The 288,358-nt window shown below is 48.1% G+C and overlaps 2 protein-coding genes across 4 annotated transcripts in view; both read left to right on the top strand.

Moving 5' to 3' along the window:
• sff (BRSK family serine/threonine-protein kinase sugar-free frosting) overlaps positions 1-39,597 on the top strand; it is a 145,482-nt gene extending 105,885 nt beyond the window's left edge. The window contains exons 8-18 of one of the 2 annotated variants that reach the window (XM_075689416.1): positions 4,376-4,410; positions 5,019-5,070; positions 7,737-7,849; positions 10,228-10,334; positions 13,445-13,502; positions 14,074-14,133; positions 17,859-18,097; positions 26,009-26,057; positions 28,567-28,690; positions 30,911-31,109; positions 34,445-39,597. In XM_075689416.1, coding sequence (XP_075545531.1) covers positions 4,376-4,410; positions 5,019-5,070; positions 7,737-7,849; positions 10,228-10,334; positions 13,445-13,502; positions 14,074-14,133; positions 17,859-18,097; positions 26,009-26,057; positions 28,567-28,690; positions 30,911-31,109; positions 34,445-34,830 — 1,422 coding nt within the window. In that variant the 3' untranslated portion in view covers positions 34,831-39,597. Of the gene's footprint in view, positions 1-4,375; positions 4,411-5,018; positions 5,071-7,736; positions 7,850-10,227; positions 10,350-13,444; positions 13,503-14,073; positions 14,134-17,858; positions 18,098-26,008; positions 26,058-28,566; positions 28,691-30,910; positions 31,110-34,444 lie in introns of both variants that reach the window. The other variant, XM_075689415.1, reaches the window with a different exon arrangement.
• An 81,752-nt stretch (positions 39,598-121,349) lies between these two features.
• LOC142579336 (uncharacterized) lies at positions 121,350-284,066 on the top strand. 2 transcript variants are annotated; one of them, XM_075689414.1, is made up of 6 exons: positions 121,350-121,772; positions 238,635-238,718; positions 254,593-254,884; positions 255,802-255,927; positions 256,157-257,368; positions 283,787-284,066. In XM_075689414.1, exons 2-5 carry the CDS (start codon positions 238,703-238,705, stop codon positions 256,623-256,625), a joined length of 903 nt encoding a protein of 300 aa, XP_075545529.1. In that variant the 5' UTR covers positions 121,350-121,772; positions 238,635-238,702; the 3' UTR covers positions 256,626-257,368; positions 283,787-284,066. The 2 variants fall into 2 exon arrangements, with proteins under 2 accessions (XP_075545529.1, XP_075545528.1); XM_075689413.1 differs by lacking the exon at positions 121,350-121,772 and adding an exon at positions 180,171-180,299.
• The last annotated feature ends 4,292 nt before the right edge of the window (positions 284,067-288,358 follow it).

Raw genomic sequence — 288,358 nt, 5'->3', positions numbered from 1 at the left:
AGAGAGGCTGAGCGATGACGAGAGAAAGAGAGAGGCAGGGGCAACGTCAGAAGACCAGAATAATAGCGGAAAATGATTGCGGAAAATGGGAAACCGAAAGTCGATGGTATGCGGAGTGAGGAAATTTTATGACAGAGGGGATGTGAGCAGACAGCGAAAGAGAAGTCAATGCCGGAAATGAAGGGAAGGCACATGGGAAGGCAGAAGGAATGTGTCGCAATGTGGTCAGACGAAATGCGCAGACGGAGTCAGCGATCTCGGTGGCGAGGGAAGCCGTTTTCATCGGCTCTGGGAAGCCGACTCGCGGCGTTACTTCTTTATTGATGCAAGAGGCGAGGCATCTGGTAGGGACGTATGCCCAGTTCCCGCAACCATTGCCTTGTCGTTTCAGCTGGGCGTCTTAATTCCATGGCCTGCTCACTCGTTATAACGATCTTTCACAATTTTTTTCCCTGTTCACTTGTTTCTGTGCTGCCATAAGCCTTAACGCTACGCATGTGCGATCACTGGTTAGGCCACTTAGATGGTTTCCCCTTTCCCGGATACGTAGGTTGTGAAATGTTTGACGTTCCTCGCGTCACAAACGACCTGACATTTCTTGAAAAGAGTAACGCACAAGGTAAAGAAGACACCCGTTCAATTATAACTGCCGAAGATAAATATCCTACAAAAAGCGTTGGCCCACTCAACATAGAGATAGCACGCGTGTCTGCCTGGCACCTGCAGAATAATTTTCGGCGTGTGCGTCGCTCGGTATTAGTCGCGTTGTAATTCTAGGTCAAATATGATCCGCATAACTGCCCATTAAAACCGAGGGCCGGTGTATATTTCCTTGTCGTGATTGTGGTAGAGACACCGTGCGGTGTTAAAGCGGCCCTGAACCAACCCTCTAGCTTGGTGAAATAACATAGTCCACGGGTAGCATATTCTGCTGCGAACAACGCAGCCAAGTTTTGGTGCGGTAGGCGGGGCGTGGAGCTGGCAAGCGGATCGCGAAGTAACCTCTCTCTCATACGCTCTCTTTTCAACAGAAGCCTGCCTCCTTACTCTCTTAAGGACGCAAGCTTACGCTTTATTTCGTAATAAAGCAGATTCCCATATGCGACTGCTATTGGTGTACATAGCGTAGGAACCGCGACCCCCGTGGGGTGCCGCCACAGGGGGCCGGATTGAGTCCAGTGGCTAAGCGCACTGCGGCTCGCTGAGGACAACCACGTTTGGCTAATGTTTAGCGCGTCGTAGGCACCAAAGGCGGAAGTCGTGGCGTCTACGTTAACATCCAAAATGAAATTTGAACTGCGCGCCACGGTGACAAATAGAAGGCGGAACGTTGTGGGCACGCCCCACTGCGCCGTAGTCTTTGAAGTGCAAGGCATTGAGGAGGGAACGGAAGCATAGCAGAGGCCGAGTTTGATTGCTAATAACTCCGCTTCTGCTGAACGCACTAAGTACTTTCTGCGGCAAAGTATTTCTGAAATAGCCTATTTTCACTTCAAATGCCTTTCTTCACTTCGACAGAATGTGGTTCAGGGCCCCTGTAAACAGATGTGCTGGGTTGGTCAATCCGTCAGGAAACACGGGGGGGATGGTGGTGGTGTGGTGCTGGTGAGTTGTAGCAACAAGCGCGTTTAGCTTGGCGATCGAGGCCGGCAATCGCTCCGCCCGAGCGTCTCATAGAACCCCTGTAGTGTTTCACTACAGTGATTAACGTAGTGCACAGTTGGCTATTGAGGCACAGACGTGCTACGCAGGTAATAAACATGAACACCAGGAACAGCCAACGTATCCTCCTCCTCCTCTTATCTGCATCGAAAAATAAGTACAAGTGACGTGAACATAAAGTACAAAACAAACATGTAAAAATTTAATTTGCATCTTAATCCAGGAGGGATCCAAATGCATAGGAATGTCTGCTGCAGCTATTAAAATAGATAGGAAATAGTTCTTGTTATACGCTGTGATTCGTTTCAAGCGGAAAGCTGTTAAAGGAGCCATGGTAATGCGGGAAGGGTGTCGCGACAGCGAAGGAGCTCCTAAACCATATAAGTGAACTCCGGCTAAACGAAACTCGCTTAAACGGAAATTCCGGATAAAGGGACCAGTGTTGTCAACTTTCAGTTGGCTATTGAGGCACAGACGTGCTACGCAGGTAATAAACATGAACACCAGGAACAGCCAACGTATCCTCCTCCTCCTCTAATCTGCATCGAAAAATAAGTACAAGTGACGTGAACATAAAGTACAAAAACAAACATGTAAAAATTTAATCAGCATCTTAATCCAGGAGGGATCCAAATGCATAGGAATGTCTGTTGCAGCTATTAAAATAGATAGGAAATAGTTCTTGTTATACGCTGTGATTCGTTTCAAGCGGAAAGCTGTTAAAGGAGCCATGGTAATGCGGGAAGGGTGTCGCGACAGCGAAGGAGCTCCTAAACCATATAAGTGAACTCCGGCTAAACGAAACTCGCTTAAACGAAAATTCCGGATAAAGGGACCAGTGTTGTCAACTTTCATTGGCCGCCCATAGGCATAATGTTAATAAGCTTGTGCTAAATCAAACGCATATTTTAAGAACTTCGGCTAAATTAAACTTTGACCGAAACTAACCTATGTCATTGGCGTACGGAACAGGATAAGTCGGAAAGCATGTCAAATGGTGATGCTATAAATAGTGAAGAAGCCTCAATAATCAGATCACACTAAAGTTAATGCAAATTAAGGATGCCAAAGTTGCAACTGCTTTCCCATCAGGAGGACTTCACTGGGCAAGTAAACATCACTGAGGAAGAAGAGACAAATAGGAAATGCACGTTCAATATTGCAGTCACACTCCCATTGCTGCTTCGTTCACCGCACCGCACCGTGGTTCCCACCGCCAGGAGTAAGAGACTTCAGAGGATGCCCTTGTTACCTGCTCTGAGGAGACAGTTGAAAATATTATCGGTGATATTCGTGGCGAAGAGCATGATTCTAATGACAAAAACGTAGACATTGCTGTTACAGTACGCGTTAGTTTTGTGATCAGGTGGGAAGAGATGCATTTACATTGCAGAAGGTTTGGGAATCCTTCCGCGCATGAACATAACCTCACGCAAAAGAGACTGCAATCTTAAAATCAGAGCACAGTGATCTTTCTTTCAGCATATCAAAACACTCGGGCGCTTTTCGAATGAAGGGATCGGTGGCGATTTTTGTGTTTTTCGTTGAAATGGAACTTCTGATAAAAAAAAACACATTTTTCTGACCCTTTCTGTTCCATTTAGGTGATGTATGCCATTAAAACAAAGCCACGCTCCATAGCAGCAACATGACCGTAGCAATACTCTGTTAATGCCAGTGACCAGCTCTCTAGTGCTTGGGTTACCATCGCGTCTCAGGCTCAGTACACCATAGCTTCACCCTCTTTGCTGCACCGAGAAGTTCCATGTGAGTTTCCAGCTTCGTGCTAAATTGAGTCCTGCCCTCCGTCGATGTTGAATAATCTAGTCTTAAAGCACACGCACTGTAGTCGTAACCACAAGAAAGAACTTAATATAATATCGTCAAAAATGAATTAATTAAATGTTTGGGTTTACTTGCCCAAGGTGAGCCGCAGTGGGGAACTGGGGATTAATTTTCAGCGCCTGCGGCTCTTTAAGGTGCACCTAAATTGAAGTAAACGTGCGTTTTTACCGTTCACCCGAATCGGACTGCAGCCGCTACGGTCTAAATCGAACCCACGTCCTCGAGCTCAGTAGTGCAATGTGATAGCAACTGAGCTACCTCTGTGGGCATGCCGGAAGAGTGACAGCAAATTGTGGACGTAAATAAATATGCACAGAAAGCGTCGACAGTCTATGAAGTTTCATCACTGCAGAGATGCTGCACGAGAAAGGTGAAGATGTTGACGGAAAAGCGCAAGAATTGATTGATTGCTAATGACTTTATTGCGTGAAATATCTTAAAGGCAACGCTTTCCTCATGTTTCACCCTTCAGCGATGCGGTCCGGGTTGAACGATTGTCGAAGTTGTGTTTCGCTGTTGAAATATAAAAGCTAGTTGAGCGTTCTCTTTTCCTCTGGTGTCCATCCCGAAAGGTTACATTGAGGTAAAATAGACTATATTTGTACGCTGTGATGTCAGTAAACATTTTTTTGCTCTTACGCCATCTTGCTTGTACGCAATAAGCGACGAAAATAGCACACCTTTCGCAGCGGCGCTGTTACTTGAGTTGAAAAGAAAATTGACAACTTGTATACAGATTGGTGAAAAATGTAAACTACGGTTTAATCATATGCGCAAGCATCTTAATCTGCATTTGTTGAGGCACACTCACGGAACATTGAACTGATGTTTATGCTTTTTCTTCTCTAATGCTATCCTCTGGACGCAGCTAGCGGATGTGACGAAGCATCCTTGGGTGACCGCGTAAGTATTTACGCTTAACAGACACGAAACCAAGAAGGACGCGTAGCTTTGTTCTCTGTATCTTACTATGCACACTGAAAAAAAAAGAGCCGGCGATACCACTGGCGTACTGCGAGCAAATATTTACGGAAAGTAAAAAAAAAAATCTAAGAAATGTGTAATTGATTTTGTGTAGCAGTTTTTCCTGCTTGTACTAACGAACCGTTCTAACGGATGAATCACAACAAAAGAAAACATTTGTAGGTCTAATACCCATAACAAATCTACTCCCATTGACCAAGAACAGATATCGTTCGTCCTTCACCAGGCCATTGGGGAGTTGGTGCGGCGGATAATAAAGCGGAGTGTAATTGACGAAGAGGATAATTTTGTTTTAGCACTCTATACGGGACGATATAAAACCTACGAAACCCCACCGATGACATCCGCCCATAAATTATGTGAGCGAGTTTAGGGAGAATATGCGAACATCTCAACGCATCGTTATAATCTTTAGGCGAATGTGACATAATATTGGCCTATCACGTGTGGGTACTTGAGAGGGACAAATAGACCGTATGTTGTGAAACAAGCTTTTAAAACCTGACACATTTTTTTATCCCTTTTAGTGCAAGCAAGACAGAGTTGGAGTTGGAGCTGCCCATGAAGGAAGTTGTACAGGTAAGTCGACTTACAATGTTTGCTGCTCTATTAAATCAACAAGGGAACATGTAGGGCTAAGGTGTACGTAAGTGGAAAGTGAGCAAGTAACTGAGCAAACATGGGCAACCGGGATAATACCGTAAAGGTTGCTGAGGCAGTAGGTCACATACTTTCAGAATGTCGGCATATTTACTTACTAATTTACTTGCTTTGTTAAATGATTCGTGCGAACACTACAGTGCACAATCAGAAATTAAGAACGTTTAGCAAGGTTGATGACTCGCAGAAAGTTTCGCTGTGCTCGACAGAATAAATTACCTTAGCAGTACCAGTTATATCCAGTTAATCTAGGTGCTGTAGAAGGTTCATAAAGAATGCTGGCGATTTGTACCTAAGATCTCGTCGGATTCATGTCCGCCTATTTGTTAAAGTTAGTATTAGTTCATCGTGACCACTCAAGCAGAAGTTCCATTTCTACACACTGCTAAGAAGTTAGGGTACAAAGGTCGGAGGTCATGTGCATAAGAAGTCGTATCAAATAGAAAAGCTTACTGGAGACATGTAAATGGCAGCACCATACAATATGTCACTTTAGAGTGTGCCTGTACTGCTTCACTATTGTTTCATGAGCGGATTATTTGCACCTTACGAAAGCTTCTCACACGCGTAAATACGATAGCGCGTACTGACAGTTCGTTTCGCACAGAATCAGTCATTCTGCAATGCACAAATACGAAGTGTTGAATGACTAAAAGGTGGCATTCGTACTAGTTCTTGCTTAACTTATTCGGCATAAGCAACACAAAATCATCAGGAAACTCTATGGAATATTGCATTAGTTACTGTCTTTGGCCTCACTGTCACAGGCTTAAGACGTCCTCAACAAGATGTGAAGTGCTAAATGTGATAGAAACCTTCATTGCCTATTAATAGGTACATTTCACGTCGCAAATTTTTGTTGTTCCCCATTTACAATGCAGCGGACGAACGACACGTTAGAGGTGACCACGCGTGGTATCGCCTGCGTTGTTACAGCAGCTTTACGCCGTACAATATTGTCACGCGTGCGCTGTATTGCTCTTTCCCGTCGACCGTTTTCCCCCGGTTTATCACCATTATCTAGTTACCGGTCGGCGAAGGAGGACCTACTGTAGCCAAGTGTTTTTAATGTTGTCGCCGGTTCTATAGCGAAAGAGGGTTGTTTAAGCGCGCGCGATGTGAATGGTTTTTACGTTCTCGAATAGCGGGCGGGCTTGGCCAGTGAGATCAGTTACGGCGGCCGCCCATTCTGTTCGCCTTTATCGTTGTGATTTGAGCGCGGCTTCTCTTTCTACTTACAAATTCGCCCAATGAAGAGTTATATGATTTACTGACATTTTCGGAAGATTTTGGTCCTTCACCTTCACTGCAAAGTGACAAAATTTCTGGCTACAAACCATTTCCGTAGCAGCTGGCTGCTCGAAGAGAAATAACTGTCGGCGTAGCCTCGTCACGATGACCAAAATATGCAAGTTTGTCATAATGTGCTAGCTAGCAGTTCAGTTCCTAATATCGCATAATATATTGACAAACACATGTTTTATCTGTCGATGCGCGTATGCTGACCGTTATAGAGGGCGGAAACAAACCAGTATTGCATGACTTTTGTTTCCTGCACCAATTAAGTGGTGTCTATATTTGCTCCACATTATTTAATGCGCTGACAGGTGTGGGCTGGTGCAGTGCCCTTTATATACATTATGCAATAGTCTAGAAATACTCTTCTCCACATTTTGTGTGCAAAAAAAAAGCAACCAGGTCATATGTATCTCATCATGAAGTCATCATCACATCTTTGTAGCATTGCGTGTACTGTAACGTTAAGTGAAAGGCGATGCTCTGTTAGCAGGTTCTCTTTTGAAACATTTTAGGAAGTGGCTAGACTTTTTGGCGAATGTCCATGCACATAGCCATCTTCATTTCCATCTGTATTCTATCTCGAATTTGTTTTTCTGCACTCTCTTTGCTTCTGGCATTTTCTCATATTTTTCTCAATTCCCATTCGGTATTTCTTGCTTCTGTTTATATATGCTGACTGGTAAACGTTTGCCGTTTGTCATAATGTGAATACGAGTGTACATACTGTCAGTAAACGCTCTAGACATTACGGCATGGCATTCATTAATTGATGTAGTAAATTTCTTGGGCCCTTTTTGACAGCATGACAATAAAGCTGGCGTTGGGTATTTGCGGTTAAAACAAAGTATTTAGGCATATAGGTAATGATGGGCATGAAATGCTTTTCCTGAATGAGTCAGTAACCAAGCAAGTACTTACTATGAAAGTGTTACTACGCTTGCGATTTCACAGGTATGTTGCTCGATCAATCAATAAGACTCCTTCACTGAACCCGCGTACTCGATTCATAAAACGAGAAAAGCAATGTTTGCTATCTAAAGATCACTTTACTAAAGACAAATCACAAATGAAAGTGCAGAATTGTTTTGTACATATGGCTTGTATTTTCTTTGCTTTTTGTTTACCTAATCGTCGACTTGTCTCAAATTACGTGCAGCATGTTTCTTTGAAGCAAAGTAAAATCATGGTGCCTGTTCCATAACGAGGATTCTGTTCCAGGAAGCTCCGAAAATGCCTGAGCGATCAGAGAGCTGAGGCCTTATAACTTTTTTTTCTGTTTTCGACAGACCCACATCATTCCTTGCGTGGACGACATCGACCCGGACGTCCTGTCCAACATGACTTCTTTAGGTTGTTTTAAGGATAAAGAAAAGCTAGTCAAAGAGCTTCTCAGCACAACGTAAGTAGCGATTCTTGCTTCTTCCCACATATGCTTGCGCGAGGCTATGTGACACGGCCTACACACGAAGTCTGTGAACACGCAGTCAACGTACACGAAAACAGCATCTCAGCGTCTTGCAAACATACTTTATAAGTAATTGGATCACTTACACAGCGCCCACCAACTTTCATCTCAGCATATTTGTGTGTATAATGAGGTTATTGATCTACGTGTGTGCGAATATTAACAGCTCTTGAAATGAACTAAAATTTCTGTATTTTAATTCTCTCGGCGTAACTTGGCTGTATACGTGCTGTCGAATATTTCTTGAATATTTTTATAGTTAAGGAAGACATTGCATTTACATCAGTATGACTGAATAGCAAATTGCAACAAGGGAGAATAAAACACCTCGCTAGCCACGAAAAGTACAACCAGACGCATGCACATAACCCAGAATGCAACTATTGATCACTTCTAGATCAAGCGTATAAAAGAACTAAATTCAACTGCTATAATTCTGCTGAGGAGCTAGAAACATTTATGTTCTAGTTGAAGCCGTTGCCATCCACATATCTCCTCAAAGAAACGTCATCAGCAGGAACAATCTGATTTTTTGTTTCATATGTGGAGTAGTGGGCCGTCAATGCGTTCATAGTTGCTGTTAGTTCGCCTATCACTCATACTATAACAACATATCGGACCCCAGCGACCCTTTTTTCTATTATTTCAATTACTGCAAACTTTTATGAGCAGCGAAATCCGTGCAATGTTCAGATACTCCCACATAGCCTTGAGGACTCCCCGATGAAGCACGCTGCCTCGCAAACGAGCGCGTTAGCAGATACGAAAATCGCAATGCCGACAACGGCGGTACGACGATGATGGCACGATAACGAAGATGACATCATGATGAGAACGACAACCACAACAAGGACGACGGTGGTTGCTTAATGACTGAAACGACTACGGCATGAGTGGGGCCAGCTGCACGAACATTACGACGACAACTACCATGAAGATGATGACGACTAGGACAGTGTAACAATATCGACACTGCGACAACCTGACGAAGCGTAGTCATTAAGCCGTTGTCGTGTCATTCGTCGTAATGCCTTCGTCGTAGTTGTCGTCATTATGTCGTGGGTGTGAAAGCGCAGTCGTCATCGTCATTGCCATTGTGTTGTCGTTGTGGTGCTATTAACCGGTTTGCGTATAAAATGACTTCAAGATTCAAAAACTGCCTAGGTCTACGTACTTTTTCAGAGAAGGAACCAAGTCATTACGAAAGTAATACACAAGTTTGATCCATTTTCTAATTCGTAATTGCTGCTCGCAAGAAACGGCGAAATTTCGAGTTGTTTCACTTTCCAAACCCGGTACTGTAATCCGGTAACGAAAATCTGCCAATATTTGCTCCAAATAGTACGAAACATACGGAAACATTAACCATAGCGTAATGAAGTCCCTATTAGTTTGGATTTTTCAGTTTCTATGCAGCATAAAGCCTGCCGGAATTCAAAAACCATCCAAAACATTTATGGCTATTTTGGAAGCTTACGTATAATGTTCGATTCGTATTCCCAATCTCTTAGGGCAATTACCCCTAAGTCCGTATGTTATTCCGGTTCAAAAATGACTTCGTAAGTGCCCATGTTAGTTATGCTTTGGTCTTATGGAAACGTTATTGTTTTCGAATTTCAGCTTTATTAAGTTGTACTCGCTTCGAAGGTAGCGTGATGATCATAGGACACGGGTAGCATCAAGTTCTGAATGGATACAGCCTTTGGGCAACCTGCTTCAACATAATTGGGTATAGCATCACAATAAACACAGTCTACAACTCCAGATTTTATTTCTTTGGACGTCATCGCACTTGTAAACTCAGACATCGGTATCCGAACTCTTACTGAGCTACAATTCTATTTAATTAGTTGAAATCGCAGTTAAATAACTTATCTCCTACTGATAGACTGCCGTGTACTTCTTGAATGTGAACACATAGGCAACAAAATCTAGAGACTGAAGTGATCGTTCAGAGTGACTGAGTAGTTTAATCACAAAATATACCTGTACTGTAAGTGGCATTTTCGATAGCTGTAGTATACTTTAGTTGAAAATTTTATCGACCTACGGGGGGAGGATATCTTCGAAGTACTCACATTAATAAGTGACAATTGCTTTGCAAATTCTAGCTAAAAAGATTATATTAACTTAGTTAGTGAGAGGTGAGATGTTAGAACGTTCGTGCTAAGGTTTGGGCCTATTCAGGGCACGATCCGCAGTCTCGTTTCACTGCCACTGGTGCTCATAATTCAAAGAATTGATAAAAAAAGTTTGTTCGCGCTTTTTTACCAGACTGTTATATTTAAAAATTCACTCTGACTTCATTGCAGGCATAACACGGAGAAAGTAATTTACTTTTTGCTCCTTGATCGCAAACGAAGAAAACCGTCGTACGAAGATGAGACTGAAATCATCATCCGCAACCGGTCTGAATCGGGTAAGGAAAACCGACGTAAGTCGTTGACTGCATTCTTTTCATATTATGACGCGAATTGCTGATAGGATTAAAGCAAAATTAATTGTGGGGAGTGAAAACTCTTAGGAATGTTTACAGCCCGACACAATTACCTAGAACACAGTAACGGCGCACTGGGAGATGTGGCACTGGAGATCTCTGGGTAGAGACTGTTTTCTCCATAGTTAGCTCTATGTCATTGGTAAATAGTTCTTATTCACGCATTTCATTGTACAGAGAAGAGAGTCATTGCGGAGGACAATATGCTACGCACAATGATAAGACATGCTTTTACTTCGCAGCTTGGCAGGCGCTGAAGCCCATTCGGTATGGGTAGTGTCGTTGATAGCGGGAAGCTGTGTGACTGGGCTGTTTACCGAAAGGCGCAGTTAGCGTGGCCTCACGATTCTGCACCGCACAGTAATGCCTCGAGCCAGTTGACTACTGCACACTTTAATGAAAATCAGAATGGGTTCTTACGATGTGCACTATTCGTAGGTGCTGGCATATCCTATTCTGTTTGTGGAAACAACGTTCCGTTTCTATAATTAACTTCACTTTCAATACTTTTCGTTATCCCCAGGGTGCACGTTTCACTTGATCTGAGGCCGACTTCACAAAGCTTTTCGTTCGTAGTTTGTCTTTGCCGTTGGCCGGCCACCTTCGCCAATAATATGTCCGGCATCCCAATTGGCTGGAATTTGCTTTGACGAACAATTCTAGCGTAAAAGCTTTTTGTGAATGCGGACTCCTGATTAGGTGCAGGAAGCGTGTAATTGCTTTCTTTTTATAGAAGGTACGGCACTCCACTGAGATACAGAAGAACTCTAGCATGCTTTGTTTGTTAATGGGAAAGCAGTCATTGAGACGTGAGCACTTGCCAGGACTTCTTAGTCCTTAGTCTGTAAATGGCGCAACAACACCGTGGAGCACTGCGCAATCTATGAAGCTGCAGATATTTTGTTACAACTACAGCGCATAAAAACAAAGAACACAAAAGCGTTGATAACAAGCACATGCGTGATTTGGCGGAGTGTTCTTTTGAACTCGAATTAGAGCTAGCAGAAAAACTAAAAAAAAAAGCATTGTGTGCGCTTCACCGCATATGCTGAATGAAGGAAACAGGCACGAATAACGTAGTTAGTTCTTTTAAACGAAAAGAAAATTTTGTAGAAGTAATACTGTCTTTTTCTACATTCTTCATAATTTAGGGATGACCGCACTTAAAAGCACAAAGTCGGTACGGCATTACTGCGAAAATTATAGGCGCTGACGTGTGATAAAAGCAGTAATACATAGTTTTCGTTACAGAAGCAGCGGTTTCGCCCGCCCCCCTCTCCGCCCTCCCCCCGTAACTTCAGGAAACATTAAAGAATTTACTATTGTGAAGTGAGCTGACCGATTAGGAAAGATACTCATTTATAGCATCGAGAGCGAGAGAGTTGGGGCGTCGGGGTATCGTGTTTAGCTGAATAATTTAGACATTAGAGAAAGCTACTGATATTTACAAGTATGTGTATTATTTTTCTTGCTCTTTCGGTGACATGCATCGATACCGGTACAACTCTTTCTTTTTCAGTAATGGTCTCCAGAAATAATTCTGTGAACAATCTGAAAGCTTTCACAAAAACCCACCAATCACTTCGAGCCAAACCTTTTGATACAAGGCAGCTGACCCTACCGCGAACAATAACTTCAACTGAATGAATGGGGAGTCATACATGAGGAGACAGTCACTCACATTCCACTGCCAATGCGATACACATTCACAGCACAAATACGTCGCTTTCTCATTGGCTTGGTGGCTACATCTGGATGAGTAGGAACGCTACACAGTGGAAATATTTGCTTGTTTTTGCAAACTAGAAGTCTTTCGGGATCAGTTTAGCAAATCAATGCTTCCGCTTCCGTTAATGCTGGTTGATATGGTGCTTAGAAAAAAAAAAGAGCTATTACTCCTACATTCTAAGAATTTAAGATTGACGGACATGAAAATGAATACGAAGTCAATTTTGAAAACGTAAATCGCCATGTGGTTATATTATGCATGGATGCTTTCAGGGTAAACCTTGTGTGTGGGCAGTGAGGCAACATAGGCAATTTGTTGTGGGGTATCCTCCAGCCAAAAAGTGATATCGGCCCTTTTACACTATTTTCACTTCTCACAGTATTGGCATCATTTGTGGAAACAGCCAGTCTGTCGTCACTGAAATGGAAAACCAGATTTAGCGCTGATTTATTTAAATATAGCTTGCAAGAAGTGTGTCCTTTGCGTTCTAATCATGTGAAATTGGTACTAAAACTGGAATATTTTCAAATAATGTCGTGTCCAGGAGTCAATGAAATTACGAGCACCATTACAGTTTTCTCGTGATGAATTAGTTTGAAAAATGTTATTGGCGGTATTCACAATTTTTACATGTACAAAATGTGCAAGCCACTTGCATTCTATGTCAAAAATGTGTTATTTCTTAAATTAGGATTAGGGAATTTCGCATGTTTGTCACACCACGAGAATCTAAATCTAGTTATTTTTTGTGTTGCTCAGATGTCTAACTGATTCAACGATCATCAGCTTAAGCAAGTAGGGTGTGCCCCACAGTAGTTCATAAGTTAGGGGCAGCGCTTCCTGTGATTGTATAATATCAACATAGACATTGTATAAAATTTCACATGCCCCCTTGTGCATCATTGTGCAACAATTGTGCACAATGTGCACAATGTTGCATCATTGTGCAACAATTACCCGTTGAACCTTCGTTGAACTTTAAAGATAAGGTATCTACATTTTGTTTACTTGTAGCATGTCCTTCTCTCTTTTAGAGCATGACTGAAAATGAAAGTCAAAATATATACTTATTCTTCCATTGCTCAGCGTAATCATACATTCCAAATATCTGTACCTGCAATTTTCTCGTCTATTTGATATTACGAAATAAAACTAATTCGATTCCCTTGCCTGGTCGAGCATAGTGTGAATTTGCATTGTGTCATAAAGCCCGACAAGATTAGCGACCTAGAAAGTGTGTTGATATTCACCAACGGTTACTGAACGTGGGTGTCTTGCTCTTACACTGTCCCGTGCACGACAGCTGATCCTCCGCGCAAGAGAGTGGACACGTGCCAAGTGAATGGAAGGTCGGGACCACGGTGAGTGTAGTTTGAATATAATTTACACAGTTCACGATGGAAGACCAAAAGTGAATGCAACAGCACAGACTAAATGGCGACGCTGTCGTTTCAGTAGTTTGATAGCCGTATTTCAGCTTGCGAAAGGAAGAGAGGAAAGAAGTACAGTGTACTTAAGTATCGCAGTATCGTGTGACTGCCGCGTAGTTTCTCAAAATCTTGGTAATCGCAGACATTGAAGCCGCTATTCAGTGTGGAACAATTGGTCGTCGAGCATGTGTGCGAGCATATGTCTGTGCATAAGTGTTCGCGTCCATAACTGCATACTTGTACGTACCAATGGTGCAGTCGGATTCTGTCTGCAGTTCTCTAAGTAAGTTTTCAAGGGTAGCCATTAATCACCACTCACTCGCTAAGTTCGCGTGCTCCATACATCAAGAAGTAACCGCCCGGTTGATTAGTCCCACTTATTAGCAAAGTTATCCTGTTATTTACACGGACTCACTTGCAAAATTTATAACGCTGGGTCAACATACAGCCCTCAATATCTGAGCTGTGTAGACTCTAATTACAAGTGCATTTTTTTTCGCAGATATTCCTTTGATATGTTGAGCGATGGATCACCGATTACACCGCGGCGCTATCCGTACGGGTAAGCACCCCCATATCTTCAGACGACTTTGGTCAAGTTATCCCGAGTGTCGCAAAATACATACTTATCTGTTCGAACCGAAGTATTTCAGAGGCTAAGAGTTTGCAGACCGAGTTGAATACTTAAATGCGTGATAGCTAACCAGGGGCCCTATAACGTAAAACTATTCCAATATGTTTTTATTCCATTCTCCTGACGTCAAATTTGCGTAAACGCCGACGCAAGCATCAGTCGGTCACCCGCAGGTGTTGTCTGAACAGACCAATGAAACGCTCTCCTCGTTTACAGGAGGTCACTTTTGTTTGCTTGAAAAACGAATAGCATTGCCTACACTGAGCGGCTTGTCTTATCTAATTGGCTGACAAGAGGCGAGGAGCACGTTCAAGTGAAGAGGGATTCGATGAGGCCGAGCCACTGCACTGAAAATCGATAACCGGATGAAGAGGGTGGTGCAGGCGTCTGCGATTGGTCCGCTTTCCCTTACTTAGCTTGCGGTGGCTTGTCTAAAATTGCGGCGGAATGCAACGGAAGCTTAAGAATGACGCTAAAACGGATCCTCAGCAAAAAAGAGTTGGCAGAACGAGGTCGTAAACGTGCCGAAAGTGCTCGATAACTTTACACGGCCACGCAAAGAGTTTGATTATACGCGAATAAACCCATGCTCTCCGGCAGGTGCGAGTAGCCAGTATCTGAGCGATCGGCGGCAGCCATCCCTTATTCCTTTCGGAACTGGGCAGCCTGCGGCTACTCAGAAGAAATTCAGTTTTGTTCGGCATATTAAGGCATCTTTAACGCGTACACGTCACTTTGACGCGGCGAGTTTTCGCGGTTTGTTGTGTTGCGTGACACGTAGGTGAAGTGGCTTCAGCCCGAAAACTTTTGACCAATAGCCGAGGGGTAATGGCGAAAAGGCGTCAAATCAGAAATAACTATTTTTTTGTTTGGTCAAATCATGCATAACCAACGTGTATACGTCATATCATACGGCGAGCTATCGCGATTTTCGTTACGTCGCGTGACAGACAGGTAAAGTGGGGATGGTCCAAAAAAGTTTTTGACCAATCGCGGAAGGCTGATTGCAAAATTGGAATAGACAAGTTTGGAATAGTATTGCGTTATAGCGTCCCAGCTTTTCTAAGCTCATCTGTTCCGGTGGTTACAAAGTGAAACAATGCGGCAAGATATAAAAGGTCACACATGGATTGCATTGTTTCTTCTGTGATGGCAATTCTGTGTGACAAAGCACCTGGTCTGGTCTTGTTTCTACACACCTGTGTAGGACTGTAACTGTAAGGCGTTGCTGCCTTGATGCAAAGCACAAAATAATGCTGTATCAATTACTCGGGAGAACGGCGGCGTCAATCAAGCCATGCCATTTGTTCCCGCCAAGTGTTAAGCGGATACGCATTCTTACGACCTTGACACTGACGTAAAACGTATGCAAAGGTCTTGTGCTTACACAAAGTAATAATATAAGGCGCTTTCTATTTGCGAAAATGGCATGTAGGACTTTCTGCGGTAGCTGCGGTAAATAAACGATGCACCTGTGCTGCGCTGTTGCGTACAGCTTCTTCCGATGCTATGAAATTGCCGTAGGCCAATCTATGGCCCAAGTTCCTGGAGCTAGTCGTTCGTGAGAAGAATCTATGCTTTGTCGGTGCCCATGTTCTGGTCAATCGCAGCGAGCGCACATCTATGGCGAAGGCATTGACCAATCAGTAACTGCACAACCCGACGTGTTCGGCCACCGAGTGATAGTGCTACGTCTAGCCTTCGCAGTGTTGCACGGCTTTATTGAGCTGGAACATATCACCGTCAGGCTTTGACACTGCGACGCTCTCACTCCGGGCATACGGCACGGCAGAGCGAGGCCCATACATCATCAATCTGTCAGTACGTTACGCGAAGCGACAACGACCCGAATCGCGGCGAACGGCAGTGGGAAACCGGTTGCTCGTGACAATGTCTTTGGCGGGAGCACGCACGATGCGGGTGAAGAACCCCGCGAAGTTGGCGACCAGGTGTCTCCGGTTCTCGCGGCGTGTTGACAAACTCTCTAACGGCTGACAAGCAGGACGCCGAGCTGCGAGGAGCCAATTTGCGCTCGGCACCTGGCGTTATGGCTTATTCACTAATGAAACTTTGCTCTCCGTACACGTAGTGTGTGTATGGCGTTTCTTTTCTCTTTATTCGTTAGCTCATCTTGATAGCACGTTTATTCAGGTAGCGCCGTTCTGCACACCACTGAGACTATATAGCATCATCTCTATGTCCAAAATTCATGTATACCTATACGATGTGCCCAAGCTAACGTTATCGAAGCTTACCCGCCGTGGTTGCTTTCTGACTATGGTGTTGAGCTGCTGAGCACGAGGTTGCGCGATCGAATCCCGACCATGGCGGCCGCATTTCGCTGGGGGCGAAATGCGAAAAGGCCCGTGTTCTAATATTTAGATGCATGTTGAAGAACCCCAGCTGGTAAAAATTTCCGGAGTCCCCCACTACAGCGTGCCTCATCATCAGATCGTGGTTTTGGAACGCAAAATCCCATAATTTTTTTCTATCCAAACTGTTCAACGAAAAACCCGGTGCAAGATGCAAAGTTAAAGCTGGCGGTGTTTAGTCATCGGAGTTCTGATAATCGAATACCGTAAGTCGTAAAATTGTACCATGCGTCGAGTTTCTCTAATACTTTTTTTCTTCGTGGAAAAGCATGGCTAACGTTAGCTGGGACGCCTTATATAGGACGGCGCGTTGAATGGTTCGCTATTTGGGGATCGAGATAAAAAAGCAAGTTCTTTTGAGTAATTTCACCTACATGGATTGTGAACACTGCAGAATGTAACTGCAAGATCTTCAGATGGCTGGCGCCTGATCTATATTCTTCACCGTTTGCGTGCGCTCAGCGGAAACAACAACAAGGTCACGTCTTGCGGGCAAGTGACGTTAGACGTCGCTAACGCCGCTCGATGTTCAATCCACTGCATGGAAACGGTGGCGCATAGGGCTAAGCTTATGTGTTCGCAAATGTTGTTTATGTAACATATTTGTATTCGCGTATATTTGGCTTCTGTGTGCAAATTTAGGCTAACGAGCCCCACATCCGAGTTGCGAAAAGGTCAGCCTTGCCGTGAACTGAGGCTTTCCAGAGAGGATGAAAAAAAAAAACGAAAAAGAAACGGAAGACTGAATTCCCGTTACGTCATAGAACTTGTCATTGTCTGACAGAAGCAGGATAATTGTGTTTTATATAACATGATTACATTGCATAATCTTTCGTTTCCTTCTCCTCTTTCGCCACACTGCTTATCGATGTTGAGGTACCAGCCGCGCGCTATACAATTACGTTGCCGTCAGCAGGTTTTCCTCCTCTCTGTCAATAAAACTCTCTTTCACGTACACAGATTACATTAGGAAATACTCAAGAAATGACAGCTGGTAAAATTTATGAACTTTTACTATTGAAGAAAAAAAAAACAATGAAACTCCACATGTGTAAACACTGTAATAGTTCAGATGTGAAAAAGGCATCATGACAGTCCCTGTCGGGGCAGGAAATTAAAGAAGGGAACATTAGAGCTTAATTTTCTCCATTAGTAGGCCCTCGAATTAATTAGGATAACATTGAATCTAGTAATCTGATTATCTCCGTCTCATGCTCGTTCAAGTCGGACCAAGGTCACTTTAGTAACATATTTACTCCATGTCTCCCTCCGCGTACCCAGTATGCGGCGGGGCAGCGGGTCGGGCTGTCTGCACCCCGGCAGCGGCATCCCGAGTCCGGCGGTGTCGCCGCTCAACTCGCCGAGACCCTCACCGCGAGGCGCCACCACCCCTGACGAGAGCCCGCTCAACACGCCGCCCGGATCACCCTCCCTGGGACAACCCTACTGGCGGTCGCGCCTGCACACCATCAAAAACAGCTTCCTCGGAAGCCCGCGCTTCCACAGGAGAAAACTGCAGGGTCAGTATCTGAGCGGCCCACACTGGGGACTTAGAGCGAGCAGTTACAGCGTGGGAAAAGGTGTAACAGACTTCACCTTTCACGAGTCACGTTGACATGCGCACGAGTAATGCGCAGTGATGTTTGGGATAAGGGAACATATGTGAACTTTGGGAGTATTCCGCGGAAAGAAAAACAACTAGCTATGGCCCGAGTGCCTCCTGGTGCACATCTCTATATCTTTATTTGCCATAAAGGCAATCTGCGTAACGTTTACTACAGCAGACGGGAAAAACCTAAACGCCCTCTGCCTGATAGTCTTCTCGGTAAATTCCTAATTTAGATGAGTTGCTCTAACTGCCGCGTCTCTCTGCCGCGTGTATGTCGTCCGCTTTGCCTTTGTGTCGCATGCTCACGCGATGTTTAATGAATCATGCCGTGCTACCAAGCCCGAGTGTCTACCCCAGCCTACGACCGCGCTGTCAAAGCACGACACACGAATAAGGGCTCTGCTCCAACTGCACTGATCTGCAACTGCACGCCCAGAAAGCGGCCTCAAAAAGTTGCCAAAGGCATGTATTCTAAAAAAAAAAAATCTGCAGATGCAACGCATGTGTCTACGCGAAGTGACACTTGTACAATGTTTGTGTGTTAGTTTATCGATGTTAGCGATTACGTTGGGGCGCATGCTTGAGAAAAAATGGCCTGTGTTGTTTGAATATTTCGTTTTTTCTCACCGATTGGGCATTGCGTAGATTCCTATTTTAAATTTCAGCATTGAAGGCGGAGACTTCCGTGGTTTCCTCTTCTTGTTATCTATCACCCGAGTTATAATGCCCTTCACTCCGATGACACCTGTACTGTATGTTCTACTTTAGTCTTTAAGATTCGTCCTGTTGCTGTTTCTTTCCTGTCTCCTCTCCTCCTTCCTATCTTCAATTTCTGTGTTTCTGTCACCCCCTTTCTGAAGAACAGGTAGGCGTAGTGCCCCTTCCAGTGGCAGTTGCCAGCCTGCTCCTCGCTTCCCTTTCCTGTCAAATGTATATATGTTTTCAAAACAAATATAAATACATGACACACTCCCACTACTAAACTACACTCACAGTGCACACGTCGAAGCAACTGATGAATACATTGTTGCGCTAACAGGAAATAAAGACTTAGGGAGAAAAGTAGGAAACTATAGGTTTTAAACTTCAACTTTTTTATTCTTGCAGCAGAACAGGGACAATCAACAAATGCGCATGCGTACATCAGTGTCGTCTAGAGCGACCACAGTGGCGTTTTTAACAGCTGCATCTCCTTGTCAAACAGAAAGACAGACACATCACTAATGCAACTCTCTCTTCTATGTGATATGCCTCCAAAAGCTTTGTTGCTAACGTATCACCGCTCCTGCCAATTATCTTAATCTCACGCACTAGTGGCTGACATCTGCCGGCCAAGCAAACAATGCAATGCGCAGGTAAGTGCGCACTGCCCTTGTTCATTATAGACAATTCATGCTCCCTTTCCTTCGTCTGTCTTCTACCGTGCGCCTCGTCTGTTTCAGTCACATCCCGTTGTCCGGCGCTGGTACTCGTTTTCCTCAGACATGTAGCAAATAGTCCAAGTTAGCGCGTGTCCGGTCATTGACCTATCTACCCGTTTGTCCCACGTAGGTCTTCCCACATTTCAGCGGTATCTCGTGTATGACGTCCGTAGCACATTTGACGTACGGTCTGGTGTGGGTTTTTTTTTTTTGGCATCCTTACTTTTTGTTAACGCGGCTTATGCGCTGGCACAGTGCAGCCAACTTGTGTGGCGCCGAGAAAAGAACAGGCACACCAAACCTATTTGCTACTTTCTTGAGACTGTGCGAAATTTTGTGGACGTATGGCACCGCTCTAGGTTTGCATCCTTTTTGGTCGACGCTGGCATATGCTTTTCTTCCCTTCACCTTCTGGAGCAGCGTCTTTGAGACCGCCCCTACGACCAAGCTCTGGTTGCTAGCTGTGTGTAGCTCGCCAATTGGTTATCAAAGCTAGCCTGCATCGCATGAGGGCATGACTTCATGACAGCACACTCAAGGCAGAGGGGCTATTGCACTTTTAGCTAACGTTGAAGGTGCCGAATCGTATGGCAGCAATTCTTTTTATGCACGTGGGCTATTCTACCAACAGCAGTGGTTTTTGTCAGAAACTAAAAACACATCTAAAAACTGAAGAGTACCATGCGAAGTTTTTCATGTGTAAGAAGCATGCATGCCCTTCCCATGTAGCCTAAAAGCGCCTAAGACTTCGTTAATGCACTGGTCAACGGCAAAATCATGGTTAGGTTTAAAAAATAAAAATAATCGACGTACCTAAAGGCCTTAAAGTAGGACCTATCGTCAAAGGAACTGTGCAGATCGCGCTCAACTGTCGTCAAGAAAATGTCACAGAGCACAGGGGCGATACAGGAGCCGATGCATATTCCTTGCCGTCGAACACACAACTCATCGTTGAAGAATAAACTAGACTTGAAATAAAATTCCAACGAAACCATAAAATTGTCAATAGACAAGCTCACTAGATTCTGAAAATCTAATGGACCCTTACGGTCAATGCAATCCCTAACGGAGACACACATGCCCTGTTGAGGCACTGAGTAAAACGAATCAACTACGTCTGCAGAAAAAGCGTATGCGATAGAGGCGTTTCCTTGCAGGAAGTGAATTACATCTCTAGAACTTTTAGTATTAAAAGGATCAACCACTTGCAATGATTTCAAGTTCTTTAAAAAAAACTGCCTAACTGCTGCCAAGAACCTTTCTCGCTTACGATGACACGGAACGGAATTCGTTCATTGTGCGATTTTGCTGTGAAAAACACTCCTAATGAAGCACCTTTACATTCACTTATTGACATGACTAACTTCGAAAGGTCAAGATCTTTGCAAAGTGCTGTTGCTTGTTTCTTGACTCTTGTTGCCTTTTCTTTGACCGGGACAAAGTTCTTTGCTACAGCTTTGGGACTTTGGGACAAAGTTCTTTGCAATAGCCACTCTCTACCTTGAGTCTGCTCTCATGAAGTCGTGCCCTCACGTGATGCAGGCTAGCTTCGATAACCAATTGGTGAGGCTACACATAGCCAGCTACGAGAGCTCGGTCGTAGGGGCGGTCTCAAAAGCACTTCTTCAGAAGATGAAGGGAAAAAAATTATATGCTTAGCCCTGACCAAAAGATGCAAACCCGCAGCGGTGCCATACGTCCACAAACATTCCCGAAATCTGAAGAAAATCGCAAATAGGTTTGGTGTGCCTGTTGGTTTCTAGGCGCCACACAAGTTGACTGGCCTGTGTCCGCGCATGCGTCGCGTTGAAAAAAAGTCAGGATGCCAGAAAAACCACACCAGATTGTACGTCAAACGTGCTACGGACGTTTTGCACGAGATACCGCTGAAATGTGGGAAGACCTACGTGGACCAAACGGGGAGATGTGTCAATGACCGGGCACGTGCTAACTTGTGCTAGTTGCTACATGTCCGAAGAAAACGAGTAACAGCACCGGACAACGGGATGTGACTGAAACAGACGAGGCGCACGGACGAAGACAGACGAAGACAAGGGAGCATGAATTGTCTGTAGTGAACAAAGGTATTGCGCACATACCTGCGCATTGCATTGTTTGCTTGGACTGCAGATGTTAGCAACTGCTGCGTGAGATTAAAATAATTGGCAGGAGTGGTGATACGTTAGCAAGAAAACCTCTGGGGGCATCTCACACAGAAGAGAGAGAGTCCCATTAGTGATATGTCTGTTTTTCTGTTTGACAACGAGATGCAACTGTTAAAAACTCACTGTAATCGCTGTAGACGACACTTATGAGCGCATGCGGATTTGTAGATTCTCCCTGCTCTGCTGTAGGAATAAAACAGTGGAAGCTTAAAAAAAACTTTTTTATGGGGTTTTACGTGGCAAAACCACGTTATGATTATAAGGCACGCCGTAGTTGGAGACTCCGGAAATTTTGACCACCTGGGGTTCTTTAACGTGCACCTAAATCTAAGCACGTGGGTGTTTTCGCCCCCATCTAAATACGGCCGCCGCAGCCGTGATTCGATCCCGCTACCTCGTGCTTAGCAACCGAACACCATAGCCACTATGCAACCAGGGCGGATCCTACTTTTTCTTCCTAAGCCTTTATTTCATGTTAGCGCAACGATGTATTCATCAGATCTCAACCAACTCGCCCAGCAATAAGTTCTTTTCGACGCAGCTGTTCTCAGTGATCACGTGAATGACTAGGCGAGGAAACGACGACGAACGTTAGACTGCGTGGAAGAGAGAAAGAAAGCTTCGCTTTATTACATTTAGGTCTTCGTAACCCTTGCGTCACAGCAGCACATTCCCTCTGAACGATTGGCCAAGAAGTTTCACACACTCGGTGGTACATACCCAGTGCCGAAGTTGTCAATTACGACTTCGTGCTCCTAGTCTCGTAGTAGTACACTCATTCTAGTGGCCCAAATTGTCCACTCGGCAATGCAGCAGCCAGCAGATATCTAGTGCTCTCAGTTCTTTTTACCGTACTGTTTTAGAGCATGATACACACAACAGGACACAGGCAGGTGCGCAAACTGACACACGTTTTATTTTGGTCACGTAGCATTACATATATATGTATAAGTAGGTAGATAGCAGAATGCCGCTTACCCCCAGACATCACACATGCACATCGCCTTCGCTTTCTTTCACGGTGCCACGCGTTAGTTTTATTCCAACCCGAATTAGAACTGCCCACGTATTCACCTTCACGTGCCGATTACACACGAATAACCTCGACACTCTTCCTATTCTGCCATGTATGTACATGTGTATACAAGGTGTTCCAACACCAAGATTTCAAAATATGCAAATGTCACGTAGCTGGAAAGAACCAAGGTAATGTTGTTTGTTGTCGCTTGGAGATGTCGGTTGGGGTGCCACTTTGTGCCAGAGGGGATGTGCCCGAAGAGAAACGCTGGCACAGGGTATCTGTGCAACTGTGTATGTGCAAAAAACAGCGCTAAACAACAGGACGAAGAAAGGGACACTGAACACAGCGCTGACTAACAACCAAATGTCTTTATTCTTTCAGTCAGCATATATATACTCTACCACTATCTCGAAGCACAAATAGCAACAGAAATTCAGCGTGAGCAGAGGCAATCAATTGTAATCAATGGGATAGGAACGGTATCTCCTTCGGAAGGACAGAAAGGGAGGTTCATGATTCTGGGAAGTTACCGCACGCAAAACACGGGACTTGAAGTAAGGGACAACACGAAGCGGTTTGTTGACAACACTGGCAGAGGTTTGTTTTTGACTGTTTTGACTGTGTGGTTTATAAGATTCCTCTTTCATGCAAGCGTTTCAATATCGGTCAAACGGGGTGGTGCATCAATGACCGCATGCGTGAACACTAAAACAAGGTTCAAAAACAAGCTAGAGATAATCAATTGTCACTGCATTGCAATAAATGCGGTTGCAAGCGACCTTTTAAAGATGTAACCTACTTGTGAAATTGCCACGATGACCGCGCACGTTTTATTTCTGAAGCCTTTCAGATCCATAATAGCGGTGAAGCATGTGTAAGCCTCCCCTCCATTTCTCTCCTTCGGAAGGAGATAGCCTTCCTATCTTATTGATTACAATTTATTGCCCCTGCGCATGTTGAATTTCTGTTGCTATTTGTGCTTCAAGATAGTGGTATAGCATATATATGCTTACTGAAAGAATAAAGGCACTTGGTTGTTAGCGCTGTTGTCTGTGTCCCTGTTTTCATCTTGTCGTTTAGCGCTGTTTTCTGCTCGTAATCATGAACCAACCAGACCAAATGCGTACTTTTCTATGTATGGGTCACTGGGTATGGGTCCATTCTTCACCCATCCCCTAAAATCTATGTGCTACTGTGATATAGGGGGCATAAATCCATAAATATATTAAGTATGTGATACAGCACTCTACCTCGACAAGCATCATGCATCGCCTTCGTCTTGGTGACGCAGACAGCGAACACCTACAGGCAAAGGCGCTGTGTTCATCTAATCCGCTACTAGTGCTATTTCAGTAACTCAAACAAGCTTCGCGTCATTTAGATTCGAACACTGCATAGCTCTGGGTGACTTTTCTCTCTCTTCTGCATATTGATCTATGATCAGTCATGTTATGGGTGGAACTCGTGAATAAGTAAGTCGGTGTTACTTTACAAAAATGTCTTATGCTTTGCAAGGTAAGTAAATTGACACGCATTGTTGACAATAGTTCACTGGTGGGATTTCATGCCATGCAGCTGCATCCTCATTAAAACTTACGGGGCAGTGAAGCAATCCGGATTAACTTTGCCCACTCGGGACACTTTATTGTACCGAAAAATTTCAGCAAACCCTCGTCCTTGCTTTTTCTTGCTTGATCCCCCGACTCTCCCACATCGCAATACGACCTTTGCAGCGAAAAATTGAATCCACGACATGGGGACTATCTTTATAGAACGCCATAGCCTTTTAGCATTCTTCGCACAATCCGCTCATAAGGTGTTGCGATGTGAAAAATTCTTCTGCTCCCCTCTAAGGTTGGCATGTTAGCTCTGGTTACTCAGTTGTCTATTGCAGGGCTGCACAAAACACAACACACAGGCCACATGGGAATCACGAGCATATTTAAAGCGGCCTGCGGCCGAATTTAGGCTTCTGTTGCATTCTTGTTCATTGGTGTTCATTGCTTCGATTGCTTCTGCAATCGGAGCAATGCCACGCAATGAGGAAAACGAAGATATTGGCGTCAAACAGAATGCACTACATTAGCCGTTGGCAGCACCAGGGACATCAAGACAAAAATACAGTTATATCGTGAGATCTCTTGCGATGAGCACGTAAGAAAGGTACACAAATACCGAACGTATCCATCAAGTTACTATTGACAAGAACGGCATTATTGGCGCCACATCCATTATTCAATGAAACACGCCCTTTCCCAATATGCTTCGATTAAGTTACACTAGGCAGATTGCGTTTCCACTAGCGAAACATGCAACGTTTTCCACTAAAATTTGGCCCATGAGAGTCCCACAGAAGTTGGTTCTGGCCTACACTGGTTTTTAGTTGTGTAGCTCAGGTTTGTTGCTACAAGAAGTTCTACATCATCCAACGATGTCAGACACCTTCCGTCTTGCGAAAAGTCGCCACATTCCTTGGGATGCTCGCAGCGCCAGTGTGGAATTCCACTGTACTTTTTAATGCAAAGCATCCTTTCTATCACCATTTCCATGGGCCAGTCATGGCGATGTGCAGCCTATCTTGCCGTTCTTTTTGGCCAATCCCGGCGATTGCGCAGTCTAAAATTATGTTTCACTGGGGTGACTGGCTATGTGCACTGAGCATGTGCCGCTGGGTTTTACTTTGCTTTCAATCTGATATCTTGCTATTACATACACTGCGTTACTTACTGTAAATGTAAGCACCCCCTATAGCCTATAACCTCTACATAACCATTCGCTAACTTACAGTAACGTTATCTATACAACCATTCTCCACAAATCCCAAATGCTTCGCATCAAGTAGACGTCAGCAAGAGTTGAGTCTGCCAAATCTTTTTCGTTACTCAGTGGTTTTCATGAGTACTATTTTCCTTTATTTAGGCGACGCTCTATTTGTGTGGTTGCAGTTCCATCGAGTATCGGTTCGAAGATCTTGCAAAGAGCTTCCTGCAGCTTTTACTTCGCGAAAATAAAAAAAACTCAGTAGTTACCAACATTCGATCACTCATTTTCCCCCTCATCCAAAGGAACCGTGTGAAGTTCTTAAGTTTGGATAATCCAGTTTTGAGGGGAGTCCTTGCTTTCACTCCTAATAATTAGCAAATTATTCACTTGAAGTGGTGTTATTGCATTTATTGTAGGAATGTACGACTGATATTTCTCTTGTTTCCTTGCAGTCCCTTCCGCATCCGATGAAGTCAGCCTGACCCCCGATTCCTCTCCAGAGTAAGTGCCGCCCGAGTTCTCATTACGAGTTACACAAAATGTCACTTATTTGCAGGAAAACTTAATAGCAGGGAAAAGTTTAGCAGAAAAGAACTACGCATTACACCATCCTTGGCGCTGAAAACCTCCATGCTAAGTTGTACTTGAATTACTTCTGTTTCGACGAAATCTGTAGAAACCTTTATATTTGTACAGTTTATTATTGTTTCCCACAGAAGTCATTTTGGGCATTCGCGCTCCGTAAGTTAACATCGAAATATCTTGGTCAGTTTCAAATATTTGCTGTAGCATAGCACATCAGATCTGTGGGAGTCTACAAGGCGGAGGAAGTTTCATGAAATTGAAATAGTGCCACCCACCAAACAGTAGCGCTGTTCAGAAAGTGTCGCAGTTTATGAAGACGTTCTGGTCCGGGGATCTAACACGGACACATCGTCTTTCCGGGGCACTAGCTCTACCATCTGAGCTAAGCAAAAGGTGAGCAGATAGTGGAACGAGGCCGAAATAATCGACAACTGGATGAGTGGGGACACGTAATGGTGAAAATGAGTTCTACAAGGTTTCATGAAAGGAGGCGGTTTGGTCTGTGTCTACGCTCTTCGAATTGTCGGTTCATTCAAAACTTGACCTCAAGAACTTGAAAATTCAAACTCGTTATGCTATTTGCTAGCCTCCTGGTCAGCTCAGATGGCAGAGCGACCTCCCCGGCAATGCGTTGGTTCTAAGCTCTGCGCCCAGAATGAGACGAATTTTTTCTTCAGTTACGAGGCTTTCTAAGAAACTAGCATAGGTTTTCTTTGTAGCCTCGTTCTTGCCTTCGATGGGTGACAGTATTTCCCTTTCATTTGCCTCAACATTTTCAGAGGCTGAATTGCAATGTTAAACGCACTTTCCGGCATAATCTGTATAGGGATTGCACCCAAAATTAGAATGATCTAGGACTGCAAACTGTGAAGATATTACATGTGAAATTTGCATAAAATGAATCGACTAATTAATAGCACTTTGTCAGAGTCGACAAAACGGTTTTCCTCGGGCAAGCTCAGATCACCTTTGCAGCCTAACCAACATTCTATCTCTATGCTATGTTTCTTTTTTATGGTGCTTATGAAGAAGATAAAGCACTCGAAGTAAGCCGTCTTACCGGTTACCAAAAGGAGGAGAGTCCTTCTGCCCTGTTGCAGTTCTGCATCTGTTGCCTCTAAACAGTACATTCGTTATTATGAAAGTTGGGACTGGCTGTCTCATGGATAATGCGAATCACATTTTCTTTAAAACTATTGAAGAGATAACCTCATCTAACGTTGTATTTTGTACCACTTTACATTTTATCAGCGATGACTTCACAATATGTTTCGAACGCAAGCCAACTACGTCATTTACTAAAACCATCCTTAGGCCCACTAGATTACTAAACGGCTCTCTTTATTTCTAGATAACGAAAATTAATAAATCAAGGTACATGTAGGAGTGGGAGAGTGTAAGAGTGGGGTTGAAGATTAATATGCAGAAGACAAAGATAAGGATGAATAGCTGGGCAAGGAAACAATAGTTCAGGATCTCCAGTCATCGTCTAGAGTCTGGGAAGGAGTACCTTTACCTAGGTCGATTACTCACAGGGAGCCCTTCTAATGAGAAGGAAATTTACAGTATAAAAATGGGTTGGAACGAATACGGCAGACATTGCCAGCTCCTGACTGGAACCATACGATAATCATTGAAAAGGAAGGTGTACAATCAGTTTATTTTACCGGTGGTAACATACGGCGCAGAAACTTGGAGACTGACGCTTGAGCGCAAGTTAACGACCGCGCAAAGAGCGATGTAATAAAGAATGCTAGGCATAACATTCAGAGACAGAGAGTGGTTTGGATCAGAAAGCAAACGGGTATAGCCGATATTCTAAATGACATTAAGAGAAAAAAATGGAGCTGGGCAGGTCATATGTAATGCGTTGTTTAGATAACCGGTGGACCGTTAGGGTTACAGAAGGGGTGCCAAGAGAAATGAAGCGCAATCGAGGAAGGCGGAAGACTAGGTTGGGCGAAGAAATTAGGAAATTCGCGGGCGCTAGTTGGAATCGGTTGGCGCAGGACCTTGCAGTAGAGATATAATAGGCTGATGATGAAAGATGATGATGACGACGACGACGACGACGACGATGATGATGATGATGATGATGATGATGATGATGATTGGTGGATGGATGGATGGTTCGATGGATGGTACATCCAGCTACAGATCTAGGCATACATATGTCGACGTATGTATTATAGGCGAGTAAATTGTACCTAAGATTGCTGGAAGCAACATAACTATCGACTTCAATGCCTCAACTAAAAAGTACCGCATTGAGTTAACTGCCCGAAGAGAATGCAATAAATCAGGTCGGAAGTTCCTGGGTGAGCCTTGTGCTTGCATTTGTTAGTTGCTTGCTACACGTGAAGCATGTAGCTATCTTTGTTATTTCCTGCTGTGGACTCAATGCAAAACACCTCTGTTTTCGCAGCCTCTCAAAACGATCCTGGTTCGGAGGATTAATGGCCAACGAGAGGGAAGAAAGCCACGTGATACTCGTCAAGGACCGTCCTTTGAGTTCTGTCAAGGCTGACCTCATCCACGCCTTCCTTTCGGTACGTGAGACTGTGGGTTCCGCTTCTACGTTTGCTTAGTGCTCGCACAAGCGGAAGAAAGCTGACCAGAGCGCCGCTACTTTTTGACAATATTTCTGTCGTGAACAAGCTGTAATTTGTCACACCACACAGTTTGAAGACAACACTGTTTTCCCTCGGTTGTAAACAGCACATATGGATCAGTGCAACAAATTTAAAAAGTGGGATGGAGATACTGAGAGCTGGCCATCGTAAATTGTGCCTCACAGATATCTGGAGCGTGGAATTCCTAAACTGAGCAAAGCGTCGGTTCGGGCTAGTTGGTAATCCATGCTTATTAGTCATTTAGCGCAGAATCTACAAAAAAGCACACAGAGACATGAAATGAACAGGCGCTAACTTCCAACTAACCTTTAATGACAGATGTTCTGGATATATACAGCAAAACAGGCAAAAAGAAAAGAAAGAACATAACTAATCTCTTGAAAACTTGTTCGTAAACTATGCACCGTGGAAGATTTTCTACCTAGGGGAGCATATTCAGATGTAAAGTTCTAACTGTTCTGCTCATGCTGCTATAACTTCGCGGTGATCACCGCAAACAGATATTACTGACAGCAGCCTTGCAGGTGCTCTCCGGCCACCGGCCGCGAGCGCAGGGTTAGCAAAACTCATCCTTATTGACATGTTACCGCGGTTAAGAAGGTGACAATAGAGCCTAAAGAAAGAGCAGATAGGGACATCGTTTGCGGGTAAATCTGGAATTGTAAATCGGTTTTATTATTTCTCAGTTCCATGGGGGGCACACGTGAAGTCCGTGATATTGAATTAGATTGAAAGCACTCGATGTGACATGCACGTGTGTCGCCTCTGTGGTCTCACTATTCGGCATCTTCACTGTCGCTGTTCTAGATGACATAGTGTAGGTATAGGTAGCACGCAAAAAAATGGTAACGTATTGATTACATACGTTTTTTAGGTACACGACTTTATCAGGAGAGATAAGTGTTCCCACGGTAGTTTTGACCTTACAACGACTGTTTAAATGCATAAGAGCGTTTAGTACATGCTCAAGGGCTGCTTTAGGGAGCTGATTTTTATTCGCGGTCTATAAACATTTACTTTGTCTCGTGGTGAAACGTAAGCAAATTTATCCACATGTGAGTATTTCTGCAATGCCTAGAAATAATTCATCAGTTTACATCATTCGCAAGAAAGTTCCAGGAAAAATGTACATGTGGATTCTGCCTGAATAGCCTTACATTTATTTTACAACCAGCAGGCACGGCATTTCTTTGTGGCTGCTTGGCCCATATCAACTGGTTGGGCTACCATAACGTTTCCTTAAGCGTCGAAATTATTACTCGTACATTAGGCAATGACATCTCATACGATGGTTATTAATCTTTTGAACCACTTCATTATCGTAGAATTCAATTTCGGTGTTCATCTTCGATCACTCGAGCTGGGCACGCACATGAGTCGTGCAAGAAATTAAGGGCTTCTTAGTGGCTCATAGTCCTGCTTGGAAGAGGAAATTTTGAAGTGTCAGCAACCATTAGCGTTATCTTGCGGAAGCCCATATATAAGTCGCTTGCGCCTATAGTCAAGCTCAACATAGGCCCAAGAAACATCTTAAGTGCTAATTTATCTATCGAGTTTTCTGCTGAGAGAGGCCACATAAGTATTTGTATTGCTTTGCATGAAAGTTTCAATAAAAATGAAAGCATCCGAACGATAAAAGTGCCCTGCAGGTGCTTGCCGTGCTGGAGCAGCTTATCGCAGCTCTTTACATGCTATAAAGTTTTTGTTTCACGCTTGTACTGCTCACGCTGGAGAGGCCCACACACAAGCTTCGTCCTAGCGCCTTTAAGTTCACTTGAATTGGTGACTACAGACTAGATAGGGAACCCGACAGTGGCTTCATGAATGAGCTTTCTGAATGTTCATTATCGGAATGTTGAACTTGCTGTCACCGTTGAGCATCCCTCTTTCTATGTCATCAACATCCCTCATCAAACCTTTATGTCCCTGTTCCCCCTCCCGCTACGCCGTATAGCAGGCATAGCGGGAGGGGGAACAGGGACAGTTAGCACGTTAGCTCAGGCCGACCTCTCTGCCTTCATTCAAATAAATTATCTATTATCTATGAAAGTGTCAAAACTCACACCTAATATCTGACAGTCGAAGTTGTTTTCTTTTCCGCGTTCTGCAATTTGTTCTCTTTCATGTTAATGGCAGATTGCTGACCTAAGCCACAGCGTCGTGTCACCGATGTCCTTCCGAGTGGAATACAAGCGGCCCGGGAGCACCACCATGTTCCAGAGGAACGTCCGCTTCCACGTCGACATCAGCATTGTAGGAGACGGGAGCCCCAATGGTGGAGCTTCGCACGACAGCAAGCCTTCTGTATACTGCATCAGCTTCACTCTCATATCGGGTAAGCTTGATGTACCGTTTGTGCAACATTTGGCTGCTTGCTAAACAAATCAAGGGATTACGCTGCGCTTCAAGGGTATCCCAGCTTGTTTTTCTCACTAGTCTTTATCCTCCAGAGCACGTTGCATCTAATTCAAGCACACCTACAAGATGATCTACTGTCTCTTATATCTCTTTCCTTTTTATGAAATATAGAATGCCTAGTCACTTTAACACAGCAGTGAGAAGCTGTTCGCTAACGTTGTTCACAGCCAGTGATAGAATATGTGAGCTTCAGGAATACGAAAATTCAATAGCTGATTACAAAGTTGAAAACATTATTTCGCACTCTTCTACGGTAAAGTTAGCGCTAATTGTTAACTGCAACAGCGACAGTCAACTGATCCGGACGTATCGTAATGTTCCTCAGTATGCTCAACCTGATAAAGAACGTCACTAAGAAGTTCCGAAATAAAATTTTCATTTACAGTCTTTTAATGTACGTCACTCGAATCTATACATTCTCCACGTTATAAAACCAGTCATCGGAACAACTCTTGCTTGCTTGTCAAGGAAGCTGGGTGACCCCTTAATCCCATAAAGTTAAAAAGTCCCCTTTGACAAAAAGCCTTTTCTTTTTTTTTATCTTGTTCTTTTAGGTTAACAGGGGGACGTCTAAGAGCGATGCCTCGCTTGAATGAAGGATTTGTTATATCGCCTTCAGCATAGAAAGTTCCATAATTGGTGCGGGTTTTCAAGTGATATTCAAAAGATGTCCTGATGCGTCAACAATCATACACCGTCCTTTCTGCGTGATTGGATACTCGAAGCTTGAAAAACTTTGTTCAAGCACTCTTCACTGAGACATTTCAGTGCCATAGTCTTTTGTGTTTAGCGCACCTTACTATACACATCTCCTCTGACAGTAAACAAGGTCGACACTATTCACATACTGTGATTTCACCACACACAGGAGTGTGGTAACTTGTTCTTCAGGCATCCAGAATTTGTGGGGGCATTTGCTGGGCACTTTACGCCTTTCATTTTCAAATCTCTTGTTCTTGTCTTGGCACCACGAATAACGTCGACTATCTGATTGTCGGCCAAGGCCATGAAGTGCCTTAAGAAATTGCGATTTGCTAACTTGTAGGTGGTTGTGATAGAAGGGCATAAATTTCTCGTAGATGAATACATAAACACTCTTCTATTTAGGTGCACATGCTTGTGGGCCCGGCCTGGGCTTTCCTTCAGACAGACGTGCTGCTTTCTTCTGTGGGAGATGATCGATGTTCTTGCCCTAAAGCATCTGCCACGATACAATTCTCAATTTTCAACTGCCTACGCCATTTAATTGGAGTGTGATGATGATAACAATATGCTGACATAGGATGCTGGCTCTCCCGTAATCTAGAGTAGATGTAAGCATGAAATGGCTACTGGCTAAGCAGATTGGTTGGAGCAATTAAAACCATTACTCACAACCATCTCACAACCATCACAAGCTCCTCACAATCATTCGCGGCGCGCTGTATGCTGCCAGCCCGGTCACGCAGCGTGGCGCCATCTCTCGAAGGAGTTGGCGCCAAACTTGCACCGTGAAACTCAAGGACCGCTGGCGCTGCAAAAAGCACAGGTAACCCTGTCTCAGCGCCAAACGATGACAATAAAGTATGTGGTGCACTGTATCTGCCTTTTGAACGTCGTTATTGGAAACGACAAATTAAACTTCAGCGTACTAGAAGTTACAGCTTGAGTGATATTGTAAACAAGCATTAGGAAGAAATCGGAAGCAATATTCCCTTGTAACTTGCTTGGGCAATAGCTAGCGTATGTAATGCGGTCCTGTACAAGGGGTTGGGGGCCAGAGACCGTATTCTCCTAAGTTTTGACTGGTAGCCCGGATGTGCTTGTTTCGTTCTCGCACCATTCTCGTCGCATTCTTGTCTTGAGAGTCCGGATAAAGGCTCTCGCTTTTGGCTATATTTCCTAAAGGTCTCCGACAACGGGAGCTCAAAGCGTTTCATACTTAATAATTACGTACGGCATTGACCGATACTAGAACCTCAAACAGTGTGCACCGACATAGAGAAAAAAAAATTGGCCCGGTATTTCCCTTCCAAGACAATATTAAGAGTATTTCTCAATTCCACATCCCCGAAAGGAACTGTTACTCAGCGCAAGTCCTACTATCTATTAGGAGATGAGTCCAAGAAGGGCTCTTCAACACACGTGATGGGACGCGTAACAACCATTGCAGCCTGGTAAAAATGTTTCCTTGGGCTAGTTGGTTTACCATCGCTGAAAGCGCCGCCAGAGAACACGAGGAAAAAGTAAGAAAACCGGGGCAATCCCAAGGTGCAGTGACAACTGAAAGTTTATTTCTTGATTACTCTGCATAAATGCTGGCTCACAAGCAATAAACCAAAGATACATACAAGGGTAAAGCGAAAAAGCAAGAACCACTGCGTGTTCATGCCAGATAATTATACAAAACGCACATCCTTTCCAGCAAGCAAAATATAAGGGACAATGACGCAAGATTGTCTCAACCTTTCTATCTCGGGAGCTTCATTACTTCTCTAGTCAGCCGATAAAAAGATTTGCACAGAACGCTGATTTCTTGGTTTTTTTATCTTATTGCTTGTGAGCCAGCACTTATTCTACGCGATCAAAAGATAAACTTTCAGTTGTTGGTTCACCTTCTGATTTTAGAGGTCTCCTTGCTTGTCCCTCATTTTCTCTGGCACAGTTCTGACTCGCAGCCTGTTGTGCCATCAATACATAGACGCCAGTCAGAACAAGTGCGAAAACTCCCTTCCGATTGATACGGCTGGCCATCACGTCTAGTACGACACAGACCCTGCCCTTCTTTTTCTTATCACTTAAACCATGGACAGCCATAAATGAAATTGGTGACAATATAGCTGGGGCCATAAGGATTCGGAAAATCGGATCGTGAAATTTATTTAAAGAAATACACAGGGGGGGGTTCACCTGAGCTCGCCGGATCTTAAACTGCATTATACCACCGTAGTAGGTGCATCAAGCCATGCATGATGGCCACCGTTCAATAATAGGGAACATCTGTGTCCGACTCTGAGAGGTCGTTTGACATGTATAAAAGCGATTAATTGCGTTCAAAAATACACGCTTTCTTGTTTCTTTTTCTCTTGTTTCGCTCACTGTGTATCCCCTATCACAATTTCGAAATTCGTTGCAGACCGAAACACAGCACCATGCCACAATTCTCGCTACAACAATTTCTGAGTCGAGGGTACCGCTTGTTTAGAATTTTTGCCCCACCATGCCGCGGTAGCGGCACTTGCCCCTCAATAACGCGTGTTCTTCGCTGCTCAGGTCCAATCCGGAGGTTCAAGCGGATCTGCGAGCACATCCAAGCGCAGATCCTGGGCCGACGGCCAGGCAGCCACTCGCCGCGCTTCAGCCGGCGGCCGCCCACCTCCGAGCTGAGCGACAGCTCCTCGTGCGGCTCCGAGTCGCTGTCGCCCACCCAGGTCGCGGACGACCTCGCGCACGTGCTCACCGCCACCGGCAGCCAGCCGCCCATGGCGCGCTGCAAGTCCGACCAGGACGCCGCCTGCGACATTTTCGAGCGGGAGGCCAAGGCGGCCGCCGCGGTCGCCGCCGCAGCGTGTCATCGCCGCGCGGTCATGGACGGCACGTCCATCGCCAACGGTCGCCGCCTCAGCTACGACCTCAAAGGTTCCAGGGACAAAGTCTGACGACCCTTCTCCGCGCCCTCGGCCGTCGTCGATCGCTAAGAGGAGGAGCGGCAGTATGCACGTTGCCGCGCCCGCACGAGACAAAGTCACTGGGCGGACTTGACTGACGACGCAAGCGTGCGCGTCGTCGGCGGCATGCAAACAGACAAGTGGCAGCTTTCGCCGCGTCGGGGGAACGTCGTCGGATGCGGCGTCGCAACGCCGCCAGCAAGTGTCGTGCGCGATGATACGTGTCGCCGCAACGCGCGGACTCGCTTTTTTATCGTTAGCCTTCGCTGGTTGCTTTCCTGAGCCGAATCGCACGCTTGTAACGAGCGGCACGCAAACTGCTCCTAATCTAATCGCGCAGCGTAATCGACAGATCCCTGCAAAACAGTGATTACTGTCGCCGAGGTTTCGTCGTTCTCTTGTAGGACTTTAAGAGGCGATTAAGAAAGCTACGAAAATTTCCCTTCTGGATTCTGGAATAGGTAAGCCTTGCGTTAGGTGAAGATTTGGAAGTCGAAAAACAAAACAATGCCAGAACGAAATAGAGATGACGACGCCATTACCTCTAAAGTGGGCAAGGACCCAACTTTTATGCTTCTCTTGACCTTTCCTTGCACAAAAGTGTTCATATTTGAGTGAATACCACGAATCAACGTCGTATACTGCCGTCGTCGGTATCACGTTTCTGGTAAAAAGTTGGAAAGGCGAAATTTGCCGATAAATTCATCCACTAAAATGTATCTTTCCTCCAAAAAAAAAAGAAATACTCGAACATGCTTTCTAAATGGTAATCTACAAGTCGTAGTCAATTTGGTGTTTCTCTTAAGCGTATATTCAATAATAATAAAGCGCGATTTGATTGGAGCAAGAATGGGTGCCGTCTTTTACAGGCGTTTATTTTTTGTCAGTCCAGTGCGTCAGGAATGGTTGGCGCATGACGCGTGTCTATCGCGAAGGACGGAAAAAAAAGAAAAATGATTTCGTCTTAGCTTAGGATTGCTTGATTCCTTTCGCATAACTGCTGATGGCAAGATGACTTGGCGTTCCGGGCGGGCGGCTTTCCGTGACGTCAGCTGCGGTGAAACAGTGACGTTTGTCTTCGCGCGAACTCTGTCTCCCGTTTAGGACATTCACTTACAAAAAAAGTATATATTTTGGCCTAGCCTTCTTTGATGAGTGACGTGAGTTTTGTTGTAACCTTGTTGTTTCCTTCCAGAGTAAATTGAAGTCGACGACTCTGTAAGCAACGATTCGAGCATCACTGGACGAGGTCATCGAAGATAACGTGCCGAAATGCGTCAAACACTTCTTTTTTCAACGGAGCATGGACTGTAATGAACTGAATTGAACGTGTTTTCAAGAGTGAATGACACCGGCATGCGAAGCATGGTATTTGTGTCCATGGCCACGTAGAATTATGCTAGAATTTTCTTCTAGGTAAACGTATGAGGCTACCATTCCATTTACCGGTTTACCCAATAAGAATGCCCCTTAGCGCTAGCGGAAAGCAAAAGAGTCATTTCGTTAATAGCAAGCATGGTTTCTAGCTCTGCACGTAAAATGCGATACCTTAAAGTAGTACACGACTGCTTACAGGCTCAGCGTAGTCCTTAAACACTTGCGACATATGAATCGCTTGCGGGCCTGTTCAGAAGATTAATGCCAATGTTGCGTTTATTTGCAAGCTGACGAGCCTGTATGTGCCCTCTTTGGAAATACTTCCTTCACGGGATCTGCGCAAATATTTCATTAGCTCTTCGCTGCTCGTTCCACTTAACGTCACGTGACGTACTTGTTTTCTGATGCGGTATTTTAGAAGAGCATCGGAGTTGAAGGTTTGCCTCTAAGTATGTCTTAAAAAGTAAAAAAAAAAGTATTGTGGACGTGTGGTCAAAACTTTGTCATTGCAAAATCGAATACCCCTTTCCCCATAGACGTCGTAAATATTTGAAACATCTTTACCGTTTGGCCTGATGGCAGCGTCAGCTCAAAAACTGCTATCCACATTTGTGAACCATGTATCATGATAACTGTCACTGTGGCTTCAAATGCTTCTCGTGCTTCGTAGCGTGTTGCCGCTGTAACTGCGATGCTGACATCGTCATGAAAAAGGTGATATATGACGTCATCAAAACGTGAGCGCACTTGCGGCACTGATTTTGCTGCAGTTGTGCGGTGTATGTAGTTCGTTAGCAACCTTGGTTTTCAGCTGCTTCTTACTGGGCCCTTACGGTAACCGCCAGTGGAGCATATTTTTGTAAGTATAACCTCCAGTACTCAATGATTTCTCGCGTTGAAAGGTGTAGAAAGCTAGAAGCTTTCCTTTATTATATTTAGTCGGTAGCCGTGGGCATTAGGTGAAAGGCATCATCAACTGAAATGGTAAGCAAGACTGCATGACGATGAGCAAAAATTCACTAACATTATAACATGAAAGTGGTGCTTCTTCTGTAGAAAAATATTGTATTGGTTTTGACTTCTCTGATTCTTGGAAAAGGAGAGAAGATAATTTATTCAAGGAAATGAGTATCTTACGCAGCCTTTCATATCTACACTATAACGTAAGATAAAGCCTAAAGCAAGTACTCCAGAACTGGGACCCAGATTCACAAACTTCATTTTTGTAAAATTGCTTTAACATTAGCCAGTACGTCAGTACCGATCTATCATGACAGCAATGACAGTGTTCAAATCACCACTCATAATTACCTGAGTGAAGTTATGCGAATCTTCCCCAGAATCTCGAAATCTGTGCACGAACATATCTTAGCCAATCAGATGGGTTTTAAGCTTTAGGCACATGAGGACAACGTAACGTTTCTTAAAACTCGCACTGTTTCTGTTATTTTTATTACAAAGAATCGCCTCCGAAAATAAGAAGGCGGCAACGCGAGCTTTGTACATCTGCTTTTTAGAACGTAATCAGCATGCGCTTTTATTCATTTAAAATTCTGTGTCCGGGCTGACGTTTTAAACTCATTATTGTTGTAATAGTACGAAAAGTGGTGTGTGGAAAGGATCGAGTGAAATAATGTAGTCGGAGGTGACGTTAAGTAAAATTACCTGTTCAGTCTTCGTTCCCACGCATGTGAAGTTGTGAGCGGGACAAAGTAATGTGGCCATCTTTGGGTAGGTTAAAGCGACTGAGAAACCAAGAATGAGATGCAAACGTAGCGCCCATACTGAACACCAACCGCTACTGCTCACGTATACTTGAGGAAACAGCAATTTGAATTGTTTTTGTATATACGTATATATGCCTGTGTACATATATGTGTACAAAGCTTAGAAAACTGCGACATGGGTTTGGTTATTGTGATGCAAAGGGGCCTTCAAAAGAAAGGCAGTGGAGTTTTGCATTTGTTGGCGTTGTTCTGTTCGTCGCAATCAATGGAGGGCGAAATCCTGCGAGCAGGAAAGTCGGTTTCAGGAACGCGTTTTGAATCTTTGGCGAGAGTACAGTTCGGTGAAAAGTGTTATGTTTTGACACTGCTGACAATAGTGTGAATTAGTGTGTGCAATATCTTAAGCAAGAGTAACTCATCCTGTATAAAAGCGTTTCTTCTATACAATGACGTTTGATGAAGTTAAAAGGACACGCAGTTGCCAGATATGCCTCGTTTTTTTCTCCTATAATTATGTGATTTCATCGCATGATTCAAACGACATAACAGTCAGACGCCTGTTACGTTTCGTTTATGTTCACTATGCTTGTAGTGGTACGAAATTCAGCATAAGATTCCCAGAATGTGAAACTATCTCGAATAGTACGTACTGCCCTCATACATTGAAGCCTCTGTGCTCCGCTTCACGATACCGCGCATAACAGAGGCCAGGCGCAGAAAAGAGTTGTTCACGCCTCGCTTCCTTGCCTAACTTGTTTTCATAAAAAAGAAGAAGTACCGTGCAAGCTAAGTTACCTAACTTAAATAACAGATGGTATAAATATGTTTATTACGTTTGTTTCGTCAAGCTAGTGGTCCGATTGAAAATAAATCAAAGCATGAAAATATTTCATTGTCATGCTAATGAATGGTTGGTTACTGTGTTTCTCTGCGACATTATCTTTCTTATTTATGGCTTTGGTGAAGTCTTAAACGCCAGAGACATTGACTACGACTTACACAAGAGAAAACTTCCATTCGGTTTTCGAAGCAAACTGCTAGATTCACGGGCCTAAAGAGCCTTTCTCGAAACAAATATGGCAGGACCGTACACTACTATTGTCTTGCCTATGACGGCAAAAACTCCGTATTGCCATCATCAAATCAAATTGCTCGCGGGATTGTTACATAAGTGGGGTTCTTGTGTTTACGTATATTGTATTTGCAATATAAACAGTTTCCACAATGCGTCAATTCGGCTATTCGACCAATTTCCCTAGAACTGCTGTCGCGGTGCTTTCTGAAGCAAAAAAAAAAACATACCGCCTCGTGTGCTTTGCATTTGGCCTTGGTCTACACTCAAGCCCAATGGAAGTATTGAAGCTCGCCACTCGCTTGTGATTTAGAGATCTGTGTTCCTTTGTCAATGAATATGTCCTTGTTTTTTTTTCCTAGAAGCCTTAAAGGAAGTATAGATGTAGTCCGCCAACTGCAGCTGTATAACGCATGCGCGTTCATTCTTTGTCAATAATTTCACTTTTCTTGCGAGCGTATTTAGTCTAAAGAGAATGCTGTCTTCTCATGTGTGTTGTTGCTCGAAGAAAAAGAAACGAAACATTGCACCGAAGGTTGTATACTAGGTATACGAGTGTTTCTTATTAAACCTGTACATAAAGCTTAGCGTGTCAAATATGTCTTTCACTTCGCTTTTCAGCGCCCCACCGACACAAAGGTGTGTGCTATTTATCTGATCCAACTGCTTTCAGGTTTTGCAATATAAAGTCAAACTTTATGTGATTAGAAGACAGCGCAGAAGAACGCAATGTTGGAGTGGAGCTGCTAGTGTAGTTGTGCAATGATAATCATGGCCTGTAGAAAAGGTTCTTAAGCTAGCAAAGTTCCTGAGAACAAAACCAGTCCAATAGTGGTGGCGAACATAATATTGGCGGAGGCCCGCCGACCAATCAGAAAAAGTTCATACGAAAACAACCTTTAATAGCTCTGCCTCAGTTTCGAATTTACTTAGCATGATGGGGAATCCTGATGGCTTATCTTTGCGACACGAAGGTGATGTCCTTCGGGGGAGAAATTAATTTGCAGGCCTTCTATAGGAACACTGTTTAAAAAACAATATAGTAAATTACTTTACCATCGTCTGTTATGTTAACTAAATTTTTTTTTTTTTTTGCTTTGCGGTTTGCGATTGTACTATTGAGAACGATGGCATCAGCAACATAGAAAGCACAAGCTTGATGCAAGTTACGCCTAGCCGCTACCAGCAAATGACAATCAAGCAAGCTTTCTTTCTTTTCTTTTCTTCTGTAAAATTACAAATTCGAAGTTAATGCGAATTTTTTTTATGTAGCTTTGGTTACTCCTCGTCGCCTTTAATGAGCTGTAAAGAGCAACGCACGCAAAAATCTCTTCATAAGCATACTCAAATGCACATAAATTTCTAGAGAAAATGCACATAATAGGAGCGGTGTGAAGTTGACAGATGCCCACTTCTGCATACTTCTATACCTACGTAACGTAAAGAACGGGGCGTGGAAATGAAAATGTACACTGAGACATACAGTCATAAAATGGCCGCGCGCTATCTCATAATGAAACGCCCATAAAAATTATTAGTGTAGGGAACGTGTACAAGAGCAGGCATTAATACAGTGATCTTAACAACCCCCATGACTATGCTATTTTTATGCGAAGACATTCAGGGTGAAATTAATCTTTGCAGCTTCTGGGTCGGACATGCGCCCAAAGTACATTTTAGGGTGAGCGTACGGCGATATGGCACAATTAGACTTTCCCTCAGCGCACCATCATCATATCATGAGCAGGCCAGATAGGGACGTACATCCTCGCCCGAGTGAAGGCAAAGAGCACTGCAGAACTAACAGTGCACCGAACTCTGAATAAAGCGCCACGAGGCAATAAAGCCTATTACATTTATAAAATCTATGCACGCTTAGTGCTGGTGGAACAGTCAGCTCAATGAAGGCGACAGTAAGAGAAAGAATTATTGGCAACTAGCGTGAAATCTACACTGACCCACGCAGCGATAGCTAAATGTACGATTCTTACAAACTTCTTTTGAATGAATGTTTGGGTGTCAGCACATGTATTACGCGTGGAATTTATGGTCACTGGGGGCAATTTACGTGGAATCCAGATAAAAGCGCTGATGACGACTGCTACAGTTCCACTTGGAGGCCTTAGCACGGGAACTCCAAGTTCATTTCTATCTGCGATCCCAGCAAAAAGTAGGCATGAGAAACCACTAGTTGGTAACCATACTGGTCCAGAGATGTGCTGCACTAGTACAGGGCTACTGAGCGCAGGGTCACGTGTTTAATTCGCTGTTCCTTCGGCCATACTATACGGAGGAGGAATGCAACGAATGCTCCTGTACCATGATGTGGGTGCGCTATTAAGGGATCCCCAACTACAGCGTGTCTCAAAGCCCTTTTCTCGCTTAAGGACATTGAATCCCATGAATTAATTGAATTATTTAAGTAAGTAGGTAATGAAGGAATGACTCAATCAATCAATCAATCAATCAAATATATCTGCGAAGCAAACTTACATCGCTCCATGACAGGATAACAAGTGGGCCCATATTTACGAAAAGATATTGCGCTATAGAACTTTCGTAGGAGCAAATGTCAGCTAGTAGTGATGGTGGGCATATGATTATCGAAGGCGGTCGCACTGAAAAACAGGTCTTACGAGTGAAAGGCGTTAAAACTACCGTCCACAATTGGCCTTTGCCACGCCGATTGTCTTGTTACAACAATTTTTATCGTAAGTTTCCATGAATAGCGATTAATGAGCAGAACACACATGCATAAGTGTTGTTTTCCGAATACGGGCCCTGCCGATATTCGCAAAACAGTCCTTACGGTGAAACATGTGCCGAGGATCAAAAAGATCTTAGGCCTATGTCCAAAGGAGACAATACAAATACGAGTGGAATAGTGGCCCTCCAGAGATTTATGGAATGGTGTAATATGTATAGATGAAGTAATTGAATACTGGAGTTATTCCAATTGAAGTTATTGGAAATTATTAGTTACAGTTTATATCCTCTAATGTAAGCAGTCTGTGCTTAATTTCACCTTATTTTGAGTTTCTTTTTGTCACCTCACTTCGTGTTTTCTTAATTTTGTGTTTCTATGTGAGCTGACTTTGTGTTCAAGCTTATTTTATATTACCACATTACAGTGACAGTGAAGAACGACGCAGACGTCAAAACTATGAGTTACAAGTTTAACTCTTTATTGGGCGAACTTGTGCCCAGCAATACAAGTAACACTCAAGCACAACGATAGCTGCGAGAAAAGTCGGCGATCATCAGAAATCTGGTCAGTGGTCAAGCACGTCGGCTTTATACATGACTCGTCGAAGGTTCCAGTGTAATCGCTGGTGCCCGCGTGGCTTCCAGAAAGCACACTACACACTTCGCGTCGCGCATACAATCAGATTACAAAAGGTTTGGTGACAACAACCAAAGGATAGAACTGTCGATAACATTCGAGAAACTCCTGATACACTCAGGCGGGTCCTGCGACGACCGATAATACTTAAAATTTTTTAGCCGATGAAAAGCGGTCACCAAAGAAATATGAAATATCCGTGTCAATATGATTTCTGTTCTGAGCGGTACTTTGTGTAAGAGCTCGTAGCCGAGTTTAGATTCTAGCGTGTTTTCTTTTACCGTTTTCAAGTTGTCTTTCCCGCATTTTCGTGCGCTGACTTGACGTTCCAGCGTGTTTTATCTGATCTCTGTTGTGAGCTGTTTTTAGTGCATTTATGTCACCTGACTTCACGACTAACTTTCCCGTTCTTCTTATTATTCTTTTTAGTTCGCTGCTTTCTTGTTACTTTATTTCTACTATGTTCCATACGAGGAGTATAGTCGGCACCGCTTAGACGGGCCAATATCTCCTAAATGTCATCTATTAAAAAAATGTACTGCCCAACTACATTATCAATGAAGGCAACTGGTCAGTAACGTACAGTTTTATCCCCAAAGGAAAGCATCGTGAATTCTCTCCCTGAAGCCTTATGCACAATGGCACGCATTCACGAAAATGTTATTGCGCTAGAGGGGGCTTATAAAAGTATGTTAGATATTCTGTTAGGTATTCTCACGAGGTAGGTATGTTAGGTATTCTCACCCGCTCTCACAACAGCGTGCAGAAATAGCACGAATGACCATGTAGTCAGAGAGTGGTGAAGGAAGACGACGTTCGGCTGTCTCCCTCTGCACCGGTCCCAGAAAACGCCAACCATCCCGTTTGGTCTGCCTTGTAGCTTTGTGGCCAGCCAATTTCTAGCATCTTTTATGAAAGAAAAGCTTCGTGAATTCGACCCGAAGCATTTTATTTGTAAGAACTGGTTCTAATTTGTTATTAGGCTGTCTTCGCTAATATGTATGCCATCATAATTGGCGTGGCGCCGGTTCCCAGCAATTGCTATAAGGCACAAATTTCTTTGTGAGTACGGGTTTAAAAGTTTTGTTACTTACATGTGCTTCGGCGATATATGGGCTGCAATGCCATGTAAGGCATAGCGTCGTCTCAACTGAGATTATGTGGTGTAGCAGCTTTTCGTCTTTAGCTGATATTGCGGCCACTAGAGGTGTAATAGACGCATTTGTGTTTATAAGGTGCAGCGAAATGACTGCGGTGTGAGAGTCACTGAAAATAAGAGATATATTTGCACAGTCTTCTGAAACACAATGCAAGCACATAACCTAATTGAAGATGACTGTTCTATTTCTCTTACTAAATTTAAAAGTGTTGGGTTTAAAACAATAGCTGCACCGTAACATTGGCAAGCCCTCACCACCACTGTGGAAAGCAGATAATGTGATGCAAGAAACCAGCCGTGGTTGTTCAGGGGCTATGGTGTTAGGCTGCTGAGCACGACGTGGCGGGATCGAATGCCGGCCACGGCGGCCGCATTTCGATGGGGACAAAATGCGAAACCACCGTGTACTTAGATTTTTGGTGCACGTCAAAGAACCCCAGGTGGTCGAAATTTCCGAAGTCCTCACTACGGCGTGCCCTTACAAAAATGACTTTAGACTGTCTATAGAAAGTCTATAGACTTTTCATAGACGACCTTTCCTTTCTATAGATTTGGACTTTTGTTGATATAAAGTCTATAGACTGTCTATAGACGAAAGTCGATAAAGTTTCTATTTCTTTTTGTCTATTCGCAGTCTATAGACGGTCTATAGAAAAAAGTCGATAAGGTGTTTGTTTCCTTTTTGTCTGCTTCCCCTCTATAGAATGCCTACAGACGAAAGTCGACACAGTCTCTATCTATTTTTGTCCATACTTTGTCTTTAGACTTTCTATAGACGAAAGTCGATAGGGTTTCTATTTCTTTTTGTCTATTCGCAGTCTATAGACGGTCTATAGAAAAAAGTCGGTAAGGTGTTTGTTTCCTTTTTGTCTGCTTCCCCTCTATAGAATGCCTACAGACGAAAGTCGACACAGTCTCTATCTATTTTTGTCCATACTTTGTCTTTAGACTTTCTATAGACGAAAGTCGATAGGGTTTCTATTTCTTTTTGTCTATTCGCAGTCTATAGACGGTCTATAGAAAAAAGTCGATAAGGTGTTTGTTTCCTTTTTATCTGCTTCCCCTCTATAGAATACCTACACACGAAAGTGGATACAGTCTCTATCTATGTTTGTCCATACTTTGTCTATAGACTTCCTATAGACGAAAGTCGATAGGGTTTCTATTTCTTTTTGTCTACTCGCAGTCTATAGACGGTCTATAGAAAAAAGTCGATAAGGTGTTTGTTTCTTTTTTGTCTGCTTCCCCTCTATAGAATACCTACAGACGAAAGTAGACACAGTCTCTGTCTATCTTTGTCCATACTTTGTCTATAGACTTTCTATAGACGAAAGTCGATAGGGTTTCTATTTATTTTTGTCTATTCGCAGTCTATAGACGGTCTATAGAAAAAAGTCGATAAGGTGTTTGTTTCCTTTTTATCTGCTTCCCCTCTATAGAATAGCTACAGACGAAAGTGGATACAGTCTCTATCTATTTTTGTCCATACTTTGTCTATAGACTTTCTATAGACGAAAGTCGATAGGGTTTCTATTTCTTTTTGTCTACTCTCAGTCTATAGACGGTCTATAGAAAAAAGTCGATAAGGTGTTTGTGTCTTTTTTGCCTACTTCCCCTTTATGGACTACCTATAGACGAAAGTGGATACAGTCTCTATCTATTTTTGTCCATACTTTGTCTATAGACTTTCTATAGACGAAAGTCGATAAGGTTTCTATTTCTTTTTGTCTACTCGCTGTCTATAGACGGTCTATAGAAAAAGTCGATAAGGTGTTTGTTTCTTTTTGTCTATTTCCCCTCTATGGACTACTTTTAGACGAACGTCGATACAGTGTCTATTTATTTTTGTCCATATACTTTGTATATAGACTTTCTGTAGACGAAAGTCGATAAGATTTCTATTTCTTTTTGTCTACTCGCAGTCTATAGACGGTCTATAGAAAAAATTCGATAGGGAGTTTGTTTCTTCTTTGTCTACTTCCCCTCTATATGGGCTACCTGTAGACGAAAGCCGATACAGTTTCTATTTATTTTTGTCCATACTTTGTCTGTTGACTCTCTATATTATGGACAATAGTCGACAAGGTTTCTATTTTTTTCTCTACTCCTGGTGTATTGAATGTCTATAGAAGAAAGTCGATAATATGTAATTCCGAGTTCCCATACCCCCCCGCCCTCTGCGAACGCGATGATATGGCACTGGTTCATGCACGACGGCACCGCAACCCCGGCGCGGCGGGCAAACCGTGCAGACTGCTAGTCTGCGTTCGGTGCAGCTGCACCGAACGAGGATCGCGGCGGAGCAGGCACCGTCCGAGTCACCAAGGTCTTCCAGGCACCCGAAGGCCCTAAACCTGGCTGCTTCCCGGACGTACACTTCGCGAAGACCAGATGGTGAAGGTCAGATGGTGAAGATGTGGCAAAGGGGGTGCACCGAACGAGGATCGCGGCGGAGCAGGCACCGTCCGAGTCACCAAGGTCTTCCAGGCACCCGAAGGCCCTAAATCTGGCTGCTTCCCGGACGTACACTTCGCGAAGACCAGATGGTGAAGGCCAGATGGTGAAGATGTGGCAAAGGGGGTGAATAAGTGGCGAAAGCCCGCAGACCAGGTGGTGAATTCACCACCTCTGAGTTGTCGTGGTCTTGCATGTCTATAGATTAACAATAGACAAACATCGTTAATCTGGGCCCAACCCGTGTACGCTGTAACCAAGCGCAGGTACCGGTGGATAATACATAGCTGCATTTGATATAAGCCACTAAAGTTGTATACTGCTGAGATTGCTATAGAGCCTATTTGTAGACTTTAGTATACACATAGTGTATACCTCCGCATTTGTTGACCACATATGATCTACGTAGTCACTCTCGGCAATCCCAAGACAGTCTTCACAGTTGTCGCATCACTGTTGCGGCAGTAGAATAACGGAAGCAAAACGCCGATCCAATTGTTAAAATATATGTTATGAACGCCAGCTTCAGATACAAGTGGATTCGAAACAGGCATCAAGCTAACAGCAAAGACACTCGTAATGTTTGTAGCTGACAACGCGGACTTTGTGAATGTGCCATGAACCGATGTCGCGCATGTGGTGTTCGCGTTGTGTGTCGTCCGATTCTCGGATACTTTTCACATTGTCTTCATATCTCGGCTGCGTCACTAACATCGGGCGACTTTTGTTGCCTAATATCCTGCACTATAAACTCATCAACGTTTCTCATTCACTTAAAATAGGTGCCAAATTCTCTGAGCCCACGCAGTATTTCGCCGGCGGTATGCCTGCGCAGCCACGCATATGAGTACCTCAATGCTGTACTGATTGCTTTGACCTGTCATCGGAACAGAAAATTAGCACTAACATACGTGCGGGCATCACATTTGGCGGTACGCTGGAAGATATGCTACAAATACGCTGTATTACTCATCGACGCTGACAATAATCCGTCTAAAACGTCTGAAGGGCACCGTAACGGCTTTTACAAACAGCGCATTCATGTTAGCGTTCCAGTCTGATGCGATAGCCCACAGCGTTTGTCTTACAACCTGCCAGCGCATATCCTTCGTCCACGAAAAAAATGCATAACGGAAAAGAAAAGCCACCCGTTCCGGCGCGCATGGCGCATCAGAGAGAGAGAAAGAGACAAAGAAAAAAATGAAGGAGGAAAAGGCGCTCACACTCCTCCGAGCGCGCACGCCCTCCGCGCGGAGCTCCTGCGCATGCTCGGAGTTCTTGCGCATGCGCGGCGGTGCGCCGTCTCAACGAGCGCGCCAGGCACGTAAACGGTTGTGCCGATGTGCGGTGTCTCCCTGAACGTTGGTGTCTTTGTATGCGTGTTCTTTGTGGCATCACAAGTCAACTACATTGAATGGTAAGCTTTATCAAAGACGTTTTGCGTCAATACCTCATGATTATGTGAGCGCATTTCGTAGCGCGAACCGGCTGCACGTAGCGCAGGCGACTCGGGTATAGTGTCGGTTTGTCGTTGACATGGTTTGATAACGCGCTCCTGTTCTAGCTTCTACTATACGGAATGTTTTACGGCGAGCGATCGCTCGTGCTTGTTGATTTTATCATTATAGCTTAGGTGCGTAAAAAAGGAAGTACACCATGTTTTAACTTGATACTGAGCTACCACTAAGCGGATTGTGTGTGTTGGGCAGCCAGTGTGGTAGATCTCATTTAGTGGCGCTTGATCCGGCCGCGATGAATGCTGCACCGTATGTGTAGCGAAATTCTCGTGACACGCTTTGCGCATCTATCTCGAAATTGTGTTAGCATCAAGAATTTTCAAACAGACAGGCATAGTTGAATAACTGCTAGCGTACTAGGATGAAAGGCCGTGTTTGCGGGGCATGCATCAGCAGTGTGTGCGCTGCCGTTTTCGCATAGTTTAAAAGTAGCAGTATTTTTAAGGTTCCTGGCAACCAATCTAAATAATTTTGGGAAGTTACAGCAAGCAAAACACGAGACTTGAAGAAATATCTAGTAGAAATCTCTAGATTCACCCAATCTATTTATATGCAACCACAGACGCTTTTGGAGCATGAAACCTGCGATAAGCTTAGTCACTTGCAGCTCCGCAACTTAGCCGAAAAAATTAGAGAACAATAAATTAGTCGCTCCGGGAACACCTTTACACGTTTCAAACTGAAGGCATTGCGTTTGACGGTAGTTGGAAGATTTGTTTTTTGTCTCTTTTTTAAACAATTTAGCAGCAGAAGTTATCTTTCGAGCTATATGAAAAGCGTTAAGCGGCTTCCGATGCTTCGGCGTTCTGTAGTTTACGTGCTCTTAATCACAAGGCAGCTGCTGGCGCAGATTCGCATTGTGCTAATCGTGCATGGTATGAAGCCATTGTCGTGCGTAATAAGTGTTCCGGTTTTCATTACTGTTGCATGTAGCGCCGTCGTCTTGGACAGACTGCATACAATATGCGCTGTACAAAAGAAAAGAAGAGCCAGATTATCAATTTGGTGGTCTTTTCTAAGTAGATAACGCACAGATTATTCAAATAATTCAGTGGGCATTGCATTTGTTCTACCCTTATCAACACACCTAAGAGATCGTAACATGTTTTAGTTGATAAGTAACCTGATCAGTACGCCCCCATTCATGTGCATTCTACTGAAAGTGTGGCAAATGTATTCATCTTGAAGTATGAAAAAAGAGACATTGCATAGTGTTCTAAGCGGAAATAAATTGCAAATCTTAACGTGATTGTTCAAAACTGCAGTCAGTATGCTGAGCATGTTCGTTCGGCACGCGCATATTGCATTAACACCTGAAAAATGTGCACAGTCCAGCCGGGTATCTTTGTTTCAACAAGTATTATTATAGGAATCGTTTGGGATTCTCGCATTTCTTTTATTTTTATAAGTACACTGTGTGTCACATGAACCTGTCCTAAAACGAAACGTACCGTTGCTGGCACCGGCGACCATTACGGTTGTCTAACTGCTTATCATACTGTAGTATAACGAAACATCATAATGGTACTGATTAATATTCCCATGTAGTCTTTAGTCAGAGGTAAACAAAGTTAACTAGAGGCATAAGTGATGAGAGCAAATTATATTGAAAACTACTACTGAAGCGTAAAAATAACTAATTGTATAACTCATTGTATAGTTTTTCCTCACATTGTTGCATTTGCTTTACGTGTGTCTCTGTGTCTTCCGTGCTGTACTCGTGTGGCCATCAATTACGAACTTGCCGAAGCCCTTGTCAGCTTTATTAATCAAGGGATTCAAGTCAGTTGAATCTAACACTGCATGTCAAGTGACTGACGTGTTATTCGTTTTATCTAAATATTGTGGACTGGCAGTACTTGGCAAGCATTAAACCACAATATTTTTTTATTGCACTTAAGCTGCAGGCGTCATAGATTGCCAGAAAATTTTCATGAGAACAGCCAGGGAAGGCTTGGAAAAAGATCGGGAAATTTTAAAATGGCCACATAGGTATGCTGTCTTGTTATATGTCATACAAAGTTTCCAGAGAATCTCTGAGTTAAATATATTTTTAAAACGTTTCACCTGATAAAAATTGAAGGAAATTGGTTCCATTTATTGAAAAATAAAAGAAAGTCAAGCTTACTGACAAGGCATTTCTTACTCAATATGTGTTTTTTTTTGCGTTAACTAAACGTCCTGAACCTCGATAGCCTAGAAAAAATTTTAATCTTTCAAAGCACCTTAAATAATTTACTGTAATAGAATTCATTCGAACTATACTATCAGTTCTGTTTCCTAGGAGGTGCATATCTGTCGTGCCATGACACAAAGTGCTCGTGTGGTATTTCGGGTGCTCATGTGGTATACCTAACTTGGAAACCTGTTAGCACGCCCAAGAGGCCTCATTACCTGTAACAAATTAAGTGACCATATCGATACAATCAGCCCACCTGCCTTCCGTTGAAGTTATGGCCAATCACCCATTCATTTAAAAGTATGAGAAAGACATTTAAATGTGTATTAAGCAAAATAAATTACAATCTTAGGCATGATACTGTGAATATTCCAGTCACGTCTTCTGAAAATATCCCTCTGCACGGGCATACTTAACTACCAGCCAAAAAAATGTACAGACAGCCCAACTGGGTAACGTTTCAGCAATAAATATAGAGACCATTTGGGATAAGTACAATAATGCATCATATATGAACGTGTCATAAAAGGGAACATACTGTTGCTGGCACGAGCAGCAGTTGTGACTGTTTAATTGTTCACCATACCATGCAATAAAACATTCTATAAAGGTGCTGATTTGTATTGACAAGCAGCCATTAGTCATAGTTAAACCGCATTAAGTATTGACTTCGATGGTTTGAACAAATATATTAAGCTGCTTAATGAACACACAAAGAATATACACTTGTTATTTTTGCCTCATATTGCTGCATCTACTTATTTGCAGCATACACCTGCAGCACCTTTGGGACTAATGACACAAAGGTCAAGGCCAGCCTGGCGACCATGCTTGCCAAGGAGTAGTGTAAATATTTAATCTGTTTCCATAATAGCATACGACATGAATTTAAATAATTCATCTATTATATCGAGCAATAAAAATGGTGAATGCATTGCTGGCGCATTTGTTTTATTTTTCGCACTGCATGATTCAGCACTATATAAATTCTTTCTGTTTGTGCAACATATATGAAAGTACAGCTGGTTCAGAAGCATTATTAATCTACTAACGGTAATGCATAAGTGCAGATGAAAAGGAACAGGTGCACATGCATAAATACATTCAAAACTTTTTGCTACCGCATGTAAACAAAAATGTAAACTAACTTGTAGATAGCCGCTATGGAGTTATGGCCTTATACACTCTTTGTAGACTTGTCTATAAGATGTCGGTGTATATAGAGTGCCTATAGATTAAAAAAAAATTCATATTTGTTAACAAATGTATGCAGAATGTCATAGAAAAAAAGTGTATCGGACTATAAAGTTCTGTTTTTGTAGACTGAAGTCTATAGAATGTCTATAGACTATCTATATACATTTGTATATAGACATTCCATAGACTTCAGTCTACAAAAGTAGAACTGTATATATAGTTCTACTTTTGTAGACTGAAGTGTATAAAATGTCTACGGACAAATCTCATCTGTAGACATTCTATAGACTTCAGTCTACAAAAGTAGAACTGTAAGCCTATACACTTGTCCATAGACAGTCTATAGACAGTCTATAGACTCAGACTTCTTATAGACTAGTCTATAAAAAGTGTATGGCCATAAGTCTCTAGAATGTCTATAGGCAGTGTATAGACAGTCTATAGACTCAGACTTTTTATAGACTAGTCTATAAAAAGTGTATGGCCATAAGTCTGTAGACCGTCTATAGACAGTCTATAGACTCAGACTTCTTATAGACTAGTCTATAAAAAGTGTATGGCCATAAGTCTATAGACAGTCTATAGACAATCTATAGACTCAGACTTTTTATAGACTAGTCTATAAAAAGTATGGCCATAAGTCTATAGACTGTCTATAGACTGTGTATAGACAGTCTATAGACTCAGACTTTTTATAGACTAGTCTATAAAAAGTGTATGGCCATAAGTCTATAGACTGTCTATAGACTAGTCTAAAGAAATGTCTATAGACAGTCTATAGACTCAGACTTTTTATAGACTAGTCTATAAAAAGTGTATGGCCATAAATCTATAGACTGTCTATAGACTAGTCTAAAGAAATGTCTATAGACAGTCTATAGACTTCATAGACAAATGTCTATAGACTGTCTATGGACTTTCTATAAAAATTTTTGTAAGGGTGCCTCATAACCAGAGAGTGGTTTTGGCACGTAAAACCCCATAATTTTAATGATGCGAGGAGATAACAAGCTCAGACAATGGCCTAGTGCACGATTAATTCAGCAACAAACAGGCAGAGCGTTAGATCGGTATCAGTAACTCCTTTTTTTTTTTTTTTTTGCACCGCAGGATTTCATCTGCTCTTATCAGCCACCGCTCACAACCAGCCCACAACGTAAGCAGGGCACCGCTATGACCTATGACAAATGGAACCTAATCACTAGATTAACCAGCGTGAGGGCCCAATTTTGTAAGGGTCTTTTACTTGCAATCTTAATTATTTCTTATGATCTGCCCCGCTGTGGGGCCGCTACAAACGATTGTGTGGGCCCGGCTCCATGTGAGTCAGTGTCGAAGGGCAACATGGGTGGCATATAAAGGAAATCATTGAATAATACGGCCGCTATTTTCTTTAATCTTTGGCTATATGCGTTCTCTAAAATGTCAGAGTCAATCACTCCAACGCAGCAAGAACTGTCCTCATATGTATTCACTGGTGCTAGATTGACGAATATTTGTTTGGAAAGGACTATAGTAGCACGCGTGGCAGCTAACGAGCATTCTTCTATAGTGCCTCTATGTCTATAATATAACGCACGCACACACACACACGCATAAGCACACTCACACACTGTATGCGCACGCAGAGATATATTGAAATAGTACATTACCAACTTTCACCGCTAACAGACGCAGCAGTTCGCAAATTGGTAGTTTAACTATCGACTATAACCGGCGCATATGGTTACGTGTTTACCTTAATCTTGCGCAGAGGATAGGCAGTTGTATTCAAGAGCGCATTAAACCGGTAGACCTTGTTCGAAATTTCGCTGTGGCTGCAAATACATCGATGCTGGTTTGTTTCTAACGCTATTTACCACAGAACAATAACTTGCTTGCGTATGGACGGAAATAACCACTCAATATAGTACTACATGTATACGATAGTACAACTTTATGGTCAGTTTGCAGATACAGATGAGTTTAATTTCCAGGTAAACTGTCTGGTGAACGCATCACAAGACTTGAATTTGAATTATATCGCAGCCCTCAGCAGCGTTGTGGACACTTGGAGACTCTGCCTAACAGCAAAACTTTCGATATAGTCAACACAGAGATGAATGTTTCCGTTCTGCGTCTGAGGGCCCCCTTTGAGAACTGCACCCACCATCACATCACTGCATCTTTTTATTTTTTCTCCTTTTTCTGATCGCTGCTGTTCTGCTCACCCAGGCAGAAGTGATGGCGTGACGTGGGGATAACGTCAGAAATACGTGCGAAGGTAAGTTAAGATAGATGGCCTTGCGGTGAAGCCCAGCTTCCCGCTCGCCTCCGCAATGCCACACGCATGAAATCGAAGTGAAGAAACTAGAGCCGATGGTACCAACGCAAATATATATATATATATATATATATATATATATATATATATATATATATATATATATATATATATATATATATATATATAAAATGGCGCAAGAAGTATATACAAGATAGGAAGGTATAGGCCACTGAAAAGCCTAAAAGAAGGGGTAAAAAGGAAAATCAGGCTTTAAAAGAAATAGGGAGAAATAATGACCTGGAAACGGGAGAGCTGTTACGGCAAACGAAGCGAACAACTGGAATTCGTCGTCCAATTATAACGGCTCTCGAAAAAGTTCCGTAAGGGCCTCGTTTGCAGGGCGAACAGAGACTCGGTTTCCGATGCGTGGCGCCAGATGGACCCAGCTCCTCAGTTCGTTAGCGTCTAGGCACTTCCCCCTTGCCGCCGTTGCATTCTGCAACCCTCCTTCCCCGGCGGGACCCTAAGCCGCCTCTGGATCCCACGCTGCTCGGTACCATCGTGACACTCTTTGTCGGACCTAATAGCGTGCAGTATCACTGTGGCTGTAAGGCTGGTGTCAGCGTGTCAGAATTGCTACAACGTGTAGATAACCTGCACGGCGGGTCGTTACGGGTATGCAGCAAAGATGCCGTAATGTCTAGTGCAGGCATGGACTTATATAAAAGCTTATCTGATCTAGAAGTGTCCCCGCAGTCGTTAAATAACACTGGTAAGGATGAGATTTGCAGCCTGTGTATTGGAACTTCTTATCTCACGCTCTGTGAAATGGATTCAGTGTTCGGACTCGGCGAGCTTTATTTTGTTCTGTTGACTTCGCTTCGTAATGTAAGCCTAGTTTGGTAGTTTCGCACTATTCCCGCGAAGTTCCACAGAGAGTTGTATGTTTCCGGTTTCATTTTTAACGCAACAGTCGCAGTCGCATAAAGATGAGGTCGCGATGCCATCACAATAATGAGCATCATCGAGGGGGAAAAAAGGAACTTTTTGGTGACCACAGACTATAAAAACTAAAGAAAAAATTGTATTGCAACTTCTTGTGGTTGACAGCGTGCTCAGCATTTGGAGTGGTGTATTCTATAGAGGAGATACAACACGGATGATTTAGCATCCACAAAATATACGAGAATAGCAACATATAAGAACGTGGCAAGGATAACCTAGGATATATAGCGTAGTGATATATTCATTGCGCGCTCAGCCATCCGCCTAAACTAGCTGACGTTCTCACTTGCCGACGTTGCCATGCTGATTGAAGCATATTTAGTGTAAGCACATCAGCGCCCTGTTACCTTCCAAATTAAGATCCATTTGATGAGTGTAGGGAAATGTGATGATTGTCTGCACTGAGTCACGTACAAGCATATCAATATCAGCCTAATCGCTAGAAAACTCTGCTTGCCTGGGTTTTCACAAGAAATGCAATATTTCAGCAAGCTTTTTCAACTTACCTGCCATATACTTGAGCATAATTTATAACTAGACAGTTGACAAATGATGATACTTGGGCAAAATTTCACAGCTTACCTACCCTAGTTCTTAGATGCAATGGAGAAATGCTGATGTTCCAAACCAAAGTATTTGTGTACTTTTCTTTTTCAGGCGCGTATGTTAAGGTCATCGAGCTTTCCGCTCTATGCTTTCCAGCGTACTGTTTGGTTAATAAATGTCTCTCTTCTTTAGTAGCCTAAATGAACTTTTCGACCAGAACCATCTTCATTTCGCGCCGCCTACTAGTCAAAACGAGGAAGAAGCTGTATAGCTTGACGTCGTGAAGATGCGACAGTTCTACTGTTGCATTGGCGTAGGTAAGCAGAATGATCGTTCACAGCTATGTAAAAGGGGGAGCTCCTCAGCGTACAATTCCTCCAGCTCCAACAAACCCCTCCGCCGCTTCCATTGCATAAAGTAAATGTTTTTAGCCCAAGGCCAGGGCCCAAGCGGTAGATTGGAGGAAGTTACAAACCAAAACCTTCCCCAACTCCGTTCATCTCAGGAGGATATATCCAGACATCTACTCAAACGATAACTGCAAACTATGCGGCAGGCAGTGTTTACGCATCTCTCAGACACATCCTTTGGGGATGTGAGGTACTAGGAAGAGAAGATGCAGTCTACCCAGATGAAGCTGCGGCGAGGTGGACGGCCGTGCTGCGCAGCTCGAACCTCCAAGATTAACCATGGGTCACCCAGCAAACCCGTGAGGCGGCGAGGAGACAGGATCTCTGGACCTTCTCGGGGTCGGCCTAGGCCCAGACCACGATTTTGCCGGATTTTTCAATGGAGTGGTTACCACCACCACCGAGACCATCGTTCAAACAGAAGTATAAAGAATGTATCAACGTGTGCAAAAGCTCATTGTATGAGCATGTACTTTCTTCTTGCACCCTGTGTTGCTCCTGTGGGGACGCGCTATTTGCGGGGAATGGATGTATGCATTTTACGAACGTCTCTTACAAACCGTTGTAGTCGTTATGTTTACCTTAGTCCTGCATTCATTGTCGGTCTTCTTTGTTCAAAATCGTGCACGTGTTCAACAGACCAAAAGAGGACGGCGACGCTGTCAGTCATGAGGCATGTGGCGACCTCTGCTGGAACAGCTTCTTCATCGTGCTGGAAAAAAAATTTTTTTTAAATCATTTGCTCACACACCGGACGTGGAAAGCTCTACTTGATTGCGTGGAGCGTGACATCAGAAAAAAGAAGTAAGAAGAAAAATGAACCTACTTCCAACTTGATGGTCCAAGATTTAAGAGGTCACAGTGTTGCTTTCTATACATAAGTGGACTACGCACGCTGTTTAGTCGACGATATTACCTTCTCTCACCGCTGCCAAGTTCCGTAAGATTTCGATGGAAGGTGCACACACTGTTTTAACACTGCCCGGTGATATACGATAATTGCTGGACGGATGCTGCGCACTCTTTATGTCTGCCTCAGCAAATCGCGTAGCTTTAGCAACACTGCACGTTACTGCGCAATATCGGTACAGTGCTGTTACTCCTGGCTGAAGGCATTCTGGCTGTCCTGTCTCTAGCCTCCGGACCTGTATCTTCCATTCTATTCTTTCTCTATTTCATAGGTTGTTTTATTGCCTTGCACCTTCTGTCCTCAAACCCCTTCTTTCCTCCGCATATCTTCCTTTTTTTGTTTTTCGTGATATGTCCGTCCCCTTTTCCATTTCTTTTTATCTTCCCTATTTTACCGCGTCTTCTGAACCCGCCGGGCTCTCTCTTGCGGCAGGCCTTGTGGACTATAATTGGATGGCTGCGGAAGATTGGCACTAACAAGCGCTATTGGTGCCACCTACGGTTGCCACTAACGAGACGCGGCTCGAAGTCTATCTCGCTGCTGTTTTTCTCCTTTGGGTGATGGACGTATACTTTACGTATGGCTTATCCGTCCCTGTGAATTATTTGGGGGCTATTTTTTCTCCCCTTATCTCCCACATTGTTCTTTGCCCCTGCGGATCCACATTTATTCGTGTATATATATCACTGAATGATGGACTTTGCCACAAAATAAGTTAGCTTATATGTTCTGGCCTGGTGTTCCCTGATTTTGCTCACGCGACCAATACGCGTAGGTACAAAATTTGGTTATTTAAAGGAAGTGTCCTTGCAATTCCATTTCCTAAATAAATATGAGGCAATCATATTATTCGCAATTTTTTTTCCTTAATGAGAATTTTTTAAGATCCTTTTGAGAAAGCACTAGGCCCAAATGTATCACGATCTTTAGCCATGCAAGGAGCTCCGCTGTGATGGGACTGAGCAGAGATAGAGGCGGAAGAAGAATAAGTGTAGCAGAATAAGGAAAACAAAACAAAACCAAAATCATGGCGTTTTCCGTCAGGATATCTTTTGATGCGTGAAAACAGTGCATTTGGTGCAGTCGAAGAAGGACCAGATGAATCGAGCTAACTACTGTGGGGAGAAACGGCCAGGCTCACCAGGAGAGCTACCAGCAGCACGGCCATCCCACATCCGCGTATTTTTTTTTATTTTTTTTTATTTTTTTTGTTACGGCGTAGACAAAGCTGAATACCGCAGAGGTAATCTCCAAACACACAGTCTGAGAATACATATTAGGCTGCATGATATTGACTGACTATTCTCTAATGCAAGAAGCTCTTTCCAAATAAACTTTCAACGGACTCGTCAGCGACAACGTTTATGCTAGCAGTGATGCGGCTTCATGCGACGCAGTTACCGCAGCAACAGCAGCTAATGGGTCTCTTGAGCCAAAAAATGACTGCAGTATCTAAAAGACGTGAAGTTCTCGTGCTACCAGACATTTTTTGACGGAGTGACAGATTCCGCCTTGACATGGATGCGTTCTTTAAGAGTACGCATGCCGACGCAATGAATGAAAGAATGGTGAAGACAAAGTGCTGAATATGAGAAAATATTTCACTGAAAATTTATTAACCTGCCATCGATTTGCAAACCATAGGAAAGAAAGTACCCCGCAATTCCATTCGGAAAATTAGTCGTTGCTCTAAACACTGAAAACATTCTTTCCTTCGGGGCATCTACATTGGATTTTAACCACAAGAACGTACGCATAGCCGTCGGCGAGTTGCTTTGTGACACAAGGACAATACCTGGATAATTTACTGATTTATTATTCATTATTTTACGAAATCCCAATTTAATTGGTTAAGATGTAATACGTTCTATTATACTCTTTCTTCAAAAAGTACACGTTTACCTCCAAGAAACAAAAAATTATCTAACGTTAGTTTGTCTACTTTAATTCACGGAACAATTTCAATTGTTCACCCACATATATGTTTTCCCCACAAGCTTTCCCTCCCCGTCCCACCCGTTTAACCGCTGGCTTCTTGGCGAATAACTTCTTGGCTTCTTGTCGTAGTAGGTATGCGCCATAATATAGGAAGCAAGCAAGCAAGCGAATGCGCTTAAATGGTACGACTTGCGTATCAAAGACCACGTAAGCGACCCATGGAGCTCCGTGCGGTCAAGTTTATAACGCCTTCTGAGAATCACGCTGTAGACCATTGGGACAGCGCAATGTTCTTCAAGCACCACTCCAGCAGTCTCTTCCACTCAAGTCTAAATATTGTAAGGCAGTTTGTTGTGTGCGTATCATGGCCACGCATGCTTATATCGCCTTTCCGTTTCTCTACCACGGTTGCGCCTTAAAACCACGGCGCTGCAAGTTTGCTTTCTTTTCCTTCCCTCTTCTCCGCCCTTAAACTGGCTCTCTTAACTACTACACGCAGAGGCAAGAAACAACGCGCGCTTTAGATACTATAGATGAGATGAATATTTACAATTATTATTAGGGTTATAATTATATTCAAGTGCTGATTGCCGTGTTATAGTTTGTTAACGAAACTACCCCTCAATTCTAAATACCTTAAGGCAGTTTTCCTAGTCTCTAAAGCCGCTCGAGTTCACGCTGCTCCTCTGGCGGCCATTTTTCCAAGAAATTATGCCTTCCAACCACTCGAAAAATCGACTGTCGCGGACAACACCAGCCCCTTTCCACATAAGTATGAGGCTCGGAGCAGGAGCTATAGCGCTTGAAAGTAACCGCTGGCTTGACGAACCAACCGACTGAGCTACCTTTCCGGGCAACATTGAAGGATCATGAGTTCAAATCACATGTTATGTTCCTCTTTTTTTTTTTTAAGGTATTTTCCTTCCTTTTATCACAGTACGGAAGCCCTCCTAAAAAAAAAAATTCTATATCCTCAATTATGTGTGGCCACACATGTGCAGGTCATAAATACCAGGTTCTCTAGCCGAGTGCCATCCATGCGGTATAACCGAGCTCAGATTGGTCCACCTTGACTGATCAGATAGGGCGCCACTGTAGGTTAAATGAGGCGTACAACTCCTGCGGGACCCGCCGTGGTTGCTCAGTGGTCATGGTGTTAGACTGCTGAGCACGAGGTCGCGGGATCGGACCCCGGCCACGGCGGCCGCATTTCGATGGGGGCGAAATGCGAAAACACCCGTGTACTTAGAATTAGGTGCACGTTAAAGAACCCCAGGTGGTCGAAATTTTCGGAGTCCTCCACTACGGCGTGCATAATCAGAAAGTGGTTTTTGTCACGCAAAACACCATAATTCAAATTTTAATTTAACTCCTGCGGGGACGGTAGAGTATCCGTCTCCAGTGCAAGGGGACCGTGATTCAAATCCCGGTGCCGCGCAATTCTCCTCCGGGAAATACAAAAAAAAGAAAAAAGAAACCGTGTGTTGAGAAATTGCACAAACAGGCCTGGAGTGCGGCCTGATGCCGGTGACCAGAACCGGTAACGCACTCTCTCACCAGAGTAGGATTGGCCAACCTGGTGCAGTACTTGGCCACAACCTCCTATATGAATACAACAATCAAACCCCGGCCCTCAGTCCCCAGCAGCCGCGAAGCAACTGACCACGGCGGCGGTCAGATCTGTAACGCTGCAGAGGGTGCTAAGAATACCTGGCTCCGGACAGGCCGCCATTGGAATCTGAACCTGGCAACGTTTAACGTTAGAACGCTATCTAGTGAGGCGAGTCTAGCAGTATTATTGGAGGAATTAGAGGGTAGTAAATGGGATATAATAGGGCTCAGTGAGGTTAGGAGGACAAAAGAAGCATATACAGTGCTAAAAAGCGGGCATGTACTGTGTTACCGGGGCTTAGCGGAGAGGCGAGAACTAGGAGTCGGATTCCTGATTAATAAGGAAATAGCTGGTAACATACAGGAATTCTATAGCATTAACGAGAGGGTGGCAGGTCTTGTTGTGAAACTTAATAAGAGGTACAAATTGAAGGTGGTACAAGTCTATGCCCCTACATGCAGTCATGATGACCAGGAAGTCGAAAGCTTTTATGAAGACGTGGAATCGGCGATGGGTAAAGTCAAAACAAAATACACTGTACTGATGGGCGACTTCAATGCCAGGGTAGGCAAGAAGCAGGCTGGAGACAAGTCAGTGGGGGAATATGGCATAGGCTCTAGGAATAGCAGAGGAGAATTATTAGTAGAGTTTGCAGAACAGAATAATATGCGGATAATGAACACCTTTTTCCGCAAGCGGGTTAGTCGAAAGTGGACGTGGAGGAGCCCGAATGGTGAGACTAGAAATGAAATCGACTTCATACTCTGCGCGAACCCTGGCATCATACAAGATGTAGACGTACTCGGCAAGGTACGCTGCAGTGACCATAGGATGGTAAGAACTCGAATTAGCCTAGACTTGAGGAGGGAACGGAAGAAACTGGTACACAAGAAGCCAATCAATGAATTAGCGGTAAGAGGGAAACTAGAGGAATTCCGGATCAAGCTACAGAACAGGTATTCTGCTTTAACTCAGGAAGAGGACCTTAGTGTTGAAGCAATGAACGACTATCTCATGGGAACCATTAAGGAGTGCGCAATAGAAGTCGGTGGTAACTCCGTTAGACAGGAAACCAGTAAGCTATCGCAGGAGACGAAAGATCTGATCAAGAAACGCCAATGTATGAAAGCCTCTAACCCTACAGCTAGAATAGAACTGGCAGAACTTTCTAAGTTAATCAACAAGCGTAAGACAGCGGACATCAGGAACTATAATATGGATAGAATTGAACAGGCTCTCAGGAACGGAGGAAGCCTAAAAACAGTGAAGAAGAAACTAGGAATAGGCAAGAATCAGATGTGTGCGTTAAGAGACAAAGCCGGCAATATCGTTACTAATATGGATGAGATAGTTCAAGTGGCTGAGGAGTTCTATAGAGATTTATACAGTACCAGTGGCACCCACGACGATAGTGGAAGAGAGAATAGCCTAGAGGAATTCGAAATCCCACAGGTAACGCCAGAAGAAGTAAAGAAAGCCTTAGGAGCTATGCAAAGGGGGAAGGCAGCCGGGGAGGATCAGGTAACAGCAGATTTGTTGAAGGATGGTGGTCAGATTGTTCTAGAGAAACTGGCCACCCTGTATACGCAATGCCTCATAACCTCGAGCGTACCGGAATCTTGGAAGAACGCTAACGATAAAGTGCTAAGATAAAGTGCTGAATATGAGAACATATTTGACTGGAAATTTATTAACCTGCCGTCGATTTGCAAACCAGAGGAAAGAAAGTACCCCGGAATTCCATTCGGAAAATTAGTCGTTGCTCTAAACACTGAAAACATTCTCTCCTTCGGGGCATCTACATTGGATTTTAACCACAAGAACGTACGCATAGCCGTCGGCGAGTTGCTTTGTGACACAAGGACAATACCTGGATAATTTACTGATTTATTATTCATTATTTTACGAAATCCCAATTTAATTGGTTAAGATGTAATACGTTCTATTATACTCTTTCTTCAAAAAGTACACGTTTACCTCCAAGAAACAAAAAATTATCTAACGTTAGTTTGTCTACTTTAATTCACTGAACAATTTCAATTGTTCACCCACATATATGTTTTCCCCACAAGCTTTCCCTCCCCGTCCCACCCGTTTAACCGCTGGCTTCTTGGCGAATAACTTCTTGGCTTCTTGTCGTAGTAGGTATGCGCCATAATATAGGAAGCAAGCAAGCAAGCGAATGTGCTTAAATGGTACGACTTGCGTATCAAAGACCACGTAAGCGACCCATGGAGCTCCGTGCGGTCAAGTTTATAACGCCTTCTGAGAATCACGCTGTAGACCATTGGGACAGCGCAATGTTCTTCAAGCACCACTCCAGCAGTCTCTTGGGTTACTCTTATGAGAAAGCCTATTCAAATCGCCAAACCTGTTAGACTAGAATCGTCGATAGTGCGTCTTTGATTCTCCACGGCATGACAAGGGACGAGCAAAGGCGAATCCAAGCAAGATGTACAAAGACGTTCCATGAAATGCTGCATGCACTCAAAGGTGTTTTCGTCAACAGATTACTGCGACCTCATCTTCAAGAGTCACAGCACTCAGTCAGTGGCAGTTTCCTGCGTAACAGTGCCCTTAACCAGGACAGATCTTCACTAGCAGCGCCCGCCATGCCCGACCAGTCAACTGTGAACCAGTCAAAGCGGGTAAGTGAGGGTGCACAGCTACAACTAATGATCAAAGCTGAGGCTGTATATTTCATGACGCTGCTTACTTTTATATGAAAAAGCAAATCCTTAGAACGATGCTGGGATGAAGCAACCAGGTGCGCGGCGCTCTTTTGCGACGTAGTCTAATCTGCTGTTCGAAAACGGCAGCCCCTTCTAAGTTCGAAGGTGCCATGCGAATTCTGCCGCATCGAATGATCTTTCTTTTCTGCTTTCTTTCTTGGTCTCTCATTTCTGGCTCTGAATTCTTGTCAGAGGGAATGCTCACAAATGAAAGACGTTCTGCACGTTTAAGCGTTCTGCCCTAGAACTAACAAACCTGTATACGCTTCCAGAACTGTAGCCTGCTAGTCTAACCAAGTTCTTAGACGTGACGTAATGACAAGACGTGAAACGGAAAAGCAAGGCTGCGGGCTCGACCAGAACTGACTTTCCTGTATAGTACGCGTGTGTCGTACTACCTGCCTTGCTTCACTCTTCACCTGGTGATCACTCTGCCTTCCCTTTTTTCTCTGTTTTCGCCCCGTTACCCCTTCCCCCAGTGCAGGGCAGCAAACCGAACGTGCGTCTGGCTAACCTTCCTGCCTCTCCTTCCCTTTCTTCCTCCCTATATCCCTTTCTCCCTACCATTATGTCTCTCTCTGTCTCTCTCACCAGTAGTCAAGCCCATTTACTGTTTTCCTCCAGGTTCGCAAAACAGAAGTAACAATGAAGATAAATTACCCCATACTGCATTAATGCAACCAACAAATTGTCTGTGCCACGGTACGTAGCTTCCACCGCTAGTTTATAATCTATACTGTAAACGCAAAAGCATCGGCAAAGCCGAAATAAAGCTGCCTTCGCAGCTCTGGAGCAATTGAGAAAGAACTGGCTGGAAACTACTACTTGCTTGGAATTTTAGGCACAAATAAACCGACATTTAACCCCTGTGACCTGAGTGAAGTGATATGAGAACACCTCACAACATTTTCTCCTGCTGGCAAAATAATGTGCGAAAGAAACTCGCGAGTCATCCGGTAGCGTTCCGCGATGTCTGTGACGTGAACAACGCGTCATTACTCGTGCCTTCGTTTCTAAGCGACGAAAATCGAAAAGGAGACAGTCACCTGCGTGACGAAATCGCTGCCTCTGCAGGTGCAATACACCGTCGCTCAAATAGTTTCATCGTGGCAGAGATCCACTGGCCTTGTTGCGATGTAGCGGTGGGGGTTGTAATAACGTCGGGAAGCTGGTGACGGCGAAATTACCTCTCTTTTCGTCGTGTTTGTTTCTCGCGTGGTGCAAGACAAACATCGAGGAACGTGGATTGGTTTCCAGAGCGGTAACAAGGAAAAGCAAATAAGCGACCGAAGGAGAAACCTCGAAATGTTTTTGGAGGCAGGGTCCAGCAAACAGATGCATTGTGGCGTTCCTAAAATCGCTTTCGACGAAGCCATTCGTCTCTTTTAGGTACAATGCGAACATTTTCGTTTCACAACGTCCTGGCACGAATTCGGAAACACGTGGGAAAGGCACACCCCTGTGACGAACTATCCCTACTTCAGGCGATCGGTAACGTCAAGTGTTGGTGCGATCTTGTTGCCCGCTGTTGTCCGCTGCTGGCACAGTTTAATGAAATGAAAGTTTAGGGTGATCAAGACTCAGAAGATTGAGTCCTAATCTCTGGAGACCTTGAAATCAACCATTCAATACCTTTATTTTGGGGTAAAAGCAAAAGCTTTCACAGTTTTCACGCCAAATTGTTTTTGAGTTCAGCAATATTAAATGCGCAGCGCCGCTTGGAGTGTATCAGGCAGTGCTGGTGTTTTGGTTAAGAATTAAAACTAATACTGAATATTCGCATCCTCTGAGTCTGAAGCTGGTCACGTGTACAAAAAGTACATGGTTCAAGTCAACATTAAAGATAACAATTATGCTTACGCGTCGCTATTCTGTATTGACTCCTTTGGTAGTATTTTTTATTTCTTACGTTTTTCTTGACACGTCGCACTAGGGGCGTCTATCCATCAAATATGCGAACATAACGTTTCAGACTCTTGCCACACCAAAATCAGACTCTTACGCAAGACAGAAAGAATAAAAATCAAGTTGATTGCATAAATAAACGAAAAAGAGACATACAAACGTCAAGTTCACATCATCCCAATAGTACTGGCAAGAACCTGCCAACGTAGGTTAATTGGCATGTGGCACCTATGGGACTCCTTCAGCCGACAGCAGTGGTCTAACCAGTCCACTAACGAACTCCCGAAGCGACTCGAAGACGGTGAAAGGGGGGGAAGAGGGGCGGGGAGGGTCGATGCTGCCACGACTGAATTTCGGCGGTCCAGCAACCATCACAGCCGCGAAAGGCGAAACCGAGCGTAGAAAGACGGCAGCAGACGTCGCTTCAGTCGTGGCAAGCCACGCACGTGGTTTTAAAAGCGAGCTGTAATGGGTTAGAAGAGCAGTGCGGTAAGTACGGCGAAGAAGAGGCAGGAGGGTCTAGGAAACGGTCTTGCACAACAGCCCTCCACCAGATGTCCCCAGTTTCCACCACACTAACGAGACGCAGCCGTCGGTGCCGCGCTCACCTCCACCCCCTCTTCCGCCATCTGCCCTCATCCGCCACAGCAGGTTTGCAGCAATAGGAGAGTGAGAGAGCACGATGCATAGGAAGAGGGGGGACGCCGCGGCTGCCCCTAGGAGCGGCGGCGGCAGCCGCCTCTAATTGGACGAGGAACGACGAGGGCGACCGACCAGGAGATTGGCACTAACAAGCAGAATTGCGGAGCCACCTCCTCGAGTTGCTTTTAACGAGCACCTCTCTCCCCACCTTCTTGTCACCCGCTCACCCTTTGTAGCCCAAGCGCGTCGTCGCAGGCCGCAGCCTCGTCACAGGCCTCTGCCATTGCTCTTCCGCATCCTTCCACGCGCCCAAGTGCGCGCGAGCACACCGGAGCCTCCGCTGCCGCTTTCTTTTCGCGCTTGCAATAGGGCGGATGTGTCGTCTCGAACCCCCACCTCGCTTGCATGTCTGATCCCTTCCCCCCCCCCTTTTTTTATCTGGATTTATATTTCAATCTCTCTTTGGTTCTGTGCCTCGGCAATCTCTGCCGTTCCATGTCGGCGAGTGAGCTGCCTCTCTAACAAAAGGAAGAGGCTCCCAATTTAGCCTGCTTTGGCGGCTGCGCGCGCTAAAGCAGAGCCATGGGTAGGCCTATAGCCCTAAGGCCTTGCGCCACCACACCTCCTCCCCCCAAACATTTCGGACTCATTTTCACCGTTCTTTGCTTTGCAGCGGCTTCCCAACTTTTTGGTCTTGGTCTCGCGTGCAACTCTCATGACGTCGTCGCGTCTGCGAGCGGACGATATTAAAAACCCGCTCTGTGGGTTCAGTAGCAGCGTACCGCGAGCAGGCTAAGTCCAACAGGCGTCGCAACCTCCAGCCAGCTGTTAATACTTGGTACGTTGCAGCTACAAATCAGATGAGGAAGACATAGAGAGACGGGAGTTTCGCTTTCGCGTCGAGAACAAAAAGCGTTGTCGCTCCTTTTCTTCTTTTTGCATGGATAAAGTAAAATCGGTAAAGCGGCGCGCAAGCACAACCTTCCCCCCTCTCTCTCTCTCTCTGTCTCTCTCTCTCTCTCTCTCTCTCGCTATTCCCGCCTTCTCGCTTTGTATAGGCTGTCGTGCGAGCAAGCGAGCCCGTCGCGACCGTGTTATGCCAGGTATTACGGTTTCCGCGCTTTCACTCTGTCGCAGGTTTTGCATATACGGGACGCAACGATGCCTCTCCGCTATATAGCCTGCCTTTTCTGGCCCTGCTCGCAGCTTTGCCAAACGAGAGCTTCAACTGCATAGCTCCAAAGGCGGGTCTTCTACCAACTCTTCCACCTGCGTCTTCCCTCTCTTTTATATCGTTGGTGCCGTTATTAGCAGTCGACGGTTGCGTACGTATTGGCCGCGGCGAGTGCAAGCCACGAAGCTCTCCGCGCTGTCGCAGTGTAATTAAGATGTCACATCTTCTCACTAGCGCATTGTCTGTGCCCTGTCGACGTTGCTAAAAGTCAAAAAGAAGTAGGGGTGTCCATGTGCCTTCTCCTCATTCGAGAAGCTTCAGCGACCTTGTGGTATCAACTTACAGAGGGTGAGGATAGAAACCAGTCTGAAAGGGGTCGGCCAATGCGTTTTAGTAATTGCGGAAGTTTGGACATACGTGTTCACATACAGTATGTGTGCTCGCGAAAGTTACATCTATGCGCATTTAATTGCTATATAAAAAAAGGACACTTTGAAGATCGAACAAATATGGGTAACCGTTGATGTAAGAGTGGAGAACGTGACTGAAGGCGATCTACAGGAAACAAGAAGTGACTGTTGCAGTGTTATCTAGCTTTCCCGCAAGCCATTGTTTGTCTATGTAATGGCGGCATAGCCAACTTTTAAATCAAGGCATGCGTGCCTAGCTATAATTATTTCTATACAGGGGGTTTCAGTTAACTTGGACCGAGATATAAAAAAAAAAAACCCTAGAGCTCTAGAGAAATAGTACTGACTGCATAGTAGCTGCAGTCGTGTGTACTTACAGGCCGTATTTTTTTTATCACGACGTATTAATGAATCAATTGCTTTTAATTAGTGATTCAAACATCACTTACAGCGCATACATAGACAAGGGACCAAAATAACGACGAAGGCAAGCGATGTCTTCGTCTTTCCTTTCGTCCCTTGTCTATGTACGCGCTGTAGTGATGTTTGAAGCAATAGAAAACCAACTAGCCCGTACCCAAACCGTGCTTTAATTAGTGAACTTTTTAATTAGTGCTTGAATCGCAAACATGTCAATTACAAAGTTGCAGGGCACCTTAAATAACCCCCTAATGAAGAATTTATTTCGTGTTGAAATGTCCCTGGCTTCTTTGTTTTTTTGTTTTTTCTTTTTTTAGATAAAACAAGAGCCCGCGAAATAGGCGAAATGTGAAATGGATGCGCGCTCGCCGTTACTCAAGCGTCTCCAAGCAAACTTTGAAAGATATACGGCTGCATTCGTTTATCGCCGCATCGTACAAGGCTTCGTCATGTAGGATGGCTCGAGAGGTTTCGCGACCTAACTAGTGCTGTGCGATAAGCGTCAGCCTCTGTGGACTCAAGAATGTTGTGCTTGATCATGAGGCGCTTGGGATAGCTTTAACCTTCGTGTACCGCAAAACAAAGCTACAAACGAAATTCAACCAATGTTTTAAATGTACAATGTGGAAAAGAGCAGGAAAAAAGGAAAGGCATCTCTCGGAAGAACAGAAAAGAGCTACTCAGCAGTTTGTTTCAATAAAAGGTAAACCAAAAGCACGTAAGGCGTCTCAGCCACCCACAAAGAAACATCGAAAGGTGCAACCGGTTTAGCCCTTTACCCTTTCGGTCTTTTGAACTCCGGAAGAGAGGCACAACCAAAGCAGTTCTTTGCCTATTTCTATCTTTGTCGCAAGCTTTCTTATGTAAGGATAGGGGACATCATGAAGGAGCGGTAAACAGTGACGTTTTACACCTGTTTTGAGCGGTTATTTTTCCCTGCCACTTATAGCACGTGCTCAAACAGGTCACCGTCTGAAGCCAATGCTGCATTTGCTTCTTTCCAACGCTTGTGCTGTTGCAGCTTTGACCAACGGCGTTGGAATCTCGCGGCAGTCTCTGCTTATTTTTGCCTTTAGGGCGTCCGGTGTGATAGTTTCGCTGTTATACACGCGATCTTTCACGTAGCCCCACAAGAAGTCCACCGGTGTCATGTCCGGCGACCTTGCAGACCAGCGTACAGGTCCATGCAGGCCAATCCGTTGTCCAGAGAAAAGCTTGTCGAGCCGCGCTCGAGACTGACTACTACTATGCGCAATAGCACCACACTGCAGTGTTGAAACCAGATGTTCCGAAGGTGCGCAAGCGGAACGTTGCAACAGACGTCGTTAACAGGGCCCTCTTGGATGTCGTTGACGCAGCGTTAAGTCGTTAGTGTGTTGTCAAAAAAGGTGGGTCCGATGATGTTGCCATCAAGAATGCCGCCCCACAGATCAAACAACCACTGTCATTGGTGTCGTGTTTCCGCCAGCCATTGGGGATTCCTATCACTCCAGTACAGCGCGTTGCCAAGATTAACTTTTGCGTTTCTGGAGCAATTAGCCTCATCCATCCAAAGCACGCCAGTAAGAAAGTCTGGTTCTTCTTCACATTTCGTGAAAATCGAATTGGCAACGTCAAGTCAGTTTTCAAAATCTCGGTCTTCAAGTTTTTGATGAATATGTACTTGGTACGGGTGCATATGACCTTTTTTAAATATCCTCAAGGCACTGATGGCATTGAGGTTTCGACCTCCGCACTGGCGTTGCTCACATTACCGTGGCAGCACAGAATGCCAAAACATCCATTTCCACTTCTTGAACTGCCGTCGCAGTCCTGTGTCGCTTTCTTGTGAAGCTACCCATCTCGCAAAGGAGTTCGCACGTTCTAAGTATTGTTAACGGACTAGGGCGTCCTCCACAATGCCACATCCGTAATAGCTTGGCTGCCTTCATCTTGTCGCCGTGCGCCGCCCGCAGAGCCAGGACACTAAAAAGACGGCAAGGACAAGCGCACGCACCATTTCAGCCCTCTGATCATTCGTGAAGGGCATGACTATCTTCTTGAAGAGCAGGTCACTGACGTGGTACCGTTGAGATTTCCCATTATTATCTACGCACTGACACGTCAAGCAAAAATTATTTACGAAATCGACAACAGCATATGCTGGCCGTACAGATCCGCGAAAACGCATTAGAGGGACATGCCTTGCCTGCGCAAGGTTTGTTTCTACTGCTAAAGGGAGCAAAAAGAACATACGTTCCGGGCGCGCCTATCTACAGAACAAGATAAGTGCGCAAAATTACAGTCCCAAGTGCGCCGTCGCGGTTTCCCGGTTTCTGCATCACACAAGGCTGCAGCCGTTCATTTGGTGTCCCCTTTTGTTGACTTTCTTCACTACGGATGCCAAGAGGTTAATTCTTCGAATTAAAAAGAAAGACAGAGAGAAGAGTTCGAGGAAACAAGCTTCTCTTATGGGGTAATAAGAGGACGCTACTCGAAGCGACGAATGTATTGACTGAACAAAAATCAGCATGTCTCAAGCCAGTTGATTTTTTTTATCTTTAACATGTTTAAGTGCATCCACGCGTAGAATAATGAACTGTTCGGCTTCGGTACAGAGCACGTGCTAGCTTGAACAAATACATGGCCTAAAGCCAACTTGCAAAGCCGACCCTCCAGGGAACAAATGCCGCCGATCTGGCAGCTCTAGACAAGACGCGTATAACGTCAATAAATAACATAGCGCTCACTGTTGCACATGCGTTTTGAATCATAAGGGCCGTCATCATGATCAAAATTAATGTGTCCGTACGTATGCCAAACGTACACACACACACATGCGCGCACGCACGCACGCACGCACGCACTCACTCACACACACACACACACACACACACACACACACACACACACACACACACACACACACACACACACACACACACACACACACACACACACACACACACACACACACATGCACGTGCGTTTGTACGTTAAAAGCTCCGCAAAACTTCCATTTGGCGGCAAGAAAAGTGAGAGTAAAAGGACAGGGCACATTAAAAGCAGCCCTTAAGTGCTGGAAATGCGCGAACATGAATGCTGCATTTGGCGAGGGAAGCATAGAGAGCGTTCGCCGGTCTCCTTTTGCTTCGCCTGGGAGCCTTGCCCGCCTCTTCGCGTCAACCTGCGTCTCGCTAACATGCATTCGCACTCGACCGGAACGGAGCGGGCGCGACTAAAAGTCGCGCGCGCCAAGAGAGAGAAACGCGTCCGACGAGTCGAATCACACCGAGAAAGAGACAGCAGCGGACGCACTCAGAAGAAAGTGGGTCGCTCATTTGGGACGGCATGATGCCGTCGTGAAGCCCACCGGCTTCCGAGCACAGTGCCGCTTGCCGCTCCGTGGGAGGACATTAAGAGGGGCGGAAAGAAGAAACAGCTACTGTCGCTAATGCTGGCTGTGTAGTAGGCTCGCGAACAGCATTTTGCTTTCGTTTGAATCCCATTAAGGGCGTCTCTTCGTCGCCGCCTGGTGGTGCATTTCGCTGTCCTTTATCTTTTCTGCCTTTTTTTTTTTTTCGGTGAACCTGACGCTCTAGAGCTACTCACCAGCGATGCAGTACCGATAAGAAGCCGGCCTTGAGCAAAGGCAATAAGTTTTTTTGCATAACGGTGCGCGCTAGCACTTACCTTTGAAGCGTTCTGCGAGTTCTGTGGGAAATAATGTCGAATTCGACACCAGCGCGGTTTCCCGAGAGCAAATTCAGTCCACTTAAAGCAGCGTTTCCGCATACTTCATGCTTAAGTATTCGGAAGTGTATTCAACTGTTGCGCGGTAAGAACTCAACTAGTATGTAAGCGTTGTTTGGCCAAGCCTGAAGTTATTGTTCACTGTGGTTTAAGCCCTTTAGCAGAGTTAGAGTTGCTGCATAAGTACTTCCTTAAGAGTTACACGGTGTCAGCCATCGCATACAGTCACTTATTCGATATTGAACGCAGTGACGAGCACCTTGTTGTACTTTTGGCAACTGCTTCACACATCACTAGCGTAACAATATGCGTAAGGCGAAGCATGTGGGAAAGAGCGGGACAATGGCTGACCTTTGAGTGAAGGTTATTTCACTCGACACTGCACCATGGCTCAGGAATGTGGATTGCAGTGCCCACCATGCACTGAAATGGTTGCTGCGTTTCACTGACACTTCGCGGCGATTTCTCGGCGAAAATATTGTAACAAAGCGCCCTCGGTGCGTGTACTCAAAAGTTTTGGAGTGACGATGTGTGTTTTAAGCGACCTCTCGTTGTATAGCAGCCGCTGAAAAGTGGCGGTGACGTGCAATGTCTGCTTCACTCGAGTGACAGTGCTATAATACACACGCTTAAGTCGACAGAGGGCTTCGAGCTGAGGCACATTTGAGTGAACACAGAGTTAAGCTTGAACTTATTCAATCGCAAGCCGATGTCTGATAGATACGCGCGCGCATTTGATGAGCAGCAAACTATCGCAACGCGTCAAGTCGCTAGAATTCGCTAGCTGGTGAACCATGGTATGGCTAATACCAGATGTGCCTATTGATTGAAGTCCAACAGTTCTTTACTAACGCGACAACATACTTCTCCTCAGATAATCGTCTCATACTAAGGCTCTCACTTGCATGCGATGGTGTAGGCTGGGGAAAATACATATCTTCTGTTATTTTTTGGTGATTCATGATCCCATCTAGTGTCCCCTGCTGACCAACAATCTGTGCAACTCATGCTTTAATGAGCGGCTTTGCTTGCTGTCTAAAATTTCCGGTCGTTGAGACTAAATATGACACTTTGTTATTGCGGTTAACAAGTTTGCTTTTCGACAGACGTACCCCATATGGAGGACGTATGTCCTCTTGGATATGAAACAGAAAGAAAAAAAAAGAAATACATTGCCATTCCTACCTCCAGCGCGGTGAGTTTTACTCGGAAAAAAAGGGCCCACTTCACACCGAGAAAGTTCGTGCGGCGTGGTTCACGGTCCGTTTACTCTCGTTCGCCTCACTGAAGTACTAGCCTGCCGATTGACAAGGCCTCCTCCTCGTCAAGTATATTACAGCATCGCACAGCGCTGTTATGGTCGTCCCCTTCAAAGTGGGCGCATAGACGCGAAGGGAAATGGGAGGGAGGGAAGGGAGGGGTTCAGATTCGGTCCTTAGAAGCTGCGCGCCGCCCGCTACGTTGAACGAGCCTCCAACATTTGGCCGGAAATGCTGCGAACGACCATTCACGTTCGTTAGCACTGGGGGATGAGCAAACGAACTGGAGGAGCCGCCGCACCTTCTCGCCAGTTGGGGATGGGGGAGGAAGTGAGCAAGATAGAGAGGGAGAAGTGTACAAAAAAATGTGCACACGACACAAGGCCCGGTGGGCGAGCTGCGCGGAAAGACAGGAAAGTGAAAGGGAGCTCGGCCTCACGAGAGGTGACACAGCCGGAGAGGAGCGAAAGATGTAGGTCCAGGGCTGCTGCTGGTGCAGCAACGGCAAGAGCAGCGTTAGCGATCGGCTGCTGCTGCTGCTGGAGCGCGGGCCCAACCGTGTTCCGGCAGAGTGCAAAATCAAGCCTCCTCCCCTCTTTTTCTCGCGCCGCGTTTCGCGAACGCTGCGCGCCCCAAGCGCGCGCGGTGGCAAAAACGGAACCGCCGCTGCCGCCGCCCAGGAGGAAGGAGCGAAGCGGATTCCTTACGCGCGGATTGACACGCTCAATGAGTTCGTTAGAGGCGAGCCCCACGGCCGCGCTCTCTGCCGCAGCAACCCCGATGAGGCGCGCCCGGCCCAGCGGCGACGTGCCGCGCGGCCGCTTTGCGTCACAGGCCCGGGTTCCACGCAAAGCGGCGGGCTTAACGAAGGGAGTCGACGCGCGCGCGGTCCTCGCCGTCCTTGGGTCGTTTTCGCGAGGGGGGTCTCGCCCTGATTGAGTGACAGCCTCGGCGTTGGACCTCACCCTCGCGTCGCCCTCGCCCCCTCCGCGCCGTCGTGCTTTGGTCCGTTCGCGATAGGTATAGCAGTAGTCCCGGGAAAGAACGCGCAACGCTACGCTGGAGCTGGACGGTGAGCGAGAGGGGCACGGGGAAGTGGCGGAGGGAGACCGGCTTCATTTGCCCGTATTTGCCCTGATTGTGCCGCCCGGCTGGTTCGCATTCCCGGCCTTGCTTGCTTTCTGATTGTTGGCACAATTCGTCGTTACGAACGGCACGCGGGCTCCGGCGGTACCGGCCCCCGCTGCCGAGTAATTAAGAACCGGGGCCGCGGCAGAGCTCACGCCCGGTATGGCGTGATACGCGGGGGCGTTTATGTCGGCGCTGGAATCGTCCGGCGGAACGAACATGCCTCGAGAGGCGGGAGCCCGTGTGTGTCTGTGCGCGCCGCGTTTCCGGTCTGAAGCTCGTCATGCCGACTACCTCAGTCGCTCGCCTTCGTTGATTGGGTCCGCATCCCGTGCTGGCTTCTGCGCTTCGTGCGGCACGGCTCAGAGTAAAAGAAGCGTGAGCTTATCGCACGGTGTTCACTCCAAGCCCCTTTGATTGCCCTTGAATTTCTGAACGTGTGTCGTGGTGTCACCGCGCATCGCTGGCGCCATGCACGAAGACATATTGGTAGGGGTGCTCTGCTCTCGTTTCTAATCTTATACCAGACAAATTAAGCACATATTATGCAGTCGACAAACTAAATTGAATATAACGTATAGTTCGTGATACTCTCAATTTCAGTCTTTTTATTAGAATTTAAGCATCTGATTCTTTTCGAGCAGCTGTCGCGTCATGTAAGGTTAAGTCATATTTCACGATTCCATTGTAAGACCACGTTCCACAAGACTTAAAGAATTAATGGGACCGCTATGCATAAACTAGAAACTTGATAAATCAAATGTGGTATATTTCCGAGGTGCAGAGGTACATTTCCGGCCCTCTCGCAAGATTGGCACCATTTTGCTTCGGGGACGTAACTTTCTGTCCTCACCACGTGCCACGCAATGCACTCCGGAAAGCGCAAGTTGTGACAGTGCGCCAGAAAAATCAGCAATTTGTGCTGATGCCGGCTGTTACACGAATTCCAATTCATCGTTTAAAGCTCGAATCATATAACGTCCGTCGTTCAGCATTGCCTTAGTGCACGTACGGCCATTCATGGAACACCGTAAAGTATGGGCTCCTGAGCTGTTTTCATTATGAGCCGCTGATCTGTGACATAATAACGAATCGTCCATAAGAGAAAAACTATTTTCATTATGAAATAAAGTTACATTACAAACCGTGTATTTGTGTGAGGCAGATAACGTTACCTAGCATTAGGGGCAGACTCACGGGAGCACTCACTGGACTTATTTGTCACAAGCCTTCACAGGCTCCAGTAGTAGTATTACGTGATGGGAGTATATATTTAATAAGTAGTTACAAGTACAAGCTTTACAAAGTTAAACTGTTACGAAACCTGGGGCTCTATAACGTAAAGATATTGCAAACTTTTCTTTTCGAATTATGCAATCAGCCCTCCGCGATTGGTCAAGAACTTTTTTGGGCCACCCCCACTTTGCCAGTCTGTCTTGCGACGTCACAAAAACTGCGATTGCTCCCAATCTGACATGACGTGTACACACTGATTATGCATGATTTGACCGAACAAAAGAAAAATTATTACTTCAGATTCAACGCTTTTCGGCATTAACTCTCTGCTATTGGTCAAAAGGTTTCAGGCTGCGGCCACTTGACCTGCCTGTCATGCGACGTCACAAAACTGCGAAAACTCACTGCTTCAAAGGGGCGTGCACCCGTTAAAGATGCATTACTATGCCGAACAAAACGGAATTTTTTTTTCTGAATAGCCGGAGACTGCCCCGTTCCGAAACGAATAGAAGATGGCTGCCGCCGATCACTCAGGCACTGGCTACACGCACCTGGCAGAGGGCATGGGTTTATTTGCATATAACAAATCTTTTCGCGCGGCCGTATAACCTTATCGAGCCCTTCTGGCATGTATACGATGTCGCTCTGCCAACTGTTCTTTGCTGAGGATCCGTTTTAGCGGCATCTTTAACTGCCCGTTGCACGCCACCGCGATTTCAGACGAGCCACTGCAAGCGAAGTAAGGCAAAGCGGACCAATCGCAGACGCTGGCACGTCCCTCTTCATCCGAATATCTATTTCCAGTGCCCTAGCTCGGTCCCATCGAAACCCTCTCCACTTGAACGCGTTTCTCGCCTCTTGTCAGTCAATTGGATAAGAAAAACCGCTCAGTGTATGCAATGGTATTCGTTCTGAAAGCAAACAAAAGTGACCTCCTATAAACGAGGAGATACTTTGATTGGGCTGTACAGGCAACGCTGCGGCTCACCGCCCGATTGCTTGCGTCTGCGGTTACGTAAATTTGACGTCAGGAGATTGAATAAAAACACATTGGAATAGTTTTACGTTATATGGCCTTTGCGCAGGCACAAGCACAATGTTATGACATACCTATTAAAACAAGGTGAAATTGCATAATAGTTAGCCAGGGCACGAACGCGACAAAGAACAAATAAAGCGGGTTAATTTAGGCAAATTTGAGTGGTCGCCATGGGTGAAGAGTAAGAGAGAGGTAAAATATGGAAAGGGGAAAGTCGTACTTCAGAAAACTTTGAACTGCAATTCTAAATGTATTGCGCAAGACAATTACCGCTAGGTGCAGAAAGGAAAGACACAATAGGAAAAAGCGCATACTACCACCTGTTGATTTCTGGGAGAACCAGCAAGCCAATATAAAGGCATGATACAAATGTGCCACATGGAGACAGCCCTTCGTTAAAAAAAAAAAAAATCCTTCATTCAGACATACACGTCTTCTCTGCCAACGCGTACATAAAGGTCATTTTATGCAAGCAACCCACACGTGTTCGGAATGCTGGTAAAACATTGCTTGCGACAATAAACGAAAATGGAAGAATAAGAAAATTCGAACCCTATGATACATGACCCAAATCTGGTTACAAAACCGATGAAGCCTAAAAAAATCTAATCTTTTCCAAAACCAGCTGCGGGGTGAGTCTCATGTGACAATTATTGGCTCCGTTCGTGAGGAGTATTCTATTTGATATTTTGTTCCCGCCCTGCGCATTCGTTCGCCCACACCGTAGGCCACGTGCAGGATGAGCAACACCATGTGCCCAGACACTACGTCACTTCGACCTTGTGCTGAATTGAAACTATGAGCAATATAATAGAAAGCAGAAGGTAACAGCACGGAAGACGACAGCGAATTGTAGTACAGCAACAAGTTTCGATAATTAGAAATGTTTAGGCATCTTTCTTTAATTGCTTCAGCGCGCATGGAGAATTATAGCCTCAAAAGCGTCGGGAAAAATCATCATCTGCAGCCCTATGAGCGTGAGAAAGCTCAGAAAAGAAAGATAGAAATGCTCAAAAAACATCGATGACAAATCTGACGGTTTTCAGGGACTCACGACACGCTTCTCTTTGCTACCAACCAATAGAGCTTCATGACGAATATGTAAACTCACGCTATTGTGTGCATGAAGATACGTAGCTTATCAGACATTAGGCAAAAGTTTGCAGCACAGCATTAGGGTTACTGTCTTCCAAAGCGGCGCACGCCCAATGCAATTAAGCACTAAAACTATTCAATGTATTTTGAGATGACAAACCAGAGGCGCGCCACAGAAACATAAGCACGCACCTTCCTCAGTTGTCAGTAGTGGCCTCTGGCCAACCGGCCGCTGCCAGCGTGCTCCAACGCTTACCCGCTTGAGCGCGAACGGCGTAGATAGACAAAATTATGTTCGTAAGACAGCTACCCGCCTATCGTAGAAATTTCTTCTTATTTCGCCAGCTGCGACGCCTGTTTAGGTTTTGTGAATCGACTTACGCTTACTATGGGCACAAGTAGCGAAGTTCGCACCTGCGCTACCATTACGTAAACGCCTTTTCTTTATTCATAATTTTTTTTTACTACAGCGCTCACCTTTGCAACAGCGGGCATTGCAAGCTTGTTGATCTTATGAACAGATTCAGCTATGTGAGTACGCTGTTTTCGTAAGATCTTTTCTTACACCAAAATTTGTTCCTAAGTTTGCTTAGTGAATTCCGCTCCAGATGAACAGAAAGTTTGCATGCGGAATCAAAAGGACAATTGACGCGTTAGCAAGTCAGAACATTGTGCAAAAGACAAAGTGCAGAAGAAGCCGGAATTATTCAGATTTGAGTGACCGGAGCTGCCTTGCGGCTCCACTCGTCAGTGAGGTGTGACCTATTGTTGGCCATCTTGGCTCAACTCCTAACGTATTCGCCTAGGGCACCACCTATAGAGGCGGCACTGATAGCCACCTAGCGGGTGCTTCCAACAGTACGCTCGGGAGCAATAGCAGACGACAAACATTTGTAGCAAGGATGTCTGAAGTTCGCGGCTGCAATTTCTCCTTTGTTTGGGTGCCAGACTGTTTCTTCTGCGGTGACAGCTGTAGGGAAGACATTGGCCTTGGTGGAAGTGGATATGAACGCGATGTTGCTGATGTTTGGGACCCGGTCCGCATACGTGCCAGGTGCGTCCCGCTGACAAACGCCATGAACGGCATTTACATGAAGTGGAGCTCATGTTAACTAGCCGCTAAATTTTGTTGAGTAATGCTATGCTTCGATCATTTTTTTTTAATTCTACCTTTGCAGCAATGATGCTTCTGTACCTCAATAATAAGCACCCGTCGTTAATGCAGACTAATATCTCAAACGAATCCGCGCGGTGCGACGTCTGCGCATGCCGTTGTTATATTTCTGCCGATGAATACCTTTGACATCGCCGAATAAGTGCAGCCAAAGTTGCCTCGACAAGAGTAATTGCAAATTTATTGATGGAAGCGCGTACACTAGTCAGTGAAGTCACGAAAGGCACGGGTTAATAAAAGAGCGAGTTAGCGCTGTACTGCCCATGCGATTCTACTGCATAGGCCTCTGGACTGCCGTTCCCGCTGCAGTTTTTGCAATATTATATTCCCTAAGAGAGCTGCAAAGTACAAACGTACAAAGCTAAAGTCTGACCAACTTTTCACTATTTTTTTAAATGTTACTAGAGAGAGATGCCACATTATATATTTAAAGGCAGATCAGAGCCAGTCAAAGTAGATGAGCGCTGGCGGCAAGAAAGAATTCAGTTGCGCTCAAAATTTAGATCCAAAAAGCGACTACGGTGTGAAGCAAACAAATCGCTCGGTGTGGTAAGTCTGTTCTGACAGCGTCGAGGGTGGATGACTTCCCAAACGTAACGCGAAGATTTCAGCGAAAATGGAACAAAAATGCCATACGCAGCAGCTATTAGCAATTCTCACCCTGAACTACCTATTTTCTAAGCACATTTTCCCAAAAAACCACAATATCTAAGGCGCCCCCGGGCGAAAAAAATAAAGTTGTTAATGAAGCACTTGCTTGGTAGCATTCCGATAAGACACAGCGTGATGTAGACCCTTTACAAACGAGGCAGGGTGAAAACCTCGCTCTTCAAAAAAATCAACAAGAGTTATGCATGAAGCAACTATGTTCAACATGCGCGAAGCCGCGCATAAGATAGACACAAAACCATGAAGTGCGCGACAACTGGGGCCCTATAACGTAAAACTATTCCAATATGTTTCTATTCCGATCTCCTGACGTCAAATTTGCGTAACCGCCAACGCAAGCACCGGGCAGTCACCCGGAGGGTTGTCTGAACAGACCAATCAAACGCTCTCCTCGTTCATAGGAGGTCACTTTTGTTTGCTTGAAAAACGAATAACATTGCCTACACTGAGCGGCTTGTCGTTTCCAATTGGCTGACAAGAGGCGAGGAGAACGCTCAAGTGGAGAGGGATTCAATGGGACCGAGCCACTGCACTGAAAGTCGATAACCGGGTGAAGAGGGTGGTGCCGGCGTCTACGATTGGTCGGCTTTCCCTTAATTAGCTTGCGGTGGCAGGTCGAAAATCGCGGCGGTATGCAACGGAAGCTCAAGAATGACGCTACAACGGACCTTTAGCAAAGAAGAGTTGGCAAAATGAGGGGGTAAACGTGCTGAAAGTGCTCGAAAACGTTACACGGCCACGCCAGAAGTTTTATTATATGCGAATACACCCATGCTCTCCGGCAGGTGCGAGTAGCCAGCGTCTGAGCGATCGACGGCAGCCATCTTGTGTTCCTTTCGGAACGGGGCATCCTGCGGCTATTCCGAAGAAAATTCAGTTTTGTTCGGCATATTAATGCATCTTTATCGCGTACACGTCACTTTGACGCGGTGAGTTTTTTGCGGTTTTGTGACGTCGCGTGACAGGCAGGTGAAGTGGGTGCAGCCCGAAATCTTTTTTACCAATAGCCGAGGGCTAATGGCGAGAAGGGGTCGAATCAGAAATAACTGTTTTTCTTTTTTTTTTTTTGTCAAATCGTGCATAATCAGTGTGTACACATCATATCAGATGGGGAGGTATCGCGGTTTTCGTGACGTCGCGTGACAGACAGGTTAAGTGGGGGTGGTCGAAAAAAGTTTTTTCACCAATCGTGGAGGGCTGATAGCAGAATTGGAATAGAAAAGTTTGGAATAGTTTTACGTTATAGCGCCCCTGGTCCGAGGATTTACCGGGCCGTGTAAAACCAACAATTTGACTTCTTGCAAGCTTCAGTAGCTTTAACATACAACACAATGCGATCATGCCGTCGTGTTGCCTAGCTAGCGGAACGCGGTAAAGAAGCAGCAAACAGTATAAGCGGCAAACGGCTTTCATAACTTTAGCGAAATGCCTTTAAACCGCACGCTGCACTGCAGACGAACTTCGTCGCTTACCCGTCTAAATATTATCGAGTCAAAAAAAAAAAAAGAAACACCGACGCTACATAGGAAAGGATGAGAACAAAGAACTTCCCGCCGAACGGCGGCCGTTCATTGCTACCGTTGCTCCCGCTGATGAGGCTTTGCGTGTAATGATAACAACTGTATGGCCGGCACCTTTTTGCCGGTATTCGAACCACCCACCATGCAACAATTCTTCTTCGACATTCCTTGAAGCTTTGGGCACTCCACACATGCAAAGGGTGCTGCTTATTTTGCTCCGAAAACGTGAGTAAGGCAGATAGCACGATCAAGGACGCAGCAAACTACGGCGCGCGGCTGGCTCTTTGAATACGGCTGCTTTCCGTTGTGGTTTAGCACGGCACCGGAATTTCACATAAGAGAGAAAGAGAGAGAGAGAAAGGATGTATAGAAAGACAAAAAAGGGCAATAAGGTGTTTCTGGTTCACTACACTGCGCAACGGGATGGAACACAAGTCGATGAGAGAAACACAAACGAAGTAATCCGTCTACACAATCCAGCGGTGACAGCTAACTTTAAAGTCTGTTATGTAAGTCCGCAGACCTCAGTAACTTGAGCTGCACAGGTACAGCCCTCTAACTGCAGATACCTTGGGAGCACTCACCCAGAATTCTGTTCTCATATTGAACGATTGTTTAATAAAAAGAAAAGTAACTGGAGAAACTCACCAACCGTGATTAAGTCGTATTGTTGCAGGCGCATTTCACAAATCAGCAGAAACGGATGTAAACTGATGCAGGTCGATGACTCATAGCTACAGACTGCCTTGTGACAGACATTGTATTGGAGGACTGCTAGTAAATCTAAACTGAGTGTTATATTGGTATTCCAGCTCGGTCAGTCGAAACGCGGCCTCCATGACTGGGATTCGGGTCCGGCAGGTTCGTCCCCGAAAGCAGAACATTCCGCGGCAAGTATATATATAGGCGTAACCCATGACTGATGAGCTCTTCGAAAAACAGCTGCTGCAATGCCTCCGATTTCTGTCCAGAAGAAATGCCACAATGAAGCACTATTCACATATTTCGGCGCTCATCTTATGTACACTCGCGGGGAACAACTTTTCTTGACGTGGACGTCTTTTCCATCTCAAGAGCCTTCAAATTAGCCTTACGTCGTTCAACGCAGTGGATGATCATGCATTCCTGGGAGTTGGGCTAGAGTGTTGCCATCAGCCCAACTCGGAATGTGGCAGCAAACAACAACTATCATCACCTGGTTGTCAACAGGACATTATAATACGCACCCGGCGTGTCCCCACAAAATGAAACGAAAGGTGCAGCGCACAAACGGTTCTGTGCGTTATTTTGCGCGTATTCTTTTTTTTTTCATTTTGATGGCGAGACATCATATAAGGTGCATCATAATTACACACTCAGCGCAACTAAACATTACAAAGTGTATTCGCGCATGAAGAGCGGAACAAGCACAAAAGTGTATGAAAAGTGGTGACCTGTGATGAGTATAAGTCTTGGGTGGCTATCGATCGCGTTCTTTACATAAACTCTTGCGGTCCTTCTTTTTTATTATCACTCTTCACGCACGCATGCGCATTGTAAGGTTCTCTTGCGCTGTGTGTAGCTTACTACAGCTGAGAGTTAGCTACCGTCCTGTTTACTTCCTCGTCCTTAAATTATTAGGTTTTACGTGCAAAAACCACTTTTTGATTATGAGGCACGCCGTAGTGGGGGACTCCGGAAATTTCGGCCACCTGGGGTTCTTTAACGTGCACCTAAATCTAAGCACATTGGTGTTTTCGCATTTTGCCCCCATAGAAATGCGGCCGCCGTGGCCGCGATTCGATCCCGCGACCTTCGTGCTCAGCAGCCTAACACCATAGCCACTAAGCAACCACGGCGGGTCTTCCTCGTCCTAGTGCCGTAGTCGTAATGAATGCTTGCCAACTACCCCAGTTGTACGTTTTATACTTAGACTCGGGTAACCTGCTCAAGTGAAGTGAAGCCTCGTTGCGTTACTCAACAATGCGATATCCCTTCAAATGCCTGAAAGCAGCGCTCTCAAGGATAGTTAGTGTTTGATGTATTCTTATGACTCAAAGGTGAATCAGTTAATTGTGGTGCAGACGGAACAAAAATTATTACTGGTTAAAAAAGAAACGAATACACACCTGTAGACACGGATGCTGCTTTATTCAAGTCCGCTTTCTGTCTCATTATTCTGTGCTGTTCGTCACTATCTATCATATCTCTAACTCTGTGCTTTGCGATGTGAGCTGAAATAAAACTGATGACGTTCGGCGTTGTACAGCTGCGTATTGTAGAAGAAGGGCGCCCTTGTGGCCTAAGGGTCAGCTTCAACCACTTGGTGTTCTTTAACGGGTACCGAAATTCCAGTACACCGGCAGTGTTTGCATTTCCGTCGGGCTGGGGTACGCAGTGTTAGTGACAGCCTCTGCAGGTCTTCATGGAAGCGCTCACCGCAATAAATCCTGCTTTTTATTATGTAACCCCCGCAACAAGATTCGATGCGAGAATGTGGTTGCTCGAGAAATGCGTAATCATATGAGCCCTTTCTCCGTTGACAAAAAGTTTTGCGCGCGGAAAAAACCGACCGTGCTTTTCTGTTCGTCCTGCCTGACACTGCGGCCCTCGCTCGCTGTCGTCTATGTGGCCCAGCTCCTGCCGCTGCCGCCACCGCCACCGCTCGGTCGTCCCGTCAGTTGAAGCCCCTGCGCCGGAGGGGGTCCAGTTAGAGAGCGAGCGCGCGGTCGCTTAATTGGGCGCTCCGTCAGGGCTTCCTTAATGAGCAAGATAACACGTGGGCCCGCGTTCGAGGACGAGATTGGGGTGGAGCTGAGGGCGATGAAGAGGGGGAGAGGGGGTGGGTGGAGGGTTGAGCAAACAACGCAGGCTCCCATCACCGTTGTGCCACTCGGGCACGACGACCCCCTCCCCAAGTCCTCGCCTGTTCTTCGTCGTCGTCGTCGTCACTGCCGTGATTCAAACGGTGCAACGAGAAGCCAGCGCGCGACAGGGATGAGGAGCGGTAACGAAGGGAAGAAAAACGCGGGGAGAAATATTGAAGCGGCGAAACGAGGCGCCGAGCAAGGCCGAGAGGGCTCGTTCTTTGCTTGCTCCTGTATACGTTCGCATGTGTGCGTACGATGTGTCGGCTGGATTTCGTTCGTTAGTCGCGGCTCTCGTGGTGGCGTGGCTCGCTGCTCCCTCCGAACTCGATGCGTTTATATGTGCACACAATTTCTTTTGTTTGTTTGCTGGTGTCACTTGTTGACGCTGAATGTAGGGCCGAAAAGGAGGCAGCGACCAGTTGAAGTAAGGGTGACTCAAAGACCAAGTTAATAAAGTTGTGCAATAACATCGAGGAAATAAGTTACCCTGACATGGCAAAAAGCATTTAAGAAATTGTGCACCTTAGGCTTCGAATAATTTTCGCCCTTCGTATTTTTCCCACCATATCTCAAGGAGGAGGAGGAGGAGGAGGAGATTGTTGCCGATTCCTTAATTTTTAGACTGCATCACGAAAATTGTGACTGTATAACGGTGACGTGTGGCTTTAGCGCGTTTCCACTCGCTCCTCTGTCTGGCTTGCGGCATCGGTGTAACAACTATCACTAGAGGCGCGACTCGCAGGTCTCCTAGATCTCCGGCGCGGAGCATTCTTCCACACCTGAGATCTTGGAGGCGATGTCTTAGAAATCCATGGTGAGCCTAGCCACCTAGAAACTGGCTACGTCTTCTTCGTATCAAGTCCCCGACATGTGAACACCGACGACTCCTGCGGTGCATTTGTGCAGCCGCAGCCACTGCGGAGAGGGACAGTTTCACTCCAAGTGGTTTTCCGTAAACATGAAAATTGTCCACGCACAACATACTCTTCTACATCTTTTTACGGCTGCGCGTGGCTTATAACCTCGCTTTTTGAGCTGCATGAGAGAGAAAAGAACTTCCAACTGCCTCTTCTGTCAGGCGCTTCCGCAGGGAGAACTTTATTATGGGCCGTCCATAATACAATTAACAGCGATTCGACCTGGGCGACAATTTAGGCCCCTTGAACAGACGAAATTCTTCTGTGACTGAAATACTTGGTCTCAAGTCATGCCCCATTAAAGAAATGTGTACTTTAACAACGCTACACAATTTCCTCGACGGCAAGCTAAATATTTCGTTTTATTTTGTATTCTTGCTATCTCTGCTTATATGGAGTGTTTTCTATAAGTACTACATGAACACTTGCATTAATGTTTGGGCCCATATCAGTGTTTTTATATTTCAGTGGATTTGAACTTCTATTACTTAACGCATGTGCGTACGCTACGCTTCTTCTGGTTACCTTTATTTCTGGTCTTAACCAAATTTACGTTTCTTTTTAGTAAACTTATAATTGTTATGCGTTTGTGTCACGTGCACGCGTGTTACGCGGGGAAAGGGCTATAGCCTCAAATTTTTTAACTGTTTAATGGGATGGTTTAGTTGTGTCATGTAGCTTAGGTTCCCGTCGGTGTGTCGAGTTATTAGGGGAAAAACAAACCAGACTTAGGCGATAAAAGGTGTGACGGCCACCAAAGCCCGATCTATCCGAAGGAAGCAGAAACCCCAGGTCTCCTGTATCCGTTCATAGAACGTACTAGCTCTATCTTCACGCAGGCGTATCTGTAGGCACCGGTTTCACCCGTGCGGTGATTCTCTGCATTTTAATAAAGGACTAGAAGTTCACAGCATATACGCATACACAAGCGCAAGCGTCCATCATCCATCAGCAGCGTCGTGAAATTTGGCATATGAAGTATGTATACTGGGTCATTGATCAACTTCTCTTACAACTCTTCGTCGTGAAATAATGGCAGGCTCCTGTGCCACAAAATATGCACTAAATCACAAAGCTTTTCGTTCGCAAGTGCCGTTTGCAATGCGCCCGATGCCTTCGGTAATGACATGTTCAATGTGACGAACGGCTCGCATCTGCTCTTACGAACAGTTTTAGCGCAAGAGCTTTCCTGCAAATAGAGATTGTGCTGCTTTACCTCAGCTGATAGCAAAAATAACAGTGAAGTAGAAACATTTGTGGGATGAAAATGATGCGCTGGATAAAATCCCCATGAAAGATGTTTGACGGGACATCTTGATACACTCACGGCGGCTACAGCGGCAATGAATGTAGAATTCGCGCTGCCCTGGTGATTTCAGGATCATGCGCGGCTCGTGCCCCAAGTTACATCTAACAGTCCATGGCTGCTCACGCTATTTTTTTCTCATTTGGTTTCCAAACCTCACATGGTGTGACTTTTTTTTTTCAAGCGTCATATATGAACAAACGCGTCTAGCACATACACGGCTCCGCTGAGAATAGTTCGATTTCTTTTTTTCTTCAGCATACATACCGAGAACCACTCTCAGAGCAAGCAGCGCCATTAAGGCGCCGAATTAGATGGCGCTGCCTTTCGACGTAGAGTTCCAACATACTGAGCACGTGTCCACCTAGGGGCGCCAAGCGCTTTCTAAGCTCATCGCCATCTCGCATATCCCTGTGCAGCCAGCTTGCAACACCGGCGTGGCTTTGCTGGATTCGCTCTCTCTCTTGGAAAGTCAGCTTCGCAGCGTAGCTAGCTGCCCGGGTCGCCTCCCGGGCGCCACTGTAATACGTTCAGTCGCCGACGTGCACCCCCCTCCCTCCCTCCCCCAAAAAACATAACAATAACAACAAAGAAAAGAATAGACGCAGCGTACGGTGCAGTGGCAGAGCAGAGCCGAAAGAGAAGCATCGGGCACGCAATGAGGCGGCCTCATTAAAACCTGCAGGGATCTCTCAGCTCACCCCGATGGGTCGGCGGCGACGCGCAAAGCAATTCCCTTAATAGCGGCGCTGCGGCGCCGGGGCACGCGAGCGGGCTGGCGTGTGCGTGCGTTTTGCGCGCGCAGTACGTGTGCGCTGCGCGCCGCCCCACGCGTTCCTCTCGCGCTGCCGGCAGAAGCAACGGCGGCGGCGGCGGAAAATTACGCGCGCCAGTGAGATAACGCCGCGCGAGAAAGAACGGCCCAACACGCGCACCCCCGCTTTTCGCCCGGCGGCTTTCTTTTTCTTTTTTCCGCGCGGGATATATATGCGCCAGCGTGCGGGCGTTCGGCCCGCAGGCCGCGTCGCCATATAGCAGGCTCCGAAGAGGTCTCCAAAGAACACGCGCCGCGGCAGAAAGAAAACAGTGGGCAAAAGAAAAAAAAATAAGCTGCGGTAAGTGTGGAGCGCGATGCAAAAGTGGAAGAGGGCAGCCGAAAGCCTCCCGTGCAACCAAGGGGAGAATCCACGCACCGCGTCGTGAGTGGCGTCATATTAATGCGCGCGTATATGTGTGCGTGCAGGCCTATGGCGAGAATGCAGCGGCGGGCTGCCCGAAAATTTTTGCAGCGCCGTCGAGCACGCGGGGGGCTTTGGCGCGTAATAAGGCGAGCTCCTCCTCTCGAAAGCTCGTTGTGTGCGCGTAGGGAAGGGAATGCGACGGGTGGGCGGGGTTGGCGGTCGGTGGCAAACGAACGACGCCTCATGAGAGATGATGGCATCGGGGACTCCTTCCGCCCTCGCTCTCTGTTCTTGAGATTCCGATGAGCGGAAGAGGAAGACCGCGTGCTCGGCAGCGCTGTCTGTATGTAGTATACGCCCAGACAAGATGTTCCGAGTAAGCATTTCGTTATAGGTGCGAGTGGTGTGATTGGCTATAGTAGCTCCGTTCGGTGACATTCACACCTAAGCCTTTGCGATACTCTGTGTTCCTAGTACTCAGCTTTCGAAATGACACTTTGGTTAGGTTTTTCTTTAAGTTTATTTTCTAACAGGAGTGGCTGGGATGACATGAAACTGCTTCGTAGGCTCACAAGCGACGTATTTATACGGTAACCTAACACCGCCGTACAAGAGTTTTATCCCTAAAGGATATTCCTCTTCATTTGTATCAGGTGCAGATGACAAGGATCTATCCAATAATAATCAAGCGTACCCTATAAATTATATTTCTTCTGATGAAAATCTCGCATTGTCACTGCTTTTACTGCGAGGCGGTACAAGAAAACAGCCTTTATCCTCTCGACTCTTATTATCCCCGTCACTATTACTCCGATTTCGTGTCACGTTCTTTCTGAGTTTATTATCTCTCCCTCTTATAATGCGCTGTTTCACGCTTTGATGATAGCGTTAGCACCAGTGTTTAGCGTTATTTCGTGGTCGCAAACACAGTGACTGTGTCTGTCAATTAAATTTAAGGAAAATTTTTACTCTTTACGCAAGCAAGCGCACACTGCATGGCACAATGGACTTGAATGGCCTACGCGTAGCCGTCTGTATGCGAGCCTTTAATGGTTACCCCTTCTGTGCAAGTGAGCAGCTAGTTATACGTACAGGCACCTCGTTATCATTTAAGCAAAGTTTACTCTACGTGACAAGTACATAGAGCAATGACAGGCGTTGCACACCTCTTCGGCTATCGCACGTATAACTTCATTGGTCGGTTGGTCGGTCGGTCGGTCGACTGACTGATTGATTGATTGATTGATTGATTGATTGATTGATTGATTGATTGATTGATTGATTGATTGATTGATTGATTGATTGATTGATTGATTGATTGATTGATTGATTGATTGATTGATTGATTGATTGATTGATTGGCGGTGGCCTTGCACACAGTCTCTCCAAAACGGTAAATTGCTGAATGAACAAAACTTTGACACCAGGAAAAATAAATCCACGGCTTTTCCAAGCACTACATTTCACATACCGGGAGCCTAAAGTGAAAGATGTTCGCTTTAATAACCTCAAAGATTGTCTACGAAGCTCTGCGCCGCGCCGTGAATGTCATCGCCCTTGATGGGAATTCTTTTTATACCACTTAAAAAAGTTCTCTTGACGTTAGTTCCTTGCGTTCAACACTGGCGTGTTTGATCAAGCTCGCACAAGCCAAGCCCGCTAATCAGTCATACCCACTAAACACCGGTTATGCTAAGATTTTGTTGAACCTATGAGGGCACGTGCGGCGACATCTTTCTAATTAGACGTGACGTAGGCTAGCGCTACACTAACGAGCTCTTGAGCGTACGTCTCGCTGCCCTCAAGCAGGATCGCGAAGAAACGCACCGGAGATTCGCTTGTCAACAAGTTCTCTGGGTGCTTAAAGCGTTGCCACGGAATATCCAGGCAGCGTGTACTGGTTTTTATAAGCGGCGCTCACCCACTTCGAGCGCAATCTTCATGGGCCACCGTGCACGCATGCATGGCGTTTCTTTCAAGCGTCTTGCCTTGCAGCGCACCTCGTGAGACGCGTTGCACAAGCTCAGCCTAAACGCTGGAATCTCAATTTTCGTCAACTATTTGTCGTGATTAAGGAACGCAGTGATGCGGATCAGAAAGAAAAAAAAGAAACGCCGGCGCGGACATGAAGCCAGCAGGAGATGGGCGTTGTTGGTTCGCTGCAGTGATGTCACATCCGAAGCGTAACCTTACTTCAGTAACTCTATGACACTGGAGAGAAACCAGTGTTGAGGATGAATAGAAACTTATTCGTCTTACAAAATAAATTAAATGAAGAACGAAACCGCATCAGGCCAGGAAGAACAATTACAAAACAAACTTACATATTTATTAAGTTTATTGGACATGCAGCGCGCGGAGCGCATAGATCTCGAAGGAGAGCGGTAAACGATCGCCTAGAGTTTTCCAATGGCGTTCGCTGGCGGAGCTCCTTCGACCTTTTGGTGATTGGTGATTGGATTCCAAGCTTATCGATACAGCTTCATTATTACCAACCAAAACTCATGACGCTCCTTTGCATCTCAAACATGATGTCAGAAAGGCAGCAGCCTTTTCATACCAGTGCTTGTAAGTTTTGTAAGTTGGTACAACTGAAAATTCGCTGCCTACAAAGCAGCACGATTCTTCAACGAGCTCACAGGACCCCGTTCTACGCAGGGAAAAATCATAGCTTTGAGAAAACAATGTACAGCCTTTGTTGAATATATACGGGCTACTCCGCGCATCAACCATATATGGTGTTCGATAGTGCAGTTCGTTTGCGTTGGCGCTCCTGAGACTCCAAACCTCTAGATGACAAGCACAAGGGCTCTTTTCATTCATCGCGGCGTTGTAGCTTATACCACACCACAGGAGTTCCTTTAAGCGACCTGTAGTCTTCCTCGTGAAGGCAGGCCACGCAGCGCATGTACTTTTGAAGAAGCGAATGCTTTACCACGAACTACATAAGACACTTTGCGGGCATGCAACGTTACTAAACAAGGTTGACGAAACCTGCTGGCAACACGACATCAGCAGATGCTCTTGCTCACACTTACTGCTGCAGCGGCAAACACTATATGATAGTGATGGTGACGCGCGCAGGCGTCTTTTGGTCTCCAGATATTCGGTTTCAAGGGGTCACCCGCTGGACTTTAGGAAAGAGCCGTGCCATCCGTAAACGACATGCCAGACAGGAGGAATGCTCTTCTGTGGCCCAATCTTCATGCTAAGGTGTATTTCATATTTGCTATTAGATTTGCTAGTAGTGTGCCTTGCAAGCTTCCCTAATAGCGCGCCGTTCTATTCCGAGCTGTGCATCGAAGGCATTAATGCGCTGTGATGAAAACGCACACTTTTTAATGGACAAAAAAAAAAACTCTAATCATAAGGTTCCATTTCAGCTTGCATCTGCTTCGACGGCAGCGTAATGAGCAATAACAGCTCCACGGGGAACCAAGACGCAATCCGTCAAACTTCTGCCGGAATGAAGTCTGTATATCTATCTCGAGATTACAGAGATGCCTCCCGGCCCCTCCCCTCCAACCCTCTCCCTCTGAACATACAAATAAAAAAAAGCGCAATCACATCACATATTGTAATATTCCAAACAAACTCGGCCGTTAACGGCAGTACAGGGCCTAACAAAGCGTGAATTTGGTTCATTACTCCCGCAAACGGAACTGCCACGCGAAGAGGAGGGGGAGAAACATTGTGGAAGGAAAATGCTCAAAAAAAGTCAAATCGTAAGCCCATTTCTCGATCTCCGTTCGCTTCGTTGCATACAAGAATCGGCCGCCTTTATCCTCGGCCAACTGTGAGAGACAATGGGGAAGACCGACACAAGAAGTCACAGCGAATAAGACAGAGAGCGCAAATGTCCGGAGCATAATTTCTTTCCCGGCTCCCGTTTGTCCTCGCGCAACTGCGTTTTTACCAATCACTTCATCTTCAACACTTCCATTCCATTCCTATTATCTCTCTTCTCTACATATCAATTTCCTTTCTTTCTTTCTTTTATGTCGGAGAGAGTTATTCGTCGCAGTATAGCTATATAGCGCATATATAGCGCTCGCTCGCGCGCTCTGATAGCAGGAGGCGGAGGCTTAAATCGTCGCAGCTGTTCTCTTCTCGACTCGTCTTTAATGAATGTCGTGGATCGATGCCGATTTTGGTGCCCGATTCTCGCATTCCAATTTCGCAGGGCCCCTCTGATTACGTCCACGGCGGCGAGGAGGCGACAATGCGCCGCCGCCCGATTCCGCCACAGCGCGCTGCCGCTGCTGCCGTGCGCGGAAGAGCGCGGGAACACCCCCTCCCCCCCTTGCTTTTTTTTATTTATTTCATCTTCCCCACAGAATGAAAAACGGCTCTGTACTTCGTCGTCGCCGCTTCGAACTTTCGTCGAATTTTACGTATCCTATAGAATAGACGGATCGCGTTCTCGCGGCGAGCAAAAAAGAAAAAAAAACGAAGCGAGGAATTTGAGGGCGAGAGAACGGTGAAGTTTAGAAGAGAGAGAGAGACAGAGACGTCGAAGTGGGGAATACTAAGCTAAAGTAAAGATAAACGAGATCACTAGGAAGATTGTGTTAAGAGAGGTGAAAAAAGAAAGCATCAATGTTTTTGCTGCGAAAACAAAGCCAAACAATGGTGTGGCTTCGGAGAGAGAGAGAGAGAGAGAGAGAGAGAGAGAGGGGGGGGGAGGGAGAGAGAGACAATGACGAATACAAGACCGAAGAATTGATAAGCAGACTTGGGTGAAAGAAAGGCCGGAACTGCGTCGTCATCGACTACGAGGAATTGAAATGAGATAGAGCGAACAGGACAGAACGAACAGAAGCAAGATTGCCGAATGCGACTAACATGGGAATGTATAGGAATGTATAGGGGAAAAAAACAATAAAACATGTCTCCAAGATAGTTTATTTCCCATTTACGGTGATTTCTGTAGTGATATCGTCTGGTTGTTTGACTTGCCTATTCATTGTTTTGTTCTCCTCCTTTGTTTCTTAAGTGTTGTGTATGCCCCAGGCAGTGTTCTCCGTTTCACCACTCTGTCGTCTCATTTCCAATGAGCAGAGATTCCTTGCGCTCACTTGGAGTGAGAAATCGCCGTGAAGATAAGCGAAAAATCTCACTTCCAAGTAAAATCTTATTTTTTCTTATTTTTCTTGTATTTTCCTATGAGATAAGTAAACGGGCGGTATAAACGTACATAACTCTCTACATGGTCAACGTATAAAATGCAGTAGAAAGTGAAGGAGGCTGAGGGCGAAAGTGAATATGGGGCTTTGTTAAAGAATACAGATAAAATGCCAGGGCAACGTAAAAGAAAGATAAAAAAAAGAACGCCTCAGTCAAAACAGATTTGGAGGATGAGCGAAAACGGTTTCTTGTGAAAGAAAAAAAACAAAGAAAGGCCATCAATAAAGGGCAGGAATGTTCTGTAATGTCTGAAGTTCTATACCGGGGACACCGGCGAAAGGAATCCGTTTTCGAGCAGCGTAGCGCCAATAAAAGCGTTTTCATCGTCTGTTAAGGGCCACTTCAATTTAGGAAATGCTTCCAAGGGAGCAGCGGCGGCGTTTCATGGCGAAATTGGCACAACTTCGTCGAGTAGTCTTCTCGGGGTCACACGAACACGCGCCAAGTTTGGACGTTCGGTAATAAGCGTATAACAGCACTAAACGATCGAGCTGGGTGAACGACCAGTGACGTTATCAGAAGAAAGAAAGTGACGAACGTTAATGTTACTAAGCGCATTTACAGGCGGGGAGAAGCAAGTGTACGTGTTGTGTGCGTCCACTGGCCTGTCTCCGTCTGTCATTGCGATTGAAAAATTCTACGTACGTTAGAATAAAACTTTCGAGACTGTACATATGAAAGTGTGGTACATGAAAGGCCTAGCAAATTTTTGTCAAGAGGAATACAAATAAACCTTTACCCAGAATATGTGACGTAATGACGAGGGTGCTCGTGGGAGCCAAGAGTGGCTCCTCCAACTAGAAGCCACAGTCGATCTGGACTACGAAAGACATAATGGCGGAAGTACCTGTCAATGGTAAGTTCCCGCGAACATAAAGCCTCGTGAATCTAACGTCTGTATATATAATCTCAGTACCTCTGCAGCAAGATTCATCTGTGGGGGCCGAATTCACAAAGCATTTCGTTCTTGAGGAAGCTTTAGCTCGGGCCCAACTCCGACTCGGCCTATTCAAATACATGTAAAACGCGAAAACACTTTTCTGAAATAAACCTTGGGCCGATTTTAAATAAATTTGTTGCATTTGAGCGAGAAAGTTAAATTCTAGTGGCTGTTGGAAGCGAAATCTCGTTTTAGGGCCTGAATTTCGTGAACATAACCTTGAAAAATTCGGAAGCCTGAAAAATATAGACGCACGAAGTATATAAATTATAGCTCTACATCAAGAATAGATATCACTGTTATGTAAATGGCATCCATTAGATCATTCAAAGTGGACAAATTCAATATGTCAATTAATATCTTACGTGAATTTGTTACGTTGTGTACAAGGGTTCTGCAAAATATGTATTTACATATTACTGAATGTTTTTCGATTCATGTGTAACATATGAATTTTGTCCGCTTTAGATGTACTAACAGTTGCAATTCGCAGAATTGCGATATAATTTTTCCTTGCTGACTAGAGAGATGTAAACTTGATAGTTTCGTTTTCAGAATTTTTTTTATTTTTGGCAATTTTTAATAAAATATTGACAACCTAAATGAAAAATTCGAAACAACAGTCACTAGATTGTAAGCTTTTCTTTTAAATGCAACAGACCTCGTCAAATTTGGTGCAGTAGTTGCCGAGAAAAACGGATTATCCTTTTACATCTAGTTAGATAGAGCACCCGAGCTAAAGCTTCCTATTAAGTGCTGTTTTGCATTGGCTTATTACCTTCACTAATAATATGTCCTACACCACTACTGACTGGCACGCACGCTTTTAGCGTAAGAACGTTTTGCGAATATACACGCAAGCATTCGCACAAACATTCTTACGTCATACTCTTTTTTTCGGGTAGACTGCCTTTCAGCGATAGTAAAAGAAAATTATACAAGTGAATGCCACCCTTCATTGTGGGTTATTTTGTTGTTCCTCGTTTTAATTTGTTATCGCTAAAACGAAAAACTAGAAATGACAGACGCGAGATCAAATTTGTTGACGCGTTTTGACTCATCCCGGGGGATGCGTAAGAGGAGTATCCCGACGCCCGTGCACGATACGTGTCACAGCGAGTGATTCAATGCATTTTCGTTCACTCAAGAGAAACAAAATTGCGATTAGAAGGGAGAAGTTAACGGGAAGATGGACGCTTGAAGTATTGAAGAGCGGTAATGCAAGGAATGTCGCTGTAGCCAATGTTTCTATAGGAGTACTTGTCGAGACGTCGTCTCCAACGGCATTCCTTGTTCAACGGCATTCCTCCAACGGCATTCCATCAATGTTGCTATTATGAATTGTTGCAATGAATATAAACCTGCGCACAGTACATAAGTACGATTTTAAGCAGTCTTGTTGCAGTCAGTGTGTCCCGAAGAGGTGGCCACCGACGTCCTGCGCGACGAGAGACCGAGGAAGCAGCAGCGGCCACCAAGGCCGGAAGCGCGCGCAGCAGCTAAGCGCAGTGGAGGGTGGACGAGAGAGAGCGAGAGAAACGCATCGCGGGCCGGCTAGACGGCAGCACCCGCGCGCGCGCATCACGCGACTGCCTCGCCGAAGACAACACAGCTCGCCCCGCAGCGTCGCAATGCCGTATCTGCTCCGTCAAAGCGGGCTCGTGACGTGGCGTCGCGGCGATGCCCTCCCCCGTCACGCAAGACCTGGTGCGCTAGCGAAGCAGCAGGTATTCCGTTTCACCGGCTCTGCTCCGCTGAGGCGCGCTCGTGACGCAGCGTCGCAGCCAATGGGAATTTAGATGCCGTTTCACTGCTACAGACGCCGGCTTTTTCGTCCAATGGGTCATTTGATACTTTCGCAGTAAAAAAAAAATGATAATGTTACCCTAGAATTGTATGCAAGAGCGAATTCCAGCAAATTCTGATGCTGGACATATTATTAGCCAAGGCGGCCACCTAATGGCAAAGGATGGTTAGAAGGGTTACGAACTAAAGCATTCTTGAATTCGAACCCTGCGTCCCACAGCCACTAGGTTTCAACTTTTCCTTTTAAATGCGGGAGACATCATCAAAATCAGTGCACTCGTTGCTGAGGAAAACGATTTCTGCGTTCGCAGGCATTTAGATGGTAACTCTAGAGCTAACGCTTCCCTTTAAGGGACATATAAATGGCGATGATGATGGCGTCTCGAAGATACAGCGGCAAGCGTCATATTCGCGTTTAACGCTTGCCAAAATCCTGGCCCCCATCCATCATCCTAGCTCGAAACACTCGCTCGTGCAATTTTGCGCACTCGCTTTCGTCCGACTCCGCCAAGGGGGCAGCGCCAGGATCGCACTTTGTTGTCCGCGCGGGCTGATCGACAGCTGCGCCATCTGCGCCTGACAGTCCGGTGATTGCTGCGAGTAAAAGGAGAGTCCGCCCCCCACGTGATCTCAGCCTCGCCGCAGCGCCCCCTCCCAACAACGGGCCCGCATTGTTCTGTCACTTAAGGTCGAGATGTTAAATTAATATCCCCCCTCGCTGGCCCGCTTCCTCATCCTCCTTCGGCGTTGCCGCTGCGGCGTCAATATACACACGCTCAGCTCACTTATGAGGGCTCGGGGTCGACGAGGCAACCATGAGCTCTAAGCGGGCGAGGCAGCAATACGCTGTGTTCAGACGGTGCCGACGGGCACCCTTCCCTGCATCTTATTTTCCTTTCTTCTTTTACCTTCCGACTGGCAAGAACGTACACGGAGAGAGAGAGAGAGAGAGAGAGAGAGAGAGAGAGAGAGAGAGGAGACAGGCCCTCTTGATCATATAATGCGGGCCAGGAGGCCAGAGCGACGGGGAGAAAGAGGGAGTAAAACTTATAGAAAGGAGCCCACGAGCGTAGGTAGCTCTCCACTGTGCAGGACGAAATGCAGCCAACAAGTGGCTAGCTCTCTAAAACAAGTCCAAATGAGGGACATGGCTACTCTATAGATATTTATCTATAGGGACATAGAGATATACGGAACATAGAATGTGGGTAAGTTAGGAACAAGATCAGAACCAACCCTCTCCCCATACAGAAACATCCATCCAGAATATAATATAAAAAGGAGAAAGGCAAGAGCTAAAGCACTCTTGCAGGAAATAGAGCAGCACAACGAACTGGCAGCTATAGTTGATGCTGTCTGGGTGAAAGGTAAAGAAGCATATACGGCCATTGTATCAAATTATCAAGGGAAGGTGCAAGAAGCTATCACTATTTTTACCAAGGTCCCCATGGTGGCGGAACAAGCGGCAATTTCTCTTGCCATCAAGAGTAATAAGTGGGCCTGCATTTAAAGTGATTCGAAACCCACTATAAAGTGTTTTGATAAAGGCTATGTAGCTGGAGTTGCAGCTAAACTTTTTGAAAACATTGGGACTGTGAGAACTGAAATCCGATGGTTTCCTGCGCATATGGGGAAAGTGGACGAGACTCAATGAGGTTGCTCATGACTTGGGACGAGGACTCGCTAACCGTGATAGTCACAACCGAGCTGTTCACCATCAAACCAGAGTATCTAGAGATAATTTATTAACTTACAATGACATAACCAAACATTACTATTTAGGACGAAGGCAATTCCCATCGCCACATTCAAAACTGAACAGGGCTCAGGCAGTCTCACTTCGCTTATTGCAAACAGGTACATATCCCACGCCGTACGCATTAATAGAATATATCCAGAGAGACAGATTAAGATGGAATGCAACGATTGTATTGGCATCGTTGAAGAATGGACACAGTGGGAAGAAAGGATTCGAAGTCCATTGTTTGAAGACCAACTAAGGGCCGTCCAGTGGTCCCATGATGTTGCTGAAGGGCTTGGCCTGACAGTGCCAACGTAGGAGCGGCCCGCCTTGGCTTAAAAAGTCGAGCCTCCGAACCTCATTACAATAAAAGTTTTCACACACACATATCAACCAGGAAACGTGTCTGCTTGGCTACATTGCGCTGAGGGAAGGAAAAGGGGAAATAAAAAGGAGAGAAAGAATAAGAGAGGAAGGAAAGGCGTGCTGAATACGTGTACGCACACGAACAACGCCACGCTGTGAAACGCGTTCGCAGAGGCCAGTCATCAACAAAAAGTCCAAACTGTCTACCCCGCCTTCGGTGCCGATGATTGGCTTTGAGGTGGTACTCCATTTACGTCGGCACGGAGACCATTATTGTTTTACGTATTCAATTCGGAGTTACTCCTAGGAGGAACCTATGTGTTTTACGCCGATATAGAACATTAAATTTCGGAACTTTCTTATTGAATTTCTCTGCTTGATACAATTTAAATTATTAAGCGCTGTTTCCTACGTGACGGTCAGAACACCTCAGAGAAGAACCTTACATTACATGCGATACAGGCGTTAGGAATCTGTGCGCACACTATCGCGTGATAACAATATGGGAGTGAGGTTCACAATTACATGCGTTGCGCTGAACCGTCTCGGGAGCCACCTCGAGATTGCTCAGCCAGTTCACAAACCATTACATCATTCATCTTTGCTCAGAGCGAACTGAACGGATACAAAGCCGGAGCACCTTGAATATGAACCCAACCCGAACCAGTGAAACATTTTTTGTTGTTGGTCAACATCTCGCTCGCAAAAGTCGTTGACTAAAGTTGTGTGATTTGCGAATGTGGTTCCCAGTGTGAATCAGAGAGCGAACGGGGATAGCTGACATTCTAGTCGACATTGAAGATAAGAATTGTACCTGGGCAGCCATGTAATTCGTAGGCTAGATAATCGGAGGACCATTACAGTTACAGAATGGGTCCCAAGGAATGGAAATGGAGTGGAAGAAGGCAGAAAATTATCGGTGGGGTGATGAAATAAGCAAAGTTGCAGGTGCAAGTTGCAATCAGCTAGCGCAAGATAGGGGTAATTGGAGATCGCTTGGAGAGGCCTTTGTTGTGCAATGGACATAAATATTGTCACAGTCGGTAATGTGGAAAGAAGACGACGCTGATGGTGGTCTTGCAGACAACGAAGAAGTGGTTTTAGCAAGATCGATGCTCTACGCTTGTTGGCTCAGCCATTAAAAACTACCTGTAAATAGACGAACGCTTCTTCCTTCCCGTAACATCATTGGTGGACGTGCGGGGTAATCGAGCAAGACGGAGCTCCGCAGCGGACGTAACCTGGCCGCCATGTCTTCCGAAGGAGACAGTTCAACCGCGGCCCCGTCGTCGCCCCCGACGGTCATCCTGGCCCAGCCTCGCGACCCTGGCATGTTTTCCGGGATTGACAACGTTGACGTCGATGACTGGTTACAGAATTATGAACGGGTCAGCGCATACAACAGGTGGGATAACACGCTTATGCTGGCTAATGTAATATTCTACCTAAAGAAAACAGCACGGGTCTGGTTCGAAACACATGAAGAAGAGATTACGAGTTGGGACCAGTGCAAACAGAAGCTTAGGGATTTGTTCGGCAAACCCGTCGGCCGCCAACGTGCTGCAAAGAAGGACCTTGGGACCCGTGTACAGACGTCCACTGAATCGTACGTGGCCTATATCCAGGACGTCCTCGCTCTTTGCCGCAAAGTAGATAACAATATGGCAGAGGCAGACAAGGTCAGCCACGTCTTAAAGGGCATCGCGGACGACGCGTTTAACCTGCTTGTTTATAAGAACATCACAATGGTCAATGAGATCATTAACGAATGTCGCCGCTTTGAAGACGCGAAGAGTCGCCGCATAGTTCAACAGTTTACGCGTCTACCTAATACCGCAGCTTCGTCGACGTGCGAAGACATTTGTCCACCGCGTGAGTCCACCTCCTCCGAGAACGTCGTCCGTATTGTTCGGCGAGAAATCGAAGCAGCGTCTCCTGCCACGCCTGTGACGCAGTGCTTTGACGATTCCCGGCCGCTTGTGTCACTCATTCAGTCGGTCATTCGCCAAGAACTTGCGAATGTAGGTCTTCCATCCATCTGCTCCGCCAGCCGTCCTGACTTTGCTTCGTCTGCTGCCTCTGCCCCTGTTCACCGGAGCCAATACGGTCCGTATCCGAGCTATCGCAACCCGGCCGAATGGCGCACCCATGACGATAGACCCATCTGTTTTTACTGTGGACGTGTGGGCCACATCTCTCGTTACTGTCGAAGTTCCTGGCCAGCCCACTCACGGCCAAGCTTTCCCGCCTACCGCCGCTCCCCACTGAATCCTCGCCCGCCATCACTCTCCACCGAGGTTGAAGACGCACCTGACAACGCTCGAGCCACCGCGACCAGCCGATCGCCATCACCACATAGTCGCCGCTCCCGTTTGCCCCAGCTGCGTCGCTCTCCATCCCCAGCTTACCGTCGCCGCTCTCCGACGGGAAACTAACTGGGGCAGCTCCTGGAGGTGACGCTGCTCTCGAACACCGGCCTGAAATTCCTCTGCTGACCCTGCCTACTAATCGGAACCTTCTGGACGTGGACGTGGATGGTTTGCCCGTTACAGCACTCATCGACACTGGAGCCCAAATTTCCATCATGAGTGCGGAGCTTCGAACGCGCTTGAAAAAGGTACTTACCCCTGCTCCGACTCGACTGCTCCAGGTCGCCGATGGTGGAACTCCGGCTGTGCTTGGAATGTGTACTGCTCGTGTCAGTGTCGCCGGTCGCCACACGTCCGTTTTGTTTAGTGTGCTTGAACGTTGCCCTCACAATGTGATCCTCGGACTCGACTTTTTGTCCGCCCATTCTGCTCTGATTGACTGTTCCGCCGGTGTCGTACAACTTGACTTACCCCTACCTATTCCCATTGACCTTCCTGCTCAAGCTCCAGCTCAGCTTTGTTCCGCGGATTTTATACGCCTGCCATCTCTTGCAGCAACCTTCATCCCTGTTTTAGCCAGCCCACCTGTACCTGATGGAGACTATGTCCTCACTCCCGCGACGTCAGTCCTGCTTTCTCACAATGTCTCCTTCCCACACACCATCGTTTCTGTTGCGGACAATCAGACATGTCTTCCGATCCTAAATTTCGGACAGTGCCCGCAAATAGTTCCTCGAGGCATGTCTCTTGCCACGTTGTCACCAACGCACGAGTGCCACATTTCTGCTCTATCTGTTGCGCCGTCTTCGACCACTGCTCATTCTGCGCCTTCTGCATCAGCCCCGACCGATGACTTTACAAAGATGATTGCACCGGACCTCTCCACCCAACAAGCCGCACAGCTCCGTGGCCTCCTCGAGTCCTACTCCGACATTTTCGATCTGAACGATCGCCCTTTGCGTCAAACTACGGTCGTGACGCATCGGATAAATACCGGCGATGCAGCACCTGTTCGCAGACGCCCATACCGGGTGTCGCCCTCTGAACGACAAGTTATCCAGAGCGAGGTTGACAAGATGCTTGCCAAAGGGATTATTGAACACTCTTCCAGTCCGTGGGCGTCTCCTGTTGTTCTCGTCAAAAAGAAGGATAACAGCTGGCGATTCTGCGTTGACTATCGTCATCTAAACACGATCACCAAGAAAGATGTGTATCCACTTCCCCGCATTGACGATGCTCTGGATTGTCTCCACGGTGCCACTTATTTTTCATCTATAGACCTTCGCTCTGGATATTGGCAAATTGCCGTGGATGACATGGACCGTGAAAAGACCGCATTCGTCACACCAGACGGCCTATATCAGTTCCGAGTAATGCCATTTGGCTTGTGCAATGCCCCGGCGACCTTTGAACGGATGATGGACATGCTCTTGCGTGGTTTGAAATGGTCCATCTGTTTGTGCTACTTGGATGACGTCATCGTCTTCTCTTCAACTTTTGCGACACATCTTGAATGACTTTCATCTGTTCTTGCTGTTTTTCGCACCGCTGGCTTACAGCTCAACTCGTCCAAGTGCCACTTCGGTCACCGCCAAATAACTATGCTCGGACACCTTGTCGATTCGTCAGGCATTCGCCCCGACCCCGCTAAAGTTCATGCTGTGCAGAATTTCCCTGTACCAACTTGTGCCAAAGATGTTCGCAGCTTTATGGGCCTTTGCTCTTACTTCCGCAGGTTTGTGGAAAATTTCGCCCATGTTGCCCGTCCCCTGACTGACCTCCTGAGGAAAGACGTTCCTTTCTATTGGGGCTCTGAACAAGCGTCTGCTTTCTCGCAGCTCATCACGCTGCTTACTACACCTCCTGTTCTCGCCCATTTTGACTCCTCCGCTCCGACAGAAATCCGTACTGACGCCAGTGGCTACGGAATCGGTGCAGTTTTAGCTCAACGCCAATGTGGGCACGACCGCGTTATCGCCTACGCCAGTCGCCTCCTCTCTCCCGCCGAGCGCAATTACTCGATTACTGAGCGCGAGTGCCTCGCCCTCATTTGGGTGGTGGGCAAGTTCCGACCCTACATATATGGACGACCATTTACAGTTACAACCGACCACCACGCCCTTTGTTGGCTTTCCTCCCTCAAGGATCCCACCGGCCGCCTCGGTCGCTGGGCCCTACGGCTGCAAGAATACACCTACACTGTGGTCTACAAGTCGGGTCGTCTACATCAGGACGCCGACTGCCTGTCTCGTCATCCCGTCGATGTACCGGACGGTTTAGTGGATGTCGCACCGATCTGCGTTCTTTCCCTCTCAGCCTTGCAAGACATTGGCGCTGAACAACGACGCGACGAGTCGTTACGCCCCATTATCGAACGCCTGCTCTCTGCTCCGTCTGACCCATCCCTTCACATGTTCGTACTACAAAATGGCATCCTGTATCGCCGCAACATGCACCCCGATGGGCCCGAGCTCCTAACCGTCATTCCGTCTCATCTGCAAACGATTGTACTGCAGCAACTGCACGACGTTCCCACCGCTGGACACCTTGGCGTCACGCGGACCTATGACTGAATTCGGCGACGGTTTTTCTGGCCGCGTCTCAACCACTCCGTCCGGCGCTATGTTGCCGCGTGTGAGTCGTGTCAACGCCGAAAAAGACCAGCTGTGCCTCCTGCCGCACTGCTGCAGCCTTTGGATATACCGGCCGACCCTTTTTTTCGCGTTGGCCTTGATCTCCTTGGACCATTCCCTATATCCAAGGACGGAAATAGGTGGATTGCCGTCGCTACGGACTATACAACCCGCTATGCCATTACTAGAGCCCTACCGACCAGCTGCGCTACAGACGTCGCTGATTTCTTGCTTCACGACGTTATCTTGCATCACGGTGCACCTCGTCAACTTCTCACCGATCGTGGCAGATACTTTCTTGCCAAAGTCATAGACGACCTACTTCGATCATGTGCTACTAAACATAAACTTACTACCGCTTACCATCCTCAAACTAACGGTCTTACCGAACGCCTGAACCGCACATTAACGGACATGCTCGCAATGTATGTTTCCTCCGATCATCGCGACTGGGACATTGCTCTACCATTTGTCGCGTTCGCCTACAATTCCTCGCGCCACGACACAGCTGGCTATTCACCCTTCTATCTCCTCTTCGGCCGTGAGCCGACTTTGCCTTTCGAGACACTCCTCTCGCCCACGCTCGACTCGCCGACAGAGTACACTCGGGATGTAATAGCCACAGCGACTCAAGCACGCCAGATTGCCCGCATTCGTCTGTCTGCTTCCCAGACACGCCAGAAGTACCGTTACGACAAGCGCCATCACGACGTGAACTACGAACCAGGCACTCTTGTGCTAGTATGGTATCCAGCTCGGCATGTTGGTCTTTCCGAGAAATTCCTCTCGCGATACTATGGCCCTTACCGCATCCTTCGCCAGGTGACCCCTGTCACATATGAAGTGTCTCCGCTGAATGCCACGGTGCCTTCACCCCTCTCTGACATCATCCACGTCAGCCGTCTCAAACCTTACCTTTCTTCGACCGATGAGCCGCACCAATCAGGTGCTTTTTCCGACGGGGGTGATGTCACAGTCGGTAATGTGGAAAGAAGACGACGCTGATGGTGGTCTTGCAGACGACGAAGAAGTGGTTTTAGCAAGATCGATGCTCTACGCTTGTTGGCTCAGCCATTAAAAACTACCTGTAAATAGACGAACGCTTCTTCCTTCCCGTAACAATATATCATGATGATGATGGTGGCGATGATGATGATTCCCAGATTTCCAGCCCGTGTACGCTCTACAACTTATTTGGACCAGCGAGTCTATTGAAACTGCGCAGCTGTTGGCCAACGTGAAGTGGACATATTGATGCTTCGCAGTGCGACGCCGGAAATAAATCAGCAGCGCATTAGACGTGGTTGTTGATTCGTCATCATCATTATCATTATCATCATCAGCCTATTTTGTGTCCACTACAGGACGAAGGCCTCTCCCTGCAATCTCCAACGGCCCCTGTCCTGCGCCAACCGATTCTAACTTGCGCCTGCGAATTTCCTAATTTCATCACCCGACCGAGTTTTCTGCCGTGCTCAACTGCGCTTTCCTTCTCTTGACACCCATTCTGTAACTCTAACGGTCCACCGATTATCCATCCTATGCATTACACGGCTTGCCCAGCTCCATTCTTAATGTGAATAAGAATATCGGTTATCCCCGTTTGTTCTCCTATCCACACCACTCTCTTCCTGTCTTTCAACGTTACGCCTAACATTCATCATTTCACCGCTCTTTGCGCGGGCATTAACTTGTTATCTAGCTTCTTTGTCAGTCTCCAAGTTTCTTTCCCATATAAAAGAAAATTAAAATTAAATTGTGGGGTTTTACGTGCCAAAACCACGACATGATTATGAGGCACGCCGTAGTGGGGACTCCGGAAATTTGGACCACCTGGGGTTCTTTAACATGAACTTTGTTCCCCATATGCTAGCACTGGTAGAATGCATAAATTGTACACTTTTCTTTTCAATGATAGTGGTAACCTTTCAGTCAGGATCTGACAATGTCTGTCGTATGCACTCCAATCCATTTTTATTCTTTTGTAAGTTTCCTTCTCATGATCAGGGTCCCCTGTGAGTAATTAACCTAGGTAGACGTGCCCCTTCGCAGACTCTAGAGGTTGACTGGCGATACTGAACTCTTGTTCCCTTGCCAGGCTATTGATCATTATCTTTGGCTTCTGCGTATTAATATTCAACCCTATTATTACACTTTCTCTGTTAAGGTCCTCAGTCATTTGTCATAACTCGTCACGAGGGTTGCTGAACAGGACAATGTCATCTGCAAACTGAAGGTTGCTGAGATATTAGCCGTTGATCCTCACTCCTAAGCCTTCCCAGTTTAAAAGCTTGAATACTTGTTCCAAGCATGCAGTGAATAGGATCGGAAAGATTGTGTCTCCTTGCCTGACCCCTTTCTGTTGTGTAGAATCTGTGTAGAAAGCTGTGGAATTTTTGTAGATATTTTCCAAGATATCCACGTAACCCTCTTATACTCCTTGGCTACGTAATGCCTCTATGACTGCTGGTATCTTTACTGAATAAAATGCCTCTTCATAATCCATGAAAATCATACAGAAAGGTTGATTATATACTGCAGATTTCTCAATTAACTGATGAATGACATGTATCTGGTCCATTGTAGAGTGTCCCTTCCTGAAGCCAGCCTCTTTTCTTGGTTGACTGAAGTCAAGCGTTGCCCTTATTCTATTAGAAATTATCTTGGGGAATATTTTATACAATACTGGAAGTAAGCTAATGGGCCTATTATTTTTCAATTCTTTAACGTTTCCCTTTTCGTGGATTAGCATAACGTTGGCATTCTCCCAGTTTTCTGGGACCCTTGAAGCCGTGAGACATTTCGTATAAAAAGCTGCAAGCTTTTCAAGCATGATATCTCTACCATCTTTGATTAAATCGACTGTTATTCCATCTTCTACTGTCGCTGTTTCCCGTTTCATTTCTTGCAAAGCTCTGCTAACTTCACCGCTAGTTATAGAAGGAGCCTCTGTAACCTGTTCCTTACCACTTATAGTGGAACTACCATGCCTGCTCTGAGTACAATACCGGTCAGTATAGAATTCTTCCGCTTCTTTTATTGTATATTCTAAGTTGCTGATGATATTACCCTGCTGATGTTTCAGTGCGTACAACTTGGCTTGTCCTATCCCATGTTTTCTCCTCACTAATTTCATGCTGCATCCATTTTTGCCTGCTTCCTCAGTCTTTATGACGTTATAATTTCGAATATCCCTGTTATTACATATTTATTAAAAGTTCCATTTGCAACGCCGAAGCGCCCTCGCGCCTCTAGGCGTTGATGTCCGCGTAGTTGAACACCACACATCCTATAATAAACAATGCAGTCAGCAGATACAACATATATATATATATATATATATATATATATATATATATATATATATATATATATATATATATATATATATATATATAGTCATATCATAAGAAGCCAACAAACATTGACACCAAGGATAACATAGGGGAAATTACTTGTGCTTAATAAATGAAATAAAGAAACGAAGAATTCATGGAAATTAAAGTGAATGCAAAAACAACTTGCCGCAGGTGGGAACCGAACCCAGGTTGTGGGTTCGGTTCCCACCTGCGGCAAGTTGTTTTTTCATTCACTTTAATTTCCATGAATTCTTCGTTTCTTTATTTCATTTATTAAGCACAAGTAATTTCCCCTATGTTATCCTTGGTGTCAATGTTTGTTGGCTTCTTATGATATGACTAATAAAATCGGGACCCTCGGTTAACCCCCTTTCTTCTCGTTTATTACATAACGAGGGTCTCGAATCCGGCTACATTGATGCCTTCAGGTAGCATATGTGGGTTTATTGACCAGTTGCCTTCACATAAAAAGATCACGTTCTCGTGACGCCTGCGGCAAAAAGGACGTTCCACGTCCGCCGCCAAGGTCTGTGTGAGGTGGTGCTGGCTAACACTCCCAGGGTTCTACTAGGACACATAAATACCCAAGAAAGTGGATGGGAAGACAGCGCCGCGGTAGCTCAATTGGTAGAGCATCGCACGCGAAATGCGAAGGTTGTGGGTTCGGTTCCCACCTGCGGCAAGTTGTTTTTTCATTCACTTTAATTTCCATGAATTCTTCATTTCTTTATTTCATTTATTAAGCACAAGTAATTTCCCCTATGTTATCCTTGGTGTCAATGTTTGTTGGCTTCTTATGATATGACTAATAAAATCGGGACCCTCGGTTATAACCCCCTTTCTTCTAGTTTATATATATATATATATATAGAGAGAGAGAGAGAGAGAGAATTTTCGTGTGAGTGCATAAAGCTCGAAACAGGCACAGACACAGGCGCGAGCGCACACAAATTATACCGAGGCTTTTGTTAAGCTGCGTTGCTGACTACTACGGAGTACGGCGGACGCCTTGAACCGATCATAATTTCAGAGGCAGCATGCGCGTACGTACGTAGCGCAATTCGAATCCATTATATGCACAAGAAGCATTTGCTTTCTCATTACAGTGCAGGCGCGGATGTGCAAAGACGAGCTTTCGGATTATTTTTTTTTTCCCCGCAAGGCTGACGCTGCCGCTGCCGCGGTGATGATGATGATGACTTATTGGCAGCCCCTCTGAAATGGGATGGTGACAAATAGGCACCTAGCCTGTTTGAGTTACTCAGGTCTAAATTTTTTGTATACATATCTTTAATATTTTTTTTTCTTCCGTAACACGTATCTACCTTGTACCGCTACTTATGCCTGTAACGGGTGTGGTAGTATCAGTCTCTTCCCTGCTTTTTTCCCACCAATGCTCTAAACGGCTCTTGCTTATCTCGACTGCTGACCTGCTAATTATTCCGTCCACTTAAAATTTAAGCGCTTCTGCAAAGCGCGGATGCGCGGAGGCGAGCGCCATCTGGTGGGGGTGCAAGGAACCCAGCGGCGCGCGCGGGGCGCGTACTCCGCTATGGTCGGCTGGCCCATTCGGCAAGAGAGCAGCCAGGCCGCATCGACGGTCAAGAAACCCGGCGAGGTTCGCAAAGAAAAACTTCGCTTTTAGTACGCGTCACAGGTCGCGAACCTTCTGCCTGTGGCTCTTTGCAAACAGCACGGCGCTCTTGGGCCTCGCCGTCGTGTTAACTTAGTGACAAGGACGTTTTGAGGGCACGTATAAGGTCGTGGGTTCCATTACCGACCGCATCCAGAACGAAGGTCAAGAGCAATAGCATCCGGTTACCGATATTTCACTTCACGTAACAGAATCCCAGGGGGTCAAATTGCACTACCTTGCACTATGGTGCCTATCGATTCCTCTACATGTTTTTAAACGTTTTATTAGTCGATCGATCAGACACTCAATTAACGCTACCATGCGCAAACACAGTTCCACATTAAGAAAATTGGAGCAATTTATAGGCCTTTATTTCTCACCATGGTGAGTACATATTGTTAGGGTTGGCGTCTGACACCACGTGGCGGAGAGGTCATTCACCCTACCCCCCCTGAACCCGGAGCCCACGTGCACCGGGGGGGTCATTCACCCGACCTTCTCTGAACCGGAGCCCACGCGCACCGGAGGGGTCATTCACCCGACCTTCTCTGAACCGGGTCCCACGTGCACCGGTGGGGTCAGTCACCCGACCTTCTCCCCGGATTCGTCGATGAGAGGATCGACCTCTCCTCCCCGTGCTTGGTATTGCAGGAGGAGGGGCCCTCTCTCCGTGCCTGTCACGTGTCACCAATGGAAGCAAGATCCCGCCCACACTTGTAGAGAGCTATTTAAGGGGCTCCGAAATGTACTTTGATATACTTCTTACTTGAGACTTCATACTTCATGCTTTTCTTATTTTCTTTCAACTACCTTTGAATAAACAGTGCAAGTTTCGCACTAGCAAATCGTCTCGCCCCTGCTTGGTCGCCATGATCTACCGGATGCCTGCAGCCCGCCGACCACGCCACGCTACCCAATAAGCAATGTCGGTCGAGCTTCGATAGGCAGGCGCCGCTACTTCTCGGCAGCAGTACGGTACGCTACCCTGGAGTACGCAACAATATGTACTAAAGAAAGAAAGAAAACAATGAAGGAAATGGTACTTGAGTTACAATCTAACTAGTATAGTAATTAATTTGTAAATGGCAGGTCTTCTAAACTATCCACCCCTCAAAACTTACTCCAGCGTATCAAAACAGCGTATCAGAGACGTAAATACGATGGTCATTGCCGCGTTAATCAACAAATTTGTCAATAAATCAATAAATAAATCGTGGACATGCAGTATACGGCTTTTCTGCCGAGCTCCTTCCATCCACCTACTGAGAGGCAGCACGTATACAACATGTGACGTCACAATTGTTCTGTAGAGTCGCTACCTCGCCAACCTTAAAGTCAAGTTCTGCTTCAGGTGCAATATGACCGCTCTTTGGAAACCGCAGCGGTATAAACAGTTACATAGAAGGTAGGAAAAGCCGATGGGGACGTGGAGGGTTGTACCGCTATTTCACTACTATATTTTAATGCACCATTTTACTACTGCATGCACCATTACTATGCTGCTACTACACATATACTACTTCCGATACTTGCCAATCTTGCCAATGGTTCGCAGGTAACACCGCAAGACGTGAGGAGTGCGCGCGTAACACAACAGCAGGGCTTTTTTTTTCTTCTTCTTTTTCATTCTTTTTTGCGTGTGAGATTGCTTGTATATCCGACTAAGCACCGCCCTGGCAATGCACGGATTTGGAAAAATCTATTAACGCTGCCGCCTAAGCAATGTAGGAGCCACATTTAAAAAAAAAGAAATAAAAGCGACGAGCAATGACAAAGAAACATCACAGCGATCCTCCTGGCTCTTGTGTTCCCTTAATCCTCGCAATTTCTCGTGCAGGACCTTTCATATCGCCAGGATCACCTGGCCGTACGTGTTTATACAGCTGTCCCCACACGAGCGCCCGAGCTCAGGAGCTCGTTTCAAATGAGCTCGGTTACCGCCCATTTTGTCTTTCAATTCTCGACTTGAGCCGGCTTGAAAGTCAGGGGGCGAATGCGATTTAGGTGGCGTGAAATGAAGTCACAAACTGCCGTGCACAGGAGACGTAGTGAGGCGGGACAACGAGGAAACCCTATTAAATTGACGAAGAGAAGTAAAATAGCAAAAGCAAAAAAAAATAGCTAAGTAATGTATAGAAGCAGGTGACTACTTTGTACGACGGGCACCGTAATAGAGGTATAGCCGAAAAGAACACAGAAAAAGGCGGCTCTCATAGAAAGGGTAGAAAAAGAGATCGCGGTTTTAATTACTCGCCCGGAAATTGCTTCAAAGTCGCGAGGAAATTAACGAGAAAGCAGAAGCGAGAGGGGAGGAAGGAAAAAGACTAAGACGAGGGAGAGGAGGAAGGTCTAGGCGGTCTCGACGCCGCAATCACCCGGCGCCCGTCGAGCTCGTTTTGTTGCCGCTGAAGTGAGGGAGGGGGCTTTGCGCGATGCCGCTTGACATCCGAACGCGCGCTCAAGCTCCGTAATTTCCCCTCCACACTTGAAGCAGCCCTGCCTCATTCTTGCTGCGTGCTCGTGCTCTGTCACCGTTAGTTCTGTGCAGCTCTTGGAGCCCTGTACGATAGGGGTAGGAGAGCACCAACTGCACCGTCACCAGCTGTATAAACTAGAGACAGAAATTTACAGACCGACAGGCAACACGCAAAGGCCATGACATGAGCGTGACATGCTCCACTCACGTTACGTGACATCTAAGGTCTTATGCTCTGCCTTTTAAAACAGCGGCGGGTCTTTTATTCGTTCTTCAAGTAGCTTTCAGAAATAGCCCATCTCGGAAAGCTTGAGCCTGAATTTTTTGCCCGCGTCCCACCTCTAAATATCCTTATCGGGGGTATAGACTCGCCCCTATGGAGGGTATATGGTATGTCAGCGGAGATATGCAAAGATACATGCCGTCAGAGATATCTGCCTTCCAATATAAGAGTTTCTCTCTCCCTCTCTCTCCTTCTCCCAGTACTGCATATACGTATGCGCAGCGTCTCATTTCTGAGCTATGCTACATACCTGTTCTTCTGCAACAAGGGCTCGACGGTCCCAACGTAGGGGTTATACAGGGGTTACGTGTGGCCAAGCCTTTGCACAGCTAATAAGGCAGTCACTGAAATAAGACTTACCGCAGGGTTGGACGGTCGAGATAGATGCCCGGTGAAAACGTTTGGACAGCCCACAACTCAGCTGGACTGTCGAACAAATAAGTTGGGATCTGCGGTCACTTGTTTGTGCGCAACAGGTAGATAGTAATAATGCTTATAGAGATTACTAGTGTGTGATATCTCGTTGCTTTGCGGGTAAGTGAGTCATTGTTACACTGAGTCATCGTAACTATCTTTGTGATAGGTAGGTGCATGCAGCAATGATGAAATCGGATGCGATTACGAATATTCGCTGAGGCGCATTTGCGCAGAACACGCGACATAATGTGGCACTGGTGTCTAATTGTCAGCCCAGCTCGCGCCGAATTCGGACCATTTCGAAATTACAAATGGCGCAGGCAGTCTGACTCGTCGCCCGCACTTTTGGTCATGTACCGCTGCTCTGCTATCGCACTTACGAAATACCTAGCTGCGCTCTTCCAAAAAGGAGGCTGTCCTTCGTTTGTCTTTTTTGTTGCTCCAATTTTATGATGCACAAAGGCCATCACCAAAACAGACGAAGGAATATTTGACCCGTATATCATCATTGCAATTTACTCTCAAGTCTGCCAGGCTAGCCCCGCCTGTAGAATCATCATCATCATCATCACCATCATCATCATCGCTATCGTCGTCGTCACTATCATTGCTATCATCACTATCACTACCACGACTCCCACCTTCTTCACCACTTTAAATCTACGGAACAACCAGCCATGCGTACACTAGCACAACATCAAGCGTACGTGTCTCGGAACGCGTTGTTCAGGCAAGGAAGCAGAACTACAAATGTAGCCTTTGCGGCAACTAAAGAGGCAACGGTGTAAAAGACGCAGAGGTGAACCTAGACACACTCACGGGAAACAACTACAAGTTTGCGTATCCTTCCCATCTCTTAATCTATCTGGGACATTTAAATACGCAACCTAATACTGATGGTTACCTGGAAAAGACTTTTAGCACAACTTTCACATTAGGCTAACCACAGTTGCATAGCGTCAGTCAGTGCGCATAGATTTTTCCCTGAGTTTTCCAGACCTGCATTTAGTGCACGTAGATGGGCAATTACAGCGCTTATTCCATCGCGCCTCGGGAGTTTCAGCTGCTTAGTCCCTCTCACCGACCTCGCCGCTGCACAGAATTGTGGATACAGGCTACATGTCGTCTCTTTCTTGTGTTCTCTTTTCCCAATGGTCTCATTCCTTTTCTTTCGAGAGATCGCAATCCGAGAAATCGAAACCTCATTAGCGCTAAGACAAGGCGTAAGTGCAGAAAAAAAAGGGGGTGGGGCGGGGGTGGAAAGCAATGCGAACGAAACATAGCGGAGGAGAGGGAGGAGCTCTCGCAGTGGCAGCCAATCTTGGGCGCCGACGAGATATTGGAATGGAATAGACTATTGACTGGGCGACATCATTTCCGATGCAAAATAGATGTCGCCTCTTGAAGACCAATTCATGTCTCGGTACCCGCACTAGTATCGACATCTGGCAAGGTGTAGCAAAAAAACAATCAGTCTGCAGCTGTTAACGGAATAGCGCACAGGAAATAGAGCACGTGAGAGAAGGATTGAAGATTGAAGAGTAAGGAAAAGAGTTTTCCTAACTGGATTCTTCTCACACAATGAGTTTGATTTACACGCGTTGTTCCATCGTTGAAGCCTGTGTAAGAGCGCTACAGATAGGATACAAAGAACAAAAAAAGAACATTCGTGAAACAGTGCGTCGATGCGCAAAATTGGCTGCGCTCTGCATTTACTGACATTTACTGTATAACACGCATTGCCGTGATTGAAATCCACTGAACTCGAAGTAACAGCCTGAGCTGCTTTCCGGTGTTTCTTTTAATTGCCTCCTCCTCTCAGCTGTCTTACGACCTTTTCATAAAACAACAGTCATTACCACGTGTTGTACCTTGAATATCTTCTTTTGTTCTTTTGCTGACGACAACTAGTAGCTGTTACGAAATGTTTGTGTCTCGTTTATGTGTCATCATTTCGTTCGGCCAGCTGACGCTGCGAGGACCAGCATCTGCACATCTCGATAGAAAAACGGAATAGCAACCCCCTATGCAACGATGCTAGAATGCACCAACTAATAGTTGCAGGAGAAAAGAAATAGGCGACAGAAGTGCCAAGACAAGGCCTGGCGATAACTAGAAGCAGATGCAACCAGACAAGAGAGAGAGAGAATAATTTGTTTAAATGATTGCGCTGGGAATTTTCGGGGAAGTGGGTAAAAGGAAGGGCGCTAAGTATGGCTCCCTATATGGAAGCTTCCCGCGCGAAGCTCCGTTTTGAGCCCTTTTTTTTTTTTGCGTAGGCCCGATCCTATCTGTATATAATACAATACACTGGTTTCATATGCATCACATCGAGTCGAAAGAACAGGAGCAGACATGTATATATGCAAAATGTTGCTTAAAGGAATTGCATGTGGATAATGACTACCTTCTGACAGAAGTAAAAGCATCTAGAGTGGCCATGCCAAATACCAGACAGATAAGGTGACATAGATTCACAGGTAGAGAGGTACGCAATTAATTCAGCACATATATTAACGAGCGTTGCAACGTGGATGAGCCTCCAGTACATGCAGTTCTTAGCACGTTATTCAGCCACTGTTCTTTTTTAGTCTCTCTCTATTTCTCTTCTTCGAAAGTAATGGAAAACAAGTTCTGGGAAATGAAATGACGTCATAAATCATTTTAAGGAAGTTTTCTCGCCGTAGTGGCGGTACTGCTCGGCGTGGGTATACGGTGGATCACCTCATGAGAAACAGGCTATAGAATGCGAATCGTACTATTTCGCACGGGCGGCCACGGAGACTTTCTTGTAGGTTGTGTGTTCCGCGCAGGCTTTTGTCTCCACTATATTTTTATTTCTCCTGTGCCCTTCGCAATCACCATAAGTTAAGCATGATGGCTCGGAAATTCTGCGGTTAAATAATAACACTCGAATTTATCTCGTGAGCCACGGAGCTGGCAAAAAATGCCAAAACACGAAAGTGAGCGCAGAGAGAAACACAAAGTTTCCGCAGCAAACCTTCTGTTGAAGCTTTATTCCACAGGACTTCTCTCGGAAGCATTGTCAGTGTATTGCGAAATGGTCAGTTTACTATGTACCCAATATAAGGTGAAAATTGTGAAGGTGGTACAGGAGATCTGCGTTATACAAATATTGCAACGCAACCAGATGCATTACACTAATGGAAGGACAGAGAAAAAAAAGATTAACAGAGTGCGAAAGTGCCTTGCATTATCTGCACTAGGTCTCTGAACGCGGCTTGCACCGAATAAATCTTTACGGAGAAGTTAAAGTCGCACTGGTGGGCAAACGCTATGTATTGTGACCGCTGGATCAAGGGACGAATACATAGAAACACTAAGAAGAAAGAAGCCACCGCGCATGGTTTTCTTTTTTTACCGTTTCTGGCAGCGCGTTAAAGACAGAAACGCCAAAGTTGTCTGAAAATACTATTCTATGAGGGTGGACGGCCATGTACTCTAGAGCAGGCATGCGACAAGGTTGGCGTACCGAGAAACAGCGAGGAAACCACAACGCACGACCATAAGCAGCAGAGCCTTATAAACTGATAAATAATACTTCGCTGCGGTTCGCTCGCATAATATAGTGTATTGGACGGCTGTACCACGGGTAGACCTGCGCTCGGCGCGGAAGCAAGTTAGCTGATAACCGCTCTCGAAAATTCCAACCGGTACAGACGCGCAGCGTCGACTCCAGTGCACCCTCGACGACACAGAGAAAGGCAGCGACCAATTTGCGAGACTGGCTCGCTATTCGCTTATAGTAAAGAGAAAAAAAAAATAAAGCGCACGCACGCACACACACAAGAGCACACGCGGCACAGCACTCATTGCGATCTCGCGCCGCGAGACGATATACACGACCGACTCCTGCGAAGCAGCGGAGCGCGCAGGGGTGCAGATAAAAGCGAAATTCGGCGCGCTTTATGCAATTACTGTCCCTCGAGGATCCAGAGTAATTTTCAGATGCGGTCGCCGCGGTAGCAGCCGCCCATGCTCTGTGGCAGCGGCAGCGGGGGTGGGTGGAAGCAGCGCTCTTTTGCGCAACGTCGTCATCGTCGCCGTCCCGTTCTTCTTGCCTCCGGCACCCCGAACAAAAGAGACGATACGACCCTCTCCTGCTGCGGCGGCGGCCCCCGCGTCGCACCACTCCACCACGGCCAGCGAGCTCCTCGTATACTCGGTTGATTATTCTTCTTCAGACCCCCGAAGCGGGCACGCGTGCTCGTATGCAGATCGGCTGGACAATCAAACGACAAACACGGGCAGGGGAGAAATAAAACTCCCACTGATATACGCGCAACATATAATTCTTGCCCCCTCCTCTCGTATGCCACCCGCAGCTGCGGATAACGCAGCGGCGTAATTTTCGCCGGCCGCCGTCTCGCCCGCCCGCGCGCGCTGCGAGCTAAAGCCATAGCCCTGTAGCGGCACCACTGCCGCAGGAGCAGGAGGAGCAGGAGGAGGAGCAGTAACAACAGCGTTTCGCGCGAGCTCCGCAAACGCACACGAGCCGGTGGTCTCGGCCAGTTTCCATTATGCGAACTGGCGCGAGAGCACGTCCCACGACTTTGCCTCCGCTTACGCACATGCGTACATCCGTGGCCCTGGACTCGCGGGCAGTGGCGTTCATTCCCACCCCCGACCGTCTTCATATCTGTGTCTCTCTCTCACCTACCCGTCCGGCCCCCTTCCGCGCATCCTTTTCTTCCTTATCTCTCTCTCTCTGTCTCATTGCTCTTGCGCTTCTTCATTCCCCCAACTCCCACACGTACCCCACTTTCATTCTATCTTCCCTTCTATGGACAGTCGGAAACCCTTTTTGCGAGAAATAGCGTCTCACTCTGCTCTCCTCCTCGAACTTAGCTCTTTCTCTGCCGCCGTCTGATCTTTCTCCCCTTTTGTTCTGTGCGTTTAAAAGATCCAGCGGCACAAATGACGCGATGTTCCTCGCAGAGTAATTCGCCTTCGCGAGGCCGCTTTTGTTTCCGATTTGGATCACCCGACGCCTTCCTCCTCCTCCACCTCTACCCTCTCTCTCTCTCTCTCTCTCTCTCTCTCTCTCTTCAACTACTTCAACGCGGCGGCTCCCGGGCAGCAGGAGCAGAAACAGCGGCAGCGTCGGAAGAGCGGCTTCGGAGAGGCTCAAGAAGTCATTTTGAGCCGCCAAGAAGCGCGCGGGGCGAGAGAGGCGCGCGGCGGGGCCGTGCGCGCGCCCGCGCGTCTTGGAGCGTAGGAGCGCGCCGAAGAGAAGCGGGCCGGAGAGAAAGCGGGCGCCGGAGAAGATGGAATTATAATGGAATGCTCGATGTATTAGGCAATTGTAATGAAACGGCGCCGCCGCGCGGTATATCTCGCCCGAAATTAAACGCCACGAGGCTCGAGGGTTTCAATTACACAGGGCGCCGAGGCAAGCTCGGCCGGCGTGGCCGGCGCGCACTGCTCGCGATTCGTCTGAGGCCGCCGTTGTCGACGTCCCTTGGCGCCTTCTGAGCTGCCAGAGCTAAATATAGGGCTATGAAGCGGTGGCGCAGCGCTATTGCGTTTATTCCGGCCACGTTTCATTGAGGCCGCGCTGATTTTTTTTTTTTTTACTTCTCTGCGTAAACAAACGCTTCTGTAATCGGGAGGCGTGTTCTGCGACGATGACTTTTATTTCGTCGGGTGCTGGTTTCCTGGTTGAGCAAAATCGGATGAGCTGATTGACTTGTTGAGCACTACGTCATGCGAAAGCGATGGTACAGCCGAAGTGATCGCCGCAGAATACGTCGCCAGGATAAACGCTTGCTTTCTTAGCTCTGGAAAGATAGTTCTAAAGCACCAGAGCGCTAGAGCAACGCGAACATTTTATTACCGTGTAAAAACGCATTTGCAGCGAAGCCGTACGCGGAGCGTGTCTCCTTATCTGAGAATCCGTATAACCAAACAGTATCAATTTTTATGTGCTTGTTTTGAGGCCACACAAGGCAGAATGAAGAAAAGAAATTAAACATCTCGTGCCGGACTGTTTCACTGAATGAAGGACCTAATTTCCTCGCGAGCAATCGGTGACGGTAGTTTCTAAAATATTCAAATGAACTAATAGGCACAAACGCACGTTTACAGCGCGAACGGGACGCTTGGCACAAGGATGAGGAGAAAGATGCGCATGCTCTTCTGTATTTTTTTCGTTTTTTTTTTCACTATATCTTGTTGCTTTCCCATTAAACATTTCAGTTGACTGTCAGCTCTTGTTTGTGTTGCCTCGTCTTTCTGTGAAGCGCCTCTGCGTCGCAAATATGGATAGCTGCTGGGTTGGCCATCCAGTTATCGAACTGTCATCGTTAAGCATCTTTCTCGCGGACATTCTTTGTCACGGGGTGCGTCCAAAACCCACTATCCCCATCCACTGCAGACCCAGGAGCAGCAAACTTCGAACATTTAGCATAGTCTGAGCTTCAACAAGGCTATTCAGTTTTTCGTACAAGGAAGACTTATTTGAGAAACACGCCTCTCAATCCCAGTGTGTTCCGGTGAACGGTGCGATCACCTGACTGCGAAATGGTTGTTAGGTATTTGGCGCGTAGTTTCCCTGCGTCCACCTCAGCCGATGGGCAGCGATGCCGTCTATTTTGTTGAGTTGATATTGAGGAATGTTCTAGAATGCAAGATTGAATATTCAACGCAAAACCTACTTGACAGGTATCCACATATCAGCTTTGAATCCGCACATTGCAAATACCGGGGTCCTGAAAACAATTTTTCTGTGCTCCCCTCCCATTATTCATGGTGGTACCGGTGCAACGGGGCTTTCGCTGTATGAAGCTCACCTACTATTTTAGCTCTCCAATGCTTGCATGGCGTATTCATGCCAGTGCGCAAGGCCAACTGACACGAACTGAAGAGTAAAGCAGAGAGGAATACGAGGTGACTCCTGAATTGTTTCCCACCAATGAATACTATGTTAATGCCCTGAGCGTTTAAGCTAGACGTGGGAATACGCATCGATTAAGTAGCTAGTTTACTCGCTGGAATTTTATATTGTCGAGCACTTTGTTGGCGTACGGCTATGGCGCCTTGCACGTATTCATTGGGTCGTTCAGTTTAATTTCGCCCATGGGGGTAAACAAAGAGCCGTGTATTCTCAATCATCCGCTTTAGCCCTTTCAGATGCCATGCGCCATTTATAGAAAAGTGCTTTCCGGAATAGTCTACCTAAGTAGGCTTCAGAGAAACTAAATAGGTCAGTGGCAAGCAAGAAACTATACCATTGTTTATTTGTTACAGATATGTACACAACTGTTTAAAAAGCGTCAGGAGGGTGGTCACAAAATTTAACAATGCGTATCAGGCGTGGAAGCTAAAAACACCTGCGGCTTTTTGTCAGGCAATGTCCATGGCATATTCTCCATCAACTTCTGCATCCCTCTAATACCAGGACTTCCTACGCATGACTATCAAGAAAGAGCGACCACGCGATCTGTATGGCGTCAGGTTTCTGCCAGTTCATACCACGAAAACGCCTTATGACGAAATTATGCTCCTTGACCTCGACAGCTTGTGGAAAACGCGTATGCAGGTTAAACACGCTGATCTCATTGTTCGCTCAGTACGTGGAAATTTCATAGAAAGTATTGTGCAGTACAGAAAGGTGTACAGAACGCTGTCTGAAACGTCTGATTCGATTCGAAAGTGCTTTTGTTTTTTTGACAAATGGGATTACACGGCACCAACGATTGCAGGCGACGTGTCCTGCCTGGAATTTGATCTAGGTGGCCTCTTCATAGGGGGCGGGGGTGGAGGGGGGGCGCCAGTTTTATTCCCATATCGCTAAATTGAGCAAAAAATATCTATTGATCCGTCTTTCAAAGGATGTGGTCATAATTTGAGAGGGAAGCGCGCTCTACGAGCAGTGGCAGTTTCGTTGTACGTTCACAAATACAAGTCCCTAAAGGTGCGCAGCCTTCTGTTAGTTTCGCTCGAAGAGCGAAACAATAGCAGCGATAGGAAGCGCGCGAAGCCAGCGCTTTTGCGCAGCGTAAACATCACCCCCGAGCAGTAAAACAGCGCTAAACAAAAGGGCAAGGAGAGGGTTACAGACAACAGCGCTTACTAACAACCAACTGTCTCACCCGGAGACCACCAGGCGTCGGTGAGTGCATGCATGGCGAAATTACGCCGTTAGAGCTCCGGCGACATCGTGCGCGTGCGCCCAAACCCATGTTCAGAGGTCAGCAGACGCGAGGAAACGGTTGTGATTACAATGATGAACAAACAAACAAACAAACAAACAAACAAACACAGACAGACAGACAGACAGACAGACAGACAGACAGACAGACAGACAGACAGACAGACAGACAGACAGACAGACAGACAGACAGACAGACAGACAGACAGACAGACAGACAGACAGACAGACAGACAGACAGACAGGCGAACGAACGCACGAACAAACAACACGATTAGATGGTTGACCACCTAATCACCCACCTAATTGTTCCATTATTTTCTAGCCTTTCCCTGTGGGCCACATTTTCTGACTTACCCTGAATGGCCGATCGCGTCTCACAGTGGCGCTGCGAGGGGAAAAATAATGACGTCTGACTGTGAAATGCCGTTCGGATACATTCCCGTGGTGTTATTGCAGACCAAACCGGCGGGAGCGGAAAGGCTCAGGGACCAAATAAGCAGGGTTCACGCCATTTCATTTACCATTTTCTGAATATCTCTTCGCCAAGTTTAGGCTACAAGTTGGTCATTACTTAACATAACGATCTATTCTTCATTCATTCATACCATTGAAGGCGGCGACCTTATGTTATTGCACACACACACATCAAAATAAAAAGACAGCAAACTTATTTGTGCGATCTTGCAGAATTACAACCCGATTTCCAGCGAAGCTTCTTCTTTCGAGCTGGTGCAATAAGAATTTCAGTTGCCTCTAACTAAATCACACACTTTAAAGCTCTGCCCGTATATCTCTGGCCTGTTTGAAACTTTCCCCGCATGCAGCAACGCTTTCGAGCACTTACGGACTTTTTACAACGGCAGTAATTCATCCACACATTTTACTTCAGGACATTGAGCATAATGCCCCTAGCCCCTTTTTAGCTAACTTCTTGCGTTCATAGTTCTGCCAGGACAGTGGGAGACCCTTAAAACGGTCCGAATTCTCGCATACGTCGGTAAAGCCGAATTAGTACCCCCACATTGAACTTGTCCTACACACTTTCAGCAGCTTGCCCCTAAGTTCAACCAAATATTAACAAATTTCTTTGTTCAATTCGGCGAGGACACTGGAGAAACCTGCTAAGAACGTGGTATAACGCATTAAATAAATAAATACTTCTTTGCATATTTGTCGTTGTTGTTGATGATGATGATGATGATGATGATGATTATGATGATGATGATTTTAACCACGTAACGAACCCCCCTCCCCTTACGTAATGCCTTCGGGCCGTTAAGGTGAAAAAATGAAACGAAAGAAATGAAAATAAAAGGAGGGAAGGTTAGTAATTATTTGCAACGCTTCAGTTAAGCGAGAAACGTTAAAGCTTTGCCACACGTAGTACATATAATATCCCCCTTTCCCACCAAATATAAACTTCGTGTAATGCAGAGTTCTCTAGGGACATTAGAAAACATAGCTAATAAGGGTCACGTGACGCTTTCGAGCACTTACTTTGAAATGTTTTTGCAAAAACCGTATTTTATATACACACATTTAACATCTCAAACAAGTTTGCCCTAGCGGTCTCCCGTTTTCTTGCTAAATTTTATCTAGGTAGCATTTGTATAGCTTTGTGAGAGTAGGGGGCTAAAGTATAATTTGAACTTCGTGTCTCGGGCAGTATCTTTAGGGCTCTGGGTGTCATTGCGGACAACGGCAGCGAGGCACTCTGGGGTGCTTGTATCAGTAATTTTCTACAAACGCTGCTCTTAACCTACAAAGATTAAACATTTACGGTTCTCCGCTCACAGCGTGCTTCCTATTCCATCGAAAAATAAGCAACGTGTCCCGCATACTTCACCAAGGATATAGGGAAGCAAGGTGCACGATTTGTATAAGGCATCAAAATTGGGAGAAGACTACTATTTATTTATTTATTTATTTATTTATTTATTTATTTAACAAAGTACTGCCAGTCTGAATGCCAGAATTAGGCAGTAGTGAACGATACATTGCAAGTGACAATACAGAAAATGTAGGTATGTAAAGTAGCGATATGGAATATAGAGATAACAAAATGCAGTCGAAAAAGTACCAGTCATTAAGAACAAAAGCCCGAATGAGACATAGAGTGAAAAAAAAATTATATGCTACTACAGCAAACGCAAACACGGCTTATATAATATAACAAATAGGGACGAAACAGATACAGGTACCCAACAGAAACAAAATGTCAAACACGAAGTACAATATTATTAACTATTAATTATTATTATGTATTATTAATCTTTCATTGTTTTTATCATTATTTACTAATGTTAATTACTATCTATAATCTCATAAGTAACCTACACACTTCAAATTTTCGTACAGGTCACACATAGAGTAACCACAATTTTCTCTAGATATGAAATCACTGCCATTTTCGGTTCTCCGAGGGAAGCAGCGAAACTTCGTAAGCGTTTCATATATAACGCCTCTTGAAGGACCAGAAACAAGCGTTTAGCAATTTTTATTTAACCTCTTATTAAAACACACACAAACGGTTCGAAGTTTACCTGCATATTGCTCCTAGTATTCCTCACATTTTTTCAAAATATAACGTTCGTGAGTGATCTAGTTTTTCAGAAAAGCGTACAAACTGGCATATAACAATTTCGAACGCTTCTAGCCTTATTAATATAGCTTCGCTGTAAGATGCGGTTGTTGCTTGATTGCTCCTGTATATGTATTATGCCGCTTACCCGGTACATAGGAGTGTCCAAAAAGCAGCAGCTGAAACGGAGGAAGACAAATGTGACTTATAGGAGAAAGTGAGACAGATATTCTACAACTACTATTAAAATTGACCAATCTCAGAGACCTTTGTTTTGAAGCAAAGCATGTGGTTTAGGAAAGGATAACAAATTTGGAAATATTGAAATCGAATTTCTTCTCTTTTTTTCCTCATTTTGCTTTTGTTTTTCTTGCTTTCTTCTTCTTCGACTTTTTCTTCTCGTATTATGATTATTTGTTTTGAACCCATATGTACAGTTAACAGGAAAGTGAAAGCGACACTTCAGCACCTTATATCTGAGTGTCCCGCTTTCAGTGCGCAGCGCATGTCGCTAGTAAGAGACTATCATCTCCTTGGCCTGCGGTGTACGACACTCGACGAATGTTTGTACCACAGTGGTTGTGCGTCTAAACGTGATCAGGCTCATCGAGCTCTACTTACTTTCCTAGAGTTAACTAACGGTGGCTGGCAACTGCCACCGGAAGTGGTACAACGCCTGCCTACTCTTCACAAGGGAGAAACAGAGAAATGGAAGATAGGAAGGAGGGGAGGAAAGAGGAACGGAAGAGCAACAGGACAAATCTCAATAATAAAGTAGAACACAGTACAGATCACACACAGTAGGGACGGTCACTGAAGGTCACGCTACTACAGAATATCGAATAGAGTAGTTTTTACGCAACAAACGTGAACCTAAGTTAGTTAACTCTAGGAAAGTAAGTAGAGCGCGATGAGCCTGATCACGTTTAGACGCACAACCACTGTGGTACGAACATTCGTCGAGTGTCGTACACCGCAGGCCAAGGAGATGGTAGTCTCTCACTAGCGACATGCGCTGCGCACTGAAAGCGGGACACTCAGATATAAGGTGCTGAAGTGTAGTTCGCATAGAAATGCATAGAAATGCATCCCGTATTTACTGTCCAAAATTGTTCCCCTCCAGAGGTATTTTAAAAACGCGCAGCCAGGATGTGTGTATACATACGAAGGTATTCTTCATAGAGAAATAGCGCGTGCGCGAGTGCAGTGCCCCAAGTCACGCCACTTTCCCAAATTATTTGGTCCCAAACTTCCGGTTCGTCACGAATTTCACCTTCGGACGTATTAACGCCATGCAGCAGATTCGAAATGCTCCCCGAGATTGCCGAGGGACTGCCCGCGCGCAGTTGCGCCTAGCGCCACCAGATGTCCCTAGGAGTGCAGAAGCGGCGGGAGCGACGTCACGCGTATGACATCATCGGGCCGCTAGGAGGGGTGGCGCGCTGCCGGCGCGGCGGCTCTCCTTCGGAACGACCGAACGCGCCGCGCGGAGCGGTCATTGCCGAAGTTGGCTGGCACTTGCCCGGTACGCCGATGTGGAGCGAGCGTAGCGGTCGGCGCCTTTGAAGCCCTCTTGACAGCGTCGACGGGCCTGACGGCGCCGGCGTAACGCCGAGATCGCGGGTGTTGACGCGGCTCTAGCGGCCAGTGCTTCGATGTACCGACAAGCGGTAGCGATGGCTTTGAGTGTGTGAGTGTCGCACATATCGGAACCCCCGTCTCCTTCCATTGGATTTTTTCTCTCTTTATTTGGTGCGGACGCCGGCAGACTTGACTGTGAGGACGGTAGGCGAAACCTGCGTCGTCTCGGAGAGAGTTGGCGATCGCAAAGCGCTCCCAACCAATCAGAACTGCCTGGGATCGGTAAGTGCTTTGCCAATGTCGTCTCCTCTGTTCTCTTTTGCTTATATTTTTTTTCTGCATTCCGTTTTCTTAGTAACCATACTTGTTTCGTGGAGTTGCAAAGTGTGGTTGGACTCGTCCGTGCTACTTAAATTCAGGTTGCGTACGGAGTGCAACTGTGTCTTCGGCCTGAAATCGCTTTCGTTCATTCATTTTGCCACGTGATTACGGTGACAGCGCGCATGTGCTTTGCGCGTTGCGGAGGATGCAAATTTCATCGCTGTTATTTGCGGAAGTACCACGCCGTTCTTCCTGCAGCTCGATGAAATTTATTGGCTATCTCTTTCAAGTTTGCATAGAGGTATCGTTTAGAATTCCCCGGCTCGGAACTGGGGCAAGTGTTCCGGCACTTGCTAAAAGGGTTATTTAATAAGCTAAAGCCCTGTATTTCGCATCTAGAGTGAGTTGTTAACAACGTTGTTGGTAAGGCTTGAGCTGAAGAGCTTGTCGTAATATAAATAACCTTACGGCGTTTCTTTCAAATATCCGGATGGTGACTTGTCATAGGAATCGCGTTGTGCGTATTACCTGTTTCGTTTTGCGCGTGTCTGCCGGCAGGTCATTCTGACGTGGCGTTAAGATCCATGCGTGCGGCTCCTGCGCAGAGTTTGCAATTGAGACGCGTTTCTTTCCGTCAGTCATTATTTCTTTCTTTCTTTAGCGCGTAGGACTCTGCAGTCGCACTCGTTTATACAGGCTCACTTCATGTGTTCCCGCGTACCGCTCATTACAGGACTGCGCCGTGCCGCCTGCCTCCGCTCGTGCAAGGGACTCTACGGAAAATTAATTGGTCAACGCCGCTGCAGTTTCATTAGCAATGAGTAGCCCAGAACGTTCTTGTGTGTGTGCGTGCGTGCGTGCGTGTGTGTGTGTGTGTGTGCGTGTGTGTGTGTGTGCGTGCGCGTGCGCGTCGCAGCGTGTGCACTTATGCATTTAATTCCATTGATATTCGGTGTTTCTTCAAATGTATCGCTCTGCAGTTTTCTTATTTTTACTCCTCATTACACAACTTCTCAGCCCGTGAATACGTCAAACCTCAAAACTTTGACGCAGTGACGACGCGTGGGCCACCTGTTCCTAATTTCTATGGTTTAAGATACCTTGTAGCAGTCTATAGACAGATACCAAAAAAAAGAAAAAAATCGAGAGAGAAAGAAATGGATAGGTGCGCATCCTCTGCACTTTGTAATGATATTGCTTGTCAGCAAGAATATATATAATATAATGTTATTACATTATTATGTAATATAATACATTATAAGCATTTATCAAGTAACAATAGCAGGGCTGATGAAAACACTGCCATGTCGACGCTCACGTGATATGACACACCTTTTACCTACTTAGAGAGGGAGAGAGATCGGAAAAGCAGAAACAGTGCGACGGACTAGACGCAGGAGCAAAGAGAAGCAGAGGACACCGACGCTGTCGCCTTCGCGCTGCGCAGCGTCGTTGTTGCGTTCATCTGCTCCTGTCCGCTGCTGCACCCCGTCCTTATAGCGCTGTCCCGTTCTACGTCAAGTGATAACTCTCCCTGCTCAGCGCCCGTGCTTAGAAGATAAAATCAAACAAAGAGAAAAAAAAAGGAGTGCGTGCACGTCCCTTTCGCGAACGTCCGTTCTCGCGGGCCATCGTTCGCGTCCATGCACACGCGCAATGCATCTCTCTGTTTACGCCTGTCCGGCGTACGCCCCGCTTTCCTCTCCTTCATCATCTCCAGGTGTTAGTCGTTACGGAAGAAGCGGGCGCTCGCTTCAATCGCCGGCCTGAGTGCAAATAGAGAGAGAAGAGGACGACCAAAGAGTAGCCGAGACAGATGACGGGCAAGGAGGGCTGTCTGCACGAGGCGCCCTTCGCTCTCTGCCCATTCGCCGGTTCTCCTTTCTTCTTCATCTTCTCGTCGTCCTCCCCGCCGGGGCGTGAGATCAACGGCAACGCGCGCGCGGCAGTGAAAGAAAGAGAGAGAGATCTCATAGACCGCTCGCTTCCCGTGTCGCCACGGGCACGCCTTCGCTCAAAAGGAGCAATCAGTCCCTCGCCCGGCAATCCCGGCACCTTCTGTCGTGAATGCAAAGGTATAAAAGAGAGAGAGATGGGGGAAATAAAAAAAAAAAGAGGGGGTGGATTTAAGCTAGCGAGACCAGCGAGTTGCGAAAGCGTGGGAAAGGAGAAAGATCTGCGCGATGGCTCTCGCAGTGCATCTTCTCTAAGAAAATCTTAATCAACAAGATTAGAACCCACTACCTCCCCGAATACGAACCAAACGTTCTACAATTTCACCACCGCTGCGGTTCAGAATGGCAAGTTCGTTAGACGCGTTGCATTTTTTTATGCGAAGCATATTACTAGGGCTCAACCCAGCTCCTCAGGCGCGGCGGTGTCGCCTTCAATACCACGTGACACCGTGACGTCACGACAGAGGAGAAACGGGGCTCCAACTCGCGCCGTCGCTCGCGGCGTCGCGGCGGTGCTAGACACTCACGAGGGGAGATGCCTCTTGGAGACAGACCTGCTCGTTGGAACGAGAAGCGAAGGTTGCGGCGTGCTACAGAGACTGTTTCTAGGTGGCTTTGCTACGGCGCAGCGACTACGCACCCCGCATCGGACGCGGTGAGCGTCGAGCAACGCAGCGTTCGGCGCGACAAAGAAATGTGCGCCTGAGCAAGCGCCGCACGCCTGAGCCGACGCCGACGACACCGGCTTTTCTGCGACACGAGCTCCTTAACGCTGTCGCGTTAAAATAAAGGCTAGTATGCTTCGCATCCTGGGCTTAACCTTAGCTAAGCCACAGCCATTTTTTTTTTTTTTTTAGCGTAAACAGACACCGAAATGCACCGTGATAAGTTTGTGATGCTTATCTTCAAGTTTAATTGTTCCACGCTTACCTCGAAGCTTCACAAGGGTGCGAAGTTGGGTTGAGCAACAATGCGAGAAAAATAGCGGCGCAACAGGGCCAGCGAAAGCAGTGCAGGCGCTGTGTCGTTTCGTTTTTCATTGGTCCTGTAGCTGAACTGTCTTTCTCGCAATTAAGCTCCAGGGCCCGTATTCACAAAACGTTCTTACGCTAAAGGTGTTCGTTCCAGCCAGTAGTGATGTCGGACATATTATTAGCGACGGCGATCGGCGAATGAAAAACAGCACTTACGAACTAAAAGCTTTGTGAATTCGGTCCCTGGTCTCTAACTTCAGATTTCTTCGAGAGCCACCAAGATTTCGATGATCAGCGTATATAGCTCTTGCACAATGGCAGTCGTTGTATGCACTGATGGCATACATCTTCATTTAATCGGTCGTGTCAGCGGAAATTCGCCCATCTGTACGAAGCACAACATAGGCAATAGACACGCGATGCTTCAGTGAGGTGGGGTTCAGTGATTTTCGCTAACTCTAGAAGTCAAATGTGCGGGAGCCTGCCTTATGAGCCACTGTACACTGATTATTCTTCCTAAAAGAAGATGAATCACTCGCTCTCCGCTGCACTTTCTTAGATCACCAAATCATACAAGCGAGACTGTGACAAATTACAACATTGCCGCACAAGGAAACAGACAAAGATAGTGTCTGAAAAACAGAGAATCATATGAAAGGTTGTAGACAGCATTGGCTATTATTGTTGTTTAATGACGCGAAATGTGGCATGTAAATGAGGCGGTTGAGGCTCTCGGAAGATACCGTGGGAAGACCCTGCTCGATGCTTTTCGTCTAGATTGAAGTCGAAGAAAGTAGGGAAAATGTTGGCGTGCACGGAATCTTTGATGAAAACGGAAACATTGAAGTAACGAACATAGCCTGGAAAAAAAAAATCACAAATTTGTCGCGCAGGGAGATGCACAGCCCTGTTCGCGCACGTGAACTCGACTTTAATTTTATTATGCAGCCTGTGACAGGACAAATTCCGCATCCCGCGCGATTGCGATGACATTCGACGCGCATGGCCAAGGTTCCCAGCGCGCAATGAAGGCCCATTTTCACATAGCTCGTGTCCACAAATTACCGGTAGTTGCGTAGCCCTTTTCGAAGTAAGCACCGATGAAGTGAACTGCTTCGTTTGTCGTGTTTGTCTTAACAAACACGCTTACGCCACTCCAGACCCGAGTAGCGGATGTAATAAAACAAAGAATATGTAAATTTCTTAGCACGCTAATTAGGAATCAGGTCTATAAGCATCCATCATATGCTCGGGGTTACATTTAATGATTATTTGTCAAAGGTGAGCGACGCGGTGTTTAATTTGGTACGAGTCATTGCAGAGTAATATCGGTCCGAGAGTAATGAGCAACATTGTCAGCCTTATAGACAGAGCTTATTTTTTCAGCCAATTATCACTTGCTTTCACTGTGGTGTCTGCACCGTGCCAATTAATGCTCTTGATTTTACGAGCAGCTTACAGTCACTCGGGAGTGGGACAAGCTGCGTAGCCAGCTGTCATCGTCAGTAGTACTGCTTATTACAGCGTTCGCTCATACCTCATCATGTGTGATGGAAAAGTAACTTCGAACGAAAGGTCATTAAGGCTCACTAACTGTCCTTGTGCGCTTGAATTTAATCAGGGTCGCACTTCCTGGCACAAATTAACTATAACTGAAAAAAAAAAAGCTCCACATGGTATGGCAATACATCTCGTCATCTGCATGCTGCTGTTTCCCTGATTGTATCCCATTACTGTTCTTTTCTTTGTTTCTGCTGGTGTGACGCAGAGAATAGCGCATCATTTAGTTGACTCGTGCATGTCTCGAAGTCATGACAGTTAAAATAAGTTCGGACACCTGCGCTCGCTGTTCAAAGTTCGATGAGCTGCGGACAGGAAAACGCGGATGCCTGCGGGTAGCAGTGAAGCCAGACTTCGATGGCGGCATTGCCTTACGGTAGTCGCCAATTTAATCGAGACAATGCTAGTATACTAGCAGCCGATAGTAGTGTCCCGCTGGCGCAATGCGCAAACGCATCAGTGTCTGACAGTTTCTCTGCCACGTGCGCGGAATGGGAAACCGCAAACGCGGATATGACCACGCAATTTTCCTCGTCTCGCCTCGCTTCTTGAGTTCCCTACGATTGTAACGGCAATGGCCGCACACACCAATGCTTCTTCTTTTTCTTCTTCTTCTTTTTGTTTCTTTGCTTCAATGTATTCTTTATTTGTTTCCAGCCCGCACATAATAAAAGCCTCATGTTTCAGCAAGTGGCGAACGCAGGGCTGCGATGGGAAAAAAAGCGGGATAAAAGATACAAGAAAGCAGCGCCTTTCGCAAATTCGTGGTCACATAAAGCGGCGACCTCGCCGCCACGGCCCCCCCTTTTTTTACATAACGACGCCTGCCATCGTCCGTCGTCCGAAAGAGAGGCGACGCGCAATCTGGACTGGGTAGAGGCGCGCGCGCGCCCGCGCGCGTCAAGTGAAGAGCGGCGCGCGCGATGGGCCGCGCTAGATTGGAATCGTGGCACGGAAGATGGGAAGAGCGGAGCAAGTACAGGGAAAGGGAGAAAAGGGAACAGGCCAGCCAGGAAACCACGCGAGGAAAGAGGGGGGGGGGGGGATTGTAGCTCGGCAGAAGAACGAACGAAGAAAACAACAAGGATGGCAAGGCGGAATCAAGGCAGGGTTCGCGCGGCGCACGCGCGCGCGGTGGGGGCGAGGGGGAGGGGGTGTCTCCACTGCTTCTGTCAGGGCCGAGCGAAGCCCGGTTATATAGCGTGGCCGGGGCAAGCGCGTCGCCGCGGAGGAAATTGAATCAATCTCATTTCTGTCTCCCGCTGGGGTGCGTTCGTTCGGTTCTCCCGGCGCGGCGGCGGCGGGCGTTCTCGCTCGTTCCCGACGACCCGAGCGGGCCTGCGAACGGGAGCCGCGCCTCTCGTCGCAGCGTGCAGTGCCGCCAATTCCTCGACGAAAAAAAAACAGAACGCACGAACAAGCGCCATCGACGACCGAACACGTCTCGAACGCGCGAGCAGGCAAACAAGCAAGCTGAGGAGCTGCATGCGTTGCTTCTCGACCCGTATAGTGTCGGCGCTCGTTCCTTGTCCTGTGCTCAAAGCGCGAAGGACGTACTCCTCCGCCTTCATCGCAGCAGTGCATCCTCGCGAGAACGCAGGAAATGAGCCGAAGATTCGGTCGGCGATATTCCCCCCTCCTCATCCTTACTGGTCGCGCGGTGTGCGTCAATTTCGCGCTATTTGGCTGCGGCGGCCTGTGCTGCGAGCGCGACCGCGGAAAATACGCGTCTATCCTTTTCCCTCACGGCTCCTCATTATGCCTCCCCCCCCCCCTCCTTTTCTTTGCTCCTATACCGAGGCCTCAGTTATGCAGGTTAGAGAAGCCACGCACTAAGACCCGGTAAGGAAATAGAAGAAACGACCACTCGAAGGAATCGACCGAGTCGGCCGAGTTGGATACACTCTAAGAAAAATCCCGGGGAAAACGGGAGTAACTGCGCCGTTAGTCCTAAAAAGGGCGCTTTCGTCCCTCAAAGGACTAACTACATAAATGTGCGGGCCGTGTGCAAATTTCGGAGAGTAAGTGTTTAGTCCCTGCTCGGAAAGAGAGCAATGGGAGGACGAACGGCAACAGTTACTCCCCAGGCACTTCGCTGTTTTCGTCCGTGTCATGGAGCGATCGGCGAAAACGGTATTGTCTATAAATCGTGAATGGTTCGAAGTTCGTGCATTGTCTATTGAACTACATGCAAAGCAGCACCTTGCCTCTTCGTGAGAAAATTACGTGAAACTTAAAACTGGAATGTGAAGAGGCATGCCCTTCGTGCGCACCCCATAAGTGAGCGATACACATTAAACGCGCAAGTCACTGATAGACGGCTAGATTTTCTTGGTCTATAGTACCTAAGTTCCTTCCGCTCCAAGGAGGTTGCGAACTGAAGCGATCTGTAGCTCAAACGGCACGCGCTAAGCGACAGAGAAATTGCCCTTCTCTGTCGTCTTCGGTGCCCCGTTTGAGCTCGCTACACGTATACATGGCGTAGTGCCTCAGTTTAAATCACCCTAAAAATACTCGGGCTGATTTCTTTTCGCAGTCGCTTATGGTTGCAAGTACACTCAACGTTAGACTCTGACTGCATAGCTTGCACAAAATACAGTCACTTTTATATTGCCGCACTTGCGTTCCCATGCTTAACCTTGTCGAAATAGCCCGTCTTGCCAAGAAAGCGGCGTGGTGAAGTAGTTAGAGTACCTGACTTGTGAGCGAGAGGACGTGAGTTCGAATCCTGCTGTCGGGCACGTTTTTTTTTTTTTCAGCTCATTAATTTTTTTATTAGGGTATAAATGCCTATTTTAATTAATTACACCTTTGCGGAACATCGGAACGAATTACAGTTACTCCCTTGAGGACCATCGGGCAGGGGCAACTGTTAGTCCCCGAAGGAGTAAGCGCATGGGGAGTAACAGTTCATCCCATGTCAGTTCGTCCCCAAAAGGACTAATGGTTGTGGCAAATCAGTTAGTCCCCAAAAGGACTAACCTCCCTACCCCTTTTAGTCCTTTTTTTCTTAGAGTGGATAGGTTAGCACCACGCACCCATCTTCTCTCTATATGCTCTTTTACCTCTATTATACCGTTTACCCACCTCCTCGTGGCTACGGCATAGCAGGGTCTGTCTCCATCTTGGCGCCATGCAGCCCGCTTTATTATACGATTCTCTTTTCTCCCTCCGCTCCTCACCGTTGCCGAAAATATATTCCGTAACCACTGGGCAATCACTTGGGCAATCACTCTAGCCGGCCGACACAGCCGGTTTGACCGATAGCGTTCTGATGACTTCCTTCATTTTTGCGTTCATTCATTCCAAAGAACGGGAAGAATGATGTCTCGCTTTGCCTTTTTTCCGCGCGCAGCGGACCGTTTCGTATGAAGCATATGGACTTTTGAACAGTGTATGTGTATCTACTCATGCGGCGCCATTAAAACATGATGCAAATTTCAAGTGGGGCGATCATTGCGAGCCCTTTCTTGAGTTATCCCGCTCTTTGTATTTCAAAAGATGCATAATAGGGAAGAAGATCGGGGGAGATGAACGAGAAGCGCGTTTGGTTTGCTGCCCTACTCAGTGAGAAAGTGATGACGGAATGAAAAGAAAGAAACACCGAGTATTTCAAGTTCCTTAGTGTCCTTGCGACCGCAGCAAAGAGCTACGCATTAGCTATACCGATGACGATACGTATAGAGCTTTGGAAGCTCCAGAGTCACATTATTTGTCGTGACTTTCACAGATGAATGATTTCGGCACGAAAACAGGCGCAATGTTTTCAACTTGCGCACGAAACACAAAAGTAAACAAAGCAAGTCGTCGATGTCTTTGCGCTGCAGTGCACTGACACGCGGACGGATCACTTAATCTTTAATGTATTCTTGCATAATAATTGCCAGCACATCATTTCGCTACACAAGTACGTGCTAGCAGAAGTAAAAAAGACTGCGGAAGGTCAACATCTGAGGGGAATGATGGCGGACAAAAAGCTCCTTTCGCAAACGATACCTCAATGAACCGTGATTCAGTTGTCGCTGGAAAATGGGACGCGCGTAAGTATTTGTCAAGTGTAGAATTATTATGAGTCACCGCAGTGTCAGAAAAGAGAACAAAAAAATCTCCGAAGAAAGAAAAATGGCACGTAAGCTTGCTCTTTGCAGTTAAGTGTATGAAAAGATGGTTTTCCATCTATCAAGTTTGCGAGCTCCGTGACACACCGGTTGTGCCGGTCAAAATGAAAAGCACATATTAAAGGCCAAAAAGGAGGCGCAGGCGTTTATAATAACCAATAATAGCACAGGAGTAGAATTGTGGGAGCGCCGATCGCAGTGCTACGCATAAATGCTTTACAAAGCGAGCACTTGCCATGTTGCCAGCGCATGCGAAATGCGACCATTGTGGACAAACTTATTTTAACGATTCTGCCGTCACGAATGTATTGTTTAATCGTCGATACCTTCTTTGGGCGTTTTGTCGCCAAATATGAATTGTGGAGCTCATAACGAGACAAGGGAGTTATGCGGAAGCAATATGCAGGTTACGAGAGTGGTATTACAAACACATGACGAGTCATTAATTCATCTAGTTTACGTATACGCACATCTAACTATGGTGATGTAGAGCTGGAGGACCGCACTTCGCCTCTCAGTGCCTGACAGCGAAAGCCGTACATCGCGCCTGCCAACCAAGACCTGTAACCCGCTACGTGCCTTCGTGAAGGCGTCACCCCTGCTATCCCACCAGCACCTATTCTAACACCGTGCTCAGCAGTAACGATTTTATTCAGCCGGTGCTGTATGCGGCAGGATTAGCGCATTACGTTGAACTTCTTTGCTTCCGGCTCATTATTTGTTTAGGTGAGTAAAACTTGCACTGCACTGCACAGAATTTGTGAGACACAGCGCAGATTCTTGCGCGTCGCATATGCTCTGAAAAAACAACAGCAATTTAAGCCACTAGATTATGTGGTTTTACGTGCCAAAACCACGATCTGACTACGGGGCACGCCGTAGTAGGGGATTCCAGAAATTTGGACCCCCTCGGTTTCTTTAACGTGCGCCTGAATCTACGTACACGGGTCTTTTCGCATTTCGCCCCCATCGAAATGCTGCCGTTCGTTGCCGGGATTCGATCCCGCGGCCTCGTGCCATTAAGCACCTCAGTGATATAACCGCGTTTGTCTTGCTCACCATATGCCGCCTTCTGAAATTTCGTAGCGTCAGCTGGCAGGATTACTTGTCCAATTATAATTTATTGAAATGGCAGCCAGCGTTGTTTGATAATGCCCCGATTAAACATAAAACTACAGCTGACATACTTGGGTAAGGTTCGTCGAATCTAATATAGAACCGCTCATGACGAACGTACTCTTGCTTATTGGACCGCAAATTGCCATCATTAATAGGAAATCTCTGATAGAAAGCACAGCAGGCCGTTGTGAACTTTTCCTGTCATTCTGCCCATCATGCTCATCATTCATTCTGTTTCCAGATAAATTAATGACGCTGAAGTGACAATCGAGAAATAACAGCGGATACGTAAGCTTATCTTGCTGCCATAATGGCTGCACACGCCAATTATGATCTAGCATGCCAGCGTACAATAAACGGGAAAAGCTTTCTAATCTACGAGAGACATGATGCCTTCGGATAACGATAGTGCTCTTTCTAAGGTTTCTCGAGTACCAGAGAAGGTAGGATGCGTTAAGTCGAAGCTGTAGAAACAAAATAAGATGACCTAAGTGGACTTCCCCGGCTTTGCTGTGGAGCGGAGAGAAGAATGCTAATGCAGACTTGACCTTCCTCCCGTGCGCCGTGTAATTGGCTGACGCATCCATCACGGGGAGCATTTCACTTCGGCTAACTTCTGCCTCGAGCGGCGGCACATGAATGGCTTCGGTCGCGCAAGCAGCAGGTGTTAAATGACAGGCCAGGGCCCGCAATAACAAGGCGTTTGAAGAACCAGGGACGACCTGTTTCCGCCACTTCATCATTCTTTCTCCTGCGTCATCACGAAGTTCCATGCAAAACAACGAGTTCTACCTCTGGGATCGCTTGCAGAAGCAGAGAGCGTCGCTATCATGTAATAGAGTATCACGTATAACAACTTAAACACCCGAGTTCATTTCACATTGCTTATTGGACCAAATCTCTACCACCCACCCCCCTCACTCCCGTCAAACTGAGACAAAAACCACGGACACCACACTCTGGGTAGTAGGAGGCATGATGCTGTAGTACCAAACGAGCTTGAATTGCCCCTCGACACCCCATCTTGTCCGTAGCTTCACCATATACGTTACGTGCGCATCGTGAAAAGAAAAATAAATAAATAAATAAACAAAACGAGCAAAATGAGGGAGACGACACGCGGTGAGCAGGGTCGCGCTCTTTTACATACGCTGCGCGTCGCGGCATCGCCCTCCCTCCACGCCAAAAGCACGCGCGCGCGCGCGTGTGTGTGCTGGTATGGATACGCGAGAACGTATTGTGCTCAAGGCGGTGCTGCTTTCCACCCTTCATATATGGGAAGCGAGGAGACCGCCGCGGGTTGACGGGCGTGATTGGCAGCCAGCGTGTGCGGCTGCAATGGAAGCGGCCGCCCCGGGCAGCCGCCGCCGCGGCAAGGCTTTCGGGAGGGGAGGGCCTTTTCTTCCTGCCTCGCGGAGATGTAGCCGGCTCGTCTCTCCTGACAGCCGCGCTAATCTGCCGTCTCGGCGCGGACGGCGGCGTTCTCGGGCGCCCGACGCGTGAGAATCGTGGGGCGCGAGGTTCGTGCCTGGTCAGCCCTTGCGAATACCCCCGCTCCTTGTACTGCCTGCCACCCAGATGCCCGCCCCGGCTAGGCGTGAGACTCCTCATCAGCTTCGGGTGCACGCGTGTAACGCTCGCTCGCCTTTCGTCAACACGAGCGAACAGCTGTGGGATATATGGGATCGCTTCTCACCCCCTCCACCCATCTTGCCCGGTTGAACGGTTTAGCCCTGTCCCGTAGGGAAGGAGGCAGATGAGGAAGGAGAGCTCTGATCACCTGACAAGACGTGGTGCCTGCATTGCCTGACGCGTTGCATGCTTTGTTAGCTGTTTTCTGATGGTGGAAGGTATGCCTCGTCCTTGTACTGACCATCTGTTGTTAGGCGTTAGCTGAATGAAATTTAGAAACTAATCCTATGTAATAAACTAATATGAGCGGACGTGGTATTGCTGTCTTCATTTGAGCACGATCTCGGTCAATGCTGATACGAAGTGGGGCGTATTATACAGAAGTTGAGTCAAGTTTCAGCTTGGCACTGTTTACCAGCAATATCCACTCTGAAGATCGTGCGATAAGTAGCATGAGTGTAGGTAATAGACAAATAGCCATGTTTGAGGCTTTGCCAGGAGAATATTGACGCTGAGCACTCGTCAGCAAACTGAAGGCGAACGCGCCGATTACCGCTTTTGAGTGGGGTCCGTCTCGAGAGCACATACTTCTTTACCTACATTTCTAGCAGATACGATATAATCAGCGAATTAGTAACACGCTTTCCACATCGGGATGTTTTTCTATCTTATTTAGCTTTCTTTTCTCTTTCTAGTTTTACCGTCTATCTTGGAGATGAAATTGATCAATACCGGGCGCGAATCAGGAGCCCGCGTGCTTTTCACAAAACAACGTTATGTTTTCTTCTTCTTATTCTGCATCTGCTTCACCAATTTTACTCGCTCTGGCGCCTAATGTTACCGGCGCAGGATTGCCCTGTTTCGGCTGCGGCCCGTGCTTAGGAGGCCATGGGAGACTCTCAACGGTCGGTCGCCCATAACCCGACAAAAGAGAAGGCGGGCCAATCTTGTAAGCAGGGTGCAAACCGCGAGCGAGGCCGAGCCCATCGCAGTGTCTCAGCTCTCCTTCCTTGTACGTTCGCTCGCGGCCGCTTTTCGCAACCAGACGAGCACACAAGGGCACAGATTGTTCGCCCCCCACCCCCTTCCCAACCCCCTTCCAGCCCCCCTCTCTTCGTTCACACTGGAACGAGTCAGACGCCCCCCCCCGTCACACGCCCTAGGCTGATTTCTTCTTCTTTCTTTGTCCTCTCGCTTTCGCCAATGATTAGCCCCATCTGGTATAGAAGGATGCGCAACACCAGCAGCGGCATTCGGCGGCGCGGCTCAGCAGAGGAGGCGGCAGCAGCAGCAACGCCAACCGCCATAATTCTCGGCACATAATGCCTCTCGCTGTTTGCTTGACGCAAATGGTTCCTCCCAGTGTTTATTTTGCGCCGGCGTTACCGTGGTAACGAAGCGGCTCAAGCCTCCGGACAGCGGAGGAAGCACGAAGGCATCACGGACGACTGTTGTTCAGTACAACGGGGAGGAGGGCCCATTCTATATATCGCCGATTCTGCTATCCTTCTTGCTTTTGCCGGAGTAATGCGATACTGCCAGTTCTCTCTGTGTGTGTGTGTGTGTGCGCGCGTTTTTTTTTTTTTTTAATATTGCCGTAGGCAAGAGGCGCGCGGCACATAAGGGAGGACGGAAAAGGCTGGCAATATAGTGTGAGAAAAAGAAAACTTTTTTCTTTTTTTTTTTCGGTATAAGGAGTATCCAGGTCGGGCTATCATTCAAAATTGCCGGACCTGTTGGCAACAACAATTCTAAGGTGTAACGAAGATGTTCACTATTGTGTGCGGCAATCACCGTGCACTTCAGACCTCCGTATGGAAAGGCTGATGCAATAATCTGCGTTTGTCAACGCGTCAGGCAAAGAACGCTTGCGACCGTAGAGGCTGCGAAGCGCGCCTTTCCTAACGTTCGTTCTTTTATCGCTTTTTTGGTCCCCCCCCCCTCCTATTTTATTTCCTTTTTGGGGCAGGCATTGTCTGTAATTTTGACCCTGTGCGCAGATTTGATCAAAGCTCATTGCAGACCCCTTGCGGAGTCGCGCGACAAACGGAAATGTATGCCACGAGACGAGAAGAAGCGGAATCAACGAAAGAAAAAAAAAGTCAGTACAATCGCAAACCGACGCATCCGTGCGCGGGCCAGGGCCAGTGACCACACTGATGTGACCTCCGAACCTTCCGAACGACGACATCGACGACTTCTAGTGGAGCATACGAGGACGCGACATTGTTGCGGGAAGCGGGAGGAGGACTGCCCCGTCGAGAAAAGAACCCGAATGTCGCGCGTTAGAGAGCTGCGAGGACGAGGGCGGTGCGCTTGCAAAGTCCATTCACTTATCTCCCCAGGGCCGCTTCTCCACCGACAAAGGGGGTCAGTTAGCGAGTCTCCCAACCGCGATAAATCGGCGACGCGCCGCTTCTTCCATCCCTCGGACCCTGGCGGAGCTGTCGCTTCGTGCTCTCGTGCTCCTTCCATGCCAGTTGGCTTGCAGCTTCTCGCTCGCCCCCCTTTATTATTTCTCGCTTCGCCATTTTTTTTTTCCTGTCTTTATTTCTCTTGTTTGTTCCTTCTTTTTTTTCCCCATCCCGAACGCGACGTCGCCCTTCTTCGGTTCTCTCGCTTTTGTGCGATATCCCCTTCTCTGTGCTTTCTTTTCTTCGCTCTTCCGCAGCTCATCTCGGTCCCTCTTCTCATCCCTGCAGAGTGGAACATGCGTTATGGTTTGTATTCTTTTTTTTCTTCCTTTCCTCTATCCATCCTTTCACATATTTTTTTTTTTTTCGTGTCTCCGTTTTTCGGCTAGCGCCCGTGCGCCCGTCTTCCAGAAGGCGGGGGCCGTTCCCTCTTATGACCGCGCACATGTGCGCACTTGACACCCGGCCATTGTCTATGGTCGTCAAGCCAAGCGCTTCTCCGAGAGTCTCGTTCCCCTCCCCTTCCTCCAGAGACCTCGGCCTGGCGTTATGTAGCTTCCGTCGTCTCTTGGCTCGCCACTGTCGCTCAGACGGCTGCGCCCCGTCTTCCTTTAGTGCCTCCGTTCGCGTCTCTTAGTGCTTTGTTGCTCTTTTGTCTGTTCGTTATAGGCCGAGAAAGAAAAATCTCGTCCGTGACCCCTCCCCGAGCCTCCTCTTTTATCCACTCACTTATCTGGCCGTTTGTGGCGCACCGACCGAGAAGGGGGCGAGCATCTTTGCGGCCCGTGTTCTGCTGCCGTCTCGTTTTCGCCCGCAGGTCGACGAGATAAGCTAAACGCTTCGCGCTTGCATGCGCCTTCCGCGTGTTCTTGCCTGTCCCTCTGTCCGACTCACCGTGAAGCCACGCCGCTTCGCTCATAGCTCCGAGAGTCCTTGACCGCCTGTGTTGCTAAAGTGAGAAAGAAGTAGCGGTTTCGTGGAAGTCTTAGGAAACGGTAGGTCGACAATTTCCCGAGCGGATGTGTCTACAACGTTTCTTACTAACCTGTCACACGAACGCTTGTTTTCCCTGTGTATTTTTCGCCCAGCGTTTTAATGCAGCTTGGTGGCCGCGTAAGGTACTCCTTCCATGGAAGGACGCTTTACAGAAACGGTCTCAGAGCCGTCGTAGAAGACAGACATATGCAAGGAAGAAAGTGCTACTGGCCTGACTCCATCGGTATCTTTTCAAGAGATTTTTCTTTGCGTAAGCAGGATGCAAGTGGATCGCGTTACAAGTCGAGCCGACACAATCCAAAACGACAGCGTTTACATGCATTTTGCCAACCTGGTTCGGTGAGTCAACCCGCCCCTTGGGTTCACAGGACTCGCCGCAGCCTGCCCTGCTAGTGTTCGCATGATTCCGACAACCAGCTTTCAGATCGATAACACGACCCGACGCGACTTCGTCGGGTTCACGTAAACACTGCTGAACTTAGCTGGCGACAATATTACTCCTAGTCTCAGGATCTGAACGTCCGCCCTAAGGTTTTTCATAGAATGCGAGAACATGCCTGTTTAGTTGAAGCCCAGCTTTTACGTTCATCTCTCACCTATCCAGGGCATCAAGCAATTTCGAACCAATAACCGAATATACATTACATCTGGGTCAATAAATGTCGGTGTAAATCATTGCCTTCTTTGGACGTCGCAACAGAGACGCATGCAATTTGTTAAGCTTGAAAGAGCTTCAGAAGGAAGCACTTTCTTTGTCCGTATGGCATCGTTGAGTTTCGAAAGGTTGCCGGGTGACTGCCACGAATGTGCACAGTTCTAATTCTGTATTTACAGTTTTGTGGTGATTAAGAGTACTGTAGGAAAAGAAATGATGACGTCTGCTTTTAGAATATGAAGTTCAAGGACATTTAACTTCAAGAATTAACATTGCTGTATACCGACAGCGCTAACTAGCACGAATAAAATGCAGGAGACATGGGAGATTTGGGTTTATTTAACGATAATGAAGATGGTGGCAAAGTCCATCACCGTCGTTTCCGGAACAATAAATTGCTCATTGCTTTCTGATGAAATAACGCATCCAGGGACATAAAAAAAAAATTGCAGTTGCAGCATTAAAGTACTGACGTACATTGTATAATGACATGATTAAGGTTACTGCACTTTCAGGGAATGATGTATGGGAATTTTGCTCAAAGATATGCAAACAGAACAAGGTAGAAAGTGGGGGGGAGGGGCAGTAGCGCTTTGAGACGACAAATAACTTGCAGTATCAAGAAGGCGTCGCACAAAGAAGAAAAGAAGAAAAAACGAAACAGAACGAAGAAAAGACGTAGGGAACTGAAAAAAAAAACATCGTAAAGCTCTGTCATAAACACAAGCACCAATTACGCACCTCGTCACTTGGGAAGCCCACGCTTCCCAAGTGGGGGAGTTTGCCCTATACACATGCACGTATGCACACATATTTACTATCACAGACCTGCAATGCGCTTGAGAGCATAGCGAGGACACTAGTCGACGACGATTTAATACTATTGCTAGCATAGAGAAATAATAAAAGAATAATAATAATAATCTTTATGTCCACTGCAGGCGAAGGCCTCTTCCATCGATCTCCAATATTACCCCTGTCTGGCATCTGCTGACCCTATCCTCTGCTAGCAAATTTCCTAATTTCATCACAACGGCTTGTTCTGTATACCTACCTCGACTGTGCTTTCCTTCCCTTAGCACCCATTCACTAACTCTAATAGGCTCTTAATATCGACTAGAATATCTTCTTCCCTTGTTTATTCTCTAATACGCGTCGCTGTCTTCCTGTCTGTTAACGTTGCACCTGTCATCTTTGGTTTCGTCACTTTAGACTAAAGCAGAAAAATTGATATCCGAGCAGGCGGTGAGACTACAGTAGATGAAACAAAGCTTTTACAGTGAAGCTGTCTGTGACTGGCATTTGGCGAAAATTTATCCGAGATATTAACATAAACAAATTAACGTGTCGGCCAGTCCTGGTGATAGTGCAGAAAGGGTCCAAGCTCAATGGAACATTTACCTGTGCTCTCGGGCACCTGTAACGCGCCCTTTAACTACCCTTGTCACACGTGCACCCAGAGAGGTTCCAGGATTTTTGAAAAAATGTTTTTTAAAAAAGATGTTTTGTACAACTTTTTCAAAAAGGACTGTTAAAAAATTCTCGGCGCTAAACGCGCCAGTGCCACATATAGGATAGGATAGGATAGGATAGGATAGGATAGGATAGGATAGGATAGGATAGGATAGGATATCCATCTTTGATGGCGCGTACCCACTTCAGGGGATTGGCCAAGATTTGGATGGTATTAGGAAGATGTTGGTAGTACAAAAACTTTGATCCGTGTCATGTGGAAACGGATAAAAATAATGTGTGAAGAATTTAAGAAACTCGTCTTGAAATAACAATGAATTCCCCCACGGCTGAGCAGACATCCCTGTGGTAGTTTTCAAGAGAGGAGGCTCCTAGAGAAAGGATATTTAAAATGGAAAGATGTAAACCAAGTGGCGTGAACGTTGGTTCTAAAATGTTTTTCCTTAAAGAAAAAAAATGGCCGAAGAATAAGAAAGAAATGGTATATGTCCTCATCTTCTGCACAGATTTGGCACAGAGGGGAGGGTTCCAGAATAGTCCTATGACGAAAAAAGTTTAATACTGGCGTTCAACAGTGTAACCGGGTAAAAATTACTTAAGCTTTTCCCGTATGAAAGGAATTCTTGTGCCAAGGGAATATGAGGCGTAGATATTCTCAGAAATTTTCTATCGCTGGGTTCAAAAAGTCATGTGCAATTGCATATCTCCTGAATCTAGTAGTAGTTAGGTAAGCTGATGCGGGAAGTAATAATAGCACAGGGCATCGAAGGCCGCTCTCGCGAGACTCAGCTATTTCGTTCATGTATAATCCCCTATGACCAGGTACCCAAAGTAATTTAATTAAATTTATGTGAGCAGCCACTAGAAAATGAAGTGTACGTAAAAGGTTAGTACCACTATTTATTGTCAGCGATGTACATCAAGATAAAGAGTCCATTATTGTGACTACCGTCGATATTGATAGATTTAGTTCACGTAAGGCTAACACTAAAGCTAAAGCTTCAGCCAGAAATATGGATAAGTAGTCCGGAATCCTAATTGAGAATGACCAGTCTAGATTAGCAGCGAAAATGCCAATTCCAGATTTTTCTCCACTCTGTGAGGCGCCTGTTTCAATGACCGTACTTATACCTAAAGTTCATAAAGGATCTTGTAATAGTCCGTTTAATATATTATGAGAGAGAAATTTTGCATTTTTGGGTAGATGTTATCATAGCTGATATTTAGACTCTGTCGCACATCACAAATAGGTGGCACCTCCCGAATACGTACATTTAAGGGGTTAATCAATGTTTGTACAAAGACCACCTGGGGAATATGAAACCGGGGCCAGTGTACTCCGAAAAATAATGCAGGCTGGGAAATGAATGTGTTTTCCAATCTTCTAATAGGAAATTCGTCCATATTTAAGAATGCTTGCACCGTCAGCAACCGAAATCTGCACAATACTGAGGGCAACCTGGCTTCTTGATGTAATACGTTATTAGCCACAAATTTCGGTAATCCGCAGCAAAATCACAGGGCTTCCCGCTCAATGAGGACAAGGGGGCGTAATTTATAAGTTGGCGTACCAGAAAATAGCACACATACAAATTCTGAAATGGGCCGCACGTACATTTTATTTATCATTTGTAATGGGTCTCTTCGCATACCCGACCGACTGTTGCATAGCTTACGTAGCATGTCAACTGCTCTAACTACTTTTTTTAAAATATGGTCAATAGGGCCTAGGCAACTGAGGGAACCGCCATAGACTACACCTAAATACTTCACCGACTCCACTTGAGGTAGTGTCTCGAGATGGTAGGATAATTACATGGTAACGGGATTATTAAGGTGGAAAACAAATATAGAGCATTTTCTCACGTTAAGTGAAAGGCGAACTTTGTTTAACCAGGTTTCTATGGCATAGCGATAGTTCTGTAGTCGATAACATAGGGATGAATATTCCTGTCTGATGCATGGAAAGCAATATCATCTGCGTATACATATGTTTGTACATCTGGATGCCGAGGAATGGAACTCATCAGAACGTTAAATATTAATGGATAAGGGACAGCTCCTTGAGCAACACCTCGTGATTGATTATGTATGCTCGAAGACAAGCCCCTAAGAGAGCAGTAGAATTTCCCCCCATTTAAAAATTCACATATCCAGTTTACAAGACAATTTTGGAAACTCTATATTTCGTAATATATTCAATAAAATTACGTATTCTACACTGTCGTAGGTTTAGGAGCTCTCTAGCATCACAATAGCACCTATCTACCTTTGGCGCCGTGCTAATTTCATTCTACTTTCTAAGTCCACGTGAGCATGCCAAATTGAACATGATGCTCGGAATCCAATTTGGCAGGGATTAAGCAAGTCATTGTTCTCTACAAATTTTTCATAAGGGCATATAGGATTCATTCAGTTAGTTTCGCCAAACTTGAGGTTAGCGCAATTGGTCTAATGCTATCTATTGTATATCCTTCCTCATGATTTTTAAGAACTGGAATTATTTTAGCAATTTTCAATGCAGACGGGATCCATGAAAATCTAATTGAGTGTTCTATAATGGCTAAAAAGTCATCAGGAGCTTTCTCAAATAAAGCTTTGATCATGGCAGAGGTTAGCCCATCTGCGCCGGGAGCTGAATCTGGCAGTCGCTCCACGATTTCAGCCAATTCTAACATGGTAATTTCTACAAAATCGTCCGTTGCCCTTCGTAAGCTAGAACAATTTGGCAAACTGAAGAAAATCTAATTTCTAATTCCTTCGCTATTTCTTCTAGTGATTGGTTCATTTCATTACTACTTATAGAGTTACGACTATAAGTTACATTACGACTATAGAGTCAATATTAATTGGACACGGAAGAACGTTCCTATTGCGGAGCAAATTGAACAAGGCGCGTTTATTTTTTTTTTTGTTAGATAGGAAGTCAAAATGCTTGCAGTCTCGCCTTTGGCTTTTGTAACTGTATGTTTAAAAACGGCTCGAAACCATTTATAATCGCTCCAATTTTTGGGACTCTGGTTATGTGATAATATCTTCCAGCGGCTTTCCTTTTTCTACTATAATCACGAGCGAATTCTTCATTTTATCAAGGGCTGTATGAATCCCTGTTATTTAGACGAATCTCAAATTCAGACTTTTTGCGAGAACCTTCGAAAGCGCAACAGATAATTGTGGCTTTTTGCTCAGTGCATGCTTCAGAGATGAACGATCATTTCGTAAGCATTTTAAAAAAATATTGTAATAATCAAAGTTCGTACCTGATCCCTCATAAACGTTACAGGGCGTGCTACTTCACAAACTAGTGGAAGGTGATCACTACTTGTCGCATACTCAACAGTCGACCAAGAAGATACGGAGTGACTCGGGCCACATAATGTAAGATCTATTGCAAAGTAAGATCTAGCCGCATAAACGTCACAGATCCTGAGTTTACACATGGTAGCCCATTATCCAATGACGAATCCCATAATCTGGTGCTGCTCTAATCTGTTTTTTATCCCCATGATATATTGTGAGAACGTTATGCAGTGTGTGTGTGTGTGTCCTGTAAGCCAAAAGGAAAAGATGCATTTGTTATGGCAAAGGGGCAACATCCAGGGAAATTCAGCTGTACCGCTAGGATTTCACGCTCAGGAGTAGAAAGTTGAAATGAAATCTTGGCCTTATGGCAAATTTGAGGCGAAATAAATGTAGTTAATCCGCCACCTCGAGAAGGACGGCCTAGACGAAAATATCTGTACAATTTCATTTTAATATGTTTAGTAGAATTTAATGAAGCTTCCTTTAAAATAATTAAGTGTTAAGCTGAGTAATACAAGATAAATCTACCGAAGCAGAATATAAAGAGCAACAGTTCCACTGAAGCACTTTCAGCGATCGTATGGTTTAGCAAGTGCCGCAGCCGAAACTGCCTTCTGTAGAATGCTTTCTTTTTGTATAGCACTGGGCTCACTTTTCTTATCTTTTGAGTGAGGAACGGAAGAAAGATCAGTGATGGATAACGTTGTTCTTTTATACGCTCGAGCGTTTTATTCCACATCTGTCATTTCCAAATCTGTGTTAAGCAGATTACCATTAGCAGGCCCCACGGAAGAGGAAATCGAAGGTTCGACACCGTCATTAGAAGGATGAGTACCTGAACTTCTACCACTAGTTTGTGGCTTAGGATCAACTGTTTGGGTCGTTGCAGGACTTACACAGGTAGCTTGCATCAAATGAGATAAGAGACTTAATATGGCCTACGACATACAGTCTCCAAGGCTTATTGCCAGCCGTTCCATAGCTTTTGAAACTGCCTTTTCCACAGCGGCCCCTATATTTGCTGTTAGCAATATGTCCGAGGTAAGAGTTTGTCTCCCAGTAACACCCGCAAAGCCAAGTGCCCTTTCTTTCACAATGTTTATCGCTTCCTTCCCAGAGCAACGTCATCTGTCAATTATTTCTACCACCTGCAATTCTTGAGCCCTAACAGAGCAGTTAAAATAATTGGCTGGGTGACTTCCACCACAGAGGCAACATCGCTCATCTGGAGCACGACAATCACTTTGATCGTGCTCTTCCCCACATTTGTAAGAACGCCGACTTGACTTGTATCCTGCTCTACTATGGCCGTATCGCCAGCAATTACGACGTCGTAGCGGACGCGATGCCAGTGGTTCAACTCTGAACACAAGAGGCCACACCTTTAGTTCTGATGGACAAGAAATTCCTGCGAATGTTGCAATCACCGATTATGTTGGGACCTTCTTATTGTCTACCACTCGATTGCAGCAATAAACAGCAATTACTCCAGTCCCGGCCAATCTCTCTAATGTTTATGATGGAGAAAGATCAGTATCGACACCTCTAACTGTTGCCTTCGCGCATGAGAGGTGAGCAGGGATGAAGTCACTCACTGGCAGTGACGCGAATGATGAACACTTAAGCAAATCCCCGACACAGGTCTGGTCTGGTGATCTGCACACGATACCTCCGCGGTCGAACTGTCTCACTTCCGTGATGGTTTGGTATGCAGAGGTAGCAGCATGGAAAGATTTCTGGATAGCCTGGGGGTTTGTCAGCCGTACTGAGCCTCCATAGGAAGGAACCAGAACCATCGATCGGGATGCTGCTCACGCCACTGCGGATAAATTCAGAGGTAATTCGTTTGTCGGAACAGATACGGTCCAAGGAGAGAAACCCCTGTCGCAGGAGTTTTTGGATATGAGCCTAAGATGAAGCAGCCGCTAGAATAACTAGGAGATCAATCAATAAGCCTAGAAAAGCTTAATACCACCCAAGACCTGGCAAAGTAACAGGAGCCGCCGATAGGTCCGAAGAGCGTTCGTCGTCGTCGTCTTCCACAGGTGGCTTCGTTGTTGCTCATCGTTCCAGTGGGGAGTTTCATTTCTCCACTGTCGTCGTAATGGGGAGGCCCCGTTTACGGGGATGTGAGCCATTGCTTAAAGGGTTATGAGTCATTCATTATCTTACGTGACGGACACATCTAACAACAGAGGTTATACGCGAATGCATGTGCATGCGTACCTATATCGCCACGATGAGCACAGGTTAGGACAATAAATATGTTCGTACCTTTGTTCAATATTCTTGATCACCTCTGTATGGTGCGCTAAACAGTTTCGCTAGTCATTCACCTTCACAAAGTGGCATGGCTCATGAATTTTTAATTATAGAGAGTGTAAACAGCAAATAAAAAGTTGCCACTGCAACTATAGCTAGCGGAAGTTTCGGTAAAGATGCCGTTGTTTTCTCTCTATCCATCGTTCCCATGGTTATACAAGGTTATGGCCGCACCCGGACATCCAGGTTATCTTTCTCGCCTCTGTAAATTCTCTATGACACTCAGCACAGGGTGTTCTGATTGAAAGTAAGACGAAAGAGTAGAAGAGAGCTAGGTGGTGACACTCACTGAAAAGAAAGCCACGTCAAGCGGATTTGGCCGTCTTTTTCCCTGCCCGCAGCGTCGAGTGCTATACCGGACCCGAAACCAGCCAAGCACGGTGCTTCGAAGTGAAGTAACATAGACGTTTCTTTCATTCGTGCTTTTAATTTTTTTAGTGCGCTTGTAAAGCGACTAAGGGTAAACCGAGGACAGCTCAAGGAGCAAGGCAGAGAAGAGAATAGAAATACATACATAAATGGGTGCCGAGGGCGAGGAAATGAAAGAAAGGAAAGGAAGCGTGCAAGAGAATGGGGTACAGAGGCAGCTGCCGACAGACGGAGATTGAGAGTATAGGAGGCGAGGCAAAGGGGCTTCTTCTTAATGGCAAAGTTAACCAGCCTGCTTTTCAAGTGCTGCGAGCACTTCGCGGGAGCTGCTCTAAAGGCTGCTATAAATCAGCGACGTCGACGACGAGACCTGTATTTAGCGCGAAAGGCGGGACGAAATGGCGCCTCTTGCGAGCGCTCAAATAAACGTTCGAGGCTCCGCAGTGGCAGCTTGGTTGCTACAAAGATAAACTTATCCCGAAGGCCAAATTTCTGCTTTAGCATATGCCTTTGCAGCTCGAATAAACCTATATCGCATTTAAAGAAAAATAATCTTCTTCTTTCCTTCGTCTTTCATTGTGAACACCAGTATTATGACAGGTGCATGACTAAATCAACATCTCCGGCTTATTAAACACATTTAGAAAGGTAACCAGCTCATTCATTCATTCATTCATTCATTCATTCATTCATTCATTCATTCATTCATTCATTCATTCATTCATAAGAGCGTCTCATCAGCACAAGTCGTTGACAGAGCTGCATTGTCTCAGCGTTGTGCTGCGAGACGAACACTGGAGTTCTCTCTCTTGTTTTCTTTTTTTTATAAAGAACAAGTACGACAGTTTCATGCACGAGCTCTTGTGACATACTCTTTGTGACTTTGGCGCCTGCCACGTGACTTATACTGCGTACGAGCGCAAAGTCCTTAAGGAAATCATGGCCTAGGAAATCTTTAAAATGTTTACGTCATGAATTATTGAGTCGATATAGACCCAAGATTTCTCGGTCCTGGCCTAACCGACATACATTGTTTCTAAATGGTTATGCATCCATACTCACTATCGCAGATCGTTGCGTTGAAACCTATTGAAACACGTAGTGTGCTGTGAAAGCCAAAAGGAAAGACAATGCGTGCAATATTTAAAGATGATAACTCATATGAAGCCTTTATTTATTGTGCTTGAACAGCGTTCTCTTATGTAAAACATATCGTGAGGAAAAGTACGCGTATATTTCTTAACAGCTTCAATCATCTTTACTGAACAGAGCACGTGACAGTCTATTGTGGGAAATTTTGTGTAATATTGACTCAACTTAATAGTTTTCACAAGTATAGCATTTGTCCGAACCTCTCCGTTATGGCGCCGTCTTTTCAAGAAAGAAAGAAAAAAAAATTTCTAACGGTCTTTCTTTTTCCTGTTCTGACGAGTACGTTGCTTGCCACAGTACACTTAAGTTTCGAGGTCACTGCGAGCGTGGCCGCATGGGTATACACTGGCGGACATATGCTGCAATATATACAAAGCTTCATAGGGTCTGAAGGACGGGAATTTTCGTTCTCAAAAGAGTCGGACCACCAGCCGTTTCATACAGGAGCCACGCATGAGGTGGGTAGCGACATCTTGTCACTCGCGGAATGGCTTCTAACCTTTTCGCGCACACTGCCCAACCTATCCTAATGTCTGTCTTTAGTGTTCCTTCAAATGTCTGGAACGCATAAAACCGCGCAGCAATGCTGTGCCCTTCGCGCACTGCCCTTACCAGAAGACCGGAACTGGCCGATGAACTTTCGATCGCACTGCTCGCTTCTTTCTAACTTTCTGAACAAAGCTACCGCGAAATCTTGACGGCGCGCTTGTAGGACGAACCTCTTCGGAAGACGCAATCGCGAACTCCCCCTCCGTTTCTTTCTTTCTTATTGACGCGCATTGCTTCACGACTATGTTTATTTCTGACCTCTCTGCTCTCTCTCTCTCTCTCTGTCTCTCCCTCTCTTTCCATATACCGCTATTCCTGTGGGGAACGTCATTTCGACGGTACATATTTACGATTCATGCCGGCGGTGCGGATCATTCCGCGCCTGGAAAACCATTTTCTCACGTCGGAGCAATACTGCGCAGATTCGGCAGTCTATACTAGCGAGAGAGAAACTGGGTTTGGGAAGGGTTTGGCCGCTTGTGTATATATGACGGAGACAGCGCACGCACACAACAGTGGCACCGCGAGAAATATCATAAAGGAAAAGAGAAGAAAGAAAGAGAGACTGTTCGAACTTGGAAAACGGTGCTTTTCATGCACTCCGTTTCTTTAGAAACAGATCGGGTGATCCATGTTAAACAATCAGTTCATTTAGGTTCTGTTCTCTTTCTCATGCGCGCAGACGCGCGCCCAGGATAGTTTTGTGAGCTCCTAAAAAAGTCGGCCAAGTTAATTCTGAGTACTAACATCACGAGTGTGAGGCTTAATTCGCTATTGCTCTGGCGACAGTACTTTTGGTAGTGAGTCTCAGCTGAAAGCATACTCAGAAATGAAGGGGAAAGCGCGATGCCAGAGTTTCTTGGAAAAGTGCTTATTTATTTACTTTTTCGTCATGTGCTTTAATAAGAGAGCTGAAACAATCGCTTCCTCACGTAAGGGTCCATAGAAAACACAATATTCTTATCTTTGGAGGGCGATGATGTGTCATCTATGCACCAATACAGCTAGACCAAAACGATGAACGGCCACCGCAAAACCTTGCATTCAGAAGTCGCAAGGATCAGAACCTCTAAATTAATCACGAGTAATTACTGAGAACAATGAAGTTTCTGATTGTTCTCTTCATTTATTCGTATTTCTTTACATCAAATCTCATATCGTTACTTTTCGTAGCCTGCACTAAGGACACGCTTTAAAATGTGTGACATTACGTACACTAACACTCGGTTCCCTATAAAACATGATTGTTTCGTGAAATAAAAGGGCCGCGTAGTTCCTCACCCACTTCACCCGTTCCCTACCGTCGTCGTCATCCTACGGCCAGCTAACATAGCTCTGCAGGATATTTAGTGATTTCCTTTAGTTTCGTGTTTACAATGAAAAATTGCGCGCGAGCGAAAGCAGGCACGCCGAATCCTGAGACCTACGCACCCGGTGCGACACCATCTTCATCGAAGGCAAACGTTGCCGTTCCGGCTAAGTGACAGACCGCGAAGCCACGCCGTGAAGTGGCGTCATACCGTGGCCTCGGCCTTATCCTTGGCATTTCCCGCCGCGAGGCTACCCGCAGCCGCGGCCTGTGCCGAGGTGAAAGAGAAAAAGGAAGCGCGCCCACCAGGGCGGAGAAGGCTGCCGCGCTGTGTGCCGCAGCAGTAGCTCTCGCTCCAGCTACGCAGTGTCAACACTCCATCGTCGTCGTCTCCTTCCCGCGTACAGTGACCCCCGCATGGTCGGTTAAATGACGCGAGAGGCGGCTGCAAACGTTCGCTGGCATCGCCTCGCCTCGCTCGATCTCTCGTCGAGGAAGGACGGAGGAGATGGGCGACGCAGCAGAAGCACCACCGGTAGTGGTACTACATGGTCCTGGTCCGTGTGTGACGAGGCCCTCTCCTCCCCCCCCCCCCCCCCATCCCGGCCGGCACCGTCCAAATATTGACGCGCGCCCTGCTCGCCCGTGCAGCGCGATGGGCGAGCGCGCCGCCGCTGCTTCCTGCAAGGGCGGCCGGGATGAATGGGCCGCCGCCGCCGCGCCGGTGTGAATCTGGCGGCCCTGTTCTGCCCAGTGACTCGGGCAAACAGACGGGCTGACGGTGCTTCTCCTGTCCTTCCTCTCCGCCCACATACATCGTCGACCCGCGTGGCTATGCTCGTATTCCCTTGCTCTCTCCTATAGCAGAGGTGCTTTCTGGACGCAGCTTCGTCTATGAGCCAACCGTATAGTTTGAGCGCCGTGTTCCGCGCGTTCACAGTCAACTCGGCCTAGCTTGCGTCTTCTTTCCCCGCGTCGTGCTCGGTCGCTTTCTCTCTCTCTCTCACCGGAATTACCACGAATTGTCACGGTGCTCAAGGTCTGAGAGCTCTGTATACACGGCGCGGCACCTTGTGCATTTGATGGAGGTACTACCGTATACATGCTGCAATGTCCTTTTTATTTCGTGAGCTCTTGTTGCCAGTATGGCGAGCTAAAAATTCGAATGCGAAAGGCACGCCCCCGCCCCCCTCCCCCTTCACGGCCCTAACTTAGGGAAGTGTCAATTGCGATTGGGCGCCGTAATCAATGTGATCGCTGTAATTAGGGGCGGGTGCCCGAATGGCGGCCGACGAGGAGACACTGTGCTAAAGGAGAAAGTCTAAAAATACTGGTTCACTTGAGACTGGCACCCCAGGCCCGAAACTGTTTGATGTTTCGATTGCTTGTTGAAACATGATCGCTGCAAAATTAGTGAGCATTACCGTAGTTTTTACGTAACGCAATGGAGGCGCGCACGGGCCCGAGTGTAAGAACGTCGAAGAATCGCGCTTCGATGCGAGCACTTGCTGCCTTTGAAATGAAGCGGCCGATATGTAACGCTCCCATCTGTGAACATGCTGCTTGTAAGTGCCAGAACTGTAAATTTCTATTTGTCAGCAACCCGCACTGAAAATTGACTCATGGGACAGTGGAACAGCTGTGCCCCATGTGTGCCGGCGGCTTTTTCACCTTTCCCTGCGGTTCTCTGTCTCTCGTTAAGTTTTCTGCTTGTCAGATAGGAGACGAGAAGGGTTTTTCCGGGAGTGCTCTTCGGATTAGCAGGGCTTGGCACGAGGCCTCGTTGCTTACCGCCACGATGTTTGAGACGAAAGATAAACACAACGAAATGGAAGAGTAGGCCGAGTGGGTCCGGGTGAAATCGCCCACGACGCTGGAGAAGCACGCGCTTGAGCGTGGCTGACACTGATGGCGAGGGACGCGAGGGCGCGAGTTCGAGTGACGTCGAGAGGCGAACGCTCGAAGGACCGGAGCAGCAAATTGGGTCCCATACATGTAGGACCTATAAGACGCGAGACAGCTGTTGACTGAAGCCAGCACAGCCGCGTCGTCGTTCCATTATTAGCGTCGAAGCTCCCCTCCCGGCAAACCCTCGTTCTCCTCGCTGCTGCGGCGCCAATCTCGTGTGAAGTGCATCTGGCGAGTGCTTGGCCGCCGTAGACGAGGACGTGGGAGCGTCGCGCGGACGTAATTATGTTTCCGTGGAGTTCAAATTGGATGCGCTTGTGCGTGATAGCTGGTGTGCGTGTTCGCGAAGCGGAACCCGTAGCAAGGCGCTCGCAAAGCCTATGGGACAACCGTGAGAAGCGCGTACTTGTTTTTCGGTGCTCTGTACGCTTTGCGTAGTTGCGTGTAGTTGCGGGCGCAATTGAGCAAGACGAGCTATGTCTGATGGTTATATAGACAGTTCACTTATACCGTAAACAAAAGGAAACTTTTCAGGACGTGCGAATCCACGGACAATATAGTAAACGCAGCGTCCCGCGACTAAAATTTTACGTGAGCGCCCTTTCTGGGTCGCTCACAAATGACTTATAGTCATGATTTTTAGGTCAGCGTTCTCTACTATTCCTCGCTACTCTGTGATTGTGTGCTAGTAAGTCTTTCTGAACATGGTGTAAGAAGCCTTATTCGTACTGTGTCTGCTATAAAGCACTAATTACCTCTATAAATACGTGAATAAATATTCGCTGGAAAGAACGCGCTGTGCAATCGAACAATTACAGTATGCTTCACTAGGCATGCACAGAGCTATCGCAGAAACTTATCTTTTCTTTCCACCCTTTCTCATCCAAACGGCGTCGAGCGCCATCATTTTCAGTTGACAATTGTCAACGCGGCCGATGCGTCATAACTCGTTATTAGCCATTGTGCATCGAGTGCCCGCTCCTCCGGGTCTAAAGCGTTGCGTTACGTGAACACCTACACTCCTTCGGCCCCCGTCACTATAGTGTGCTTAGGGACCCCTTAGCGCTTCAAGCACGAGGTGTCGAAAAAAGAAAAAGCCGTTCTTGCGACAAACCACGCTCGACAGTAAAGCAGCACCGGTGCACACCCCTTTTTGACATCAAGAATGGCCGGGCAATGATTCGCTGTTGTGGGCATGTGTTGCGCAACCCGGCCGTGCCCACACTTAGTGCAAGAACGAGTAGTACCTTAATGTAGGGTGCCTTAAATAATAATAATAATAATAATAATAATAATAATAATAATAATAATAATAATAATAATAATAATAATAATAATAATAATAATAATAATAAAAATAATAATAATAATAATAATAATAAAGAAAGAGTCGCAGCGGGGTGGTAGCAGATATGTGGCATTTGTCCCCACACTGAGCGCTTGTATAGCTGCCCTCGAAGCGAGAGATGGCTGTACGCGAAGTGTGTTTTCACAGCCGTCTTCGGAGGCTTCTATCTGAAGGGCCCGGGAGATAAAACGTGCACAGGGGAAAGGGGAGTCTCTCCTGCAATGACACTTGAACCAGCCAAAGGTGCCGTCACATCTGGCGCCGCCAGCGGCGCATATACTTGTACGCGGCGTGCGTACATAGCTTGACGCGGGAGCCTCTCCAACTCCTCAAGGTGGGCTCGCGCGTTCGTTTCACGATCCTCCTCCACGCATACATAAGCTGAAGGACCACGCGGCGTCTATAGGACGCCGACACACAATGGACCGCCGCGTACTGCCGGGCGCCATATGCGTGCGGGGACCAGCAGCCCACCGGCACAGCCAACGTCGCGCCTTTTGTAGAGCGGTGCACGCACGATGCGCCGGCGTCTGCCCGCAAGGCTCCCGCGCGAGTATATGCATCGATATTCGGAGCCAGTTGTTTGTTACTCCTCGGACTCATATTTTCGCATTGGCTGGCCCCGTAAAGCAACTATTGTCCTTCGCTTGGCGCTTCTGCCGTGCGCGTAGAAGAGAAAGAGACGGCGGTTCTTTGTCAGCGCTTACATGGGGAGGCCCGCGCACTGCGCACCTGTCTTTCGGGCCTTCGGAAGGCATGCTAACTATTGGCGTGGCGTATTGCTACAATGGTCCTACATCTCATGCAAAAGATCTCGAAGCGTTCCCAGGAACCCTTTTGCATAGGTCTTGTACGACGCGCCTCGCATTGGATCCGCCTGTATGCACTAGCGTGACGCCGGCGGGGAGATTAAAAGAGCCCATTCCCGACGGAACGCAGGTCCTAGAGACCCCATTGTCTTCGACTTTGATTAGCTTTTAAATTATTGCAATCGGCTATGGTGGCACAACACTGCTGCACTTAACTAGACTCTCATCTCATTTTCCAAATAACCTGCGTACGTATTAACACAGAAGACGGTTCCAATCGCCACGATGTGAGCTTGTCTGGAAGCCGACAGTGAATCGCTGCTAACGGGAATGCTATAGCCGACCGACTCCATGCATAAGCAGCCTCACGTGCCCGTCGCGCGACGTTTATTCTAGAGGGTGCATTTTGTGGTTATCGGTGATGCGATAACGTGTTACGGTACAGCTGAGTTGTTCTTGTCGCTATCTTCTCGAACTATTCATGTTCTTTGAAGCTCTTCGCTTGGATGAATGTCTACTTTTATGGATGTCTGCGCGTGTCTCGCACTCATACTCCACGGGCTTCTAATTTGGTACTCACATTGTTTAAGCAAGGCTTGGGAGTGCGCTCTAGGACCGCACGTGGCATACGGTGTTTCGTCGGGGTGTCTTCCGTTGCCATCACTCCCTCAGAGTTGAAAGAGTGTTTGCAAATGGTGCGAAATCTTGCATAAAGACTGGAAGAGATGCAAGTACAGAGCATTCGAAACGGAGATGTAAAATGTACACGAGAAACTTGAAACTGGATTAGGCTGCAGTGCTCACGGGCGTAATGACGCCAGAATATTCAGCGCGCGCGCTGGGGATGCACAGGAGCGAATCCCAGGTGTGCTATATTGGCTAGGACGTGAGCTCCGGTTATTGTATAATATTACTTCGTTGACAATTGTAATACGATGTTAAATGGACGTTAAAGACAGACAGTGAAACGTTTACTTAAGAAAGAAAATGACAGACCCTAAGCCAATCAGAAGCTTAGCAGCTGCGCTATATATAAGTTCACGTAAATATTCATATCATCCAGCAACGCCGCTGATATATATGCAGGATGGGTCTTCACTTCAACGCCACGGTGAAATGCTCATTAGGTGTCGTCACTTTGTGCTCACCTGTAGTATCCTCCCTTTATCATAAAGGTAACTGAATATAAATCCCAAGTTAAGTTATATTTGCTATATTGATAGCTTCTGGAACTACGAATGAAGCCGTATCGGCGTGAGCTGAGTCTCGTTGTTAACCCCGAAAGGGTTTCAAACATTTTCGAAAAGCGATCAGCGACGTTTGCTCACCGTGATCTCACAGAGTTTGTTAGCTCTGCTCTGCGCAATAGCTAGTGCCTATGGGCAAAAAAAAAACAAAACAAAAGGAAATGAAGAGAAAACGAAGGAAGAGAGGAAATACACATTAGGGTGTACAAAAAGCCAAGAACACCAGCTGGTAATTCTTGGGAAGTTTTGCTGAGCTAAAAGGCGCAAAGTTTGCGAACATACATAGAAATCTCTGTCGTTGGGCTGACACGATTAGCTCCGTGGCTTGGCTGAGAAATGCAAAAAAGAAATAAGGGTAATTCCGCCCTCAATTTCTCCAAAATGAGTGCATCTCTTTCTTCTAAATAAATGATACTGAAGCTTTAATGAATAATCTATTCGCCTAAACTGGTTTGGCATTATATTTTACAGTACTGCTCTGTATACTTCATGCGGAGGCTTACTCTCTTTCGTGACCAACGTTGATGCAACCTCAACGATACTCTATCGTGACCCGTTCTGCCAGAAGCCTTAACTCAGGCACTCGGGCAGGCCAACATGAACTAGCGCGCAAGAAACAGCTCAGCGCGATTGCAGTAGGGAAAAAAAAAAAAAAGAAACGAAACGAGTCACGTCGTGCTGGTGCTGAAACTTACGACTTCAGCGGAGAGCAGAGCGCATGAGTGCGCGCCCGGGAAGGGAAATAGGAAAGTGCTGGGTGGGCTGGAAGCACTATGCGTACACACGCACTATCGTGCTCAAGCGACGTGAACCCGTTGCGAACGTACCGTCGATGCTCTGTGCCGGCCGCGTCCCGTCCGTATATAGCTACAAACCTTTAAACCCACGCAAAACCTCCGTGGAAGTGCTCGAACGCGCGCTTTAACAACGCCGTTATGAACGCCCCTATACAGCGCCCCTCCTCCTCCCCTACCCCCCCCAAAAAAAAATGGGGGGCTCGGCAGTTTGCCTTTTCAGTGTCCTTTTACTCGCTTCTTTTTCTCCCACTTTTACGAGCCGTGGGCATGTAGCGACCAGTTGTGCAACGACGCGCGCACCGCCGAGGCGATTTGGGCAAGCACGCGCTCGCGTGTCCCCATCGCGGTGCGAGAAAATGCGACGCACAGGAAACGCACTCCGTTGGTGCCGCCTCCGAAGCTTCGAAAGCAGCACCGCGCGCGCAGAGGAAACGAACTGACGCCAACACGGCCCCTCAGGAACAGCGTCGCGCCGAGCCTGTGAGCGGGTGTACAGGCGGCTGATTTAGCTGCCTCGGGATCGCGCGCGAGTGCGTCGCCGCGTCCTGTCCGTGACTTCTCGCGCGCACTCTTTGAAGCGTGCAGCAGTCGGCTGCCGCTTCGCTATCTGACCTTGCGTTGGGCGCTTTTCGGCGCCCCCCCCCTCACCCCATTTTTCTGTCATCGTTTCTTTTACAGATGCTCATTTCTCCGTGTCAGTTCATGGACTCGCGCTCGGTTGGCCAATGCTTGCGCACGCAGGTCCTTTTAAACGGGGAAAGCCGGGAACACGAGTCGAGAGCAGGGGGTCGAGCGTTTTCGTGCTGCAGCGTCGTTGCGTTGGCAGGCAGGCAGTGAGCGCGATTAGCATAGCGCGAGAGCACGCGGCTGTGTACGAACGGGCTGACGCGGCGGCGGCGGCTGCGCTGTAATGACCACTGTCGTCCGCCAACCGTGCCGACCTGCTTGCGTTCCACGCGTTCGCCGTTGCTACAGCACCGCCGTATCCCTTCTCACACCCCTCCTCCACCTCTGCCCTCGCCAACACTCCCATAATGGCTGTCTAATGGGGGGCGCTCGGAGGGGTTGGCGAAACACGTAAAGAGACGCCCAAAACGTGCAAGCCAGTTCTTCTCTCCTTTTTTTCTTTTGTTTTGTTCTTTTTTTTTTCGTTATATCGCACTGTAGATGCTGAGATGGACACGCTCGTTGGTGTCGGCGGCTTTACTCTTGTCGACCCCTGATGCCTAAAATACTGTGCTTGTCTTCGCAGACGTTTTCGAGGCAAAGGTGAAGGCGGGAGGAAGGCTTACAAGACTTTGAGTGATGCGACGAAGCCACGATGAGAACAGGCCAAAATCGAGGAAAACAATATTCCGGTAAAATGATCGTTAACCCCAAAAGGGGACGCGAATATGAAGACGGAGCCAGCAAGCTCATTCTTGTAAATAGTACGTGAGTGCTGGAAGTTCCATCCGTAGCGTGCGTCATAGTGCTCCTAGAGAGCAAACTTACAACGTCAGTTGGAAAGCATGTTCGCGCCTTGAACTTCAGAACAGAGCAAGTCTTCGTTCCCATAACTTCTGTGGATTTGAAAAAAACAATAATAAACAGAGAAAAAGCGGCTATTGTAACGCCTATGGTGTTCCATGCAGTCAAGCGCTATTCGCGTACACGAAGAACGACTCCACACGGCCGAAGTTCCCCCTCGGTGCACACAGCGAGAAGTAAAATTAAACCGCACAGCTTCTGTGCCATTTGTTGATATAAACTCAACAGCGACATGAAACCAAGGCTAATGGTCACGCCGCTTGCCTATCTTCACGTTCTGCAATAATCAGCGACAAGTCAAATGTATGGACATTGACCAAAGCCGAAGCGGCAATTAGGAATTCACTCTATCACACATCTAATTTGCCTCTAGATGCACGCAGAACAGTGACGTTATAACAATAACAACGTGACATGATAGCGTGATATATAACAAGAAACGGCACAAGATTGAACACGCCCTTAGCGATAATAAAGCTTACGTGTTGAACTTCATATTCGCGGGCGCCTGTGCGCATAAACTGTCACTGACACGCATCAGTGCTAGTACACCTTTTGTTCACGATATGTATACGTTGACGTATGTACGTATGTTGCTTCATTGGAATATGTATGGAAACTATAAACGTTATTGATAGCTGAGAATAAGAAAGAAAGCGTTTTGGCCTTAGGAATAAAACAACTATTTAAGTAATGAAGCTAGATTGTCCAAATAGGTGTCAAAATATTTTAGAACATAAAATAAACAAAGGATTCGCATCAGCCGGAAAGCGTTGAGTTGGGTCTACCTTCGTACTCGACTTCCCCCTAATCGACTTCATGGACTCCTGAGGCAATCTCTTTCGTCCTGTGTCAACCTTGTAATGAAAGCTCCTTCTTTTTCTTTTTTCCCTTCTTTTTACATTTGCCGATCGAAGCTGCAGAAATCCAGAATCTCATGTATTTCGTCCGCGATCGAAAATTCGTTTCGGAAAATGAGGCTTCCTTTAAACGCTGTCAAGGAAAATAAATAAAACAAACGTCTAACAGGCATTATATAGAAAAATTTCAGTCATGCAAAGCCATTTTCATCGAGCCTGATGATTCATAGGCACTGTGTTTGGAGAAGGACTACCAATGCGTATGAGGGGAAAAGAAATGAAAAAGAAAGAAGCGACACGATATTGGGGGCCAGAAACCTTTCCGTCGCCCTTCCGGGCTGACGCCGGCGGCGGAAGCCTACCGCCTCCATCGACACCGGCGTTATAGGAAAAAAGCTCAGGTCCGCAACGTCGTCCGGCCGGCTCCCTCACTGGCTACACAAACTCGAATCGTGGCGCGCCGATATCGAATTGCTGTTACGCTATGCGGAGAAGCCCCGCGCGCGTCTTGCGGCGAAGCCTGACGTGACGTGTGCGCGCGCTCTCCGAGCGAAACGAGACGCACTCCCTTCGCCGTCCTCCCCGAGAATGGTATAGGAGCGAGCGACGGGTATCACTCTCGGGGGGTCTTCCTCCTGTTCCATTAAAAACGGGCGCGCAAATTGAACCCCTCGCGCTCTCTCGTCGCTCGCGCGAGAGTGAGTCCGGGTATAATGGGTCTGGGCACCGAAACACGGGGAAAAGCCGGCGGGACCCGGCGCGCGGGATGAACGACGAAGTGGTGGGAAGGGAAGATGGGACACGCAGGGGGTCGCGCGCGTTCTACTGAGCCGCCGATGCGCGAGGAGAGCGGGCCGCGTCTCCGTGAGGCGGCGAGGCAATAAAAATGAAACGAGATTGGTCACGTGTCATTTTTTTTTTTTTTTTTTTGCGCGGCTCCGCTGGCTTGCCGGGCCCCGGCCCGGCGCCTCTGTATTGTTTTCGGCGCACCGCCGGCCGCCGTCATCTCGCGCCGCGGCGCACGCTCGAGCGCCAACGAGATTGGCATCAGTGGCGGCAGGCGCGTGCTCGGTTCGCTGCTGCTGGCTCTCGCGTTGCCGTCGCAGTGGGCCGCTGGCCTCCTCTGCCCTCCCGCCTTCTTCGCCTGCTGGGGCGCCGGACCGCCGGCTTTGAAGCGCGACGCGGTGCAGGGTCCGCTGAAGTCTTTGAGCACCGCGCCCATACTAGCTCTTTCTCTCTTCTTCGCTCTGCGCCCACAGACCTCCAACCCCAACCCTGACAGCGCAAGAGCCATCGTGCTCCGGGGGCGGCACGCTGGGGACCATTGCGTGCGCGCTGGGCCTTCGCGCCTCGGAGGTTCCTCCCTTTACTTTTCTCTCTCTCTCTTTCCTCCACCCCGTGTTTGCTCGGCCTCTTCCAGATTACGCGATTATTATCGCCTTGCCTGCCTTGGTGGTGGTGAAAGGAAAATAAAGGACAGAGAGAAAGGAGGGGCCAGGGCATCATCAGCCTGAGGAGACATCGACGGTGTGTGCCCACCGACCTCCACTGGTCCCTGCTTTGAGCTGTAATGCTGCTTCTGCACCGACGGCGTAAAAGCTTTCATACAAACCCTGCGAGTGCGCGCTTCTCCTTCCTCGCAGCGCCGAGCGGCTGCGGCGCTGTGGCACTCATTGTTGGAGGCCAGCGAGGCCTGCGCCCGGCTTATACTATATATGATGGCAGAGGAGGGGCGTGCCGTTTTCATTGTGAGCCGGGGCTATGCCGCGCGACTTTCGGACTTTCCCCCGCTTCTCCCATCGTCTTTTTCGGCGGGAACAGAGGCGGCATCTCTTGACGGGCGAATGTCAGCATCGCATGCGTCCCGGTGAAGGTTCACGCTCAGTTGGGCTTTTAAACGCCGCTGCCACCGCTAGCTTTCTGCGCTGCTGCTGTCGTCGCCGTTGGCGCGGCGGCACGTCTCTAGCGAGCGCTGACGTACACGGTCCTCATGAGTCAGCAAAAGCGGATTTACGACAGCACGCGCGCGCGCGATGCCGAGCTGCAGTCGTGCGTGACCGGCTCTGCGGAGGGGCGGAGTAAGATGAGCGACGGCTCTGATGAAATCGTAGCCGGGGTCACGTAAGCGAATATACCAGACGAGAGATGCCCGTTCAGGGTGAGTCGGGGAGGGCGGGAAAGGATTGAGCTCGAGCTGGGTGGCCTGATGCCTGCCTGCTCCGTGTGTACACAGCGTTTGGGCTCGTCGTCCTTGCGGAAGGGTATCGTGACACCCCGATACCCTTCCTGCCTTTGCCAACACTCATTTGTTATAGCGCCTAATGTTACTGCTAGATGTGGATTAATTGGAGGCATTTATCTTTTAAAACGAAGCTATCCACAAACACAGACATTGTATGCGTGTGTCACAAGAAACGTTACTTCCAGAAGGTGTAAGAGCTCGTCACGGTAGTGTAGCCCAAACCAAGGAAGCTGCGATTCACATACAAGCATCGTAACGGCTGCGCCACGTCCTCTAAGTGAAGGCGAAGAGAAAGCAGTGGCGTTGATGAATCGGCCAAGTAGAGGAGACATTTTCAGGGAGCTAGATCAATCATAAGTTCCAATAACTCCCTTCGAGATGTGAAGTAAACCTGAAGTTCGTACAGTTAACTTCAAAAAAGATCTTAGCATACTATAACCGCCTGGAGGACAGAGATTCAGATTTCCTTTCAATACTCGCTTTCATTATATTGTTGCGGTTTTGGGAGCATCGCTGTTGATCATGTAACGCAATATAAACACGCGCACTGCACAGCGGTGTGATCGCTCCCACCGGTGACTCGTTCGTCGCGCTCATCTTCATTTCAGACAGCGCAAAATTATGCCCTGGCTATATCGTTATGCTCGTTTTCCACGTACGGGCTCGATACTTCAAGTGAAATAAAATACCCAAAAGCATGTGTTCCAGATTCTAACGATCATTCACTCCCTTCGTCCATTATTTTTGTGATAGTGCTGTAGTTAAGGGTGAAGAGAAGTATGTGTTCCCATACAGCGGACACCTTATATATTGTACGACTGCCTTGCTCAAACTCCAGACATTTATACATGCGGCAACAAATGAACCATCAGCACATGGGCGTTCTCACGTAGTTTACCTAGGGACTGACAAATAGTAATGCTGCCTAGCTTTGATGATGGACAAGAACCAGCGCATCCAGTGTGACATGAGCGCGTCCGTACGCGCCTTTTACTTATTTCTCTGCGCTTGTCCACCATGCTTTCTTATTACACCGCGAGAAAAATTCGTGCGCATGTGCGTCGAAGCCTCGCAAAAATACAAGCAGAAAATAACAAACAAGCAAACAAAGGAAACAAGTTGTTTGTCACGACACTCGCGAGAAAGCGAGCAGGGCTACGTTCCAGGCTAATTATACATCAACCGTTGGGGAACTCGATAGGGGGCGCCCCCTCAGTGGCTCGAAATTGCCGCGCAATCACCCGCAGCAAACGGAGTAGGAGAGAGAAAGAGTAAAAATAAATAAATAAATAAAAGACCGCGCGCTGCATACGTCCACCGTCGCGCGAAATTACGACGGTCTATCAAGGAAATTAGCGTCACGCGCCGAAAGCCACCACCAAGGGGGTGAAGGAGAACTGCGGACCTCTACGAGCCGTAATAAACGAACCAAGGAGCCAACTACCTATAGCCGCCGGAAGGAGCCGCGAAGAGAGGGACACAACGGGCCGTGGACTGTCTCTAGCTAATACTCTGCATTGATGTTGAAGGTGTAGAAACCGCTTCAGATAACCGCGTAGTCGCTGGACTCGGAAAACCCTTGCCACGTGCAAGAGCCATTCACGAATGGCCGCCCAAAACAGTGGCTCCGGAGTCCTGGTGCTCAGCGCAAGGCTGTCAGCTCTGTTCCTTGCTGCATTGCTGTATTTCGATTTAATGGCCCGCAGTTCGGTGGGCGCCAAGGAAACCAGGTTTTCTTTAACGGAGCCCAGCACTGCTGCGCATAGAATGTCGGCTTTACTTTGTGAGACAAAAACAAATAGATGAATAAGTCTGTCAGCCATTCACTCACTTGATCGAAGAACACTCGGTTCCCGAGTTGCATGGCAGTGCCCCGGCTGATGCTGCTTACTGAGTCTGCAGTCAATCAGGGGCTATCTCGTGCTCTCTCGTGCGGGAAACTGCCTTCGGACAGTCTCCGGCGATTGGCTACTACAACGTTCAGCTTGCAGCACGGTGCACGCATCTAGTGAGGCGAAGCAAAGGCACGGTGCAGAGAAGGGAAATGGAAGAGGGTTCAGGCGGCCTTCCTCTAAGCGTCGGGGCAATCTCTTTGGGCGCGAAGACAAATTAGAGCGTGGCCGCGGCGCACGCGCGCGCGCTCCTGGCGCCCGAGGTCAGTCATTTGCGAGATGACGACGAGACGACCACGACACGCCCGCTGATTGACGCGCGTTTCCTGGGTGCGGTCGTCGCCGTCGCGTGGCGACGCATTCGTACGATTCCCAAATTGGACGTTATTGCGCGGGCAGCCCCCGAAGGTAATGTGGCCTGCGTGGTCTTGGGGAAAAGCAGGGGCACCGCGGGTGCCGAGTTCATGAAATGTATGCATACGGCGGTGGTGCTCGCGGCGCGCGCGCGCGCGCCCAATAAGCGGCGTTTAAAAGACTAACGAACGAAAATGAAGGCGACGACGGTCTGCGATGTGAACGGCGTGGGCTTTTTCGTAATTGCTATCCTTGACGTCAGCAGATCTGTGCACAATGTCGCGCATGAGGGCAGACGACACGAGTGCTGCCAGCCGAGTGCCTTTTCTGTGCGAGCTCTCGAGTTTGTAAACAAGAGGGACGGGTGACGAAGCGTGCAATAATGGCGCGCGAATGCACTGACACTCCAATCGCTTTCCGTTTTGCTCTAGGTTGAAGAAATTGACGGCAACAGCTTTTCGTGAACTTCTCTTGCATACGACAAACAATTGCATTAGTGCCGCTGGACTATCTTGACACGACACCCTTAAAATTGTCTGTTGTTGGTATACTCATAATAATATAGTAAAATGATGTAAAGCAATGAGATGAAGGGCCTCCCTTCGTAGGGGAGTTGGACAATTAAGCAATTGAGACGAAGTTATGCCCGACTAACGAGCAGTGGCATATATTCCCTCAGAGTTCAGTGCGTGTGCAAAACGCTGGAAAAAAAATGTGCAGCGTTTGAAACCGGCACTGGCGGCAAGGGTTCGAAGACCGTCGTAAACCGAAACCACTGGTCTCAACAGCTTTCGAACATGCGAACAAGGCCGGCTACCCTTAGAGATCGTGAGGTGGCGTGCGACCGAAGGCGTCGTTCGTAAAGTGGATTCTGTGCACGCGACTTCATCGAACCTATTCGTGGCGTTTGCTTAACGCGAACGGATATCACGCACGAAACATGTAGACGCGTGATTAAACGCGTGAGCCCATATCAGCTCTCCACTTCGATTTTAACGGAAGCTGTCTGGTAGACCAGCCGCGGCACAATTTTGCTAGCTATTAGAGAGCTTTAGCAAAGTCTCGCCCTTATGCCGATAGATAGGGTTACTGCACTAAAACGAAGAGCAAGAATACGTCCGTACTGGATATACTACACCCCAACGTAACTGTACATATCGATTTAGATGCCAGTCTCAGGAGGATATATTTTCTGACTGCGCGACTTAAGTTTATTCGTATACAAATAAACTTAAATGGAAGTCGGCGCTTGTGTGTCTCTCGGATGAGTCTGTACTTCGTTCGATGCACGTTGTTTAGCTCTGGCCAGGACAGTAGGGACTAGCCCAAATTTACTTGGCATTCCGCAAGCCCTACTGCCCAGGCATTCGTATTTGAAAGAAAATACGAGCCACAAAGCGCCGTGTCATTCGCTCGTCCGTGTCGTTTTGCGCAGGGGGCACCTACTTTCCGAGTTTCGGCACGGTGTCTCAAAGAACAATGGTGTACAAACAAATTTCAAGTTCACAGCCACGAATAAACAAAATCGTAATAAAAATAAAGGACAGTTTAACAGGCGCACCCTAAAAAACAAGGGAAGAAAACGTGTCTAACGTCGTCCTCGTCGCGTACCGCGTGAACAAAGACCCGGCGGGAAAAGAGGGAAGGCCTGCTCGGTCTTTACTGTTATTGCTTCCGGCCGACGAGCGACGCAGCAATGGCCGCGGTGGTGCGTTCCAAAGCGGCGATGTGGCAGAGCATCGTTGCTCGCCGAGCACGCTGGCGCGCGCGCGCCTTGCTGCTCCCGAGGGTGCGATCACGACGAGCGTCGCCGGCGCACGGGTCGAGAGCCCGTCGAACAGCAGGGTCGATGCCGCGGTTCCCGCAAGGGCATCACACCCTCTGCACGTCAGGAACCCGGTTTCACACTTCCACCCCTCCCTTCCGCCCTCTTCCCTCGTCGCCTCACACATTTCGCACCCCATGCGCTTCTTTCTCCAGGTCCCTCTCGAACTTCCGCGGTGACGTGCCCTTTAAGGAAGCAACCGGCTGAAATGCACGCGAGCAAATCGCGATGCCACACCGATGCGAGGAAAAGGGTATACCGTAGTTACTCGATCCTGACGGGAAGTTTTTGTTTCGGGGGTAGAGACAATAAAGTACGATGTGCGGGCTAGTATCGAGTACGAAACGAAAAGTGCGATACTCGGTGTCCAAATACCACCACAAATCTCGAAGGTTATGCTTTGCCGTACTGCATGTACCGGAAGCTCTTGCGAGCGCCGTCATCCTTAGACGCCACCCTAGAGCTAGCGTCCCAATCGCAGTTCCAGCCTACAGCTGAGTAAAAAGATTTTCTTCCGAGTTAGAACTAATCACAAGTTTTCTTTTACCGTGGAAACCTAGTGAGAGAATAACTTGAGGTTTTCGATTTGGCATTTCGTGAAGTGTGACGGGTTACAATCGATTTCATTGCATTTTGCATTTCTTGTCACGAAAGATAGGGTGCGCGTTACAGTCACGGAAGTGTTAGAATCCAAATTCTACAGTTGTGCTGTATCACGTACACGTACTGTGACATGCATTGCACGCGACTTGAAAATATGTGCGAAATTGATTGTTTTGAGTGAATGTCGATCTATTCTTTTCGTAACAAAATATTACCAGTGCTCTCCGTTACAGTCTAAACAGTATACGTTATGGTGTGTAATGTGCCTGCCTGGACTTTCTACTAGTTTGTAAACACTTTCTAGCTTTTATTATTATATTATATTCGACATTATTGTAACCTCATTTAGAGTGGGCTGATCTTTGCTTTCTCTTAAGGCTAAGTGGAAAAACAGTTGCCGGCATCATTCATGATATCAACTCCTTCAGGAACATTTAGTGCAAGAAAAAGAGCAGGACACGCATCCTTGTTTCACTTAGGTCACGAGTAGGCAGGCTTACTTGGATGAAACAGATGGCGAGCTTGGAAGCATTTCGTTTCGTCAATGGACTAAGGCGATACGAGTAAATAAACTTATAATAAAAACGGAAATACATATGTTGAAGGTGAAGTAAAAAATGACAACAAATAGCGCAGGACTCATGTCGAGTGCTTATGCGTTTCTGTAAGTGCTCTCTAACTCAAAGACATCTAATGATCATTGAGCAAAGTATATTCTGCGAAACGGAGAACACATAGGGTGCGCGCAACCAATTCATTTATTTATTTCAATACTCTCCGGGCTACTAAGGCTTTACAAAGAGTATTGATGAGCACTTGAATAACAACGTAGAAATGGTGGTCTTGAAGGAAAACTCGTCGGGATTGCTGGCGATGGAGGCGGGGAGGTCGTTCCAGTCAGAAGCAGTCAGAGGCGTGAAGGAATTTGCGCACTGGTGCGCGAGGCGGCTGGGCACGTGGACTTTCACATTGTAATCAGTGCGGGAGGAAATGTACAAAGGGGCAGCGACAAGTTCGCGTTTTAGCTCTGGAATGCGATAAAATATTTTATGATAGAGGCACAGTCAAGCGCCTATCCGTCTAATTGCTAAGTCAGGTAGCTCGAGAGAATTCTCGATTGTTGACACGCTTGCGTTGAGGCCGTAATTGCACACAATAAAGGGGACAGATCGATTTCTAATTGATTCAAGGGAAGGAGATAGCGTAGAACAGGGATCCTAAATACGTGAGCCATATTCGAGTTTTGACTTGACGAGAGTTTTGCAGACAGTTGTTGTACTAAAGGGCTCGGCGTAGAGAAGAAATAATTACGGCGAATAGAACCGAGGCTACGATTAGCATTATTAATTATGCAGTCAATGTGCATTTTTCATGAAAGACCATTCATAACATGGATGCCAAGGTATCTATACGAGTTAAATGCATCTACGGGTACAATATTAAGCACATATGGGTAAATATCCTGAGCATGATATTCTCATATAGAAGGAAGGAAGGAAGGAAAAAGTGGAGAAGGAAGGCAGGGAGGTTAACCAGTTTTGCCTAACCGGTTTGCTACCCTACACATGGGAGCGGGATGGGGGGATGAAAGATGGGGAGAAGAGATAGAGGGCACATAACACGGCACACACATCGTTGGTTACAGTCTGTCACTCTTGTGCGGTACGTGACATCACTGTCACAGCCGCTTGTCCAAGCCCGTATCCTTCATAAACCGAAGTAGTCCCTTCGTCGCCTTCAGCTGCGATGACTTCAGTCGGCGATATGTGAAAATGGTTGCAACTGACAATGGTCTATTGTCAAGGTGCGCTAGAACGGACGCCATGAACTGTCTCTGAACATTATATTCAGGACAGTCGCACAGAATGTGTTCCAGCGTCTCCTCGCAAAGACAGGCATTGCAGAGAGCGTTGTCGGCCATTCCAATGCGAAACGAGTAAGATTTCGTGAAGGCCACCCCTAGCCATAAGCGATAAAGCAGGGTGGCCTCACTTCGGCGGAGTCCGGTTGGCATACATAGATGCATCAAGGAGGGCAGGTCGTGTTGATGATTGCTGCGGTTGGTCTGGCTGCTGGGTGTGCACCATAGAGAGAGCGTGATCTCCCGTGCAAGCACTTGAAGTCTGCTGGCTGCGTCGGACCGTGAAAGTGGTATGGCCTCTTCCTGTGTGTCTTCAAGAGCTGTCCGAGCGGCTTTATCGGCGTCTTCATTTCCGATGACGCCGCAGTGACTTGGCAGCCACTGAAACGTCACGTGATGTCCTTTCTCATGTGATGTATGGAGTAGGCATCTAATATCGAATACGAGCTGTTCGAATGGCCCGCGACGCAGAGCTGATAGTACAGATTGTAGGGCTGCCTTTGAGTCGCTGAAAATTGACCATTGTCGAGGTGGTTCCCGATTGACAAAACAAAGTGCAGCTCGAAGAGCAGCTAGTTCCGCAGATGTAGAAGTCGTTGGGTGGTCAGTCCTAAAGCTGATGGTAATACCTCTTTCTGGGACGACTACAGCACCGGACGAACACTGGATGTTTGTGGAACCGTCAGTATAAATATGTGCACGGTCTGCGTACCGCTCGTGCAGAAGAAGCAGAGACAGTTGTTTCAGCACAGGCGACGACAGCTCAGACTTTTTCCCGATTCCTGGCACGTTGAGATGGACTGTGGGGCTGACAAGGCACCAAGGGGGCATCGATGGTTTAGATGCAGCGGTGAAGCCCGAGGGAAGTTTGTCGTTGTACTTGACAATAGTTTTTGAGAATGATGCTTGGTGCCTGTCTGAAGGTAGTGTTGCAAGGTGGTGATAGGGGGCCCGTGCCAAATGTCTGAGATGCGTTCTCAGGGTTTCCACCGTGATGTGAGTCTGCATTGGATGGTCCCGAGCAATCGCAATAGTTGCCTCAGTTGACGTGCATCTCGGCAAACCAAGACAAACTCTGAGTGCTTGAGCTTGCGCGTCATCAGCCATTTAGAACACCAATGCGAGACATTGTTAAGATCGGTTTGAAGAAATAGATTATCACGGGGTTGGTTAATTCGCGGTAACAATAATCCTATATCAATCAACATATAATCCTATAGTTGAGGAGACTTCCTTAGACAAACCATTAATAAAAGTGAGAAATAGCGAGGTCTTGTGGTACTCCAGACGTACGTTACGGAACAAATGGGTGAATTACAGTCACTACAAGAGACGAAGTGGGTGGGAGAGGTTAGAGAACTTTTGATCCATTTTAGCGCATTTGAGTTGATGTCAAATTGTGTTAGCTCTAACAGATGAAGGCGGTGGGAGACAGTGTCGAAAACTTTGCGGAAGTGAAGATAAATGCACTCAGTAAAAGAACCACGGTAAATAGCGGAAAACAAATCATTAGTAAAGAGCAGAAGTTGTGTTTCACAGCAGATGTATTTCCTGAAACCATGCTGAGACGTGGCAAAGAAGTTATTGTCCTCAAGAAAGGAGATAAGAATGCATATATGCTCCCCGTACTTTCTCTACGAAACTGAGCTTATTGGTGTCATTATAACCTTTTCCGAACCTTATCATGACACCGTTACTGTCGCTAATTAAGTGCAGTGCTGGGATTGGGTTCAGCGAGATAATAATTGCTTGTACGAAGGGCAACCCACGGAATATTAAATATGAATAAGAATGCATGCACAAGATCACGCGACAAACATAAAAATGTGCAGAACGGGCAACATCGACGCCAGAGATAACAAGAAAATACCATGTCGCTTTTGGCATTGTGCGAAGAGTTAATGTGTTTCGACACAGGTCTGTCAACGTCGGAATTACACGCAATTGTTCGCTTTCAGATTATATAGTACCACGTGCGAAGTGATTTCAGCGATATTTCAGGAGGAAATATCGGACTTTCCCGGAACTTCCTCCTTTCCCTTTACTTTCTTTTTCTTCCTTTTCTTGTCGTTTTTTTTTTCTTTTGCGTGCGTAATTGCGAAATAGCAGGTAGCCAAAGTTAACGTAATAAAACTGTGGGAAAACTTTTCCGCTCGTTACCATTGCCTTGGGAACTAAATTAATTACATTTGTGCTCATTCCTCTCACGTCTCTATCACATATCTTGTCTAACACATGGCATACGGCCACAAATTCTCCGTAAAAGTATGGACACGTATTTGCCTTTGACTAAAGCTTTGGTTTGGGCTATAATACTTCCTTTATTTCGAAAGCATTGGCTCAGATGGGTTGAATATACACACAGAGAGAAGGAGCACGTTCTCTAAGTATACTTGGAAGTCTGCGCCCGTTGTTTTGTACCTCTCGCTTTCTTTCCGCGACTCTTTTATTTATTTATTTGTTTAACTTTTTTTTTCTTAACCTATACTCGCATTTAATCTTTATCATTATCACGATTACGCCGCAGTGTATCACACTATAATGATAAATGGGCGATATTTTTTCCCCTTCCTCTTCGACGTCAGGGGCCCTGGACAACCTTGCGGGCCTGTGCACATGGCTTGCTTTTATACTTAGTATCACGTTACACGAAAACGCGGTCGTTTCCTACAGCGGCGCCGAAATCAATGATGGGCGTTTACTATAACGTGCAAGTAGGCCTCTTTCCGGTCGGCGTTTAAACTCCCCTTAGTTGTAGCCTGAGTACCTGCGATCCATGTGACGCAACGTCCTGTGGGCATGTGGGCATTTCGCACATTCGAAGGAAAATGGCAGGGACGTTTAGTCAGCTCATCGTATTTGAGAAAGAAAGGAAGAAAAAAAAAGGAAGGAAAGGAAACATGGCTTGTGATGAGGCCGTTGACCTTCCATGCATGGTTGTTGTCATTTCAGGCGACGTACGCACCCATTAAGATTTGAGCACGTGTTTGTGCCTACAACAATGCCATAGTTCTCCATATATATATATAGTTCACGCTGCTGCCAGCGCCCTTGTGGCTCACAAGGCCGAATACGTGTCTTCCCTAAAGTAGAGAGACATGCTGCGTGTTTCGAAAGACGCTGAGTAAACTGCAGCGCTCAATTTTGCGGAACTCCTGCTGGTCCGATCGAGACGCAGACATGATTCGCTGAAAAACTTGCCCTGTAACATCTATGACTCTTAAAAAAACAAAACTAAGCAGCTTAAGCACCGCTCTGCCCGCAGCAATCTGTAGGAGGGCTACACGCGTGAACAGCCCGCGCCGCGCGGCAAGCGTAATCGATTGCGCTTGGCACGAAGCAGAGATGCACATGAGTGAACGCGTCATTAGGTGTCAAAGTTCAGAGAGCAGTGAGAGAAAGAGAGGTACCAGAAATCGATCGAAACGCGTTGCTGAACCGGAACGCGTGAGCACAGACGCGCACAAACTCGAAAAGCTATAAGTGAGGGGCTCCACACATTCCTGTATCAGAAGCTTCGGCCTCACGCAACCCCGATCGACTATACCGAGCCGAGGCGGTAGTCCGGGATTCGTCGTGAACGGCTGAGATCCTCGAGGGAGAGAACGGAAGAAAACGTGCTTATGGGCGTCATTTTGGGCGCTGCGCCGAACGCGGCGGCGGCGAAGGAGATATATAAGTGTACAGTGTGGCGCTTTTCCTACGACGAGGGAAACGACGCTTTTTCGCCGCGCAGGCCTCAGCCCCAACAGCAACAGCAACAGCGAGTGTACCGCCTCTATAAAACGGACCGGTGCAAGCATGGCGCGGACGTGAGGAGGGGGCCACCCGACGCTCGCATTAGGGAACGGACACATCGGCATGCCGCGCGGCTTCGAGCTCACGCTCGGCCGGGCCAGAGCCGGAGTTCGAGCCGCGACGCAATATTTATGGCGCAATATCCATAGCAAGAAGCGAAGGCGGGAGTTGGCGGCAGGAACGGGAGACCCGTGCGCGCTTACACGGCCAGCTGCTGGTCCGCGCACCACCGCCACTACCACCGGCACCGGCCAGTGGCCGTTCTCTCCGAACGTTCGTCGATGTGGGCGGAGGTGAGAGGACGGGAAGCGGGAAAGACGGTGCTGGCGCAGGCCGTTCTGGCTCGCGCGCGCGTCGCGTTCGGCCAAATAAATGGCTCTTTCTGGCGCCTCACGGCGGCAGCTTGCGAGGCGTGGATCGCATAGACGCCAGTACCAGTAGCAACATCACAAACATCAGCATCGGCGACAACTGGGCTTGGGGCAGTGTTCTGGCGCGCAAAAGTCGTCCAGAAGAGGGCGAGGGCGGGGTGCAGACGGTATGGATGTCGGCTGCGAGGGAGGGAGAGACGGTATAGGGGGGAGGCGAGCTGTGGCAAATATGATTTAGCCACCGCACTGTCTACTGCCAAACAGCGATGTCACCTGCCCTACACCTCCGCTTCTTATCCTCCCCCTTGTCCCACATTCGCTCTCCCTTACGCTAACGGGATATGCGAGCTCAATTATGCATGGACCAGAAATTTGTACGCACCGCATTCATATTTAGGAGTGGGTTTCCAGGCGCGCGCGCGCGCTCCCGTCTCCCTGAAGCCATCCCTTCCGTTCGTCTCTCACTCCAGCTCTCTCGCTTCTCCCTCGCCCTTTTTTCTAATCTAGATGCATGAAACGCGCGCCCGTTGTCGGCGATCACGCGCGGTCGTGATGTGCACGCGTATGAGATATATATGCGCGGCGCGAAGCCTCGCCAAGCTCCGCCGAAGCGTGAATACACGGTACACGCGCCCACCCGCCGTCCAGCCAGGTTGCGTCGATTGCGGACGCCGCCGGTCCGGAGAGAAAGCTCCAGTGGTGTGAGGGAGCAGCCCAACAACCCTCCTCCCCTCTTTCCATTATCCCGTCCTTTCTTTTCCTCTCACGGAGCCCCCCCTTTCCGTTCCGTGCGCCTTCATCCGCCTTCCATTCGTGCTCTTTTCTCTAATGCTCGCAAAATTGGATTGCGAAGTCGCCCCCCTCCCGCCCCCCTTGCTGCCCCCCCCCCTCCCCGCGGCCTGTCGTCCGTGCTCTCTACTCCCGCTCTTCTAGAAGCGCACATCGCGGCGGCGAGGCGCGTTTCTGCGTTATAACGGCGGCGGTGGTCGCTTGTCCCGGCCTTCCCTTTTCATTCGCCGGGTCTCCTCGACGTTCGTTATGTATGAACGGCAGGTAATGGTGCGTGAGAGCATGATTTCAGCTGCGATCGACCTGCTGCTGCGTTTGGCAGCGCGCGCAGGGTGGGAGACTCGTCCGGCGAATGAGAGCCACGTTGCTCCTACACGCGCCCAGTCCTCCCGCCCTTTCCCTTCTTCCTCTATCACTTTCGCTCGTTCTACAGCTGGTTCTCCCTCATCTACTCCTCCTCTCAGTTTTTCTCGTGCTTTCTTTCTCACTCACTTCTTTAGCGGTGGGCACCAGTGGGCAAATTGCGAATCGAGCTCGGGACAGGCGCGCCTAGCCTGCACAATGAATGAATAGGAGCGAACATTGCGCGTACGTGATGATTCCTACTGGGCGGCTGGAAACGGTGGAAGAAAAAATAAAAACAACTTTCGCGCCGGTTTGAATGGCGCGCTCAGTCCTCGTGTTCGCTTTTCCTTTTCTCTCCCACACGACCCTGCGGCGGGTCACTTGTACGCGGCTTGTGGGACGCAGTTGAGAGGAGTGCCGCGCGCGCGCGTAATTGCATTTTCACCGGCGAGGCAAATGCGTGTAACGCCCGCTGCCTGCCTACAGAGTTGGCGGCCGGCTGTGCATGGCTGTGCATTCGTCATTCGGCGTCATCGCATGCAGGTGACAACCTGCCGGTGCGCAGCATAGCGCTTCGTGGCTTTGCAAATTGGCGGGGAGTAATGAGTGGTCGCCCTGATTTTTGCTGAGGAGTTCGGTTACTATTTCTCTTCTGGTCAGATCGATGGAGGACTGGAAGATTGCTAAAACTAAGTTGCGCGAATTAAATATCGAAATGATAAGTCTGCACCAGGACTGATTGCAGTCGAAATGACTTATGGAATTCCCTCCTGACACCACGTTCTTACAGCTGAATTTTGCGTCTGGAGCCCCACATATAGGCAACATCAATACCTCGGCTCTGTGCCAGATAGCGGTTTTACATAATATTACATCGATCACAATATCAGAGTGAAAGGATGCATGAAACAGCTTGAGAAAGCTCTTTATTATGACTTGCTTATTTTCTCGTCAAATTGTTCGCTTTTAGAATGCGTCAGTACTTGTTCTTTTGAAACAACCTTGCACATGAACAGACCTGCAAACTGCCCGTAGTTGGCTTAAAAACTCTGCGACGAATGTCGTTTAGCCCTATAGAGGACTACATAAGTTCAGAACTGTCTGTCTATCACCTGCTTTCACTGATTTCTAGTGATTTGGTTGTCGCTTGGCCGGGTGAAGATCAAATAGGCGTTTTAGAGCATTACCATATTTTTAAGCTTTAGCTTTAGCTCCCGTTGTCGGCAACCTTCAAGTGACCTTGTGTCAAAAGTCAGAGCGGTTACCCAGGCACCCAAGCAAGAACATCCACACAAATTGCGAGAGCAAAACAAGATCATCCGGGCAACCACTCAAAACTTAAGAAAATGTGGCCTCTGGCCCCCAACCATTTGTACAGGACCGCATTACATACTCTGTTGCTGCCCTAACAAGTTACAAAAAAATATTGCTTCCGAGTTCTTACTAATGTTTGTTCACAATATCACTCAAGCTGCAACTTCTATTACGCTGAAGTTTTATTTTTCATTTCAAGTAATCGACGTTCAAAAGGCATATGCCATGCACTTCATTATCATCTTTTGGCACTGAGACAGGGTTGTCTGCTCTGATCAACACCAGCGGTCCGTGAGTTTCGCGGCCCGGGTTCTGCGTCGTCTCGAGAGATTCGCCACTCCGGGTGGCGCCTCCTTCAGGCGATATTGTTGTTCTAGCTGGGCAGTGCGCTCTGTCTGCCTGGCGTCATTCGCTGACATCGTGCCGCCTTCTTTTTCTTCTAGCCGGGCAGCGTCCATATGAACCAATGCACAGTATGGCGTGGTGCCGTGTGGTGTGGTGGGGTGTGCCGTTACGAGCACGCACTACATTCACTTTAAGATTGTGGCTAGTATCATCTCCAACCAATATGATTTGCTGGTTGCCATTTGATGCTTACATCTACCCTCTATTACGGGAAAGTGAGCAGTTTTTTTCGTCTTGTAATCCTGTGCATTCACCCCCTCCCCTCAATTACCCGCAGCACCACGCAGGATAAAGCTGAAAGGGATGGCTAGTGGAACTTACAAGTCCTGTCGAGCCACTGACGCATGCTCTGACCGCAGAAACGCGTCAGGGATATATATATATACATATATATATATATATATATATATATATATATGCACAAGGTTTAGAAATAATAAGCCAACCGAAATACCCAAGATGTCTATTGCAAGCGCGCTCGCAAGAAAAGATTTTGTATGGGCTTATAATAAATTAGAGCACATACAGAACAAAAGGGGGCAGTAGAGAACGGGAAAATTGAAAAGAAATACAAGAGAAAGGCGGGAACGCCGGTGGGTGTCCTGCGACGAAATGGCGGTATTTTTGTGCACTACAAGAACGCGGAGAAATAAACAAATATTAATAAAAAAAAAGACCCCGGACTAAGGAGATTGTACAACAGGAGGCGAAATGCGGGAATAACCCTCGTCCCGCAGGCGATAGGATCTATCGACACGAAAAACCGCTCTCTCGAAATTGAGGCCGGCCGGGGAAGGCCAATAATCGGCGGACGTCGTCGCTGCAGCGGCGCGCGCGAGAGCCTTTGGCGCCGCGAAAAGAGAAAGTCCGCGCGGATCGCACGCCAGCCTCCTGCTTTTCTTTTCTCGTCCGCGCTGCTTCGGTCACGCGAAACGGGCCTGGAGACGACACCTCCGGCATCCGAGCAATTCAGTTGCCAGCGGCGGTCGCTGCTGCTGTCCAACGGGGGCCAAGCTGGGCAAAGGGCCGCGCGCTTCTTGCGCTCACAGCGAGCAAGCCGCCACTGTGATGCCGAATAGAACCGGGGCTGCGCGATCGAGAGTGGGCGGGGACTCGGTGCGGGGGGTTCGGAGGTGATTGCAGCAGCGGCGCTGCGTGCTGCGACGGTAGTGAGCAGGGCTTCCTCGTGTTGTTGGCAAAGAAAGGGGGAAGGCGTGGACGTATAGAGAGATGAGAGGCGCTGGCAGAGGGAGGCGAAGAGCAGAGGGTGGTTCTCGCTGGCACCCTTCTGCCACTGAATTGACACGCATATTGGCAGCAATAGGGTCACTCCGCGCCGACGCCGCTAGCCAGAGAAATAAGACTCCGGGTGGCGTAGTATACGTATGCTGCTGCTCCTGTTGTGGCAGCGACGGCGCGGCGGTGGCCTTTGTACAGTGCTTGCCGGGTCGCCCTCTCTACCTCGTTGCGTGATGATCACGTCTTTCCCCAGCCGACGCGACGTCCCACCACGCTAGCGCAGCTACCGGGACAGACGGCACACGGCAATCCAATAAGGGCGGCTGCCGTCGCCCGTCGTATCCCCCGCCCGCTCGCGTGATCGTGTGTGTGAGCGTGCAAGCAGTGGCGCGCGCGCTTGCGTATTGCCCCGCGCTGCCTCCCCGTATATCACAGCCGGCCGCGCCGATGCTGCCAACCGCGCGTATATAAGCGGGGCTTTGCCTTCCTCCACCCTCTCTCTCTCTGCGTGCTTTTCCTTGCCTCCGCTTACAGCAGGTACATATATACACGGCCTACGAGCGACTGCAGTGCTGCTGCGAGCAGCGGGCTTCGTTTCTTACGCGGGCAGCATTTGTGTCCCTCTTCGTCTATTGTTGCGCGCGCTCGGGAAGTTCTTGTTTACCCCCGCAGCGCTGCTGGATGTCCGCTGTTGGCGCTGCCCACTTGTTTGGCGCGCCTTCTTTGCCTTGTCGGAGGCGTTCGTAGCTTTTTGTTCTTTTTCCTTCTGCGTTGCCTCACTGCCATTGTCACCACCACCGTTCTTGGGTTATCTCCCTCCTTGTTCTTCTCTCGTTTTATTTCTTTTCGCTTCCGTAGAGCTGTGCTTTACTGCGGCTACTATTACGGGAGCCTACATTGACGGACGGCGCTCGTAGCGCGCACAGATGGGCTGCACATCGACAACGTGGACAACACACACACACACACACACACACACACACACACACACACACACACACACACACACACACACACACACACACACACACACACACACACACACACACACACATATATATATATATATATATATATACTGAGCACGAGGTCGCGGGATCGAATCCCGGCCACGGCGGCCGCATTTCGATGGGGGCGAAATGCGAAAACACCCGTGTACTTAGATTTAGGTGCACGTTAAAGAACCCCAGGTGGTCTAAATTTCCGGAGTCCTCCACTACGGCGTGCCTCATAATCAGAAAGTGGTTTTGGCACGTAAAACCCCATATATTATATATATATATATATATATATATATATATATATATATATATATATATATATATATATATATATATATATATATATAAAGCGTGGCCGCTCGTTGGACGATGACTTGCGTTGCACATTGGTTTTATCGGCACGAGAGACAGCGTGCCGCTGCTACAGAGAATCAAAACAACGGTGGAAGAGGAACACGCTCAGAGAGAGAGAGAGAAAGAAGAAGAAAGCGGGAAACAGTGGGCGGCAGCGGGGAATCGCGTATATAACGCGTGCTTGATTGAGGCAGAACGGAGCTCCAATTTCGAAGGCTTGTCACGTTATGGGGCCGCATACCAGTGGCGGCCGTTCGACAGCAACCGTCGAGGGCGTCACGGACGCGGCGGCGGCGTTTTTCTCATTTCCTCGTTGGCGCTCCTTTTCAGACGGATAATCCCAGCCGCTTTAGTCGCTTTATCTTTCGTTGCGTATTTTTTTTCTTTCTCTCTCTTTTCCTCTTTCCGCGGATCCGTCACGTTATTGCGAAGTGGTCTGGCATCGGCGTTATATGGGAAGCGAGTTTCGCATGCGACATCAGCTTTGAACGTGTGTCCTTTTATATGTATCGTCCTTTTGTACACTCATCGCTGGCGCGTAAAGCGCCATGCGGCGCCATGCAAGAAAATCATCTCGCGCTCGACAATGAATCACACGGTGAAAGTGAGCCGTGCATCATTCATGTCTCACGCCGAGCCGCGTGTGGTTAGCCGTGGCCGAGGGAATTGTACTCTGAATATTGAAACGGCAGCTGGGTTGCGATGAGGGCCGCGGCGTCCGACAGGGCTTTGCTATTCGCCCGCCTCGACGCAGGTGCGACCGACTCGTCGCATCGCTGGGGCCCTGCATACGTGAGGTTCTCCTTCGGCGGCGATTGGAAATGTATAGTAGTTATTTAACGACAACGTCATTGTTGGCGGTGCATTATTATAACATTTCTCGCGAGGCGGTCCATACATGCGTTCCGTGCTGTGAGCAGCTCATGAGTCAGGGATGGGCGATAAAGGGACACAATACGCGTCCGTGTAATTTGCGCTGTTCACCTAAGAAACTATCCTGACTCAACAGCTTTACGTAGGCCTTTCAAGGAAAGTAATGTGACCTGGTTTCTTAATTCAAGCTTTCTATCTTCTTTTTTATGCAAATAGCGTAAACACGATTTCGGCGCTACCAACTGTGCCAGCCAGCGTCCGCTTCGGGCACCGAAAGAAAGTGTTTTACCGACATTTACACCGATTTTAGCCCTCCACTCGGGATCAGAAACTGGTGATACACATAATTCTTGTATGACGCTGCACAGAACCTTTCTATGGCACAATAGTCAAAGTGGCGTATGCGTAATAAAAATTAATAAATAAAGTTACACGTAACAACAGGAAACGCAACAGGTCTTGCCCGCCTCCCTCCCCCCCTCACACGCACACATGCAGAGAGAGGCAAGACTATTGTACGAGGGTTAAGCGACAAGCAAATGGAACGAGAGAGGCTCGGCGAGCGTTCCTCAGTCGGCGTACCGCTGTCGAATCAGCCGCGGCACAGTCAGTGCCCCACTGGCATCGTGAGACGCGTCGGGGGAAGCGTGCGCCGTCGAGTTTCTTATCCCGACGCCTGCCGGGAGGGCTCGGGCAACCACCGAATTGCCCATAACCGCGATCTAATTCGAACTCGCCGCCGTTCCGGCGATGGCGGGAATATATGCGACGGGAAGGGAACAGCGCTCGTCGATGAGGCTGGGACGAATAGCCCGAACGGAAAAAATGGAAACAGAGAAAACAGAAAGAAAGGAATGGATATGAAACGGCAAAAAGTGGTCTTAGAACGTGGATGCGCGAGAATGCGCTGCACGAGGAGGATAAACGCAAAAAGAAAGAGGGAAATAGGGATGCAGGGATATACGAGAAATGGGTTTTCGGCAATGGGCGATGAACAAGCCCCCCCCACCCCTCCCCCTTCTCTTACGTTCGCCCTCTTCCGTGCACGCAGTAACACGGGAACGAGATTAGGCTAGTTTGCCTCCGCGCCACCACCACCGCCAGCTACCAACCTCATCCTCGTGCTCCTTTTTTTTCCCTGCGTGGAAGATGCTGCGGAGAGAGCGGGGCGCTCCATGCAGGGGGTCGAAATAATGGCGCCCGGGAGCGGTTTCGCGCCCAAACGTAATAATAGCCGGCAGCCACGAGGCAGGGTGCGAACCGCCCGCCGATCGAGGTGCGGTTATATGGAAAACGTTGACGGCAGGCGCGGGCTTAGAAGGGGCCGCGTGTTCTTTTCCCGCGTGGCTTCGTGTTTTTCTCTGCACCTTCCGTTCACTTGTTCGTTTGTTCAATTTAAGTTTGTCTAGTTGCTTGCTTTTCTTTCTTGTTTGTTTGTTTGTTTGTCTGCTAGTTTGTTTGCTTCATCGAATATAATGTTGAGAGCCAGGTTAAGGTGTGGTGTGAATCTAGAAAGTAAACCCAGCTTTCCCTACCACAATGTTTTACGGAACCTTGCGAACTTCAGTGGACTAATCTTCCCAATATTTGTCGGCGCAAAATTTCCCATACATACAGGGCGTCCAAACTGTCATAAACCAATATTTAAAAAAAAAATATATGCAAATGCCACGTAGCGGAACAGAACCAAGCCCTAATTAATTATTCAACTTCTCAACCACTCTAATTAGATGAAAAGTGCCAGTGAGAAAATTGTAGAGCAACAGCAGAAACTCCCGATACAGCTTTCTGTTGCTCAACACGTGCTCCAAAAAAGTGTTTTTCCGAGCGTGAAGAAGCCCGCGAATACACGCAAAGTGCCTCGAGCGGCCTGTCGCGCGGCAATATTGCGTGCATTTGCGGGCTTCTTTCACGCTCGGAAAAACACTGTTATGCACCACGTATTGACCAATAGAAAGCGGTATCGGGAGTTTTTCATGTCGTTCTACGATTTTCTCATTGACACTTTTCATCTCATCATAATATTGGAGAAGTTTATTAACTGATTAAGTATATATATATATATATATATATATATATATATATATGTGTGTGTGTGTGTGTGTGTGTGTGTGTGTGTGTGTGTGTGTGTGTGTGTGTGTGTGTGTGTGTGTGTAATCATACCATGAGAAGTCAACAACCAAAGACACCAAGGACGGGAATTACTAATTGAATTAAAGAAATTATAGATTAATAGAAATGAAAGTGCATGAAAAAACAACTGGCTGCAGGTGGGATGCGAACTCACGTCTTCGCATCACGCGTGCGATGCTCTTGCCAATTGAGCTACCGCGGCGCCGTTTTTCCATTTATTTTCTGGTATACTTATGGTTTTACTCCTAGAGCTAACCCTGTGATTGTTAGCTAGCGACACATCTCATAAACCTTGGTGGCGGATGTCCTTTCTGCCGCAGGCGTCACGAGTACGTGATCTATTTGGGTGATGGCAACAGTTTAATAAACCCACACATGCTAGCTAAAGGCACAAATGTTGCCGGAATCGAAACCCTCGTAATGTAATGAACGAGAAAAAAGAACCGAGTGGCTCAATGTTTATTTTTATTTTCATTCAAGTAAGAAGTACAAGTAATTTTTCCTATGTTCTCCTTGGTTCACCTTGGTGTCCTTGGCTTCTTGTGATATATATATATCACATAATTGTAAAATCACATAATCAACTTTAAATAATTAATGGAACGTCTAGGCTGTGAGTAATTCCATTCGATTGTCGAAGACTACAAAACTTAAGGTTTATTTCTTTCCTATTTGTCCTTTAAATATTATGTTCTCGTTTAACATGTGTAGCGGGGATTTAATTGTTAGTCTGCGCGCATGCGCAACCGTGTGGACGACGAGCTTGTGAGTAAGAGCAACGACGCTTTTGATATCCCCGTCATCGCGCAGCGTCACGTGACGATACACTTTGAATTCGAAGTGGCATGTCTCAGTAAATTTTGTGCGCATAATACGTTCATCCAATAGAACGATAATAATTGGGGTTGGCCCACACTAAGTTGAGGACTTTTGTACGTTCGAGACATGTAGAAACTGTTATGTAGGAAACAAAAAAATAGATAGATAGATAGATAAATAGATAGATAGATAGATAGATAGATAGATAGATAGATAGATAGATAGATAGATAGATAGATAGATAGATAGATAGATAGATAGATAGATAGATAGATAGATAGATAGATAGATAGATAGATAGATAGATAGATAGATAGATAGATAGATAGATAGATAATTGACTAGAGGTCTCACAAATAAAATCTTGGGAATCTTTAAGGAACTTCGGGCCTCTCTTGCGTCTTGCGGCTATCACAGTTTTGATGCTGCTGTTGATGTCACCTACATTCTGATCTACTGAAAATCACTAGAAAGAGATAAAGGGGCTAACTTTAATGAAAATGGTGGTTGATAGTGGTCCACAAAAGGTCTGGCATGCTGTTCTTGACGTTACGTGAAAAGAGGATAATGAATGCGTTCTCCCAGTAAAGTCACTGAAACCACGCGTTGCAATGTAAAAGACGTAAGCGGTAATTGCGCGAACTGGTACTGAAACACTACTGATTAGAACGGGTCATACCTTCCCAGCCTCATCTTTCTATATATCTTCTTAATTTGTGCCTAAATGAGATATTGGATGCTGCACTCAGCCCGGCAATCTTATCAGCTTCGAAGAGTCCTTCCGACAATGTTTGTCGCTTGCTCCTTGTTCTCGCAATAAAAGATTACCGGGCCACTTTATCGACAGATAGGTGCGGTTTCGTCTCGCTTATCGTCTCAACTTCAAGCACTCAGAGAAAGCGAAACATTCTATCAACATACGTATGCAGCGCGCTCAGTCTCACTACTCTGTAATCACTGCTAGAAAGCGCTTCTATCATTTTTGCGAGCTGCAGGTATTAAATAGACATTCCTAATAACTTTAGCACGTGTATGCTTGTTCGTGTGTGGGGCCGCTTGAACATTATTAGGATCATTGGGTCGACTTAATTTCTTATCCATACCCGTAAGCAGCATGCCAGGCAGTGAAGTCGTTGCTTTCTGATTAATATCGCGTCGCACTTAAGGTGCGAGTAAAGCCGTAAATGTTTCATGCAACTCTATTGTGGAAGCCTACGCCGTCTGTATACAGATAGGTGCATCTGTCTATGTATATGTGTGTATCTGTCATCATACGAGTATCGTACGATAACAGCTTCAAGTGGTTCCTTGGTGAGCCGCGTTCGGCACGCCACTGGGCGGGCCACTAAATTCGATTAGGGGTAGCACCTGTTTCCAGTTATCGATTAAGTCCAGCCATCTTTTAAGAATTCACTCTTTAAATCCCCATCCTATCTTGCTTCTCGTTTCACTGACTGATTTTATCAAGATTGTCCACGTACCTATGATGGATGCGTTGGTGAAACGATAGGTGACATTATGCACCGCGTACCTCTTTTACCGAGAACACGTCACGCTCATGTCTTCCGCATATTTTGTCGCATGCAGGTGGACTCAGGCCGCACCTCTATAATAATAATAATAATATTTGGGGTTTTACGTGCCAAAACCACTTTCTGATTATGAGGCACGCCGTAGTGGAGGACTCCGGAAATTTTGACCACCTGGGGTTCTTTAACGTGCACCTAAATCTAAGCACACGGGTGTTTTCGCATTTCGCCCCCATCGAAATGCGGCCGCCGTGGTCAGGCCGCACCTCTCTGCGTATCAAAGGACAAGTCGACAACGACGGATCTGGGAACGGAATGATGGGCACGAAATAGCGGAATAAGGTGAGCGTTTAAGAAGTGTATTACTCTGCGCACATCAGCGATGCCATGGACATATCTGCTATGCTTTTAACTGCGTTCGCATAGTACATAATGGAAGATTAACAACGCGAACGCGACAATACACCAGACTAAATGTAAGCTGATAAGGCAGACACGAATTCATAGAAATCGGGTTAACTGTATCTTCGAGCTAAAGAAAGAAAGAACGAAACAGTAACACCGTAAGTTTTAAGCACTTGATTACATAAAGCTGTTACAAAAGAAAGAGGAGAGAGAAAGGAAAGGCAGAGAGAGTAACCAGAAGCAAGTCTGGCTGTTACAAGGTAAAAGGCACTAAGGTGTACATGGTTACCCGAACACATTCAAGGAAAATGTGTCCACACGCACACACAAATCAAATGAGAAAGTATAGCAACGACTTGAGAACCATTTTGAAGTATAGCGCAACGGGACGGTACACCCGAAAGGAAGACGAACACAGGCGCACTTTCTGTTATGCCGTCCCGTTACGCTATATTTCAAGATGATTCCCATGTCAAAATACCAATTAGCCCAGCATTCAATTCTTTCATAGCAACGACTACATAGCTATAGTAGAACATGGCAGTTAGACCGTTACCCCACTTCAAGGCGGTGTACTAAGTCCCATTGTATGAAACCTGACACCGCTTACTTATCGTCTCTGTGCTTGGGGGTGGGGTTCCAGACCTGGCATGAAGTTGAAGTTTATTTTCACCAACAACAAACAGTACAGTGTGTTTTACACAGAACGGTTGTGGTGTGGAAAGTGGGAAAAAAGCTGCGCTAATGCAGCTTGACTAGCCCCACCTCCCATCCACAAACTGCCCGCGTCATTGAACAAAAATAGTTATTGATGTTTGCAGCAATCAAAAAAGGTATTTTTCTCTTGCACTGACGTTCAAAAGCCACTTGCTAAGATACAGTTTGCATTAGTAATGTCCTAGGAGAGGAATTTAACTTCGCACACATATGAAGTTGATAGTCGCTGGTTTACCCAACCCCCACGCTCCCCCCCCCCCTGTCCCGCTCTCTCCCCTTAACTGATAAATGAACGTACCATTCTGTTTAGTTATCGTGTAATTATGGCGGCGCAATGAAACGATGATCTGACAACGCCAGTTTTTCTAAACTAGGCCACGTCGAAAAATCTCTTCTACATCGGACCCTATAGCGAGAGGGTGCGCATGCGACCGTTGTCCTGTTCCACATGGCGGAGAATGTTTCCTATTAGCAGAACCAATTTCCTTGCTGATAAACAGAGAATATAATTAAGTTCCTTGAGTGGGCCTTGGCACGAGTACAAATTCCGACGCGTAATTGGCCTGTCAGGATTTTCGGAATGAATTTTTTAATGAGAGTCGGGCACGCCAACGTCCAAGGCCGAAGTCGCGCTCACCCTCCCAACTAGAGGTCTATAATGCCAAATTCTTCGGGCCGGACATCAGTCTTTCACGTTCGTGCTCTGTGCCGTGAAATGGATTTGCAACGTCGAACAAATTAGCGCTCGAAAAATGACGCGCCTTGATAGCGCAGCTTCGTTTCACCGGCCAAAGCCAGCACTGAAGCATCACGGCGATATCAGCAGCGGCCAAACGCGGACGCTTGTTTGCGAGCGCGAGTGTGTGCGTTCCGATGAAATAGTGTCAGCGGTGTAACCTCGACCGCACAGGCGAACAGCGTGTCAGATAAGGTACGCGTGCGTGCAATTTCGCTGCACTTAACTATACGTACACGTATCTGGAGGCCTGTTATGTCTGTTATCTGCACGTCCGAAAGCACATAACATTGAATCACAAAAAGCTTGCCTTTGTTTTCTATTTTTTTATTTCTCTCTTACTATTTATTTTTCATCCATTCCTTAACGAAGTTTCCTGCGTCCGCGAGTATACCTATATATGCAGCTCTCTGTTGCGACTGGTGAGGCACAATATTGCTTTCAGACCGGTGTAATTACTCGTCCTCATTGCCAGTGTTGCGTTTCGCCTGCGACACGTGGTTTTGCCGGCGCGACGGCGGCGGGGCGGCGGACATTTTGGCCCGATCGTCGTCACCGCAACACTCATCGCCAGGTGTTTCCAGGCGCGTCTGCGGCGATGCGACCGCCTAGGGATTTCGTTCCAGTCATTGTGCCCGAAACAGGCGAGGCCAAAGCAGGGATCTCCTTCCAGTTATTGGGCCCTAAACAGGCGATGCCAAAGCAGGGATCTCGTTCCAGTCATTGTGCCCGAAACAGGCGATGCCAAAGCAGGGACCATCTTCTCGTTACAGTCATTGTGTCCGACCGGCAGCGCCACGACAGTATGCTGCGCAGCGCCACGACAGTGTGCTGCGCAGCGCCACGACCAGGTGCTACGAGATCGTGCGCAGCGCCACGACATGGTGCTACGGCATCGCTACGACAGTGTGCGTCACCATTAGCCCATTGTACATTCACGTGCTCGTCTTTTGAGGGGTTCCTTCTTGCCCTCAACTGCGAGAGTATAAAAACAGCTGCCCCCGGACGCCAGAGGAGGGCTCCGATTTCTTCCGTTGAGTGAAGTGCTCTCCCGTCTCTCTACTTCGGTCAAACCTGACCGCCAACTCTTTGCGATGTTAAAATAAACAAGTTGTTTCGTTGTTACCTGTCGACTCATGCTTTGCCGGGACCTTCGGATGCTTGCAGTTGTACCCCAGGCCGCCAGGCCAACGCTACCCTTGGGGCTTGCGACCCAGGTACAACCACGGGCGTCAGCGCCGAGTTCCCAACAGATCGTACCAGCAGTCGGATCCAAACATCTGGTTGGCAGCGGTGAGATCGCCTACGACTTCAAACAACTGTCTGCCAGCGGCGAGATCGCGACAACGGAGGCCAGCAGCAAAGAGATGCAGTTGACTGTATGCTGAACAGCTCAACGACGATTCGGGAGCAGTGCAACGAGCCCTGTGTGACGACTGGTTGCCTGCAGCGGAACGACTGCGCGGAATTCCTGCCTGCGAGGTTTGGTGAGTGCGGGACTTTCTTCTACTGAGCTTTGCCAGGCTTTTTGTTAGTGTCAGAAACAGAGCTGGTAATTGTGGTTGTCGTTGCTGCCGGGTTAGTTTGCGGCAAGACAATAGTAAGCAGTAGAAAAAGCAGCATTCAGAGCAGCCATGGATTTGAAGTCGTTGCGCAAACCGAAATTGTTGGAGCTTGCAAGAGAGTTGGGTCTGGATGTCTCAGACAAACTAAGAAAACCGGAACTGATAACGGCTATTCTTGAGTTAGAGGCTGAGGATGACGAGCTGTCGGAATGCCTTGAGACTATTGAGGAGAGGTCAAAAAGACAGGAGCGCGAACTTAAAGAGCAGAAAGAAAAAGAAGAGCGCGAACACGCTTTGGAAATGAAGCGTCTCGAGGTAGAGATGGAACGCGCTCGTAATGGAAGTCAGGCACACGGTGCAGGAGAACGCGTATTGTTCAAAATGACTGACCTGATGCGGCCGTTTAAGCTTGGAGAGGACATTGGTTTGTTCCTGGTTAACTTTGAGCGAACGTGCGAGAAGCAGGGGTTCTCTCGGGAAACGTGGCCACAGCGCTTGCTCACTTTGTTACCCGGCGAGGCGGCCGACGTAGTCGCTCGCTTGGATAGAGAGGAAGCAGAGGATTTCGACAAAGTAAAATCGAGTCTGCTAAAAAAGTACCGGCTGTCTGCGGAAGCGTTCCGTCGGAAGTTTCGGGAAAATGAGAAAGGCAAAAGTGAGTCATATACAGAGTTTGCGTATAGGCTTATGTCGAACATGCAGGAGTGGCTCAAAGAAGAGAAAGCGTTTGGTGACCACGATAAAGTTCTGCAGTGTTTCGGGCTAGAACAGTTTTATAGTCGGTTACCGGAGAACGTGCGATACTGGGTCTTGGATAGGCCAGACGTGAGTACGGTGGCTAGAGCCGCTGAGCTAGCCGAGGAGTTTGTGACGCGTCGAGCTCGCGGAGCTAAGGACGGTCAAAAGGGTGAATTTGGCTCCAAGTCTGAGAGGCCAAGGTTCACGCCCATGAGATTTAAGGGGGACACGCGTAGTGAGGATGCGAGTGAAAGCATTCCGACCAAACGTAAAGAGACGGCAGCCGAAGCCGAACGCAGAAAGCGGTTCGAGATGAGGCGAGCGGGCGTTTGTTATACGTGCCAGAAGCCGGGTCACTTTTCGGCGCAGTGTCCGGAAACAACACCAAAAGTTGTGTTTTTTTCAATAGGCAGCACTGACGAGAACATGAAGCTTCTTGAGCCTTACATGCGAGACCTCCTCGTAAACGGGAAAGAGTGCCGAGTGCTTCGCGATTCCGCAGCTACGATGGATGTAGTTCACCCGTCTTACGTAGAACCCCATATGTTCACGGGCGAGTGCGCGTGGATCAAGCAAGCCGTGGAAGCTCATAGCGTGTGTCTGCCGGTAGCAAAAGTGCTTATTGAAGGACCTTTCGGAGCGCTTGAGACGGAGGCGGCAGTGTCATCTATGCTGCCACCCCAGTACCCGTACCTATTTTCAAACAGGTCCGATCACCTCCTGCGCGAGAAGGGGCTTTTGTTTGGTGAAGCTAGTGTTCAGGCCTTAACCAGATCGAAGGTTCGGGAGCTCGCTGCAAAGGCGGTAGTTGCGGGGCCGACGTTATCAAACAACGAAAAAGGGTCAGAGGCGCAGCAAGCTGATATTCAGAGCACGCCCGAACAGAATAGAATTGAGTCTGTAGCGTTGAAGGCGCCAGATACTGGAGAGGAAAATCCCGATTCGGGAAAGTTAGAAGAGCTATCTACTGATTTGCTCATCGCGCCTACGTCAGACGGACTTGATAGGTTGCTAAGAGTCAGCCGGTCGGCTTTGATAGCCGAGCAAAAAAAGGATGGCAGCCTGGAAAACGTGCGCTGCAATGTCAAAGAAGGTATCGCCAGGAAAACTGCGCGTTTTGTGGAAAGAGGTGGAGTCCTGTACCGGAAGTATCTAGACCGCCGAGGAGTGGAGTTCGATCAGCTGGTCGTGCCTCAATGCTATCGTCAGGATCTGTTGCGCTTGTCACATGGGGGTTCGTGGTCCGGACACCTAGGAGTTAAGAAAACTAAGGACCGTCTCTTGCAAGAGTACTATTGGCCAGGGTGTTTTCGGGACGCAGACCATTTCGTGAGGACATGTGACACTTGTCAGCGGGTGGGCAAACCAGGGGACAAATCGAGGGCGCCGTTGAAATTGGTACCTATCATTACGGAGCCTTTTAGACGGCTCGTTATTGATACAGTGGGACCTCTGCCGGTAACAGCCACGGGGTACAGACACATTTTGTCTGTGATCTGCCCAGCGACAAAGTTCCCTGAAGCAGTGCCGCTTAAAGAACTCAGCTCAGTTGAGATAGTTAATGCACTACTGTCCATATTTGCGCGAGTTGGTTTTCCTGCAGAAATTCAATCAGATCAGGGCACAGTGTTTACTAGCGCTTTGACGACAACTTTTCTCGAAAGGTGTGGGGTAAAGCTGCTACACAGCTCAGTGTACCACCCACAGTCGAATTCCGTTGAGAAGCTCCACTCCGTCATGAAGCGCGTGTTGAGAGCGTTGTGTTTTGAACATCGAACTGACTGGGAGCTGTGTCTGCCTGGGGTGATGTTTGCTTTAAGGACCGCGCCGCATGCGGCTACGGGGTTTTCGCCAGCTGAACTGGTGTACGGTCGCTCGCTTCGATCTCCGCTTCGCATGCTTCGAGAATCATGGGAAGGTAGGGGCGACGACCCAGTCGTGGTGGAGTACGTGCTTAAGCTCCTCGAACGCTTAAGAAGGGCACAGGAGTTGTCAGGTGAAGCAATGACAAAGGCCCAGCAGAGGGCCAAGGTTTATTATGATCGGACAGCCAGGGCCCGTCGTTTTGAGGTTGGCGATGAGGTCATGATATTGCGCACATCGCTAAACAACAAACTAGACGTGCAGTGGGAGGGCCCAGCGCGAATTGTTCAGAAACTGTCGGACGTTAACTACGTGGTAAGTCTGCCAGGAAAGCGGAAAGCACAGCAAGTTTACCACTGTAATCTGCTCAAACCTTATAGACAAAGGGAAGCAGTGGTGTGCATGATGGTAAACGTTCCTGAAGAGCTTCCGGTCGAGCTTCCGGGACTAGGCTCAGTGACGAACAGGGAAGACACCGGTCAAGTCATTAGTGACCTTATCAGTAAAGCACCGCTGTCGCCTGAGCAGAAAACCGAACTACACCAGCTATTACAAGAGTTTCAAGGTCTGTTCTCTGAGAGGCCTGGTAGGACTTCTGTACTTACTCATGATATAGAACTTACCTCCACAGAGCCTCAAACAGTCGTCTGGGACGAGACAAAGGAAAGAGCTTTTAGCGCCCTAAAGAGTGCCCTAACAAGCCAGCCTGTGCTACGATCGCCAGACTATACAAAAGGGTTCATTGTTCAGTGCGATGCTAGTGAGCGAGGCATGGGCGTTGTACTGTGCCAACGGGAAAATGGAGAAGTAGAACACCCCGTCCTGTATGCTAGTCGTAAGCTGACCAGTCGTGAGCAGGCGTATAGCGCCACCGAGAAAGAGTGTGCATGTCTCGTGTGGGCCGTTCAGAAATTGTCATGCTATCTAGCCGGCTCGAGGTTTATCATTGAGACAGATCACTGCCCTCTCCAATGGCTGCAGACCATCTCTCCCAAAAATGGCCGCCTCCTGCGCTGGAGCCTCGCTTTACAACAATATTCCTTTGAGGTGCGTTACAAAAAGGGGAGTCTCAACGGTAACGCCGATGGCTTAAGTCGAAGCCCCTAACGTAGGAATCAGCCTCAAAATTGTTTGTTACTGATGTTTTTCTTCCTGAGGCAGGATTTTTTTTTACATATTGCTTTTGTTTAGTGTTTCAAAGTGATGATATGCTTTCTAGTGCAATTTTTCAATTTGTGGACGCGTTCTGAGTGATGCTAGACTACTGTAAGGAACTAGGCAGTGGTATAAAAAGGGGAAAGAGCCTGGCAGGGCTTAGTGAGGGTTGTGCCGTGCTTGCTGACTGAGCGGATGAGTTTTCAGCGTAGTTCTAACGCTTGCCGGGAACGAGAACAAAAATGTGAACTCTCCCGAAGTCACTTTGCAGTGTCCCGTGCGAACCTGAACGAGAGAACGAGGCCTTCTCTGTGCGCTGCGCTCAAGAAACGTCAAGGGACGCCCGACTTCGGTTATGAGCATCATCGAGCGACATCCCTCCGGACAGCGGATGCAGTCCCCTGTCCATCGGGATCTCCTTTCCCCGGCGGGGCGGTCTGTTGCGTTTCGCCTGCGACACGTGGTTTTGCCGGCGCGACGGCGGCGGGGCGGCGGACATTTTGGCCCGATCGTCGTCACCGCAACACTCATCGCCAGGTGTTTCCAGGCGCGTCTGCGGCGATGCGACCGCCTAGGGATTTCGTTCCAGTCATTGTGCCCGAAACAGGCGAGGCCAAAGCAGGGATCTCCTTCCAGTTATTGGGCCCGAAACAGGCGATGCCAAAGCAGGGATCTCGTTCCAGTCATTGTGCCCGAAACAGGCGATGCCAAAGCAGGGACCATCTTCTCGTTACAGTCATTGTGTCCGACCGGCAGCGCCACGACAGTATGCTGCGCAGCGCCACGACAGTGTGCTGCGCAGCGCCACGACCAGGTGCTACGAGATCGTGCGCAGCGCCACGACATGGTGCTACGGCATCGCTACGACAGTGTGCGTCACCATTAGCCCATTGTACATTCACGTGCTCGTCTTTTGAGGGGTTCCTTCTTGCCCTCAACTGCGAGAGTATAAAAACAGCTGCCCCCGGACGCCAGAGGAGGGCTCCGATTTCTTCCGTTGAGTGAAGTGCTCTCCCGTCTCTCTACTTCGGTCAAACCTGACCGCCAACTCTTTGCGATGTTAAAATAAACAAGTTGTTTCGTTGTTACCTGTCGACTCATGCTTTGCCGGGACCTTCGGATGCTTGCAGTTGTACCCCAGGCCGCCAGGCCAACGCTACCCTTGGGGCTTGCGACCCAGGTACAACCACGGGCGTCAGCGCCGAGTTCCCAACAGATCGTACCAGCAGTCGGATCCAAACACCAGCCACTCTTGAAGCAAGCTCATTTCGGCGTGACATACGCAGGCACACACAACACGACAGTGAGTCGACGCTGGGCTGACGCGCATTGAGTTGTCAAGCTTGCCAACTAGATAGGCGGCGGTCTCACCCACGAATAAATGGTCCCGCATCGAATGCCTTCTGATATTTCGTAGCTCCCCCAGCTATTACTTCGTGACAGCTGTGCCATGCATATGGTACAAGAAGACTGGCCTCAAAGTGCACGATTAAGATTTATGGCGCCGAGCGATTGACGCTATATAATAAAAGCGCAATTGGCCGTCCATGTCGGTACAATGGTGGCACGGGTGATACGGGTATAGGTTTATTGCGCGGTCGCCTCTCGATGTACTCTTTTGAATCTGACTGCTGCAATACGTTCTGAAAACAATGGCAGGGTGAACTGATGAAACTACGCGAGCGCATCCGCGAGGAAAAAAAAAAAAGAACGACGACTGTATAGCTACCACCGGCTTCGTGACGACGACGAGCTCAAGATATGGGCTCCCGTCGGGCTTCATACTCTATACTATACGGGTACTTTGCCAACGGAACGCTGGCTTGCCTTTATCGATGCGGGGCTTGAGCGAGATCAATAGCCGTTATGTGACTGCTGCATGACTGTCAGAAACAGGTGTGCCAAAGGGAGATTATGTCTTGGCTGCCCCAGATGGGAAAGAAAACGACATAGGGGACTGAGATGGCCATCCGGTTCAGTTACGTGTAGCAGGACCTGTTCGTAGTATATATGTGGGAGAAGCGCGCTTCTATACGCGTTGTTGTATATTTTTGCTACCTTTCAGCGTCAGAGACGCTATGCATGCATACGGACGCGCAATGTCCATTGTATATAAGAGAGGGCCTAGAGAAGCAGAGGGAGGGGGGGGGGAAGAGAAGGAGTTTGAGTTGGGAGCTGAAATGAACAGACTGTCACAGCCAATAACAGATGCAGATCGACCTTACACGTGCGGTCGCGGAGAAGCATCTCGTAGGCGCCATGCGACGGCGCGATCGCTTGCGTAATTTCAGGGCGACGAGCACGCTGGCAAGACCGTGAGTTATTGAAATAAAAAAGAAAAAGAAAGAGAAGAATACCAAGCATAACATGAAAAAGAAGTCTGGGTGGGGAGAAGGTCGAATACAAATCGCGGAATAAGCGCGAACAAAAATACTGCGGTGAAAGGAAGGAAATTGCGGATGCGGGTGCCGAGAAAAGGGGGTCACGATGACGACGACGCCGCGACGAGCGCGAGAGAAGAAGGAGAGAGATAGGACGTTTAGTGGCGGCAACGGTGGAACGAGAGAGGAGAAAAGCGAGAGTGAAAGAAGAGTAACACGGTGGGTGGGGGCGGGGGGTTCAACGCTGCGCGAGATCGGAAGCAGGGGAGGCGAGAGGTTATAGCGTGGCCGTGGAGCCAATCTCTAACCGAAATAACGCAGCCGCCGTCGCCGTTGCCGCGGAGCGAGCGACCGTTCTTTCGCTGCTGCCGACGAACCACGCACACAAACACACGCACGCGCACTCCTTCACGCTACGGAGCCAGCGCAGCAGCAGCAGCGTCGTCGTCGGCGGCGGCGGCGGCAGTTCCACACGGATGACCTCCCGCTGGTTCCAATCATAACTCCTCTCGGCGCCCGGCTTGCTTGCTCGCCTCAGCCCCCTTCCTCGCCACCCTGCACGCGAAGAGGGGGCAAGGCAAGCAGGCGATTCGAGGATGCAATTCCTCTTTTATATCTCCTCCCGGCGGCGCAGCAGTAGCAGCAGCACCAGTGGTTCCTCGGTGCAGTCGCGGCCAGAGACGCAATATAGGAGACCCCCTCTCTCCTCCTCCTCCCGCTCCCATCCCGCCACCACCACCGGGCTCGCTCCTCTTCGAATGAAGTCGAGAAAATGAGCTGGGGGAAATAAAACCTTCCGCCGAGGGGCGAAAGCCCGTAGGGCGGGGAACGGGAAGATGGAGGGGGGGGGGTCGCCCTCCTTCCCCCCCCACACTATTTTCTTTTTTTTGCCCGAGGAGCACACAGGCTCAGCGACGGCGGCGGCAGCTCGCATTCGATCGGGCATTTTAATTTAGGAAGGCAGCCAGCGGCAGCCAAGCTCTCCTTCTCTCCCTATTTCTCCATCTCCTCTGTTTGTTGTCGGTCGTGGCTTGTGTCCCAGGCAGAGGCGGGTGGCCCATTGTTGCGCGTTTCGGAATTGCGCCGCCGCCACTATACCACTATCGCAACGAATTTCTCTTCCCCCCCCCCCCCCCCCCCCCGCCTCCGCCCTCCGCCATTGGACGGCAAGATTCGATACCCAGGCTCGTTATAGGCGCACCCCGCTCATCTCTCTGTGCGGCAGCGCGACCGCGGTCCCCATAGCCGTGGCAAGAAGCCCGTACATGCGGAACGAGCCCGCGACGTCGCGAGCCTAGGAGCGCTTTCTCATCATCGGCCGCTGGCGAGATGAATCCCGCGTCCAGTGAGCCGAGGAATCGAACAGGAGAGGATCGAGGGTTCTCCACTTCGTCCTCTTTGCGGCATCAGCTGCCTTACCTCGTGTCGCCTACTTTGGCTGCAGTCATTGTAGATGCAAGAGGCACCTTTGTTGTTGCAGAGGTGGTGCTTGGTTTTTATGCTCAGCCGGGTGTCGCGCGGCGTTAAATTGCGACCAGCAGCACAGAGAAATAACAATAACACCAAGAATAGCAACAGCGGTGGCGTATGATCTGAACAAGCCAGCGCCGGTTTCGCCTAGTGCGCATTATCCGTCGGAATACTTACGTGGCGGAATTGATGATGATTCGATAACGTACGGCGCCGTCCGACTAACTGCGATATTTACCCGAGCGTAATTAAGGGCGCCGTCTCCCCGCGTGATGCGACATTGGACAGCAGGAGATTGGAGCGTTGCGTTGCATGGCAAAATTACCTTGCGATTGTGTAGTGAATCAGAGCTTAATTAGCCAAACATGACGAGCCCGAAGTCCGTGTATTGAGCTACTCCGGAAATGCCGGAAATGTTGATGGGAGCAAACTGACCGTGCGTATCGCGCCGTCCAAAATTGTCACAACAATTCTGCCGATATGATCGCTCCGTAATAACACGTCGTCAGAGCGCGTGACCGTTTCGTCGTTAATTTGGTTTTCCGATGCTTTTGAAGATGGAAACCGAGTCGGTTCCTGTAGAAGGACGAATTCGCTGAATTTCGGCACGCACATTGTAGCATCGTTAACGTACACTGTAAAATTATCGCCTGCCGAATTCGTTTTATGCATTGCTAAACGATTGATATTGCATTGTATCTTGTTTCCATCTTTGTAATCTTTGGGTCCTGTGCTCCTCAGACCTTCGATAGCCCTTCGCGGTTGCAGCATGTTGGAATAAATAAATAAATAAATAAATAAATAAATAAATAAATAAATAAATAAATAAATAAATAAATAAATACAGTTGTTCATATCTACAAGATTACAGAGATGTCTGCGGGACCACTGCCCAACACATGTGAGGCAAGATACGTTATTTGCCCTGGCTGTTGAAGAAAAATTTTCATTTCTTCGTTTATGTATGAAAACACAAATGAGTTCAAAATAGCGCATTAAAGAAAGAGGAAATTCGGTCCCACATTTCGAGCTATATATGCTTCTCTGACGTAATGAATATTGTAACCACAGCGAATGAGAATAGTCGCTATGAAAACATCGCTTGCCTTAATAAAGTAGCAGCATCAGCAGTGTTATGCGATGTAGTTGATGGCACGGGAGCAATGAACAGTTTTGTAAGAGCTAGCAGGTACCAAGCTTACATATGACAAAATAAATAATGGGAAGTAGACGCCAATAAAGAGCGCCTGGCCCCTGCGAATCAATCAGCACTCCGACTTGGTAAAGTAAAAGCGTAGAATACATGTAGAAAGACATCATCAACTACAAATCCCCATCGCGCGGCTGCCAGACGATCAAGGCGGCCGTGCAACTCCAAATAGGGTCTTCCCTAATCCGGCCAAATGAAACTCGGATTAGCCAATCCCCATCCGGATTGACGCGGAAGGCCAAAGAATCTGGTCGCGCTATACGGACGCGTTCACTCGTCACAGTCCGTGAAACCGGCCAGTGCGCGCTTGCAGCATCAATCTTTTTTATTTAGTCATTATTGTTTTTTTCGAATTCTCCTACATCAGAGCTTGACTGTTTGTTTGCTGGTAATAACCGTTTATCGATGGCGATTCAGTTCCAACAAGAAAAGTAATCTGTTTGATTATAACTGCGTGTGTGCTACGTGCAAACCGTCGTTGTATATACGGCAACAGTCTGCTTAGTGACACGAACCAACGCATAGTCCTGCCGCCAGGTGTGCCGCAGTACACGCATGACGCGCTAACCTACACACCATGCAGGCTATCGCCGAGATAACACCCGCAAATGTCACGTGGTGCGCAGAATAAAACGAACATGTACGCTACAGTGCGGACGCAGTTTGGTTGCTTCGTTTACTTGCTTGTGTGCAACATCGAAGATGAAGGTGGCGATCAGGCTCCTTTCAAGATAATCTGGCCCTGGATTCCTAGCAGGATAAGGCTTTCCTCTGCCGCTCGAGTTAGTGCTCTGGGCTGAACAGGCGACGCATTGACAGCCAGGTAACTGTCTACTTCGATAAGGAAATCCTCATTGAGTGCATTTCTTGTTTGTTTGTTTGCGTGTTTGTTTATTTGTTTGTTTGATTTCAAGTGTCTTTTTTTATTGAAATGAATATTAGGAGAGGTTGGCGCCTTTATGGTGGCACCGGCTACTCCTTGTCACTTGGCAAAGGAACCGAAGTTGCGTAAAAAGGGAGAATAACGACACGAAATATGGCACTTTGTAGAACACTGGATGAATAAAAAATATACAGTCCAACAGTACACGAGTCGCAAAGTTCTGTGCATTAGTTCAGTCCACATACGCTTATATAAAGTCAGATGTTTGATGCTTTTCCAAATCTTCAGATATAGCCGGTCCGTTTGAAAGAGAGGGGGAGAGAGAGAGAGAAAAGGAGGGAGTGAGGCAGAACTGATAAAGGATAGGCAGGCACGTTACACAAGCTTTCCTGCAATGAAAATTGGGGAAGAGGAATAAAATTATGAATATAAAGAGATAAGAAAAGTTCGCTATATGCACGCACATATGCACAAGTGTTGATTGCTTAGCCAGCCACGTGTCGTCTTATATAGGCTGATAGGTTCGAAGAAAGTCAAGCCTTATGTAAACGTTGTTCTTCCGTGTTCACAGAAGGAATCTTTTGAAACTTCTTCCCATCTTTCTATCGTTAAAATAAACATCTACTAAAAGGAAACCACAATCGACGCACCTTCTGATGCGTGCAAGCGAGGTGTCCTTGTCAAGGTTCTATAGGTGAACGACAGAAGTCCAACGCCGGTGTAAACTTCAGTCTCGAAAGTTGAGGGTCCTTGCTTCTTCGCGTCTTTATATTTATTTATTTATTTATTTATTTATTTATTTATTATACATACTTTCAAGGCCTAGTTTGTACAACAGAAAAGAGTGGTGAGAGAGAGAGAGAGAGAGAGAGAGAGAGAGAGAGAGAGAGAGAGAGAGAGAGAGAGAGAGAGAGAGAGAGAGAGAGAGAGAGCAAAGAAAGGAAAGGCAGGGAGATCAACCGGACGAGCGTCCGGTTTGCTACCTTACACTGGGGGTGAGGAAAAAGGAGAATAGAAAGAAGAAAAGAGGAAGCAAGTGATGCCTGTGCGTGCAGTGAAGCACAGTGACACCAAAGGGGAGTTCCATAGCTGGTGATCTGCGTTGATGACATCCAGGACGACCAAAGAGCCAGTGGTCGTTGCGCGAATAGGAGGCTACGGGTGAGCTATGGGGCTTACTAGCGACTTGCAAGCACTGGATTAAGAGCATCTAGCACTTGCACTGCACTTCGCGCTGGCGGAGTATGCAACTTACTCAAAAGTACACGAAGGGCACTTATGAGGGACCGAAGCATCACAACCACTTGCCGGTCTTCTTCGAACAATTTATCCGGAGTCGGCGCTGTGGACTCTACCGCGGTGCGCTGTATCCTTTGATGTGACTGTGACTCCAGCTGTGGCTTCTCTACAATGTACAATATACAATATAAAATATTTGCAGTACAGGACAAAAATAGAAAATCAAACTACAAGGCAGTTTGAACGGCGATATTGAAGTTAGTGGATACGGACACGCAGGGTGCAGCGACGATTGTGAAAACGCGCAATGCCTCCTACCAACTAGACCAAAACCGCTGTTGCTGCTGCTGCAACACTGCCGTAGTCGCTGACACGTGATGGTACGCGTGCGGTTTCGTAGGGCGCCAGCACGCGCGATGACAACACTTGAAATAGAGCCGATCGGTGAGGGTGCCAATCGTGTACTCTGGGTATATAGCACTTCCAAAATGTGCAGTCTGCGCTGTGTCATTCCAGCGCAGGTAGCGGGGAGATAGAGAACGGAGAGGAGAACAGAATTATGTGTGTAAAAGATAAATAAGTTTATAGAATATCCTAGGTAAGCGCGGCGCGTTATTTAGAGATGGATGTTTGTGTCGCACGAAGTTTCTTCGGGAATTTCAAACCCGTGGTGTCACCCCTTTGTTAATTTTGACCCAGATGTATGTTGTGTCAAAGAGGGGGGCCCGCTAGGAGTTCCGCTGCAGTGGTTTGTAAAAGCGGGTATATGTTCATGATGTTGAACATATATCATGAGCGAAGGTTACCAGCCAACGGCAAATAGGTCTCAAGAACAAAAAAACTTGGTTATTTTGGCCTTTGGTCTTGGTAAATCGAGCGCTCGTTACGTAAATTTACGACCTTCACATTAATTTACTGCGCTCTTCAGCCAGCCTGCCACGCGTTTCTTAGCCGTGACGTGATGATCTGCATTCTCTTATTGCATTCTTGAGCAACCATCGCAACGCACTAACACCTAATGTGTGGTCTTCAATGTGTTCTTCGTTGCGATTGATAATGTTGATTGTTGCGCCTTATTCTCGATGTGAAGGAATCCTGTATTTTTTTATATTCCTTTTAAGAAAGAAAAAGAAATGACTTACGCAGATTGAGAAGTCAGCCGCAACCGATTGAGTAATCAGCCCGTGGTATTCATCTATCACCCTCTCTCTCACTCTTTTTTTCGTGCGAGGTCCGCACTTTAAGGCGATTGTAGGATGTTATCCCAAAGCAAGCTTGTCGAGTCAGTTCTTAAGTACGTAGAAAAGCGGCAGGAATAGAAGAGTCAGAGAGGGAAACGGGTGAATAACGGCTACATTGAGCCGAAAGGGCGCACAGTAGTACGGAGAGGCGCGTGATTCATGCGTCCTGATTTCGAACGACGATGCTGCGCCCGCGAAAAGTTAACCCTACTCAGCAACTCTATAGGGTCCGCGTTACGCCTCTCGACGCCGTTTCCTTATGTTTGTTTTCCCTCTTTCTCCGGCGTAGCGGAAGAGTACCAACAAGACAACTAAAATCTTTAGGCACCTCGAAGAGAGAGCTGCAGCCTCGACGTCAGTTTTCACCACGTTTTCTTACCATTTTATTTTTTGCCTTTCAAGTTTCCCTTCCTCTCCGTCTCAGCCCCAGTCACGGCCCGCTCCCAGTACCCCCCCACCGGGCCCACACGCACCTCGGCCTGTGTGCGGCATGTGCGTAGTGCTTCTCGCTTCAGCTCCCAACTTTGCCGTGGCCGCCGACAGAGCAGCCCGCGCCAGAGAGAGGACTCGCGCGAGCGGCTCGCTCTCTGGCCGTACGTCGCGGCTCGAAAAGCAGCGAACCGGCTAGCGAGGCACGTTATAACGTATAGCTGCACAAGCCGAATCCCAGATTACGCCATAATTTATAGCAGGAGAACCCGGGGACGCCCTATTCTCCGGGCTTCACTCCCTTTCACCTCCTGCCTCGCTGCATTTCTTCCTTCTTCTTCTTCTTCTCCATCCTAATCTTTCTTTCTTTCTTTTTCTTCATTTCCATTTATTTATCTTATTTACCACAGTTTGCGTCTATAGCGCCATTTCTTTGACTTGCCTGCTTCTACGGGGCGCGCCGTCTCGTTTTCCCTTTTAATCCGTGTTGCCACAAGCAGCGGTGCTCTCTGTTTCCGGCCAGGCGCCGCGGCTGGTTCCACCTCTCCCTCCCTTTGGCTTTGTACTCCGTGTGGGATGGAGCCAGGCAGTTGTGAGAGGCACGCCGGCAAGTATAGACTACCGATTGCGTAATCGGCGATGGTTAAACTCTGAGGCTTAAGCAGTTTTCTCGAGGGTGGCACTACCAGGGCTTTCTAAAAAAAGAAAAAAAAAAGTGAGACATCGGTAATGTAAAGTTGCTTCCGTATATGTGGAACGCATTTCCGAAGTACTTTAGGCGCGGCTTCTGCCGACATTGGTGCGTCTATTTGACGCCGCGCGGTAACCACGCTATACCGTACTGGCCAAAATGTGTGTCATGCGGTATCTTCTTCCATGAGTAGCCGCGTACAATGTGTTTCGGCAAGAATTGAGCTGCAGTCACCGGATACGTGAAACGGTTGATGGGCTACGCCACGAGGAAAATTCGCCTTATCACACTTTTCACGTGGACAGCACTCTATGGGCGAGCGGTAATGCTGCTGCGCTACACGGTAAGCGCTGGGTGCCATTTTAAGGCACCAAGGGTCTTATGGTACAGTTCATACTCTTAAGGGAAGCCGCGCTGCACCGAAATGATCTGGATCGAGATAAATGTTTAACGCTAGTATAGGCGCGTTTAGTGTGGAATCGCTGCAAAGGCTTTTGCAGGTCGTGTAATTGCTTCAGAAGTGCTCTATTTTATATGCATTGCGGAAGCGTTTACACAAACCTCATAAAGAGTGAGGAAAAAAGCTGACGTACAGCAGCGGCAGACATGATACAGTTGCTGTTCATCCTGACGAGAGAGAAAAAATGAAAGCATCACCGCACAGAGTAGCTACAGAACCAGAATTATAAGTAAGGGATGGTAATCGGAACAAGATAATCGATTTGACCTTGGTACGTGAGATGTTCAACATGCATGTATGAATTCAGGTATAGCTAAACAATGGGGTATGTAATCCCGACGTCGCTTCGGTCAGGCTGTGAGCGGACCGTCAACGGAACGATCTCCCCCTCATGTATATCCCCCTTCATCGCACACATTCCCGCGGTTACCTAAAACACGCCTACGAACGTCTACAAACTTCTAAGTCATGTTGGAAAAAATTCATGCGATTAAGTTCAGCAACGCGAACAAAACTGCAGAACACTGCAATAGATGAATAGTTTGTTAACCATCAGTCGTTATAAGAATAATAAATTACGAGAATTCATTGAGCTCTTGCAAGTGCATTTACGGTGACAGCTTGCAAGCCGTAAACGCTGTAGCCAGCGATGGCGGCTATACTCAAGGTTACCTAGATAACCATCGCAAGTCGCAACGATGCATACATCACGCGCGTCGGGTAGTTACTCTTAGTACTTATTTTCAGTTATATGGTTGCTTCGAGTGTGAACGCTTCTGTTGCTTAAAAGCACCACCGAAGCCATTTGCATTTACTGTTCAGCGTTTGTAGCACTCAGCTGTTTATTATTGCATTGTTTTACTTCTGCTATAAAAAGAAAATCCAATCCTAGCCAACGCCTCCCTTTACATACACAAAATTTTGCTGCATACTGGTGGTGTTGTAGTCTTTCTTCATTTACTGTTTATTGTCCATACTTCTGCTCCCCAATTCAGGTTAGCAAACCGGGTATTTCCAACCTGGTTAACCTCCTTGACGTTCCTCTTGTGTGGATCTCTGTCTCCCCCTTGCAACATGCGAGCCACATAATGAGCTGCTAGCCTGCTCTCTCTCTCTCTCTTTCTAAAGGCTGCCACCGAACACTGACAAAGGAATGCCGGAAAAGGCGTGAAATAAAACAAAGCGCTTCCCTTGTTCATCATCTTTCTTTTTATTGTATTTATTGAAAAATAATTTCCAAAGAGAAATGAGTGAACTCGCCACTACGCCACGATTTCCTAGCACGATGACCACGGCACTTCTTACATAAGTAGGAAAGTACCTGAATTTTCGTACGAGGTACCCTGAAACATCAAACACATAACGTAGCGTATACAATGCTTTATTTCGAACGAGAAGCTTTCTTTGTCGTTACTGGACCGAGAGGTCGGCTGCCGTTATCAAGACCGCAATGCAATTGCTGGACACGATGATATGCGTTTGGGTTACAGCGGCCTGCTGCGGGCAACTGTCACCAGTAAGCATGAGCAAAACGTGACTTAGTAAAAGAAAAAAAAAACAATAAACGCTCGGAAGGCTACAGAGAAAGAAATATGCAAGAATAAAGAGCGGCGCTATCATACAGCGAGTGAGAGCCGACCCTCCCTTCGGCGCTTGAGGAACAGCGGAATCGTGAGCCACGCGCCGACGACAAACGAGCATGAGCGTTGTCTGCCGTCAAGCAGCGCTTCAAGCGCGGAAAGCCAAACGGCACCGATTGAACGCCGAAAACAAACAGCACCCATTATAGACCAGTCCACTGACCCGTTTCTGTTGTTCGCGCCACCATGTACTACGTATACAGGACTGGTCGCATACTCGTGACTGCGGAGCTCCGGCCCAATTTTGCATCTTCTGTTTGCGGAACTTTTGTTTCCTCTCCTCCCCCGTTGCGCGAGGGCCGCTTTCTATCCGGACAACTTAAATGGCGGCACTCTGTGGTGCCGTGCGCGCTGTCACGTGATTCAAAGGGTGCACGATCGAAAGGAGCTCGGTGTCGGCGTGCCTCACTTATTTCGCTTGCTGGTTTACTCACCCAAGCGCCCGGCGTCGACGCGTTTCTTCCATAGAGCCGCTGGTATAGAAAATTCCACGGCAGCCACCGTGCTCTCGCTAATCAAAGAGTAAATCTGTCTTAGCACCGGCCTGGGCTTCTTGGCGATTTATTTAGAATTTCAGTTGAGACCATCAGCAGTGTAGCCTTACTCTACTGTTATTGTCTTAGTGTGACATCAGTTAAGAACGTGAGAGAACGATTTTGCTCGTCCAGTCCGTGTGCTTTCCGTCTGATCCGCCGCCGTGATCGTGGTGCTGCGTCCTCGTTGTGACGCGCCCTCATCGCAGTCGTGCCGCCGCTGCCACGGTTGTTTTCATATATTCGTCGCGCGTTCGACGACTTTGTTGAGCCGTAGCCGTCGCCGCTGTCGCTGAATTCAGTTCGGCAGTTTCCACAGGGTGGCAGGAGTTCGGCACTGAGCTGGTGGCGCTGACGGCAGTAGGAGGAGTAACTGCTCTCGTAGTAAATGAGCGCAGAGCCAGAAGAATCGCCGAAGTGTCTAGATTTCTTGATCTTTAACAATATATTACCTTTCAAATGCCTCTCAAACAACAAATGTCAGAACATTATGAGACAGAATGGGGAAAAAAGAAACAAATAAATAAATAAATAAATACAAAGAATCAATCAATATTGTAATGAAGGTCTCTTTGTGTACAGTGTGACAACCCGGCGAAGCTGTTTTCTGTGCATAGAACCACCTGACGAGAGCCTCGTGCGCGTCACAATGGTCCGCGTTGTAATGCTATAAAGGCGTTTGAAAACGTGCTCAAGAACGCTTTGTGCACCTATACTTGTGCTATTCTACACCATTTTTGAAACCAATGCACAGTGGAATGCAGCACGTCATGGGGAGATACGTACTCTGCGCAAAAAAATATGCAGCCTAAATCGCGCAGCATGCGTGCTCGTTCGTACAGGAATAAATTGTTGCAGGCTGGCCCACCTTTGCTGATAATAAGTTCGCTGCTTGTTTCGTCTGTCCGGAGGAGCATACTAAATTTCTTCGTTGAACTCTAAACGATACGTGGGATCCGTCGCCGGAGCATCCATAGCTGGAGTAAATGGAGGGAGAGTGTTATGCCTTCTATATATCACGCGGAGCTCGGCAAAGGACATCGATATGTTAAGTCCGCCATACGCGGGCAGACGCCAGCAAATTAGATTCAAAGTCGTACATGAGCAGCGTACTACGAGCACTCGTGCCGTATGTTTGTCACACTGCGGGCATCATTACTTTGGCTAACCTGGCAAAGTTGTTTCTATAAAAGCCACAGATTGATTTCTATTAGAGGCGAGTTGATACCGAACGCTCAGTCGCACATTTTGCAATCTTTTGGCAGAAAGTTCGCATGGATTGAATGAAAACGAGCATCTTAATAAGCGGCAGAATAACAATAAAAAAATATCCAGAGGCAAGAGTAAAAGACTCTCCGAGTGCATGCTGTAGAACGCGTACTTAAATCGGTTCTTCGTTAAAATGCGCGCACACGGATCTTCATGCCGTCGCTTTGAGATTGTAAAGCGAGATATACAACTCTTAGACGTCCCACTGACGCTGGCCGCATGAGGATTAGGTCAGAAAGGAACCGCGCTAAAGAAACTGCTTTAAGTGTTTCAAGAGAGGAGGAGGGAGTCAGTATATACCGTAATTCCACTCACCTAGGACGCAATTGCCATAAGCAGTAGTCCAAGGACTTCGAGTCGCCACCTGAGGCACCACAACAAGAACCTCCGGACTATTCTTTAATAAAGTTTCTTCTTCTTCTTGTTCTTATAACTCGTATATAGCTCGGGAAGTTAACGGCACGAAAAAATGCTGAAATGTATTTAAAAGTAATGCCAGCACGCTACCTTAAAAAAAAAAAAGAGGGGCTGCCCAAAGCATCCCATTCCAACCATCAGCACTGTCGCAGCTGGCACGAGTCGATATGAATTAGTTGCCGAATGTTGCATGCGGGATGCAACAGCTTCCTTGGCGTTCATAGTATGAAGGTTACGAATGCCGCTGTAACTATATTTCCCTCGTCGAAACCGCAAATGACGCATATGGGCAGAAACGCGCCGATCGCCATGTGCTCTGGAATTTAAAAGAAAGTATATAAAATGCACTTTCGTAGTGACTAATGACTAAGTGACAGCTTGGAAGTACTTGCCTATCTTAATACACTCGCTCAGCGCCCTGGTTCGTCGCCCGCGTTGAAAATAAAAACTAAAGAAGAATAAAGGCAGATATGGTTTTCAGAAAAGCCGTAACGCCGGAGGCAGTTTCTCGCGAAGTAAATCTCCTTCATAACTTTAAATTCCAGCTGTATTTCACTCGCGGCGTGTTGCTATCAGCCTGCATCACACGTGTGTGTCAACACTTACTCAACAATTAAAATAAACAGAACGTGTTAGAACATTAAAAGTGTATGCATATGATGTCGTTATCGTCTTGCGCAACCAAATTTTGTTGAAGGCATAGATTTTAAGCCGAGAACCGGACGTATAAAACCAGACATAAAGGGCATTCCAAACGCTAAGGTATTCGAAATCTAGGTGTGCCTAACACGCGGCAAGATACAGCACACGCTGCTTCTTGCGACTGCATGCTGTGTCCATCGACGTCTGGTCGAAGCTTGCACGAGCTTGAACTTTGCCCCGCTGAGATCTCCCGCGGAGGACTCTACCGGCTGTTGTGTGTCCCGCCGCGCTTGCTGCAAAACTGCATGAACCTCTGGGACGTCGGCGAGCAGAGACCTCCGCCGAGCTCTTCGCGCACCCACGGGAAAGTTGCCAGATCCAAAAGGCACGGGGAGGGCGAAACAGAGATCGAATAGGCAGATTGGCCGCGCGTACACTTTGTAGTGCCCGCACGGGTCAAAGCTATATAGGTATAGCACCTGTCGCTACTTCCAGAACGACACGCGAAGAAGAAATCTCCCGTAGTACGCTTACACTATAGTTTCATAGATTTGCATATCCAATAGCCTGTCGCTTTGCATTCGCGTACTTGAGGTGTTTCAATACAGGAGGGAAAAACCAGGTTGCAAATAAGGCAGCGTCCGAGATACGTTGCGTGGGCTTCTATGCGAAAGGTGGTCACGCCATGCCATATTTTCTGCTTTGCTATGTATTTCAAACTGTCTGTACCTTTATTTTGTTGACACAGAGGAAATGAACTTGGGTACGTCCTCGTATGTGTGTTTTTCTTGAGACGGCCACGCGAGGGGCTAACGATTACCTCACACGCACGCATTGGCGCCGGGAGGGCCAGTTCCCAAGACACCGCAGTCCTATATTTCTTATCGTCTAGGCTGTACACTATACATTTCTCCCAACATGCCAGATACAATTAAATCTCGGAAACTGACACAGGTAACAGTTGCGGAAACAAGAAAAGAAGCTTGCAGCGTCGGCACTGGAAAAAAAGTGAGCACGCAATACCACAAATCTCATTTCCCGAACACCGGCTGTATACATAAACTTTCGAAGAGCAAGTTTGAGGCATGCAGCTATACCGCGATGCGTGAGACTCGAACTGAGCAAAGCCTCTGCCAAGAAAAGCAGCTTTGGCAGCCCGCGCTGCTCCCACGACGTTCCTTTCTTCGCCCATAGGTCTTGCTGTTAGCACACACAACCGCCGCTTCTGTTTCTTTTCCTCTCGCCGCTGGTGGTGTCGAAGAGGTTGCCTTGCTCGCCCGGCCGCGGCACAGGGAGGAGACCTCCTGCATCGCTGGCCAGCCAGCGACTAAGGCCGAACGCAAGGCGCGCGCGCGCGGTGAATAATGGCGTGCCGTTCTTCGAAGTCCCAAGCGGTGCTCCCATGCCTCTCTTGTCCGCGCCGTGTGCCGCCGCAGCCCTGGATCTTCTTATTTTTCCCCAGCAAGGGCGATTCGCCTCGTGCCCCTGCGATTTCCTTCTCGAGTCGCACGAACGTGGGTCCTCGGGGCGTACGCGCTGGCTTGTCTCGGCCACCTTCGCCACGGGGGCCTGCTGCAGGCGGTGCACGCTATACCATGGGGGAAGACAGACGCCTTACTCGCGGGGCTCGGTTATGCTGTTGGTTTTTCTGTTGCACTCTTCTTTCTTACTACGTTTGATTTTCCGTTCGCGTGATACACTTTCTCGTCTTTCCAGCGAAAGTGTGGCGGAGGCGCACGGAATCGCCGCACCGTGATGAGGGAGCGCGGCACGAATTCGCGCCGCCGCTGCATGACGACGACGGCTTTGGCGCCGCCGTATACGTGCTATTTGTGAGACGGCGCTACGGAGGTGACGGCGAAGATGCAAGGGTGTTGGTGCAAGGGGGATGGGGGGGCAGTGGGGCGCATGAACGCATGCAGCCTCGGCGCTGCATGCTGACCAGGCTGTGGCGTGATCGCGGATCGTTTGAGTGCAGCGGCGCGCATCATCGGCTGGCTGCGCGCACCAGCTCCAGCGCTGACTGCCGCTCTTCGGTGCGACGCGTATATGTGCTTGCTTCGTCCGCGCCTGCGAGGCGACGACTCAAAGCGCCTGCGCGCCTTTCTCGGCTGACCGTAAAATGAAACAACAGGGGCACCGCGTTGTTTCTCTTCGAGCGTAGTATAGATAGAACTTTATATGGGGGCTTGAACAACGGGCGGCCGGGAAAAACCAGAGGGAACGCAAAGAAAGTGAAATAAAGGAGCGAGAGGAAAGGAAGGGACGGGCTCTTCGTACCATCGACCCCTACGAGAGCGACGGAAAAGTTGGCGGTGCGTGAGTTGTTCACTCCATGGAACGGCGCAGCTGCATCCAAGCACGGGCCTGCCTGCCTTCTTCCTGTCGGCTTCTGTCCACGAGACGCAATTGTGCGTGCGTGCGAATCGGCACTAACGCGGGCACCCGCTCGCGTGTGAGTGGAAGCCAAGGCGGGAGGTATATTGCAAAAGCGAGCAACGAACCGCCGCCGCCGCCAGCCGAGGGGCCGAGCTTAGCATTGCCGATTACCGCTTCAGCTCGAGCTATTGACAAACGCCCGGATTTGCAACGAGGAACGACGGAAGATTGCGGCACCTGGGTCTCTCTTCTCTCCCTCGCCGGGCTCCTCCCGTGGAGGCCCGGACTGGAGCACTGGTCTCTTTCGCCTGATGCAGCCAGCGAGTTATACAGGCTTCCCGCGTTCCCAGAGTGTGCAGTTGTTGTGGTTGTTCGGGTGTTGTTGTTAGCGGTGGCCCTCTTATATATCCCCTGCTGCAGACACTGCATCGCGTGCCTTAGTTGCGTCTTCGCTTTCCCATATAAATGTATAGGAAGGGGGGGGGGGGGACGAGGTTGGACACAATTGTGTGAGCGGGGGGTTTCGAGGTGGGGGACGTCGAATCGGGGCTGCTGCTGTAGCTCCCTCTTTTTCTCTTTGTCTCTTCTCTTTTTTTTTCTTTTGCTCGTGGCGCCCGCATTTCTCGCTAAGCTTCACGGATCACGACGCAGTTTGGTTTCTTCGAGGAGAACGCATAATGCCTTTCGATCGCTTGCCTCTCTCCGCTCTGTCTTCGCATCTATCGCTGTCTTTTTTTCTCGTTTCTCCTTCACCGCGGAGCTCTTATCAGCATGGGTGACGCTGAAAGCTTCGACGTTGTATCGTTTTCTCCGAAGCTATTTCCTTGACTTCTTTATTGGATGCGTTCGCGCAATTCCCGTGATCCCTGTCAGAATTTCGTATATACCTAGATTCCCTTGTTCGTGGCTTAGGGGCACGGATTGACGACTCGGGGATCCAACGGGCGAAGAAGCCATGCCGTAGAGTTGAGGGCGTATAGTAGAGAATGCGTATCGGTTCTCGGGCGAATTGAACACCAGGTGGTATTCGGGGCCTTCAGGTGCTAGTTTCTGGTGCCGTGCTCGCTGTGGTAACTTCGACAAGCGGTTGCGTCACGATGTCACCTGGTGCGGAGCGTTGAAGATCACCAAGGAGAAAACCGGTGCCGATGTGCGGCGTCTGGGCGCGCCCGTATTTTTCGCCGTTGTGAATATTTCTATGATTCCCTGCCAGTACCACAAACATTTAAGTTTTATAGCACGTGATTCTTGAGAGTCAAGAAGAAGCATTAAGAGACGCACACAACCCACAGGATGCTCTATTACTACGTTTTCAATCGACAACGGTAGCACCGTCACCGCTGTGATTTGTTATATACAGAATCGCCAGCCCCTGGCCTCATTCTCCTAGGATAAACGACGATAATAAGGATGGGTAGGGTTGCCTTAGAACGTATGGCAAGCAGTTTTTTACAACGTAATAAAAAACATTGCGTTGGCCCTATTTTTTTATTTTAGTGTGGACACAGGTGATTGGATCTTACGTTTTCTATGTAATTTCAACGTAACTCGTTCCATGTGTCATCCGTTGATTTGACAAAAACAACAAGACGGACAGCCAAAAACTAATAAAAGAAAAGTAACCTTTTTCTCCAAGATCGAGTAGTATAACACTATTTTTTTTCTTCTTTTGTCAGCAACACAGAGGAATAATTTCTGCATGTAGGTGCGACTTCTCGCAATGCGCACCCCATCCGTGTAGCAACGCGTCAAGCAGCACAGATTGGTATCTTTATAAATATCGAGTAATCGAGTATACATTTTGCTTTCCTAAGTATTGGTAAACTGCTTCCGTGGTGTCTCCCTGCTGTTTACGTGTGCATTTACGTGGTGATTTGCGGGTACCGGAGGAACACCGGCACCCTATCGCGACTCCTGCCGCGCTCAAAAGCACGACACCCACTCTCTGCCATAGATTTGTAGCGCGCGCGCGCTCGTTCCCGCCTTGCCGTGCGGTGTGCGCGCCGCAATGTTTGTTGTTGCTGCCATCGAATCGCGGCGGCGGCGACGGTACGCGTGTCTGATCATCGATTCGCACCTTCGCTTCCACGCGCCCCGATTTTCGAGGAAACCGCAGGCAGCACCTCGCAACCAGCAGTGCCGAGCTCCAATCTTCTCTTTTCCAATCTTCCTCTTCTTTTCATCTCAACTTCACTAAAATCACTTCGCTTTCCGCATTTTTGATTCGCTTTTTTTAAACCTTGACTCCGCCACAGGCGACCGTGTGCTTTTGTTTGCCCGGTTGTTTGCTTGTACGTTGCTTTGTTTGTAATGTCCCCGGGAAAACCGCCATCTATTGACTCATTTCCTATCTGCCAGATGTTTTCTCTCGGAGCTGATATTATTTTTTCTCCCTCCCTTTCGCCAATAAGGAAGGGATTGGCGCCAGAGATTGGTTGGGGAATAGCAGGTGCAGTGATACACAGGAACTTGAATATCGCTTCGATAATATGAAAGCCGTGTGGCATAAAGGGACGTTGTTGGAAGGGGAGAGCGGGGGAGGGGACGCCAAGCAGGGACGTAGAGAAAGCGATACCTCGCATTCGTTCAATAATGTAGAAAGAAAGAAAGATATACACATATATATCTTGCACAACACCCATAGGGGCACACACCACGATAGGGAGCATCTTTCTCCCTCCCTTCAGCGCAGCCTGTGAAGCGGCCGCTTCCTTTTCCCCCTCGCTCGACGACGGCGACGGACTTCGAATTTACAATCGATACAAAATTGCCTCGGCGCGCACACAGCCCGCAGCTAGATGCAACAATTGCCGGCCGCTGGGCCCGGCGGCGGCGAACACATTTCGTCGCTGTGCCGGCGGCGAGAAACCACCCCCCTTCCCTGCGCGAGCGAGCGGCGCCAGCGGCGCCTCGAAATCTATAGCACCTGCCGATAAATCACGCCAGCGCGCGCGCGCGCGCGCGAGTGCGCCGGCAATTGCGCTCTATCGCCGTGCACCCTTCGGCCTTCCATTCCACTTCAATCTGCAATCACTGTCGGACCGCTGCCGCCGCTGCCTGCGTTTCTATTTCGCTTTCGCAGAGCGCCGTGCGTTTCTCGCTCTATCGCGGTCCGAGTGATGGGGCGAGGGCTGAGAGGTTGCGGCGATATAAGAAAACGCGTACGTGTGTATATATATGTGTTAGATGAAATGAAAAAAAGGAAAGTGCGCGAACGGGCGTGGGGTGAGAAATTTATTGGAGCGGTGTATTCGACGGAAAACAACAGCGAACCGATGCGCTTGAGGGCGATGTATTGCGGCACGCGTGGAGCGGGAAGCGGAGTGCGTATAAGGCTACGCCGTGCAGACGTTGTGGTTTTGGTGGCAGTCGGTGTCACATTTCTGGGCATCAGCGGGAAGCTTAGGCCGCGGAACATCTGCTCGCCGGGCTGCTGTCGCTTCCACGCGACTCCTCCGAAGACCCATGGCGCGCGGCAATATAATCTCGTTCCATTCCTTGATCGCTTCAGCAAAAATAACTATAGTTAGAAAGCTCAGCGCCTGTATTGGGAACGAGAAACAGCCGCCTCTCTATATAGAACCTCCGTTTGGTAACAGACAAGTACTTTGTTTCGATGCACATTAGGGTCGCAGCGGTAGCTGCCGGCACCTTGCCGGATTCATATTTGTCCTTATGTATAGTAATGGTCCCCTAAGATTGCGTTCTACAGTATACCTGCGGGCAGTGCAGTTAGTATCGTTAGGTATGGTCGGTGCGATTGCAGAAGATCGCCTGCTTTCAGGATGCAGATAAGTTTCTGCTACCTCTAGACTTTCTGGGCCACCGAGAGAAGACTATAATGGTCGTGGCCGTAGCAGCAGTTGAGTCATGACCTCAAGTTAAGTGAAGCCGCGGCCGCTGAGGCTACACTTTCTTGGAAGAGATAGATATATTTATATATATTTTATTTTGAGTGTGCCTCAACTGGCATTGGCCTAAACGAGCGCACACTAGGTCAAACACACACCATGACATGAACCGGACACATTATAGAAAAAAGAAAATCACAAGGACAATAGAGACAATGAAATAATCATCTAAAAAGAGCGATGAAAAACAGTATATAGTTTAGGCAAATACGTCCGTGCTATGACAGGATGAATTATAAGTGATCTGCAAACGAGTCATGTGAGGGTAGCTTATGATGACCTTGTGATAACTTTCTGAATAACCTGTGTTAGCTATATGGGTACACGTGTAGTACCCGTCTTGTATTTAATTTCTTTACGTCTGTGCGCATTTGGGCTACTGCATACATTCTTCGCATCTGAACCAACTATACCAGCAACGAGCCTTAATTAAAGGAGTTTTAAATGATTTTGCATAAATTTGGCTAGATCGATCAAAAGGCGACTGCTGGTGCGGAGTTTCTCTCGTATCGTTCAAGGACCGCAGGAACTCCTAAAAACCTCCAGCAGACTCACGTTGCATTTGGCTGAGCGTATATCTAAGAGTTCACCGGCTGTTAAGAGGCACTTCAGCCTAATTTCAGCTATACAAATTCCAACAACTTTCTCTTCTTCTTTTAATCTTACCGTCCCCTTTTCCCTTTCCCCAGTGTAGGGTAGCCAACCGGGCTCAGTCCTAGTTAACCTCCCTACCTTTCCTTATCATTTGCCCTCTCTCTCTCTCTCCAACAACTGCTAACGACATCCGATGCTTTCACCGTGATATCTTGTTTGATTCCCTTCTTGCAACTTGTTGAAACACTGTGCATGTGGACCTCGAACTCGTCACGTCGCCACACGCGCTCTGGGCAATAGCGTGTTTGTCTTCTAGCGTAAACAGCACCTGCGTCGGTGCCGTGGCAAACAGTGAGGGTCCGCAAGGGGCCCGCCTCATTTTACATCCGAGCGTGAAATAAGGCATCACGCTGTTCTTCGCCTCACTACACAATCTGCTTCGCGCGGCCGCATGACGTGACATGAGCACACCTTCATAACTGTGTCGTGCCATTGTGACCCGCACACTGTACACCGCGGCGAACTCCGACCCGACAGAGTGGTTGGTGTACGCTAAACTGTGGCGAACGTTTCTGAATTGATTCAGGTACATTTTAAAACTGTAGCATGGGAATTCACAGGGAATATCATATCGCTGTGCAAATTTTCGAGCGAACAGCTCTCACCGATTCCTCACTGCAATGATTTATGAACTTTAGAAGCACGCGCAAGCCCGCAGAGCGGCACTCTTTAGAATTCCCGATCTCTAGCGTGTCTTCACGACACCTGCATTTAAAACAAGCAACGTTTTAAAACAAGCATTAAAACAAACGTTTAAAACAACGTTTAAAACGCTTAAAACAAGCAACAAGCAATCTGCCAGTCACTATACACACTGCATTTATATTCTGTTGGTTTTGATCACAATATCGAAACAAGTACATTGTCTACCTTTTTCAGGTAACCGTTTCTTACCGTCTAACAGCTACTAGAATGTTCCTTCGGCCGAAAACGCAACTACAGGCATCAGAGATTTCCAGAATCTTATCGTCGAATCTACAGCAAAAGTGACTTATCTAATCAGATTACGTGGCAATACCTTGTTTGGTTCCCTTGCAGTAACTGTTTAAACGTTTAATATCCCGACCTCGAACGTGTCACGCTGCACGCACACATAACGGGGAATGAAGCCTTAACAGACAACGCTGCAACAGCGATGAGAACAGTTCTAAACACAAACTGGAGAAGCTTTCCTGGTATGAAGGCTTGGCACAGTACTCCAGATGTAGGGCGACAGATTAAACAGCACACACAAGAACGACACCCTGACATAACTACCACTAATTTGTCCGCATTTCAAGTTTAATACCATGTTCATGCTAGGGCTCTTTTTCTGACGATCCATTTCATCTAACGATACGTTTTACAACGACCAGTTTCTTCTTATCGTACGTCGGTGCCAAGTGGCCGCTCCTGCCGACAACGGCGGCGTGGCTTTGTACGCACCAACCAATGACACTACATGACGTGTTTTTAAACGCTGAGATGGTTAGAACGGCCGTTTCTTTATTTCGTGACCACTTTGTGCAACGCTTTCTAAATCTGTAACGCATACTCATAACGCAAAAGTCATTGCCTACGCAGGCGTAGTCGCACAGGAGAGCAGAGGTCAGATAGGGTCGCCGTAAGAAGTCCCTTGATGACGTATGAAGTTCTGCTTTATCCTTGCAAACATAATCGAGTTCGACAAGTGTACTTGACGGGACAATTTTGCTTTAGGCGCAGCTCTTCAGTATTTCATTCGATAACGTATGTGGACTAGGGCGTATATGCATATGCCCTCTTAGCATCTTAGAATGTCGCGTTTCTGTACTTCTTGCGTATACGAAGCATTCCTGCGGACCCAGGAGGGTTTGCAAAGAAAGACCTTAATTTTACGGGCCGACGTCGGGGGCACCCATACACACGACCTTTGCCCAGAGGCGCACGGATTCGCGATACTGTTCTCAGACACTGCAATTTGTAGTTCAGCAATGAAAAACTAAAAATGCTCCTTTGTTCTAAGTACAGCGTGCTTAAAAGTGATCAGACTCGCTAAATAAGAGTTTATTACTGCATGTGCCGTTGTTTATTGCCTGTCAAACGATATGGGGAGGAAAACGCTGCATGGATGCATGGATTGATCACATGATCATGACATTTAAGGAGTGCCGTGTGCACCAAGATTGTTTTTTCTTCCTTTACGCTGTGTATTATTTTGACCCTCGAGATTCGCCTCTTGCGGAAATCGGGCACTTACACCTTTGAAAAATTTCGTTGGTTAATCTTAATGAATCTGTTCTTCAGTAACCCCCGTTTTAAGAAAGGCGTTTTTACTTGAAGCTCATGCTTGATTTGGTCAAAGTAATGCCTGTTGTCAACGCACAGCAGGCAATGCAATGAGCGCTTAGCGCACTTTCACGTCAGGTGTCATATATAGATGAAGTCTAGCACGGACCTCAAGTTAAGGACATTTTCAGAATACGGGGGTGAATGGGTTTCCCCTTCGCTTGCCTCGTAAATCTTCTTGCTTGCAGACCTTTCACGTTTTTCCTTGAACTGATTCGCGTGGAGGAGCATGTGCAGGAGCAGGAGCACAGGGGGAACTATACAGGAGCCTATAAGGTGCCTCAGTATAGCACCGATGGTGAGAAGCGCTATTAGGGCCGATTTACGCTCGAGCCGCCCATCGCCGCAAGCCGCACCGCACGCGTGCGGTCCCTCGAAAGATTGCACGTATCAAACACAAATTTCGGTTTACAATGTGTAAGGTATACACTGTGCACGCAGTGTAAATGGTAATTTGTGCACAAGTGCTGGATACGTGCAATTTTTCGCGCGACCGCAAGCGTGCGGTGCGGCTTGCGGCGATGGGCGGCTCGAGCGTAAATCGGCCCTTACCGAGGCACCCTACACAAGCTGTGCGCCACGTGCCCTCTCGGGAATACGAGGCTACAGAGTGGACCAACGGAGCGAGAGGCTACGTGGAGCGTGTCGCTCCTTCTAAAGAGAACGCAGCGACAGACATTTGCTTATCCGAGGGAGCGCTGCGTGACACACCCGTGTGACTTTATGCCTAGTTATATGCGCTCCGCTCAGAGCAGCTGGCGCGGCTCTGTGCCAAAGCACTGGGCTCCGACGCAGTGGATTCCGATTTAAGGTAATCCTCAATAAATTTAGCTGCGTAAACATTTCTACGCCTACCCAATGAGCAAACCCGTCCGTCTCTCACTAAGGCGAATAGGTATGAAGAAATTAATGTATTTTTGAAAAACAGAATAAATTTGAAAGGAAAGATGTTGGCGGTGGTGAGTTTCGAACCTACGACCCCACCTTCATTCACCGTGTGGTTTACCCACTGGGCTAAACACCCACGCTTTCAGAACGTGAATATATCTGAACCATATTAATCTGTTGTACCGGCGGCACGAAACAAATGTCAAAGGAGACAGTTTCTATGAAGGCTTTCTTGAAAGATTTTGTGATGGTGGCATAAAAGCCATCTCTAAGACCACATGTATCGACCAGACTTGAGGTATTGTAGACGTTAGGTAAATTCCAATTTTGCAATAATTTAATGCCAAACACGCTACATCCCCGATGCGTTTCGGTGATCGCGGAATGCGCCCGCTGGTGGGGGCCTGGGGCGTTCCTTGACCTACCGAGATGCTACGATCTCTGAGGGCTCACGCGCATCGCGTCGCGCAGCACAGACAGCTAAACAAGAGTGATGATGGGTTATATAGGTCTCATCATGGTTGATAACGGTTCGACACAGGTCGATAAAGTGCTTAAGAGCGATAAGGGTTTATAATGGTCGGAACAATTCTGATAAGGTTGATAAGGACTGATAATCGTTAATAAGGCTCGGACCAAGTCCGATAAGGTTGATAAAGACCAATAAAAGCTGATAAAGGTCGGATTATGTCCGATAAGGTTGATAAGGATAGATTGGGGTTGATAAAGATCGGATCAATTGCGATAAGATTGATACAGTCTGATAAGGGTTGCTAAGTGTCGGATGTAGTTCAATAAGGTTGATAACAACCGATAAGGGTTGATAAGGGCCTGATCTAGTTTGATAAGGTTGATAAGGGTTTATACTGATCGGATCAAGTTTGATAAGTTTGTTAATGAAACCAGGCTGCATGCAGATGAGCAAGTGGCGCAATGCGTATGCATACTTACACAACTCCAATGGAGTTTCCGCGTAATTTTTTTATTGCGATAACAATTACATGGACACTCACTCTTGGCGGCGAAATTTTGCCGTCATCGTACCCGTGAGCGTTGGCGTTGATGTGGTGGTTTGTATGAATTATTCGGCACGGTGAATAGCTGGAATTAATGGAACGCCTCAATTGCTATTTTACCAAATTGCATGGCCCTGACTGATTTATTCGTCAGAATTTTGGATAAATGTTGAGCGCGAAGAAGAGTCACAAAACATTTCATTCGCAGCTGATGTCTCTTATACTAAATCATTGAGAAGTGCAAAAGAATAAGAGGGGTCGAAATCTGAAAGTGAAGCAATTTCACTGGTACCGGCGCTAGTGCTGTTAACAGATCTAATATTTCACTGGGCGCCGACTAGCGGCGACGGTTTCCCGTCGGTCTCAGCATCGAGGTGCGACGTCAGCAACGTCACTCGCGGCGGCGCTCGTGACGCTATACATTATCAGACGCCTGGTAGACGCCAGGGCACTGTTCCTTTCGCAAACAGTGGTTACCCTGCGTGCTGCTTCGCACCATGTCGTACCCGCAAGTAGTTACAACATCGTCCGAGGATTTCCAGTGCAGCGTTAAACCTTGCATTCCTTTCAGACGAAACTACCAACTTTGTCAACTTTTGGTAGATTTGACTACGAACATTGGAGTACCACGTCACCAGGTTTACGATTACTGCGAAGATTCCGCAAAGCTTATGTTGTTATAATCTAAAACCGCTGACACTCATTATAGTACACAACTTGAACCCATTCTTTTGTAAGCAGCCATGAAACTCTATTCGCGTAGCCCTATTCGCGCTGATGAAACTATAGCAGTGCTATCATCAACGATTACATAAGTTTCACCGGTATACATTTTAAAAAGACGTAGTCCGATCGAGGATGACGCGTGTATTTTTTTAATCATCATCTGCACGCTATCTGTCCCTGAATCTCATCTGAAGTACAAAACGCAGCGACGGTATTTTTAGTTCTACCCTCTATGGGGTAAGTGAACGCGAGTTCCAGCTAAGAAAACTACCCAATGGAATAATATTCTTGGTTTGCCGTCGTCCTTGTGTTTCCTACGAATATCATTTGACGCAGGGCAAGGCTTGGAATAAATTGTGCTTCGGCGTTTGTAAACAGCGATATCAAGATACGTATTTCATTAAAAAATAAAAAATAAAGCTTCCTTGTACACTTATAGATATCAAAAATACCCTTGTTTACTCGCCAGGGTTGAGCTCTTCAAGTAATAGAATCCCATCTAGCATTTCTATTTCCTGAAATGAAACTGAAACTGAAGGACTGATGAGCTATTTTGTAATGCGGTAGGTGACAGACAGCCAGACATACGATGCTGATTTCTCAAGTGCGCGAAGTATTGGCGGGTTTCGCGACTTGCAGCAGATTAAACGTAGCGCAAGACAGAACGTAAACAAAATCGGTAATTGCGTTTCGTCTTCGATAGAGGTGCGGCGCCATTTGTGTTGATGGGCAATCGTTCACGGAAGACGATTAATGAAAGCCTAGCATCATCGAGGTTTGCTTCTTGGAAAAGCACTACTAAATGACCCGATTAGCATCGAAAAGGAAAAAATAAAAAATTGGCACTATGCTGTACAAGTAAATACAAAGTAAACACAATATTTGACATCTTTATGTATTGAAAACAGAACTGCATAGTGAGTCCTAAATGGGAATATAAATATATATATTAAATCGATATTAACTTAAGAAATTGTCTTAATTTTCTTGTGATCTAAAGAAACGGGCGCATTGTCGCACTCGTCCACGATAGACAATTGATCCAATGTCTCAAAATTATGTACAAGCCGTTGTTTTGTGCAAATGTGTTGCACAGACGTTTGTGTTTCTCATCCAAGAGCAACCGTCGAAACTCCAGTCGGACCTTAATTAAGTGATGTCCTTGTCCTATAGCTGCCGACCTAAAATGTATCAACTTCTCTGATTCGATGTACTACAATTAAAGTTCGTCTTACTAAAATGTACAAGCACTGAAGTTGCAACAAACTCAAATTCGACGATGACTTCTCGTACGCCCCTGTATATACGTGCAGACATCTAGAGTAGAGCGCTAGGCACTACCTGACGCTCTTCGTCATCGTGTTATTCAAGTGATGCACAAATACATGGCAGATGGTGGCAAACAGTAGCAATTTAGCAATAGACTCGTGCGTGGGTTCAGTGAGACGCATCATTTATTGCCGCGTATTTTTCTTTACCTTGATATTGGTAGGATCATAAAGAATTATCCTGCTTTCAGGATTCGGATGAATGAAACCTGAAGTATATAGAAGCATGGCACATCCTTCCTACACGTAGTCAAAAAACCCCGAACAAGAACTGATAGTTCGCTGAGTCTGTATGAACCCTTTTTGAAAAACTGAGTGCGAAGGAGTCGACACGAGGGACAAATACAAATCCGGTCGTTCCCATCGCTTCTTTCACTTTCGTCTTTTTCACCCTTGGCGTTGAGTTTGCGGAGATGAGTGAAACGTTGATCGTGGACATACGGAAAATTGTCAACGAGCAAAGTATGATTGCATCAAGAAAGCGCCTTGGCTTTCAACTGCAAAATAAAGAGTGAGCGGCTGTACTCACCTGAACCACCGCACGACCTGATCAAGTCATAATAAACAAGCAAAAAATTCCAACTGCATTCACCCAGCATCGAAACCACGCTTCGAGGCCCGGTGCGACTTCGAACGCGAACGTTAATCCATCTTAGTGCATTGACCCTGTCCAGGCGGCGGGGAATACAGGCCGGCCTTTGAGCGGACGTCTTCACAACCAGCGCATATCAAAGGCACTCGGGTAAGAAGGAGGATGCGATGAAGACGAGAAGGGGGGGGGGGGGAGGGGCTAACTGCAACCAGCTGCGGTCGAGCCCATGAAAAGGGGTTATTTCTCCGTCCTGTCGTGCCCCACGGCCCTCCCAAGTATAAACCGCGCGGCTATTACTATTTTGTTTTCTCACGCTTCTCTATATTCGGGTTCCTTCCGGCCCCGCGGCTTTCGCAGCACGATGACGCGCGCGCCTGTCTCATCAACGCACGGCTCTCTTCACGACGCCCACGTCGCCGCGGCTGCAGCGGCGGTGATGAAGGAAGCACATGGACGGACAGGCCCACTCGCGTCACCCCGAAATGGCCCGGCAACTCTCCCGATCGGGCTCTCGTTCTCCCTGCCGTGCGCCGCGACGGCCGCGGTGCCTTTAACTCATCGTGGAGGGTCCCCCGCGAGAACGAACGGCCGCCGCCGCAGCTTCTTCTTTTGCTCGCGTCCAAGGAGTAGCGGCACGCCAGTGCCGGGCGAGTGGCCCGCGGCCCCGGATGGCGCGCACAAGTGGCCTGGTCTCCCACGACGAACGAAAAGCGGGAAGAGAAGAGCGGGCGAGCTTTATTGCCGCCGCAGCCGTTGCTCGTGCGCCGCTACCACCCTGATGTGTTTTCCACGCGGCGACGTCGGCGTGGGCCGCGTGGAATGAAGTATCAAAAAAAGAAGTCCACTCTCTTTCTTAGTCGGCGTGCCGCCACACTCGATTCCTACAGAGGCGGTCGTCATTAGGGAGCCACGGAGAAGAGTGGCGGCTCTTCGCAGGCGCCCATCGCGCCGCTAACGTCGCCGGTCGGCTGAAAATCGCCCCATCCGCCGGAGCGTGCCGCGCACGGCTGTCGTCCATTGAGCCGAACGCAAACAAAGAAGGGCCAGTCTTTTTTTACAGCAGAAGGCGGCGCAGTAGAGAGACGCGCGCGGGGGGAAGCAAGCGCCTGCTGCTGCTGCTCCTGCTGTCAGCAACAGCAGCAGCACCGACCGTCATCTAGAAAGAGCAGCGGCCCTCTGTCGCCTGGTGGGCGCGCTGCTTAACGAAGCATTCTCCGGGGAGGAAGCGCGAGGATGAGAGACGCTCCGCGTTGAGCTGGTGGCGCGCACAATCGGCACCCCATTCCTCGGGTGCCTTCCACGCGTTCGCAAGCGACGCGTCTCGGCGCCCGCAAACGAGCTTGTCCTCGCCGCGAGCGCTCAGCGCCGCTGCACGCGAAGGGGGAGGTGGGGATGGGCGGGGGGGGGGGGTGACGAAGTCGGGGCATGGAGGAGGAAGTTGGGGAACTGCGCCCTCCGCCCCGACCCTAACGACTAGCGGGCCGGAGAGTGTCGGCGCGAGGCGTGATGGCCCGGCAAGCGAGCGAGTGGACCATCGCGTGGCCATCATCATCGCGGCGGCAGACGCGCGCGTGTGGCGAAGAGGTGCCGCTTCGCAGGAAGCCTGGGTGGTGGAGGGCGGGGATGTGCGTGGCCGCCGCCGCCCTGGCGCGAAATGCAGCGCTGATGATGCGCGCACTGGCCGGCTGAGACGCTTTCCCATTGATTTCCCGCAAGGCCTGCAGCGGCTGGAGGCAGCGGCGACTGTCCCAGGCAGCGCACGAAAGCGCGCGCGCCACGATGCGATGCCTGCCTCCCGTACCGCGCCATTTGAACAGCAGGAGCACGCCGCTTCGGGAAACGCTGCGCACCATCTGCGCGACGCGGACGTCCCGGAATGGGAGGCAGCTGGAAGGAGGAGCGAGAGCTGTAAGAGGGGGTGGGCGGGGCAGTGCGCAGAGCCGGAGGGCAGAATGAAACGACGTCTTAGAGCGCGCACTGGCGCGCTAAGAATCGAATGCCAGAACGTCCAGTGCCGGATTCGCCATGTGTGACGCGCAGGCTCGCGACGCCCTATATACTGCATGTGTACATTGGCGTGAGCTGGCCTACGTTTGTATGCGCCGCGCTTTCAGCCACGCTTCGGCTCCTCCTAAAAGCAGCAGGAGTTTTTCCCCGCGAGCTCCCACGCAGAGAGAAACAGCACGGCAGCCCGCCGCCGGCACTCCATTTTCGGGATGCACCGAGCGTCGCTCACAATTGCAGGGAGATCTCCCGCCTTGCCGCTGCTGGCGTCGGGAGAAGGCGGTTGAGCGCATTACGATGACGACGAGACAACGGCGCGCGCGGAGGCGCGACGACGTCAATTGCAGTTTCGGCTAAGAGGAGGGAGATCCGTTGTGCGCGCCGGCACGTTCCCCCAGAGCGGCTCTCATTCTTCGATTGTGCGCGCTCGCAAAAGGACGGCAGCGGAGGCAGCGGCGGGCCACGGCGGGGATCCTTCGACAATGGGGTTACGCGCAATCAGAGCAAGGGCACTGTGAGCCGCCGCCGCCACTCTAAGCTTTCTTCTGGCGCGTCCCTCCCTCTCTCTCTTATTCTTTTTGGCTCGGCTCCTTGATTTTGCTTGTTTGCTACTGTTACTTTCTTCGGGACGAAGACGTTGTTTTCGTGCGCCCGGCCGCGCGCGTCTTGTTCGCTTCGACGCGCAGTCGGCTCGCCCGAGCGATTCGCCAGATCACCGTGTTGTGTGAGCGCGGCAGTGGTTGTTCTCTCCCCCCAACATCTCTTCTCGTGCTCCTTCCCTCGGGAAACGATGCACAGCGTAGTGAAAGGCTCTCGGTTGTTCTTGGGAGCATCTGTTCTCGCCTGCGAATTGGGACCCGCGCAGAGCTCCGCTTGTCGTCGCGATCGACTATGATTACTTTTCGGATGCATTGCCGGTGTTGTTGTTAGGAGACCATATACCCTACAACACGTATCTCCATCTTTCCTTTCTTTTTTTTTTCTGTTGTTGTTATTTCTCTGTGTTCTTATTCAGTATGTAGCTTGGATATCTATTTCACCTACATTATGATGTACAGACCCTAGTTAAAAGGCTTTTTGATCAAAATAACTGCCTTTTATTGGTAGGCCACTATCGCTCCTTCACTTATAACATGCTCGCTAGTACGATTGGTAGACATAGGTTAAGACTCGCTCTAGCCCACTACTGGCTTTGATAACTCTTTGAACTCTTTAACATATTTTAAAATGAACCGAATTTAGTTTGGCGGCCATACGGTTAAACACGCATGGAGAATATAAATTACAGTGCGAAGTACGTACCACGCCTTTGACATGAATTGACCTGAATTCTAGGGTTTTATATGCTAAAACCAAGATTTATTTATGAGGTACACCGTAGTCGGGGACGCCGGAATAATTTTGACTACCAGAGGATCGTTAACGTACCCCTCAGGGACGGTACACGGGCATTTTTGCTTTTCGCCGCCGTAGAAATGCGGCCGCCGCGGCCGGGATTCAATCCCGCGACCTCACGCTTAGCAGCGCAACACCATGCATAAGCCACCGCGGCGGGTCGCCTTTGGCATGCTGCGCGTCTAAAGTTCAGGCAGAAATGTGGGCAATTTACAGTCTTGAATCGTGTTAAAAATTTAATTAAGGGATTTTACGTGCCAAAGCCACGATCTGCTTTTGAATCATGTCATACATTTACAAAGCCAAAGACAGAGACACAAAAATAGATAGACAGGTCGGGTGCATGGCGGATATCGGGTGTTGAAAACGCAGTCGTGCAGTACAGAGCAACCGCAGCGCTAGCAGCGACAATTAAAAGAATCTATGCCATTATCCTTCAGTTGTAGTTGTTATATCCATCAGTTATAGAAAACGCGCCGCAGCCACGCCGATATCTTTAAATTGACGCTACAATATACAGACACCTCGAAAATACCTAAGGAAACGCAGTTAAATACCTAAAGAAATACCTAAAGAAACGCAGACCTCACTGCTATGGACCACAGCCACCACGTAGAGAGACCGCACACTGCACTGAAATATTGACATGCATGCAATAAAATATAATAAAATAAAAAGAACGCAGTAGACAGGCTTCAGGTTAGTGAAGAAACCGTACAGTAATGGGGCAATAGAGAGCAGTTCAGAAAAAGGTCCACTGTTCGAGCTCGCAACCCATAACTATCCAAGCTCCAAGCAACGCGACGGGCTTGCATAGCGCAAACGTCGTACATCCACCTTATTCACTGGTGTTCTGAAGCCCGCCAATCATATTAGAGTCAGGCTGAACAAGACGATTGCCGCTTCCAATCGCCAGTCGAGCAGTGTAACTTTCGCTAGAGAAGTAAATGCTGACGTTGCCGTTTCCAACGTCTTTCAAACAACGCTCAGTTTATTTTGCCCGTAAGGACCGTTTAGCGGTAGCTCGTACAAACTTGATATATATATATATATATGTATATATGCACTTAAACTAAGAGAAAGAAGGGGGTATGGAGAGAAAAAGACAAAGACGACGAAATTTAACAGAGTTGAGTTGACATGAAGACGAACAGAAACTGGCATATATTGCGCTGCCTCGAAGACGGTCATTCATTCCGTGAGTGACTGCAGAAACTGCAGCGCTCTTCTCGCTTTCTACTCCTCCGATATGCGAGGTCAGACTTTTAAGACCTTGCTCTTTTTCAGACGTGTTCTACATAGGTGGTTAAGGGGGACGCAGAGGGCAATCCGTTGGTCTTCGAAGCAAAGGCAGCCAGACAATAAGTGTTGCATTGTTTCTTCGCAAAAGAAAAGTCAGTGATGTCAGTCATTAATATGGGCCATGACGACCGGTAGAAACCGTCGGAAGTTAATTCTGATATCTTCTCCCTCCTCTTTTGCCAGTAACCTCCACCCCAACCTTTTGCATACGCATACATATGTCTGAATGCCCATACAGCTGGGAAATCATTACGCAGGCGTGTGTCCCCTGTTTAAAAATTGGCGCTTTTCGAAACCGCGACGCTCCTACATTGGCCTCACATTTTCATAACTTTATTTTTCGCTGTCATTTCATTTTCTCTTCATCAAGCGCTACGGGAGCTAAACGCTTTCAATTTTCGGAAACGAGATCTCTGGTACGCCTACTCGACAATCAGGGCCGGAGAGAGCGGCTTTCTCCCTCTGTGCTTGTGCAAGTGATAGCGACTGTTCCGGCTGAAAATAATCAAGCGCACATTGTGCGAGCAGGACCGCGAAAAGACGAGCGTCATTCAGGGGGAGAAAAAATAATAATAAATACACGAAGGAGCAGGCCCTAGAGGAGAGGAGAGGGAGCGTACGCCGCATGGCAGCCGCCTTCGGTTCGCCGCAATAAAATGCCACATAACGAATCTCCTTTGTCGAGTTCGTGAATCGCGATGCTTTTCGTTCGCTCCTCCGTTCTGCCTGGGACGGTCGCGAAGGTGCGCGCAAGGGGCATGGAGCGGCCGCCCGCTGTTCACACGGGGAGGCAGCAGTGTGCTAACGTCGCGTTGTTTTATACCCCTGCAATTCCGGCACAGATCCGTCGGTCCGCCTTAGTGAATTTGTATGTACGAGCGAGGGGCCCGTATTCGCGAAAATAGTTCTTACGCGAGAATTGCAGGTATAAGCCCTCATGACGGTCGATCTTGTTGCTGGACATATTACTAGCGAAGGCAGTCGGTCCGTTCTGGACAGCACTTATGAATGAAAAGCAACCATGACCAATGGAATGATTAGAGAGTGTAGCAGCTGCGTCATTGCGGGTGTCAGAATGCACGGAGGAGGATTTCATGTTTGCAGTTTAGCTTAACTAACTTAGGTAGGATATTAGGAAAGGTTTAGTCAAAAGATACAGAAATACATATTGGCTGAAATAGTTTCGAACCATGGAACTCAGTAGTGTTGCGTTTCGCCTGCGACACGTGGTTTTGCCGGCGCGACGGCGGCGGGGCGGCGGACATTTTGGCCCGATCGTCGTCACCGCAACACTCATCGCCAGGTGTTTCCAGGCGCGTCTGCGGCGATGCGACCGCCTAGGGATTTCGTTCCAGTCATTGTGCCCGAAACAGGCGAGGCCAAAGCAGGGATCTCCTTCCAGTTATTGGGCCCGAAACAGGCGATGCCAAAGCAGGGATCTCGTTCCAGTCATTGTGCCCGAAACAGGCGATGCCAAAGCAGGGACCATCTTCTCGTTACAGTCATTGTGTCCGACCGGCAGCGCCACGACAGTGTGCTGCGCAGCGCCACGACCAGGTGCTACGAGATCGTGCGCAGCGCCACGACATGGTGCTACGGCATCGCTACGACAGTGTGCGTCACCATTAGCCCATTGTACATTCACGTGCTCGTCTTTTGAGGGGTTCCTTCTTGCCCTCAACTGCGAGAGTATAAAAACAGCTGCCCCCGGACGCCAGAGGAGGGCTCCGATTTCTTCCGTTGAGTGAAGTGCTCTCTCGTCTCTCTACTTCGGTCAAACCTGACCGCCAACTCTTTGCGATGTTAAAATAAACAAGTTGTTTCGTTGTTACCAGTCGACTCATGCTTTGCCGGGACCTTCGGATGCTTGCAGTTGTACCCCAGGCCGCCAGGCCAACGCTACCCTTGGGACTTGCGACCCAGGTACAACCACGGGCGTCAGCGCCGAGTTCCCAACAGATCGTACCAGCAGTCAGGTCCAAACATCTGGTTGCCAGCGGTGAGATCGCCTACGACTTCAAACAACGGTCTGCCAGCGGCGAGATCGCGACAACGGAGGCCAGCAGCGAAGAGATGCAGTTGACTGTATGCTGAGCAGCTCAACGTCGATCCGGGAGCAGTGCAACGAGCCCTGTGTGACGACTGGTTGCCTGCAGCGGAACGACTGCGCGGAATTCCTGCCTGCGAGGTTTGGTGAGTGCGGGACTTTCTTCTACTGAGCTTTGCCAGGCTTTTTGTTAGTGTCAGAAACAGAGCTGGTAATTGTGGTTGTCGTTGCTGCCGGGTTAGTTTGCGGCAAGACAATAGTAAGCAGTAGAGAAAGCAGCATTCAGAGCAGCCATGGATTTGAAGTCGTTGCGCAAACCGAAATTGTTGGAGCTTGCAAGAGAGTTGGGTCTGGATGTCTCAGACAAACTAAGAAAACCGGAACTGATAACGGCTATTCTTGAGTTAGAGGCTGAGGATGACGAGCTGTCGGAATGCCTTGAGACTATTGAGGAGAGGTCAAAAAGACAGGAGCGCGAACTTAAAGAGCAGAAAGAAAAAGAAGAGCGCGAACACGCTTTGGAAATGAAGCGTCTCGAGGTAGAGATGGAACGCGCTCGTAATGGAAGTCAGGCACACGGTGCAGGAGAACGCGTATTGTTCAAAATGACTGACCTGATGCGGCCGTTTAAGCTTGGAGAGGACATTGGTTTGTTCCTGGTTAACTTTGAGCGAACGTGCGAGAAGCAGGGGTTCTCTCGGGAAACGTGGCCACAGCGCTTGCTCACTTTGTTACCCGGCGAGGCGGCCGACGTAGTCGCTCGCTTGGATAGAGAGGAAGCAGAGGATTTCGACAAAGTAAAATCGAGTCTGCTAAAAAAGTACCGGCTGTCTGCGGAAGCGTTCCGTCGGAAGTTTCGGGAAAATGAGAAAGGCAAAAGTGAGTCATATACAGAGTTTGCGTATAGGCTTATGTCGAACATGCAGGAGTGGCTCAAAGAAGAGAAAGCGTTTGGTGACCACGATAAAGTTCTGCAGTGCTTCGGGCTAGAACAGTTTTATAGTCGGTTACCGGAGAACGTGCGATACTGGGTCTTGGATAGGCCAGACGTGAGTACGGTGGCTAGAGCCGCTGAGCTAGCCGAGGAGTTTGTGACGCGTCGAGCTCGCGGAGCTAAGGACGGTCAAAAGGGTGAATTTGGCTCCAAGTCTGAGAGGCCAAGGTTCACGCCCATGAGATTTAAGGGGGACACGCGTAGTGAGGATGCGAGTGAAAGCAATCCGACCAAACGTAAAGAGACGGCAGCCGAAGCCGAACGCAGAAAGCGGTTCGAGATGAGGCGAGCGGGCGTTTGTTATACGTGCCAGAAGCCGGGTCACTTTTCGGCGCAGTGTCCGGAAACAACACCAAAAGTTGTGTTTTTTTCAATAGGCAGCACTGACGAGAACATGAAGCTTCTTGAGCCTTACATGCGAGACCTCCTCGTAAACGGGAAAGAGTGCCGAGTGCTTCGCGATTCCGCAGCTACGATGGATGTAGTTCACCCGTCTTACGTAGAACCCCATATGTTCACGGGCGAGTGCGCGTGGATCAAGCAAGCCGTGGAAGCTCATAGCGTGTGTCTGCCGGTAGCAAAAGTGCTTATTGAAGGACCTTTCGGAGCGCTTGAGACGGAGGCGGCAGTGTCATCTATGCTGCCACCCCAGTACCCGTACCTATTTTCAAACAGGTCCGATCACCTCCTGCGCGAGAAGGGGCTTTTGTTTGGTGAAGCTAGTGTTCAGGCCTTAACCAGATCGAAGGTTCGGGAGCTCGCTGCAAAGGCGGTAGTTGCGGGGCCGACGTTATCAAACAACGAAAAAGGGTCAGAGGCGCAGCAAGCTGATATTCAGAGCACGCCCGAACAGAATAGAATTGAGTCTGTAGCGTTGAAGGCGCCAGATACTGGAGAGGAAAATCCCGACGCGGGAAAGTTAGAAGAGCTATCTACTGATTTGCTCATCGCGCCTACGTCAGACGGACTTGATAGGTTGCTAAAAGTCAGCCGGACGGCTTTGATAGCCGAGCAAAAAAAGGATGGCAGCCTGGAAAACGTGCGCTGCAATGTCAAAGAAGGTATCGCCAGGAAAACTGCGCGTTTTGTGGAAAGAGGTGGAGTCCTGTACCGGAAGTATCTAGACCGCAGAGGAGTGGAGTTCGATCAGCTGGTCGTGCCTCAATGCTATCGTCAGGATCTGTTGCGCTTGTCACATGGGGGTTCGTGGTCCGGACACCTAGGAGTTAAGAAAACTAAGGACCGTCTCTTGCAAGAGTACTATTGGCCAGGGTGTTTTCGGGACGCAGACCATTTCGTGAGGACATGTGACACTTGTCAGCGGGTGGGCAAACCAGGGGACAAATCGAGGGCGCCGTTGAAATTGGTACCTATCATTACGGAGCCTTTTAGACGGCTCGTTATTGATACAGTGGGACCTCTGCCGGTAACAGCCACGGGGTACAGACACATTTTGACTGTGATCTGCCCAGCGACAAAGTTCCCTGAAGCAGTGCCGCTTAAAGAACTCAGCTCAGTTGAGATAGTTAATGCACTACTGTCCATATTTGCGCGAGTTGGTTTTCCTGCAGAAATTCAATCAGATCAGGGCACAGTGTTTACTAGCGCTTTGACGACAACTTTTCTCGAAAGGTGTGGGGTAAAGCTGTTACACAGCTCAGTGTACCACCCACAGTCGAATTCCGTTGAGAAGCTCCACTCCGTCATGAAGCGCGTGTTGAGAGCCTTGTGTTTTGAACATCAAACTGACTGGGAGCTGTGTCTGCCTGGGGTGATGTTTGCGTTAAGGACCGCGCCGCATGCGGCTACGGGGTTTTCGCCAGCTGAACTGGTGTACGGTCGCTCGCTTCGATCTCCGCTTCGCATGCTTCGAGAATCATGGGAAGGTAGGGGCGACGACCCAGTCGTGGTGGAGTACGTGCTTAAGCTCCTCGAACGCTTAAGAAGAGCACAGGAGTTGTCAGGTGAAGCAATGACAAAGGCCCAGCAGAGGGCCAAGGTTTATTATGATCGGACAGCCAGGGCCCGTCGTTTTGAGGTTGGCGATGAGGTCATGATATTGCGCACATCGCTAAACAACAAACTAGACGTGCAGTGGGAGGGCCCAGCGCGAATTGTTCAGAAACTGTCGGACGTTAACTACGTGGTAAGTCTGCCAGGAAAGCGGAAAGCACAGCAAGTTTACCACTGTAATCTGCTCAAACCTTATAGACAAAGGGAAGCAGTGGTGTGCATGATGGTAAACGTTCCTGAAGAGCTTCCGGTCGAGCTTCCGGGACTAGGCTCAGTGACGAACAGGGAAGACACCGGTCAAGTCATTAGTGACCTTATCAGTAAAGCACCGCTGTCGCCTGAGCAGAAAACCGAACTACACCAGCTATTACAAGAGTTTCAAGGTCTGTTCTCTGAGAGGCCTGGTAGGACTTCGGTACTTACTCATGATATAGAACTTACCTCCACAGAGCCAGTACGATCCAAGGCGTATCGGGTGTCACCCCGCCAGAGCGATATTATGGAGGCTGAGGTAAAGAAAATGCTACAGCTCGGTGTTATTGAGGCAGGTGAGAGTGATTATACCTCCCCTTTGATTTTAGTTGAGGTACCGGGCAAGGAACCTCGTCCTTGCGTCGACTACCGCAGGCTTAATTCCATCACTAAGGATCAAATTTATCCGATCCCTAACATCGAGGAGCGCCTTGAGAAAGTTAGTAGCGCTCAGTTTATTTCCACCCTAGATCTTGTCAGGGGTTATTGGCAGGTTCCACTTACAGAAGAGGCTAGTAGGTATGCGGCGTTCATTTCACCAATGGGAACATTCCGTCCTAAAGTGTTGAGTTTTGGTTTGAAGAACGCGCCATACTGTTTTTCAAGTCTCATGGATAAAGTGTTGCGGGGACAGCAAGAATTCGCTTTACCGTATCTAGACGACGTAGCGATATTCTCCGCATCCTGGTCTGAGCATATGACACACTTGCGGGCAGTGCTAACCCGCCTGCGCGAAGCAGGCTTGACAGTAAAGGCTCCTAAGTGCCAGTTAGCACAGGCCGAGGTTGTCTACCTCGGTCACGTGATTGGTCAGGGTCGTCGCCGCCCCTCTGAAATAAAAGTGGCCGCTGTGCGAGACTTTCCGCAACCGCGCACAAAGACCGATATTCGGTCGTTCTTAGGTGTCGCCGGCTACTATCAGAGGTACATCCCTAGGTACTCTGATATCGCGGCTCCCCTGACGGATGCTCTAAGAAAGACAGAGCCTCAAACAGTCGTCTGGGACGAGACAAAGGAAAGAGCTTTTAGCGCCCTAAAGAGTGCCCTAACAAGCCAGCCTGTGCTACGATCGCCAGACTATACAAAAGGGTTCATTGTTCAGTGCGATGCTAGTGAGCGAGGCATGGGCGTTGTACTGTGCCAACGGGAAAATGGAGAAGTAGAACACCCCGTCCTGTATGCTAGTCGTAAGCTGACCAGTCGTGAGCAGGCGTATAGCGCCACCGAGAAAGAGTGTGCATGTCTCGTGTGGGCCGTTCAGAAATTGTCATGCTATCTAGCCGGCTCGAGGTTTATCATTGAGACAGATCACTGCCCTCTCCAATGGCTGCAGACCATCTCTCCCAAAAATGGCCGCCTCCTGCGCTGGAGCCTCGCTTTACAACAATATTCCTTTGAGGTGCGTTACAAAAAGGGGAGTCTCAACGGTAACGCCGATGGCTTAAGTCGAAGCCCCTAACGTAGGAATCAGCCTCAAAATTGTTTGTTACTGATGTTTTTCTTCCTGAGGCAGGATTTTTTTTAACATATTGCTTTTGTTTAGTGTTTCAAAGTGATGATATGCTTTCTAGTGCAATTTTTCAATTTGTGGACGCGTTCTGAGTGATGCTAGACTACTGTAAGGAACTAGGCAGTGGTATAAAAAGGGGAAAGAGCCTGGCAGGGCTTAGTGAGGGTTGTGCCGTGCTTGCTGACTGAGCGGTTGAGTTTTCAGCGTAGTTCTAACGCTTGCCGGGAACGAGAACCAAAAATGTGAACTCTCCCGAAGTCACTTTGCAGTGTCCCGTGCGAACCTGAACGAGAGAACGAGGCCTTCTCTGTGCGCTGCGCTCAAGAAACGTCAAGGGACGCCCGACTTCGGTTATGAGCATCATCGAGCGACATCCCTCCGGACAGCGGATGCAGTCCCCTGTCCATCGGGATCTCCTTTCCCCGGCGGGGCGGTCTGTTGCGTTTCGCCTGCGACACGTGGTTTTGCCGGCGCGACGGCGGCGGGGCGGCGGACATTTTGGCCCGATCGTCGTCACCGCAACACTCATCGCCAGGTGTTTCCAGGCGCGTCTGCGGCGATGCGACCGCCTAGGGATTTCGTTCCAGTCATTGTGCCCGAAACAGGCGAGGCCAAAGCAGGGATCTCCTTCCAGTTATTGGGCCCGAAACAGGCGATGCCAAAGCAGGGATCTCGTTCCAGTCATTGTGCCCGAAACAGGCGATGCCAAAGCAGGGACCATCTTCTCGTTACAGTCATTGTGTCCGACCGGCAGCGCCACGACAGTGTGCTGCGCAGCGCCACGACCAGGTGCTACGAGATCGTGCGCAGCGCCACGACATGGTGCTACGGCATCGCTACGACAGTGTGCGTCACCATTAGCCCATTGTACATTCACGTGCTCGTCTTTTGAGGGGTTCCTTCTTGCCCTCAACTGCGAGAGTATAAAAACAGCTGCCCCCGGACGCCAGAGGAGGGCTCCGATTTCTTCCGTTGAGTGAAGTGCTCTCTCGTCTCTCTACTTCGGTCAAACCTGACCGCCAACTCTTTGCGATGTTAAAATAAACAAGTTGTTTCGTTGTTACCAGTCGACTCATGCTTTGCCGGGACCTTCGGATGCTTGCAGTTGTACCCCAGGCCGCCAGGCCAACGCTACCCTTGGGACTTGCGACCCAGGTACAACCACGGGCGTCAGCGCCGAGTTCCCAACAGATCGTACCAGCAGTCAGGTCCAAACAGTAGGAATGCGCAGAAATGTAAGGTGAAGTAGATAAAATTACTCTAAAGCGGCTACTCCGCGTAAGCATTGGACAAAGAGCTAACGAAGACGAAACAAAACGATGAAAAACTGAGGAAGGACACGGACAGTTAATACAAGAATTGGGTTGCCTTGCTCAGAGCGGTGAAAAACGTATGAGCGGAGCACGCGCGCGCGCGCGCGCACGCACGCACGCACGCACGCACACACACACACACACACACACACACACACACACACACACACACACACACACACACACACACACACACACACACACACACACACACACACACACACACGCACGCACGCACACAAGAGCGCGCGCGTCGCCTCTTGCACTCTTTATCGTGGACACTACGCTTTACAGAGTAGGAGAAGAAACAATATCCGTGTGCGGATATATCACATGGATTTCACAAGTTCAATTTGGAGACAATTACAAATGCTGAGAAAAGTAATTCTAAATTCTTTAGGCTGACTGTTCTGTGCACGAGGCCACTTTTGTTTTCTCACTGCAATCCTAACCATTCCGCATTCATGCAACAATGCGACACTACTGGTGCCCTTGCATACAGCGACGTGTATCTCGCGCGTCCTTTAGGCTGGAACTATACGTGCTCCGCGGGACTGCACTGAAACCGTTTTATACGCACAGTCTCTAACCGAAGGCATCGTCATCAGAGCCTCGATTCGCGGCAACGGGCGCACCGCTACTGGCTCGACGCCGCTCCATTGCTTCTGAGGCTCCCGAACCGAGCTTTCCTCCCGTCCGCACCCGGCCAAATTGCGGGCGATCAAGGGAGAATATCTTCGTTTGGATTCCCGTTTGTATAAATATTCCGGGAAACGAGCGGGTCGGGTTCGCCGTGCGACTGCCCTTCCCTCTCTTCCCACGCCAACACCCTCGCTCCTTACCCTTTTACGGTCGCTTCGAGCGCTTTCAGCGAGCCGCTCGCCCGTCTCGCCTTCGCTCGAGGGCGCAGCGCGCGGCGAAGCTCGGCAGCGCGATTTCTCAAAGCGGCCCACGCTCAGCGCGCCGTTGCGTCTGCAACGTTCGGCCCTACTAGTTGCACGCAGTGCAGCGGTAGCTCGAACGGCGTGTGCGTGCCACCGAAAGACGGGAGCGGAATCACGGCTGACGTTCTGCTTCGCTCAGCGTGTCACGTGTCCTCGAGTCGTCGCCGTATTCCTCTGTTATTTTAACAGCGCTCCATTAAGGTGGGGGCTGAGGAGGCCGTATATGCAATGCCCCCACCTCTTGTGGTACGCGTTGTCACTTTATTTATCTCGAAGTGTATCGGAAAATATGAATATAGCTAATTAGTCGGCAAGTGAAACGATCTTGGACATCAGGTGCGTTGTGCAGGAAAAGAGGGCAGTTTTCACGCCCGTCTTGAAATTCCTAAAGGCCAGCTACAAGTGCAGCCACAGTGTGAGTGGGGAGGGGGAGGGTTTGAGGAACAGAACGTGGTGCAAGAAGCTATGACCCCCTGTGCATATTTTGCTCACAGAAAATTTTCGGAACTGTGTCTTCTTTCTTTCTAGCTTCACGTTTGCCAGTTTAGCGCGGACAACTCAGAATGTTGTTTAGCGCGGACAACTCAGCAGAAAAAGAAAACATGACGGGGGAATAAGATCACTGTATTATAATATTATAAGAAGAAATTATATGGGAAACACGAAGCATCGGTTAGCATGCTTGAATAGTTTAGCACAGAAACATTTATTTGAGCAGCAGACTTGTGTTGCGTTTCGCCTGCGACACGTGGTTTTGCCGGCGCGACTGCGGCGGGGCGGCAGACATTTTGGCCCGATCGTCGTCGCCGCAACACTCATCGCCAGGTGTTTCCAGGCGCGTCTGCGGCGATGCGACCGCCTAGGGATCCTCCTCGCATTCCAGTCATTGTGCCCGAAACAGGCGATGCCAAAGCAGGGATCTCATTCCAGTTATTGGGCCCGAAACAGGCGATGCCAAAGCAGGGATCTCGTTCCAGTCATTGTGCCCGAAACAGGCGATGCCAAAGCAGGGACCAGCCTCTCATTACAGTCATTGTGTCCGACCGGCAGCGCCACGACAGGGTGCTACGAGAGCGTGCGCAGCGCCACGACAGAGTGCTACGAGATCGTGCGCAGCGCCACGACAGAGTGCTACGAGATCGTGCGCAGCGCCACGACAGGGTGCTACGAGATCGTGCGCAGCGCCACGACAGGGTGCTACGAGATCGTGCGCAGCGCCACGACAGTGTGCGTCACCATTAGCCCATTGTACATTCACGTGCTCGTCTTTTGAGGGGTTCCTTCTTGCCCTCAACTGCGAGAGTATAAAAACAGCTGCCCCCGGACGCCAAAAGGAGGGCTCCGATTTCTTCTGTTGAGTGAAGTGCTCTCCCGTCTCTCTACTACGGTCAAACCTGACCGCCAACTCTTTGCGATGTTAAAATAAACAAGTTGTTTCGTTGTTACCAGTCGACTCATGCTTTGCCGGGACCTTCGGATGCTTCCAGTTGTACCCCAGGCCGCCAGGCCAACGCTACCCTTGGGGCTTGCGACCCAGGTACAACCACGGGCGTCAGCGCCGAGTTCCCAACAGATCGTACCAGCAGTCCGGATCCAAACATCTGGTTGGCAGCGGTGAGATCGCCTACGACTTCAAACAACGGTCTGCCAGCGGCGAGATCGCGACAACGGAGGCCAGCAGCAAAGAGATGCAGTTGACTGTATGCTGAGCAGCTCAACGACGATCCGGGAGCAGTGCAACGAGCCCTGTGTGACGACTGGTTGCCTGCAGCGGAACGACTGCGCGGAATTCCTGCCTGCGAGGTTTGGTGAGTGCGGGACTTTCTTCTTCTGAGCTTTGCCAGGCTTTTGTTAGTGTCAGAAACAGAGCTGGTAATTGTGGTTGTCGTTGCTGCCGGGTTAGTTTGCGGCAAGACAATAGTAAGCAGTAGAGAAAGCAGCATTCAGAGCAGCCATGGATTTGAAGTCGTTGCGCAAACCGAAATTGTTGGAGCTTGCAAGAGAGTTGGGTCTGGATGTCTCGGACAAACTCAGAAAACCAGAACTGCTAAAGGCTATTCTTGAGTTAGAGGCTGAGGATGACGAGCTGTCGGAATGCCTTGAGACTATTGAAGAGAGGGAGACTGCAAAAGAAAAAGAAGAGCGTGAACGTAAAGAACAGAAAGAGCGAGAGCAACAAGAGCGTGACCGTCAACACGCTTTGGAAATGAAGCGTCTTGAGGTAGAAATGGAACGCGCTCGTAATGGAAGTCAGGCACACGGTGCAGGAGAACGAGTATTGTTCAAAATGACTGACCTAATGCGGCCGTTTAAGCTTGGAGAGGACATTGGTTTGTTCCTGGTTAACTTTGAGCGAACGTGCGAGAAGCAGGGGTTCTCTCGGGAAACGTGGCCACAGCGCTTGCTCACTTTGTTACCCGGCGAGGCGGCCGACGTAGTCGCTCGCTTGGATAGAGAGGAAGCAGAGGATTTCGACAAAGTAAAATCGAGTCTGCTAAAAAAGTACCGGCTGTCTGCGGAGGCGTTCCGTCGGAAGTTTCGGGAAAATGAGAAAGGCAAAAGTGAGTCATATACAGAGTTTGCGTATAGGCTTATGTCGAACATGCAGGAGTGGCTCAAAGAAGAGAAAGCGTTTGGTGACCACGATAAAGTTCTGCAGTGTTTCGGGCTAGAACAGTTTTATAGTCGGTTACCGGAGAACGTGCGATACTGGGTCTTGGATAGGCCAGACGTTTGTACGGTGGCTAAAGCCGCTGAGCTAGCCGAAGAGTTTGTGACGCGTCGAGCTCGCGGAGCTAAGGACGGTCAAAAGGGTGAATTTGGCTCGAAGTTTGAGAGGCCGAAGTTCACGCCCATGAGATTAAAGGGGGACACGCGTAGTGCGGATGCGAGCGAAAGCAGTCCGACCAAACGTAAAGAGACGGCGGCAGCCAAACGCAGAAAGCGGTTCGAGATGAGGCGAGCGCGCTTGTGTTATACGTGCCAGAAGCCGGGTCACTTTTCGGCGCAGTGTCCGGAAACAACACCAAAAGTTGTGTTTTTTTCAATAGGCAGCACTGACGAGAACATGAAGCTTCTCGAGCCTTACATGCGAGACCTCCTCGTGAACGGGAAAGAGTGCCGAGTGCTTCGCGATTCCGCAGCTACGATGGATGTAGTTCACCCGTCTTATGTAGAACCCCATATGTTCACGGGCGAGTGCGCGTGGATCAAGCAAGCCGTGGAAGCTCATAGCGTGTGTCTGCCGGTAGCAAAAGTGCTTATTGAAGGACCTTTCGGAGCGCTTGAGACAGAGGCGGCAGTGTCATCTATGCTGCCACCCCAGTACCCGTACCTATTTTCAAACAGGTCCGATCACCTCCTGCGCGAGAAGGGGCTTTTGTTTGGTGAAGCTAGTGTTCAGGCTTTAACCAGATCGAAGGTTCGGGAGCTCGCTGCAAAGGCGGTAGTTGCGGGGCCGACGTTATCAAACAACGAAAAAGGGTCAGAGGCGCAGCAAGCTGATATTCAGAGCACGCCCGAACTGAATAGACTTGAGTCTGTAACGTTAAAGGCGCCAGATACTGGAGAGGAAAATCCCGACACGGGAAAGTTAGAAGAGCTATCTACTGATTTGCTCATCGCGCCTACGTCAGACGGACTTGATAGGTTGCTAAAAGTCAGCCGGTCGGCTTTGATAGCCGAGCAAAAAAAGGATGGCAGCCTGGAAAACGTGCGCTGCAATGTCAAAGAAGGTATCGCCAGGAAAACTGCGCGTTTTGTGGAAAGAGGTGGAGTCCTGTACCGGAAGTATCTAGACCGAAGAGGAGTGGAGTTCGATCAGCTGGTCGTGCCTCAATGCTATCGTCAGGATCTGTTGCGCTTGTCACATGGGGGTTCGTGGTCCGGACACCTAGGAGTTAAGAAAACTAAGGACCGTCTCTTGCAAGAGTACTATTGGCCAGGGTGTTTTCGGGACGCAGACCATTTCGTGAGGACATGTGACACTTGTCAGCGGGTGGGCAGACCAGGGGACAAATCGAGGGCGCCGTTGAAATTGGTACCTATCATTACGGAGCCTTTTAGACGGCTCGTTATTGATACTGTGGGACCTCTGCCGGTAACAGCCACGGGGTACAGACACATTTTGACTGTGATCTGCCCAGCGACAAAGTTCCCTGAAGCAGTGCCGCTTAAAGAACTCAGCTCAGTAGAGATAGTTAATGCACTACTGTCCATATTTGCGCGAGTTGGTTTTCCTGCGGAAATCCAATCAGATCAGGGCACAGTGTTTACTAGCGCTTTGACGACAACTTTTCTCGAAAGGTGTGGGGTAAAGCTGTTACACAGCTCAGTGTACCACCCACAGTCGAATTCCGTTGAGAAGCTCCACTCCGTCATGAAGCGCGTGTTGAGAGCGTTGTGTTTTGAACATCGAACTGACTGGGAGCTGTGTCTGCCTGGGGTGATGTTTGCTTTAAGGACCGCGCCGCATGCGGCTACGGGGTTTTCGCCAGCTGAACTGGTGTACGGTCGCTCGCTTCGATCTCCGCTTCGCATGCTTCGAGAATCATGGGAAGGTAGGGGCGACGACCCAGTCGTAGTGGAGTACGTACTTAAGCTCCTCGAACGCTTAAGAAGGGCACAGGAGTTGTCAGGTGAAGCAATGGCAAAGGCCCAGCAGAGGGCCAAGGTTTATTATGATCGGACAGCCAGGGCCCGTCGTTTTGAGGTTGGCGATGAGGTCATGATATTGCGCACATCGCTAAACAACAAACTAGACGTGCAGTGGGAGGGCCCAGCGCGAATTGTTCAGAAACTGTCGGACGTTAACTACGTGGTAAGTCTGCCAGGAAAGCGGAAAGCACAGCAAGTTTACCACTGTAATCTGCTCAAACCTTATAGACAAAGGGAAGCAGTGGTGTGCCTGATGGTAAACGTTCCTGAAGAGCTTCCGGTCGAGCTTCCGGGACTAGGCTCAGTGACGAACAGGGAAGACACCGGTCAAGTCATTAGTGACCTTATCAGTAAAGCACCGCTGTCGCCTGAGCAGAAAACCGAACTACACCAGCTATTACAAGAGTTTCAAGGTCTGTTCTCTGAGAGGCCTGGTAGGACTTCTGTACTTACTCATGATATAGAACTTACCTCCCCAGAGCCAGTACGATCCAAGGCGTATCGGGTGTCACCCCGCCAGAGCGATATTATGGAGGCTGAGGTAAAGAAAATGCTACAGCTCGGTGTTATTGAGGCAGGTGAGAGTGATTATACCTCCCCTTTGATTTTAGTTGAGGTACCGGGCAAGGAACCTCGTCCTTGCGTCGACTACCGCAGGCTTAATTCCATCACTAAGGATCAAATTTATCCGATCCCTAACATCGAGGAGCGCCTTGAGAAAGTTAGTAGCGCTCAGTTTATTTCCACCCTAGATCTTGTCAGGGGTTATTGGCAGGTTCCACTTACAGAAGAGGCTAGTAGGTATGCGGCGTTCATTTCACCAATGGGAACATTCCGTCCTAAAGTGTTGAGTTTTGGTTTGAAGAACGCGCCATACTGTTTTTCAAGTCTCATGGATAAAGTGTTGCGGGGACAGCAAGAATTCGCTTTACCGTATCTAGACGACGTAGCGATATTCTCCGCATCCTGGTCTGAGCATATGGCACACTTGCGGGCAGTGCTAACCCGCCTGCGCGAAGCGGGCTTGACAGTCAAGGCTCCTAAGTGCCAGTTAGCACAGGCCGAGGTTGTCTACCTCGGTCACATGATTGGTCAGGGTCGTCGCCGCCCCTCTGAAATAAAAGTGGCCGCTGTGCGAGACTTTCCGCAACCGCGCACCAAGACCGATATTCGGTCGTTCTTGGGTGTCGCCGGCTACTATCAGAGGTACATCCCTAGGTACTCTGATATCGCGGCTCCCCTGACGGATGCTCTAAGAAAGACAGAGCCTCAAACAGTCGTCTGGGACGAGACCAAGGAAAGAGCTTTTAGCGCCCTAAAGAGTGCCCTAACAAGCCAGCCTGTGCTACGATCGCCGGACTATACAAAAGAGTTCATTGTTCAGTGCGATGCTAGTGAGCGAGGCATGGGCGTTGTACTGTGCCAACGGGAAAATGGAGAAGTAGAACACCCCGTCCTGTATGCTAGTCGTAAGCTGACCAGTCGTGAGCAGGCGTATAGCGCCACCGAGAAAGAGTGTGCGTGTCTCGTGTGGGCCGTTCAGAAATTGTCATGCTATCTAGCCGGCTCGAGGTTTATCATTGAGACGGATCACTGCCCTCTCCAATGGCTGCAGACCATCTCTCCCAAAAATGGCCGCCTCCTGCGCTGGAGCCTCGCTTTACAACAATATTCCTTTGAGGTACGTTACAAAAAGGGGAGTCTCAACGGTAACGCCGATGGCTTAAGTCGAAGCCCCTAACGTAGGAATCAGCCTCAAAATTGTTTGTTACTGATGTTTTTCTTCCTGAGGCAGGATTTTTTTTTAACATATTGCTTTTGTTTAGTGTTTCAAAGTGATGATATGCTTTCTAGTGCAATTTTTCAATTTGTGGACGCGTTCTGAGTGATGCTAGACTACTGTAAGGAACTAGGCAGTGGTATAAAAAGGGGAAAGAGCCTGGCAGGGCTTAGTGAGGGTTGTGCCGTGCTTGCTGACTGAGCGGTTGAGTTTTCAGCGTAGTTCTAACGCTTGCCGGGAACGAGAACAAAAATGTGAACTCTCCCGAAGTCACTTTGCAGTGTCCCGTGCGAACCTGAACGAGAGAACGAGGCCTTCTCTGTGCGCTGCGCTCAAGAAACGTCAAGGGACGCCCGACTTCGGTTATGAGCATCATCGAGCGACATCCCTCCGGACAGCGGATGCAGTCCCCTGTCCATCGGGATCTCCTTCCCCCGGCGGGGCGGTCTGTTGCGTTTCGCCTGCGACACGTGGTTTTGCCGGCGCGACTGCGGCGGGGCGGCAGACATTTTGGCCCGATCGTCGTCGCCGCAACACTCATCGCCAGGTGTTTCCAGGCGCGTCTGCGGCGATGCGACCGCCTAGGGATCCTCCTCGCATTCCAGTCATTGTGCCCGAAACAGGCGATGCCAAAGCAGGGATCTCATTCCAGTTATTGGGCCCGAAACAGGCGATGCCAAAGCAGGGATCTCGTTCCAGTCATTGTGCCCGAAACAGGCGATGCCAAAGCAGGGACCAGCCTCTCATTACAGTCATTGTGTCCGACCGGCAGCGCCACGACAGGGTGCTACGAGAGCGTGCGCAGCGCCACGACAGAGTGCTACGAGATCGTGCGCAGCGCCACGACAGAGTGCTACGAGATCGTGCGCAGCGCCACGACAGGGTGCTACGAGATCGTGCGCAGCGCCACGACAGGGTGCTACGAGATCGTGCGCAGCGCCACGACAGTGTGCGTCACCATTAGCCCATTGTACATTCACGTGCTCGTCTTTTGAGGGGTTCCTTCTTGCCCTCAACTGCGAGAGTATAAAAACAGCTGCCCCCGGACGCCAAAAGGAGGGCTCCGATTTCTTCTGTTGAGTGAAGTGCTCTCCCGTCTCTCTACTACGGTCAAACCTGACCGCCAACTCTTTGCGATGTTAAAATAAACAAGTTGTTTCGTTGTTACCAGTCGACTCATGCTTTGCCGGGACCTTCGGATGCTTCCAGTTGTACCCCAGGCCGCCAGGCCAACGCTACCCTTGGGGCTTGCGACCCAGGTACAACCACGGGCGTCAGCGCCGAGTTCCCATCCGATCGCTCCAGTGTCGCGATCCAAACACTTGGCGGAGAGAGCTTACTGCACGTTGGATGATACAGTACCTTCTCAGCTCCCTGCACCGTACAGGCAAAAGCGACGACGTGCGATGCATGCGAGTTGCCGCAACAGCGGCGTTAGTGTTCCGGTTATCATTTTCCTCCGTTTAGGCTTTTACCTCATTAAATCGTTACGAGAGACTTCTGCAGTTTGCACTGATGCCGAATACGGCGCTAGCGCCCCCGAGTGTACTTCACAACAGAGAGCCGGCGTTCCGTAAGGCGCATTCAAATGAGTCAATTTGTTATGGACGTCGTGCAGAGTTGAGCCGGCTTAAAATTTGCAGCCAGAGGGAACTAACTGTACGCAGAAATGAGATAAGATAGGCTGTAAAGTTCGAAGCTACTTTGAAGTTAATTGTTATGGACTGAGTGGTAGTTAGTTTTACGTCATCATTTGACAGCGTTGTATTTTTTCCACATAAAGTTTCTCACAAAGAGAGAGGGAGAAAGGGGAAAGAAGGAAAGATATAGCAGGAAACATGTGCTGTTTTATGCAATGATGATCTTTTTATTCTGCCTTGCCAGAATATGGGTGTTATTTTTCTTTCTTTCCTTTTCTTTTTCGATTTGTCTTGATCTGTCCTATGGAACCGGCAAGTGTTTTTCATGGCTACGATTTATCGGCGGGGATAATTCTGTCTTGTTTCTGCCATTTCTCCTATCACCGTGGACTTGAATGTCACTGTTCCTTACCTTAACGTAAACGTCTATTTAAGGTGTAATTGATGTCGCACAACCCTCCCCTTTATTCACCAATTTATCATCATTGTTGTGTAGTCACAGACGGCCAAAAGCACACATTAAGTGCATTTCAAATCATCATCATCATCATCAGCCTGGTTACGCCCACTGCAGGGCAAAGGCCTCTCCGATACTTCTCTGATACTAAGAGTTTTTACAATACTGAGAGTTAACACGCAAATCCAGAAAGTACCAATCGGCATACCAACGTCATACATGATGTTATGTCTCCGTCTCTATGTTTAAATAGAGGAAAGCGGGTTTCTATGCTAGAAGAAATATGAAGATGGTTACTTTTGCTACTTTACTTTTCTACGTCAGCACGTAACCAAACAAAAGCTGGAATTTTCCCGTTCGGAACTAACCAGTAAGTAGTAGGTGATGTCCAAACGCGCGCACTAGTAGCGACTCTCTCTGAGTAACAGAAGCGGATCTCGAAGGATGTACTTGTGCTAACTACATGCACCGGAAGCTATTGGGAAGCCAAAAACACGTCATAAACGCTATATTTTCGACACCACCTATAGGAATCGATTTGAAAGGCGATTTTGTTCCAGAGCTTTCTTCGGTTCCGAGGAGGATATAGTATTTATTTATTTATTTATTTATTTATTTATTTATTTATTTATTTATTTATTTCGCATAACTGGTTCCCAAATTCACGCCGCATAGAGTGGTGCCTACTGGATTTAAAATACGGATCTTTAATGCTGTGCTTTTGTTGGTTGAATGCGGCGGGAGCGCTAGCCGGAAACACGTCAAAAACGTCGGGTTTTGGACACCACGTATTCTTTCAGAGGCAAAGATTGTCTTGGATATACACGAGCACACCTTCTTCCACGACATTTCTTATTATATTCTTTCTTTTTTCTTTCTTCGCAGGTAATTTGAGTCACCTATCCGCAGTCCTGTGGAGAGAAGCGTGGGCTACGGCCCGCAGGAACAGCGCCATGCTTTTCGGCGCAGGTGAGCTTCTTCTTTTGAACACAACCTCATCGTCATCACCAACATCACCATTTGCCTGTAGGACGAATATTAATTTCAAATTCAATTCACTGCCGTCGTAGATTACGTTCCGCTTTATTTGGCAGCCCTTTTACCTATTCTGAAGCTTACGCAAAGTACCCAACTCTAATTTTGCCTCTTAGTCTCAGCTAGAATAAGATTCGACACGTTAACGCCTGCTTCACCTCCGCCGCAGGTAGGCCAGGCATTGCGCTATTTTTGGGGTTGGTTCACGTGTGTGGAGCGTTTAACGCCTGCGCCACTTCCGCAGCGGCCCGGCATGGCATTGCACTGTCTTCGAGATCTTTTTCTACATGCGGATACAATAGTGGGAAAGGTAGCGCTTAACAGATTTGCTGTAATAATAATAATAATAATAATAATAATAATAATAATAATAATAATAATAATAATAATAATAATAATAATAATAATAATAATAATGACAAACTTCTTGCTTGTACATAAAGAAGTTTGAACAATTGCATTTGGAGGCCCATTTTCTTTTTATTTGAAACCATCTATGGGGCACTAGTGTACCGTGGAATAAGGAAACCCGGGCGAAATGCGGGCGGAAGTGGCAAAGAAAGCCACAGATTTAGAATACTGCCATATCTCAATGATTTAGCCTGCGTCTAAAACGTTCAAGATGATAACGGTGCAGCAGTTTCGGGTGTGGACGCTTTGACCACCGCGTCCTTTTGTCCTACAAGTACTTCTTGTCCCACGACTACATGTGCGTGCGTGCGTACAACCGCGCACATTGGTACTATTCGTAATCTTACCCCCATAATTGGAAGCTTCCCCGCATAAAGTCTCTTGACACGGAGAAGCCAGCTCTGCGGAACGCAGTATAAGCTACGAACGCGGGCAGGGAGGGGTGAGGGGGGAGGGGTGAGGGGGGGAGGTGTACAGGCGCGACTACAACGTGGGTGCGTGGGAGGTACCACATGGATGAAATAGGCGGATGACAACTGGATATACATCTAAGCCTTACCTTCAGGCATAACGACTTTTGTCGCTTGCATTATTTGGATGAATGTAGTTTGTCATTAAGAAGTCAAATTGTCTTGATTTATGGTCTTACGTAATTTGAGACCTAAAATATTTTCGGTCCATTTTATTTGTTGTTCTGCCTTTGAATGTAGGGGCGATTGCCTGGTAATTATAGAGAGCAAAGCCCAGGAAGCCACCAAATACTAGAACATATTGGTTCAAAAGTTATTAATGCATAAGTGGACGTATCTCTCCTATGAAGCAATATGTATAATACCTCAGTGCAAATAATCTGGCACAACGTGACGGCGCTTTCAATCTAGTCAGCTCGCACACTGGTGTTTCCTTTCTACCGCAGATTGAGCTTCACATCAAGGGACGCGCACGTGGCATAGAAATGCCGCCTCCAACGGGCATTAATAACTTTTCGTGACACCTCGCTATTCGTCGTAGGAGCTCATACCGCCGAATGACTGTCCCATGGTCTTCCCGAAGCAATATCAGATGGTCAGACCGGCCCCTTCTGCCGCATCACCGTGGCTGCAATCAGCTTGGCAGACGGACATGCCCCCGAGGCCTCAGAGACGTCCGATGTAAGAAGCAAACCATTGGCTTCAACGCAGCCAGCCGCACACGGCCCTTTTACGGGACAAGGTGCCTTGTCACGGGGCCTTTTCCATTTCCTTTCTCGTCATCCCGCCAGAGGGCGTCTCCCGTGCCTTACCGTTGGCAAAGAGGGTGGCGCTGAAGACCCCAATCCGTTGACGAAGGAGAAATGAAAAGCCAGAACGCGAAATCAGAGTTTGATTGCCGATTACGGTTTATATATATATTTTTTTCCTGCATGTTCCGAGAAGAACAAAATATGAGACACGTACTTTCAGCGTTCTGACGCAATCAGTCTTTGAAGCGGCGCTGCAAACTCCTCCAAATCATCCTGTATTTTTTTCCATCAAGGGTGGTCACTACAGCTTCCTCTTTCGCCTTCCTCCTTTTTTTTTCTTCGCCTGCTACGATGAGGAAACTGGAACTGGACGCTTGGACGAAGGGGGGAGGGGGGAGATGCTTGGGTCGGAAGGCAGGATGGAGTATTGGGGGTGGAAACGCTTGGTCTACTGCTGAAGGGGGAGGCAGTTCGCTGGAGCGCCTGAGGGACGCACAAATCTCATTTCCTGTCTAGCGGCAGCGAAATTTCCGCCTCGCCCGCTGCATTCAGCTTGTTCATAGCTCTTTTTTTTCTATATCTTTTTCCGTTTCTGCTCATTGATCGCGCGCGTCCGGGCCCCGCAGACAGGACACGGTGCGCCTCTAGCAGCATCCACTGCCCCATACTCGTCCTCGCACCCGTTCTATAGGCCGCACGAAGCCCTCGAATACCCTTTCATTCTCCCATGAAACGAACTCTGAAAAGGCGGGGGAAAATAATCCCGTACAAGCCTATAATAAGAGAGAAGGATAAAGGAATAACTAAAGGAACCGACAACCGTAAAAGAAAAGAAAAATTCGGAGACACACGGCGTGCCGAAGACGAGTACGAGGGAAAAAAGAGGGAAAACCGACTTCCGCATGCATTGTCCGCCTCGCGATGTCCGCTTGGTCGTTACCGGACATTGGGGAGACACAGGCGCCGCTCTCATCATATTTCGAACGAAGGCGGTGCTCCGCGTGGCGCGGCATGTACAGAAGAACCGGACTGCAAGAATAAGAGCTGCAAGAATAAAGCGCGAATTTTCTCAAGGGCCGCCTCCACTTCCCGTCGGCTTTTCTTCCCGAAAACGCGAGACAACATTTCGGTCCGTGCGGTGTCAGTCGAATTCGGGCTCGCATTCGTCTTGCAGGCAATATTTTCTGACAGCCGCGCCCGCTGTTCGTTCCTTGCCCGTGCGCAGCAGTCGTAGCTGCTGGCGGAAGCGGCGCTAGAGGGATATACGGGGAAAGGGGAAAAAAGAGGCAAAGGAAGACAGAATCTGGAAGCGGAAGCCAATGATGCCTTTTCGGTTCCTCTCTTCCCCTCAGCGTCAACAAGCGAGCGTGCGGCGTGAATGGCTGAAAATCACCGCTGCTCGCTTGTTTGAAAGAGCGGCTCCTAGCGCCGGCGAAGCGGCGCAGTCGCTGTATCCGAGGGCCGTTCGCTGGACCGTTCTGCGAGAGACGCTGTAGTGGGGCGGAGAGTGCCCCCCTCCCGCTGTGCAAGGGCTCTTGCTTTTTGAGAATCCTGGTGCAGTTTTATCGTCACACCCTCTCTCCCTACGTCTTCTCTCTCTCTCTCTCTCTGTCAGGGATGCGCGCAGTGGTTGTTGTCAGTAGAAAAGTCCGGCACTGCCACAGACCGTCGGAAAGCGGGAGTGAGCGGCAGCTCCGGTCCGCCGCCAAGCCTTCGTCGGCGTCTTCGTCTTCTTGTTATGTTATTGTCTAATGGCGGCCGCTCTGCATGGCGAGGCTTCCGGACGTCTCTTCCACTAGCAGCGGGACATGTCCCGGCCTTGCCCAGGGACCGTAACGAATGCCGAGCCGTGAATGCGTTGCGAGAGTCCTTTTACCGCTTCCCTTTCTCCTCTTCTTGTTCTTTCAGGAACCTCGGCAAGACGCCACGGCCTCTGAGACACGTTGTGTTCCCTCTTGTGGAAGTTGAATTAGCCTCCCGCGTCGGCACGTTCCCGAAGCGTTTGTGACAGCCCCCGCCACGGTTCGCATGCGCATACGCCACGACCGTGGGTATCTGCGTGTCGTTCTAGTGCTCCCCTTCTCTCTTCTCCTAGGCATCTTCACCATTTTGCTGTCCCGACCGACCGACCGACAGATAAGAGGAAATCTTGCGGACACTTCGGCCTGTCAGCATTCGTGCTGCCTGATATCGAACAAAAGAAGGGAGAAAGACCGTCCGAATACTCACGAAAGGAAATACTTTCTCATTTTGTTGATTTCTTAAATTTTCCTATTTCAAATGCAATCAAAGCGAAAAGTGGGCACACTGCCTCCGAGCAAACGCAGAGAAGGCAGCCCTTGTCGCAAGTGGTTACGCGTGGCCGAAATGCCTCGAGCGTTTTCTTGACGGGACGCCCGGCCGCGCATTGTTAGGCGCAGACAGCGACCTTCTTCTGCTCGTTCGCAAGAGATGATTTCGCGTGTCGCACCGATTTAGAGCCTTAAAGCGACAGTTCCTCCCCCTCCCATCTTATTTTGGCAGCGTTGGGGCCGTCAAAACAGCTGTGTGGTGACTATACAGCCTTGCAGATGTAATCGGAAAAAGAACCAAACGCTTGCACGCCTCGTATTTACTTCTCAAGCTTCGTTATGTGCTGCAGTACACAAGGGTTGTCTTTTTACTCGCCCGTAAAATAATAAAAAAAATCTGTTTGTTTTCTACGACAGCGTCAGCGTCGTTTGTAGGCCGCGGCGTTTCCACTTCCAGACTCGACTTTCTCTTGCCGTACCAGGTGTCGGCCTTTCGCACGCCCTTAATTATTTGTGCGTTGTATACACAAGTGCCGGTTGTATGCAGTGGCTGCGACAACCGGTGTTGTAACCGCTTTAGTGCGCATGCTTGGTAGAATTGTGAGATTTGAAGTTGCGAAACATTCCGAGCCACCACGAGACATATTCACGCGCAGCTGTCCTCTCCTAATTGATAAATAACTTCTGTGGCGGTGTATATGAAAGACCTGACAACCCAGATTACAAGTAACCATTGTTAAAGCAGGGGTCCTCATGTCAGATTTCAAACTACTTCTCTACCTCGTTTATTCCCGCTCAATGCTGAAGTCCACGACCAGGACTTGATTCGCGAAAACTTGACTAAAGAATTGTGGTAGAATCCCATGCTGGAAGCGCAGTTGTCACGAAGCTATGCAGTTCGTGCTTGAATTGTTCCTAAAGAAGACAATTAATAACCAATGTAAATGTCGAGACCGTTTGTACAGACGCAAAGCAAACACAAAAATTATGTTTACAGGACAGTTGAATACAAGATACAGAAAACAAACTAAGCGTTAACACCAATGTTCAAATATCACTATATCGGGTAACGAAAAACTGTCACCGAGTCATGGTACAGACGGTGAGCATACATGAGACTTGGGGAGATGCTGGCAGCGATCTTTACGCTGGTACGGACAATAGGCGTCGCTGTAGCGCGTCGCGCTTGGATGTGGAGGAGGAAACGGCCGGACGCCCTTTCGGGGCTTGCCAACCGGAGCATGGGCCCGGAGCTTGGGCATGGTGATAGAGACGCTGGCTGTGCCCGGGTTGGACATCCCTACGACGTTCGCCAAGCGCAGGCTACGTGAACGAGCTTGATGATGCGCGTGTGCCCAGCCTGCAGCGACATCTGGCCAGGAACTCGGCCGGCCGCTACTCCCCGTCTCTGGACACCGCCTTCTGGGTCCCGCCACGTCTGCCACGCTCGCTGTCTCCCAAGTCGCGCACCTTTCCGCCTGCTTCTTTTTCTTCTCCCTTAGTTGGACACGTGCGTCTCGCGCCGATGCGCTGTCGCCGCTCTTCAAGTATCGCTTTTCTTCCGACTTTTCTTTTTATTTGTTCCAGTGAAAATTTATGTCACGTCATTCAGGGCAGGATACAGTAGCTGAAAGTCTGCGCTGTTTGTGTCGCTTTTAGCGCCCTTGGCTTTCAGTAGCAATGTTAATTTGTTACCGTGCTTTACCACCTAGCGGAAACCCACAGTTTAGTCAAGTGAGACAAAGAGAGCGAGTGATTTATTATAAGATAAAGGCTGAGAGGTCGACCTGAACCATTGTGCCCTAACCAGCTACTCAGAGTTTGGTATTAAGGAGACAAGAAATGGTGAACGTCAGCAAAGGAATGAAATGACGATAATGACGATTAATATGGAGAAGCTAAACTCCATTGAAACAATTGGGACAGTACAACTGGAGTAGAGTCGGCACGACCTCGTCAGCGAGCAGCGCCGCTACAGGATATGGCTGCTACAACAAGAAAGATAATCTAGGGCTGAATTCACAATGGCTTTAGTTCGTAAGAACTTTTTCGTACTGGCCGACGGTCTTCGCTTATCATATGTTCGCTGTCACCATTGGACGGCTTTTGTTCTTTCGAACTTTACTAGCGCGAGGACGTCTTTGTGAATACGGGCTCTGCTATCCACATGAACTTGCGCTAACACCTCGGTTCAGCGTACTAACTCACAAAGAGCTTCGTAACATCCACCTCATATATGAATGTTAGTTTACGTGTACGCAGCGTAAATTCCTAATCTATGGCGGCATTGTGTGAATGCGTTCAAGCCGACAGCCGTTCGTGACGGGCCGCCATGACGTGAGCCGAACGGTGGGTGGAGGCGACCGTAATGGCACGGGTGAAGACAAGGCGGGCGGACCAGAGCCCCTGGCATATACCGATCCCCACAGCCCAACAGAGGCTCAGCGCCCCGCCTGCCAACGTCGCCGTCGTCGCCTCCGGTTTCGCTGTCGTAATACCACGGGGGCCCGAAACACCGCCGTCAGCTGGCGTCCCACTTAGCGCGCGTCGCACTGCCCCGTGCCAGCGGGATCCACTCAATTTCCTCTCGGGGGCGCAACTAATAGCGGCTCTTTCCACCCTTCTCGCCCTTCGCTGCTGCGATGGCGCGCAATTCCCACTTCTCTCATGGCGGCGGCGGCGGCAGCAGCCGCTGCGCCGCAAAACGGCTCGCGTTATACACACCACGAGAAGCGCGGGCCACGCTCAGCCTTCCCTAATGCCACCTCTCGCTGTGCGCTTCCATTTAATGCGCTCACCGCGAATGAGTCACGCGAGAGCCCGCAGAAGCATGGACTTATATACACTCTGCGGCGCGGATGCTCCACCGTCGGCTAACACGATCCGCCCGCAGGCAGCTAGCTCTCTCGGGCCGCGTGCATTTTCCCGTCGGGCAGCCTTTCTTCGCAGAAAAGGCCCGCCGCTGTAATCGACCAGGCCTGCCCCGATAATGGGCTGCGAAGATAGTTGGGGTTGACGGAGTCGGTACACCTAAGAGCATCATCCGGCGCGTTCGCGCCGCCAATCTGCTTGCCGGGGCACCGCCTGCATTAGGCCTCCTCCCCATCTCCTTTCTCCCATCCACTGAGCTCCCTTTCAGCGCATGTTCCTGGCACTCTCCCCTTCTTCCTTATTTCGATCCTAGAGCGAGCGTGAGCGCGTGTGTGGTGTTTCCGAGGCAATCTTCTTCGCCTGCCGCTGATGGCTGAACGACGGGCTCTGCGCTGACGTCGGAAGCGTGACCGTCGTGCGTTGGTGCACTCGTATGGTACTGAAGTAATCATAACAAAAATGAATAAATAAATAAGAAATAAAGAGAAAGGGAACATCAACGACACATCGAACTATTGACTGTCTGTGCTGATGAGCTAACGGCGTTGCTTCCTGGGGTTCAATCCTGAAGGGCACACATACCTTGCGCGAGTGTCGAGACTTCACTCGCTGGCCATTTGCGTTTTGGGTTTCATATGGTTACGCTGTCACTGATACGCGAGCAAACTGGATGCGAGAATTCCCACCAAAGGTGCAAACGGAAAGGAGTGAAAAGATGAGTAGAGCTATGCCATTAGGGCGGACGAATAATTGTTATGGGCTTTCTCTGCGCCTTTGCTGGTTCATATTCTACTACCAGTCGCCATCTCAAAGTGCACTGTCTCACTCGATTTTCGCCCGTATTCTTTGCATCTGTTCAGTAGTCACGGTGTTCCTCCTTCCGCTGTGAGCTAGCAAGACGAGTTCTATATATACCGGCGAAAACTTTTAAGAAAATTCGAGAAAACGGCCAACTACCTCGTTCGCAGATTTTTTTCTCACATTGATGAGCACATGTCAGTCAAGATTAACGCGTGCTTAACTGCCAAATTTCACGCTGTTCACGCAGATTGTAATGTTCAGTACTCGACGCAAGCACGCAACACAGCCAGCTCAGCGCACCCGCCGATTACGGCTTGTGTTCTGTGGGGGACGCGAATACCCGGTTACGAGCGCACCAAGAGTTAAATCAAAGTTGGTGAATTAAAAAAAAAAAAACGACGTTTTACCAAAGCTTTCCCGCAGCGCTATTGGCGATCACCAGTGACCCCCTTACGCCCAATATGGAGAGGGCCGTAAGGACTTCGTAGACACCCGAAGACCCGTCATTTGCCGCAACAGCTCGGCGCATTTCGAGACGCCGCGCGTGCACCCCGCCGAGGAAAAGAAGTTGGGTGTCGTGATCAAATGCACTCGGCGGTCAGGAAGGACAGCGCTCTCCTCGTCACACGATGAGGAGGCAAGCAGGACAAAGCGCGAGAGACGGGAGAACGATAAGCTGCAAAAGAGTAATGGACGTCTCGGAAACGAGCCCACATGCTGGTAACGAGTAGCTCGCGTGCGCGTCATCCCCCCATTTATGCGTTACCGCCCGTCGTGGTCGAGTCGGGGAAGTATGGCAGAAGCGGGCAGCGTCACCGTTCGGCCTTTTCCTTCAGAGCGCCGTATGCGTGCCTGCGGTCGCAATTCGAGATGCCGGCGGCGTCGGCGAAAAGGACCTCGATTGCAGCGGCGGCATCAGCACGGCGTTCGACAGCGGGGGCCACTCGGAGAGAGAGAGAGAGAGAGAGAGAGAGAGAGAGAGAGAGGCGCGACGCTGGACGACGCGCACGCGAAGCAAATGTGTCGTCGCGAATATTCCAGTCAGGCAGGCTAGCGAGGGCAGCGAGCGCGGCTGCGAAGAACGACGAGAGCGAAGGAAAACACGACGCTCGACGCCAGCAGTAAAGAAGCAGCTTCGCACGCCAAGTCCGGCGCTCCCGCCTTACGCCGAATAGTGCAGGGTCGCTGGGCAGACGAGCGAAGGAGAAGGGACGGAGCTAGACGGAGCGGAACTTAAATCCGAACGAGCTCCGCGTCTAATAAAAATAATAAAAAAAGGAAGGAATGCCGAGAAGGACAGGAGGAGGACATTTTGGCCTACGCAGCATTGCGCGCGAGAGACCGTGGCGAGCTTGCGAGCCTCTGCTATATAGAGCTCGATCCTGTGTAGAATACGCCGTGGAGGTGCCGCGTAAACCTTTGTATATATGTGCGCGTGTATTTGTGCGTATACTATGTACGTATCCGGCTTGCTCGATGGACACCGCTGTTTTTGCGTTGTTACGCGATGATGGCGCGCACGGGGCACAGAAAAGGAAAAAAAAGCACTGTGCAGGGGCAGCCTCGCGCCGGCGAGCGGGGGTGTCCAGAATGGAAAGAAAACAAGCGGCGCGTCAGGGGCAGGCCGACAGAGGAACAAAAACATGACGAGAAAAGCCCGCTGGTGAATCTTCGTAGGAGAAAGTAAGAATAACGAAGCCAGAAGAACGTTTTTTGCAAGTGCAACGAAAGCGACAGAAGACGGACGCAGAAAGAAAAAGAAAACAAATAAAAGAAAAACGAGATGCTGCCAAGGGGACATAGAAGACGAAGGGACGATCGCGGTGTCGGAATTGGAATGGACCGCGCGAGTCAAGCTGCTCTCCATGCAGGTAGCGTCCGCGCAGCCATCAAACAATACCGCGGGGACACGCCGCACGGGGTTAGTTCCACAGGAGCCGAAATGCAACGAACGGGCTCGGAACGAGAAGATGTGGGGGCGGGGGGGGGGGAGGGGCAGGTAGTGGGAGGATAGGATGGGGGGGGGGCGACAGAGGACTCCTGTCCTCGGTGAAGGCAGCAACGCAGTGCACGAGAACAAAGAGAATGAACACGCCCGTGGTCTTCCCTGCGCGACGATCGCGAAAATGCGCTGGGTCGTGGAGAGACGAACCAAAGAGGCGTCGCGCTTCGTGAGTGGATTGATGCGTGCGGCGGTGGTAGAAAGGGGGGGGGGGAGGGGGGCTGCGAGGCAGATCCGCGCAGGAAAGAAAAAAGAAAAAGAAAGAATAAATCATGAAATGTTGTTTCGGTGCTATGGGGCGTCATGAATTGGGAGTTCAAGGCAACGGGACGAAAACAACGACAACGCCAGCGGGCCCGACGGCATCCAAGCTACAGCTTCGGAATGAAATCTTCCCCAGGAACGACTAAGATGGAACGCGTTGAAGGGGGAAGGACGGCAGGAGACCGCTGGGGAAGAAGAGGGAGCGATCGCTGCTCGGGGGTTCGGCAGATTGCTTGCTTCACTCCGAGCCCAGATGAAAACGGGCACGTGGACGGCGGGACGGAGTAAATTTTAAAGTGGCTCACGTTCCGGGCTGAAATCGTAAAACAAGGGAAGTGTCGATGCGAGTCGTCTCGGCGAGGCGAGGGTATGGGACGCAATATCGTCGCTTATATGCGCCTCCCATACCGCGGACCCGCTGGCCCTTTCTGTCTCTTTTTGCCTTCTGTGCTGTTTTTTCTACAAGGCTTCCTTCTTGAAATCTCCGGGACGACACTACTTCACTCGTTTCTTGTTTGCTGGCCACGCGGTACACACCGGGTGCCTGTCTCAACTTGATTCTTCCAAGTCGTCGTGACTCCCATTTTAATCTCGCGAGCTTTCGCGGCATTATATGCAATATCTCAGCTTGGCCCGTCCTCAATTCCTTTCTTTTTTTTCTTCCTTTGCCGGTGAACAGATAGAGGGAGACAGGCCTTGTATACGGATCGCGCACGCCGTTCATGTATAGGCGGGCATACTCTGTACAATCTCGACACAACCTTCTTTTTCGCTTTCTCGGGAAATGCACTTGGTCGTTGCCGCCAGCGCACCGAATCTTGAGTCCGATATCGCAAGATTTTATTTCCTACACGACGGGCATAGCATCTCAGTCCCGCATGTCAGCCAAAAAGAGACATAGAAAGAGAGCTTGCCGTGGCCGACGGCACTTCACCAGCGACGAAATGAAGGGAGCTTCGTCGTGTACGTAACATCTCCTTCTCTTTATAAAGGGCTACCTCAGCGCGACGGAGCGGCACGGTCTGCTCCGTTTAAAATTTGATCGCTATCGCTCGCTACCGCGCTCTACACAGCATCGCTTTCGTCCACTCGTCGGTGGAGGTCGTAAATGATGGTTCCCACCGCGTGCAAACAAGTTAACACGCGGCTAGCGGCTCTTATACGAAGCTGCACGGGACTGCTTAAAGTGAGTGAAACAGAAAAAGGGAAGTTGATGAAGAGGCGACGGGCTGTTTCGTGTTCAGTTCTGTGGCGTCGTCGTTCTTTTGAAGAGAGTGACATTATCACCGACATGTACGAAGGTAAGAGCAGAACAGTGGCGGAGCTATGAGAAGGTGTCCTTACGGTGCGTAGCTCTCGCTTTGTCTACAGATTGCAATCGTGGTCTTTCCGGAGGACATAGTCCGGTTTTGCTAGCTGGACAACTGCTGAAGACCGACTTAGAAAGGAAGAAAGAAGAATAGAAAGAATATGAGAGAAAAAGTTGTGCGGTAGTCGTGGATATAAAGAGGCGGCATGTATACAGTTCATTTGTGCCTTCCAACTTTCTTGCCTGTGCAAAGCACGCAGCCTTTCGGCTTTCGATTCGCTGCGCATGTTGGAAAGATGTTTTGATGCAGCTCGGCGATTAGAGTGGCCATGACAGGTCTTCAAAGAGCGTGGCGGTTTTTATTGTCCCGAGTAGTGATGCATTGATCGACGCTCACTGACAAACGAGAATGATTCGGCATGAATAGACCGATATATTTAGAACAACATATAAACTGAAGCATTGGCATTAATTTTCTTCCTTTCGTTCTTCTTTGGCGCCACTTTAACAAACGAGCGATAGTATCCATTACGGGGCAGGCAAACCTAGAAAACCGTAGCAGTGCAGGCAGAGACGCTGGGGCTTGACATATGAGCATGATCTGCACACTAAACAAGCACGACGCAGAAAAGGTATACAACGAGGCCATCGCGATTACGTAGCAGCAAAAGTTCCGCAGGAAAGGCGGGCGCGCAGGGGGCTCTGCTCATTACAGCGTAGTTTCAAGATTGAGTTTGTCCGTCGTTGATTAATGGCTCGGAATTACTTTTGCTGAGGCGCACATACGTAAGAGTGGCAAGCGAAAGGAAAGTAACAGTTATTGAGAACGGTTTGCGAGGCTCGCTGCCACGGAAGCCTTTGACGACGTTCCCGGAATTTCCATCTCGGCATCTCGGAGCGAGAAACAGTAGCGCGGCGCTCGTCGACGGCGAGCCAACCGCAAAAGAAAGCTCGTCGTGGCAGTGCGCGGGGAGTCGCGTCAGGGCGCTGTACAGCCGTACAGCGAGGCAGGAGCATCGCGCGCCTGTTTCCTTCGTAGGCGCTCGACTTTCTTTTTCGCTCTTCTCCGTGAGACAGGGCGGGCACAAATCAGAGCGGACACGGGGGACTCGCATTAGTATGGGCTTCTCGGCACGGCGGCGGGTGAAGATATGGGGGCGGCCTGTGCCAGCGAGCGCTTTTTCCATCTCGTCCGACGGTGCTGCTGAACGGGAATCGATCCAGGACGCGAAGGAAGGAAGGGACGAGACCCCGCTCCATCGTCGTTGTCGTCGTCGTCGCCGCCGTTTCCCCGCCACGCCGTGGCAGCGCCCAGACGGTCAGGACATGACCCGCATCGCAAGAGGCCTCTCGGCAGACGGGCCGAGCGCTTCGCGGGCCATGCGCTCAAATTGCGGGGCTTTGAGCGGGCGAACGAGTGGGGAGGGAATAGGGCTGGTCGCGACGCTGGTGCTGGATACCCGTAGGAGCCGCGCGCGCGCGATGGGCGCCGCAGATTGCCTATGGCCCACCGTCGCGCTTTCCTGCAGCGCCGTTGCGTGGAGGACGCACGGTGAGTCGTATTTCTGCTGAGGCTCGCTAGGGATTCCCGCGAACACGTGTCCACCCCCCCCCCCTCCGCCTCCCCCTACTCTCGGAAACAGAGCGCAATAGGCTCTGGCGAACAGGGGTATAAGGCACGGTGAAGCAGAGCCGAAGTAACAAGCTCGAGAAGTCCTAAAGGCGGGATGAGTAGAACAGAGAGAGAAAAAGTAGAGAGAGAGAGAGAAATAATACATTAGGTTGTACGCGAGCAAGGCGACATCGTGTTTGTGCGGTGCGAGGGACCCTTATCGAACATCCTCGACGGAGATAACGCCGGTATAGACGGGGAGGCTTTTCGATTGCCCCGCTGCCGCCACCACTCTCGTCTGCTGAGAAGGGTGTGCTGCGGCGGCACTTTAGGATCAACCTTTCGAGAGCAGGCACTGAATTACAAGATCGGACCGACGGAGAAGGAGACAGTGGTAGACAACGACGCTTCCTGGATCGCCGATTACCGCGAAAGCTGGCCACCGCCGCCGCCACCACGAATGGCCGTCGCCCGCGAACTTTCCAATAGGGGCGTGCGAGCTATAGGCAGAAAAAGAAAAAAAAAAACATAATGTGATCTCCGGCTTATAAGCGTCTATCTTCGTGGGGAGACAGGGAGCATTTGCCCACGTTGGACGAAAAGCCCATTTCTCCTGTTCCCTGGCTGCTTCTAAGCCATCGGGGCCCCTTTCTTTCTCTCGCTTGCATCTTTGCAACAAGCCGGTGATGTGTACCTCTTCTGTACTCTACTTGCGCCTCTACCTCTTTTTCTCGTTCCATTTCTGGCCGGGGCCTCGAGAGCGAAACGCAAGAATCCCGTGTGATGCCGCGCCGGGCGCACTTGGCAGGCTCGGCTCGTCGGAACGGTGCGGAAATAAAGGCCTCGAAGGACAGGAAATTTGTTCGAACCACATCAGCAGTCCATTCTCGTTGCTGGCATGAACGACGGCGATGGAGGCAACAGAGGCGCTGGCTGCGCCGGCATCAAAAAGAGACGACGACGTCTTCGACTGTACAACGGACGAGAGAGGAGAAAAAAAAAGCGATGAGGGGAAGCTTATATAGTCGCACCCAACCCACTTTTTCGAAAGAGGCATTTAAACGGCGGCCCGATAGGAAATGGCTGTCTCGTCTTTATCGAGCCCGCTGGCTCACGCGCGCACACACACTCACATACACATAGTCGCCGTGTTTAGTGTGCTTGCCGTGCCGCCGCTATAGAGTGTCCTCTTTCGTGCTCCCGCCAGCCAACAGCCGCTCAACTTAGATACGATCACCTGTCGTCCCATTCGGGCGAGAGAACTTTTCTTCCTCTCACCCCTTTACCCGCTGCCGCGGCGTCCACAATGTGTGTCTATATGTGTGTTGCTGAAGAGGCCGGCCGCCTCCTTTCATTTCTCTATTGGAGCATGTAGTCGCTGAGCACAAGAACGAGCGTCGAGGACCAGGAGAAAGAAAAACGAAAAGAGGATAATATATGAGGAGTCGCGTACGTTGCTGGGTCTGAATACTGAACATCCTCCGAGGCCTAACGCTTCTTGCTGCTTTCTCTTCCTTCTTCTATGCCTCTAAGTGGAGGAATCGCCTTTCTAGCTCGGCTTTGTGAAATGTTAAAAAAGAAAGAAAGAAAAAGCAGAAAACGCGTTACTCCCACATTATCCTGGCTTCACATGATCAGGAAAGGTCGCATCTAAAAGGGGAAGATACACTTCATCGGCAGGGGTAATCCATGCCCTTATGGCTCCTGCACACAGCTTCTACAGTCCTCTTGGAATTACCCCTTCACCCTATAGCGCAGCCGATTGTGTAAATTTGGGGACTAACGACATGTCACTTTGCATTCATTCGACACGCTGCACACTGAAGAGGCTTTGTATGCGTAGCAATCTCGCAAGGCGCAGTAAGGCTCATTCGGGTAATATTGATATACCTGGAAAGCCTGCATCGCTGCGCAAAAAACGATCAGGAACTAAGTGCACGATGGAAGGTGTAGCAGAATACGGGCTATTGGTTTGTGTTGTAAAATCATAACTAACACATCAACAGGCCGAAGGAAAAATAATAAGATCAGGCTTTCAGGGATGCTATACTATTCGGGAAGTTGGCATTTAGAAAATAATGCGCTTCACTCCAGACCATCTTGTATTTAACAACTGAAATATGTAGTCCACTGTTTAGTGCTTATTAGCCTGATAGTCTAGCGCACATTAATGTGAGGCAACGAGCTACACCTTGGTTGACTAACAGAGCGCCTAATCACAATAGTAGAGAGCCCGTACTCTACGTCGCCCATATACTACTTTCATTTCGGTGGGTCTTTTACTCTCCAAAGCTCCTACATAATGTACGCTGTAGCAGAGGGCGCTGGCTTAGTTTTAACCGCTTATTGTAATCATAAAGTTTATTCACAATAATTTGTGATAATAGACAGAGAACAAGCAACAGCCTTTCGAAATAGCGATAGTGTTCTAAGCGTCCATAACTTTCTGCGGCTCGTCTTTGATAGCAATGGCGTCTGTTTTCACGTGCTTTAGGCCCTTCCTTGTACTTCCTACAACCTTGAGTCTCCGCTGCCCACTATGTTCAGCTGTTTGCTCCGTGTGCCCCTTCGGTGCATCCCATTTGACGCACCGCTTAGTTGTATACCGGCTGCTCTAAATAACGGATTTCAATGTGTGGACCTCATGCTGTGTTACGCGAGGTTCTGTGATGTACGAGTGGAGTTGGGGGAACACGAATGTAAGAATTGAAAGGGCCTATATCTGATCAAGGCTAATGTGCTTCTCTTGTGTCTACGTTTCTTAATTTTCAGTGACGCTTACCCTTTCCATCATAACTTTCTCACTTATACATCCGCACACATACTTCCATCGTACTGGATGACGCCATTTAAAAAAGAAATTTCAGAAGCGGGTTTCTCCTCACAGGGTATGTTACTGCGGAGAAACCAGATTTCAAGGCGGTGCCACATACGTGCAGACGATTATGTGTAGCTCTGCTTACGAAACGTTCACATTACGAAGCGCATACATACAACATTGTGCTCCTCTTTGTCACTATCGCAGATTCAATGGACATGAAGTCCGGCCCCGGGAGGCGTGTAGTCCAGGCAGGTACCCTGAGCATGACACCAGGCGGCAACGGGCTTGGCGCTCTGGGCATGGCCGGTCTTCTACCGGGCCCCGAGTGCGCGGGCTGCCAAAAGCCCATCCGCGAGCGGTTCCTGCTCAAGGCGCTGGACCAGCTGTGGCACGAGGACTGCCTCAAGTGCGCGTGCTGCGACTGCCGCCTCGGAGAGGTCGGCTCCACCCTCTTCACTAAGGCCAACCTCATACTCTGCAAGAGGGACTACCTCAGGTAAGGGAGAGGCCGCCATGTTTTACTCTGGCATCTAATCGCGGCTGCGCGCTTATCGCGTGCTACGACTGGCGATACACGTAAGAAATGTTTATTTTAAAGGTCGTCTCCCAATGTGCCGCGACTACAATGGAAAGGAAGTTACTTCCTTTCCATTGTAAGGGAAGATGTTCTAAAGTTGTAAACGAAGAAATATTGCAAACATATATCTTGTAAACATTCTGATTATTCTGTACTCGCGTAAAATATCTATTGAGGACTCTAAGGGCACAGGCAACATTATCTGCAGAATGCAAGCTGTATTCAAAGTGTGTTATAGTATGTGCACCTAGTATTAAGACTTAGCAGCGGCGGTAGCTTAAAGGAATACTCACATTATATTTTTAACTCTTCAAGCTTTCTTTCTTTCTCTTTCTTGAAAAAACAAATGAAGAGTCTAAAGTATTGTGTCAGTACTCCTTTATAGGTAATGACCTTTTGTTGAGGTAGAGTGAATGCATAAACGCTCCTATATCGATGTTGGGGTGCAGGTTAAAGAATCTCAGATGACCAAATATGATTCGATGCCCTGAACTATGCTGTCTCTGATAGTATCGGCGTTGGTTTGGGACGTTAAACTTAATAAATACTGCTTTAACACTTAAATGCTGCTTGAGAATATGGCGGGTAATGGCAAAACACGCGAGACGCTTGTAAAATCTGTAAGAAACTGTCATCTCAGAAATGGGATGTGGTTTAAGCAAGAATAATACACAAAGAATTTCGACACGACAAGGAATACAATCTTAATTTGCCAATGTATACGCAGCGTTAATAATGCATCCATATGTATTCGCGTCAGGACAGTGCTTTTGTTGTAACTTGCTCTATATTAGCGCCAGCGTGTCGTTAAAATACCGCATCCTGTCTCTTTACAGGCTCTTCGGCACTACTGGTCTCTGCTCTGCGTGCAACAAAACAATACCGGCGTTTGAAATGGTCATGAGGGCCCGCGGGAACGTATACCATCTGGAGTGCTTCGCTTGTCAACACTGCAATCACAGGTGCGTTTTCACAGTTAGAGATTCGGGTGACAATGCGTAGGCGAAGCAACTTAAACGCTATCGAAGCGACGGGAAAAGAACACAAGCGTAAGAGTGACGTGTTTTAGTGTAGCCTCTTCGCCAGCTCACATGAAAAGGAAATCAGTGGGTCTAGCTCTACTAATGCTACTAATGCTCTACTAATGAGTGTCTTAGCTCTACCTTTACGCCCTACGTTTTCTCTGTGCAGGTTCTGCGTGGGGGACCGCTTCTACCTATTCGACAACAAGATACTCTGCGAGTACGACTACGAGGAGCGGCTGTCGTTCCAGAACGTGCCGTTCCCTGGCCACAATCCAAGCAACCAACAACAACAGCAGCAGCAGCAGCAGCAAAACGCCAATAACGCCTCGACGCCCGGTGCAGGCGGCGGCGGAGGAGGCGGAGGCAATGGTAGCATTGGAAACCACCAGGCGAGCAACCAGGGCAGTAATAGCAACAGTGGACCTGCAACCGGCACAACGACGACGACTACTAACAGCGCAGGTCGCCCGCCCATCGGTACGCCTCCCGGCAGCGCTGGCGGCCCCAATGCTAACAACGGAAACAGCAATAGCCTCCAGCGGCTCAAGCGACACACGCTAGACAGTATGCCCGTACAGGACGACGCGTCCAGCGGCTACGGCAGCCCCGATTCCATGATGAGCGACGGCAAGTGACCCAGGGAGAAAGGCGGCCGCGGTCGGCACCACGCCGGACCCGCCGCCCTCTCCTGCAAGCAAGACCTGAGCTAATGCGCCTTCCCGGGCCTGGACTACATGCTTGGGCCACGCGTGCGCGCACACACTTTATGTCACCATAGCCTTACGCTCGCGCGATGTGCGTTCTTCTTTCTTTTTCTTGGGAAAGGGGGGGGGGGTGCGAACGGACGTTGGGACAACGAAGCGTTGCGCTGGCCATCGGGCTAACCCAAAGAAAACCGTTCTTTCTGACCGGTAAATATACGAAAACCTGTGTGTGACCAGGAGAACCAAGAAAGCAGCGTCATCGCCGAAAGCGGCCAAGAAGGTTTAACTTCGCGGTGTTGAGTATAACCTGGACGAATGCATAGATGACTTCACATGCGACTGGGCTGAAGTGTGTATGTGCGCGCGTGTGTACAATCGACTCGGGGTGACACGGGTCGTGCCTGTGGGACCCATATGACAAATGTGCCATGTGATGCTGCTCCTGTCGTTTTACGTCGCAATCTCGGAGGGGTCTTCCCTGATACTGCGACACGGTGCCGGACCAAACCGTGCCCCGTCATCGGGGCATCATCGTAGCGTTTCCTCAACTTAAGCTTGCCAGGAGAGCGGATGAAGCCAAGCTAAAGACTGGTGGACTCCGGACTGAAAAGAGAATCAGTGCGTTTTCTCCTCCGTGGGATATGAGGTCGGCTGCGGTTCTTCCAACGTGAATGGTAAGTTCCGTTCTGTTTAATTATTTGTTGAGTAGTAGGACAAGTTTTCTTCTAGGTCTGACCTTAGTCGCGCAATATCGCTCATATATTAAGGACACGAGCTCTCATCAAAACAGAAATTTATTGGAAGCACAAGATTAGTCTGCGATGTAGCCTCCATGGAACTGCCATCGAAGAGCGGAAAATTAGAGTGGGGCATGCTCCGTGCCTGTCGGCTGAGGGCAGGTGTCGTTACTGGCCGTGTCAAGAGGTAACGGCTTCACGATATACCCAAGCAGTAAGAAGTATAAATGCTAAAAGAAAATGAACGAAATAAAGTAAAATTTTCAAGAGTCCTTCGAAGAAAAGTGGTTCCTGCGGCCATATTACAAGTACGGCAATGGCTGCTTCCCTTGGCGGTGTTCCGAACTGCGCGAACCGGGTGAAAGAAGGTAAAAAAAGAAAGGGAAGCGTATTTTGATGAACTAGAGCTGCAAAAGGGGCGCGATGAAAGCAAAACGGAGAGAGAGAGAGAGAGAGAGAGAGAGAGAGAAGATGGGGGGAGGCGAGGAGAAAGGTGCTAGTGAGATAGGGTGCACGCGCGTTGCTGCGAAGTTATAAAAGACCAAGAAGAGTGGGCGGGTATAGGGAAATAAAAGGTCCGGCGGGGCGGTGGCGATCGAGAGAAAGAGCTCGTGCGCTCGCGGTCGTGCAAATCCCAAGGCAACCGATCCTTCCATTTGCGCCTGGCGCGCGCGCGCGCTCTGAGAACGTTTCTCGGCGCCCGTCCATTAGCCGGCCGTTCCGTGTGCACTCCTCTACTCTCCCTTATTTACCTAAGTGGCTCGACGCCGCGCACTCGGGAACATCCAGGAGCAATATCAAGAAAGGAAAAAAAATGAACAAGAGAAAGAAAGGAAAGGGAAATCAGCCGGGGATCGAAAGTAAAGCACGCGTTTTCTTTCTCTCCGTCTCTCCATCTCTTGTGTCTCTCGGAGCCACGTCCCATTCGTTTCGCGTGTCATTGCGGGTGGCGCCCCCCAGTTCGGTCGTCGGTGGCAGTGCGTTCCCGCTGCTGCGTCCCGCCACCGTCCGCGCTATATTGCTGGTGCGCGCAAGGAAGAAACGAGATGGGGGAGTGAGCACGCGGCAGGCTCGCCTGCTCTGGAACAAACAACTCGAAGATAGTTTTTAGTGGACTTAAAAGGCTTTTTAGCCTCTCCCCGCGGGCACCTCGCCGGAAGAGCCGCCGTTCCCTCCATTAGGGCTCGCGCGCGAGCGCGCGCTGTGGGCGGCGCCCGGCGCAACAGAGCGCCGCAGCATTAAGTGCTCCGAAAAGGAAAGCATCTCTTTTCGCTGAGGCGCGCCCTCTCTCTCCCTCTCTTCTTGCTTCTGTCGCTGCTTGCTGCTGCTCGATAAAAGCAAGCGCGACGACGTCCCTATGGCTGCCGTTCTTGCGTGTGTGTGTACGCATTCGGGCGTCATGGCCGGCCCTTCTCCCGTTTCCCCCTTTTCTTCCCTCTCGAATGCTCCTTTCATCACGTGGGGAGAGGGAGACAGCGGAAGGGGATACACTTATTCCTCCTCTCCTTTTCTGTCTTCCCTTCCGTCAGGATTCCCCTTTTCCATTCGAAGACCTTCCTCTCTCAGAGTCCGTGTTGGGAACGTACACGCTGTTCGCCTTTAGATTTTCTTTTTCTCCGAGTCCTTTTTGCGCCATTACAAGTTTGCCCGTCGACGACTAATCCTCCCGCGGAACTGTCGCGGCACTTCGGTGGCTGCGACGGTCACTTAAAACCGGGCCGCGGCGTCGGGAACCACTGGAGTGCGGGGGGCGACTGTGGCACAACGTATACCTGCGTTATATAGCACTCGGCAAGGCGTGATGGCACTCTGCGCACCGGGAGCGCGTGAATGAGAGAGATCGGAAATGGATTCCGAAAGCACGCCGAAGAGTGGCGCGCGAAGCTAACAGCCAGATGTGTATGGTCGGTGCATTAGTCCCGTTCGGAAGCTTTCTCGGCCTCTCCTTTCTGTGCGGCTCGGATTCGCATAAGTGAGGAAGCTGTCAGCAGTTTCTGCTGTGGTGGTTTTTGGAGTGCGTGAAAAAAAAAAGAAAATGAGAACCGTCACTCTAAAAAAAGAAAAAGAAGACTGGTCATTCGTTAACGCGTATACATTCTTCGTTGAAGTGAATTTAGTGGTTCTTTTTCAGTAGCGGATAACCGCCGGTTGAGAAGCCACCGCGGCTGCCTGCCTTGTAGAGTGAGGCAAATGTTCGCAATGTTCGACTAGCTCACATCGTGCACGAACTTAGAAACCGAATATTAATTTTCTATTAGGCCTGTGCGCAGTTTGTAGGCCGGCAAAAATGCATTCGTTTTGTGAGGCGACAGTGGGGCGACTCATCAACATAGTCGCTATGACAGTAATATCGGCGTAACGTTACAAGAGGCGCTGTCTTGCCGTTTCGCGTCATATTCTATTATTCGTGGTATTGTTTTTCTGTCAGGAATTACTTGCTTTGGGGGACGTTGAGCCATGGCATGTCGTGGCTACTCGATGTCTGCAGATGCTGTCAAGGGATTATGGCTTTAAGTGAGCTGCCAATCATCAAGGAAAATGAAGAGTTTAACTCTCTGGCTGCCCATATATATATATATATATATATATATATATATATATATATATATATATATATATATATATATATATATATACTGCGCTTGTATCACATCTCGATGCCCTTGATGAATCTTCAAAGGCGAATTCGACTAAACCTCTCGGTACCATTGTCAGTGTGGCAGTGTGGATGATGTTTACCAGACCGTCAATGAGACAGTACAAAACGAGACAAAGAAGGACGTCAACGTTAGTTACGGGTCATGCGAACCAACCTATTCTTGGTCTTCCTGCCTGTTAACGTCAACCATGCTGTCCGTGAATCACGGACGTTAAATTACTGTTACCGCACTAGACTCGACAAGACGACAGAAAAGAGAAGTATATAGATACAAAGACAGAGCGCTATTCTACCATAGGTAACTAGGCCTTTGGCAGGCTTCGTTATAGAATATAAAAAAAAAAACTGAGGTATTCTTGAGCTATATACGTGGCGCATTTCACCGGGTTGCGCAGTGTACCAATACACACAGTAGTCCATTAAAGAAACAGCTTCTGTGTCCTTGTGCGAAGCGAAAGAAGAAAAAAGTTGTGCATGCATGAAAATGGCTCTTGTGAGTTCTAGCTGTCATTTCACATGCAACCACTGTATAACTCTTTATCGTGAGTAAAGGAAAGCCTTTGATTACGGACAGAAGTGCAGAGACTCGATAACGCTGATCGCGCACTCTACCTTTAGCTTTACGATTACATAGTAGACTGCGAAGTTCTCAGTTCTGTTGAACTTATGTGTTGCTATAAAAGAGAGTTTTAGAATTGGGGGCCCAAGCGGCTCGGGGACCCAAGAAAATTGCGCGCCACAAGTGCGCATGCGCAGAACCCAAGCCAGTCTTGGGTTCTTGCGTTCGCGTTAACCCAAGACCCAAAAATCGAAAACTAGCGTGGGCCCCCAAGCCGTCTTGGGCCGCCCTCACGGGTGACAGTGCTGACGTACAGCAGATGGTCGCAGAGCAAACTTTATTTACTTCAACTGATTTTCGCCATTTCACGCGGGTGAACTAACAGTTTTTTCGCAGCGCGACACAAGAAAACACCAACTAAGAGCACTTCGCTTCGACTGGCTTTGCTTGGCTTAGAATCGCACACTTAATTTGTAATACTAACCGGTACTAACACAGTGAATACGTTTCTTGCATTGTTCTCTCTTTTTGCTCAAAAATGCATTCTGTTCGTTTTCACAGAAAAGAGGTTCCGTCTTCTTTTTTTTTTTTTTTTTTGCTTTCAAGCACCTTTCTATTTTCCACACTGCGGCGTCCCGAGCGCTCAACCCAACGCTGTCTGCATTCGAGCCAATCCTCAAACTCTGCTGCTCATCTAAACCCAAGAGCAACCGACGCAACGCGGCTTGGGGGCCCAGTGCCTTGCGCCCCCAATTCTAAAACTCTCTAATATATATGATATAACTTGCGTTTTTAGATCACACGAGCGGCGAGTGCACGAGTTCATCTTGCAGTGATCATAACGGAAATGTATAGGGTGCCGTCGTTTTTTTTTTAGATTCAACCCAATTTTAGATATCCCGCGTGGCATGTATCGCAATTTTGCTCATCGAGCTGGGTTCTAGAGGCGGGAATTATTTGCAAAAAAAATGGTAATGTCTAATCGACTAATTATTGAAATATCGCTCATTAACTTTTGAAGTAATCGCTTCAGGCACATGTTGCCACTTATAAATGTACTATGCGCCTGGCATTGGGCGTTGGCTTGTCCAGTAATTACTACGAATAGACAAGACTTGAAAATTACGCAAGCTGGTGGTTGGTTCATGATTACGAGCACCGCGAACAACACGGATAGGGAAAGAATCGCACGGGGCAAGGCCGTCGCGTTCACGCACGCACACACACACACACACACACACACACACACACACACACACACACACACGCACACGCACACAAACACGCACACAAACACAAACACACACGCGCGCGCGCACACTGACCCAAGATGAAATGGTTCGGCCAGAGTCTGTCTTCTTCTATGACGCATTAATAGCGGCTCAATGTGTGCCATATACGCGTATGAGGGCTAATATTTTTCAATAAATGTTCGTTGAAGTTCAGCGCTCGTCCTTTGTGATGTGTTTTCTGTCCTCGCTGTGCGTACTGCCTTTCAATCACCAAACTACAACTACAAATAAACTCATCTGCCTCGGGTTACATCGTATTACAACAGTTTGGTTTCAAACTGCAGTACTAACCCAACACAATCCATCATATTTATGCGGCGTAAACGTAGTAAGCTGCATTCTACATGCACTCAGGCATGCACTCTACATATCCTCAAAGTGTGTGGAAGGCCATTTTACGCCATACCAGCTTGGCCCTTTCCAAAAGGAAAACACAAATAATCTCGTCAAGGTTGTTGCCGCTTTCTGTATGCAGCTTTTAGTCACTGCGCACGCGAAAAGAGGCTACGAAAACCGCGCGCGCATAAGTGGCACTCTCCAATTTAAGCTCTCATCGAACTGGAACCGAGCCACCCGGTTATTTGCATCCGATAAAGCGCAATGCGTGTATTTTGCTACGATGTAACCGACGCATCTCTTTTTCTTTATTAGGACGCTAAGAGAAGAAAGAAAGAAAATCCGCGAGCGCATTAGCACTTGGCGACCTGCGCCATCTGCACTCGTCCCAGGAACTGCACGAACAGGAGCCATTAACGCTAATCTAAAATTCAGCCAGCGCGGAGAGTGGTGTTGCGGCAGCGGCGGGACGTACACAGCCTGTGCAATCGTTCTTCGAAACGAGAAACTGTTCCCCGCAGAGAGACCTCCACCGGAGGCAATGTCTCGGACTGCACGCTCGCGTGGTACGAAATAAGCGGCAGTAACTGCTTCAGCGCCCGTAAAATAGGAAAAATGAAATAAAAGCAGACCAAGAAAGGACACCCCCCCCCCCCCCCTTCCTGCGCCGCGCGTTACGTTGAGATATTCAACGGGGTATACATACACTGACGTTCGTGCCTGAGACGTATTTCGCGATTGCTCGGTCCCCATGCGCAGAAGGGTCTTCGCGGTATAGTCGTATAAGTCGAAAGAGGTCTGGAAGGCGGGGAGGGGAATGAATTGAGCGAGCGCTCCTTAACGAAGCGAAACGCGTGCCGACTACCAATGCAGCTCGCTTCCACATAAGCGGACATCTGACGTGATTGGGGGAAACTGAAAGCCAGCCCGACGCTATCGGCCATTGCAGATGAAGCACCCTCCCGGCGGTTCTCTCACGCAGTCGCCCGGAATCGCCTTTCGACCATCCTTGCGCGGCCTCCTCTCCTATTGTTGTGCCTTTCGCGTGTCCCCCCGCTACCAGCGTGTCGCCGTCAGCCCCCGTCGGTGGCTGCGCGAAGGTCTCCGAGCTGCAATCAGTACTGGCCATCGCGGAGGCAGCGACGTCCGTTGCCGCGGTTGCAGTGTGACAGCGTTGCTCCTCGTAGACGCGGCATGTATCCCGCTGCGGCGTGTATCCCACTGAGGGTGCGCGGGGTCTTGCGATGTGTGTCGGCGAGCGGGGACGGAATGAACGTAAAGATAAAAAAAAAAAAAAAAAGAAAAGGAGGGACCTCCTCCGTCCGGTGTTCTTCTGAATGCGGCCGATTGGAATCATAAGCGTCTGCTTTCAGTCTCGCCGTTGCTGCGTTCGATTGGCTAAGCTTTCACGACCAAAACGACGACCGGTATTGCGAACAGCAAGACAGAGGCTCGCGTGTGCACACACACACACACACACACACACACACACACACACACACACACACACACACACACACACACACACACACACACACGCACACGCACACACACACACACACACACACACACACACACACACACACACACACACAACCTCTTCCGCTAGAACTGCCGGTAAACCGATCACGATATTTGATATACTATTACTGAAGGCTTGCCAGCTATAGTGGCAAACGACGCTTAAGAACGAAAAGTCCGCCCCAGAACTTGTGGTTTCGCTTGACTCCCTAGTTAGATAGATAGAGAGAAATTATTACATTGAAGGCAGATAGGTCCGCCTGAGCAAGCAATCCCTGGGCTGCTGCTGTGCGCCGAGGAATAAGGACAAAAAAGAAGGATGGTAGATGATCTAGAAACAAAGAAAGGATGCTTATGTACAATTATCACGCAACAGTTGTTTACTTAAGGCCTTTTGTTCAGTCCAGTGTTCGGTAAATGGTCCTGAGCAGCCCGCTTAGCTGTTCTTGCTGCTGTGCGGTCAAACCATGAGCGCCTGTTGCGCTTTGTAGCTGGAGAGGACACCGCGAGTTTGATTCTTTGGCATGGCTGCCGGCCAGTTTTCAATGGCCTGGGTATGCAACAAAGCCCGTGTAATGAGATTTGACTACATGATTAAAAAACCTAAGGGGTCGTATTTTGTAAGGAATTTCTTTTTTCACCCTGTTGTGTTCATTTCAGGTCACCCGCCTCGCCGTGTGGCTAATACCAGTGATAGCGCAGTCGCGTTCATTGCGTTATCCAGAGACGATGGACAAGACCGATAGAAAATCATAACAACTGTAACAATTATGAGCCAAGATGGTCGAGATTAATTCGAAGATCTTTACTGCAACGTCGATCATACCCATAAATTTCGGGTTATTAATCCCCACAACATATGTTATTATTATTATTATTATTATTATTATTATTATTATTATTATTATTATTATTATTATTATTATTATTATTATTATTATTATTTGCAAGCTTGTACTGTATTGTTTTTTGTATCCAGATCATTGATTTACAAGAGTGTATGATTTATATATTATTGATATATAGATTTCAGGACAGAACTCTTGCTATGGCCTCAAATCTCGAAGCATTAGTTCGTCAAGACACTCTAAAATTCTACATCAGCGCTACCATGCTGTTAGAAAAAAAATAGTTGCGCTTGCTATTAGCAGCGGCATGCGCTAATATTGATAAGAATAACATGTACGCAGACTTCTATTCGCGATGAACTGTTGTATCTTGTTCAATACAGCTTCTGGTCGCCAATTGTGTACACCATCGTAAGCGGCTTCAAAGGAGTAGGGTTCCGCATTGTTATTAGACACACATAACGGACAAAACTGACAGAGCAGAGTGTTAATACACTTCTGGTACCGAAGTACTGTTAAAATTGTGTCCACACTCCACAGTAAACCGTGATTATGATGGCATGAGCGACATCAGATGGGTGTCTTGATTTAATAAATATCAAAAAAATAATATTAAAAAAGAACACTTGACGCACCCGAAACGGTCGAGAAGAAACGAATTAGAATCAAGTACAAGACATCAGTGGCATAGCCAGGGGTGGTGCACCGGTGCACGTGCCCTGCATAACATCTCGACTTCATAAATTCTTCGACGGCCGATTCCAAGAATTTTATTCTCATAGGATTACTTCCTTTTTTTTTGTGTGTGGTTTTACGTGACAAAACCACCATATGAGTATGAGGCACGCCGTATATAGTGGGGGACTCCGGATTAATTTCAACCACCTAGGCTTCCTTAACGTGCCCCCAATGCGCATGACACGGGCATTTTTGCTCTTCGCCCCCGCCGCCCCCTATCCCTTCCAGTTGCGGCCGCCGCGACAGGCATTCGATCCCGCGACCTCGTGCCTGGCAGCGCAACGCCGTAGCCGCTAAGCCACCACGGCTGGTCTGCATGCCATCAATGCTGCGCTCTATAAGTTCCTAAGCAGCGAGGTTGTGACGCTGGACGCGCATGTACTCTTGCGCCACTGCCAGCATCGCTGGGCAATCGTAAGCGAAAGGAAGCGACGGCACTCAACAAGGCAGCCGCGTTTCCTCCGACATCAAGCAGCAAGGAAACGAAGCCGGGGATGAGGACAGCAACGACGCCGTGCGAGCACTTCTTTCCCTGCAGTCCGGCTGAGAAGAGCGCGCTCATCGGTCAGGCCACGGGATCCGAAAGGAGCTCGGAGACGCGAGAGAAAAGCTGCAGAGCCACGGCGGCGCCAAAGAGCAGTAGGCGCAATGGGCGTGCTTCATGCCGGCGGCGGGTCCCAGGAAATGCCGGCAGCAGCCGCTGAAAGCTTTGTTTCCTGCGGCCGAAGCAGCGGCGGAGGCATCGCGCCGCGCGGGGAGGAAGTTGTCCTCGCTCGCGCCCTTAGCGGGACACCGCTGCACACGAGCGCGCGCACCCATTAACTTGAAAGGTATAGCGTCGGCCGCCACCGCCGCCGCCTGTATATCTCTTTATACATTAGGAGAACGCGAAGAGGGGTGGCGGAGAGCGAGGGCCGAGTGTAGTAGTACGCGTCGCCTTCTTGCCCGCCTTGTTCTGGTCCATTTTCATTTTTTTTTAAGTTGCCTCGCGTGTGGCAGCAGGCAGGCAGCGCGGACCGGAAAGGCTTCTAATGGAATCCATTATGGGAGCTCAAACAAGAGCGTCTATATGCTGCTGCCAGGCGTCTCTCTTTCTCTCTCTCTCCCTCACACTCACAACGCGTCTTCCCCCCATTTTTTTCCCATCCCTCTCTCTTTCTTTTTTATTTCGTTCCGTACTTCGCAAGCAGTGCATTACGGGAGGCCACGGCAAAAGACACAGGCAGGCACGGCCGGGCACCGGCAAGCCGCCGGCCCACCACGATGCTACATACTTCTGTATGACTCGCATACAGCTCCGCCGCGATGGCAAAAGCGACGGGCATCTCCGCACGCTGCCGTCGCCAGTGCCGCCGCATCCTGAGCAAAAGAAGCAGCGCACCTTGTCGCTCCGGAGTCTCTCTCATTCTTCTACTATTTTCTTTGCTTTACTTAGCTCTCGCCTGGCCCTTCGCGATGTGAGGGCCTCTGCGAGGGCTTATCGGCGACAGCACTTCACCGGGCGGCCGCCGTCATCAGTATGCGAGTCGCGTCGCTTCCTGTGTTGTGTGTATACCTTGTCGAGGGTTGCCGGAGATGCTTGCACTCTGATAGCCTAATTGCGGTACCTCCGTCCCGTTCGCCTGCCTGCTGTTGCTCACTCGCGCGCTAACGAGTGCTTGCAGTGCGCTCAGCTTATGGATGGATGGAGCGAGCGAGGAGAGATGCTTCTTAAAGCACCCCGTGACAGCGATGGAGCGACGAGGATATTCCTGATGACGGTGCTCGATGGCCTCCGGTGTAACCCTTGCGTCCGCCTTGAACAGGATAATGTGCGCGCAGAGGCGGTGTTCAAACTTCTGACGGCAATGCTAAAGCCATGCCGGAACGTTGAAGTGAAATTAAGGAGCTTTCTGTACGCCCCACAGAAGCCTCTCAAAGCCGGGCATTGACCATTGCCCGTATCAAGATCTGTGTGTCCGGGTCTTTCCAATTTTGCCGATTAGGAGTCACTTTTAAGCTTCTTGCTTGAACTTTTGGCATTTCTCTTCGCTATTTTGTGCTTCGTAGACCAGTGCACCGGCACTCTTTGATCCTGACCATTCAGGAGCGCGCGGTTCGGAAACCGCATTTACGATTATAAACCTCTTGCCTCCCCCTCACGTTTTTTGAAAACACACTGTATGAGTTCATCTTACTAAAGTTCCGTAATTAAACAGCTCCTAGGATATCGTCAGCTGACTGTGAGGCCGAAGAGCAGATAAAGAGGTTTTGTCTTTATTCAAAAGCGAGACATGACTGGCATGCTGCTCCAGATGTTGGGTTAAAAATACAATACGTAGACGCAGTGATGACACAAGCGCACAAATGGCACATGCGTCCACAGACACGCACACAGATTCAAGCTGCTTATAAAGCCTCATTAAGTCCTGTAGTCCACAAATATACAAGGACCATCCACTGCTCATTTTGCTTACACTGCGCTTTAATACCGAGCTCTCTGTTGACGTAGCTGTTACGTGTATGGGTGATTTCACGTGCTGACTCGTTCGCTTAGTGCCTGCCTGCGGCGAGCAATGCGGTCCCGGCTTTGTTGGATACAATGTAATATGCAGCTTTGACAAACTCAGTCATAACTCTTTATTTGAATGGAGATGCAGATCAAGAACATCAAGTCCATTGCGCAGCGATTGTGAGGCCCATCTTACCTTTCAAGACTTCTGCAGCAGCTGGGGCTTTTGCATATTTCTTGTCGTATCATCTCAAATAGGGAAGACATTCGTATTGGCTAGATTTTAATGTTGTTCGGCTGTACGGGCAAGCTTACGAGTGTTGTCACCCATGACGGAAGGTACATCTGTGACGAATGCCCCGCGGTGCGAACGCGAGTAGTTACTTGATAGTTATTTCTCGACATCGATGATCATTAGCGAAAGCTGCTTCTTTTCAGGATCAAGCTGATAGCGCCTGCGAGCGCGTGGTGCTAATTCTCACTACCAACGACATCTATTATTGCGTTTGTCACGTCAGCACACTTCCACATAACTCTATATTCTGGGCCGCATATGACCGCATATATTTACTTCTGTCTAAAAGTCTGGCATATATACGGGTCTTCGGAGTGCTTGCTTCATCAGCATTACTCGACAAATCTGCAAGACAAGAAGTGTCCGTCGCATGATAGAAAAACTGGTACTTCTGTGTTTTTTCAATAGATGCTACTCACAATAGACTGCTTCTTCTTCGCGTTTCTTCGAACTATCGAAGCCATCGCTCGCAATATTTCGACTGATTATGTTCGCGATTACAGACATTTCTTCGGACTGCAGTTTTAACGTGTGTCGCAGAAAATTCGGTGTTGGCGTCGGACGTCGTTTCGGAAAAATATATATATATATATATATTTTCGAACCACCCATACCCAGGCCCTCCAAGTGGCGCAAGGAAATTACTGAAGTAATTGCATTTCTCAAGCTAAAATACGTAGAAAAATCCCAAAGTAAGACTTACACACAACCTACAGACATGATAGCTCTCGGATAGTAATTTGAATATACGAGAAAGCATAATTCTATGACGCGAAAACTAAAACAAACCCCTTTTCCAGCATTTATACAATACATACGCCACCGAGAGCGTCTACCATTTGCGCGGGCCGGCGCGTGGATATCTCGGAGTCCACGTAGCGGCATGCCCGCTTCCTTGAAACAGTTCCAGATGGCACTCGCCTCCACGGCATCACGGCCCACGCAAGAGGCCGCGTTTCTACCAGAAAGCCCGCCTTCGTGCTTAGCGTTCGTCGCGAGTGTTTATCGGTAAACATTACGGTTACATACGCTGCAGTTGCCGGGAAGCGTGAGAAGCAGTCATGGATCTTTGAATGCTATCGCGTTCCACTCTTAAAGGCGAAGCTTAAGCGTCCTCCAAATTTTTATACCACCTTCGGAAACGAGTCGCATAATATATCATCCAGCAGCCAGGCCTAGACGACGCAGCATCCTGTCGCAGGCATCCAATACACCAAGCAGGCAATTACTTGAGCGGATCACACGCAGTTTCGGCGCGTGAGCAGTAAACAGGCAAGCCCCCATTTTCGTCTGGGGGTTTGCCTCTGCAAGAAGCCGTTCCCTATACAGCCTCTCGCTAAAGTTTCCGGCGCATCCCTCACTGACGCTCGCTACTGCCTCCGGAATGACCGAGTGAGTCAGCGAACCGCTCTCTCAGGAAGCCGGCGATTCCCGAAAGAGACGCGCAGCGGTGGGCAATAATACCTTTGGCGCAAAAGCGGTCGCGGGAAGAACGGGTTCGTTAGCTGCGCACCGAGCGCCTCATGCCTCGCACTGCGGGTACGTAGCACAGGCAGGAAGGCCGGTAAGGTGAGGCCGATCGTCCTCGGCGCTAACAGCTTGGGGGGCCGCAATAAATTACGGTCACCGCCGCCACTCGACGCCAGCGCGCGCAGGCGAGCAAACGCAGGAGCCGCCGCAATGCCTCTGGCACTTATCCGCGGCTACCGCCCGCCCAGGAAGCCCACACCCCCGCGCTGCAAGCGGCGTGCCCCCTTTTCTTTCTCACCCTCTCCAAATCCCCGGTCTGAGAGAGCAATACCAATCTCTCCGCGAGAGCTGTAATCCTGGTCGCGAGAGCTCATATATCCGCCGGAGCGGCCAAATTAATATGTATCGCGCCCATAAATCGTCGCTTGTCGTTGGAACGAGGCCCGGCGCCAGCGTTGAGTTGCCGCTTCCCGCGATTCTGCGGCCGCTATGGGCAGCAACAACACTTCTCGCACCCTCGCGCACCCTCCCGCACCCTCCCGCACCGACTCTCCATCCCCTACACCCGCGCCCAAGTCCTCTGCCGTTCCATTTCGCGTCCATTTCGGCGAACACGCTGCAAGTGAAAGTGACGCATGGACTTCGTTAAGGCCCGAGACTGGTAGCCCACGGCGTACTCGACCGCGGGGAAAAGCCTCACGCACAGAAAGTACAGATGATTCCCTGGACGAGCGAGCACATTCGTAATGCAGTGGCACTTGTTCGTATACCGAGGGCGACGCAGTTATGGCAGTATATTGCGGGCGTGTTCTACGTCAAGCGGGCTCCTACGCGCGCCATCAAGACGCCAAACGCGCCCAATTCGTCCACAGGAGGGCTTTCCGCCGCGTCGGCGAGCGAAGGCAGAACCGCTGGCATCGCTTCCTGCACGGGCTCCACCGTCCGTTCCCAATGTTGATTTTTCGAGGACGGTCCGCGCGTAGTTGTAATAGCGCCGGGAACGGCGGCATCAGCGCTGAGAGCACAGACCACGGTTAGGGGCAGCGTGTGAAGCGGAGCAAAGGAGAAGGGGGGAGGCGAGGACGTGGGGGCGGGTGCGCAAGCTGTTTAATTAGCGCCGCGCGCGACGAGAGAAGAATGGCCGCTCTCGGGGAAAACGGCGGGCGCGCTCTGCTGACGGTGTTGCCGCGCCAGGAATCCAATCAGCGGGTGCGGGCGCGTCTTTGGTCGGTCGCTCAGACGTGAAATAGAAGGACGCACTGGAATGCCTCTCGCGCCGTCCCTTCGGCGCCGCGGGGGCCTGCTCCGCTTAATCCGCATGATTCCGTTCGGCGCCGCCGTCGCGGGAGCTGCCGCCCTGCCTTCCTCCTTCCCGAAGCCCCGTGCGCGTACACGGCAGCGCGAGCGCGCGCGCGCGGACGCGTCCGATCGGACCGTGAACGCCCGCCCGCTTTCACGACGATCTCTTTCACTCGCCTTCCGCGGGCCGGAAAACAGCGCCGTGCCGCTCCAGGCGCGCCTAGGCAGGCAGCTCGTTTTCGGTGCCAAACACCGCGACGCACCAAGTTTGCCTCTTTTCCTTGCAGTCCTGCAGCCCTCCCATCACACCACCATCACATTCATTCCCGTTCGCCAACTCATCTTTCTCTCTTCCTTCTTCTCTATCTAGTAGTCTGTTTGTAGATTTCACTCTCGCGAGATCTCGAGCGCTAACAAAGAGAGCAATTATCGGCCTCTTCTGTGTTCACGCGCCGTCCGGTAATGAGGTAGGCTGGAAACTGTTAGCGCTGCCGAGTGTGATGACGAAACGGCGGAGAGGAGGAGCGCGTCGCTCTATTTTTTTTTTCCTCCGTCACATTTCTTTTTCCCCGCTTCGGCTTTTCTTCTACCAGCGTGGTCATCTGCGATGTGTCCCCTTGGTTCGCCCCCTTCTGGGCTTGATATTTCTTTCACTCGCGGAAATTGGGGAAATTGCGAGAAATGATCTTGGCGTTGAATCAATGTGGCAGAGAAGGGAAAATTTAGCTCATTTACAACAAGTAATTTCCTCGCTCCAGGGTGTTGCGTGTAACTATTCCTCAAGTCACCAAATTCTATCAATACCGTCCGATTTCTTTTCGGTGCATCCTCTATCAACACTGTACTCCATCAGAAAAGTGATACACCCTTACGTGAATCGCGACGCACATCGAAAGAAGAACAGATTACGTCACTATATTCATTTTAATGATTTAAATCCCAGATTTAGACAGATTCGGGATAACGCCATAAACATGCCCCTCATTCACAACAGCCGTCGACCATTCAACGCCTCTCCGGGTGTAACGGCGTCATATACATTCAACAACACTGGCGCACCAGAAGCTGTGCTAATGAGGTTGCTTTCGCTAAACGAAAGAAAAAAAAATGGCCAGGGAAAAGCACGAAGCTGAATTTGAGAAAGGTGTTTAGCTCTAGAGAAGAGGGATGAAGTGTTGAGAAAATACGCAGGTTGAAAAGGGGAAAAGAGGGAAGGGCTGAGCTCGCGCGTGTGTTTCTGAACCAAGTGAACGAGAGTATATAGGGTATAGGGGATACCCACGAAAAACAAAACAACAAACAAATGGCTACGCAACGCGCCACAGACGCTGAGAGAAGGGTGGGGGGGGGAGAGCCAGAGAAGGGAGAAGGAAAGAGGGACTGTACGGGAGACTTCGCAAGGCCGCAGGAAATGGCGGACGGTAAGAGAGAGAAGGAGGGGGGAGGGGAGGTGTGCGCAGGGAAGGCAGCGAGTCCAATCTGCGATGCAATTCCCCGGTCCGTCCAAAAAAGTTCCCAGTCCAATTTGCTCGCGCCCCGACGAGCTCGTTTTCTTCCCCTTCCTCGGCAGCGGCGGCGCTGCGTTGCGCTCCCACTTTCTTTTGTTGTGCTTCCTTTTCCCGCGACTGAACTTTAATTAGCGGCGTTTGATTGGCGTTCCGCGGTCTCGGCAGCCAATCCAATCAAGCGGCGGCCGCCTGCGCTCCCTCTCTCGCCCGTTCCACCGTCCGCCGTGGGGCTCGCTCGCACGTGAAATAAGATAGAGGCCCAGTTAATCTGCGGTCGCTCCAGGCGAGGCCCTGGTCACTCGGCGACTGATTGCCACTTGCCGCGCCTCCATTGGACGCCGGCCAGCTAGCCCAGCTATACGGCTTGCGCTATGCCGCGCAGGCTCCGAGGCGAAGCTCTCTGACGCTTTTGCTACTGCTCGCCTCCCTATATACGCTGCCAGGTTTGCGTGATTACTTGCCGCGATGCTGCAGCTGTCGGGACCAGAACGCGCGGGGATCTCTTTCTCTCTGTGCCTTCTTGTGTTCTAGCCATTCTCTCACCGGAACCGTCCATGATTGCGAGGACTCGGTTGCGGCAAAACTAACCTGTCCGATTGATGGAGGTGGGGGCAAAACTGCTCTAATGACCCTCTTACGGCAACAACGCTGCTGGCAATGCGCAGTACCACATGGAATGCGCTGTAGTGTAGTGGGCGCAGCGCGTCCTGTGGGAACGTGACGTTTAGAAAGCGTCCCGCCGATGTCTCTTCGTCCTTTCCTTTGGCTCGACTATATGAGTGCTTTTGCTTTCCGCCGTTACGGATGGCGAAGTGTCGGGGAAAACCTTCAATTATGAAACGCGAAATGAGTTTTCGATCGTCAGTTGGGTACGAGCGCGTTTCTCGCAGCGATGGGAAATGGCGTGAAAGCACGTGCGCCTCGACCCGGTTCCCCAACTCAATTATACGTCCTGTTATTGGCTTCACGCGCGGCGAGAACGATTGGCGAAAATGGCCTGCGTCCGATCTAATTTGAAGCTGTCACTCAGAGTCGCTCCCTTCAGGTTTATTATCAACAAATTTCACCTCGGGCGAAAAAAAAAAAAAAAGAGAAGTGAAGGCCTTACAGTGACATAGTGCTATCAGATATTCCAGATGTCCAACGTTTTTAAGGTATTTCTTTGAAGAGATGTGTTTCGATTTGCAACCGAGTTTCCTTTCATCAACAATGCGAAGAGATCGAGTTCAAAGAGAACCTTTGCAGAAAGGAATGAGCTTCAATAGGATGGAAAGTTCGGCTTGATGGGGGTTCATGGCTATAGGTATACAGCGGGAGGAAGACAATGTGAACAGAATTAGACTCTGTGTGCGTCCACACTATCCGTCTTGTCTTCCTCACGTTGTAGCCTGTACCTGTAGTCTTGACAGCTAAGGCCCGAATGATGAAGCAACACGTTTTCGAGAATTTTACCAAATTGTACTTTTATGACAAGGCATTGCTGGCTCCACTCGTGAAAATATCTCCCCCTTGACACCTGAACGCGCAAACGTCTATCCCGTTCGCGCACATATAAAGAAATTGACAATAACGAACGCCATAAGAAAGTGTGTTCCTGTTTTCCTACCCTAGTCCAAGTCAGCGCTATCCTGGTGCTGGAAGATCGCGTACATCGCCTTGCCCAACAACACCTCCTCTTATAGTCAATATCCTGCGCACAAGTTTAATGACTCGACGTTCCGAGCAGGAAATAGTTTCCCTGAACGGCCTCTAGCTCTATCACCGTAGAAAAGGTTCCGACTGGTCGCACCATTTCCTATAGCAGGGGCGCGCCTTTGCTACCGCATCTTTTCTTGCAAACGCAAAAGCACCACCAGTTTGCAGGGGGTCATAAATATTGTTTAGTGAGTGAGGCATATTTGTATAAAGAACGCATAATAAGCTGACGGTGGGTGCGGCAGAAAATGTGCTCGACGGAGCGCAGGACAACACTGACTTTGGCGTGCATAGACACCTGAAAGGGCCAGCGTCGAGTTATTCGTAATTGCCCGAGCTATATATATACTTGCCCGTTCATCTTGCTATAGGACCCCCAGTGGCGCCATTATTTAATTCGGACGGTGAGGGAGCCGAATTCACAAGAGTTTTGTCCGTAAATGCTGTTTGCAATTGACTGGCCAGCTTCGGTAATCTTATGTCCAGCGTCATTACGATTGGCTGGAATTTGCTTTATACGAACTATCCTAGCGCAAGACCACTTTGTGAGAGCGAGCCCAGTTTTTTCAACAGGCCATGCTGCACGAAGCTGGGCCGATATAACACTGACATTCGTAAGTTAGAGCAATACGTAAACACAGACATCAGACAGTCGGGATAGGGGGTATATCATTAGCGAACTTCGGCCGGCCAATGTCAAAAAGTCCCTGCGAAAGAAAAGCACTGCGAATTGAGCACGCGTCATGTAGACCGAGGATAACATTTCCTTTGGTGCTCATGTATACTGGCCTGCTGTTCTATTATCGGAAGAATATCACGTTATCCTGAACATGCATGACAATCGTGAGTAGTGAAACACACTCGTACCTTCTTCTTTTGTTCACATTCCGCTATTCCTGGCTCACGCCAACACTGAAGATCGCGTCAGTGCGTACAGTGATCAGCCACTCAAACGCGATAGCCGTTGCTTTTTGCACCGCCGGTGGGCGCTGGGGACACCGGACTGATGCATGTATGGTATAGCTTTAAAACAAGGGCCTTTCGGGCGTCTTTTGACTGCATTTGTCTACCCGAGCAATTACCCCGTACTAAAGGAAGCACCAGCTGCTATGCAGTCACATTATCGCGTTTGAATCGCTCAGCACTGTACATTTCAGCGTTCGTCACACTCGCCACTTGATTATTGCGCTACCTTATATGAAAAGAATATTGACGTGCAGCCATCGGCCAACTAAGTAGACACGGGATGAAGGGATACGTTCAATAGGCCACTTCTTCAAGAGAGAGATAGAGAGAGAGAGAGATAGAGAAAGGCAAAGGAAAGACAGGGAGGTTAACCAGAGATTATCTCCGGTTGGCTACCCTGTACTGGGGGAGGGGAAAGGGGATGAGATAGGTGAGATAGAGAAGGATAAAAAAAGAAAAAAAATCCTAATCACACTACGCTCTTGAATATACATACCCTTGTGCCTTCGTCAGTGCTGGTGTCAAAAATTATGGACTAGATGTCATCACCTGGTCATCCCTGTCATCATGTGATGTACAGGATTTCGTGTTAGGCTGACCGCGTAAAGCGAAATTTTTTTGGAGGATAGCAAGCACGTGAGCTTTCTGGCATTACCTAGATTTTCGGAGAGTGAACGTGCCTACGTGCGCGCTCATAGTCGGGTGCACGCTGAACGAAAGCAAAATGGCACTGTCCAGGGCTCGAGCATTGGTACACCACGGTGGATACCAGCATTGTACCGCGATGCGAGTGTCGCAGCGGATTTGGCGCCGTTAGTTGCGTCATGACCTTGTAAAATCTCCGTCGCGGAGCATTACTCCACACGGGGTCATCAGCGGAGTGGCATCCAAGCAGCACGTCGCCACGGTCAGCCCTTTAGACACATAATTCCGATGACTTTTCTTGAGGCTCCGGAGTGATTCGGCTGTCCGCCTTATTTGACGAGAGAGACGAGAGCGGCAATCTCTCGTCGCCTTATTTGGCGACGAGAGATTGCCGCTCGTACCTGTTCTACTCTTGGCAACCATGCAATCTTCCTGCAGAAGTTTGCCACTCCTGTTGTATTAGCCTATTCCATTAAGTTGCTTAGTCCGTTGCCTTCGTCTCAAGCGACGCGAAACACTCCGAGTCTCAATCGTGAAGCAGAATTGACATCACCGCACCTGACACATTTCCATCCTGGAAAGCACTCAAGCAGCGAGCACGTTGCGAGGTCCGAAGCTGTATATCGGCGATCGCCACTCGGAGAGGTCGCAGTACTTGAGGCGCGGACGCAGCGCTGTTCTAGCTTGCTTGGCGTCCTCGCCACTCCATTTACCTGTTTCATCGCGTGTTCCTCGTCCGAGTCGCCCGGGACCATTAATGGCTTCCCCATTACGTGACGCTCGGTCAAGCCGCTTATCGGCAAGAAACCACTATCGGGCACCCCGTCGCTGAAAGCATCGATCGGCATCATCCTCCCTCGCACAGGTCCGCAGGAGTGCGGGTGTCACACGTGCGTGGGCTCCGTTCCCAAGAGATTGGGTGCGGATAGCTCGTTGCGACGGCCTCTGGACCGCGTGCGAAAAGTGCACGCATGGGCCGGATCTTAGGCCGTACGAATGCGGCAATAGAAAATGCTGTACTTCGATTAGACGTCATTACATGCATGGCGTAGGGGGCAGCAACTGTTTTGTGTACTGAAGTGAGCGAGAACCGGCGTTACACACACAGGTCCTTACTTCTGCAGTCGCCATGTTGTAGCCTTACGAGTTGCTGGTATCGCAAGCTCTCACATGCAAAGTATGAAACTGGCACTATGGCGCTGCAAAATTTTGATCACAGCGCGCTAAACTGTCGATGTAAACTTGTAGTGCATATGTACCTACCTAGAGCTTCCAGAATTGTAGTGCGTACCTACCACGGAGGTGGCATTTAAGTACTCTTCCCCCTTCCCCAGTGTAGGGTAGCCTACCGGGCTCAGCCTGGTACGTTAACCTCCGTACCTTTCGCTTAGGACTTTCTCTCTCTCTATTACTACAATGTTGTACCAAGGTATGTCTCTACTGCAGTCGCGGAAGTATTACTCGTGTTCCTGCTTGATCCCTACTAAACGAACCATTTAAAACCAATCGTAATTGCTTATGATATACAGGTGTGAAAAATAACCATTGTTTCCACGTATGGTGAAGACGTATGAGACTATTAGTGACTCAGCTAACTTAATGCATGGTTCTTCAAAGAGCGTCAATGTGTCACGATTATTTGGTATTCGAAAAGTCAAGATCGAGCCTCCCACAATTACCTGCCAGGAATAATTTGCTCAGTTTTCAGGTATGTGTTCCAGTCTGTATATGGGAAGCGTTTTTAGGGAGCAGTACCTAATATTTCCTTTTTTTCGTACTAGGGCGCCATAACGTAAAGCTATTCCAAAATTTTTCTATTTCAATTCTGGAATCAGCCCTCCACGATTCGTCAAAACATGTTCGGGCCACCAGCCGCTGCACCTTTCGGCCACGCGACGTCACGAAATGTCCCGTCTGATATGATATGTGCACACTATTATGCGTGATTGGATCAAACGAAAGAAAAATAATAATTTCTCATTTGACGCCTTTTTCGCTAATGGAGGAAAAGGCTTCGTTTGACCAATAGCTATTGATCAAACTTTTTCGCGCTGCCTGTCTTTGCCTATCTGTCATGCGACGTCACAAAACTGCGAAAACTCACCGCGTCAAAGTGATGTGTAGCGCTAAATACGCACTAATATGCCGAACAAAACTGAAACTCTTTCTGAATAGCCGGAGGCTGCCCCGTTCCGAAAAGAAAAGAAGATGGCGGCCTGCCGATCGCCGTGGTACTGACTACTCGGAGCTACCGGGAGCATGGATGTATATGCGTGTAATTAAAGCTTTTGCGTGGCAGGACAACGTTATCGAGAGTTTTGTGCACGTATACGACATTGCTCTGCCAACTCTACTTTGCTGAGGATCCGTTTTGGCGGCATTTTTGAACCTTCCATTGCACGCCGCCGCGATTTTCGACCAGCCACCGCAAGCTAAGGGGAAGCGGACCAATCGCAGACGCCGGCACCACCATCCTCATCCGATTTTCTACTTTCGCTGTGCTGTCTCGGCCCTGCCGAAACTCTCTCCACTACAGCGTGCTCCTCGCCTCTTGTCAGCCAATTAGATAGGTAACACTGCTCAACGTAGGCAATGCTATTCACTTTGAAAGCAAAAGAATGTGACATCCAATAAACGATAAGCGCGTTTGAATGGGCTTTTCAAAGAACGCTGCGGATTACCAGTCGATGCTCGCGTCGGTGGTTACGTAAATTTAACGTCAGGAGATTGGAATAAAGAAAGGTCGAAATTGTTTTACGTTATAGGGCCCCTGTTTCCACTTTCTCAGTTGACTAAATAATATTGAATCTAAGACGCTTAATCACTCCCGTATATACACTGTAAACTCGGTGCTGCTGAAGAAATGAACGATTAAGTCAAAGAACCAATTCTGCCTGACTTCGACATGGTCACAAAAAAGAAGAGAAAAAAGAACACAGACAGAAAGGAAACGCTTTTCAAATATGGGCATTAACAAAGGAGAGCGAGCTCAATATCATTAGTCACATTTAGCTGATCTGTTTGCTGATTTGCCGCAACGCTTTATATGATATTTGACGTTTCTCTTTACTTTTGCTGCTTCCGAAAAAAATGAGTAAGAGAACAAAAATGTGAGGGCAGAAAGGGCAGTATTCGCATTCTTAGTCAACTCGGATCTGTCTCATTAGCTAAACTGCATTCGCTGTAGATGATGATGATGATGATGATGATGATGATGATGATGATGATGATGAAAAACTTTATTTATCCCTCTTTAAAGGGAAGGGGGCAATGGAATCGACAGACTTTAGAAGAAAAAAAAAGATTTCGTCATAAGCCCAGCACGCAATTTGTATTCTTCCCTTCTTGTACCGACGTCATAATACAATGACATACGCAATGGTTATATGGGTGTGTGTGTGTGTCTGTTAATTTGAGACAGGTGGGGAGGCAGCGTTAATTTAATAACTGCATCGGTGGACAGCTGCCTGTGAGTGCGTGTATTCGCATTTGCCTGCAGTTATTAAACGACCAAAAGAACGTGCTTTTTTTTTTAATTATTGTTATGATTCACCCATATACAGAGAACTGCTAACGCATAACGAACTTGCTTGTTCGGCGACTTTGCAATTGCAATATCGAACGTACATTTGTACACTGTACATAGCAGCTGGCTATATCACTTGCACGTTGAAGTTGTCTTACATTACCGGATTTTCGTTTGTCGCTATAGCCTGAAGGTTAGAGTCACAGATTAGAATCATATTTAAATTTCGTGACGCCTTCTGTTTTCGCGTGGATAAATGATTAGGAAAATCTAGCAACGCCATTATGAGCGGCACAGTTTCGACATTTGGTAAACATGAAGCATGCGCACATTTTCAAGGCGAAGCTTCGAAGAACTACGTCAATAAGGAGACGAAAAATTTTCCATGAAACATGTCATCGATTTCTGTCGCAAAGACAAACATTGTCTATCGCATTGCGACGACTGGACAATCGGCCGTTGTCTGTGCAGGTGCTGCTTGAAGACCGTCCCCATAGCTCGTCGGCCCACAAAGCTGTGAAGGCACTTTTGTCTTTCTTGAGGGCGACTGCCCTATGTGAACGCCGTTGACTCACTCAGGCCCTCCGTGTGCGTGCACGAGCTCACCGCAGCTTTTTTCGCCCTCTTTCCCGTCTCCCGGAGTAGGGTAGCCAACCAAGCGCATTTATGGTTAACATACCTGCCTTCTCTCTTTATTTCCTTTTCATCCCCTCCATAAAACAGTTACGATAATTTTCGTGCGAAGAACTTGTGTATAACAAAAGTCGAAAAAATTGAACTCACATATTTCTTTTACTGGCAGTTGAACAAGACATGCGAACCGCGTCGATGTGCTATTATCGATCACGTAATTAGCCTAAGTGTCACGACTACTGACCTCTGCTTTTGATTGCTGTGCTACGGATGTCACTTGGAATAGATTTGCATAAGGAGCACTTGGACAATGCAGGATGTTTCCTGGACTGGTTTTGTATCATCCGGGATATAGGGAATCGAGGCTTCTTCTTGCCGCACTAAAACAACAAATGTTTTATGAGGCGGTCGTTCTTTGTTTACCAATGACGTTTAGTCGACGCCTGTGTTTCGCATTCTCGTCATCTGAGCTCCACAAAGGAAACCGTACCCTTGCGTGAAGATTCCCTATCTTCACTTCAATACGTGTCAGGTGTATTCATTTCCTTGATCTATACACATGCATTCGCCGCTCACTCCTCTCGTTTACATACTGCACCTTTCCTTTATCTTTGCACAGAGGGTGGAACAGGTGACACATTTTGTTCGTCTTCAAGGCACGAACTTCGCGTGGAAATTCTCTTCAGCGCATTTGCAGTGTTGTCCACCGCCGAAATATTGGCACGGTGTGGCCGTGCCTGCAGTGGCTGAAGGAAGAGAACCAAATAAATTGTGACGACACATCGTCAGCGCGGGCTAAGCGATTCACGATGAAAGCTTGAAGGCTATAGCCACTCGGCCTTCCGCGGCCCCGCCGGTTGCTCGCTTTCTTACAGTTTGTACTCTCTTCTATCTTTTTTTTCGTGTTGTCGCCCCGTCGATATACGGACGGAAGCACGCACTGCCGTCCTCTCCGCCTCACGTCAAAGTGCTGTGCGAAATAAATCTGCGAAAATAGTCATGCGGCGAGGATACGAATGGAAAGAACAACGTGAAAAGGGCAGATGCGCAGAGAGAAAGAGAGAGATACCAAGGTCTTCCAAATGTACCTTTATATCTTTCTTCTCTTCTTTGACGGTCAGGTCTGAATCGATTTCGCAGAAATTCTTGATAGAACGCATTAGTGGCTTTTTAATGGAGGCTCGAAGCGGCAGCCAGACAAGTGTTTTCCATTAGGAACACGAACTGGATTGTATAAAAATTTACTGGGCCTCTCCATTGGTCGTCGCGCGAAGGGCGTGGGAAACGCAAAGCCTATATATATATATATATATATGTGTGTGTGTGTGAGTGCGTGAGTGCGTGCGTGCGAAGCTCGCTGCGTCGGTATATATAGGAGAGTGGCAAGAGCCGAGCGATCGGCAGCACGGAGCAGTCGTTTTGTGACTGCGCGAGGTACGGAGTGCCACAAAGGCCCGGAAAGAGAAAATGTATGAGGGAAAGGAGAAGGTGTGGATGTGGAAGGTGGCCAAAGCGGGGGGGGGGGGGGGGCGCAAGGTGCGAAAACGCAACCGGAGAATGTGGCGCTGAGGCGACGACATGGGCGGCGGAGTAAATGCAGTAGCCGTGAATCGCGAGGTGATGCGATGTAGTACACAGAAACAGAAAAGCAAAAAAAAAAAAAACGAGCTGGAAAGAGATGGGACGGGTCTCCTCTACGGCGTATATATACGAAGGCAGCGAGGCGAGACAAAGTGCCCTTTGGTTTTGTCTAAGAGCGACGGCAACGCGCGGGGGGGTTGAGTGCGAGCTTTTTGTACGAGGCCCGAGAGCACTTAGCGGAGATAAAATATTGCGTATTTGCGACCCACCGAAAGCTGAAAGCGAATGAAATGTACGGCAGCAGCGAATTCGGGAGAGCGAGCGCGCTGCGAACGAGCGCGCGGAAAAACGGCTTGAAACCGTGAGCTTTTTTTTTTTTTTTCAACACTTGCCAAGCCTTAAGAGAAGAGACGAGAATGTTGTTCTCTTTCGTTTCTTGACGTTGTTGTTTCGGCTGATGCGCTTTCGCCAGCGATGCTGGCTGCTCGTTCAGTCAACATTGAATGTTTTAGCGCGCGCATATTTGCTGTGCTCTCCTGGTGGTCTGTTTGCTCGCCGAGCATACATAGGTGCGAGGTGGCAGTAAATGGCTCGGTAGAGGCCCCGTGGAGCGGTGAGATCGAAGCCTCCACGCCACGGCGGAACGAACCGTTGCATGTTTGCATCCACGATAGGACAGCGCGCGTGAATGGCGTCGATAAACAAGCGCCCACCTACCCTACGACATAGCGTAACCGCCCTTGTTGAAACCGTTTGTGTACTGCGTGGGAAACAAGATAGCATGCTGGGCGCCAATGGTGGCGTAGATGTACTACGTGACTCGACAAGCTTGACCTCGTCGCGAGATGTCCCCACTGAACAGCGGTATGGAGTTCTGCGCTGGCTCGCTTTCGAAGGACTTGGTGTGGTTGCACGTGACTCGGCAACTTGACGAGAAACGTGGTCGTGATGGCGTCTTGTTTATTTTTGATCTGCTACTAGCACGTACAGTAGTGAGTTTAATGCACTCGGCTTTCAGAGAAGCCTCGATAAGTTGAGAAAAAAAAAACACGGAAAGCAGGCATTCAGCAGTGATCCGATGCAGTTCTCATGAAACTTTATTGATAGTTTATGACCTTCAGCGTTTTTATTTTGATGTTTTGTAAATGCCTAATATGCAATAGGTTTTCAACGTTTGGTTAGTAGGTTAAATTGAATGTTTGGCTAATAGGTAGCACTTGACATGGAGCATGGCGTCAGTTTGCTGTGTTTCCCGTTAGTATGCTGTGAGATTCGTCTCAGAGTCTCAGTCAGAGCCCTCAGAACACTCCCGAGCGCCAGGGCACACGTCTTAGCTGAAACCGTCTTTAGTTCCAGACTGGAGCGTGGAACGCTGTGTAGCAGATGCAGAACTCAGATATGACTATTGGGTGTAATAAGGTCGAATATGACCACAATATATACTTATCCGTTGAAATAAATGGGGTTTGTTGTCAGCGGGTATGCGTATCGTTCATCACATGAGTGGCTAAATATCTGCGCGGACTAAGTAAACGAGACTGCCTTCACTATGGCGGGCAGTAAGTGGCCGGCGACAACACACGTGTAGCATTCGTTCATAGTAGACAGTTTTAGTTACACGTACGTAGAGGCGTTGCGTACGTAGAGCTTCTACGTGTGAGCAGTGCGCATGCGTAGAACGTAGCGGGCGCGGGCGCGTCTCACGGACGTACGTGAGATTCAATTCTTTGCGTGCGTTTCTTGCGTACGTCGATTGCTTCGCGCGGGAGTTCCGTGAGATCACGAACAAGCGATAGCGGGCCGCGCGCGCGCAGACGGCTCGCATCGAAACACGGCGACAGGATTGAATTGGCTACCGCCGTGTTCACATTTCCCGATAGATAGAGCTACGGGGTCCCTCTTGGCGTGCGTCGCGTACGTGTAGCTAAAAGCGTTTCAGATGGCGTGCACGTAAGGTACGTAGGCTTTTCACGTTTGCGTACGTGAAGCCTCTACGTACGTGTAACTAAAACTGCCTAGTGTCGATAAGCCATGAGTATAGTGTCCACGAACCAGTGTTGCCTGCCTAATAAATGTGTGATTGCCACCTATATGTTTGCTATCAAGAACATATCACGTACTGGTCAATATCCTCATGTTTGTTCATTACATTTTACTTGCGTTTCATTGCATCGAGATGTGCAATGCGTTTGACTTTCTTCCGATCATTCTGTCTATATACATGTCCAGCGTTGGTATGCAAAAGCGAAATCAGTATTAACCCGCCATTCCTTTTCTCTCTTATTGTGCGCAGGTGTACACGACTAGTCTCCTCTTCCTTCCCCGACGAAAAAACGCCAGCGGCCTGAAGTCAGACTCTGGGCGCCCGCAAGTTCCTCAGCTGCTCTGGTCTTCGTGTTGATTCAGCTCCTTATACATACCTGTGTACATAGAGACCCCGACCCCACCACCTGTAAAGCTCGCTGCACCCGCTGCCGTGTGATGTGTAAATACGCCTGCTTGCGCCCAGTCACAGAACGGCGCTGCCACTTATTGGAATCATTAAAAAAAAGTGTGTACAGTCATTACTCCGACATTCGTTGTTCTTGTCATTTTACTCCACGGCATTGGAGCGCAGATGGACTTCTTGTGTACAAGACACTAAAGGAGGCCCATAGGCGTTTTTCTAGCGTAAGAAGTGCAATAAGTTTGCACGGCTAACACTGACACCGTGACAAGCGCACATGGATGTAAATCACTTCAGCTGTCTTGCCTTTCTAGCTTTACAGCCATATATGATAGATGAAGAAAGATGAAGACAAACAGAGGACGCAAGAGATTTAGTAAGGTTAACCTTTCGGCCGGCACACTGGAGAAGCCTTGTTCACAGTGAAGTTAAAAGACGACGAAAGAGTTGCTTAAGTACGTCGTATAACGCGACTGAGGCATCTACTATGACAGAGTTCAAGTTTATTGAGTTACTGATTGCATGACAAAAAGAATAGACTATTGTTTTCATTAGGGCTTTCCTCGGGGCGCGCAAGTCTTGCTGCGTAATACTAAACGGGCGCAGCACTAATCGAAGACGTCCTGGCTAAGTGGCGCGCGTTCGCCGCTTCAAGGAAGACACGAGCTCATCAGAGGCAACGCCTGGTCAACGAGGAGGAGGAAGATACAGAGCCGAAGAGAGAGAGAGAGAGAGAAAGAGAGAGAGAGAGAAAGACACGGAGGTTAACCAGAGATTATCGCCGGTTGGCTACCCTGTACTGGGGGAGGGGAAGGGGATGCGATAGGTGAGAGAGAGAAAGATAAAAAAAGATAACACACACACGCATGTACACACGAACTGTTTCTGTGGGCACTGTCACGCAGCCCGCAAAGGCGTTCCTAGTCTTACACAGTGTCACCGTACAATCCTACTGCGATGTTACTGCCAGAGACGTGCAGTATGTGCGACGTCGGTGCTCGTCTCACAGTCACGCACCTGTTGTGGGACTGTACCGGTCTCGCGACAGTGAGACATAAACACAAAGGACGCGGCATTGTCTAACTAGAGGCATGGACCATACGCCTCCGCCTCAAGCCGGCGCTATAGAGGCGAACTATCAACTCTTTACGAGAGTTTGTGCGCGATGCCCGCTTTATCGGCATGTAATGAACGCGTGTTTTCTTTTATATTTCTTTGTTTATATAATAATCCCCACCATGGACCCTCACTCCTGCTTAGACCACTGAGTCACCCTTTTCATTCAAGTTTATTATATTTCTTATTGAAATGACAATAAAAGAAAAAGTTGTAGTCATCCTTTAATATGACGGCTACTCGCTAATACTGTATTATCGGTAATATACTGTACTATTAATATAGTATTATTATTACTATAGTAGAGGGTCACAAAGTTTAGGAACTGTTGGGGGGACGACCTCAGTAAGTGTAAGCGATAATATAAAATTGAAAGAACAGCAAGTAGTGGGATAGTTAAGATTAGTGCACTACATATATTGTGTACAAAAACTACAAAAACAGGCAACAAACACAAATACAAGTGTGCAGACTGTTAACAACAGTATAAAACATCAGAATTTACAGCACTACTTCAGGCACTTAGGAAAGTAACCAATGACAGAATGACATCAAGGCACGTTTTACACGATGAAAAGAACTTTGCGAGACGCAACGTATAGAAAGCCCTAATATACTTAGGGACGTTTTGAGGTGTGTGTAATTATTCTATAAGAGGAATGCCTTTGTTAGCCAGTGCGCACCTAACTTCATCAGCATATTTCGGCTTTAGACAGGACAAGATACTTGCCACTCAATGAATCATTTTACTAGTAAGAGTTTTTACCCGTGCCTAGCGAGAGGACACCGAAGAATGTCATAACGGCAGATGACAAGGGACGACACCTCACGGTAATTGAACTTTTTCAGTAAGATATGACTTTGAAAGTTGTTTATTTTCTCTACTTTCCTCTGCTGGTCCTCGCATCGGCATTAAGCGGGGAACCGTTGGTTATCCGCTTATCCTGCAAGCAATGGCAAGGAACAAACAAAGAGGCAGGAGGCAGTGAGCTGGTGCCATATCTGTTCAAGGAAAAACCAGTCACAAAACTCAAAGGACAAGAAGAGAGGTTCACACCACAACGACTGGTGTGAACCTTTATTCTTGTCGTTGTGGTGTGAACCTCCCTTCTTGTCCTTTGTGTTTTGTGACTGATTTTTCCTTCACCTATGTATTAACTGGCCCGGATTTCAACCCTTCTGCTATATCTGTGCATATAACAAAGCTTCATCCTTGCGCTTTCGAGGCACTCATTTAATTCTTGTGAGTGGGATGTATACGTGCTGGGACAAAACGGCATCGTAAAGAGAAAATCATATTAAAGTTTGCAGCATTGTACTTTGGGGGCGTTGGCGGCGCGCGGTGAGCTTGCCTTTTGTGATGCGTCGTTCATCACTTGTCAGCGCGATACTGCCGTAGTCTGTCAAATCTAGAGATACCATATATGCACGTGGAATGAAGCATGAGTGAAATTATATTAGAGGTTAGCCGTCTTGTTGCCGATAATTGCATATTTCTCTGCATGCCAAGTATTTAAGCCACAAATATTAATTCAAGCCAAAGTCGCTTCAGTTAAATAAAAAGCAACGTTTGAGTTTCCTTTACGGCGTACGAAGTGAATACCAGCTGTGTAGGGGGAAATAAATATGGGATCTACACCGTGCGAGACATAAGAATTGAAAACATGAAGATTGAAATTAGAAGTTTGTATGAGAATTGAAAGAATATGGTCGCTCCTGTAGCTGGCGCTGACTGCACCTTCTCAAAGAGCAAACGGAAAAAGAAAAGCACGGAGAAAAGGGAAAGAACACGCGCAAACAAGCACCGTTTCGCTTACGAGAAGCTCAGCACGAAAGGCAAAATATAGATTTGTTTAATGGAGATGAGTCAGCACTAAATACGCAATAAGAAGTTCAGCATTGTGATGGTTTGGGTGAAAGTGTATTGGAATTTCATTGTATAGCATATCTGCAAACTTCGAAAGGGCATAGACACCGGCACCAAATACGGTTGTGTTGGTCTCTTTCTGCTTACTGCGCTGATATACGCTAATATATATATATATATATATATATATATATATATATATATATATATATATATATATATATATATATATATATATATATATATATATATATATATATATATATATGCAATAAGTAAAAGGAATCGATGTCGGTGTGAACAAGAGCTGTGGTATATAATTTGCAGATTTCTCTTGTCACAGAAGAGCGAGAGAGGTGCGTACTCCGTCGAAGCGCCTTATCATCGACGGTTTACTCTTTGGAAGGAGTATGCTATAGGTGCATGCAGTTGCTCACGCAAATGGACTCGTCAGAACTCGCTTGCTTCTTATAGCTACTAAATACGCAGAGCGACGGTGTGAAGTACATAGGGTTTCACAAAGTGCGAACCAGCGTCGCATAGAACGTGGGATTGCCGCCCGGGCATGCGCATGCGGCCATCCGACGCGCAAGTATTGGTCAAACATTTCTGGCACTGCAGCTCCTTGCAAATAAGATATGCATTTTCCGTCTCCAAGAAAAGACAAAGATCGAAAAAAAAAAAATGATGACGCCTCCTTTGCCAATAGATCTGTGGCGAGAACGAGGAATAGGAGGAGGAATGTGGGAGGGGGTGGCTTGCTGCAGGAAGTTGTGCAATTCTATTATTCTCGCATTTCCCGCTTTTCAAGTGTCCTTTAACATAAGAAGCAGGTAATCCCAATGGTGATCGAATATGTACCAACGCACAGTGTATACATCGGCCGGTTAGTGTTGCTGAAAGCACCCATGCTTGCTTTAATTAGTGATACGATGATTACGACCGCGACGCTTCTATCTCTCAGACTTCTTGCTAATGCGACTGATGGACCACGTTCAGTCGCTTGAAACGGTATTGTCACTTACATGCGGTGAACTGTATTCATTTTGAACTTGCATGGAATACTCTTTAGTGTTGCACGATAAACGTGGACCTTGGAAACACTCTGAATCTTCTTCTGCGGCATTTAGTTAAGCCGAAAACTTTTTTGCAAACCACGTGTTTCAGCGATGCCGTCGCAGGTCGGTGATGCACCACTGCATCAGATATCTGAGCAGTTTTTGTACGCAGGTCAAAACGCTTTGAACATCATCTCATTTTACTGCATGGTATTGCGCTGCAACGAGGCAAGAACGTTCTGGCCGTACATTGTGAATCATACTTGTCTTTACAAAATGGTCGAGAGGATAGTGCCCCTGCTTATAGAGCTATACACAGGAACATTAGCTGATGATCTGCGTCAGCGCCACCTGGCGATAGTCGCTTTGTTCGACATG

This window comes from Dermacentor variabilis, chromosome 4, assembly GCF_050947875.1.
Source record: "Dermacentor variabilis isolate Ectoservices chromosome 4, ASM5094787v1, whole genome shotgun sequence".
NCBI lineage: Eukaryota > Metazoa > Arthropoda > Arachnida > Ixodida > Ixodidae > Dermacentor > Dermacentor variabilis.
Note: the sequence above shows the minus strand (reverse complement) of the source record. Positions and strands in the feature narration are given on the sequence as shown.

Excerpts from the sequence above, each read along its gene's own strand:
- LOC142579336 (XM_075689414.1), top strand. Across the intron at positions 254,885-255,801 it reads TGCAAGAGGGACTACCTCAG|GCTCTTCGGCACTACTGGTC; the intron begins GTAAGGGAGAGG and ends GTCTCTTTACAG. Across the intron at positions 255,928-256,156 it reads TGTCAACACTGCAATCACAG|GTTCTGCGTGGGGGACCGCT; the intron begins GTGCGTTTTCAC and ends TTCTCTGTGCAG.